At 41.4% G+C, this 271,131-nt stretch overlaps 12 protein-coding genes across 15 annotated transcripts in view; 7 read left to right on the top strand and 5 right to left on the bottom strand.

The window, feature by feature from the left end:
- Positions 1-4,382: 4,382 nt before the first annotated feature.
- Positions 4,383-12,796, top strand: lzts1 (leucine zipper, putative tumor suppressor 1; the record flags this gene model as incomplete). Its single annotated transcript, XM_080499813.1, has 8 exons — positions 4,383-4,613; positions 4,707-4,835; positions 7,132-7,291; positions 7,385-7,776; positions 7,876-8,049; positions 8,157-8,288; positions 9,625-9,819; positions 10,128-12,796. 8 exons carry the CDS (start codon positions 4,383-4,385, stop codon positions 10,674-10,676), a joined length of 1,962 nt encoding a protein of 653 aa, XP_080355939.1. The 3' UTR covers positions 10,677-12,796.
- Positions 12,797-16,373: 3,577 nt separating this feature from the next.
- hspb11 (heat shock protein, alpha-crystallin-related, b11) lies at positions 16,374-18,801 on the bottom strand. The gene is made up of 5 exons (XM_080499558.1): positions 18,690-18,801; positions 18,505-18,611; positions 17,178-17,246; positions 17,043-17,086; positions 16,374-16,961 (listed from the first exon to the last, which is right to left on the bottom strand). Exons 1-5 carry the CDS (start codon positions 18,779-18,781, stop codon positions 16,869-16,871), a joined length of 405 nt encoding a protein of 134 aa, XP_080355684.1. The 5' UTR covers positions 18,782-18,801; the 3' UTR covers positions 16,374-16,868.
- Positions 18,802-18,930: 129 nt separating this feature from the next.
- Positions 18,931-23,095, top strand: smn1 (survival of motor neuron 1, telomeric). The gene is made up of 8 exons (XM_080499815.1): positions 18,931-19,047; positions 19,363-19,434; positions 19,789-19,908; positions 20,104-20,289; positions 20,669-20,848; positions 21,543-21,617; positions 22,571-22,678; positions 22,899-23,095. The coding sequence occupies exons 1-8, from the start codon at positions 19,000-19,002 to the stop codon at positions 22,953-22,955; spliced, it is 846 nt and encodes a 281-aa protein (XP_080355941.1). The 5' UTR covers positions 18,931-18,999; the 3' UTR covers positions 22,956-23,095.
- A 4,483-nt stretch (positions 23,096-27,578) lies between these two features.
- Positions 27,579-90,099, top strand: rtkna (rhotekin a). Of its 3 annotated transcripts, none has more exons than XM_080498959.1 (11): positions 27,579-27,792; positions 79,716-79,977; positions 80,616-80,669; positions 82,353-82,470; positions 83,322-83,546; positions 83,672-83,766; positions 84,338-84,444; positions 84,559-84,690; positions 85,730-85,895; positions 87,038-87,142; positions 88,816-90,099. In XM_080498959.1, exons 1-11 carry the CDS (start codon positions 27,682-27,684, stop codon positions 89,526-89,528), a joined length of 2,088 nt encoding a protein of 695 aa, XP_080355085.1. In that variant the 5' UTR covers positions 27,579-27,681; the 3' UTR covers positions 89,529-90,099. The 3 variants fall into 3 exon arrangements, with proteins under 3 accessions (XP_080355085.1, XP_080355086.1, XP_080355087.1); XM_080498960.1 differs by lacking the exon at positions 27,579-27,792 and adding an exon at positions 45,454-46,214; XM_080498961.1 differs by lacking the exon at positions 27,579-27,792 and adding an exon at positions 60,388-60,767.
- A 1,879-nt stretch (positions 90,100-91,978) lies between these two features.
- Positions 91,979-95,692, bottom strand: mblac2 (metallo-beta-lactamase domain containing 2). Its single transcript, XM_080499697.1, has 3 exons — positions 95,172-95,692; positions 93,640-93,854; positions 91,979-92,666 (listed from the first exon to the last, which is right to left on the bottom strand). Exons 1-3 carry the CDS (start codon positions 95,611-95,613, stop codon positions 92,493-92,495), a joined length of 831 nt encoding a protein of 276 aa, XP_080355823.1. The 5' UTR covers positions 95,614-95,692; the 3' UTR covers positions 91,979-92,492.
- A 597-nt stretch (positions 95,693-96,289) lies between these two features.
- polr3g (polymerase (RNA) III (DNA directed) polypeptide G) lies at positions 96,290-98,922 on the top strand (the record flags this gene model as incomplete). Its single annotated transcript, XM_080498994.1, has 7 exons — positions 96,290-96,400; positions 97,615-97,744; positions 98,103-98,168; positions 98,252-98,311; positions 98,392-98,456; positions 98,620-98,739; positions 98,833-98,922. 7 exons carry the CDS (start codon positions 96,290-96,292, stop codon positions 98,920-98,922), a joined length of 642 nt encoding a protein of 213 aa, XP_080355120.1.
- Positions 98,923-99,470: 548 nt separating this feature from the next.
- Positions 99,471-102,580, bottom strand: lysmd3 (LysM, putative peptidoglycan-binding, domain containing 3). Its single transcript, XM_080500108.1, has 3 exons — positions 102,455-102,580; positions 101,260-101,540; positions 99,471-100,546 (listed from the first exon to the last, which is right to left on the bottom strand). The coding sequence occupies exons 2-3, from the start codon at positions 101,524-101,526 to the stop codon at positions 100,010-100,012; spliced, it is 804 nt and encodes a 267-aa protein (XP_080356234.1). The 5' UTR covers positions 101,527-101,540; positions 102,455-102,580; the 3' UTR covers positions 99,471-100,009.
- A 14,686-nt stretch (positions 102,581-117,266) lies between these two features.
- adgrv1 (adhesion G protein-coupled receptor V1) lies at positions 117,267-216,002 on the top strand (the record flags this gene model as incomplete). The annotated part of the gene is made up of 95 exons (XM_080500134.1): positions 117,267-117,452; positions 118,973-119,122; positions 121,791-121,886; positions 122,720-122,824; positions 123,068-123,181; positions 123,630-123,860; positions 123,956-124,293; positions 124,396-124,666; positions 125,666-125,992; positions 126,427-126,603; positions 126,825-127,048; positions 127,354-127,386; positions 128,243-128,369; positions 128,849-129,034; positions 129,782-129,962; positions 130,315-130,478; positions 130,559-130,682; positions 130,814-131,074; positions 131,992-132,118; positions 132,272-132,495; positions 132,602-133,336; positions 135,290-135,663; positions 136,279-136,458; positions 137,081-137,261; positions 137,368-137,561; positions 137,646-137,775; positions 138,011-138,091; positions 138,558-138,697; positions 138,782-139,147; positions 139,226-139,469; positions 139,579-139,794; positions 139,904-140,119; positions 140,208-140,452; positions 140,594-140,775; positions 141,245-141,743; positions 141,824-142,133; positions 142,268-142,477; positions 143,065-143,195; positions 143,379-143,478; positions 143,581-143,760; positions 143,902-144,065; positions 144,226-144,313; positions 145,218-145,296; positions 145,382-145,520; positions 145,687-145,828; positions 146,660-146,925; positions 147,056-147,231; positions 147,370-147,497; positions 147,604-147,785; positions 147,871-148,017; positions 148,104-148,184; positions 148,297-148,561; positions 149,190-149,312; positions 150,105-150,327; positions 150,460-150,664; positions 151,418-151,564; positions 151,701-151,956; positions 152,334-152,536; positions 152,734-152,910; positions 153,086-153,268; positions 153,384-153,563; positions 153,807-153,971; positions 154,080-154,200; positions 154,290-154,413; positions 154,523-154,661; positions 154,755-154,940; positions 155,050-155,285; positions 155,431-155,579; positions 155,728-155,926; positions 156,029-156,248; positions 156,349-156,588; positions 156,928-157,068; positions 157,270-157,490; positions 157,572-157,851; positions 157,959-158,102; positions 158,454-158,625; positions 158,821-158,962; positions 159,052-159,614; positions 159,729-159,992; positions 160,470-160,587; positions 160,681-160,852; positions 160,973-161,215; positions 162,347-162,754; positions 163,414-163,586; positions 163,704-163,950; positions 164,100-164,239; positions 165,004-165,164; positions 165,547-165,647; positions 183,344-183,460; positions 188,382-188,560; positions 192,569-192,726; positions 199,602-199,723; positions 207,907-208,092; positions 210,799-210,976; positions 215,580-216,002. The coding sequence occupies 95 exons, from the start codon at positions 117,267-117,269 to the stop codon at positions 215,696-215,698; spliced, it is 18,642 nt and encodes a 6,213-aa protein (XP_080356260.1). The 3' UTR covers positions 215,699-216,002.
- Positions 216,003-244,030: 28,028 nt separating this feature from the next.
- On the bottom strand, positions 244,031-249,572 carry arrdc3a (arrestin domain containing 3a). Of its 2 annotated transcripts, none has more exons than XM_080498956.1 (8): positions 249,052-249,572; positions 247,114-247,195; positions 246,870-247,017; positions 246,416-246,518; positions 245,987-246,243; positions 245,237-245,393; positions 244,984-245,126; positions 244,031-244,885 (listed from the first exon to the last, which is right to left on the bottom strand). In XM_080498956.1, exons 1-8 carry the CDS (start codon positions 249,329-249,331, stop codon positions 244,817-244,819), a joined length of 1,239 nt encoding a protein of 412 aa, XP_080355082.1. In that variant the 5' UTR covers positions 249,332-249,572; the 3' UTR covers positions 244,031-244,816. The 2 variants fall into 2 exon arrangements, with proteins under 2 accessions (XP_080355082.1, XP_080355083.1); XM_080498957.1 differs by having other exon boundaries at positions 247,114-247,266; positions 249,052-249,193.
- A 1,688-nt stretch (positions 249,573-251,260) lies between these two features.
- arsk (arylsulfatase family, member K) lies at positions 251,261-254,572 on the top strand. Its single transcript, XM_080499876.1, has 8 exons — positions 251,261-251,445; positions 251,597-251,726; positions 251,821-251,980; positions 252,108-252,390; positions 252,480-252,651; positions 252,801-253,025; positions 253,209-253,418; positions 253,517-254,572. Exons 1-8 carry the CDS (start codon positions 251,344-251,346, stop codon positions 253,804-253,806), a joined length of 1,572 nt encoding a protein of 523 aa, XP_080356002.1. The 5' UTR covers positions 251,261-251,343; the 3' UTR covers positions 253,807-254,572.
- Positions 254,573-255,300: 728 nt separating this feature from the next.
- Positions 255,301-268,776, top strand: skic3 (SKI3 subunit of superkiller complex). Its single transcript, XM_080499504.1, has 41 exons — positions 255,301-255,329; positions 255,754-255,854; positions 255,934-256,077; positions 256,221-256,312; positions 256,401-256,476; positions 256,555-256,701; positions 256,790-256,888; positions 256,992-257,100; positions 257,216-257,356; positions 257,499-257,597; positions 257,761-257,885; positions 258,062-258,148; positions 258,259-258,362; positions 258,481-258,607; positions 259,372-259,551; positions 259,691-259,815; positions 259,920-260,170; positions 260,262-260,364; positions 260,479-260,661; positions 260,796-260,931; positions 261,019-261,097; positions 261,288-261,349; positions 261,440-261,496; positions 261,611-261,679; positions 261,939-262,013; positions 262,359-262,500; positions 262,611-262,704; positions 262,802-262,873; positions 263,401-263,525; positions 263,633-263,756; positions 263,847-264,071; positions 264,439-264,511; positions 264,598-264,651; positions 264,796-264,907; positions 265,116-265,244; positions 265,325-265,449; positions 265,528-265,692; positions 266,138-266,290; positions 266,939-267,069; positions 268,167-268,296; positions 268,439-268,776. Exons 2-41 carry the CDS (start codon positions 255,765-255,767, stop codon positions 268,517-268,519), a joined length of 4,695 nt encoding a protein of 1,564 aa, XP_080355630.1. The 5' UTR covers positions 255,301-255,329; positions 255,754-255,764; the 3' UTR covers positions 268,520-268,776.
- A 387-nt stretch (positions 268,777-269,163) lies between these two features.
- Positions 269,164-271,131, bottom strand: part of LOC308132414 (uncharacterized protein) — a 2,525-nt gene continuing 557 nt past the window's right edge. Inside the window, exon 2 of the mRNA XM_080499505.1 lies at positions 269,164-270,378. Within this exon, the coding sequence (XP_080355631.1) occupies positions 269,664-270,338 (675 nt within the window). The 5' untranslated portion in view covers positions 270,339-270,378 and the 3' untranslated portion in view covers positions 269,164-269,663. The remainder of the gene's footprint in view (positions 270,379-271,131) is intronic.

The following is a 271,131-nucleotide window of genomic DNA, read 5'->3' as shown; positions in this document are numbered from 1 at the left end:
GAGAGATACCACACTCGTACCCCCTTTGTCCCACCTCACCAAAGGTCTTAAATCATGCTGTCCACCCAAAAAGCTGCAAGGTCAGGCCATTTGTACTGCCTATTAAAGTTAGCGGTGATGGAGCAACAATAAGATTTTTAAATCACTTCACTATTTGCATCAAATACAAGTGAAATGGACCAATTCAGAGTAGGCAACGAGTGGGAACATAAAAGTAAAATGTCAGGAACATTGTTCAGACAAACAGGCTTCAGGGACTGAATAGAACTAATCGAGGAACAATGGCAGCCGAGGCTGAAAGGATGATTGAACTGTGCTGCAGAGAAAATTATAGCAGATCTACAGAGATACTGTATATTAGTTTATAAGTGGGTCAAAAGACAGAAAATACTTTTGGGTAAAAGGTTTCCAGACAGCATGATGTAATATCATGTCATTTTTTTTTTTTTTGCAATCCTGTCTGCCATCGGTAGTTGAAAGAGCAGAGTGCCGCCTTGTGTTACTTCCTACAGTTTATTAGTTCACTTTTAACAAACTGATTTTTTATTGATTTCTGGGTGATGTTATCAGTAAATCAGCTCCGTTCTCCCTCCAGATACACGGTAAAGCACTCCGTTGTTTCACATTAAAAGAAAATATATGTTTACTGGTGACAAAAATGGGCTCTAAGATTTATACTTGTTTTGTCAGCAGCAGAGCTGGCCCATATCTTTTCTGTTGTTGCTTTTCTCACTCGGAATGCTGTACCTTGTATATTTTCCTGTCCTGGTGTGTGATTGTGTTTCATCCGTGAGGTGTTTTGTCAACAGCGTGAGCTCTGTGGGATACTGAACTCTCTGCTGCTGCACACAGGCTGGGACTCCAGCAGCGACACTGTACAAAGTGTGTGTAGTTCGTGTCAACCTTTGAAAAGTGTGTGGGAAAGTAGGACTGTGGGTGTAGGGCTGAACAAACAGCATAACGGCAGAATGGTGGTAAATCGCTCTAAAGCTGTGGCTCTCCAACCCTCTTATTGTAAGGGCTAGTCATTTATTTAACACTCAAATATGGTCCTGGACTGTTTGGGGAGAATACATCAACTGGCACATGGGAGTCCAGACAAAGAGGGCACACTTCAACAGACAAAGAGGGAAAAGATAGAGGGTGAGCGCCTTTTTTTTTTTTCTTCAGATGAAGTGTTGTTTGTTCAGGGTGGGTGCAGGGCAGCAAGTGGGGCGGATGGATGGAGGGAGGGCCTGATGGAAGTAGTGAGCAGGGACGGGATGAATGCTTATTACACAGTTAGTCGATGCACAAATGGGGGGGGGGGTGTCTGCGGGTGATTGTGCAAAAGGGAGGGGGGGGTGTAAAAGATCTTTTGTGAAAGCTGGGAGTTAATCACTTGAGCGGCACACGCCAGTTCTATGGGAGCACATGTTGTACACTGGCTCCCCAGAGAGGAGTGGGAGGGCCCAACACACACACACACACACACACACACACACACACACACACACACACACACACACACACACACACACACACACACACACACACACACACACACACACACACACACACACACACACACATTGAATTTACATGTCAGTTACAATGCAAAGCTGGGTACAGGCGGACTAGAAAAGCCGGAGGACACACCCCTCACAGATCAGTTAGCAGACCCTCCTGGCCATGGTGAAAGTGTTTGCACTGGCTCATTCATGCACACAGACGTCCGCACGTCTGCTTGTTTGTTTTCCTCAAGATTGGATAGATGACTCTGCAGGGGCCTTACTTGAGATGGATGCTTAGTTTGACCTGGCAGTAAGTAAAATCTATTGTTTCATTACATCAGTCCCATGTCAGTGGTGATGCTAATAACTGAGAGTGATAGTTGAAAGCTGGAGTTTAGATTTAGCGGCAGATATCAAGGTGCAATAAACCAGTGGAAGACACAGGCATGTCAGAGAGTGTTTACAACAGAGGCACGGAGTGCTGCTTGTCTTTGCACTTGTTTGGGGACAAATTTCACTTCAACCCCCCCATATCTCACCATCTGCAGAGTATATTTCAATCTGAAGCCTGAAAAAAAACAAAAACTCAAAACTGAATCTATACATAGAGATGACATTCATAATTAAGAGGTTCCGTGTATTTCATCTTCTTTTTCTTGTAATCATCGAGACTAATATACTAAAATGCTTATTTTCTGCTGTAATCACCAGTCAGACTCCCTAAAACTTTGCTCTTTCCGTCTCTTTCAGAATGACACTCTGTCTCACTTAGTGTCTGTCACTGATGCCACTGTTATTATCCACATTGTGAAACAACCGTTTTATGCATGTCTGTTCTGGCTTAATATTGCTTTTGGGATGATGAAAAGTGACAGCCTTGATCAGCACTCATGCCTTCAGTCAGCTTCTTTTTTTCCTTTTCAAGCCTGCTCATCAAACACCTCTGAAACAGGGCAGTGACAGCTTTTGTTTCCTCCCAAACTTCACAGTGCAAACCGTAACTCTGGATTAACCTCAAAGCGAACGTAATACGCACTGATATGTGAGTTACAACAGGATGTTAGCTCCATACTTGGTTGTGGTTGTAGCCATCAGGAATTGCTTAAAAGATGAAGACCAGGTGGTTCAAGGGGCCAGAAGTGATCAGCCAGTGTGGGGCTCACTGACACTAAAAGTCACTATCCCGAGGAAGCTTTTCCCCTGTGGGTTAAAGATCATGACAGCAACATCTGGGGTCTGGTTCTCTGAGAAAAGAGCTGGAGAGCATGATACTGAGCATTATTATCATCCACTCCCCCTGTGAGCAAATGTCCTTGTAGGCAATAATTAAGAATTTTTCTTTGTGCTCTGTCAGTAGGGAAAGCTTAATACAGTATATCTGTGTGGTCTGCCTGTGGGGCATAAAAAAAAAAAAAAAGTAAAAACAAAAAAAAATAATGTTGCTATAGTGTTATTCAGAGCCCAGCCAAGTGTTGAGTAGGCAGTAAGTAGGCTAATTGCCAGTTTGTTTAGAGGAAGGGCACCCAAAGGGTTATTTGTCAAATGCAACGGCTGAGCCATAAATCTAGACTCACAATGCCAGGCAGAGAGCCAAGATGGGCTTTTTTTTACTTTGTTTCGCAAATATGAACACACCTGCCTAAACTGTGCGCTCCTGCAATACACAGTAAACGGTACAAGCAAATAACACAGATAAGCATCAAAGCAAAATATGACGTGGCTTTGTCTTTGATTAAAAAGAAAATCTTTATTTGTAAAATCGTTATTTGCAGTTACAACACCACAGTTATGTTCTGTTTGGTGGTAAGACATAATTGTTACTCTATTGTTAACCTGTCAAGACGCTCTTACGGGCATGTCGAGGAAAAAACCTCTCTGATTCCCAATCTACAATTACTAAATAATGGCAATGGAGTTATAAGATGTAATAGCTAAGGACTGTCACCACTGACATCCAGCTTGTTATTTTCTTTAATAACTTAAATTAAAAGGATTTTGTCAGTGGGCCTTCATCTCAGTTATTATTGTATCACCTTATTTAAAGATAGACAAAGCCCTCACTGGTGCTTCCCATCTGGGGGTGCGACCCCCTTGGGGAAGCTCCAAATATTCAATGGGGGGGGACCTCATCACTTGTCAGCTGAAACCATATTGAAACTGAAGCTTCCTGAAATTCACAGCAAAAGGATGAAACTACATTTTAATGCGTTTGTTAAAGTGGGTGTGTGTCTGTCAGGATTTGGTTTCACTTTGATGGTTTGGCAAATTAACGATAGGAGAAAGGGTCTGCTGGCTTTCTAAGAGGTAATCTGGGGGGAGTTTGAACTGCCGGTCTTGTATCTGTCTTTCTTTTCTGGTAAATTTGCATATTTGTGTGTGTGTGTGTGTGTGTGTGTGTGTGTGTGTGTGTGTGTGTGTGTGTGTGTGTGTGTGTGTGTGTGTGTGTGTGTGTGTGTGTGTGTGTGTGTGTGTGTGTGTGTGTGGACACACTTGCTACAACTGAGTGAGTGTGTGATGGTCCATCTCTCTGTTTCAGCCTGGTGAGAGCCTACAGACTTGTCTCGGCTTTACTCTACCTTTTGTTCAGATTTAGCTTTCAGCTTTTATGGGATAAACTCCAGCTTTGTGCTACCCAAGTAGAGTAATGCAGGTATAGGAGATCGACGGAGATCAACCGCCGCATAAAAAATCGTATCAGAATATTTGAAATAGTACATTTCAGGATCATAATGCACTCATGTTCCTTGTACATTGTCCCTTTCTTGCCTCATAGATGAAGCCGCTGACAGAAGTTCTCTGGGGTCATGAGACGAGTCTTCACCTCACTTTTATGTAACTCGACCTTCTGGACATCATCTTCATCCTGCCCTCGCCTGTGCCTGCAGGACCATGGGCAGTGTCAGCAGCGTCGTTAGCGGCAACAGCCTGAACAGCAAACACTGCAAAGCATCTGAGCACAGGTTAAAAGAGGGAACAAGTCACCACAGAAAGAGCGGCGGCTGCAGCCTGGATGAACTCCTGAAGTGCAGCTTTACTCAGTGCTCCTCAGCCTCCACCCATCCTTCCAAGGGCCTCTCACACTCACGCTCAGGAAGAAGTGAGGACTTTTTCTACATAAAGGTGAGGTCACACATTTTCAGATGATTTGCGAGTTCAACAAACAGCCTGTTTTAGTGACATTTGATTCAAATGTTTACCCTGGTTGTGCACAAGGTAAGCCAAAAGCCGAGGTCATTGTACCACAGAGAGAAAGCAATGGAGGACCGAGTGAACAGAGATGGTGAAACCGACATACGAATGCAGCCAAAACTGTTGCTCATGTCCGGAAAAATGACTGAGAAGGTATGTCTGGAATTTCTTATTTTATGCTTTATTTAAAGTAGAGGCTTGTGAAGAAATCTTCACACTTTTGGTCAGTTTTGGATTTGTATTATGCCGAGGTTTTGCACGGTTATCTCATCATAAAAATTAAAAGCAGTATGAAACAGAAATTCAAAGTCAATATTACTATAAGTGTCATGAAATAACAAAATATACTTGGTTTAATCCACTTAAGCCGATCGTCACACTGAAAACCACATTCAACCATTTTATGATTTGGCTGTTTCATGGTATTGAGTTTATGCCAAGGCACACACTAAGCAGGCCCTTCAATAAATACATTTCCAGCTAAGCCGTGTTGCAAGATGTGAAATTTGTGTATATTGTGTATGCATTTTGAGGGAAATTGCCAATCAAAAGCCATCTCCAAAAGAACAACGAGGTAATTAAAAAAAAAAAAAACATTATCTACAAATGAACATTTGGGAAAAAAATGTCAACGTTAAAAGGCCTGTTTCCAATTTTGGGACTCACACTTAAATCACACTGTTCAATAAACTACAGCATGTAAAAGTTCAGCATCTGTGAGAAAAATTAAAGCTTAAATTGCAGTATCAGCTCAATGCCCACATGGCCTCTTCTCCTGCCTCCGCTTCTTTACACCGACAAGAAGTATTGATCAAGAAAAGACTTCTTAGTAAAGACTCTTCTTCAAGCTTTAAAACAAACTTACAGATTGAGAAGATGTAATATGAGAAGAGGCATTTATTAGTAGATTCATTGGACACGGTGGCATCATGTTTAGGACTGTCGTCACAGAACGAGGAGACTTCTTCCAGGTATTAACCTGGACTGGGCCAACACATCCTCCTCACCATTATAACCATTGTCATCTGGGACAGTTTCTCGAAATGACAAAATGCTGGAACAGGCCGGTTACACTTACTAATTGTCTCAATTCAACGCATAAAACATTTTTCTTATTATGCATTTGGCCAAATGTGTCTTGCAAATTGTACAAGCACAGTCAAGCACAAAAAACCCCTTGTTGCTGTAAAAGTGAGTAAGTTCGTAAACTTGAAGGGGTGTTAATATTTTGTTATTGTCACACACAGCCATTCCAGCAATCTGCTTCTGTTTCCAGCCGAGTGGCTGCTGGGTTTTCGCTTCATAAAAGGCATGCAGACAAAAAAAAAAGTCGTTTCTGCAACGTCTATAAGACCAGATATTAGCTGAGATTACAATTTTATGTTCACTTTTACACACTCATAAAATGGATCTTTCCTATGCTTTACCTTCATGGAGCAGTTGGTATAGTTATTCCGACAAGTATTATGATTAGCGCCATCGTCTTTGAACTTGTAAAAGACTGACAACCTCACGTCAAACGTGGAGGATATAACACGCTCAGCAGGTGGTTTAAAGCGTAGCAGCTATTCCTTGTAGCCCGTGTTGGATCTTCCCAGAATATTAATCACCCTCTCCCAGATTAATGACCGAACAATGCCTTGATCTTCTCGGAGAAGTTATAGCTGTGCCAAGAATACGTTGGCAAACGGTAGTTTTCCTCAATGGGTCTTTATTCGCCAGGGACAGCGTGGAGCGAGGTGGAAGTAGAAAAAGGGGAATGAGACACAGGGGGTCAAAGAGAGTTTCAGGGGTAGATGGGGAAAGAAACAAGGAATGGCATCCTAGCCATGAAGTCAGTGAGAAGGAATGCTGAGCTCACAAGCTTTACCCCGTATACTTCAGCAATAGCTCACATTATTAATATCACAGAGAAGGGCTATTCATCTTCCCTCAGACAGCACACAGAGGAAAGATGTGGGATGCAGAGGAGAGGAGAAAAGACGGGAAGAATGGGGAATATGCTAAAGCTTGTGACATTCTTGGACAGCACAGATGGGTCGTGTGGTGTATAAGTTCATCTTAAAATGAGTTTTCTCTTTTATGACAATCTAGTGAATTTTACTTGAAACTACTGCTGTGTGACTTTTAATACTGCCAGCTTGAAGTGAAGCAATTCGGCACGCTTCAGTGGTTCTATTTCTAATAAGAAGAGACACAACTGGAGGAAAAAAAAAACGTCCATCCCTTTCATGTGTACAGACTTCTAGCATGTGACCATATTTATCTCTGTGAAAACTAGTGATGTTTTTTTTTGTAACTTTCAGGACACAACTCGTCCTTCTTCTTCTCTCTGCAGTGCTACATGAGGATGAACCTTTTGCAGTGCTGTCAGCTCAGGGAAGCCACTGAATATGAAAACAAAAACAGGGATGAGCACCCCTGACTGTGTGTCATTTCACTCTTTCAGACCTCTGTGGAGAAGTCATTGGTCCGTTCCACTGCCTTCAAACCCATAAATCCCTCAAGGACTTCCTCCACTGAGACAAGCCACCACAGCCTGGACCACATCATCTGTCCTTTGAAGAAAGCACGCAGCCCAAATATTAAACATACGCAAGACACCTTAGGTTATTGTTTATATTTGTAAACTGTTGCTTTCGAATGAGATTTTCTGATGTGAGGTGAAAGTCAGAAATACAATGTTATCCCTTCCTTTTCAGGGACTCTCTCTGACTCGGGACGCAACTCCATGTCTAGCCTGCCCACCCACAGCACCAGCGGCAGCCTAAGTGCTTCCACCGGCCCTGTCAGTCATGGTGATGGGAGCTCAGCTCTTGCAAGCAGCCTCTGCAAGGGAGAGCAGCCCAATTTCCCTCCGTGGGTCAATGGGAATAGCAATAACCTTGACTGTAGCTACAGGGCTGGTTTAAGCATCAGCGGGACGACACCTAAGGCTAATGAAGATTCTAGTTCTGCGCTTTCCGCTGATGAACCCCCCCTTCTGCCTGAAACTGCAGGTGGGATTCGGTCCCCCATTACAACAGATGAGTCGCTGATTGAACGTTTAGAACAAAGACTCCTAGAGAGAGAAAGTGAACTGCAGGAGCTACAGGTATTGAACTGTTAAAAGGAAAGCAGCATGTGCTCCTAATCAAGATGAACGCTTCTTATGGGGTACTTAAGACTGTCTTTTCTTTCCCGTTTCTAACAGGTGAGTTTTGAGGAGAAGGAAGCAGACACCAGCCAGCTGTTCGAGGACAGACAAAAGTACTGCACTGAAGAGGTGGAAGGGCTGAAGCAGCGATGCTCCACAAAGCTGAGACAAGTATCCCAAATGGCAGCAAAAACACATCAAGCACTCCAGCTGCAGGTCAGCCAGCTCCAGGTCAGATCCCACTTGCTGTCATTCAGCTCAACTCAGCTCGGTACAGCACATGCTTATGTTTACAATTGCGTGAATGAGTCATGTCAGAATGAAAATCTCTCTTGCAGACCGAGAATAAAAAGCTTCAAGAGGACATCGCCAAACTGACTCAAGAGAAGGATCTTGTTGAGCTCAGACTCAAGTCGTATGAGACGCAGAACACACAACTCGCTCCAACACTGGAGGAGACTCAGTGGGAGGTGAGTCATGAGTCATCGGTGGGATATAAATTGAGCATGAAATCTTTTAGTATTTGAAGCAGTGCAGTAAAATCTTGTACGGGCTTTGGTGAGCTCTAAGAATGTGAATGCTTCCATCACTAAAGTGACCTAAATTCACAATTTATCCACCATTTCACACAAAGTTTTTATTTTATAGGGAAGAATTCAAACACTAAAGTTTTATTGACAACAGTCTATATTTTCCTTTCATTAAAAACCTGCTGGATGTAACTCTAGCTCATTTTTATCCAAGCATGTGTATTATTACTATGGACTATTTTATTGCCTAAAGATCCTGACAACTGTTGAAAAAACATATATTACAATGTGAAAAGGATTTGGAGGACCAGTATTCAACTTGTGTATGTACCGGATACAAGCTTTGTGAGGTGGGGCTTCATGCCCCACATTTTGAATACTCCTGGATTGATAGCTCCTCCCTCCATACCTCCATAAAGAGCGCGCCCTCTACAGCCGAGTATGTTTTTCCATACGACCATGTCTCTAACATGTTCCAACATGGACAAATGACATCATTGCACCTTCTATGATATTTGTGGCCATCACAGTTTTCATATCAGCTGGAAGCGAGACATTGAAGAGAGGAGTAGAGTCACATAGGTACAGTGTCTAGTTTAGCTGCAAGGTTCTTGTCCTTTAAGAAGTATGTGTTTCTTCAGGGGTTGGTGGAAGTGGAGTATTGGATTCACATTGCTGCGCTGAGGTTAATGTTTCTTGACACTTTTGCCAACTTTGACTGTGGATCATAGGTCATAGTGGAGCTTACGGCTGGTTGCACTGCCCTCATATGGCCAACAATAGGGAAACAGTTGAAGCATATTAAAACCTATTCTCTACTCTTTCCCTTACTGTTGGCATGATATGCAAATGTGAAACCGATAGTTTTCCGTGCATGCAAATGTAACACAATTCTCTCATACTAATATTTAATGTTCATTACAGTTATCCAGCATTTCAGAGCGAGAGTAAATTCTGAAATGCCGAAATGAGTGCAAGTATAAAAGACTTTGGCGCAGCCAAAATTACATTTTACAATAATTCTTTGGATACTCACATTATTTTAAAAGAAAAAAGAAAAAGAAAATGCACAACATTCATTATTATAAAAATGTGTACGACTTGAAGGTTGAAGGTATAGGCTACATCAAAAATTAAAAGAAATACAATGGATGATTCAATGTATTATGCCATTATGGTGATTGATGGTTTAATTTTATTTCCCTTCCCATGCTGAGCTCTCATAATGACAATAATAAACTCTTTTATTTGTGTGATCTCATATGTCCAAATTTAGGTGTGCCAGAAGATGGGAGAAATCTCCTTGTTGAAGCAGCAACTCAGAGACTGCCAAGCGGATGTCGGCCACAAGCTAAACGAGATAGTGAGCCTCAGGGCATCTCTGAAGGATAACTCGGCAAAAATGGAAATGCTTGAGAAACAGAATAAAGACCATGAAGACAAACTGCACTCTCGCTCTATTGAGGTTGAGGTTAGTTCGCCAGTATTGACTGATTTCACAATGGAGTTGAAATAAGGATACAAATAATATTCTCACACAGCCTTTTTGGAGTCTTTCTGTTGGAGGAAAAAAATAAATAAATCCTGCAATTATGTGTTTCATTTGACAGCGACCTGTCCAGTGTAGTGTTTTTAATTTCCATGCTTTAGCAGACTTAATCACAGTCTTGAAACATGAGCTTGTTTGACACTTTCCATAATTAAGGCCATTTATATCACTCAAAATATTCTTCCTAATTGCTGCCTCTGTCTGCATATTTTCCATCTTTTTAATTTCAGGTTTGCCAAAATGAGCTCCAGCGCAAAAAGAATGAGGCTGATTTTTTGAGAGAGAAAGTGGGCAAACTGGAAAAGGACATTCAGGGAATGAAAAAGGACCTCGCAGCAGCCAAAGCGCAGAGGCTGCAGCACAGCTTGCAACTTGGGGCCCATTCCCAGACTCAGACCTTGGAAAGTCCAAACCAAGGTTCAGACACTCCAGGCCAAGGCCAGGTGGACGAAAACAGGGAACACATCTCCAATGAATCGCTCCAAAAAGAAGTGGAGAGACTGAAGCAGCAGCTCAGTGAGGAGAAGAGTGTTCAAGAGAGGCTGGCAAGCAGCTTTGAGCAGGAGCGGCAGACGTGGAACAAGGAGAAAGACAGGGTCATCAAGTACCAGAAACAGCTCCAGGTCAATTACCTGCAGATGCACAGGAAAAACCAGGACCTGGAGAGGATCCTGAAGGAAGTGACAGCTGAACTGGAGAGCCGAACAGAACTTGGCATGGACCTTCCCTACAGCTCAGGATTACAAACTTATGACGACGTAATTGCCACAGAGATTTAAAGGGAGCAGGATTTCACATAATTTCAGTAACTCTGACACAGACTCTGAAGTGGGTTTTTTTTGTCATTCCAGATAATTATCTTCCACACATGCAGAGAAGGAAGCATACGCACTGCTAATTAGTTTTTTACATGGGTTATTTAATAGAATTATATAATCTAGGGGGAAAAAACAATCCTATTAAAATAGATTTTAATGTGTACACTCTTTTAAGCAAATACTGTTATTTAATGTTCAACAATAACTTATTTTATTTTTTTACCCATGCTGTTAAACAGATTCACTTAATATTCATTTCATTCATAGATTGTAGATTATGCACAAAAATAAAGGGCATTTGCGTTTGGTAGATTATTGCTTTGCAGCAACACTGGTTGGGAAAGCATGTTGGGGTTTTTTTAACTATTGGAAAGACTCTTTGGTTCTCTTTTGAACCATGCTACATTTAAGAAACATGCATTTGTGGGATGAACAGCAGGGCTGAGTATTCAGGTTGCACACACATACATTTTGCCAAATCTCCTCCTGCCAACAGATGTTCTTTGCTGTTGCGGTCGACTGTTGTTTTGAGTGTCAGGTACTCTCAGGTGCTGATGGGCAGGTGTCTAATTGCCACTTTTGCTTTTGAAGATAAATCACGATAAGATTCTGCAACCAGTTGTGATCCTATATCTTCACAGTCCAGGACCAAACTCTATCCTCCGAGAGGGGAATTCTAAGCCCCAAAGAGCAGGTGTAGCTCAGACTGTAGACACTGGGCGGCGGTGGCTCAGTTGTCAGTGTTCATCCTTCAATCAGAAGATTGTCGGTGCAATCTCCAATCATCATGTTCGTATGTCGAAGTGTCATTGAGCAAAACATTGAACCTCAAACTGCTCCTTGTGGAGGGATTGAGTGCACTATGGAATGTGGCAGCCATGTCCATTGTTTTTGGGTCAGTTGTTGTGAGGTTGGTAGAGTGGTCATTCTTTGATATGGAGGTTGTGGGTTCGACTCCCAAATATCCCCTATCCGTGTGTCGAAGTATCCCCAAACCCCAAACTGCTTCCTTTTGAATTGTATAAGATTTATCACAAAGGAACATTGCTATAACAAAGAAATAACCTCCCAAACATAAACTACATTAACTTTTGAGCATAGTTAGGTTTAACAAATCATGTCGTTTTTTTAATCAATTTCATTCATTAATACAGGCCAGACAATATGACTCATCTGTGATATCATTATAGTCCTATATGGTAACACACAATAAGCATGTTGGTTGCTGAAAATCTGTCTTCTGTAGCATGACAAAATGACTGTGATATATCATCTAATGCAGTGTTTTTCAACCTTTTTTGAGCCAAGGCACACTTTTTTGTTTGGAAAAATCTCGAGGCACACCACCACCCAAAAATGTTAAAATGTGAAACTCTGTAGCCTATATTAACAATATAAAGTCGTTCGCATCAAAGTTTTATCAACAGGAATCAAATAAATACAGAAAAAAAGTATTTGCCAATTTCATTTTTTTATATTTTTACTCACTCAGTGTGAAAACTGGGCCTGATGGATGAAGAGCTGAGATCCTGGTTCACATTCTTCCTTTTCAAAAACTTCTCCATCACTGTCACTGACAGTGCTTTGATACAAGATGGGAGCAGCGCAAGTGGTGGTGATTAACGAGACTGACGCCTGTTAAGTTTCGATTTCACTGGCAAATTTATGTGCTGCCATCTATTGGCGAAGAGTATTTATACATGATTACTCTTCAACACACTGCTCTCACAGCTGACAGCGGCTGTGAGAGCAAATGATTTTTAGAAAAAAATGTGAAATTGGATACTTTCCCACGGCACACCTGACTATATCTCGCGGAACACCAGTGTGCCACGGCACAGTGGTTGAAAAACACTCATCTAATGTACATGTAGGTCCTTAAACCATTTTAATGTTACTGTATGCTCTCATCCACATTTCTAAATAGGTGTGAGCACAGAAAGTCATCTCAGAACTGTTTCCCTTGTTGTTTCTACTCTGCACACATATCTTGTGTTATTGGTTATTGTAGCCACAACGATGTCAAATGTTTCACATTTTCAAAACGCATGTCAAAACCATCTCGAAATGTCAACACATGTTCACCCGTTGATATAGAATATAGGTCGATATGCAGACACACCACGGTGCAGTAATATTTTATAAAACTGTCAGTATATTTTTGTCACTCTGCAGCTATTGTTACATTTGAACTTTGTTACTGAGAATATTTCACTGGTAAGTAAACTCAACCTGCAAGTCTTTCTGTGTGAATGTTTCTATATGACTCCCGGAGCAAACATTTATATTGAATATGATTGGCCAAAAATGTATGACTGCAATTATTTCAATACACAAGCAGAGAGATATGTTTAAATCAGAGGACTGCTTTGCAAAGAAAAGGATAACAGTGTAATGAAACAAACCTATTGTCAGAACCAATTAAAAGAAGGACTCGTTACTACACTCCCAATATGCAACATTAATTCATGGTCCATAAATGTAGATAATACGACACAATCCCCTGACAGGAACCAACGGCAAATGTGATCATTGAATTTCTGCTCTGTGGGCGTTTGGAGGAAGGAATATTAAATGGGAGCTGCATAGCATACAATAGCAATAAAGTCAAGTATTTTTGAGAAAAACTATATAAAAAAAAGTAATCACGCAGCTACGTGTACCTCTACCACAACATTGTTCATCCAACTTTGTGACAGCTAACTGGCACTGTTCCACAGCCTTCCTATCAGCAGCTCCGACCATTTGGCTTTGCTATTTCAGAGTTATTCTTCCCCAAACAAGGGTGAAGTCATTTGTGAAGCCAAACTTTAACTGCTCCACCTACGCAATGCACACGAGTTTGCATAGAAAGGCAGTCAAGCAGAAATATACTGCATGTATGCCCACCATGCAGGTCAAGAATATGTGGCAATCTGTGTTGCAAGGCTGCCTCAGATTTCCCAGCTATACACCATTACATTACATTATCACAGCAGGTCAGGGGGGATTTGGAAACAGACAGGCTAAGTGCAATCTGAGGTGAGGTGCCGTAACCAGTGGCACTCAAACTCGAGTGACTGGTAAGTGCTTTGCATCTCGCCTCACGTCGGGCCATATCACAGAAAAGTGGCCCAACTGGGAGGCGGAAAAATGATAGTTGATATTGCAGTCAGTGTGAGAAAAAAGAAAACAAAAAAAAATACTTGCACATAAACAAATTCAAGTGAGGAGCGGCTTGAGCACCTTGGGAAAAAAATCCCCAGTGAATTAGCCGATGTGCTGAGGTAGAATTGGAAATGAGAAAACCCACAAAAAAAGCAGCGGTACAAACGTGTAGGTGATTTGTAACGCGACAAATGTTTGTCATCTGTGCATCAGTGCACAGCACTTCTGCTCATTTACAGAGCCACATTCCGGAATTCAGTTTACATAGAAGTCTTAATTTATTGACAAACTCATTCAGTCGAATCCCAGAAGAAGAGATGCCACATGGGAAATAGCTGTTTTATTTATGCTAAAAACAAGACATTTCCATCAAAACCTGCTTTTATTGACCATTAAGACCATCCTATAATGGATCTTTTGTTAAAAGAGTGAAATTGTCTATTTATGCTGTAGACTTTGTGGCTACAATAATTATATGTAGAAGTATTCAATTTAGAAGAAAAAAAAGAAAAACGTCTTGACAAGCAAATTCTCTCTTGAGCCATGGAAATACATATGAATGCTGTTAATATATATTCAAAACTGTCTTCAGCTTCACTCTTTGTGAGACCCTCATTATCACTCTCCATTCATCTTGAGCTTATATAATGACAATATTGTTTTCTTCTCCCATCTAATCATCTTAATTTCAGCCTTTTGATAGTGTTTCCTTACGCACACAACAGCTATTTTGCATCTCCACTTCTGTCATAACTGAGCCAATGGGCCCCAATCACAACTGAAATCAAATTAAAGTCCATTGTCAGTGCATGTGGCTCCCTGTCACCGACATGAAAGGAGGACCGTAGTGACGAGATAACAAGGAATTCAAAGTCACTGCTGTGGCAAGAAGAAAAAAAATGTCCAGCTGGGTGGGCGACTGGGATTTCTACCTCAAAATAACCAGAAAAGAAACATCACCAGTTCTGACACAATATGCAAAAAATAAACACAGAACTTGATGCAATCTCTTTTTTTCTGATTCATGTAATAAGCAAACAGCCATTCGTAATGTAGTTTAAGAGAAATAACCCCCCAAAATGTTCCTTTAGACTCTGAAAGTGCAGTTTTACATTTGACCTTTTTTATATAACATCTACCTTTTTTTGATCTCTGCATGTTGGAAGTAATGGATTTTTTTGAGAGTTAGTTTTGATAGACATCTCTTTCATGAATTGAGCAGAACATACAGAGTTTGGGTCTAGCAGATGTCCATGTGATTGGACAGCAGTCAGGCAGCCGTCTGAGGACACCGGGTTACAATTTGGCCCTGCCCTGCGGTGACATGATAATAACGCACTCATATCCTGCTGTGATTCTCCTGATCGGCTGACAGTCCAGCACAAAAGGGGCCTGAATTCATTAGTAACGGGGAGGTGCACCCGTGAACCTGTTCAACATGCAAAAAAGGGGATTTATGGCTACACTCTCACAACCAGCACATGTAATAAATTCCCAATTTCAGCTATCCGTGGAGAAAACTATTGCATTCATACAAAACGACGGTTTGCACTTCATTTCGTGGCGCAACCTTCACCTCCAACAGTATAATAAATATTCCATACCAGTAAATAATAGATGAGTCAATAACACTGTATCAGTTTCTACCTCGCCCTCATTACTCATTACACACTCACATACTCAAATGTGCTGTATCCCAGCCATACCCCTAAGCAATTAGTTGCTCTAAAATATCAGGGGGCTAGTTACCCAGGCGTGTATTTCATATTTTTATTGGTTTATTTGGAGACCTGAATGCGGACTGGACTATCGCAAACACAGCCGAGGCAAATCCCCAAGCTCCTCTGCAGTCAGCAAAGTAATTGGGGAGGGAGTCCCAAAGGGTCTTCGTATAGTGCTGAAGCCTTTGCTCCCGACAAGTTGAAATGGCAATAGAGGTAGATAGGAGTTACTGTTTGTGTGTAAGCATGTGTGTTCAAGATGTACCTACAGGAGGCGGGTTGAGCAGTCGGAGTGATTAAGCCCACAGTCTCGGGATATTTGTTGGTTGGCTGGGAGGCCATCTGGTTCCCCGACCCCCCCTAGTAACAGCGCCCATGGTTACCCAGGTCTGTGGAGATGTCGAATTCTGCTCATGGGGCTTTGGGAAGGGGTGCGTGATGGTGGAGGTGAGAGGGAGCTGTACGGATGCCAAATCAAGGCCCCCGAAGCTTAGAATTAGTTAATTAACTCTATCTCTCACACAGAGAGAAACTTCCTTTGTAAGCAATTCTACCATTCATCACAGTTTGACTCGTTCACTCTGAAGCTTTGCATAGTATCAGCTTGTGGAATTAGCCAGAACACTTGAATGTAGAATAATAAAAAAATAATAATAATTGAAATAAGTGTCTAAATAACATTACATAAACAAAAAAGTAAAAAGGTCAATTTAGAAATGGAAACATTTATTTCATTAGCGATCAGCTTTAAATATTAACTGCAGCTCCGTACCAAATGCTTTATCTGCATTTTCCACTGATAAGATTAAGAGGATAAACAATTTCGTTTAGACATCGACTTTTCCAAGGTAACTCAACATATCTACTGAAGATGGTTATCACATTTCCAGTTACTGTGGCAGACATACATGCCAAGCATTGTCAAATGTGTAAATCTACATCCATCCATCTTTTATAGTGCTTTATCCAACTTGGGCCCGCAGCGTGCTGGAGGCAGTCCAAGCTGACTATAGATGAAGGCAAGAGTCTATACCTTGACAAACAGACATTCGCTCACATTCACTCCCACACGCAATTTAGAATCACTCTGGAATCCATTTTGAACTGGAGTGACTGGAAAACAAACAAGCATTGAGCATAGAGCCAACTCAGGATTCTCTGTATGAAGTGAGATTTCACCATTATGCAGTGGTTAAATCTACATATTTTTACAATGACTGGCATTCATGCTAAAATACATGTAAACACGCACATGCACACACTTCTCAATAAATGTCTGTCCTTTTCAGTTTTCCAGCGAGACATTGTGCACTGAGATAAAATGATCATATCCAGAGGTGATGATAAAACGAAGGTGAGTCGCATTGCAGCCATTCAGCTGAAACAGAAAAAAGAAGTGGTGGCTCAAAAGTCTAGACCTTCACAACCTTTAAACAAGAATATTGTAATTTCTACTTACTGAAATTGCATTTGATTGAAGGTGTCCTTCAGTACTTTCAAATTCTGCAAAAAAAGAAAAATTAGTTGTTAATCCCACTTTCACTTCTTTGGCATTCAAATGAAATGTGCAGCCATAAGGTGTTGAAAGACTTACCTTTCTCTGTAACAAACTCAAACTGAGTCGTACGTTGTGAGGTGTTCTTTTCTATCTTTATATGCTTGACTGCAAATAAAGAAAAAGACGTCAAGGTAGTGTTACTCCAGAGAGGCACTACCCAAAACACATGTCCAGGACATGTTATAAGTTGTGCAAATTACCTTGATAGTCGTTTGACCTGAAGTTAATTGACGATCTGTCTTTGGGTAGCTCTACTACATATGCAATCCAACTTTTTTTTAAAGTCCCAGAAGTACAAAAACATAAATAAATAACTGAAGAACAGAGAGACTGTTGTTGGTTACAAATAGCACTTTTAGAGACAGTGCTGTCTAAAATAATAATTAACTGCATTATGACTTTGATAAATAATATTTATTGCAGTGATTGTATGCTCAGTGATAAGGATGTAACTTAAGCTGTGATTTACTTTTGATCATATGATTTGTTTTCTTTTAAATCATTACTGTGGACTAAGTATATGTTGAAATGTGCACATGGAATTTAAAAGATATTGAGTCATTCTGTCTTCCAAACAATAACTCATTAAGAAAATGACTTTGAGCATATTGCATCTCAAAATACTGTAGATGGTGCAAATATGGCAAGCATTTATCATGAAATAATACACCATATTCAGAAAAATGAATTACCGACCGTCCAGGAACATTATGGACATGCTGTTTTCAATTAGTTGTGGGGGGGTGTCAGATTAAACCCATGAAAATAAACATTTCAAAGTCATGAAAGTAACTGTTTCCTGCTTTTGTTATCTGTAATAGAAGCTCTTGGATGTCACCATGATAATAAATTGTGTTCAAAATAGTTTAAAATAATGTTCTCATTTTGTATAGAAAGTACTTGGGGTATACAACATTCATAAAAAACGTCCCTTCTTTTTGAACTGCTATATCTTTTCTTTATCCAACTTTTCTTTACCGAACATTACAGTGAAGTCAAACACTAGCAGACACATCAATAATAATAATACTTGTCTTATCATGGTTAAAGCCATATAACATTATGAACTGTGTTGCCTACATTAACATGTTTGACGTGGTTTTTTTTAAGCTTCAGAGAAAAATTGTTATCAGAAAGACCGCAGATATTTCTGTGAATTGAATTGGAAGACTTAAAAGGATTCACAACCATGATCAGTTAATTTGTCGTGACAGCAGCTCCTTTATAAGTTGCTTCCCACTCTGTCCAAACACTTGATCTGAAGAAGAACTCACTAATGGGAACCATAACTCAACTGTTTGGAGGCCTAACTTCTGCGTGGTTGCTCAAACAAACCTCGATATTCAGTTGTATGACTACTTACCGTTATAGCTGTCCACAGTCACCGTAGCGATCTGCGTGGGCTCAGCAAAGCGAATAATAAACTCCTGAGGAAACATCCCGGTGGTCATCCAAAATGTTTTAGTGTTCCTGGGTGGGGGAGACAAAGTAGCTTCACATTTCAAGACTAATTTAGGACGTAGTAAAAAAAAGAAAAGGTGTACCCACCCATCGATGATGTTTTCAGCAGAGTGATTCTCATCGCTGGAGGTCGCGAGCGCAACTTTGGCTCCGAGGGAGCCTAAAGACTTATTAATCATAACGTTATCTTTAATATCTGGTCCAAGACGATATCTACAGTTTAAGCGCGATTAACAAGGTTTCGGGAACAACTAGTTTCAGCTGTTGCCAAGCCAACCAGTGAGGCGCACAATATCAACGTCACCGGTGGCTGACGTCACAAATTCGACGCACGTTGTTCCTCTGTTTTCTGGACGCTAGCTGTTAGCAGTTAGCACTGAAATAAACACAAATCCACATGGCGAACGGATGCGAAGAAGTGCTGTTCACACGGGGAACCGGACAGGTGAGACAATATGTACTAGTGAGTGTAAGATAGCATCGCATAATGTACCAGATGTTGGTGGAATCGGTGAGCGAAGCCATCATCAGTGTAGCTTTAGCCTATAAAGCGGAAAAAAACTGATCAACACAGAGATGTAACATTACCGAGGATTCTGACTGTGTGACTGACAAAGTGATTTTCTTTGCTGTACTTGCCACAGTGTAGTGAGACAAATTTCAGGAAACAATGTCGTACACAATGTGTTCCTCACATTAAAAGGATGAGCTAACAATGTGTGCAAAGTATGTGATTTTTCTTTTTAAAATTGTTTTGCAGAGTGACGATTCGGATATTTGGGACGACACGGCTTTGATTAAAGCTTATGACAAGGCAGTGGCTTCATTCAAGGTACACAACATGTTTTCCATGTCTCGAGAGAGATGAAGTGTAACTTTACAAAGTGAAACTAACTGTGCATGGGGATCCGAGCATGGTGCATAAATTAATAAAAACAAATCTATGCACACAAAATAGATGTGCAACAACGGTTCATACGAGACCCCGCCGCACTATCTCACCATCTTGAAACAAGAACAAAGACATTCTTCAGTTTGTGCAACTGAACCATTGCTAGTCTACGTACAAGTCACAACCCATACTTGCAGTACAAAACACTGGAAGAGTCAGAGAATCCTTTAGTTTGACTTAAAGATAGAGATTCATTTTCTGCTTGGCGTTTCATTTTTTGACCTTCTGTGCCAGACTGCCCTGAAAGGTGAGGAGGAACCACAAGCCTCCAGGAAGAACCAGCCAGGAAAAAAACGAAAAAACAACAAGAAGAACCTGAGCAGAAAAAAACCCAATGCCCCTTCAGATAAAGAGGTGAGCTGAAATTTTGTTATTGTTAGTTTCAATGACAAATCAACATGGACACTTTTTAATATTCAGTTGTGGACGAAGTGTTTCTCAATTCTCCTCTGTCAACTCATGAAGTGTTTCAATCATATTTAGTTTGCTTCAGTCCCGTAGAAAACAAACGTGCCATTGTTGCCTCATGGTATCTGTGTTGTGTTACAGTGGCAGGTTGGGGACTTGTGTAGTGCGTACTGGTCAGAGGACGGCCAGCTTTATCCAGCCACAATTTCCTCCATAAATGAGACGAGGGGCACTTGCGTCGTGGTTTATACAGACTATGGCAATGAGGAGGAACAGAACCTGGGAGATCTGCTCTCAGAGATTTCTGAGCTTGACGAAGAAGTAAAGGTACCGACATCCCGAAATGTTTTACAAGATTTTGTTGTAGAGGAACATATTCGAAGCTGACAGGTGATACAAAGTGTGATATAATGTTAATAACTGAGATCTTGCTAGGTATCGCCTGGAAATGAACATGTATATATAAAAAATATTAATCTGCTCAAATAAATTCCAAATTGTGTTGTAACTAGAAAATTGCTAACGTCTTGCAAGGTATTTCTAACATGTCTAATATTTTTTTCTCCCCCTAAAACTTTGTGTCAATTTGATCTGAAGCCATTTTAGAAATATTTCTAAAAACAATACAGTCCATAACTACTGCATAGAAGAAAGAAAAAAAAATCAATCAATCAATGCTGAAGCAACGTGTTTGTGCAACTTGCAGGTAAAAGAGGTGGAATCATCAACAGAAGAGAGTGACAGATCAACAACACCAAACCAACACAAACAACCACAACACAGCAAAGCCCAGAAGTCAAAAGCCCACAAAGAAGCTCCTCCGATGTGGGGTCCTGGGTTTCCTGGGTTTCCTCCTGGCCCGCCACCCATGCACGCTTTCAGACAGGTAAGAAGAATCACTCCTCAGAGAAATCCTTTCAAACAGAAGAAAACTTGTACATTTGGTCGGAAGGAGGCAGACTCTTTGCAGAAGCTAGTAAAATGAGATGTAAGCAATAAAGGGTTTACTGTGTGAGCATTAAAAAAAGAATATAAACAACAACCTCCCAGAGATCATTTATTGGAGACGTATTGAACAGAAACTCTAAATGGGTTTTTATCTTCATGGCACGACAGGCAGTGTGGATAAAACTGCACAAAGCTAAACATGTCCAAAGTAGAAATGAAAAATGATCCTTTTTTTTTTTTTTTTATCCTAGTATTTATTTGTCTGCTGATCTGGATGAGGACCTCGCGATCTTGCAGTGGATTAGCACCTTCATATTAGGAGATTGTTGTGTGTTCTAGTCCGAGCCAGGCCGGGCCCTGTGTATGGTTTTCTCTGGATACTCCCATTTCCTCCCGCAGTCCAAAAAAAGCACATATTTTAGGCTAATTTGTGACTTTAAAATTGTACATTGGTGTGAATTTGAGTAGTTTGCCGCCTCTTTGTGTTTACCCTGGGACCGGCTCACATTTCCCTTCCCTATTGTTAGCAGGCTCCAGCGTTTTACAAACTTGAAATAGATATAATGGCATGGGAGATGGATGATCTTCAGTACAATTTTCAACCAGCTTCTATCTCTTGTCTCGTCTTGCAGGGAGGTCGCAAGAGATCTGATGGTCACGGGCCTGTACCTCCTCCCTGGCCCCCAATGATGCCTTTTGGTCCCCCGGTGAGTTGAGACTTTATACTCATTTCTACAAGTGTAAAAGCTGCAGTCCACGGTTTCTTTAATTAGTTAATTCTACTGGACACATCGAAAAAGTACCAATCAGATCAGTGTCTTAGATCTGCAGTATGATCACATGATATTATGCACTGCAATGGAAAATAAAATAAGTTAAAATGCTTCAGAACAAACAAAATTTTTGTATTGAAGTTTTAGAAGGATAATCGGTTTTCAGTTGAACTGATATTTCATCATACTGGACTTCATAAGGTGAACTACATGTTTCAGTTATAGCTGTTGGAGTTTAAATTAAAGTTTTGTTGCATTTTAAAATCTCTTAGTGGTTATGAGCAATGGGAGAAGACAAATAGAATTCTGAACAATAAATATTTAACAAATATTTGTCTTATTTTATTGACCTACTGGATTCTCTAAATGTGTTTTAATAACCAGAATGTCTTAAATACAGTGTAATCTCTCCAGTGTCCTCAGCTTTTTCCTCGCACAGATCTCCCTCATGGTTTCCCTCCAGCCTTCATCAATGTCATGCTCTGGTCCTGCCTGCACCTTACCATAGCGTGTCATCCCTGCTGTCGTCCAAAACATTTGAGATGCAGCATTTTACAGCGTTTGAACAGCTTGTTCATGATGTCCAGCACCTTCAGCTGGCTGGTCATCCTTTCAGTACGATATACTGCTGAGTCACAGTTCAATTCTTGCACCAGACGTTTGACATGCTCCTCTCATTTCTAACGCGACTGTTGTGCAAGACTCCACTTGACACTGGTAGCTGAATATTGGGCCCTGAATAGAAGATGACCACTTTTTTTTTTTCCAGACACATTTCCATGAAAAAAAAAGAAAAGGCTTGTGTTAAATTTAGATTAATATGGTATGTAGGATATCAGTGACATGGTGGACACACCTTTAATATGCTGTCGATCCATCCACTTCAGATGATCCCTCCTCCTCCACCAATGAGCCCTGACTTGGTGGACGACGAAGCCCTGGGGAGCGTGCTCATATCCTGGTACATGAGTGGATATCACACAGGATACTACCTGGTATGTGATATAACCTCTGTAAAGGACTCGCAGATGTGAATTACAGATACTGCAATTTTAGCAATGCAGCAGATGGTATATGTTGTTTCTCACTTTTTTCTATTTGTTTATGCTGCACTTGCTTCCATGCCTCAGAGCTTGAACAATCTCTTCATCAGCTCCAGGGACATGTTAGTTTTCCAAAATGGATGCGTAGTGATATTATTTTCCTTTTTTGCAGGGGTTAAAACAAGGACGGAAAGAAGCTGCCAACTGGAGCAAACTGCACCACAAATGAAAGGTTTAGCTTGATCAACTCGGGCCTCACTTGAAGCAGAACCTGTTGTTTCCTTTTGTTCATCTTCCTCGTTTCGAAATGAACTTTTGACGTAGTGGAAGAGATTTTTGTATTCTTTGTAAATATAATAAAGGCTATCACTGCAGAGTTGATAACTGTCTCCGTATGTTCTTTTATTACACCATTTGAAATATTTATTGGCTTAGGATGTCAGCTGGCACTTGATTGTGCACTTGTCGGTGACGTGGTTGTAATGGCAAATACTGTCCAGCAGAAGTCAGACTAGTGTAATGTATTACCATAGTAAAAGACGTGCCTAAGACACATAATGGACTGCTGTCTAAAATTAAAATAATGTCCTCCATCAACCACTGCTTTCCGCTTCTGCTAGCATGTGAGCTCTACACCTCTGTCTCTGAGCTCGGCTTGATTGCGATTTGGATTTGAGTTTTAGTCCCTCTGGTGTTTTCTGTGCAGTTAATTCAGAGAACCGTTCCAGTAAATGCCTCTGCATTGAAGCTCCCCGTTTTCCCCCGAGGTTCTGCCTCGTCCACCACCCAATATGTGAGCGCATCCATCATGTTTGCTACCCGTATCAGATGGGTCCATATTTCAGGATGATAGTAGGCATGGCTTCAGCTACCGACAGCACGACACATTGAACTTGCTGTGCGGATAAAGATTGATTCACAGACAAAACCAGTGAGACACTGATCATCGAAAGATGTTTTGTCTAAATCGCTTTTTACACCTGACAAATTCAACCTTCAAGCAGAAGCTGTAGAAGGTTAAAACTAAAATATTTAGATTTTTCTTAATAAAAAAAAAAAAAAGGTCACTTGGTGATACAGCTGCACATGCATTCATCACTTGTGGCTCAACCATATAGTGCAGGGATAACTTTGGGTTATACTTGCATCCTTGTTATCCTGCTAGACTCTATTTTTTGCTTCAGCAGGAATGCTTGAGGTTTAATAAAAATGTAAGAACAGAACGGGAAGTAGGGCAACAGTTGCAGATACTGTACTCGGGCTTATATTTAGAAGATAGAAAACCACATGTAATTACAGTGAGGGGAACCACAGTCTTTCTGCTGATCCTGTTGGGTCTTTCATTCCATGAAACAGAAGCTGAACAGATTTCCCATATTCCTTAAACTGGTGATTCTCTGCCCGCTCCCACCCACTCCTCTGCCTCAGAACTGGTGGACCATTGATCATACTGTATCTGTGTTTGTTTGAGTTATGGAGGAACAGAACTGGGTTTTGTGGCAGGCTGTAACAGTATGATTGTCTCATGTTTTTTTCATACCATGTGATCTTCCTCCAGCTGCTCCTTTGCCATTGCTTTCTGAGTGAAGAGCCGTCCCTTTGTTTGTGTAGTGACTGCGGTTGGCATTTTATAGCCCACTGTGACTGTCGGCATTTACTGCTGAATTTCATTCCCACCGTAACAGTCACTTTTGATTTTGCTTGTTTTATGTGCATGTGTGTGCTGGCTATGGACAGAAAGCGGGAGAAGACAGAGGGATGGTAACGGGGGGGGGGGGGGGGGGGGGGTGGGGGGTTACAAACAGAATATGCACTATAAAGTAGGGGTGATAAACCAGACCTATCTTTTCCCCCCACAGATGGGTTTAAAATCTGCCACAGCAAAGCCTGCACATAAGCCCATTGCTTGCCTGACTCTGCAGCAGGCTGAGCTGCCCAAAGGGCTCAGTGGAGTCCAGTGAGGAGTTAAAAAGGGGGTCAGACCTAGCTTGAGAAAGCACTGCTCTCCTGCGTGACTGTCTACCCCCTACTGACCACAGCGGCATGAGGCGTGTAAACATAATCTGCATTTCACATAGCCCCTTCTAGGAAACAGACAGACATCCAAGAGAGATCACATTGCTGCATGAGTTGCAGCGCCTTCAGCTATTTACCCAAGCTCTCAACATCAACAAACATCCTGCGTTTAAATAAGAGACTTTGGGTTGGGGGTATTACAGGAAAAACGGGTTGCTGCAGATGCTCTTGCCTTTACCCCCCCCCCCCCCCCCCCCCCACACACACACACAACACACACACAAATCACTAAACATAGCAGTCACTATTGGATGTTCAAAATTATGGTGCAAACACTACAAACCACGCATGAGGAGAAGAGACGTCTGTTTCAGTGGGAAAACATAACTTTGGATTATCAAGCATAATTGGAACGAGTTCGGTCTGAGGTATACGTGTTTCACCGTTGTGCATCAACTTATTGAGCAATTTCAAATCTTAACACCATTTATTTCTATTTTCAGTACCAAAAAAAGGCACACAAAGTGTGTCAACAGATGCTAAATACAGGTTTTATGATTGACAGGCACTCAATTGATTGCAAATATCAAGGCTGTTTATGATTGACACAAAAACAAAGTAAACATCCTCAATATCGTTACGCTGTGGATTTCTGAATTTAATTGCTTGCCGAATATTGAAGCAGTTTTTGCTGCAAATGGCAGAAAGTCACATTCAACAATGACACACACACACACACACACACACACACACACACACACACACACACACACACACACACACACACACACACACACACACACACACACGACTCTGTCATCCAAGCTTTATTTCTGGCTTAATAAGTTAAAAGTAAAAGCCTGGGGCTCATACTGATGCATTGCTTTCAGATACGTGTGATTTTTCTTTCTTCTTTGGAAAGTTTCTGGTGGTACTGTCAGAGTTGTAGGTTTGCAGTATATGTGAAAGCAGAAAATAGATGAATGAAACTGTTTTTTCTATATTGAGTAGTTATATTAAAACTGCACTGCCCAAGGTATCACAGAAAGCAGGAACAAAAGAAATAATTGACTTTGAAGCACCTCAAAGAAGTAGTGCAAGCTGTACAGCTGCAAGGATCAGCAACAACAAGGGAGAACAGATTATAACTTAAAGGGTAGGAAGTTTAATGTTTGTGGGAATCTGAATATTCTGTACTTTATTTATTGCCTGATGTTGTGATATTGCCCTCAGCCAAAGGAACAGACTGCCTCTCTCTTTGTGGAAACAACCTCCAGGACAATCTTAAATCTCCTCCTGGCCTTTCTGAATTCCACTCACAGCGGGTCCAAAGACGTCCTGGTGCGGCCACACATTATGATCCACATTCCTGCTTTATCTCCAAGCTCTGCAGCAGATACTCATAAATATAATATTAGACCATGAAAGTCAAGTCCCTCACAGCCCACATTGTAGGTAATAAGGAAATGGAACTTCTTAAAGGCCAAAAAGGGGCAAATGATGAGCTTAATGCATATTTCCTCTGTCGATGATACTGTAAATTGTAGAAGGTTGTCATCCTAATCACCCAAACTCATGCCATTATTGCTCAGAAACCAAATCTTACTCGTGAACTATTTAATTAATTAAGTGTAAAGTGTCAATCTTTTATGTGCAATTTCAATAGCTTTTCATTAATATAAAAGTTAAAAGGAAATAAACATGTTTAGATGCACTGGTTTAAATGCAAAATACCTTTGCTTCACCACAAATATATCAATAACAACTTGGAAATTAAAGTAGATGATGACTAATAACAACAATACAAATACAATTATAATAATCATGATAATCATGATAATCATGATAATAATAATAATAATAATAATAATAATAATAATAATAATAATAATAATAAGAAGAAGAAGAAGAAGAAGAAGAAGAAGAAGAAGAAGAAGAAGAAGAAGAAGAAGAAGAAGAAGAAGAAGAAGAAGAAGAAGAAGAAGAAGAAGAAGAAGAAGAAGAAGAAGAAGAAGAAGAAGAAGAAGAAGAAGAAGAAGAAGAAGAAGAAGAAGAAGAAGAAGAAGAAGAAGAAGAAGAAGAAGAAGAAGAAGAAGAATAGCCATAAAGTGTGTTGATGGGCAAACATACATACCCATTTCATAACATAACCAACTAGTTGAAACTCTGATTAAAAGATATTTTGACATGATGAGATTATTACAAACCATCTCTCTCTCTCTCTCTGTGTGTGTGTCACACACACACACACACACACACACACACACACACACACACACACACACACACACACACACACACACACACACACACACACACACACACACACACACACACACAAATCTGGTTAAAAGTTCAATGCAGGCAAGCCAAATCCAGAGGAGACCTTTTATACCGTGCGTAAAGGCGCACATGTGTTTTTGTGCCTCGCTCAATAACTTTACATAAACGGGCCTTACAGAAGTCTAACAGGCATTTGAGATATAGAAAAAAGTACATCTCTGCCATTCATCACCAGTAGAGGTCTCCGGATGCGGGACGGGGCAAAGTTCGGTCTCTGCTGCACCACATGGGGTGTCACCGTGTCACTGGTGGACGCTCATCTGGCTGCGTTTGGAAGAAATCAGCTGTGGAGGAAGACCCGTGAAGCAGCTCTTTTTGTCTTTGAGAGAGGACTTCAGTCTCTCTTGCCACATGAGAGGGATCGTCTCTATTTCATGTAGTCTCTGGAGTTTCTTCTCCGTTGGGTCCGGTTTTTTTGTTGTTGTTGTTGTTGTTGGTTTTTTTTGTGCCACCTGGATCTGTGCTGGTGGATGTTTTTATTTATAACATTTTTTTTTTTTGAAGCGTCTCCTCAATTCGCACCCAGTTTAAAGTTAATCTAATATAGAGTTTACACGGGACCGGTCCGTCTGTAAAGTTGCCAGAAAGCAGAAGCGATGTTTTGCCGGAATCAAACAGCGAGAGCCACCGTTGCCCGCGGCTCTGCCCTTGAAATGGAGATTCGGCGAGGGAAGTTCAGAAAGAGCGTTTTCCTGGAAACATCACAGGTAGACTCTGATTGTCCGCCAGTTATCGCCACCGTCTCGCCACACACGCACCAAAGGGGGATTCTCTGTTTACAAGTTCGACTGATCTCTCTCTCCCTCTCCCTCTCTCGCTCTCTCTCTCTCTCTCTCGCTATATCTCCTCACAAACTTACTTATTTTGCACTTTTAATGTGCTTTGCACCGCGTGATGTTTTCATCAAACCGCACCGGCGAGCTGCGCGCCGCTTCATCCACCACGTACTCAAATTAAAGCTCTTAATTGCAGCGTTTCCTCAACCACTTACCCGTTTCTAAACAAAAAAATAATAATAGTGACGATAATAACAATGCTCCCCCCGAGGCTCCCGAGGCTCCAGAGTGCGTCTGTTGTCCTCCTTAGTGGATTGGTGATTTATTTATTTTAAAAAATTTGCTTTATCTTATGTCCCGTCTCCCACGATAACTGCTTTAATAGCAATGCAGAGTGTCGTCTAATGTTGTACAGGTGCGTTGCTATATTCACATTTAAAGTCAATTCCTTGGTGGTGTTTGGGGGGTTGGTAATTCCCCTCTTCTTTGAAAATCTCATCATTATTCCACCTAATTGTGCATTTGTCGAGTTGAAAAACAGTTGTGTAACTTTGCAAATGCATAATTCAGATCAAGGTTTCTTGTATAAAACAAATAATGTGATTGTCCCCATAACATCTAATGTGAGACATTTGTTAAATGTAAACTATGGAATTACATAAAATGTTGGATTTGTGAAGCCGGAAAATTATAGATTTCAAAACTCTTCGATTATGCCCCTAACTACAATTTCATTTACTCATAGTTATTTAAGAAATACCATACTTTTTGGTGGATTAAAAGCTCATTTTGTCCCCTCAAAATCTCACTTGAAGAAACTGTATCCATCCATCTTCTATATTCATTTAACTGACTCAGGGTTGATCACAGGGCACACTGTGTCACATCTACAGGAAATTCAAACTCACCATTGACCTTTAATAAATGTCTTTTGTAAATCAGAGTGCCCAGAGAAAACTCATGCATGCACTGGGAGAAGGTGCAAACTCCAAACAGAAAGGCCCCCCAAGCGTGGTCCAGACGTATAGGCAATATTGTCATGATTATAAGATACATTTTTGTCATTGCATAGATTGTTGTATTACGATTGTTCACACTGGTGTAAAAAAAAGCACTATACAGTTATCACAATATATTCAGGATAAGATATATGCAAAATGTGCAGTATCGTACTTGCTCCACTTTTGAGTTGATTAGGGTCATTGCCTTGCTGTAGAACTGGTTCGTTGGTGACCCGGTGTTGTGATTTCTCCTGCCAGAGGACAAAAAATTTGCAGCAGATGTGCCATTGATTGACACAAAATGATGCCTTTGTAAACCAATAAAATGATCTAGATCAAGGTATGAATCCATCTGCATCTGCAAATATACTGTTTGTGCTCATTCCCAACATTGATATGGAATTTGTATTCGTGCTTGCACCTTTATTTGGCCTTAGGATCTTTAAACCCCCAATCTGTTACGCTTTAAAATTCTGTTCCCAAAACATCGACATTTCAGCTCATTCTATAAAAGTTTCTTTCATGTCACTGCAAATGTTTAACCTTCTGTGAAGCGCATTGATTTCAGTCGGTTGGTTCCCTTGCTTGTCTTTTGACCACTTCAAGTTTTGACTGCAGCATGTGGACAGTCATCCGCAAGGGAATAGTTGAAACGACTGCATCCACCAAAAGTTGAGAACTGGGTCAAAGCTGCAGTCTGCTGTTTGCCTCTCAGCTGTTTATCAGTGGATTAGAAGTGCTACTCTTCATGCATGTTTTCCCCTTCCTCTCTGCAAAGCTCCCATGTCAACATCTGCTTCATATTAGCTGCCATTTGTTGGCAACGCAAACGGGCTCAGAAGTGACTTCCATTCTAACCTCTAATTATTTTCACTCGCTGTCCACTTTAACACTGTTGTGATGGAAAGTAGTCTCTCTCTCTCTCTCTCTCTCTCTCTCTCTCTCTCTGTTCTCATCATTTTTGCTCTTTTTCAATCACGCCAACCTGCCCCTGAGCCCTCATCAGTTTGCAAATTACTTTCATTTTCAAGTGGCGGCATTTGTTTTTTTATTGTTGGGAACGTGTGCTTGTTTTGAGGTTGTCTCCTGAAATAAAAGGAAAGCTAGATCGCACACATTTCTGAAAGTTCTGGGAAGTGATTCAATTGTGTCAGGCAGAAGTAAGAAGGAGGGATTGTGCAAGTGTTGGAAGAGAGTGTGTGGGAGAAAGAGGGGGAGAGTCAATTGTAAGAGGATACTTAAGGAATGTTAATGGTGCAATATAGCAATGGTGGAGAGAGAAAAGGTATCGATTGTGTCTCTCCTCCCCTCTGTGAATCAGTCTCGGTTTCCCCCCTTTGTGTGTGTGTGTGTGTGTGTGTGTGTGTGTGTGTGTGTGTGTGTGTGTGTGTGTGTGTGTGTGTGTGTGTGTGTGTGTGTGTGTGTGTGTGTGTGTGTGTGTGTGTGTGTGTGTGTGTGTGTGTGTGTGTGTGTGTGTGTGAGCATGGTTGGTTGGTTCATCTTTACCTGCTGGTTGTTTATAATTCATGTCACAGGAAAACACCACTAACCCCCTTGGAGGTCAGGCACACTCCATCATATTGATCTGCAGTCAGATCTGCTTTGATATGGCGTCTCAGTCTGAGTGACACACAAGTTCGTACACGCCAATAACCCATGACGCTTGCTGGAGAAGCAGCTCTGTTCATGTTTTTGAAATATGTGATGTACTTCAGACAGGAGGGAAGGATCTGGTGTGTTTTCTGGTTTATTTTCAGATGGTACGAGCTGATTGTCCTTTGAGAGCGGTTTGGGTGCAGTGCAGGAATTTATTACCCTTCCTACATAATTACTTATAAATTTATTGTGGCCAGTAGGGTTTAGTGAAAGCTAATGTTTACATATTTGTGTTCCAGTGGGCTGCTCTCTTGAATTTGGGGGTTATTAAATAAGAGGAAATGAATTTGTGATAAGAAATAACCGACAAGAGCTCCTGATCCATCACATTCATCTTGAAACCTCAAATCATTGACATTCCTCTCATTACTTTCTCCTCCTTGGTCTGTGTATTATTATTTATCAGGGTAAAGACTTCCCTTCTTTTCACAATAACAACAATCATCACTTCCTTAACTTTGTAATCTGCTCTCGGCTGGTTCTCATACAACATTAATTTGTGTCTCTGCCTTTGTTGCCAATGCTAATGATCCTCTTTCAGAAACGGGGACTTTCCTCTGGCTAGGTTTGTGTTCAGGCTCACTCAATGCCACTGTGAAGTCGCCCTGTGGCATTTCAATGAAGCAGTGTGAAAGCACCCTGTTTTCACCGTGCCAGGGTATATCACGTTTTGTGTGTTTGCGCCAGCGTTTGAGCCTCTTATGTAAATGTGTGCATGTGAAGATGGCTCATCCGGATGCTCTGTTGGTTGGTGATATGTTATCAGAATAATAACACACAGTTTATTTTATCTCAACACCCCGTTTATCAAATCTAGTGTGGTACCTTTCATCCAAGTCACAGCAGTTGTGTAGTTAAAGTTTAAAAAACAAATAGCATTTGTATATTTGTTGTTGTTGAAGGTATCGTTGCAGTTCCATTTTAAAATGAGTAAAATAATAAGAAAATGCACTCACCATCACTGTGAGTATGGTAATTGTATCTTGAGCCTGGGGGAAAATAAAGCTAAGAGCATGATTTTGTACAAGCGTATTATGCTAATATTAGTCCAGAGACTGCAGTAGCATGCTCTGGGGTTTCTGTGAACTGTGTACCTCACCACAGCAATCACTTATCATTTAATAGACTAAATTGTTTAAGATATTGCAAGGCATCGAGTGCAGCTGTGAGATATTTTACATCAGGCAGGTTTTTGTTTCCCGGTGAATATTTTTCAAGTAATAATTCACTGCATGGTCAACTAAAATCCTAACAGCCTGTATTGCTGTGATTCCACCCTGAGATCCCGTGTTGAATTGTTCTTTTGCATGCATATTACAAATTGGAACAGAGAGTGAAAAGCTGAGGAAGAGAGCTCGTTAAGCATTTTTCCAGAATGTCAGCCGTTTTCTCGATCCTTTCTGTCGCTCGGAGGGAGCAGAATACACATCTGCTTTCTGCATCCCTCCTCTCAGATCCACAAGGCCACCGGCGGGTCTCCGTCCTCGGCGACTCTGCCGTTTTCAGACGAAGCCACCCAGGCATCTAGCGCAAGTGCAGTTATTATCACGGGGATTGTGTTTAAACTCAAGGATGGTCCACGCCAATGTGGTTACCACCAGCTCTACAGGCGCAGGAAGTGGCTAGGTGTGTGTGATCACACACCCATCCTCCCACACTCCCTCCAAGCCAAGCATGTTTTGGGACTCTGCCATTAGTGTTGAGTGAAATCTTTAGCAGCTTCAGGCTGTGGTTTGGTTGGCTTTGATGCTTTGCTCTTCACCACCTTGTAGCACCACACTATCCCGCCAGCAAGTGTCCAAACCAAGCATATTGGTTTCTCTTTGATCAGCATTAACCACACACAGAGGAAAATGTTGGTTAAATGAGTGCCGACAGGACATATCTTGAAATTTTACTATGATACAGTGTTGTTTTTCACTGGAGAAATGATTCTTCTTTGTGCTGACCTTTACGCGGTGCATATTTTTCTGTTATCACTGGAAACAGATGTGTCTTATTTTGCTCAAGTTCAACCAATGTGTTTTCTGCAGATGCTCAGATGTATGGTTTATAGTTCAGAGAGGCAGTGCTCTCCCTGTGAGAAGCCTCTCAGCTTGGCTCCTCTGGCTGTTTTAACGTGTCCTGGCACCAAAACTGTGATGAACTAATCCTGTTTACGTAAGCATACCTCTGCATCCTGCATACAAAACGAGAGAAAACTCATGTCGATGTTGTCAACACAATGCGTCTGACAGGAAAAAAACCAAGCAGCAACCCAACACATGTCCCTACAAGGGAAGATTCTCCTTTCGGAAATATTCTCTGAAGAAGTTCCCCTGAGTGTCACACTCAAGGAAGCTCTGTGTATCCAGAAAACAAAGCACCATCATCAACTGGTCGGCCTACAACAGGCAGTGTTCAGAGGCATGAAATGCCAGGAAACGGGGGGGGCCCGACTCCTTTTTTTTAAAATTTATTTCTTAAACAACTACAGTGTAAAAGTTGCCAAGACCAGAGTTGTGTGTTTGTGTGTGAACCCTCAGGGCTTGCTGGTTTGTTTAGCACCGCGGGTGTACAGAGGGAGATGCCAGGGAAAGTTTACCCCTTCTAAGAGCCCTGTCTTCAAACAAAGCTCGGCCACCGGAGCTTTCTGCTCCGAGGGTTTCTTGGTATGCTGAGGGGTATTTTAACTAGCAAATGTTTAACTTTTCTTATTACACGGGCTTTGTGTGTACATCATCGACGGGCGCTGTTCCCACACAGCCTCCTGAGTACTAGCGCAAATGAAAAATTGTTTAATCTCCGTTCCTTCAACGCGTGAGTAAAATTTAACCAATGTCCTGCTATTGTTCCCATGGTAATGGCTGGACTGTTTGCCTAATAAGTTTGGTGATAGCGAGAACAAAGCTTTATTGTACCAATAGAGTATTTAATAAAGATTCTCACTTTATCCACCACTGAACTCACACTTATATGTACATATTCTTTATCTTTTCATCCAACCAAGCAAGATTATTTAACACAATAGCCCCATTGTCTGTAAGGACATCTCTGTGGATCCATCTCTGTGTCTAATTTCTGAATTTTCACTACGAACTATCTCATCCCATTCCACAGATGTTGTCATTCATTGAGCCTCTGAAGCCCTGAAGGCCAAAGGTTTTTTTTTGGTGTTTTTTTTGCTGCTCCTTTTTTCATTCGAGTCACACAACCTCAACATAAGCCTCAAGCTACAGGAAGTCTTTCTATGCTGACCCTCTGTGGTGATCAACTCTTCAGACCCAAGGACACCACTGTGCTCACAGTGTCATCTTATCAAAGTCCCAAACATAAAAAAGCTTAGATAAATTGAATGAATGTGGGATATATATATATATATTTTTATTTTTTTTTTATTTTGAGCAAATGGATGTCATGATTTTAGTGTCTCTTTTTATTTATGGCTTGTTTGTTGCAGTGTTTTGATGTCCGTTGTCTATTTTCGGATCTCCATGGCTGTAAATGGATACAGAGGAGACGGTCTTTGTGCGGGGAATGTGTTCGGTGTCTCTATGTGCCAACTGGTGTCAGGGTCCAACATAACAGCTGAGAGCCTGACGCTCATGTTGCAACTGAAGCCCACCCAGCTGAAATCAACCACAGATTTATACACTTGTGTATTGAAGCACGTCATTCTGAACAAAGTGCATGTTCACTTTTAGAGATTCTCTCACCCAGCCGTTATGCCACCACATATTCAATGTAATGCACTGATGAAGTTAATTGAGTGCTTTTCACCTTTTTTGTCATGTTAGTGTCAATAAGTGTTTCCAAAATATCAAGAAACACTAACTGATGCCATTTATTTATCATAAACTCTTTCATAAACTCGCAAAAGTCACCAAAATGACATATTTCACAATGTGTAGAACTTATAATGAATGATTATGGCCTATTTAATTAAAAGTGAGTGCGGCATCAACATCTTTATCTTGAATTTGATTAAATGTAGAAGTTAAAAGGAAAAAACAATTCTAAACGCACTTCATCAGTAGTGAAAATCTAACCTGTCTAATTTGCTGCCTGATATATCCCACCTACCAACAGGTCCCATGATAGCGATCCTCACCATTTTTACTCAGTGGTAATAATATTATGGCTGATCCATGTAACTAATTCATTGACAGGAAATGAGCCTCAATGACTGTCAGTATCTTGTGCACTCTCGTCTGCATCTCCATGCATGTTTGAACATTCATAACACGCCCTCGCCGTACTATCCGCTGTTATGAATAAAGGCTGATGTTGTGAACTCGCCATTAGTCATTCACTATAACAGCAGCTTGTCAGCCTCTGCTTCGCACACGGGCTCCCTCAGACAGTGACTAAGCAGCAGTGTCTCCTTGAGCAAGGTCCATTGCATATTGTTAGACACAGACAGGCTTTGTTCACTCGACGTATGCTGCCCTGCGCTCGGCTGTCACTGGCAGTGACTCGGTTAACAGACAGACGAAGAGATATATGGAGGAGGCATAATCACTGGCTACTTTCCCACTCCCCCAGATGGGAAACTTCCTCCATGCATCATCAAACCTGTCTTATTCAGTTACCACATTGGTTAGAGGAGTGGATAAGGTTTTTGAATGTGAGTAACCCAGAACTGTTGCCATGCGTAGTCCTTCCTTGTCTCTTCATTTTACTGTAATACTTGTGGGAAATCTTACAATGGATAGATTTGGGTTCACACACTGTTACAGACTAAGCTCCCAGAAATGATGAATGGCACTGAGGCGTTGTTAAAGAGGTATAAAGGGAACCAGAAGAGAGCTTTAAATGACGTACTACAGACAAAATGATTTCATTTTTTGGGATTACATCAAAATGATTTGATATTAAAGGACTGTACAACCAATAAAACATTACTTGTAGGCCTTACTGTCTGCCCCTGTGTTTTTTCTACCCTTCCACTCTTTTGTTCTCTTGAATTTGTCATCTTCAACACTTTCTCAACCCCAGGAGAGCCATAATATGTGGGCCACTTCTGTACTTTCAAGCCCAGGTCCCTTGATGTCACCGGAAAATGGGTCTTTTTTGTTATGTAGTTCGGTGCTAACCCACTTTCCTGAACCAGATTACATCAAATAAGTACTCTTTTGTCTTTACCTTGAGACAGCCACGGAAGATTACTATTTGTTTTATGTTCCTTTATCTCTCCATTTTTGTTTTATCGTTCACTGGAGACATTAAACTTAACCTCCTGAACCTAACACTAACAGACTGTCTCATGTCAGAGGTATTTTCTTTCTGTGAAAGTACGACACCCTGCTGGATGCTACCCGGTTAAACATTGACATAAAACAGTCACACATGCAAACACACCCAAATTCCAGTGTTTGGTGTCGGTTACGGTCCAGGACACTTGTTGTCAGGTCCTTTATCACGGAGAGATTTCGTAACACGAGAGGCTCAGTCTCCTGAGGAAAAATGTCGTTCTCCGACAAAAATGCTCTGCTGGACATTAAAGGGCATTAAAGGATGATGTATGATGTAGATGAGGGGTAGATTTCAAAGTGTGGAAGGAACACGTCTGGTTTAGCGCTAAAGCTCATTAGCTTTCGCTATAAATGAAGTATGAAGATCCAGTTTGACTGTGAAGTAAAAAAAATTTTCTCTCAGTTTCATGAATACTTTAACATAGAGCCTTTTGAATGCAACAAAAATATACATGTATGGTGCTGTTTTTTGGGGGGGCGGGTTTTAGTCTTACTGATATGACAACATATTACAGATTATTTGACAAGATAATCGAGATATTTGCACACGTTCAACTGCATACATTTGCTTTTCGTAATCGTTGTAAGATATTTTTTCCTTTGGTGAAATTCAGACAATATTATTTCCTGTTTGATTTCAATGACTCATGAACAGATGAACATAGTAAATATTCATCGGTTACAGTCCTGCAGGTTATTGTTTTTATGTTTCAATTTGTCAATCATTGATCATTCACACATTATTGAAGCCAAATTTGATCATATGTTCAAACATATCATGCATCCCAGATAACTGTATTTGATTTTACTTCACACTGCCAACGCAACTCAATGTGGACTCAGCGAAAGGACATTGGATGGTATTTGTCTTTCAGTCTTATGAATATATTCTTATTTTCCTGATGTTTTTTTTTTTTTTTTTTTTTTGGGGGGGGGGGATCCAACTTCATGAAGATAACAACTGTTTTATATTTCTTGGTATGGCAAAGTGAACAGTACCCAGAGTAGATTAGTTGTGGGGCATCTTTTTGTTTTTGTTTTTTTATCTCCAAACCAAATACCACCAATTAAAAAGTCACTTTGGGCTCCCATTACAACATTTAATGCTCTAAATATAGTCAGGGACAACTCATTAACCTTCAGTTCTAAACTTTCAATCAGACTGAAGAACATGGGCCACATCCATGTCAGCTCACTGCGTTAGACCTTTTCTACCGTTCTCTCTCTATTCTTGTTGTCCTCTTTCATTTTTCTCTCTGCACAAAGAGGTCTTTTGCCTGTTGCTCCAATACATCACATAACCATCTGACTTTATTGTGCAGCAGATAGAGTCAGGGCCTCTCTTTCATCCAGAGGAATGCGCACTGAAAGGAATCAATACTGAGGAATGTGAAGAGGTGTGCAGGTGGTGGGTGAGCATGGTGTACGTGCCAATTCAAACACTGATGGAGAATATAATTTTTTTTTTTTTTTATTATTATTTTTTTGCGTGAAATCCTTGAGATACAAAGTGTTGCCTCAAAGCTAGCTTACCTGGAAGAATACTGCTGGTAAACTGTGTACTGGCAAATAAATGCTTCCAAATAATGTATTGCAGCACTTAGTTCATTACTGTATCGCAGATGAATGGACGTGTTCCGCTGCACAGTTTGATCGGGGGCAGCACTGGATGGTACCGTGAGGAGAGGAGGGCAGTGGGGCACGGGCACCAATGATGTTGTCTGTTTTGTTGATGCGGAGCAGGTGTTTGACTTTATGAGAGCAGATGGGTCTATTATGCATGTCTGCCTTTTCCCTGCGTGCTACATAGTGTACTAGTCCCTGCCAGCATGCCCGTGTTTTAATGTGTGTGTTTACTGGGCCCAGCAGCAGACGGCGTGGTGTCAGATCTTGTTGTATCGCCGTGTTGTTCCTGCTGTCTCAGCAGTATTTTCTATCATCCGACGGTGGTTTTTCATTTTTACCGACCTCAAAAGAAAGGGATAAGGTTTAGATATGCACTCTGCTGGATTTGGATGCATAATTACTCTTGCTGTTGGTATGACTGACACAGTGGATACCTCTGTGAACACGCCGGAAAAAAAAAACAGGGAAGGATCAAGAGAGTCAGTGTGAGAAAAATAGCCACAACTTTAACCGGCGATCTTGTTCCCAGAAGAACCCCTGAGCATCATTTGTCTATAGTGAATTAAGGCTGGTAGGTAACAGCATGTCAAAGTGTCGTAAGGTTATTACTGAAGGTTAAATGAAAGAAGCACAATATGTTTTTTGTCTCAACACTTATGACTGTACAATCAAGGGAATAAAAATTGGTGAAATTTGTTTTTTTTTTAAATCATGTAACTATATATTATGTAACATCTTTATAGCTGTATAACAAGTGGTGGCCACAAGTTCAAAAACAAATAAGGGTGATTGTTTTTTTTATTTTTTATTGTTTCAAAATTAATCATAAATCTACTGGCTTTGAAATAAGAACAATTTGTATTAATTTAATTCACATTTTTACTAATACCTATCCTGAATTCATTAACAGTTTACTTTAATTCTGGATTTACTCTATATCTTGTATTTTTTCCTCTGTGTTTCTGTTTGCACCAACCCATCAGAACAAACTCCTTGTATTTTGGAAACTGGCAAAAGATCTGATTATGATTCTTAATTGAAATGTTTGTGTGAAAATGTATCCAAGATTGAGTTCCAAATTAGCAGAAATAGTCAGCCTGCGATGAGTTGGAGGGAAGGAGGGCCAAATCAAGATATGTTCAAAACCATGAACAATAATAATTTCTGATCTGAAAACAGACATCACACAAATTTAAAACATAAACCAGGTGTGTCAAATGTAAATGATTGCAGACAACATATACAGCCAGACCAGTAAGATGAGCGTAGTAATCTATAAACAAGTCCAAACGTGGCCGAGTTCCAGTGATGATAAATAGTGCAAGATGGGATTTACATTAGTATGTCTGTGTTTGTACAGTGTGTGTGCAGGAAGTTCCTGGACATGAAGCCAGACAGACAAACATGGAGAGGCAAAACTTAAAAAAAACAAACAAACCTGAGTGACGTTCAAATCTATTTGTCTGCATTATGTCACGTTAACAATGTAAATTCAGTTTTCAGTGTATATTATTAACACTTTCAGCAACACTTTCAAAGACAAATTCAAAAGTGATGATTCAGCATGTGGAGATTATTAAATTGTTTCTTTGTCATTTAAAGTAACCCCATGAGTCTGAACATGATCAAACTAATAGTGGGATCTGCACGACTCTTTCTTGAATATTCTGTTGCATAAATTATCACATTTTTTCCTTTCTTCCGTGAAAGGACACAGGTTGAGTTGTAGCCTCCCCAGTGTTTTCCCTCCAGTTGTTTGGTTTTCTCGTATTGTTTTTGCAGATGTTTAGATTTGTGGGTCTTGTTACAAATTTTACTGAAACTTGCATTTACTGCAGAAGCAGCTTCTTGGTATTAAACTCCTGTGGAAAAACACGTCAGATGTCTGGCAGAAGTGGCTTCATGTCATTTAAGGGTGCAGACTTTGATAGTTTAAAGTCTGAGTGTTTATATGTGGAACATGGTGTCTTGTTCTCGGGCTTCTTCTTCTCCCAAGTCTGTAAAACTCATCTTGGTGATGTCTTTTTTACAAGATGAAACCAAACAGAAGCATGTTACGATGAATCTAGCTTTATATAGTTTAAAGTTATGAGGTCAATCTTATATGTTATAATTGTCATTTACTGGTCATATATGAAACATCTTGTCTCTGTCAAGTAAGTTAAACTCAGCTTTGTCAGGAGCGTGCCAAACTTACACCAAGCTGATGATTTCACACATCTTTAGTTTATTTATTTCTTTTCATTTGTTTTTGTTTTATTCAGTAAAATGCTGTACCGCTCATACGTGTTGAAAATGGTGCCCTGACTTGGCTGCCGTGTTACATTTTGCCGCTTTAGGTGTCTCAAGATATTCTTGCACAAATTGACAATTTTACACATTCTCACTCACACACCTGCTTGGTAAGATGTTTGGACCCAGTTGGGAGCAACTTGGCCTTCATTGTCTTGCTTAAAGCATGCTTCGGCACACCGACAGGATGAGGCAGTGGATTGAACCAGCACCTCGGGATCTGTAGAGGACCCACTTTACCAGCTGAGCCACGTCTGCCCTGCGACAATGAATTTACGGTGGAAACTGATGATTCTCAGTTCGAAATCCTTGTTTGATTTCAGGCCCATCTGTGTTAAGTTGCACGGTTGTTGTTTTTTTTCTCCCACTTACTTCTTCCCACATTATAAAAACGTGCTTATGAGGTTCTTTGGTGACTCTTAGTGGCCCCATTGGTGTGGTGTGTGTGTGTTTGTCTGTCTATGATGGACTGGTGATCTGTTCAGTGTTCACAGATACATGAAGAGAGAAACGCTTGTTGCTGTTGCGGATGCTGCTCTGTAGAGGGAGCCATTGCTCTATTCCATGTTCTCTTGCGGCTCTGTCATACTTTTCTTTCCACCTATTTCTTTTTTTTTTTTTTGTAGATTTGACAGTGAATGTATATCCATCTAACAGTCATTAATTGTAAATTTAGCACAGTATTCACTTTTTTAAGTTTAATTTAGTGAATTGCCTTGGTGCACATAGCCTCTTAAATCTTCTCTCATCTGCTCTGAAACTGCTCACCCTGTACCCCTGAGGGTGGAAATCAATGGAGATGAATTTCCTAATGAGTGAGTTTCCCTTTCATTGAGACGTCCGGTCCTTGAGAGTGATGGGATGCTGCAGTCTCCTGTGACCAACTGAGGTAGCGTTCTTGAAAGTCAGCAGTGATTCTGGGAACCGGCCAAACTGCTGATCTGCCTCTGAAGGTGTGTGTGTATGTGTGTGTGTGTGCACGCGCGCGCCTGTATGCACTTGAGCCTGTTTCTTTCCCAGTCTGCGGGGTAAACCCAACATTAAAAACCCTCCCTGTTCTGCTGCCGCCCCAGCAAGAGGAGGGTGACTCCTGTAGACTTTGTAAGCTAAGCCGCTCATTGAGACGCATTCATCCTTGGTGACACTTTGGGATTTGAGAGAAAAATTATTAGCTTTGTGATTCATGGCCTCGTGTCTGACCTTTCATTTTCCGAGCATTTGCTCCAGATCTGGTACTCTGTCCATGGTAGGTGAGCGTGCGTCATCACAAACACCCCCTTACCTAATCGAGTAGACGTAAGATGCCTCAGACAAATTTGTTATTAGGTGTTACACACACAAACTGAAACAGCTAATAACAAGGTAGACTGTCTCTGAGATTTATAGTGTCATTACTCCGTCTCCGTGTCTGAGTTATGACTTTGCGGCTGTCAGCGCAGGTTTTTCATGCTCTATAACTGAGAACTGACCTCCGGGGGGAATTTCTCTCCGAGACGACTGGTTTCACAGCTCATCACACGCTGCTGTCATCAGGCACAGCAGATGTGACCTGGTGCCTACCGTAACACATCCGTGTAATTAAAGTCTTGTGATAGTCAAATCTGTTGAGTAAGAGGTTTTTTTTTCTTAATAGACTGAACTCACTACGGTTTCTGTGTGACTCTTCGACTTTTCGTACTTGGATTCATTGACATTCCTCTTTAAGTGTGCACAGGGGCTTAGTTTATCTTCTATTTACAAAATAAAATGGTCATTTTCTGAACATCTATCTTATTTGTGATCCTTTTTTTTTTTTTAACCTGGGGTGGAAGCAACGAATTCTAAACACTTACATCATTGTGGTATGAGTTTGTCGTTTAGTTGTACGGAAGGTCTCTTTTTCTGATGAATATGCTGAAAATATCTTTTTCATTCACTGTTCTCATTATATCCTGTGTCTCTGTAAGATTGAAATAAAGCTCTGTAATAATCCTGTCCTATTTAACGTCTGCGCTCTCTGCATGAACCAACTGGGAGCATTTTTACTTGGCAGGTCATAATCACACAGATTCACTTTGATCAGCTCAGTTGTCTCATTTTGCTACAACTTCATGTTGTATTTGTTTTTGTCTCTTTATGTCTGTATGTGTATGCTCGTGTATGTTTGTGCGAGTGGGTGTGTGTGTTTTAAGTGAATGGGAGTCATGTTGGGTCTCGGATTAGGTTCAGATGGCAGTCCGGGGTCCTTTGTTGTGGTTTTGGGCTTGGCTGTCTGAGGTCTCTGTGTGTTCTGCTGCCTCACTGCGCCATGAGACAAATGACAGTTTTTAACCTTTAACACAAACTCCACAGTTCTGCATATAAAAGGCGACAATCAGGCAGTAAAAGAGTGCTAATTAGAGATGATCTGAAGCTGAAAATTACATTTCTGTGATAATCATCAGCCCATTTATTTTCTTTACTGCTCGGAGTATTATTGCGGTGATTTGCACATTCGCCTCACAGCAACAAAAACGTGGTTCAATTCAGCGCTGTGCTGCGGAGTCTGTGTGATCTCCCTGTGCCTGCATGCTTTTACTGTCTATTTCAGTGTATTTTCAGTGGGATGCTCTTTCTTGTGTTTCTCAGATTTAAGCCTATGTTGGACTAACAACCTACGCAGGGTGTTCCCAGCTTTGCATCTGATACCATCCCAAGTAAACAAGTGCGGAAAGTAAATGAATCAAAGCAAAGAATATGAGATGGATTTCCTTGTTTTGATTCTGCTTGGGCAATAAACCTTTGATGTGTTCAGAAACATGTTGAATATTCTGATCTTGAGGAATAATTAGTTTTTGATTCTAGTCTTTTGAATTTTGGGTATCATCTTTCCACAGTTTAAAAAAAAATGGATGACTACAATACAAGATCACACAGGTTTTAAATAACCACCAATTTACATAAAGTTACCTGAAAGACACAACAGTTTCATGTTTACCTTTCTGGTTCAGACATTTCAAAATAAAATCTAAATTTATTTTATTCCTGAATTAAATTGTTAAGGTATTCCAGCAAATGTGTCAGTTGTTATGATGATGACAACTCGTCTAAAAAGTGATTTCTTATTGTCTCCCAGCACCGAAGAGTCACAGTCCCACGTGTGCTCAGTTTATATTCTGCTCTAAATCACTGGAATCTAATTAATATATCAATATGAATCACTGCTGAAACCTTGATAACAGACCACTGATAAGTTATGGTAAAAGTTAAGAGAAAAAGAGTGAAGTCCTTATAGTTATGAAAAGGTGAACCGAAATGTGAACAGTCACTAAGTTCTTGAAAACTGTGAACCACATTGTGATGTTCTTTTTTTCTTTTTGTGTTCAAAACCAGTCCGGCTTTTAAGTTAATTCAGTTTGGACAAAAATGGACTGATGTCACTGTGCTTTGCCTGATTGTGGATAGAAAATGTAAAAACAAGAATGATCATCTCATAAATTCCCAAAAGCAAGTAAAGTCACAAACTGGGGTCATTTTTTTCCCCTCAAAGTTTCCTTTCAGCACTTGATTGGTGACTGGCAGAGGACTTTACAAATAAAGATAGGAATCTTTTTTGAAGTCAATGTACTTGTTCTTCTCTGCAACACAACAGTATGCGCTCACAGCATTGACTCCAGTTTCCCCCAGCTGATTAGGTGAAGCACAGGAAGTTTTCCATATTCCTCCACACATCCGTTCACAAAGCAAAGAGTCACCGGGTATTGTCTGAAACCAGTCCAGCCCCTCCATAAGTCCACTTATGCAAGGGACCGTGTGTTTGTGGGAGTACATGTGCGCTTGGGTTAATGCATGCATGTCTATTTTGGACCTGTTCTGGCCAAACCTCATCGTACTGATGTGACTGATGTATCTGTTTGCCACTTTATCTGCACATCTGGTCCTGCTACAGTCAGCCTGAACTATTAGTCACAAGCTACTAATCCGCCCCATCCACAGGTAATTGTAATTTAACGTTGAAAAATCCCCTAGTTAGGCCTAAAGGTGTGAGGCCTCTTCAATACCCACTAATCTAGTGTCTCAGAAGACCCGAGTTTGCCCTCACCCCCAGTGGCTTCAGGCCAAGAAGCAGCGATGCTCAGCGTCTGAGCTGGTTGCCTGCCAGCATGCCCTGTCATCGAGATAATAGCTGTTTTCTGTCTGTTTTGCTCAGCCTCCAGGCTTTTTGTCAAAAGATGTCAGTTTTCGTGTTTTACCGAAGGCAGATTTACCAGCAGTTGGTTCTGCTGCTGGTATAACAGCAGAGCCTTAAGAAATACTAAACCAATTAAGTGAGATAAAATCATTTTGTTTGTACGAGGCTGTATTGTTTCTGTATTTTTTACATTAAAATCCACCTTAGTATGTGAGAGCAAATGTTCATGATAGGGGTTCCACCTGTTCTTTGTTGTCCTAAATATGGTCAAGGCTTTTTAAATGAATGTTTTCCAGTTCAGCAGCATGACTTTCAGACATGTCCTACAGATTTATCAATGTTTCTTTCCTGACTCTAACCTTGAAATTTACTTTAAACTCCAACTTTAATGGTGTATTTTATGGCATCATAAGCCATGTCCCCTGATTTATACACAGTGTTTTTTTGTTTTTAACCAGACTTTTTCCACAAATGTGGAGCCCTTCACAGAAAGTCTTTACCTCCAAACTAACTCTCAACACACAGACACATTTTTGAAGCACCCTAAGGACAACCTCCAATCCAACAGAAGTATTTCTCTTTCCACCCCAGGAGTAATAAATCTCCTCTCATAGTGCACACGCTGGTGTCTGCAGTAGATTATCCAGGTGATTTAAACACTGAGGGTGGGTGGATGGAGGGGCTTTTCTTGGGCAAACGACCCCAGTGGGCGCCTCAGGCTGTGCTCCACAAAGGTGAAAGGACTTCTACAGTTTCTTTGTTTTCACTGTTTGCCTGTGTGAAATGAAGTTGAGAGGGCGTTGTTCGGGGTGATGGAGCGTCATATGGGATGGGCCCAATTATCACCTCAATGAGAAGAATGTCATTAAAAAAAAAACAAAAAAAAAAAACACGCTTATATTTAAACTCCCATAACTTTCCTCTGAAATAAGTCGCAAACTTTTTTCAGCCCGTCTGATTCGTCACAGTGTTGCTTTACAACACAAGAATGCGCGTGTTTTATTTATTATGGATGTGTGAGTAGCGCGCGACGTGACGCAGGTTTCCTGTGGACGGAGTCGGCTCGTGGTCTTACCCACACCACGAGGAAGGATACAGACAACCCGCACAGCGCACAACAGCTGGACGAGGAGGACGCGCGTCTGCGCGCAGGAGAGGACAGGATGAGTGTGTGTTAGTGTGCGATCAGAGGGTAAACCACGTTTCCCAGACAGAAGTGGAACCATCTGTCCGGTTCATGGCTGAAAGTCACATGGAGTAAACTTTGGATCGGGATTCTCTCACTTTTTGGACATAGAGCTGCGAACTGAGTTCATCAACAGTTTATTTAAAGTTGACACATCTTATTTGATTGAGAAACGACTTTTTTTTTTTTTCGCTTTTTGCTGGACATGTCCGTATTTTCAGGAGAGCTTTTAGTCACAAATAGTTAAAAGGTAGATAGGTGGACTTTCTTGATTAAATGTCTATTCTGACCACATTCCCTAGATTGGATGATATTTCTGGGTGTATTCTCACTTCAAACCACCTCCCAGCAGCGGTATAATTTCTCTATTTATTATCAAGCTTGTAAAAAGAACAAAGCCTCCCACCCCGCCATGCTTTCGTGCTGTTGTGGCATTTGCTATTTGTTTGTTTAAAAAGGGCGTGGGGGCCCGGTACAGTAATCTTTCTCTCTTCCCACCCTTTTCTTCTTTTTTTTTTTTTTTTTTATGAAAAAAAAAAAAGTTAATCACCATCAGCAGAGGCGCGTCGTAGGGGTTAATTTAGTGCCGACTTGAGCAGTGCCAGGACGCACAGTGGAGTAGTTGTGCCGATCACTCCCGCAGAGGCGATGCCCTTTTGTGGAGAGGTCTCTTGTCACAGAGGACAGACGGCTTTCAGAGACGGGACACAGGGACACAAAGAGAAGAACTGCATTTTAAAAGGCTTCATTCTTTCACTTGCTGCCGCTGGGTGTTGACTGTGGGTGTTTGAGAGGATCTTTGTTGCCCGGAGAAAAGTAGAGAAGAAGAAGAATACGCAGCGTGAACGCGCTGGAGGGGGATTTTGTGGTCAGGGTTACTACAGTGCAGTCCATGCTGTCATCCAACCCACCTCTGTGTGCTTCCCCGGAGTTACAAGTCTTGTTTTTGATGAAAAGCGCAACTTTTACGCAGTGTTTTACGCATCGATTAGGACTGGCGAGTGGGTCGGACACTGTCACCATGAACTTTGTTTCTTTTTTCCTGCGGGATAGAAGATTTACATCTCCAACGTGCTTCCAGAAGAAGTAAATTCGTGATTATTTGCCTAAGGATGCCAACTGATAAATTCGCCAACATGGAGGAAAAACTGTGGATACTTGAGGACCTCAATATGATGTACATCCGTCAGATTGCTCTCAGCTTGCAGGTAAAAGAGAACATTCTACTTTCCAGTTGACCATCACTTGTTTCTGACCTGCTGCACTTACCAATAGTGATGACTTGCACAGTTATCACCAAGTTCAGAAAATCTTGTACGTGTGCCCATGAAAACGTGTGTGATCTAACATTTTGTAACTTGATTGATTCTCTGTGAGCACAAACGGCTCCACTGATGTATGAAATCTATTTTCAGACATGATTTCCCACAAGTACAGTGTATCTCCGTTAACTGTCGAGAGTCTGCAGCTGTGCTTTGGCATGTTGTAAAGTTTACAGAGGGACCGGTGTGGTGTGGTCTCTCCTGTGCAGATGGAAAAGCTCTCACTGACAGCGCACAGAAAACAACACTACATGCCATCCATCTCTCCCTCCTCAGTTTCTCCCCTTCTAAGTGGGGTTCACATATAGTCCACAGCTGCACATAGGGGCCTCAAAATTCCCTGTGGAAGTCTGTGTGTTTGCATGCATTCGTTGACCGGTACAGCATTCTGAGAATAAGGGAGAATGGAGTCAATTCATGTAATGTTGCAAAGCATATAGCCGCTTTATCTTCAGAGTATCAGAAGCTTTGTGTGTCAGAGGAAAAGTGGTAACATCTGTTTACTTTTTTTTTTAAACCAAAGTTAAGATGGAGAGCAGATATTCAGCCACTGGAAATGATACAGGAATTTGAAAGAACAGATATTATATACTTAATTTTCTGGCCCCGCAATCTGAAAATATATTGTCTGTCTGCGCTGCAGCTGTTCAGAGGAGTAAAGAAAGCAGACTGTTTCTCTCTCACTGTGTCAACTGTAATCTGGTCCAAAAGGCCCTTGGCTGTGTCACAGAGGCTGCATGAGAGGTGATATCCCACACTGGTTTGCTGTACCTGTGAGCTGTTTGGCATTGTGTATGAGGTGTTGTGTTTTTCTCTACCTGTGCCAGATATCGCAGAGCACGCCACGAGTCTGGCATTTTATCACGACGAGGAGATGTGTGATGAATAAGTCACAAAGGCTTAACTTCGGCTTGCATGAATCTTTACTTTATCCCCTTAAATCCTCAACTGTATTCAAAACGCTAATTGAGCGTCAGTCGTCCGTACGGATGTAGTGTGAGAACGATTTTCTTGAGGAATTAATTATGCCTGTCGTCTCACAGGCACCATCACAGCAAACCACCTATCACGAGTTGTTTTTACCAGCAAGTTGAGTGGAAACTAATCAGATTATCAATCTCTGTCACAGGGTTTCCTTTGATGAGGGAGCCTGTTTACTGCGTTTGACATTGATCTGAAAATTGAGTTTTGTCTGAATATTGAATATAGTACCTGATGAAATGCAGATAGCAGACATTTCTACTTGAAGTCTGTTGTGCTTTTTGGAGCATTTTGCACTCTCACCTAACCATGTGGGAGAACTGTCCTGCTGCCTCTCCTCCTTCATGGGGAGTTCGAGGGTCTTCTGCCGAATATTAACCAGTAAGATTTTCTATTTTGGTGGATACACTCAGTCGATTATATATTTTTTTTACGGGTAAACACTCTCTTGTTTGCTCACATGCTTATTCATTTGCTTTTCCTCTCCCTCCCCCAACATCTCCTCTGCCTGGGTGGGTTTATGAGACAGGGATTCTTTGTATGTGTCTGGGCTGCATGGCCCACTTGCTAACTGTAATTTCAGTTAGCTTTGGGTGTTTTTCTGCTGCAGGGTCTTTCAGAAATGTCCTGCTGGATCATTGGGACTCGCCATTATTGCTCTGTAAACCCCTCAGTCCTTCTCATGTTTTTACTATCACTGGAGAAACATAAAGTATAGCTGCAAACTACTCCCTCATCATGCTCACACGCACACACACATTTTAGACTTATACTGAATTTGTGTGAGTCTGTTTTTCTGCAGGTGTCTGTCATTTTAAAAGAAAATTAATAAGTCACAAGATTTTGCATATGCAGAGTTTCCAGCATTCCTCGGCTCTGTGTAATTGCTGTGTCAGGAGAGGAGAGAGAGAGCAGCCATTGTATCATTTCCAGGCTCTGTAGGAAGCAACATTTTTGCTCTTCAGGTTTTAACAAGTCTGCTGGAAGAGGTATGGCTGCATCCTTGGCTCCAATGCAGTGTTTTCTTTCATGTGCCTCTCTTGTAGTGCTCATAAGGGAGGCTGTAGTGCTTCTTCTTTGCAAAGTGGAAGAAGCATTTTCACCACAGGATGCAGGATTTGTCTAAAAAAAAAAAGCAGCTGATGGGAAACAGGAAATGGTCACGTGTAATTATTGTTTCCCACCGGGGGACAGACAACATGATGTCATTGAACTTAATGCCACGGATAAACATGTACACCATTTCCTGTCACAACACATCCATGCACACTTTTTTCTCAGTATCCACTCCAACAAACAACACCGCACACCCCCTGGTCAGTTCCACTCATTGATACCAACAGCCCCAGGGGCGGGACATGGACCCTTGATCATCATCTAATTATAGCTGGTATCATGAAGCTAAATCCAGACAATTGTAAATGCATTTATGAGATCATGTGTTTTAACCCCAGTGATATAAGCGGGATTTGTGTTAAGCTTTTGTTTGTTCATGAGTGAGTCATTGTTTGTGAGAGTACAGCTGTTTCTCTATGTCTGAGTGTGTACGTTTTCTGGCTGCTGCTGATCACAGAACTGATATCTTCTGATGGTAGATTAAACAAATTCCCTTTTGGGGCACTGCTCTAGTTATTGTGTTTGTAGAGGCATTACGTTCAACAGCTCGCATCTTGTGTGTTGAAGATGGTAAAAATTGATCAAATAAAACCCAAGTTAGTGATTCCAGGGTGCTGAAGATGATCCCAGAGGACTTTAGATGAAAGCAGGGTACGCTACTCTTTTTGTTTTAGACTGAAAGAAAACTGTAGCCCTGAACTCAAACTGGCGTCTTCTCACCAAAGAGGCAGTGCCAACCACTATACAACCATAATTCTGCAGTGGTGGAGCAGCCGTGGCTCAGCTGAAAGAGTCTGTGATGATCAGAAAGGTGGCGGTTTGATTCTCCATCTGAAGCGCTGTTCAGCATGACACTAAATCCTAAGTTGTAACAAATGGTTGGTGAACACCATGTATGGCAGCCTTCATCATTGGTGTGTTAAAACGACTGCATGCACAGGTAGAACATGCAAACTTCATACAGAAAGGCCCCCCAAGCCGAGCCTGGAGTGCTAAATGCTGTGCTGCCATTCAGTATTTGTACAATTTGTCCATGTAACCTGAATAACTTCAATAGCCTTCCTGGATTTCACTGTGCCATTGAGGAGAATCTTAATTCTAATTCTTAACAACAACAACAACAACAGTAATAAAACATTTTAATTTTTAATGCACTTTTCATGGATAAAAATCTCAAAGTGCTGCAAACACATTAAAAAGAAACAACACAAACACCAAAATTAAGAATTTTAAGAACTTTCTGATTTTTTATTTCTTCAGAATATCTTACTGAAAAAAATACATATTAACAGTTTTGCGCCATTAATTCTGTCGACAACTTCCATCAAAAACAGACACATTGATCCAAAGGTTTTGTCGACATGTAAGGAGCGAGCTCATCTCTGTCCTGGATTGACCATGACCCCAACATCGGGGTCAGTTAGGAGTTTCTTGTTGCCTCACTCGAGGCTCGTGTTTGACCTCTCACACGCTCCCTGAACCTAAACTTAGGTCTGGCAATGCCCCCGATATTTTTTCAGATGCTCGACACGGCAGGCCGGTCGTAAATATCTACTGACCGGTGTTCATGTAGCGTCCTGTCATCTGATCTCAGACCACGCATCAAGCTGCCTTGACCGTTTGCTAAACAGAAGCAACGCCCGGCCACGATGAACGACCCTTCTGTCTGAAACCACAGTGATGTAATTACACAGAAATATGGTTCCTTGATGATTCAGTTTGTTCCCTCGCTCAGATTTTGTCATTTGGCTGAAAACATGCTTTGGCCATTGCGTTATCGCCATGTAGAATATGAAGCCGTCTAAGTAGCAGATATTTCTAAGCTGCAGTCCCTTGATCCCAAAGATCTCAGGCTTTCTAAATGAATGAGGTCCTGCAGGGCCAAAGGCCAACCTGATGGTAGTTAATCCCTGCCTGTGCTGGGACAGAAAGCCACTACCCTCCTGTGCCCTTTAACTGAGCTGCTGGATCTCAACTCTGGTGATGTCTTTGCTGTAGGACGAAGGTTAATCTTATTTTACATGGGACAGAAAAACAGTGCATGTACAGTTTATGTAGAGTCATCTGCTTTGTCTTGTTAACCTTCACTTGTCGCTTGGAATCATATGCCCTTTTCTTCTTCTTTTGCCTTTCTCGCTTATATTCATCTGTAAAGTCAGTCTTTACTTCATCGCCCACTTCTCCCATCCATGTGATAAATGTATTATTTCAGGATTCAAGCCCGGGCGAAGATACTTCATGTGCGTGCGTGCGTGTGTGTGTATGCCTTCGTCGGTGAATGGATGTGTGTGTTAGCTCAGCTGGCAGGTTTGTTTAAGTAGCCGGAGTAACTCCAGTGAAAGGTGTGCTCGAGCTAATATACAGGATACGCAAGTCATGTCTGAGCCAAAACACATTCCTCTGCAACAGACCACTTCACTGTACACCACTCCCTGCTGAGCTTATCTGCGTGTGCGCGCGTGTGTGTGGTTCTGAGAGTGTGTTGGTAAATATTTGTAAAGAGTATTTAAGAGATCTAAGAGAACAGGCCAGTACTGTAAGCTCTAACATCGTTCATTTAATTGAGTGCATTAAGTTTGTTAGCCTGGATTTTAGTGTGAAAATGAGGCTTTTTAATGAGCGTTTCATTAGTTTTGAATTGGATATAAAGGCTTTGAAGGGCACTTTTTACAGTAGTGCCACAGCTGTAAATGAGCAAAAATAGCCACATTTATTTATTCTTCATTTGTTTACATCTGCATGTGCTTAAGCTTGTTTGCTCTCTCTCTGTGTGTGTGTGTGTGTGTGTGTGTGTGTGTGTGTGTGTGTGTGTGTGTGTGTGTGTGTGTGTGTGTGTGTGTGTGTGTGTGTGTGTGTGTGTGTGTGTGTGTGTGTGTGTGTGTGTGTGTGTGTGTGTGTGTGTGTGTGTGTGTGTGTGTGTGTGTGTGTGTGTGTGTGTGTGTGTGTGTGTGTGCTGAGCACAGCCCAAATCAACTGGCACTACCTTTCACTCCAGCACCTCCACATTCCTCATAACCAAGAGGTGGTTCTTTTTTTGTTCACATTCCTAAAACTGTCTCAACAAGACTTATTGTGAAATGATTAAAGCAGCTAATAATAACAGTTATATATGCTGAAGGAGCAGATGTTGATAAGTTTGATATTAACAATTGTTGAATGACAAGAAGTCCTATTTCATTTCAGGGTAACTGGTATAAATAGGATTCATAGTGTTTGAGATAAGGTCCAGTCGGATTACCTCCATCCATGCATCTTACACACACACACACACACACACACACACACACACACACACACACACACACACACACACACACACACACACACACACACACACACACACACACACACACACACACACACACACACACACACACACACACACACACACACACACACACACACACACACACACACTTATTTCCATCTTAAAATTGTACAATTAATTTTTACATTTGTATGTTTGAAATACAGGTTCAGAAAAGTGCTGTGCTTTTACGTTTACAAAATCTTTTTTTCACAATTATGTGCATTGTCAGCTTGAACGAAAGAATGTAAGTACTCTTAACTCTGCTCACACCCCCACTGGACGTTACCACAGTGCTGTACCTCCGTCCCCACGCCGGCCATCGCCCATTTGGCGGTTAGAAGGCGCCGCACAGGTCTGAATAGGTGCTCTGTGTGAACAGGAACCAGTTGGATGCTGCAGTCTGAGCCAGCTTCCTTTGAAAAACAGCAGGCATGAGCCAAGAAAGCGAGAAGGAGAAAACACTGAGCGAAAGGTGTTGTTATTGGAGCATGGACCTGCCTCTCTGCGTTTTGTCGCTCTCCTCCCGCTCTTTGCTATCTCTATCTGGAACCGTTTGATAATTTCACTCCGCTGTCCTCCTCTCTCTGCCTCAATCTCAGCTTTTGGCCCTCATTTCCACACAGCTTTATCTCACCCTTCAGCATCACCTCTCTTTAATCCTTCCCTTGTAGTTTTTTTTCTGTTTTTCTCCTGAACCTGTACAAAGACACTTCAGTAGCTTCGGGCTTTTTTTGTGGTGGCAGAGAAAATTGGATCCACTTAAGCGCTTTGAATAGCGACTGCAGGCATTATTCAAATCAGCATATTGTATTTGAAGTTGTGTTTGACTTATTGTGTTTACAAGCTTATAAGTTACTGTTTTGAGGTGGAGATATTTTATATGATGTGCTCTTTTGTAAAGCATGTAATTAAAAACATCTGAACATGTAGTGAAGCTGCAGCTGGTGGTGCAGGCTGGTTATCAGATGGTTGTGCAAACATCCATTGTGTTAAAAAGAGCATTTGGTAATGTGCTTCATTAGTTCTTTCTTTTCTGTTTGTCCATATGGATGCAATTTGTGCTCGTTTGTATGATATGTGTGCTTGCTCGCGTGTGAGATCAAGTCAACACAGAGTACATTATCGTGTGCAAGTATGTGGGTCATACAGTGAATTCAGTATATCTTTGAAGATGTTTACGTGGGAGTTTCTACCATGCATGAAATAAATGCAATCTTTTTATGTGTGCTTGTTGCTCTCTTCTGAACTTCAATCCTTCGATCTGCCTCAACATTGTTTCTCTGCAACAACAATATCCAGGTGTAAAGAGTAGGTGGAGGATCAAAAAGGTGAAGAGTATGTACTAAGCAAGAGCCGTTTAACCAAACAATCACTCCCATCATACAGACACAATGAAGAAGACCTTGCACTAAAGAAGTCAAGCAGCATCAGTATTTCTGTGACCTCAAAGGTCTTGATGGACTTTACTTATAGAACCATTTTCACCTCTTTTAGCAGCATTGTAGTGCTTAACAATTTTAGTCACAGTTTCCCATTCACGCACACCATTTTATATTTATGATGATGACTGGCATGCAAGGTGTTTGTGAAACGTGGAAGTTGATAAGCACATTACTGTAATTAAATATCACGGAGAGCGCTAACCTCAGCCTCCGAACTATAATAATAATAACAATAATAATGATGATTATTATTATCATTATATTTAATCTTCTAATTTGAGAATATTCCTATATTTACCGTCAGTTGCTGTAGTGTTTATTAGTTTTTTCTTTATTTTCTCCTACATTTGTCAGAGAATTATGAGTTTGAACATGGTATATTGAGTGAAATACGTGCTATTGACAATGTGTTTAAATGTGGTTAAAGAGATTTTCAGATTTACTCCATAACCTAACAATTTTTCAGTGTTTCTGGCATTTGTCTGCCGTTGGAAGCCAGTTGTGCTTTAGAGTTCTGCCTCACTACCCTGAAAATGCAGTGTTAGGATTTCAGTATCTAATCTCAGTGGTTGGAGGACAGCCTGCTCTTCCACCTGAATCTCACCCACCTCAAATATGGTGTATTTCAGTGCAGCATGAGTGTATGCATGTGTGTCTGTTTATGTAGCAGTTCAAATGATATGATTGATTGACTGCTCACTGCAAAATCTATGGCCGCTGTGTGTGTGTGTGTGTGTGTGTGTGTGTGTGTGTGTGTGTGTGTGTGTGTGTGTGTGTGTGTGTGTGTGTGTGTGTGTGTGTGTGTGTGTGTGTGTGTGTGTGTGTGTGTGTGTGTGTGTGTGTGTGTGTGTGTGTGTGTGCATGCAGACCAGCGAATGTGTGTGTGGCAGGTGGAACAGCTCTGTCAGCATTTACAGGGCTTTCAGTCTGACCATCAGAGAGTTGATTCTGCTTTCACCAAGGACACAAGGGACCTCTTTCAGATCTCATCATATGATGTAATGATGTTATTGTCTTTGTCTCCACATCTAATTTTCACTGTGTCTGAGAGGTTTGGCAGCATCATGTGAAATCTCAACAGGCCGCTTTGCTGTTTACGATGTCTGAAAGGTACAAGAAGCAAAACGACTGCAGGTTGTTTTTTTGACGTGACTTGTTTTGGTGCCGTGGCTAACGCGTGACCTTGAGCAGATGGATTGCGCTGCTGTGAAGGGAAACCTGAAAGCGAACTGTCACGGGGGAATTCCCGGGTTTGAGGGCGGGTCAGCAGAAGCTGAGGCTTAAGACCAAGGTAGATCTGAGGACTGGGGGCTACTGAAAGGGGCCTGTTGTTGTGGTGCGAGGTGTTGATAGGCATGGCTGAGCTGTGCGTTCCCCACATCACCAGCAAGGGAAAAGTAACTGCCTCTCTGTCTCACCGTGATGAGATCAGTGGAACAAACTCTACATGAGCTACATGATGTCATGTTTGGTACCAAGGGTCAAAAGCTCAGGGTCACGCGCGTGTGTGTGTGTGTGTGTGTGTGTGTGTGTGTGTGTGTGTGTGTGTGTGTGTGTGTGTGTGTGTGTGTGTGTGTGTGTGTGTGTGTGTGTGTGTGTGTGTGTGTGTGTGTGTGTGTGTGTGTGTGTGTGTGTGTGTGTGTGTGTGTGTGTGTGTGTGTGTGTGTGTGTGTGTGTGTGTGTGTGTATGGGAGAGTTGCATACAATATCCTTTGAAAGCAGGAGGAATTTGACTTGAGCGTTTTTTAATTACCAAGCATATGATAACACTGATGATACTCTCCGTGTCCTCCCTTGGCTTCACATTAGTTGTGCTATGTATAAAGAACGTGTTGACCTTCTTGAGGTCATCAGAGTCACAGGGTGTCCCTTTATCAGAACATGTATTTCTAAAATTGTCAGCTGGGGGAGTTGAAAAGGTTAATTCATCTCATCTTCACTGCACAGAGGTTCCTATTGGTTCTGGGGAGAAGCATGGCTCTTTACGACTGACTGAGACGGAAAACTCACTGAACTGAAGTCCCCTGTTAACTCCTGTTACACCAAGCTCCTCTGAAACACTATTGGTCAGTATGTCTCCCGGGTGTTATGTAAGCAGATGTATGAGCGAGTGGAGGCACTATTTTAGGCGGAGGTTATAACACATGCATTGCTCATGTCCCCTCACAGTTGGTGACCACAGCTGTCACTGTGAGAGCCGCAATGAATATCACAGTGAATCCTGATCTTGATACAACATGCTTCACATTTCATCTGATCAATTCTTGTCTCGCGTATCTTATTATCTGTGTGTTTGATTTGGCACAAAACCTGGATGTCCTTCTTGAGATCTTAGTTCAAGTACCCACCACTACCCCTGACCTTGACATTATACAATCCATATAATCATTGCTGACGTTGCTATGTTTATATAATATACATATGTTTCATGACGCCGCTTGTTACATTTCTCATGTTCCACGCCTTTCAACAGTTGTCTCACAATGTCACTACTATTGGCAGCAGACATAAAGTATAAGCCAAATTTGCACTCAAAGGATATTTGCTCCTTGATCTAGTTGGCACACCGCCCGATAGGTGGAAGAATATCCTCCGTATATGTTTTAACAAGAGTTAAGGTGATTATGTCTGTGCGGTGTCAGGTTGGAGAGCACTGGCTGCATGTTTGAGGTTAGAAAACAGCTGTGCACATGTCCTCTGACAGCACCGCAGGTTAAATGGCAGTGGGAAGGAAAGCAAGACTCTGCATGCATTTTGGTTCTTGCTCTCGACTGAAACGACAACAGAAATCATGACCACACGCATAAAAAGATGCAGTCAGGAAAGGAAAATAAAGGGGAAGAGTGAATGATCCAGTGAGGGTGGACGATCCAGTTGTCATGTTGCTTCTTGGCCAACAGGGGGCTGGTGCGCTGGTAAATAATCATGTCCTTTCTCATATGGTCACAGAGAATCAAAGTTCGCTGGAAACAATTAGAAAATAATAGCTTCAATAATTATTTGATATAACTGCACACTCACAAAAATACTTCCCTTTTAATTGTCTGAGAAATTAGACTTCAAAGAGCTTTTTGTTTTATTTTATACCCTCATATTCCAATAAATCTATTGTGCTTAGTGTCTGGCTTGTACATTAAAATGCACATTTCTACTCACAATAAAGTTCAGCACAGTGCAGCATCATGTAATGGACAGGTTGCGCTCAAAGTCATTTTATTGTGGTTGTAAACTGTAAACTGAAAATTTTAATTTGTGATGATTACGGTCACCAGTTCTAATCTTCTAACATTCTTGATATAAATAAGATATTTAAAACAACATATATCCAACTTTTTCTAAATTAAAAACTATCTAAAATGTATGGACGTTTTTGATCAATTATGGGTGAAAATAACTTTGAAATTGGCTCTAATATTCAGCGAAATTCTTTCAGTGTTTGTAACAAAATTGTTCAATAAAAGCTGCCCTGTTTTAAAATATACAGTATGTACCCACACTTTAATTCTCAATCTTGCTTCTGGCACTGTGAGATAAGGAAAGCAAAGTCAATTCAGATGTGTGCTTTCTTTGGGTCAGCCTGGAGGAAAATGCCATGAGACTTTTATTCAAACAAAAGACTGCTTAATAAAGTGTGTAAAATATGTGAAAGGGAAACACGGGCTCGTCCCTCAACAACTCCTGTCAACAAATGCCCGAGATTTCAATCTGCACAAACCAAACAGAAGTGTGACTTTGGCATGCTCATTTACTGCCCATTTTCTCTTCCTGGCCTTGATCATCATTAAGATTTCATCCTTATTCAATCTCAAGAAAAGATTACAACAGAAATGATGTGGAAAAATGTCCTATTATTGGCTGTGTGGTTATAAAGGGCTCTTACAAGGAAGGAAGGAAAGGATCTTGAGGATGTACAGTAGCGGCAGAGAGTGAGAGAAATGGTTGTTTGTGGAAAAGGGCTGTTATGAGTGAGTCAATAGGAAGTGCTTGAATCACAGAGGGAGAGGGCTGAGGAGGTTAGTCCACTGGAGGAATGTCCTCTCATCCTGTGAAACGCTTTGTGATGACAGTGAGAATGATGCTATCAGTCATTCAGTTTGTCCCATTGAGTTACATAACACACGTAAACTGAAGCTACCTCAGTATATTTGGTTGTATTTACTTGAATTGTGGATGATGTACGTCAGCTGTTTAAATGTTCTTTTTTCTTTTTTTTTTACATCTCCCAATTTCAATCCAGTTGTCTCTCAAGGTGCCCATGCTTGCTATCACACCAAAAAGGTCATTTCTGTTTGAATGCAGCACTTTCTGTTGTTTTTTTTAACTAAATAAACATTATTATGAACAACTATTCATCAGTGCTCATCTTTGTATGTCGCTTAAAACAGTTAAAGTTTTGCTATAAAGATTATGATCTAATTTTAACCTAATATGTTTTTGCATTAGACTAGATAGCAGCAATGAATTGAGGATAGTATATAATCTATACATAATATGAGGTGATAAATCTGCAAGATAAAATAATTAGAAACATCATGAAGTAATTTATATACCCAATATAGTGGTGCAGGCGTTAGAAAAATATGCATTTTATGAGAAGATTTACTTTTTATCACAATACCTTGATGCTGGGAAAAGGACCCACTTGACCCCACGCTTAGGTTCACATAAATAGTTTAATCCACCAACACGGTTCTCTCTGTTACCTTCGGTCCTCTTTGTGTTGACACTCTTGCGTGTTGTTTCCTGTGAACTGTGAGTGAAGTTTTGCCCCCTCTGCACTTCTGTGGCCGACTCCCTGGCACAGCTCGTGGCTGATGAAACCTTAATCTGATTAACTGCGGGATATTTACAGCTCTAAGTCCTAAGTTATCGAGGCCCATCGTGTATTTGTTGCAGACAACCACTTGACGGAGAGAAAGACATGTTTAAGAGGGATGGAGATTGGAAATGCTGATTGATTTGTTGGAATTTGATGCTTTTGGCTTCTGTGGGCGTGCCCTCTGCTACCACAGTGAATGTCCAGCTGGAGGCAAGGAGTTTTATTCTCCCACCCAGATACACAGATGTATTATTACACTGACATGGACTTTGTTGCTCTGTTGCTGTTCGCCAAGGCTGCCCACAGACAGACTTTCTCCTCCTCCATCCCGAGCCTCCTACACGTCATCTGCTGCATCTCTGGGCCATGTTTCTCATTCCACTTCAACTCACCCACGAGCAACACAACAACAAAACAAGTGTTGTGACTACTCTGTGTCTCATGTGAAGATATTTGCTCAGCTGACCTTTATGAAAACAAAAATGGGAACAATGGTCAATGGCTAATGTTTATATCCTGCCAAGGGGCATTTATATAATGTCGTTGTATTTTCATAATATGACCTGGACATTCCTTCATTATTTCTTCAGTGGGGATTTCATGGAGCTGCTGGTGGACCCTAACCTCTGTTTCATTCCCACACCTAATTCTAGCCACGCTCGTCTGTGTTTTCCGTTTCCCTCTGCCCACAAATCACTCTCATACATCACCGGCCGACAAGGCGACGCGCTCCGCTGCACAACAACTTCCCAGTGTGCCCATATAGGCCAGGCAATAAGCGCAGGCATGCACACAAAGAGAGAATGCAGAGTTGGACTGATGTAGACTTTCATTTTCCCTGGAATGATAAGCTGTCCAATCAGTGGAATTACCATCATAAATTTACCAAGTGCACGCTGCTGGCAAGGTTATTTGTGCACACTGTGATGTCTTTGTCTGAAAACACTACATTTATTATGAAGAAGGTACCAGTGCCAAGCAATTATCATCATAAATTACTAGCCCATTGTAGATGATGCATTTCAGCTGTGCTGGTCAGCTGGTCATCGAGGGAGCGGATTGCACTTTCTTGTCACAATGAGAATCTCCTCAGTTCGAGTTTAGGTTGGACTTAATGTTGTTTCTGTATGGAGTTGGCACGTTCTTCCTGTATGTGGATTTTCTGACATAGTCCCAGAACAAATATCTAAATTTGACTTTTAACCCCCTCAAAGTTGCAGAAATCAGTAATGAAGATGGATGGATGGTAATGGGGATTTTCTATATTCATAACAATCTAAATGTATCAGTGCTGATTTGATCTATTTACAAAAAAACGAAATAATTTGCTGCCTTATGTGATACACAGGTCAGCTGCAATAAGGTATTGGTGTGATTGTCATTCACTCACACATTGAGTGAGATACTGCAACCATCCATTGTCTTTTCTGGAGAGCAAAAAGGTGACTCCTGGGTTATTCATACTAACAGTGTAAAACTAATTTTAGCTAGCGTGACCAATTTAATTTGGAGAGGGCCACTGGTAAAATGGTAACATGATAGGAAACTCCATATAAAGTACTTTTGACTGCTCTTTGAAGTGTCAAAAAAGATGTAATCCAATTGAGCTATTTTGAAGACGGAAACAGCAGCTGCTTTTAATGAAAGATTAAAGTTTAGATATTCTTTGTAATGTTTACACTCTCCAGTGTGGGCCTCATTGGACTGGCTGGCAGAATGATTTTGGGCTGCACGCCTTATGTGCGACACCTCTGGTGTAAATGCAGAAACTATATATCCTGAAGATTGTTTCGATATTTAATACACTGCAGCAAATACATATTGTACTTGTACTGTTATACTGTACAAACAGCCTAGCAGCCAGCAGCTTTCGGGAAAAAAAAAGTTGAGTCATAAGTTTAAAAAAAGCGTCTTTTTCCACTGAAGGCGGTGTAAGCACACAGCAAAAACCACAGTAGATTTTACCGACACACTTGCAGCCCACTTCAAACTGAGGCCATAGTCAGTGCTGCCAAATCCTTCTTATGTTAGTTTCTCCCAAATAACTTTGGATTATGTGCTGTTATTTCGGAGAACTTTAGTGGGGCTCTGTGAGAGAGGAAACGCTGAAACACACGCCTGTGTCCACGCTGCCTCATTGGCATGGTGTGATTTATTGTGCTGGTGGGAAACCGTACGGCCTGCCTGGATCGGATCCTTGGTGATCCCCAGGCACCGCATTGGGAGCCTTTGCATGACAGTTTCGTCCTCTTCCCAGTTGCGCGCAGCTCCACACAGATTAAGGAGCGCGCACAGGCTCACACCCGCCTCCTCGGAAAGCGGCTCCCGGTTGGTCCATCAGTCGGGTACGTCTTCTGTCCCTCCGTGCGCTGCTGACGGTGTGCGTGAGTCCGGACTGGAGCCTCGGAGCTGCTCGGACACCGACCACGACGGCAAGAACGACGGCGATGACAACCTTAAAGACGGACTAAGACACATGACCGCTGTCGCTACCCAGGGAGGAAAAAACAAAAAAAAACGCTGCGCTGTTTACAATTCCCGGATCCTTGAAACTTCAGACTGTCTTCGGATTTTCATTGGATGTTTAATTTCGCTCACATATGGAGGTGTCTTTGAGGGAAGAAAACTGAGTTGAGGTCTTCGTTGTGTGCGGACGTTGAACGGACGCTGCGTGTGTTGCGTAAAAAGCGGCCGTGCTGCTGCCAGTTTGGGAGAGTTGGGAAACGGACTGCTCCTCTTAAAAGAGGATGAACAACTCAAAGAATCAAAGGGTAAGGGAATGTGGCTTTACCTAAAACCTGGAAAGATATGGATAAGGAATATAGGAAAATGTCATTCGTAAAATTTAAAAAAAACAGTCACACTTTGGGTTAATTCGTCAGTCATAACGCACGAGGCTACTTATGATCCTACAAGGAGCCATCCAGCAGCAGCTTGACTTCAGCTCATTGAAGCATGTCTGCTTTGATTGCATGCTGTTTACTGCTGGAGGAATTATTTTTAAAATCTGTGCTGTTTATTCCCAGCTCAGTAGGCCTGACTGACTGAATCTATCTGAAATCAATAAGGCATTTTGATGAATGAGCCCCGCAGGGCGTTCAAAACCTACAAATTCAACGTTTATGCATTTTGTAAACACACTGCCTGGTTTCAGGTGGGAAATCATTGCTCTTAAAATGGGACATCGGCCCTACAGATGAACTCAATGCAGTGGATGCTTTAATCTGTGTTTAAACTCTATGTACCTAATGATAGGTATAGGTATTATCTTGAAGCAACTAATCAATACTAATAATCACAGAACATTAAGAAAGTTTGATTGCAGCATGTCCTAATAGTGCTGTTTGTGTCTGACTGGCAGACAGCTGGTCTAAGAACATGTGTTGTTGCAGTAATTCTATTTGTTGTGGGCACAATGAGCCATTCCATACTAATGGGATCCAATTATTTTGTTTGTTTTGTGACCTTAAATAGCAGGACTGGCTGTGGACCTACATTCATAAGTAGCTTGTACTCTCATTTTAAATTGTCTAGCAACACTGCAACATACCACCTGACCTCATAGTGGGAACAATGTGACAACTGTGGGATATTACTGTAGTAATGACTTCAAACTCCCAGTCATCACCTTTTCCTTTGACTCGTGAATAAATCTTTCCTAAAGGTCTCAGAGTGGCTGTGCAAAAATAGCCACACTTTAAATTAAACACAGCCATAGAAAATGCCTCTGTGAATGAAAACATTTAGTGCTGTATTGTTTGTTTTCCATGTAAAGATTAAAGTAGCATGATTGTGAGGCAGCTGTCGCCACTCTGGAAGTGTACGGATATTTTGCTTTCAGGAAGAAGTTCCCATGCTTTTACACTTAAACTTCAATTTTTTTTTCCCCTACATGCACTGTTGCTTTAAGAACAGTGGCATGTGAGCCTGAGTGTGTGACAGTCTATCTTTCTGCTTTCTTAGTTTGTCCAGGGGACGAGTAGCTCCGGCTGATTTAACTTTTCTATCATCACTGAAAGTCTTTGTGCTTTCAGATCAACCAAATGCCAGCATTCACCTCTCCCTCATGATCGCCTTTGCTTTCATTCATGAAACGCCTGATTCTCTGTGTGCATACATGTCAATGTGCAAGTATCTTGACAGATTGTGGATTTTGGTTACATGCTGATTTCAAAGGTCATCTACATCAGCAGTGGGATATCTTACAGTTTTGGAGTGCAGCTCTTGTGTGCGTATGTGTGTGTGTGTGTGCGCGTGTGCGTGTGTGCACGCGCGATGTGTGGAAAGTTCAACGCATGTGGCGCATGTTCGTTTCATCCCTACTACTGTTACAGCCACAGCCTTCCCTAATCATTATTACTGAAAAGGCCATTGACGTGCCAGAGCTTCTCCTCACTGTGACCACGATGCATTTTCAATGCACCGTGTTCCCATGTTGATTTTTAGTTCATCAATATGAGCAAATTCATGCATGTTTTTCAGGGCAGTTCAAGTTTGCTGCGCTGCAGTTTTCATGGCTTCTGATTGCACTTGTCTTTGTCTTTGCATTTACACAAAAAGGCAAAAAGTCAGCATCCTGTGTCGGCTCATGAGCCACGGAATCCTTTGGCCCTGGTCTTGGAATCAATAACCACTTACTGCAGAGGAGCTCTCTGCAGTCAAGTCTTTGTCTGTCCACCGAGTTCTCTGTCTTGGCCTTTCTCTACCTATCTATCAAGATGAGCATCTCCAGTGTCTCTTCTTCCACTTGCAGTTGTCTATCTGTCCTTCTTCCTCTTATCTCTCCTCTTCCCAGCTTTCATTCACCTCTGCAGTCACATGTCTGACTTTTTTTTGTTTTTTTTCCCCCTCTTGCTGCTGGTCTCTGTCCCGTCCCTGTGCTGCCATGTGCCTGCAGTAGAGGTCATTTTGCTGTCTTCGCTGCTCATATTGTCCAGAGCTTCTTTTTTTTTTTTTTTCACAGGAGGTGGTTGCTGGGAGTGAGATAGTTAGGACTTCCTCAGCCTGAGAAACACAGGGGAAACTGCAAACCCATTACTCTGTGTACTGCACAGCCTGACAGCAGCTGTGGAGGGGGAGTATGTGTGTGCACCCTCTCCTTGATCCAGTTGTCTAAGAAATACTATGAAAAATGAGCCACTTAGACCCTTTTCTACTACAATATTGCCTTGCTGCCCACCCAATTATGGATCGTTTAACTCAAACTTATTCATATGTACTCTAGCTATCTCCTGGGATTTCTTTCAATCTTGCAGCATTCTCCTCCCGCGGCTTCTTGATTCAAGCCCACATTCAAACAAAGCAAGTTCAGAGACTGCCCTGACATGCCATGCCACAGTTTGCTAAGTACTGTTTTGTTCTATTTTTATTTCTGCTTTTAGAGATGAGTGCTGTGGCAGACACAGTGGCAGAGCGATTTATGGTTCATTCTTATACATGAGCTCCTTCCAGGAAAAAGGAAGCCAGCGAGAGGCACCAGTGGGAAGAACGGGTCATATAGGCCTGATGCAGAGGAGATCCATGTGTTGTAATATTCATATGGGGTAGTGTTTATGTTTGTGCATGCAGCAGAGAGAAGGGACAGTTTTATGCTTATTCATTGGATCGGGACAGGAGCAGAAAAGCAAACAGATAGGTAGATAAACAGGGAGACAGACAATTAGAGCCAGGTGACGACCTGACGATGCAGAGAGAGGGAGATTTCCAAGGGATTGATGGTCATGGAGGGGAGAGCGCAGGCCTGCAGACAGATCATCAGACAAGCTGCTAATGTGGCGCTGCTGGCAGCGGAGCGCAGTCAGAGCCGATCCACGTCTATCTATCATGTCTGTCTGTGGAAGCAGATGCTGAGCTGTCAACCATTTATACAGCCCTGTCTGACTGCCTGTCTGATACCTGGTGTGCGTGTGTGTTTGTGTGAGATTGCACGTCTGTAGCCTTTGTGTGAAAGACACAAAGTATGTATTTGTTTGTCAGGAGCCTCTGAAAAGGGCACCATGCACACATACTGATGTGACTTTTGCATGGTCAGCTGCTGATAACGATGCTACATTTATTTACCACTCAGTAGCTGTGCCAGTGTACACTGGCTGATGTAGAAAGACTATGAATAAAACTACACTGAGCAGTGAGTGACTGACAGACCTCTGGTGTTCTTCCTATGGACCAAACAAAAAAACAAAACATGAGTGATTTGTTCCAGTTGCAATATTTTTAGCATGGTACAGCAAATATAGTCAAGCTTTTGTACGACTGGTAAATTTTCCATTTCACAGACTCATTGCATTTATGAAGTTGCCATACTGTCTCACATTTGAGCATCAGAAAATCACCTGATATGTCAGTTAATGTCTCTCCAGTCACACTCATAAATGCTTTTTTTTTTTTACGATTAACACAGACTAACACATGACTAGTCTTGTGTCTGCACACTATTTTACAGGAGTTTTGACTGACTTTTCAGGGCTAACTTGTCTCACAGAGTTTCTATGCTGGATGCCCTTCCTGCTGCTACTGGGATTTGAATAATGGTCCCCAATGCAGAAGGTCAACGCTTAACTTGATTCACAACCAAGGGGGAGATTTGAAATGATTTAGACGATCTTCTAAAAATGCATTTGCTGCGTTTGTGAGCAACTGTCGGTTTATACAGCGACTGTCATCCCTGCTGCTTTCCTATTATTATATCAACAGGCAAATATAGACAGTATATTATATATGGTTATAGTCATATACGTATATATAGTTTTTATGGAGGCTGTTACTCGTTAGTTTAATCAATTTAATATAAACTCTGTTTCGCCATTGGGAAATATCCAGCTGTGTGCTGTTTGAATGGTGTATCTGCCCTGTGCAGATAACGTTAATATCCTCACAGGAGAGTTAAACAAATGGGCTTCACATTATTATAAAACCATATGAGGCAGCTCTGCTTATGTCCTTCTGCCGTACATTTACAGGTCAGCAGATAGAGGCTAATCGTCGTTCTGTTATAAGTCACTGAAAGCTTTGTAGAGGCGTCACTATGTTGATAAATGGTGGAGTAAATGAGCGTTTCAAATTCTTACAGTGTGTTGTGTGCCTGAATGTGAACGCCATTACAACCAATCTGTTATGGATGTTCTGAAGGGCAAAGATAAGACACACACACACACACACACACACACACACACACACACACACACACACACACACACACACACACACACACACACACACACAGAGAGCATGTGCATGCTTGCTGAGATTAATTATAAAAATCTCTTATATTTTCGCTTTTCAATCACAGTTGCCCTTATCTGCCTTCTCACCAACCCGAATCATTTTTCTCACTGTCTGTCATTAAACCGGCACAGATTTCTGTACACGTACTTGCATGCATGCGCAACACACACAGCCTCCATGGTTCATATAGATCATTGGTAATTAGAGCTGACTGTGAGTGCTGTGAAGAGGCAGAAACGTGGAAGCCGACTGACAGACTCGACGACTATATGAGCGGGTCTCATTTTACACATGTTCCTCATGACATTAATACGAGTGTCATTAATCACGGTGGTGAAAGAAATACTACTTTTACTCTCATGTGATGGGATTATTCCGTAGGTCTTGGCTTTTGTGACATGCTGTTAGTTCGTGACACCAGAAAGTTTTAATGTTGTTCTTTGAAATAAAGGAATGTGACATCTTGAATTTCAGATCCAGCTGGGGGGGGGGGGGGCTTTGTGTGGGTTTTTTTTTTGCCATTTGAGACTTTCACGTGGAAAATGTAACACGTTTCACGTTAATGGCCAATTCAGAGTCAAATCTGAATTTCTCAAGTGGAATTGTTGGGTTTCTTCTCTGTGAAAGTGCCCAGAAATGACTGTGTTGTGTGTGGCACGATAGAAATAAAATATAATTGAACTGAATTGAAAATCGCTAGAGACAGGCTGTGTTCCTTCCCCCTCCTCCGGCTGTTACTCAAGTTGTAAACAAAGGTCAAGTCCCAGTCGCTTGCCGACAAATCTCCTCCCCACTGATCAGCAGAAGCTCCCTTGTCTCGGCGTCTTGCCAGTTCTGTGCCATTTTGTGGAATTTATAGTGGTGTTTCTATTGAGAACAGTAATGTGCATTACAATGAGGTTTGGGTGACATGAATGTTGTCATTCACCCTGTTAAGCAGGGTCCAACTAGGTCCCAATTCTGAAAGATGGACAGGTCGGGTGAATCTGCTTTCCTTGCCAGTGGAAGACATTCATACTCACCCCACACTCACCAAGAGAGTTAACATTGGTAGGGTGGAGGACCCGTGCAAAAATGACTCATGTACGGTACTGTAAGTCTTTGGGTGTTTTCACACTTGGCACAGTCAGTCCGATTGAAACAGACCCCGATACAGTTGTTGAGTTATTGCAGTCCATTTATGGAAGTGTGGCCGCTTCCATTTGCACACCAAACATAAAGCTGGTCACAGTATGATCACAAACTGCTCTGATGAAGTTCAGTTGAAGTCCAACGGAAGGCTGAACCCAGCACCTACGGAGAGCGTTTTAAGTTGATCAAACCACAGGGCATGAAGGAGCTCAAAAGCATTTTATCCTCAGAGCTTATTGTTGATAAAGAAAATTGAGTAAATCCTGGCACTGTTTTAACTTCAGGATACAGTACATGTTATATACTTTATCTTGAATTTAAGGAAACCGGATTTGAATTTGGAGAAGGCATCTATACCTATCCAAATCTATCGTGTAAGTTACAATGTTTTGCTGCAAACTATACTGTTGCAGTGTTCTTACTGAGTAGAAGTCCTTCCTCGATAAGCCAACATGCCATGTATCGCATTTAACAAAGCACAAATCATCGTTGCAGAATATATGTCACACCAGCTGGCCAGCATGTGCTTTGCTTAGATATTTTGGTCTGATAATAAAAATGCCTGTATGAGCACAAAGCAGTGCACTTTTTTTTTTTTATTAAAAAAGGCAGTTTTCAAATTTTAATTGACTCACTCCAGGAGACTATGAACTTGTCTCATGACCAAATGAGGGAAATAATTGTGTAATTTCTGAAAACATAATGATGCTATAATTGCAAAATATGTGGATTTCATCTGCAGAGCAGCAAGAGTCACACCCAGTCATTCATCCATACGTGTGCATACGCAGGCAAAGCCACCACCACCGCCCCTGCTTCATCTGTCCTTCCTTGGTCGTTTTACCCTGAGGGGCAAAAGGGCTGAAAGACAGCTCAGTGATATCTGCTTTTACTTTAACTCAGCTCAGAAATCCTGCAGCCTCATGAATATGATAATGACCATTATTCATTTCTGAGAGCTTGCTGGTCGATTGTGACTGAAGGACAAAAACACACACACACACACACACACACACACACACACACACACACACACACACACACACACACACACACACACACACACACACACACCAGCATATATCCTCCCCTGTTGTCTGTCTTTGTCTTTATCCTCCTGTCGCTTAAACCCTTGAGACAAACAAAAACATCACCTCCACACCAGCAAGTCACACGTGGGGCAGTGCATGTGCTTATGTACGTATACACATGGGGCCTTAGAGTCTAAATAAAGCAACAGTGATGAATAATAGAGGATGACAAAAGACTGCTTCCAGAGAACCTTTGGCTTGCAATAGGTGTAAGAGAAAGTCTATAAAGAAAAGCTTCTGAGGTTATGTGGATATCTGATTTTTGTTCCAGTGGTGAAATGAAAGTAATGGACCAAATTATGTGGTAATCAGAGAGGCTTAGGTTTAGTGTCAATAAAATGTTTTATTCAATGCAAATTACATGTCTGGAGTTTCCGAAAGCTCAGTCTTGCCCTATGCATCGACATTTTGATTCATAGCAGGCTCGAAGGAGTGTATGTTCAGATTCATCCGCATTAATGCGGTTTTAGCTCCACATGCTTGGGACTTATCTGCATGTCTCCATGTGGGTCTGTGGTGTAGTAAAAAGAGTCGGGGTAAAAAACAACAGGGAGGAGTGTTTGGAGGGCTTAAATTCTAGTCAGGCCGACTGAGCTAATTAGCCCAGATTTCCTCATCCTGATTCAGAGGATGGACGAAAATCCTCGGATTACTGAGGGTGTGTGTGTGTGTGTGTGTGTGTGTGTGTGTGTGTGTGTGTGTGTGTGTGTGTGTGTGTGTGTGTGTGTGTGTGTGTGTGTGTGTGTGTGTGTGTGTGTGTGTGTGTGTGTGTGTGTGTGTGTGTGTGTGTGTCTCTGCCTGTCTCCGAAATTGTGTCATGCTGTAAGTGTGGGGCGAGGGGGGGCACATTTATTTCCAAAAGTCAACTAATGAGAGCTTTACAAAAGTGTTACAGTGTGTTTCTCAGCAAGCATTAGGATTGGCTTCTGGCTCTGAGGCGACTAATCACCCCTCTCCCCCCTCTGAGGATGAAAAGAAGCTTCACGTTACGAGGCCCGGCAGGGTTTCCTCTGTCTTTCGGGAAGCTGTGGCGCTGTGACCTCTCAACCTCTCCACTCGCCTTTTGTCCCTCTTCTGCCATTTGTCCTCCTCCGACAACAAACACTTTCCATTATATGACATCTCCATGTCAATGAAAGGTTTCATTGTGAAAGGAAGACTAATTCAGATTTGTGCTGTTAAATTAGGAAATTATAAAGGAATCGTCTGAGTGAAAATGTAATGATTGTGGATATATTTTTGTTTTTTGTTTGTTGTTGATGCTTGGAAATTACTGATACAAAAGGCAGTGGCTTACTCAAAATGAATTAGCTACATGCTTCATGTAGCTCGTGTAATGCTGCTGACTAAGGTAGATACAAAGTAAAACATACATCCTTCATCCAAAAGACAATCTCAGACTCGCATTCACACCGATGGACAATTTAGAGTGACCAGTTAAATGCAAATGCATGATGTTGGACTGTGAGGAAACCTGAGTACCCGGACATAACCATGCTCAACACTACATCGCTGAGCCTTAAGATTTAACATTATAATGATATTACATTATTTTGAGATGCACCATAGGCCTGCACAATGCATAGCACATTTATCACAATATCAATATGTGCAACATACAAATCACAGAAGATGTAAATGTATGGGTCAAGAGAATGACTATTGTTTTTAAGAAGAACATAGTACAGAGAAATTAACTTAATTTACTCATGTGTTTGTATTTTCTGCAAATCATATTTTTAATGCAACACTCAACAACATAATCTTAATCTTGTTGTCATGCAGCCTTGGATGCACCTATAGGTGAAGCAAGTTACAGCAGCATTAAGGCATTCCAGCACATTTTTTACTATGTGCAGAATCGTACAAACACATAGTAGGAGCAGACTAGTAATTGAAATCCAGTGGAATCAGGTGGAAGTAGGATTTAAAACAAAAATCCCACACAGGTCTTTGACATGCATTTTTGTATTCCTGCTTATATCAAGACCATTCCTGCAGGAATCGGGACCTTCTGCAACGTAATCTGGCAATTGCAGGGTTGACACAAAAACGCAGTCTCCCCATATACACATTGATATCCATGCACAGTATGAAGGTGTCGATCATCCTAACAAGTTCTTCTAAGGATTCTACGAAGAGGCAGTAGCACCCAGAAAGCAGTCGTGCAGCCAGAGAATGAACATGAAAACACTAAGATGCAATTAACATTGAAAACATGTTAGTTGCCCACCCAGGACCCATGTCAGTGAATTCAGGGCTTCTGTTTGTGTCCCACTTTTTATTTTGCCTTCCTGACAGTTAACTGGGGTGTGAGATAACGCATTATACTGAGAGCTGTCAGTCACCATGACACACACACACACACACACACACACACACACACACACACACACACACACACACACACACACACACACACACACACACACACACACACACACACACACACACACACACACACACACACACACACACACACTTTGCACAGTGCCGCACAGCCATATCAGCACAGGCGATTTGTGACACAGCCAACTTCCATTCACAGACTAACACCTTTCTCCAAACCTTAACATGATGTGTTAGAGAAAGAACAGGCTGTGAAAGAATTCCTGCACTGTGCAGATTGAACGTCACGTCGATTCTTTTTTTTTTTTTTTGGGACTCATGCGTGTCTTTTAATGTGATTAAATCCCATTTACTCCATCTGGCCACTTAGGGATGCACTTGCAGCTTGTTCTCATTGAGGCAGATCACTGTGGTCTTTGATCAGGAGCTTAGAAAGAGCTGCTTTGTACACTTTTTATCTCCTCTTTTGTATGAGATTCTCTCCCGGATGAAAAGCGAGTTAATCAGTTAATAATGCAGTGTCAACTTGTGGCTCTGTTCCAACCTGCACTGCACAACATTTTAGTGTGCCAGTAAAATGTACTGATGAGTTTACAGTGTTACTTAATTCATTAGTGGTCTCATGCAGCCCCCAGACAGTCCAGTCTGCCAGTCACTCTCATTAGAGGCTCTCCATTACTGCTTGATTGGGAAAGGAAGCTCTTGTCTCTTCTCTCTGTTTCATTCTATCGAAATGTGTGTTCATTTACAAACACAAAACAGACCAAGGTCTGCCAGAACCTTCCAGGAATACGACCATTATGACATTACTTACAAACAAGTTTTGACTGCAGGAATAGAGTCATACGGCTTCTTTCATCCTTTTGTAGTCTACTTGCAGTTGTGATTGCTATACAGTGGTTTGTTGTTCTTCCTTGAGGTTCAGCCCGAAAAATCTGAGAGGATTTGCAATGTAGTGTTTGCACAAACACAACCCTACTTTGTCTCTTGAATGCCAAACACTTTTTTCCCAATTGTCCCCTTAAAGGTGAAATGTAAGAGAAGCAGGAGGAGGTACTGCTGTTATTACGTTTTTTTCTGCTATTGTTATTCATCACAAACTGTCCTGCTGGTTGAATGTATGCACCTTTTTTTTTCAGCCCACAGTTATTTATGACTCTGCTGTGGAAACTGTGTGCAGACTTTCATAAATCTGCACTCTGCAGGCCTGTTTGTTTATATATTGAAAGACCACACACAGTTATACAGTAAGATTACACGCACACACACACACACACACACACACACACACACGTGTTGTTGTTATCATTGCCTGTACATTGCCTACAAATGATCCAAAAGTCTGGCTGGGCTGCTGGCTTGTACTCCCGGCTCCCAGTGTGCTACTCTATGATAATGCGGACCTGGGTTGAGTGTGCACAGCCGTAAGAGCAATCAAGCCTTAGTGCGCCTATAAATTGCTGGAGTGATCACTGCTTGGCAGACTCTAAGCTCCCGGTGCTCTCTTGTAGCTCTAAACAAATTTGTTTTATAGCTTGAAATTCACTTCACCGATGCCTTCCTTGGGGCCAGCCGCCAAAAAAACCCCCAATGCACTTGCAAGTACAAAGTGCACACATGGACCACTTGAATTCACTTGCATGCAGTAGTTTGGCTATCCAAGCTTTTATTTTATTGCATGCATGTAAATCATGATTTAAGATACAGATGCATGGATATTGTTTCTCTCCTTATCACTTTGTACTCTGGCTCCGCCCCCTGTGTGCTGGGGCCCAGCTGCAGTAAAACACACTGCCTTTGTGTGAGAACAGCTGGCTGCAAACTCACTTGGACGCAGTCTCACACACCAGCACATGCAGACAAGCACTCGCACAGAAACGCACGCTGTTTTTCCATGCAAGCGGAGCTGAAACAGTCCCTGTTGTCTGCGAATAACTGAATGCAGAGGCTGTCAGGAGGAGGGACAGTTCACAGTGTTCAGACTGTAAAACCAACTCCATTCGTTGTCGAGATTCTTCAACACTTCGATGTTGACATCATCACGTTGGCACCTTGACGAGGGTACTTTGGCGCTACCCGGGAGTTAGTGTGTGTTAATGCTGGCAGTGAACATGCTTTAACGGCATTGCAGCCAACTTCAACTGTCATAAAAAGGCCAGACTAGTTCCCTTCTGTGTTGTGCCCTGGCACCACAGCAGCAGCTGGAGTCTGAAACACTGTGGGGACATTGTTTAGTGAAAGGCATCTTTGTTTTGAGTGGATTGGGATTGTTGTGTAGTTTCTGTCTTCTGCTAATATGACTCCAGGCTATATATTCTCAAAATCGTTGCACATACTTGCATACTCGTCTGTGCTCAATTATGGATATGACATTCAAAGTGTGTTTATTGGTGATAGATTTGATTCCCTTCCACAGCATCCCAGTAATCCAGTCACCTAATCTATCTGTTCTTTTTGCTTTACTCCTCCCTCTCCTTTGTTCTTATGCTTTGGCCTCCTTCTCACTTTTCGTATTTGCTTTATTTTGACCTTCACTCAGGTACTTTGCCGCTGATTTCCTCCCCTTTTCTGTATTTTTATTGCCCCATTAAGCACTGCCATGCCCTGGGTGTGGGAGAGGAAGAGGGTAAGCAAGAGGGAACGTAGCGGAAGAGGGTGGAGAGGAAGGCAAGGCACATAGTTGTGGCCGGCTAATTGAAAGCCAGCAGTTTGGTCAGTGGAGTCCCAACATATGGGAGTGGTCAGGAATTTTTAAATCCATGTTGGGTTTGTGTGTATAAGCAAAAGAGATGGAGCACATCTGTGTTGGTCTGCCTGTCTGTGACCGTGAAGATTGTCAGATTGAGCATGTTGTGAGCATTTGAACAGTTTTTTTTGTTTTAATTTGTGAACGAGTGAGCAAGAAATTCCCCCTCCTCTCTTGTTGTGTGTCAGTCCTTGTGTTGTTTTTGACGGTTGCTCTTTCTTTCTTTTCCGTCAGCCTCGTTCACTCTGTCTGTCCATTCAGTTTTTTTTTGTATTTGGCCAGTCACCTGTGACGACCTGTCTGCACACAAAGCGTTCGCAGCCCAACAGAGAGATGGCATCATTCTGTCGGTTAGAAAAAAAAAAAACTGCTTTCAACTGGAGGATGCAGGTTGCATCTCAATGTGCTTAATCCTCTTTGTGGCCTCTGACATTTGTAAAGACAGGACAATGACTAAACGAATGTTTTTGTTCATATCCAATTGTGCATCCCCTCTTCATCATGATAACGAAGTGGAAAAAAGTGGAAACTCAACAATAAAAGCTCTGAGCTCGTTGGTGTATTAAACTACATAGTGCCATTTACAGAGATGTAATTAAATATTTCTAATGGCCCTAATTAGTCTTTTTTTTTTAAATTGAGACCCACTCCTACTTACAAATCATTTGTGTGATAAATATATGGTCACCTGTACACTTGAAAGAAGAAACGGTTTAATTGTCCATCTGAGGCTATTATTATGACTAGCCACCTTCAGTGCTGTTAATAAGGGCAAGTATTATAACTTTTCATTCACTGTGCAAAATGACAAAATCCAGAGGAAAAATCTTTTGAGCTGTGTTTTCTTTTTCTGACGTGAATGACTACTCTCGATTTTAAGCTCCAAAATTATGAATGACGGTAATTTGTCAGTAAACCCCTTTACTCCTGCACTCTGTCACTTTCATTCTCAGGCTGCATAACTGTATGTTTCCATGGTTGTACTAATTATTTGTGTTAAACCTTCCCCCAAGCTGTAAGCTTCAGCCGTCTGGCCTGCTTCGGTATGGAGGTCAGAGGTCAGGGGTCAGTGATCTGAACTGGGAAGCCTCCTCATGCAGAACACCGCATCGTAAACAAACCATTACACACCATCTGCAATGGTGTCAAATCCCCAAACACTGTGTGTTTGTGTAGGTGTGTGTGTCTGTGTGTCAGTGATCACAATCACAGAGACACAAGTGAGGATCAACACAGCGAGGCGGGGCTGACGGAGAAGTGACCATGTGGGATCTGCTGAAGGCTTCAGAGTAGCTGCTGAAGGCCGAGATTGATATTAGAAAGACTCACAAGGCACAAGGATGCTTTACCATGTTGTATAAAGATAACTACACCAGTTGTATCATGTAATCTATCTTGGTCTTTGTTTTCCTTCTTCCCCCCCTATAAGTCTGGCTTTGGATGTAAATGAAATTAGGTGTTTGTATGATGACACCTGCTGATATGTTGATCTTAGGTCTTAGGTTTCACAGCACAAATTAGGTCTTTACTTTTATTCCAGCTGTTTATTCCGAATGAAATGTGTCATAGTGTTCTACCGAGGCTGGATAGTTATTGCCATGTCATGAACGTGTGTATTCCCTTGAACTGATTATAATTATAGTCAAGATCTGCTCAAAATGCTACACTGTGGTGTCGTGGTTAACTTTGCCACTTCACAGCTGTAGTATCCTGCTTCAAATCTTGTCTGAAGAGCCATTCTGTGTAACATTAAATGTTCTCCTTATGGGTTTGAAGGTTTTCTCCAGGTACCCGGATTTCTGCCACGGTCCAAAAATATGCATTTCACATTAATTATTGACTGAATGTATGTGTTGTCTGTTGCTTGGTGATGTACTGTTGGCCTGTCCTGGGTGTCACTGCCTTAATCCATAGTCGTCTGGAAACAGTTATTACCCCCTTTAAGTTGGATAAAACAGTATAAAATATGGATGGATGATCTGTCTGCACTTTCGTGAGAAAACCTGAACAAGGAAACAATATTTATATTGCCACTTGCTCATAGTATGCACTTGATACTATTTAACAAGGTACATTCAAGCTATTACCAATATTATAACTCTCTCTTGTCACGACTCTTTGTACTCTTGTTCTGTAATTACTGGCAGACTCATTTACTTGTATATTTATTTGTATATACCTATATATACATAGAGCGCTGCCCGTTGTACTAATGCAGAATTTACCACAAAAGAACTACCATTCTTGGTATCAATTTCCTGTGAGTTTACTGAAGTTGAGAGGACAGATTTACTGCATTCTTCCTGTTTTCGTCAAATTAACTGCAGTAAACAACCTGTGCAGGATATACTCTGCTTCCACACCTTTTTTAGTCTGGATCAACTCAACCTGACATGAATAAAGCAGTGTAGAAGACGGATGTTTTCATAGAGGTATGTTCAGATCTTGGGGTGATGAAATAAGAGCTCGAACTAATCCAGGCGGATTAAACCTCAAAAAGAGGGCACTGACTTATCTCGGTTTTACCTTAATTTTCTTTTATAATTGTTTTTCACATATTTAACTGTTTATTCCTTATTTGTTTTTTGTTTTTTTTACATTTTCATATGGTATTGGCTATAGCAAGGACCAAAACATTGGAATAATTCAGCTTGTTTCAGTGACCATTGTAAAAAGGCAGCAGCCAAATGAGTTGAAATTGAATCATAAGTTTCTTTCAAAGTAAATTTCCATCTTGTAATAATGAAGTTTCCTGTCGTTGGCCATTAGTGAAGCTGTCAAGTTGTGGAGGGATACTCCTGTCTCCATGCATCCTCAGTTTTTCTCTCAGAAAATGACACACTCTCCCAATTATTTCCACGCTTGTTCATTCACAGAGCTTCATGCTTCATTAGTTTGACAGCAAATTTGCTTATAAAGCCAGCTACCTCTTTTTTTGTTTTTCACAATGACTCTCAATCTTCGTCACTCTTGCTCATCTTTCTGACACCGACTCCCTCTTTCTCTATACCCTCATCACATATTTATCTTTCTTTGACATTTTACTCTTTCCTTTCGAGTCTCTCTGTCCTCCTTTCTTTTCCCTCTCATGCTTCCTCTTCCCGTATTTACTTCACCCAGACCTTTCTTTCACCCTGTCAGCTTATATCTTCTTATTTCTTCTCTCTCTACCTCCCATCTACTTCTATACCTTCCTTTACAGTTTGCTCTGACAGCCCTTTCATCCCCTCCATATCACTCTTTCATCGCCCGTCCACCCTTCCTCCACCTTTCCTTCACCCTTCCTTCACCCTTGATCTGGCTGCTGTCCACTCTGCCACAATCAAAGTCCTTGGCCACTCTGCCATTGCCCACCGGTCTAATACCTGCCACGCTTGTGTCTGGTTGCATTTGTCAGTTGCTTTAAATGTTTGTGAAAGGTCAGAACCAGATAATCAGCATTATCATTTCAGTCATTGTTATGCGTGTGTGCTCCTTTGTTGTGTGTGTCTCGTACATCCAGGATTTGAGTGGTGGCGACGTCCAGCCAGACATGTGGATTAGAGGAAGATCTAGGCTGTTCGTATGCTATTCTGAGATCCCCACAAGAAGAAGCCTGTTAATTTAGCTGCTATAAATACAGGACTTCCTCCTAGCAGGTCATTCTGAGACCTACAGCACAGAACTGGAGCACAATGACAGTTTATTCCCTGTCTATAGGTGAATGTATTCATGCCCTGGAAGTTGGTTCAGTGATGCATAATGCATGGAGATGCCTCGAACGAGAGCTGGGTTTTCTTTTTAATGATCACCCCTTATTTCCTTTTGTATTTGTTTATGTTTATGAGTAAAGAATTGTCTATTTGGTGGTTTCCTTTCATATTGATCTTTGGTCTTACCTAATCAAGTATTCAAACCCAGGGAAAATACATCAAAATAGGCAGATTAACTATTGACTAGTCTACAGTAAAAAAGGAGTGGCCAAATAGAATTTTGCTTGCTCTCTGTGTACTATATAGACTGAACAAAACTATAAACACTTATATTTGCTCCACTTTTTCCTAAGACGAACTCAAAGATCTGTGAGCTTTTCTATGGACTCAAAAGGCCTATTTCTCTCAAAAAATATTCACAAATTTGTTGGAATCTGTGTTGGTGAGCATTTCTCCTTTGCCAAGATAATCCGTCCACCCCACTGGTGTGGCATATCGAGATGCTGATTAGACATGAGGATCATTGCAAAGGTGTGCAGCAACAATAAAAGGTCACTTGAAATTGTGCAGGTTTACAGTTTTGGGTGGTTCTAGAGGGGCCAGAGCACCATTGTGAGCACCATTTGCCTCACGCACCATTTGCTTTTTGCTGTCATCTGCTGTTCCCGTCGAGCACTTCATAATGTAAATTCAAAGGTTACATGAGAAAAGTCTACTGTTAGTGATATGATGTGAAGCAAAGTGGATAAAGTAGGAACAGCAAGTGCTTCTATTCAAACTCTGCAATGGATGCTTTTTTGTGTTTATTTCACTTGTACAGTGGGCCAGATTCTTGCAGGCCGTATATGGCCATAAGATTGACACCACTGATGGAAAATATAAGTAAACACATTTGCTCAATTTAAACAAAGACATATTTATCTGGCTGGTGTTCTTCTGTGTTCTTTAAAAACATTCTGAGTTGAAGGTATTTTATTCTCTTCCTCAAAACAGGCACTTACGATGGAATAAATACCTCATCAACTTTCATAAACAAACACTTGACCTTTAAAATTGAATGTTCTAGTTTTGCCTCTCAGACGTGTGGCAGTTAATGCCTATCTGTGTTTACACTGTTGCTATAATTTTGTCTCTTTTCTTTCACCGTCAACGGGACTCTAATTGGCTTTCAGTCGGTGAAAGTGTTTATTTAATGATCGGTTTATTTGTGTAGCTACATTATATTAAGCATTCACTGTGTGGATTGTATGCAATGCGAGACTGATCATTATCTTCATTATCTTCAGTATAAATTCACTCAAGCTGTGCTGTCCCTGATAATTCCCCTCTCCAGCAGTGTGCCTGAGCAGAAAAATCTCACTGTAATCACCTCCCTTCTTCCCCGCCACCATATCATGTTATTACAGCAAGTGCTGCCATAATGCATGTTTAATTATTGCAGACATTGTTTTCATGTTTATGTGGAGTGCTTTTTAGTGCTGGTATTAGTGTGGGCGATTTCTTTTGCCACCATAAAACAACATTATGGTTTTCAGCTTAAGAAGTGAGTTTTTTCTTTTTAAATACAGCCGTTAATACAGAATGACTAAAAAAACCCATTTTGTTGTGGACTGTATCCAATTGAGAAAACTGTGTCCAAATGTGTAGTTTTATGTTGAAATCACAGTCAATCCCTTCTGCTGGGCCTCTGCTGAACAAAGTGATTCATGCTTAGAGGGAGACAGGTAGAAAGGAGGAAGGCTATGTGGAGGAGAAGAAAGAAAAGCCGATTGAGGAGAGCGAAGTGGAACGGATCGAGTGTGTGAGAGAGAAGGTGGAGGAAAATGAGTGTTGAATGTATAAAAGCTTAAATGAGAAGAATAAAAAATTCAGAAGACCCAGAGAGAGAAAGAGAGAGCGGGAGAGAGAAGATAAATGAGAACTATTGGAGTAGAGGAGGTGAACCTGCCTTTATCAAGCAGGGAGGGCTGGGAACAGAAGGACAACAGGAGCATTAGAGAGTTTTTGTGAGGAGAATGTGTGTGTTTGCTCATACATCACTGGAGAACACACACACTCGCCTACGCTTACTGCAGCGGTTAAACAGATGTTGCCACCCATTTGTCAATTCATTCATTACCTATAATGATAGATGAACATAATGTGACATTCTTTAAATTGCTTTTTATAGACAATTTCACCAATTGATTCAAGATCCATGTAATTATTAGTTTCAAAATGGGGGAAATGCAAACTAACTCACAAGGTCTATCCTATTGATTCGTGGATTCCTTTTCCTCTTCCTTTGTGGATGGTGTGTTCTTTTCATGCTGACAAGTTGAAGTAGTGCTTGGAGATGTGTTTCAATTCTGAGTGTGGAGGACTGAGGAAGTGCGTGTTCAGGGATGTGAGTATGTGTGCACATGTCAACACCGAGTGTGGAGCCCTCTAAAGGGGCTTTTTAATGAAGGCTGGGTCGTCTTTGTTGCCCCAGATAAGCCAGGTCAAATTTAGTCTGAGAGTCTTTTTTTCCTTTGAGAGATTTTTTTTTGAGATAGGGCACCAAAATCGCCAAGTCTGATTGTGTACATTAGTGTGTCTGGGGCTTCTCATTTGGGCTGCGAATGTTCAGTGTTTGACAGCTTCATTCTTTATTAAAAGTGTGTGTGTGTGTGTGTGTGTGTGTGTGTGTGTGTGTGTGTGTGTGTGTGTGTGTGTGTGTGTGTGTGTGTGTGTGTGTGTGTGTGTGTGTGTGTGTGTGTGTGTGTGTGTGTGTGTGTGTGTGTGTGTGTGTGTGTGCGTGTGCGCACACTAAATGATTCAACATCTCCGTGTCTGCTTGGTAGAGCTGTTGACTTGTCTGTAAGAGGGCAAAAGGCTATACACACAGCAGAGGAAATACTGCACAGTGATTTCAGAGCCACACCTTACTAACATGTCCATAACGAGCCATAATGTACCCATACATTTATATTATATATCACTTTCTTCAATACTGGTGCAAATCACAGCCGACTATGGGTGAAGGCAGGTCACATTTGACAAATAAACTGGACAAAACCTATTCATGACCCAAGGTCCAGGATATTCTCCCTGTGTGGTTGATAGAGACTGATGCTTGGTTGCCCATCTTACCATGAGCATCTGTCAAAGTGGCCTCGGGCAAGACATTAAAACCAAATATATCCCTCAAATTTTCACTGTGAAGCAGGAGAGTCACAACTTCAACACTGTTCAGCCCAAATAAGCTTTACTGGCGAGTTGTATTGTTAGTAGTTGGCTTCTCTGACCTTGTGATTTCCTTTAATTCAGTTCAAACACCCACTGCTTCAGATAATATGTTAGAAAATTGAGAGTCCTGTCTGCCTTGCTTTCAGTTCACCTTTCCAAATAGTTCCTTTTTGTAATCACCACTGATAAGTCTTTCATTACCCTGTGTTTAAGCTTCATTTCCCACCCTCAAAGGCTTCTCTTCTTATCTCTCTCCACCACTCTTTATCCTTGCAGGACAGTGACATTCAGAAGAAGATTGACCACGAGATCCGGATGCGCGATGGAGCCTGCAAGCTGCTGGCGGCCTGCTCCCAGCGAGACCAGGCTCTGGAGGCGGCTAAGAGCCTGCAGACATGCAGCACTCGCATCATGGCCTACATGTCGGAGCTGCAGAGGATGAAAGAGGCTCAGGTCATGCAGAAGGTCACACGCAGGTCGTCAGATGCGGGGCCAATGGACGACAGACTCCCGTGCAAAGGGAAAGTGGCTATCTCAGGCAAGTTGTTTGATAATGAAAACGTTATTAAAAAGACTAAATCTGCTGTATATAGAATAGAATTTGTTTATACCTTTAGTGTTTATGAGGTTTTATGCTATGCTACGCATGTGAGGGCCTCAAAAGTGATGATCTTTGCTGAGCACAGTGAACTTGATGACCCACCCATACTGCAAACACCTTGGGGAGCAAGCCAACATATGCAAATTCCTACAATTACTCTATCTAGTCTTAGCAGGCAGTGAAAGTGATGGAATTAATATTAATGAGCAGTGAAACTAGCAGCCAGTGTGTTGTATGCATTATCGGTTCAATGGGGCACAACTGCAGCAGGTCTGCTCTCCAGGTGTAAATGGGTGTGAACACTTTTGCCAGTGGCTAATAGGAGAACAAACATGGAGGCACACACACACACACACACACACACACACACACACACACACACACACACACACACACACACACACACACACACACACACACACACACACACACACACACACACACACACACACACACACACACACACACACACACACACACACACACACACACACACACACATATATATATATCAGTTAGACAGTGAAGCTAATTAAGATTTTTCCCGTTTAATCCCCTGTCTCTTGTCATTACAGATCTTCGAATCCCTCTCATGTGGAAAGACACCGAGTACTTCAAGAACAAAGGAGGTGAGAAGCCGAGCATGTGAAGGAATTCATTGTGAATGATTCTGAATGATTTATGCATGTAGGACTTATTACTGATCAGCTCCTGAGGGAAGTGGTCTGCGGCTTTACACGGTTGTGAAGCAGCTCATTTAGGGATGATATTCGCAGGGGTGGGTGTGGGATTCCTGGTGGCTGCTGAACAAAAAAAAAAGAAAAAATCACCTTTTATCGCTAGCTTCAAGGTGAAATGCTGACAGGGACTCTCTGAATCATATTTTACAAATATGTTCACTGTAGAGACTCCCACTGAGCTTTTTTAGACAGGATGACATCTTTCCCTACTTTTTAATACGTCTGCAGCAGTCGCTGTTGCTGATTTTTACAGTCTGTTACTGCTTTAGCATTTATCTCTGTTTTGCAGTGTTTTCTTTAGACATGAGAAACTCCTGGCAGCACAGCCTGACCTACTGTGCGGGCTTGCTGGCTTTGCTCAGGCTTTGGCTCCGAGACTCTTTAAGCATGCCGGTACTGAACTGGGTCAATATTAGCGGGGCAGAGAATACTTTAAGAGAAAACAAATGGAATGTGGTTTGAATTGAAGTACCAATTCAGTATTCTCTCTTTCACCATATTCAAACCTTTTTATTACATTTCATAATTCAAGAGTGGACTGATTTTTATACAGCTACTGACTTTTATATTGACTATCCCACCTCCTCTCGATAAAGTCAATGTGAGGTAACCCCCCTTATTCAGTCATTATAATTGTCTCAGTGCTCAGTCTTTCCCCTGGCAGCTTCAACAGAATTAATCTGCATGACCTGTGCATATAAATGAACTCAAGAGACAGGTAGTAGACTCTTAACAAATCTTGATGAGGCTGTTAGTCAAGGTCATTAAGCACACCAAGATGTAAACTGAGCCCAGGAGGCAAGGAGTAATAAAATATGTTTCAATCTCACATGTCTTGTCATTTTTTTTTATTAAAAAAAGGTTGAGCTCATCTGTATTAGTGATAAACATTCAGTATGTATGAGCCTTAAATAATGATAATGAAAAAAACTGTTAGTTCACTATCATCCTGAGTTTTCATGAAAATTGACTATAAAAGCTCCTAAATTCAGTTCTGCACTTGAGGGAGAGGAATACAAAGAAAAAAAGATGGACCATTAGCAGCCACTCTGTATTACCCAGGGGGCTATTTTCTACAGACACTTCTCACTGTTATTATAGTACAAAACATGCATTTGTCACCACAGTGAAACTAGGCGCTGCACAGCGTATTCTTCGATGTCGCTGATTTACAACATGCACAAAGTGCAAGTTCTTATCGAGTTATCAAGCATTCCTTTTCCAACTGTGACATTAAAGTTGCACCTCAGTTTTCAATAACACACATTCTCCCAATGCCTCATAGGAGCTGTTAGAGCTACTAGTCATTGAAGTGAGACTAACAACAGCAGAAGTGCTTGTCAGGCAGGTGAAGGAGCTGGTCCTTGGTCAGGCTTCATCTGCTCAGGTCATACGGCCTCTCAAGCCTCTGCCTTCAACACATTGTTAAAACTTACTTCTTGCTTCTTGGTGACACTTCTTGGAAGGTGAAAATACGTTTTTAACTGTTTGCAACTGGCTGATTGCTGTTGAAATGCTGAAGGTTGCGCCTCCGTTATAATATCCCATTTTCATTCGTGTTGTCCTTTGCAGAGCTCCATCGATGTGCGGTTTTCTGCCTGCTGCAGCTCGGGGGAGAGATTTTCGACACAGACATGGTGATAGTGGATCGGACGCTCACTGATATCTGCTTCGATAACGCCATTGTCTTGTAAGTGACAACTTGATGACCACAATAACCAAACAGCCACATAAATCTGCAATGGTAAAAGAGACATTGGGCATGAGTATAAAAGTATTCCATTACAAACTACCGCCATTGGATTCTCCTGGTTGTCTAAAAGACAGGAGGCTGAGCCGAAGCTGGCAGTGATGAAGATCCTGACATTTTCATTAGCAGTGGACATAATGAAAAGGATTGATGCTGAACAGGTCGGAGCGACAGCCAAGATGGGCTCATTTAGAGGTAAAGACAAAGAGGCCAGATTTAGATAGTTCAGATATAAATAGAGGAGCGAGAGTAGATCGTTTGGACAAAGGATGTTGGCAATGGAGCCGCCAGGCAAGAGGAGAAGAGAAAAGAAGATTCATGGACATAGTGAAGGAGGCCATGATGGATATAGAGTGATCGTCTCTCCATGGGAAGGTGGGAAGGTTCAAGTCCCCATCTCCACCTCCACATGCCAAAGTGTCCTTGAGCAAGATGCTGACCCCTAAATTGCCTGGCAGCCGTCTCCACTGGTGTGTGAATGTGATTAACAGTGTGAAGCCCTTTGGGGGCTGCTCAAGGAGTAGAAAAGTGCTATATAAGTGAAATCCATTTATAACAGTAGAGAAAGCAAGGACAGGGTGAGGTGGGAGCAGATGATCCTTTGCAGTAAAAAAAACAAAAACAAAGAGCAAGTATATTTCCCTGCAGTTAAGATAAATGGAAACCAAATAAATAAAAGGTTTTAGTATTGTCTGTGCCATATGTTATTAGAGGTAAAAGTAGCATAACCGTACCAATAATCATGTACATTTCTGGAGTAGTAAAACTCTCCTATGTTTATTGTTTTGCAGTAATGAAGCCAGCCCAGGTTTCGAGCTGCGTGTGGAGCTGTATAGCTGTTGTTCAGAGGACGACTACTCTGCAGGGAGCACGCCCAGGAAACTAGCCAGCAAGCTGAGCTCCTCACTGGGCCGGTCTGCTGGGAAAAAGCTCCGCGCGGCCATGGAGCCCGGACCCTGCAGTCCCGTCAGCAACGGAGGAGCAGCCCCTCTCCTGCTGCCAGTTCCCTCTGTCCCGTAAGTTTAATCTAAAATAATAATGACCAGATTGATCAGCAGGAGAATAAAAGAGAACAGGTGGGCTTCGTTTGTGGAGCTCCTCCAACAGTGAATACAATTTCTGCCTCCTTGTGTTTCAACAGAGGGCCCAAGTACCACCTCTTAGCTCATACCACCCTGACGCTGTCACACGTCCAGGACAGCTTTCGCACGCATGACCTCACCATTTCAGGCAACGGTGAGTGGCAGCCTCCATCAGCCTGTGTGCTCGCCATCTTTCTGCTTTCCCTGCCAGAATCAGCCATCTGTCTGGTTTTTTTGTCCTTCTCTTGTTCATCACTGTCTCACTTCTCTCCTTGCATTCTAATAATTTCCTTTAAACTGGTGCACGGGGGCATATCCTCCCCCCTCCTCCTTCTCCCCTCTCGTTCCTCACATGTTCCCTGACAGACAGCCATTGTCAAGGTCACGCAGTAATAAAGGCTGTGCTAGTGAGGTGACTGCTGTGTAAAGCTGTAATGATGTGGGCTAACAAGGGCCCAGACCCCTCAGACAGACAGGCCCCTAGTGTTTTATTCATTGGCCCTTCAGCCTGCTGTAAACTTTCATTGCCGTACTTCATGACACTCCCCGCAGCTGCCAGTCTTTTACACCCATGTGCCCTGTTTTGTGTGTTAAAGGGAAAGCTGTGTGCATGGAACCACACATGCACATGTGCCCGTGTGTGAAATCTGTGTGTAGTGTAGAATCACATTTATTTATTGATGGTGTTTATTTTGGTCTTGTCCTTGTGCTCTCTCTCCCTGTAGAAGAGTGTTCGTACTGGCTGCCTCTCTATGGCAGTGTGTGTTGCCGCCTGGCGGCTCAGCCTCACTGTATGACCCAACAGATGATGAGTGGATGTTTGAAAGTTAAGGTAAGTTGGTAGTTGTCCATGCAGCACTGAACACTAGTTCTGGGCCTTTTTCCTGATTTTCTCGTGATGGCACCTCACTGTGTTTGCATACTTTTTTGCTTTGTTACCTTGTAGCAGTGTGGAGGTGACCCCCAGAGTTGGACAAAAGTGTATTCCATTCTCAAAGGAACAAGCCTTTCCTGTTATCACCAACAAGAAGATGTGGATGCTAACATTGAGCCAGCTTTCACCATTGGCATCAACAAGGTCAGCAGAGGAGTCACATTTTAAGAAAATACAGTTACACTCTGTGTGCAGGTTTCTTTGAGGTTTATTCTGACTTACAGAACCCATAGCTGTGTATTTGTGGTTTCACCTGAGGCACCAGCAGAATAGATGGAGAGGAACTGGGATTGTGGATCGCTGCCAGTTCCACACTCAATCCAACTGGTAGACTTTGATGCTTGAAACTAGATGGGTTTTTTTTTTTTTTGTCCTGAGTAACTGTTTGCCTTTTGGCAAGGCAGCTGCTCAGAAGTTGAGAGCAAACAACAATTTTTTTTCTTCTATTTTTTTCCAACAATATTCAAACCAGGTATCAGTTGAAATTACTCCAAATTCCTGTGTTGCCAAGTTTAAAATCAAGGTAAAAAATAAAAAATGAACTCGCACGTCGATCTGAATTGACGTTAAATTATTCCTTTTCTTTTAATTATCTGTATAATTTCCATCAGACGTATGTGGTTTCAACTGGCCTCACAATGTGTGATAAATGTTCAGAAAGAATGGAAAAGATTATGTCCTTTGTCCTCCTGTTCCTTGTGCCTGAGAGTTGATGATTGTGCGGCTTCCTGTTTTTTCCACAGTGACTCATTCCACATTTTGAATTTTCAATCTCGCCATAGATGGAGTTGGTCCAATCAGGTGTGCGTGATCTGTTGTTAGTCAGTTGTCAGACTAATGAAATGCAAGCGAGCGTGAGAGACATTTGTGAACGCGTGGAACAACACTACCATCTAGCGGTCATATTCAGGCCTGGCCACACGTTCATAGAGCGAGGAGGTGGGAATTGGGAGTGTATTTCTTTAGTTGGATAATTGCAGAAGGGAAATGGTTTACAAGGGGACTAATTGATGGCTTTTATTAATGAGAAGGTTTTTGTTTTTTTTCCTAGAGGAAATTGAGAGTTACGATTGCAGCAGTTTCAAATTGTTACTGCATGTGATTATGTTAATTTCATGGCAGATGGTAGCATTTGTTAAATATGTTTTTTTTTTGTTTTTTTTTAATCATCCATGTATTTCAGGACACCAGAATACGTGCATCCGAGAAAGACCCTCACAGTAAAGTTCAGAATATCTGTATCAGTAATCAGTACGGAGGAGAGGAGGTCACTCACACGTTAACCACAGACAGCCGGGAGGATACTCACCGCTGGATGGAGGCATTTTGGCAACATTTCTATGACATGAGTAAGTGATTCTTATTTTGCGGTGCACACTCGGTATGGACCAAATGTAAATGCTGTATATTGTAGTTGGTGAGGGTCACTGATCTGGTTGAGTTGTCTGTGCATCGTGTTTCCATGACGACTGAGCAAAGTCGTACATCTCAACAGACCCTGGTAATTTATGCTTTTCTGCATAGCAGCTCCCCATTGTATAAATGCATTGTGCAATCTCATGTAATCCACACAAAGTATTCTGGCTTTTATTCAGCCGCTTTCTATGAGGTGTTGATAAATGTGGCATTGATGATAGTTATGTGTGTTTCTGAGGCCATCAGACCAAATATCAATGAGGCATTAAATCTGGGTTTGGCTCCAGGTTTGACCCCGGTTGTTGAGAATTTTCTCTCATCATGTTTGATGAAATGTGTCCAAAAACAGTTGATTCATCAGACTGCAGGGACATTTCACACCCCATTTTGTGCAGTACGCGAAGCAGTTAGTTGCTGCACATCCTTGCACTGCATCAGAGATTGACTGGAGCTGCACAGAGGCCACCGCTTCAGGCCGGTCTCAATCTGCACCAGAGTGTGAATGTGTAATCTGCCGCACCTTCCTCACGCTCAGCTTTTAAGAAATGTGTGAAATCAGGTATAATATTTGATTTTCAATCACTCTTGACTGTGGACATACACTTTTAATATATGTCTAAATACTGAAGAACATGCAATTCTGAATTAATAAGCTTTCTTTTTTTGTGCAATATTTCAGCAAGCTGTAACATTTGGGATGATTTAAAAGGTTATAGACACACAATACTGAAAAATGTAAAGCATTTTACATGACTAGCTCATACATAATGATTTATGGAACTGTGACCTGTTTAAACACCATTTATTCAAATAATAGTGATTTTTTTGTGTGAGCCAACACATGTGAGAAATTAAAAATACAGTGTGAAATACCACACTAGTTTTGCTATAGGGTACGTGGATATTATTTTTGTGCAATATGGAGGAAATCCATGCTGGTCAGTGCAGTGGCTGTTACTTATTTTTAGCTCGACTCATATCAGGCAGATATACCGCTCTCAAGGGCGTGCACACAGCAGGTGATATATTCTCCATCTCCTGCTTGGTTTGTTGACAGTTTGTCTCCTATATGCAGGCCAATGGAAGCAGTGCTGTGATGACTTGATGAAAATTGAACTTCCATCACCGAGGAAACCAGCCCCTGTCACACCAAAACAGGGATCCCTTTATCACGAAATGGGTATGTTTCCTCCTTGATTTGATCACATGGTATGGTCACTTGTAATATTGTAGACAACCAAAAGAGGGAAAGAGGGCACTGCTTGGATTGCATGAGAATTTGTAGTTTCTTGGGTGCATGTGCTTGAATGATGCCGTCACAATGACATTTTGCTCTCTGATATCTGAAACCCACTCTCTGCTTTTACTTCTCTGCACTGTAGATAGACTGAGTCTTACTTCTGACATGCTGACTGTCTTCTGTTTCTCTCTTCCCCTTTGCCCTTTTCAATTTTCCTTATGTTTTCTTACTCTGTCATTTCTTGGCATTTTCAATTTTATTTCCTTTTCATTTCCTTCTATGATAACATAATTTGCATGATCAACACACTTTTCATCAACTTTCAATTATTTTCATCCTCGAATGAACCTGTTGTTCCTGCGCGCTTCATTCATTTTGTTGTTCATTTTGCAAACCTTGTTGATTTTTGGCTTGCACCATCAAAACACATAATGACTGACACCGACGTGTTGGATACTCCCTTTCCACGCCACCCCTTTTCTTTTTTCTTTTTTTTCCCCCTGCCACTTTCCATCTTGGTTTTCCTAACCTTTCCCTGGCAGCCCCTCTTGCCACACCCTCCTGTGAGGGTCTCCTGCTGCAGGATAACGCTGTGTCTGCTGAGATTCGTGCTCTGCTCTCGTCCTATTACAACGACAGGTGAAGTAACAGGAGTAGGTTTTATTCAGAGCTAACGATCCACTCTGGATAGAAAAATAGAAGTTCAGGATCCACTTTTAGTTTGATGACGGTTTGATGTTGCAAACTGTTAAAAGAATGACTGTATGTGTTGTCCTTATAAATATGCAACATTAAGGCACCACTTGTGTGGGAGTCTTATAATTGTCTGTGACAAAATGTAAGTCCTCCAAAGTACTAAGTTATTGCACCATTGGGATAGTAAAAACTCTTAATATTTCACAACTTCTATTAAGAAGTCTAACATTAAGGCCTCGTGCATTTTCTTCTCCCTATTAACTATTATAAATACTGTATTGTTCAAATGTGAGACGACCCTGGTTATAAGAAAACAGGGCTAGTTTCTAAAATACAGATATTGTAAACACATTGAATTAAACTGCTGTTGTCAACCCTTTTAAGTACAGTAGCTGTAACTGCACACTGTCCTGGTGGACAAATGGACATACGTGCATGATGCATGCATGCGCTTAACGGGGCAACTTCGCTAAACTTGCCAGACTTTTCCTCGTTACAAGACATCCTGCCTCGCTGGCTTCACCTCAGCCCCCGCCGCTCTCACGCTCCAGTTCTGCCTGCTCCTCCTCTAGCTCATCGTTTGAGATGTAGTAGCTTAAAGCTTTCGAACAGCTTGTTAACAAAAATGTCAGACTCCATATTTGACTCGTCATTCTGCCATTATGATCACCATAAATTCATTCATTGCGCTGATCCGACACTTGACAGGCGCGAGGTGTCTGCCAATCACATCCAATATTTTGCAATACAGTAACATATATGAGTGCTTTGTGAAATCCCCAGCTCATTTCCTGAGAAATTAAATTAAAATAAATAAGTAAACAAATAAATCGATAAATTAATTAAGAAATTAATAAATAGCATTGCACTGGCTCTCCAGCAGCATAATGCTGACTTTTGCTGCTTCTTTCCTGCAGTTATTGAGTCGTCTGATGACCTCAGCAGCACTGTGTCGGACATCCTGGCTCGGAGAATGCAGGAGCTGGAGCTTCGCAGTCAGCTGGGTACCTCTCCCACCTGGATGTCCGTGTTTGAGGAGAACAGTACCAAAAGCGCTGGCCGCCCTCGTCACTGTACCTCTCGACCGCCGGGTTACAGCCCCTGCACCCCTCATCGACTGCCCCGCAGCCCCGTCAGCCCTCACCGATGCCCACAGTTGGGTCTGCTGTCCTCGGATGCAAGTCTGACCTCAGACAGCGACAGCCACTGTAGCACAAGTCCTTGCTCCCACCGCCACGACTGGCCCGAGATGACTTCAAACTTCTCTCTCCTCTCCTCCTCGCCCTCTCATCTGAGGCCACGCACTCTGTCGCTGGATGCTAAGCTCAGCACCCTTCGAGGGAGGAGTTACGGAGGAGGACAATTCCAGTGCTCCTGCCAACCTCCTGCCTCATCGCTGCTTGCTCCTCTTCCCATTTCCTCTCGCTCACCTCACTCGCAGCACAGCACCCAAACCACGCTCTCCTGCTCCAGCTCCACCTCCAGCAACAGCTCCAGTAACAGCGAGGGCAGCCACAGCCCCGAGTCCTCTGAGGGAGTCCCCTTCTCCAGACCTTCCCCTGCTCGACGTAGCCTCAGGAACCTCAGAGCCAGACTTGATCCTCGCAACTGGCTTCAAAGTCAGGTGTGAGCGTGATTCCCCACAGACATTTTATGCTCGCCTCAAGGCAGCAGCGCTCAGTAAACCATGGTTCAATTGGCTCACACACATGAACCAAACTCAAGCAATCTGCTTGGCCTCATGAGCAACGCTGTGGTAGAGCCTGCCTCTGGTAGAGACTGAACATGGAATACCCTTCTGGGGGCAAACTGGAATGTCTTTTACCACACAAGGACAGGTGACAATCACTGCAGGAGTCTGCAATTTCTTCGGGCTGCCACAGGTTTGAAGACTGCTCAAAACCATATGGGAGGTACTCTGCTTGCTTCGAGAAATTATGTTCATGCTGCTTGGGAGAAAGTGAAGCTTTGAGCTGTTGTCATGCTCAGACACCCGCCACACATGGCCTACTCTCTCTATCGAAGTTTTAAACTGGAAGAGGTTATATTTTTGTTTTTTTGTTTTTCCATGTACATCAGCTATCCCGAACACTCAATTGTTCTGTGGTCATCTCTGTTAATGCACTAGCCGTAGTTTGACTGGATGTTTTCCTGTTGTTATGTGCTAAAGGTTTATGGTTTTAGCAGAGCAGAATTACTATTGCAACAACACATCATCAGTAGGGTAAAACTAACCTGTCTCACGCCGGTCTAATCCCAGCTCACGTTCCCTATTAGTGGGTGAACAATCCAACGCTTGGTGAATTCTGCTTCACAATGATAGGAAGAGCCGACATCGAAGGATCAAAAAGCGACGTCGCTATGAACGCTTGGCCGCCACAAGCCAGTTAAAATGAACGTGGAAGATGAGCATCCATCAAGTGTATTCAAATGTTACAAACTGTTACCTGTAGAGAGGAAGAGTTGATGTTTGTGGCCTGTACTGTGATACCTGTTCCGTTGTACTTACCTGATCATTTACGTGAAACTTTATCTTTATGGGTCTCCTAAAACAACTATGCACCATTGTGTTTGTATGCATGATTTGACTGATGGTTAAATTGTTTTAACGGCTCAAGATCATTTCGACATTGAATCCGGTTAATGCTCGACCTAATGCAAGTGCTCACACTGACTGTATTGGTTGTGACTGGGATCTTTTCAGGGTGAAAAATCAGCTTTGATCTTTACCTTCACTTGTACGCACAAACACACACACTGTTGATTGGCTTGCACCAGAACTAAGAATATACATATAGACAATACATCCTGAATGAACAGATAGTAGGCAAAGCCAATAATATTGAGAGTTCAAGCCATACCTGTTTTTATTTAACATATGACGAGTTCAACAAATTGTGGAACCTTCAGCAGTCCAGTTGTTTGCAACACAGAGGGTAATTAAAGAAGAAGAAAAAAAAACCCTTCTGGATGGCTTGACTTTGGAAAAACTTAATATGAGTGAAAAATTTTTGATTTATTGACACTTCACATTTTCTAGTTATGCAAATCATCCAACTGAGAGCTTTTACTTCTTGTTAGAATAAGACGGCATCAAATTTGATAGAAGTCAGTATCCCTCGTCAGTGCAGTAAAAGTAGGTTTTTGTTTTCATGTTTCCACTTCTGAAACATTTGCCCTCAGAACTCACTCAACCATTTTTACAGACCTGTCAAATGCTTAAATAACGGCATTTGTTACTGTAAATTAATTTTTATAAGTTCATGAATAAACCTGTTTGTCTTTTGTTATATTGATTTTGTTATAAATTGCAGCCTGTATTGATACCCAAATCTCATAATGTATAACAAATGATGTGCAGATCTTTTACTGTTACGAATAGATAACATTGAATGTTATAACCTTCCAAGAGTTTTCCGTGTTGGCAGGCTTTGTTCAGCATGGGCGCCATCCAAGAGGGCGGACATGAATTGAGAAATGTGGAAATCTCATGTTTAAGTAATATAACATTAATTATAATAAAAGTTTTATCAATTCACAGCTGGCTCATTTCTTTCACATCTATATCTGCCGAGACTACATGAAATATTATCTCCTATGAATATTTTAGATTGTGTGCTTTTAAGCTGAACTCATATTTCCTTACAGTGAATGTTGCATTATTGAGGACCTGTGATGATAGGCAAATTAAAACTTAACTTGAACACAAGTTATAGGAATGCTATCGCTTTGAAGAAAACTGTTTCCAATCATGGACGGTGAAAGTCGTTTTTTTTTTCTTTTCAATCTCTGCATTACCAGGAACATCGTTTCATGCAGGGAGTGCCTTCCATCAGGGCACAAAAAGTACTTTAAGTACTCTACATTTCAGTCATGTGATGGATCAAATTTGCTCCTGTATTATTCGGCTTCACTTTCTCTCTCCTGAGACGAATCCCGGCAGAGATCTCCACTTATGCGAACGCAGGAGTCCATTTAGTTGCTGCAGCAGTATGTTCTGCAGAAGAAAAGGTTGGACTCAGGAAAGACGAGCAAAACAGAGACTTTATTGTCAGTGTTTTTCATAGCAAAGCTGTAGATTAGTCAATAGTACAAAGCACTCTTACAAACAAAGGAGGTAGTCCACACCGAGTCTTCACTGAGCATTGTAATATGCATAGAGAAATGCCATGGCCATTAAGACTGTTTCAAATGTCTCAGAGAGGAACCCACAGCTCCCTGCTTTCACTTTGTAGTGCAGAGTTGTACCATTGTTGTGCTATTGTAACTTAACATCTGCTTAAAATATAAAAAACATACATCTAATCATATTGAGAACAACATATACATATATATATATATATACTCAGTCTGTAACAGAATTACACTTGTAAATACTTTATATTGTATACTTGATATGATGCTGATTATTGACTTATGTAACCCAGTAGTGGCATTTTACACAAAGTTTGGCAAAGTTTCAGGATTTCTGTTGGATTACATAAGTGAATGAACAGTGTTACAATAAGTTACATATGAAAGAGGGATATTTCCACTGCTTGCACTCTTCCATGTACTCCGTACCAAAACATCTTTTCTTGTGCTTCCTCCATCATTAGCAGGCACTCCGTGGGTTAAATGCCCGCAGCGCCACACCAGCCAGCGTGCTCCAGGCAAACGTGGAGAACTTTGCAGGGCATGTTTCAGCCCTGCTTATATACGCGGTCGCAAGACGATGGAGCCGCTTCGCCCCGAAGGTGTTGTAGTGGCCCGGGAGAACTTGATCGACCTGGCGAAAATATTTTACAACCAATCAGTGTTTTACTCAGGTGCACACACTTCTATACCACTTTATCCAACGTACTGGAGCCAATTCAAGCTGACCGAAGCCAGGTTGCACCGTGGATCGGTTTCAAGTTCATCGCAGGGCAAACACAGAATAGATTTAAGTACATGTCTCTGGACTTGAATTGACTGGGGACATTCTCGCTATGAGGTCTAAGTGCTGACCGCTACACTACTGTGCGGTGAGACAGTATATCTCCAGATGAAGATTAATCTGAATTGACCGTTGTTCCCAAGGCCTGCACTGTGGTGTAGCGGCGAGCACCCTCGCCACTCTCGAGTAGCTTGGGGGGGGGGGGGGGGGGGGGGGGCTTCTATGTTGAGATTATAAATCATTTTGCCTGTGCGGTTTTCTTTGAATATTTATTTTCCTCCTCCAACACTGAAAAAGAAAATTATTCTGAGGCACACTGGTAAATCAAAATTTCCATCTTGGTGTTAATGTGAGTATATCTCTCTCTCACTGCCCTATGATAGACTTGAGTAACGGGGTGAAAAACACCCTGCTGTTGATCAGAGCCATGCTTTCTGTCCATCGGATGTTCCTTTTAAAGAAGAAATTAATAAAAGTAAATGAGTAGAAAGTAAAATGAGCAATTATTGTATTAAAGAACACAATTTTAAAATGGAAATATTTTATAAGTGTCTATTCGGCTCTTCCCTTATTTCCAAGTTTGACCACATCAAATTAGTGTTTATGCTGGATGCTCTTCTTGCAGTAATGTATGTGTGTACAAACACATGGTTCAATTAAGCTGGAGAATAAATGTCATGTGTGCATAACAAACATAAAAACAATGTACTTCTGTTTTAAATCTTCCAAATTGTGATAATGAGTGTTTTGTATCATTAAAAAAATCTACTCACTGAAAGAAGAAACTGCAAATACACAAGATAAGGTCACTCGTTATGGTTACCTGTTCGCTGTCCACCAGGCCCACCAGACGCTCACAACTGCTGACGTAGTCACTGACGCGGCTGTAGGGCAACCAGTCAATCATGGCACCGTCATACACAACATCTCCACTGAACAGCAACTTATTGTCACGGTCGTGGAGGCAAATGCTCCCCCGGGAGTGACCTGGCATGTGAAGCACTGTCAGCTGCCGATCGCCCAGGTTGATGACATCACCTAGACAAGAAAAATGCAGTTTGAGATGTTGGTCTCCATATACAGTATAGTTATATATTCAAGATTATATTGGACATTCAGGCTCACATTCAACAAATGACAAGTGCTATGTGTATATTCATGGTGTTGCTCTTTACACCAGTTAAAACCAAATTGTGGTTACAATTGTGTTTTCTGTGATCTACATTGCATCATTGCCTTGTGCAGGAATTGAAACAGTCAAAATGCCATTGATTTGGTCCAGAACAGGTATCAGCCGCTCAGTGTGACAGATGTAATGCTGACACATCAAGCATTGAGATATTCCATCTGCACTGCAGTAGTGCCTCTGACACAGCAGAATAAGTGAGTTTATTGACCAATGGGGTCAGAATCACAGTTTACAACCATACAAAAGATGATAAGAGAATAAATCTCGGAGCACACACCAACCATAATGTCTGGTATCATGATTAAAACTGCTTTTTGCTTCACTTGAGGGAGAGCAACTCTGGCAGGGGCTATAGTGACTAATTCCTTCAATCTGGTCAATGTGATGACGTTTATATTTATACTAGATAATGGTTTGTGTCACTGATCAGATGTTCAAGAGATGAGGAAATACACAAATCGCAAATGTAGTTGTGTATTTTCCTTCAACACTGTGTATTTTCTGCAATCATTGTTTTACAGGATGCTTTCACGAGTCTGCAGCCAACTGCTGTACTTTCTTCTTTCTGTCTTTGAAGTAACAGAATCCAGCAAGGTCTCCAGCACGCCTCTTAAAATAGAACTGCTCTGCAAACAGAGATGACAAATGAGCACCTTAGCCATCAGTGAAAACTGATGTTCTTACAAAGTGCCAACACAGTTTGCTTATAGTGGACTCCCTTTGATAAATGTACCTCTGGACTCTACCAAGCCCATTTTTTGTTATGTAATAAGACGCTAACACTTGTATAAGCACAATCCTCAAATTGTGACATTGCATTGCATTTTTTTTTTTTTTTAAGGGGGGCATCATTTGTAATATCAGCAGTGTGCACCAGCCATTGTGATACTGGTGGCATTTGCAGTGGTCATTACTCCTGCTTAGTGTCTCCACCACATTAATAACGTGGAAGCCTCAGCATGAGTGCGTGTCCTTTTTGGTCTCCTGCCAACCCCATTGTGCAGTGAGACTCTCCTCTGCTGATGACTGGCGCGATTGTATAACGTTTAACGTGCCAACTACAGCAACTGTGTCAAACCCACTGAACCCCTGTCTGGACCTCACGACCTGCTTTTGATGATCAGATGTGATCAATTATTCCTGCCAGTGCTCCAGCTCATACGTACCCTCCTGCAGGATGTGAGTGGGCTGCACCGCCTTCACTTTGTAGTGCCTGGCCCTCCAGCCCGGACTGGGAGCCTCCGCTATCTCCCGGTCGCTGAGCCAGGTGACCGTCTCGAAGTTGTCCCCGTTGGCCAGGGCATCGACCTCCGCGCTGTGGACGCCCACCTGTTGGAACTGATGCAGCCCGCCCGAGTGGTCGAAGTGGGCGTGGGTGGCGATGGCCAGCAGCGGGTTCTTCCTCTGCGGGTCCTTCCCGAGCAGGCCCTTCGAGTCGATGTAGTCTGGTAAGCTCCTCAAGCCCAGACCCGTGTCGATCACCACGTCCTGGTGCGTGCCGCGCAGCAGCCAGATGTTGGCCCGGTTCTCCGACTGGTAGAACCGCTCCTGGACCCAGAAGAGTCCGTCTCCGAGCGACTTGTGGGCGTACCAGTCGGCTGCAGACATCCCCGTTCATGCACTCGTCCAGGTAAACTCGAGCGGGGTTGGTGCAGCGGACAGGTGCGACTGGCCCTCGAGCTAGCGCTGGGATGTTTTCATTGATGTTAATGGTGGCGGAGGCAGACACACCCATGCAGGAGGAGAGCGCGCCCATTGGAGGAACACAGGAACGACGTCATGTGAAAACTGCATTACTATTGGCTGTACGTAAGGCACGCTTTCTCTGACGTCGCGCGAGGCAGGACTAGTTAAAGCCACATTTACACACGCTGAGAATTCCAAACCGTTGTTAGCGAACGCTCGCAAATCTATGTTTACTCGTGTTGTGTAGATTTAAAGATTAACTTTATGTGTCGATCGACAGACTACACAAGAAAGCTCAACAAAAGCTGAATATCATTTCACAATCTTAGAGTTGACAGACTTTTATGACTGTAACTTCTCTACTTTAGGAACAATTTTACTAACAGTCCTTTTTTTAGTGAGTATTACAACTTATTGCATGTGGAGCTGCGCCTCTGATGCAACATTTGAATGCTGCAGCCGGTGGCACTAAAAAAAACAAAACAAAACAAAAAAACAGCTGTGGACAATATGTCGTGTCAACACGTGTTTGACAGCGAGGTTGAACTGACCACATGCGGACCCTGTGTTGCAGGTGCAGTGGGGGGCTGCAGCAGCCATGGCCGGGAAGGGTCGTGGAGTGGCCGCCTTCACCTTCAACGTCGAGGCTCTGGGCATCAGCAGGGGCAGCATGCCAGAAGCCAGGGTGGGGCCCAATCCGCTGTTTCCAGTAAGTACAGACTACTCTCTCACGATGCAGATTCCTCCGTGACATATCACGAGGTTTAAATGTACATCTGAATCCCTGACAGTTCAACAAGGGAGCGATTTGATTCAGTTGTACTATGTTCACCTGATATAGTGGTAATTCAAAGTTGTCTTGGCTTTGTTTGTTTTGAACAGTGAAAATGTGCAAAAATGTACTAATAAAAAATTGTAAGTATTTTTTTTTCTCCATAATTCAAAAAAAAAGTTGACAAAGTAAGTTCCCTTATTTATCATATATCATATCATTAAATCAAAAACACAGTACCCCCGAATGTTAAAATATGTAATAATGTTGGATGTTTTCTGTATTTGTTTTTTAACTTTATATATATATATATATATATATATATATATATATATATATATATATATATATATATATATATATATATATATATATTACACTTTAAAGCATTTTGGTTATGTGTGTTAACTTTTCAATAATACACATTCAGTATAAATATGTGAAATGGGTAGTAAAACACTGAAGTATTTTTGTGATAATGATGTTAGGAGTGAAGCCTTGTTTGGTCAGTTTCCTCTTTTTTTTTTTTTCTTTTATCGCTTTTACAGATGTATGGATTTTAGTCATTTTTATGTTGCAACTGTCACTTAGTGAGCATGGGTTTGGGAAGTGCGGTATAAAATTATCAAAGACTTTGATTAAGTACCTCCTCTTAGTATATCTTTGTGCAAAACACACAAATGTATCCGTGATTGTAGAATGCATCATTGTTACTTTTCTGTACAACTTAGGGTGCTTATGCAACCTCAGGTATTGGGACACTGGAGCCTGCTCACCATATGAGCAATGGCTGTTTGCAACCTTGTCAGTCCATACATTTATTCTCATAAACACATGATTTTTGGATTGCAGGATTGTCTTTTGGTTCCCGAATAGAACAAAAGTGATGCACAAGGTGAAAATGCAAACTCCACCTCCAAGCCCGGATTTGAGTTTCACTATAAGGCGGACCTGCTAACCACTACACCACATGAATCATCAGCAGAAAGTTTATTTTGACATTATGCTAATTTATATTTAACTGTCAACAGCTGAGTCCACAGCAGACTGTTTCATATGTTGCCTCCTCTTCTTAGTGCTGTTAACCAAATGCAAACTAACACATCCATTGAACAGAAACAGAGTTGTTAACGTCATCAGTTCTCCTTCAGAACACAGAGTTCAAACCTGTTCCACTGAAATTTGGTGAGGAGGAGGACTACATGCTGGCCCTCAAGCAGGAGATGAGGGTAACGATGAAGCAGCGACCACACAACATTACATTTCCGCCCAATAAAGCCGGTGAGTGATGGGAGTCGTACATTAGAAACCTGCCGCGTTTTCAAAAAGTTGCAGCAAGACAACTGGCTTCTGTCAGGGAAGATGATGCAGCTTTTAGGAACTGTGTGATTTTAATTATTGTCATATTTATGAAAAGGATTGAGACATATTGAGTTATAGCTGCTTTCTTGTTTGTTCCTTCAGTGTGCTGTTCCAGGCCTCTTGTCCAGAAATATGTTTAATACAGTTTATCCATAACAGGAGATCATTTCCCCTCCAACTAATCTTATTTTAGATGTCAGATGCGTTAACAATGATTTGAAAAGTAATATTCAGTGGTATGTACACCTTAAAACCTGTCTTTGTTCAAATGAAACAGAGGTGGAGAGATACGCAGAGAGGTACCTGAAGCAAAAACAGATTCAAGATGAAGACTGGACTCCAGGTATTTATGCCAAACGGTGCAATGGGAATGGAGCAAATTGTGAGAAGTGGAAAATAATCGAAACACTGTATTTGATCTTACAGACTGGAACCTATTCCCAAAAGAATTAAAGCCTCAAATAAATAAGCCTCGCGTTAAAGCAGGTAGGTGAACTCCACTGTATGTGCAACGTGATTGAATTGTGCCAGTGTCATAGTGACGACAACGTGATCTCACACAACAGGTGCAAAGAAGAAAAAGGCAAAGATGTCGGGGAAAGAGACGGCCGCGATGCTGAGCAAATTAGATGTATGTAAGCTTCTCCTTCGGAACTGTTGAACATTACACACGCTTCATTTTCTTTGTAGGCATTTGATGGTATTCTTTATTGAAGGCATTAACTCCATGCTGTAAAGCTTGATTTATTCTGTAAAGTTCAGAATGAGGTTTTTTTTTTTTTTTTAATTGTCAGGAATTAGAAAAAAAAGATGACAATCAGGAAAAATCAGACGATGAGACGGAAAAGAAACCAAAGAATGAGGACGAGGAGGAGGAACCTGAAGCAGAAGAGTATGACGAAGAGGATATAGAGGTTTGTCCATGAATCAAGTCGACCCTACATTTGTACATTAGGGTTTGTGGTAAGGCCTTGAACTTTGTACACAACTCCTTTGTCTGCGTTTAGGATAACGACTACGTCGACAACTATTTCGACAACGGTGAAGATTTCGGCGCAGACAGCGACGAGAATATGGATGGCGAAGGCACATACTGAGAGGCGACCTGAAGTGTTCAAGTCATCGAAATATTGTAGATGAGTGAGGAATGCTCTTTAGAAGAGTGACATTTTCATTTCGTTTGAGTGATACTAACATCAATTTTTTTTGTGAAGAAAAGTGTAAATAAACATTATGTGGGCACACCAGCAATAATTTACTCAAAATATATTTATTTAGTCTTCATCCTGCAGCCGGTTTCCACAGGTTGAAAGGCACATAACTGTCAACAACACGTCTTGTCATAAAATATAAACCGAACACAGTGATGTGAATTAAAACGGCTGAATAGTCAAACAATTTCACGTATTTACAAGTATTACGGGAATAGTGTGCATTTCCCTTTTTCTCACCATGCTCTTAGAGGTTATTCTTTTTATAAGATAATGCAGCTCTCCAGGCAAACTAAAGCAAAGACAAGTTCAAGCAAATTCAGAAACAATTCAACTCAATACTGACAGTAAGTAAAGACTAAAGTATATAGTCTTAAAATAAATTAATTCTAATTAAACATGGCAGCAATTGACCCCCCCCCCCCCAAAAAAAAAAAAAAGCACACTGGAAACAGTTATGAACATGGAAGCTGCAAATTGTTCCAAATTCAATTCAAAGAATAAATGTTTGACTAAAGCTGTGGCAACTAACTTGTCAGTAAATAAACTGGAATGCGTGTCTTGACTGAGTCTTGGCTTAATTGTGGGTAGCTGATTAAATGTTCATAATGTGAGATATCAATTCACCTATGTTCATCCATGGAGTCTCTGAAATGTAGAAAAGTTTCAAGCCTACACGACATAGGTCTGGTGTCCAGGAGAAACAGTTGCACCAAACCACTATCAATGCAAAAAAAAAAAAAAAATCAATGGACAGACAAGAGGAATGATTGCAGTCATTATGTTGAAGTCATTTTTAAATTACTGTTCTCTCCCTCAGTGATCCAGATTGCACAGTTGTAAGTAAATATTTGTCAAACTCTAGGTTCGCCGACTCTATTCAATAATTGGATCCCTGCTGATGTCCATTAGCAACGTGTTCAGGTCCACAGTTGTTCTACAACAGGAAAGTCCCAACTATTGCACACTGGTGTCAATTCGGTGTGTCGCCATGATGGCTGACATCGGCTTTGACCAGAACCTCGTAGTACAGCAGATAAAACACAGGCGTCACGATCCCAACAACCAGCATGATGGCCACAGCAGTCCACCATCGCATGCCCCAGTCCGCCCCGTAGTAAGGGTCCTTTCTCTGTGGGGGTTTAAACTCGCTTTCCAACAGCGGCTGCTGTTGCTGCAGCTGCAAGGAGGACACAACCTCATTGAGGCCGGCTCGAGGCGGCACGGTCGACTTCACCAGCCGCTCAATGTCCTTGTCCTTCTCCAGGAGGAATCCTTCCACGCTGTCTGTGGAAGAACAGGAGTCTGTGGAGCACTCGGAGGGCAGGGGCGTGACCGGCGAGGTCTGAGGATTCCGTCTCGCGTCTGTGGGAGCCGTGGATTTGTGCGGACTACTAGCGGTGTGAGTCTCGGTGAGGACGCTGAATCGTCTCACGGGAATCTTGATTGAACGCAGGGCGAAGAAGTCCTGTTCTGTCAACAGGTTGTTGACACGCTTGAGGTCAGCCACCTAAAATAAAAATCACAACAGAAAAGGAAGAATTTTAGTATCCTTGGAAAAATGTTGTTAAATTTAAATCCTAATAGGATTCTGTGACCTCCTGGTTAAATTAAAACGTTAAGTTCTTTACTATTGGCAACAAACTGAATCTTGAGTGTGTAAAGTGAGCAGCAGTATTGTGAATCGGTGTGTGGCATGATACTGAGAATTGACCACATCAAACAGAGATTTCAGTTTTTACAAGAATGTGCAACATTGCAATTCCATGCAGAGTTCTGCTTTCACATTGCGATGCATTCCCTCTGAGGAGGTGCATCGGCAGGTGGAAAGAAATATTAAGCAATGAATACACAGCATGCATCTCCACTGGAAGACTGTTGCATTACTGAGCTGCCGCTGCTTCCCTGTGTGCGCCCAGTCACTTGCCCACACATTTGTGTGAATTAATGTTTAATTTTGGTAATAGCCAACCACTGGAACACGTGTAATTTTCTTTCCTGTTAAGAAGGTGGAGGAGAATAATTATAGATGAGGCAAAAAACGGTGATTTAAGTTCAAACAAAACACAGTTAAGGGTCACATTACAGATGTAAACGTTCATGAACAAGTGGCTTCTTTCTTTCACCCTAAATGCCCAGTGGTCAAGACATGTCACCCGATATGTGTAATGCCTTGTTGAAAGCAAAAAGTGCACATGAACAGAAACGAGAAGAAATACATACTGAACAATGGTACTGGAGGGAAATGCTGTTTAGTGTGTCGCCCTCCAGGATATCTCGAGGAAGGTAAACGATATCATCCATCCTCTCTTTGGAGGCGCTCCTTCGTAGCCTTTCTCTGCCACGTGGTCGCAGCTCGTAGCTTTCGCCGTCGTCCTCCGACAGTTCGTTGTCTGAGCCATTGTTCCCAAACAGGTAGGCGTGACCTCCGTTGGCAGGCTGCACCAGGGTGGCCAACTGAAACCCATAGTGCTGGCTTCTACCGGACATTTTTCTTCACTGTACTGAAAGAAGAAAAGACAAATTTGGGAGCTAAGACTTAAAATTTAACAGGATTTCCTTTAAGAAAAGGAAAAAAAAAAAGATCATGGAAAGTTGTGTGTGATAATGATTGTGCGTATGAGCAGAAGGAAACACCTCATTACACGTGTTGAAATAACATTAAGACATTTTCGTTGTCCACATATGAAGTCAAAGTAGTGTTGATGGGAGTAAAATAGAATTATTTCTTGAAGTGATGAGTTACTGTCAATTTGTGGTGAATTTTACTTGACTAAATAATGCTGGTCCACACAAAGATCTATACAGGAGTCAAAAGGATGACAATAAATGTTATCCATAAACTAGACGATGATGGCATCAGAGTAAATAAACAACAATTTCGGAATTCCAGAGGGTTTTTTTTATATATTTTTTAAATTACTATTTCTTATAAACTATAAGACCGCGAAACATAAAACAGTAGAAAGCAGGTGAACATTTCTGCCTTATTGGTGCACCCAGCTCACAACAGTATGTTGACTTATCACTAACCACTGTCTTACTGTAACCAGCTCATCTCTTATCACAGCTGTTATGCAAGTTCACTGAGCAAAGCTGACAAACCCGAAGAGTTGTGGTCTGAAAACCGCATAGTACATACAAAGCACAGCACACTCGGGTTATATCCCGTAACTTTTACCACAAAGAAGTGCCCCAAAGTAATTAAACAAGATTAATATGCACATCCTGAGGTTCCGCTGAAGATTTAAAAGTAAGCCAGCGAGGATAAATCCAACCAGGCTAAGCTAATGCTAATGCTAAGTAGCGTCTACCCAGTGTTGTTAAGCTACAGCTAATGTTTGAGCTGTGTTGATTCTCTGGTTACGCATTATTACGTGTTATGGCGTTAGGGTGAATGGTTAAGAAAATACTTCACCTAAAAGGAGTGACCCGACTCGGTCAGTCGTCCAGGGTGTTTCTCATACTTCCCATGGGATTACTTTCGCCCTCACCTTCAGTTGCTCCGATACCTGCTTTCTCTCTCCGCTGTCTGAACTCGGCTCACGCCACGTCTACAGAATAGTTACGTGATGACGTAATCACCGATGACTCTCCCGTCTTCTTCTGTTTCAACCACAAGGTGGTGCCAAAAACGTCAAGTCAAACTCGGAAATTTATAGAAATAATATAGTATGTAAATAATAACAATAGTATGTATTTTTCTCCTCGACTCAGATCCTCGAGGGGCGCAGACATGGAAAACATGCAAGTGCTAGAGTAAAAATATATATTTCTTTCCTCTTTATGTTTGATAAGATATCATGATTAAAACAAACAACAAATAAAAACTGAAACTCATAATTACTTCATTAAAACACATTTGTATTTCTTTAAATAAAGAAATAGGTATGTAAGTGTAAACAGGTGCAGAGTACTGATGGGCATGGAGCATAATGCACAGAAAGAAAAATAAACAGCTAAAAAAGCAAAGAAACTAAAATTAGTAAAAATTCTGAATCAGCCAATTTCTCGGAAGTATTTCCATGAGTAATTATATTGCAGACATACACATGACTTTGATATTTGATTTAAAATGGTGTTTCTCAAACTCAATGCCCAAAGAGAAGGGAACATCTACGATGGACACTGTTGCACATTGGAGAGAGCTGATAATCACTCATTTCACACTATGGATGACACAGGTTACACGATTGTTTGTCACATACATAACTGTGTAAAAGGTTTGTGTGTAGTGAAAAAACCCAAGAGTTTTCTCTAAAATGAAAATTCTTTTCAACACACTTACACACAGTGTCAAAATTTTACATAGATGTTGTATTTAAAAAACTAATTTGTACATAACCATCATACAAAAATCCAAATTTCTTGACTTAATCTCACATGTGTTGCAACCTTATACTACATCAACACTTTAATAAATGAATGCACAAACTATTGTTTGGAACAAAATAATTTTTTTTGGCCTGTGCAGTTCTTAATTATGCAGGCCACATCAAATAAAATAAATTACATTGTTAGCAGAACACATTCAGGGTGTTAACAGCATTGTTACCATTATTCAGAAGCAGGGGACACATTAGGAACAGCAGTTATTTTGATTGAAAATGTTCTATTAATATCTTTTTTTCTTTTTTGAGTAATGTGAAACATTTTCTTGTTTTTAACCCTGCATTTTTATTATCAGGATACATGCTGATTTTATTGTTTGTCATCATGGAAGTCTTTCTGCAATATTCTTACAGTATACTTACACAATATAAGACACAGGTCAATTCTCTATTTGTGCTAAATGATTAATAAATTAATCAAAATGTCCACACATGACTCAGGATAACTTCAGTATGGATGGTAAATATTAAACAGGAGTATTTCATATCTAATTTACACATCATACTTATTTGTCCAAATCAATCCGTCTCTACGCTTTTTGATTAATTGTATAATTGTGTCATACTGTACAGTAGACCCCTTGTCCTCATATGAGGACAGTGATTTTTGAGAGAACTACTTATTGCAGGAAGCCCAAATTGTGTTTTCACAGTAATAGGGTCCTTCTGATCCTAAAAAAGAGAATTCAGTTATTATGTTATGAAAACCCAATTGTCCACATATGAGGGCATCACTTCTTGTACAAAAATAAAGTTTAGTTATTATAGTTATTTGTCTTACTTATCCTAAATAGCAAGGAAAAATAAAAATACACACCGGGCAAGCGTAATTTGTCTAAGTATTGTAAAAAATGAGCCTTGTATTTCAACATGATAAACAAGCTGAAGAAATACAGCGTTTGTAGAAAAGGTGAATGTGTTTTTGAGGTTGACCCAGGTGGAGTTTTTGTTTGCGGCGGTGTGGCGCTTGCTTGCTCGGCTCGCGGGGTGGCGCTGTCCTCCACCACACCGCGCGCACCCGCGAGACACAAATGGGATTAAAACATCTTGTCTCATTAGTCAGCGGTCGGGAGACGAGCTTGAGTCTCTGAGTAGCCACAAACTGGCCTTCCGGTGAGGACAGTGAGCCGTGCTGGGACAGGACCAGGACAAGGACCGGGACCTGTCACATGGCTGCAGGAGTCCGGACTGGAGCGTAGAGCTGCAGACCTGCGGGAGAACCGCGCTCTCTGGTGCTTTCAGTCCCGTTAGATGACAGACGCGCTTCACCGGGACCTCAAAGCTTCCGCAGGAATATCGGATCAATTGGGCTTTTTGTTTTGTTTTTGTTTTTGTTTTGTTTTGAACTGAACAATACAAAACGATGGCGGTGTTATTTGCAGTTTGAGAGGAGGTGGAAGTGAAGCCCCCTGGAGCGCTTACTGATGTCCCCCTCAACAATAAAGATATTATAGTAATTCATCGTGGACTGAAAGGCCAAGCAAGGTGTCAGGTAAGTTCACATGATTTATGTCATGTCGGTTTTTTTTACCCGAGATTTCTTTTCCGTTTGTTGTTGTATTTATTGAGATAAGACTGAGGAAGTGTCGCCATCAGCAAAACTTTGTAGGATTAATTTCACAGAGAGACCCGAGGATGACATGATATGGCTTTGTGACATATGTTTACACACAAGGTGGATGCTTTAGATTTATTTTTTTCCAGAAATGATTGGTGACTCCATCCACAATTGCCAGTAGTGGATTAATAGTTGTGAGGATAAAGAAAACAAATGAGTAGCGATCCTCCTAATCAATTATGCCAGACAGCTCAAAGCAGACGCATTGTGCGAGACTATAAGAAAACGATTAAAAGTGGTTGGCCACCGCTAATTTCCTTTTGCGCGCTGCCAAAAATACCCCTTGGAGCAGCTAATAAAATTGAAAAGCCTAAATATTGATTCAGCGCAATCAGTAAATGAATGGCCGAGTAGCCCATTGAGGACGGAGACAAACGCTTCCATGGTTACATCCAGGATCTCCAGTGTGATTACTGCGCTTTGTGTGAGGTTTCTCTCTCGCTCCCACTGAAATAAAACAACAACTGCCACACATGGTGAGCCCGGGGACCCTCTCATAAAGACTCCGCTGACTAATCTATAGGCGTACTCGGGCCATAAGTAATCTTGGCACACTTTGAGTTGCGCACATGTGTTCGCTACTGTTAAATAAACGAGTGGCGCCTGAAGCCTCATTGTGCTGTGAGTATTTCACGCAGATGTCCAGGCTCCGTAATTTAGACCAGTTGACGGGGTGGGTGTTTTTTTTTTTCTTCGTTTTTTTCTTCTTCAGTGCTTAAAGAATTGACTATGTCCTGCTTATCTGAAATTGATTTGACATGATGTCATCTTCGTGCGTCTCCTCCAAATCTCTTTTGTTGCCTCCTCAGTGGTGCCTCGGCAGAGTTAAATCCTTTTTCTCACTGGGGAGGGAGGGTGGGAGCTTCTCCTGTACCCATTCAGCATTTACACCTGCTCTTCCTCAGCCACATCATTTACTGTTAACTGTTTCTGAAACGTGTCCTCGTGGGATTATTGAATCAGCTTGATTCTTCTTTGTTTGCAAAGAATCAATAAAACTTGCCAGAATAGCGAGACTTTAACTATTTGTAGTCCCTGATACCTCAGCCCAAATGATCATGTCACAGCAAATTGGTTTGTGCAGATCTGGATCCTCTGAGGTCCCCACTTGCTCGAAGCTCTGGCCCTTTGTTTGTCTGTGTTTATGTCATCGCCTGGCAGGGGTCAGCCTCCATTCCCCTGTGTGAGGGGCTGAATGTGATTCACTGGGCGGAAACTGTTTTACTGCCTGCCTCTTTTCCCTTCTGTCTCACCCCCCCTAATGGCTGCACAGTACAAAAGGGGGGCAGTGCCATAAACAGAGACTGTTCATTGATGAAAGGTGCTCAAGTCCTGCACAGTGCAGACAGGACGAGATTGATGTTCGGCGGGGATGAGAGGGCTTGCATTCTCCGTGTGTGGTGTTCGAGGGGTGTAGTGCATGAAGGCGCAGCTCGACATACACTTCATCACCTCGCAACAGGCTGTCCCACTAGTCTGATCACAGGGGGGCAAGAGTTGTAACGCTGGTCTCTATCTGCTGAGTGACGGACCTTTGTGAATCTGAAGAGGACCTTTGAATGGTTACTCTACATGTGCAGAGGCCTGATAATCCACAGTAGTTTCATATTACTTACAAATTATGAAACAAATCTCAGCAGATTTCTGGCTTCCCATGCTCTCTTTCTTCACGTGGCTAAAACTCAGAACCAAGAAAAGTAATCATTTATACAGCACCTTTCATCACTCGTGAGCGTGACACGATAGACACACTTACACTTGTCTTTTCCTCAGCAGTGTGCCCTGCATTTACAGTTTTTTATGACGTGGGAAGCGAAAACCAGCAGAGCTACCCACCATACATCTCATATTAGTTATGGTCTGGTTTTCATTTCTACACCTTCAGAAAGCACCGACATTCCCACTTTCTTTCTCAAATGACTGTTTTCTTCATGCAGAAGAGCAATTTATAATGCATTGGGGCAAGGCCTTTCCAGATGCATACCTTACAACCTTGGCACTATGTAGAGGCATGTGTCTGGGATCACTGAATGCTCTATTGAGTTTATGAACCAGTGTAAACAATTCTGAAACACCAAATCAAATTTCAGCCACTACGTTTCTTTTGGAGAAACTGATTATTTGCCACACATTGTCGTATACCATTTTCAGGTTACCAAACCTTCACCGTGTCCTTGCAGATTCTTTGAATGTGTTGAATAATGAAAATGTGTATTGAGACTGAAGAAGGGAGAGAAGCTGCCGGCAATTGAACACATGGACTGAGTTATGCGTTTTTGATCTTTTGTGAACCCAAACCGTTTTCTGTGTTGTACACACTGTGCAAATGATTTCTTTTGATGTCGTGTTAATTTTGTGAGATTCAGAGACAATTATTGAGAAAGCTGCGGTACATTGCTTCAAGGCCATGACTTTCAGTGATTGGAGTGATGATTATTTGCAGTGAACCTCTTTTCAATCTTTTCTGTTCAATAAAATAATTTCTTCAGTGGGCAGACAGACTAATTTTCAGCTCCAGTATGAGACATTTAAGAGGCTGTGAGTGTGCCATTGGCTCAAAGAAAAGAATACAAGGAAAAAGTGCATAATGCTATTAATAGGATGAAAAAACGATTCATTTGTATGTGCTGCCGTTTGAGCTCAACTCATGTTGCATCAACTGGCCTCTAATTAATGAGCAGTATGCTACCTAAGATAGGAAATACGCTAATTTATTCATGTAATGTTTGAAATCTGAACTTGGATCGTTTGAGATGTAATGCCAACAGGGTCTGTAAACTCAGATGAAGCTGTTTTTAGATTAAATGAATCAACAAGTTTAGGTCATGGGTAAATGCTTTTAGAAAGTTCTCTGGGATATTCAGACTTCAATTTAAGAAAATGACTCGTCAGCTCATGCTTGTGTACATCAGGCAGTATCATGTTTTAGTAGTTGTTGCCCTTGGAACAGCGAGACAGGAAAGTAGTGGGCTGTCAGCAATGGCCAAAAATCTTGTGGTCTCCATAGTAGGCCTGACCAACCGCACGCTGTTCCCGGTGAGCGGATTTGATTGCGGCCTCAGCCTTGACCTTGCTGTCAACTCCTGTACTCACACACACAAACGTGCAGGTTTTATGTCAATACATGCACGTCTATTGTTATATATCGTTCTCTAGAGTGACAGCATGAAGCAGGTGTTCATTTCTCTCTGTCAGTAATATTCTTGAACTCCGAACTCCTGTGATGTTAGAAAAGCCCGCTGAGCAAAATCAAAGTATTTCTACCTGCTGTTCTGAGGCTAAGCCATGACCACATCCAGCAAAAATCAGCTCCTCCACTCAAAATAGTAGAACGGGCCTTCAATTTCTGAGATTTTGTCATTAGATTTATGTTCTGTGAAACGTGCTTCTGAAGAAATGGTTGACTAAAGCACTTACATTTTATTTCAACTTGCAAACTGCGTGGAAAAGCAGTGCCGGATGCTCACATAGCAATGCCCTTTGATCAGATGTCCAAACATGGTGGGCGAAAAAAATAGAAGAACATTCATAGAGGCTGTGTCCTCTGCTTCACATTAGTCCGGCTAGACATGATACAAATTAAATTAAGGCTGAACGAGTGTTGAAAGCTTCTATTCTTTTTTCGTTTTTCACTTACAATTGAAGGGAATGTTATCCCTTGGTTTCATAGCCTTATTTGATAAATGAACACATCCCCAGTTGTTCTCAATTGATCCTATTGTTTGTACAAGCAGGCCCCCACATACGTCTATGTGTACTATCATTTCTATATGTCCTTTAGCTTTATTTCCATTATTCATGCATGTTGTTATTTGAGCCTATTTAATCTCATTCCCTCAACAGAGCGCTCGTTGCAGGGTTTATACTTTGCTTTGTGCTAATATAGAAGTTAGCATCACTTTGGTTTCTTAAATTTTTTTTCTTTTTTCTCCATTTTATCTAAAGATATAATTTGGCCAGAAAATAGGCTCTGCAATGAATTAAGTCTTGACAATGCTGAGAAATTCAGACCACAATTCCCTACCTTGTTAAAAATCATTAGAAATAAAAAGTTAGTGTTTGTGGGTGATGATTCGGACTGCACGTGAGTGGATGCACATGCAATAAGCTGGTAATAATTGTTGTTTGGTGTTGATGTGATTTGTGACAAATACAAACATTTAAGTACATGTTGATAATGTGCTTTGACATTATCATTCCAAATGACAGTTCCCTTTCTTTATCAGTCGAGGTTTTTTTAACTGCACAATTTTTGTGAATGAATTGTAATGAATCATACTTATCTTTCATATTTAAAACCATGTCATTTAGATTGTTATGATTCCACAGTGCATGGGAATATAATTTATCACACTTTTTCAGTCTTTCGCAATATGTATATTGTGCAAGTTGATATTGCAATAAAAATAATTTGACAATATATTGTGCATCCCTAATGATCATCTGTCTCTTTGTCGTCAGCCCTGTAAGGAACTGGATGAATTGATCTCAAAGCTACTAACATGTTTTGTGGCACATATGTTGGCATCTTACCAGAAATCCATAAAGAAAATGTCCTAATCTGTTTCTAAATGATAAAACTTATTCAAACAAAATGAGGGATTATGTCTAATATTTGTGTGCACACTCATCCCTCTACCAGCTGCTCTCTTTTTTGTCTTTCTCGGTTTCTCTCCCAGCTCACTCATTGTGATGTTGTTGGTCATTGCAGAGGAATTCCTAAAGTAGCTCTGGCTGGCTGCTTCCATGGTTGAGATGTAGCGACGGGTGTTTACTGTTGTAAAAGGATGAATTCAGCCTTATGTGCCTGCCAATAGGGATAATAGCTTTGTTATTAGAACATCTGAAGCCAACAAGGGCATGTGGCAATACAAAAGAAATAACTGCTCAGATTTTCCTGTCATTATAATTTCATTAGTTTATTTTTATGAAGTGTGGCAGCTCTTGACTTGTCCTGTAATCCCGATACACCTTTATGATCAGCGACACAGAAGCCTTTTCTTTAAATTTTGCAGATTTATTGATAATACTTGTTCCAGCATTTTATTTCGTCGTCAATGCTACCATCTGGCCCTTTCTTTCTTTCAGTGCTGCAAAAGCCAGAGAAAGGAGCTGCTACACCTACTGTACCGTGGATGTGTGTGCTGTGCGTGTCCTTGTTTAGACGTGATAGAGTAGAGCCGAAAGAAAGGAAGGGAGTCTGAATAGGATGGTTTGGATTCTGCTCGAGAGGAGGCCAGCATGCCAAAAAGTGGGAGAAACAAAAGAATAGAGGACTGTGGCAATGTTAGAAATGCATACAAAACACAAGAAGGAGCATGAGTGAACAAAAGCCTGCTTCTTAAAATTGTGTGCTGGTCAGTGAATCGTTAAGTCCTGCTTTTTCTCAGATGAATATACACCCCCAATTTTGGGTTGCCTCTGTTTTGTGAACTCTTTTGAAATGCAATTAGCATTTCATCCAAGCCCCACCAGTTATATGCAATGAAGTAATACTCTTTCTAATTTGGCCCTTTGGTCTGTGAAGCTATGGAGAGCACAACCTTGTTTAATCCCCTGAAAGTGTTTTTCTGTCTGCCTCCATCACTGTGTGTCATACAGGCTAATCAGTCAACCAGTACTCAGACTGGGAAACACTCTAAATTGCTCACGCACTGGTTCCTACTCAATTGGAACCTCTTTCCTTTTTCTCTGTCCCTTCCTACCCACCGTTTCCTAAGAGGAAGAAAAAAAAGTCTTGTTTTTAGTTAGGGATGCGAGATGCTGCTGGCTCAAGTTAAGAGCAGCCGACCACGGCCATGTGGACAATGCCTCAGGAAAACTCTCCCTCTCTCTGTTTCTTTTTTCACAGTAAAATGCACACTTGATTGGCAGTCTCTTGCCCCTCAAGGAGAAATGCCTGGATTCAAAAGTATCGTCTGACAATAGCTGGAGGGCTGACCTCATGCATTTTTGTTCTCAAGAGAGGTATTCATTCAAATGTTTTCTTGGTCCCCCTATGTGGAATGGCATAATTTGGTTGCAAATCAGAAGCCACCATCCTCATTTCACAACCCCCCCCCCCCCCCCTGCTCCTTTTTGTCGGACTAATGGCAAGTTTTTGCCCTTAAAATAAATAGAATTCTGCTTTCTGGCTGACGCTCTCCAAAATAAGCCTGGTGAGTAATGCGACATTCTTGTCAGGTTTAATGATGTATGCTTTAGACCTACTCACTTATTAGGTTGTTTTAATTTCTTCTCCCCAACTTCTGTGTATGGCGAGAACATTCACTGATCTAAAAATACCCGGAGCAGAAACTACATGTGAAGTGCAATTATGGGCTTGTGTGTTGACCGGGAATGGCAGCCACAGCCACGCTGGGTTGAGAACGGACGGTGGGTGGCTTCTGAGGTAGCGGCTGACACACACAGGGCTGGTGGCATCGCTTAGTGCGGAGTGCAAGTCAAACCAGTCCAATAAACAGGGCTGAGGAGGCTCCATGGGTCTGAGCCCAACATAGCGTTAGGTGTAGGCTACTAATACAAATTTCATTTTTACAGTTGTCTTTTGATGGAAAGATAAATATCGCTTTAATATTAGAACACATAGTTACATTTTTAATAAATCTTTGGATTGTATTTCCAGCATTTCATTTAATGTTTTTTAAGTTGCTGTTTTAGCTGCTGTTGGCAACATATTTTGAGCAAATTGTCAATTGAAACAATTAAATCTGCATTTTTGATGTGTGTAATGGCCTTCTCAAAATAAATTGTCTATTTCACCACAGGCCTGATTCATTTTTGAGTGTTTACAACACACAAGGTTTGGCTTAGCAAGCCTCCCTACAATTTATTAAAAAGACTAATGCACATGAAGGCCCTTTATTTCTCTGTGCCTTTCAGTCAACCACACCATCTGTCTCTGTGTCTGTGGTTGTTTACTCATCTGTATATCTCTGTCAGTCTCAGTTGTACTTTCTGTTTGCACGGTTGGATGTGAGTTCGTAGCACAGAGCAGCGCAGACATTCCAGGAACATTGTTATATTAGTTGATGTTAATGACAGAGCAGCTTCTCCTTGTGGCCAGCCAGAGCCGTAAGATTGATGAATTAGATCCCACTGCAGGCCTCCCAGTGTCATACGACAGACGACGATCTGTGTGTGTGTGTGTGTGTGTGTGTCTTGTCTAACTGCCAGTTATAACCGCATACTCTTCATCATGGGCGTCTCAGGACCAGGGAAGCCTCAGGGTAGGGACGCCACATGGGAAAGCCCTTGATTAAAACTCTACAGACTGTTACCCCACACACCCTCAACCAAAAAGGAAGTAAGGGTATTGCTTTACTACTTTTCAAAGCATAAAACTTGCAATACTGAGTATTTCTAGTGAAATAACAAGGGGGAAAGCACAGTCCTTGATTATGGTTACAGAAGGTGGTGTTTTGTCTCGAGAAGCTACTTGTGGTTAAAAGAAAAAGGAATGTATTTGGCTGGATCTGAAAAGACAGAGTTGAGACGTATATGTATTAGAAAATAAAAAAAGTGAATGTAATTCAGTCACTGTTAAACATGTCAGCGTGTTTCATTCATCTTATGATGACATATATGAATAATATGATCACATGACTGTCTGCAGGGAGCACATGGCGTGATCAGTACAATCTTGCAGTGTCACGCTTACTACCACCATCTCACGATGAAGTCTTCGACCTACAGTAAATAATTCATGGTCAAGATTACGACACAGATGCTACCGTCAGGAGAAACCCTATCGGTATCTGCTGTAAGCACTGACCCCAGGAGCAGCCCTGCAACCAGACACCTCTTCACCACCTCTGACAAGGATACCCATTAAGTGTGTGCGTGTGTGCGCACATGTGTGAGTGCGGGAGTGTGTGTGTCAGTGAAGGATCGAGTGTGACAGCTTTTTTTTTTTTTTTTAACCCTGGCATGCTGTGCGCAGGGGGTCTAACAGGTGACAGGGTCAAACCACCACAGGCCAGCACTGATATTGTCACTTTTGAGGTGTCACAGAGCTTTTCGTGTTGGAGACTGCCAAGAGAGTTGTAAGGTGACGAGCTCCAGAAAAAGAACACAAGAGAGTTTGGAAGACAAATAGGGTGAGAGGATTACTGACACAGAGAGTCAGGAAATAAAGATGAGTGAGGGATTGCAAATGAATTCTATTGGAATACTCTCACTCGTCAAAGTATAGTATTTGCTCTGTGCATTTGTGCCTTTGTGCTTGTGTGTTTGGTCAGAGCTCTGCTGCAAAATGTCAAAAATCTTTCAAAATATATTTTTCTGGTTACCATGGACATTCATTTAATTTCTATGGGAAATATATTGTCAATATTGGGATCGTCTAACAATTAAGATTTCAGGAAAAAGTGAAAATTCTATCAAAAGCTTTTCAGAATAATTTCATTTTGACTTGAAATTCTAAATTTTACAGAGTAACTAGACAAATGGTCTTGGTAAGAATGATTATTGTGTTGTCATACATTTGATAATGCATCTGTTGTAGCTCTATGCCCTGCAGTCAGAGGAAAGTGATATTAGTGGTTTGGGATCACATCTTAACTCATCCAAATAGCAGCTTTTAGACTTCATTCATTTGATAGTTCATTAGACTTTATTAAGCATCTTACTTTTGCAAATGTAAATACAAAGTTGCCCTGTTTAAACAAATACAACTTAGTGCCCTAGATTTTTTAAATGAATAAAGTTCAGATATCGGTAAAATTAATTTCTTATTCTCTCAACCTGTGCCAATAATATGTTATTTGTTTTTGGCATTGGTATTTTGAAATGGAGCTGCAAAGTGGGGATGGAGGGGCTACGATGCTGCCAGTTGCCAATGTTTGGACAAAGTGATCCATATGTATTGGGCGCTATTTTGTTCACAGTGAAGTTGCAGTGTTAGATTGCCAAGTCCCTCGGCGTTCAACCCAGTCATCAGCTTTTGGTCCATAGGCCCACTACTAGACGGTGTATTTTCTCTGTACTGTCCTGGGCTGTCACTCAGCTGTCTGAACTTTAAGACTGCATTTTAGATGCATATACTGTGACCGGTCTGGAAAATGCATCCATGTGTGCAAACGTATGCTATATGGGTGACAGCCTTTCTGCACCTCTCTCCATGAACTCTGACTCCCAGTCTTATCAATGTCAGAGGTCTGCGCCAGGCTCGCCATGCTGCCTTTAGCCATGACTGACAAGTCCTTTGGGCCCAGTAACCCCCGAGGTCAAGGTTGGCACAAGCTATGATGCCAGCACAAAAACCGCCCCGCCGCGTTTGAAGCAGACCTGTGCCATCCTCACAGCATCTGCTTTGTATTAGGCATCTGGGTCAGTGGATGAAAAAATACCCTCACTTTTGTTTTGGTGTGTGGTTGCTAGGAGTTTCGAGGGTGGGATGGCTGCTATCGTCGATCAAAAAGATGGTTAAAGTGATGTCAGGCAATCATTTGGAAGACTGGAAATGCAAGGCTAAAAGAACCATTTAAAGACTACTTGTGGGATGTCTGAATTTTTCTTCCAAAAAAACCCAAAAAACTGAAGCCAACATTAAAGCAGAATTGTTATCACTTCCTGAGTGCATCTCAGTGTCTATAGAAGTCAGATACTGTATCATCCGACATCCAATGTAAGGATTGAACAGCCTCTGGGACACTTGTGGAAAAATGGCCATCTCGACCAGGCTGCAATTCCTCATTGATTCAAGGTTTTTAAAAGACATAAATCAAAATGTATCTGCTGTATGTGATGCATGCAGTACAGCTGTATTGCTTTCATTTTGAACATAACAGCTTTTTCGTTTATCCAGTTAATGTAATGTATTATCAGATAAAACATGCAAAGAACTACAAGGACATGATGCAGAGCAAGAACTGTAGCTTAATGATTCAACCTACTGCTTTTTAATGAAAGTAATATCCATTTTGAATGGAAGTGAAAAGTCGCGGCTCGTCCCTTCACAATAGCTCTAATATTTTATGTGGCACACCACACATAAATTTCATCTTGCGCTGCAGCACGAAGGTACCTGCTTTGCGTATGCTGGCTGACTTTTTGTGCAGTTTCCATGTTCTTCCTGTGTTTTTTTGTCTGGGAACTTGAGCTTCCTCCTGTAACACAAAGCCCAAGATCAGGGCTGGTCAGGGCTGCAGCCCAAGTGGCTGTAATCTCCAATGGGACGTTCATGTTAACATGGGTGGGCGATCTTTAAGCGTACATGGCAGTTACTAACCACAGTCATATGAGCTGTTTTTTTGTGGCCACATTGCAGAGACTGCAGACTTGAATTTTTTTTTTCGGCTCTCACCAAAGTTTTAACTAATAAATGGAATAGAAGAGTTGGTCTGAGCTGTGGCTGCTGTTGTGTTATTCTGCGTTTTCATGGAAACATTAACGGGAAGACTAGGATTACATTCAATAGGTTATTCCAGTATACCACAATAGAGATTATTTTCATTAAAAAAAAAATGCCTGTGGCTTGTTAGGCACAGTGCCATAGTAAGAATAGACCTCTGGCGCTTTCACCCATCCAGTGTAACTCAGTTAGGCAGTTGAGCAGATCCACTTGAGCAGGTGTTTATATCCAGTGAAACTACACAGACCCGGTATCCGTCTGAGTAGATTATTAGGTTAGTTTTGGTAAAGTGATGCAAGAGAGAGGCTTCATAGTTTTTCACTCAAGCATTCAGTCAGTCATTCACGAGGTTCCCAGCCCCAGGAGAGGGAGCAGGAAAAATAACAGGATTTATTCAAAAAGGGCCCCTCTTTGTCCTGCAACACGCTCACCTCTGTTCCCCCTTAGCCGCACCCTTTGCGTCCCCACCCTGCCAGTTGACAGCGCTAAATCCTTTTTTGATGGATTTCCCGGCAATCTGTCATCCGCTGGCATTTTCATAACATTCACCCACACATGCCCCTGACACCAGGCATGTCAAACAAACTCTTGCGCCTCATTGCAGTGATGTCCTTATCGTATCCATCTCATCTGCTTCAAATGATTCTGATAGCATCTTCAAATATTATACTGTCAAACCTGACAAATTAATGAATGGTCTGGGAATGTCTCTAATTGTTGTAACAGTAATGGAACAAAAATAGGATATTTTGAATGTCTAACTTTCCATAATGATTTCTAACCATGAGAAAAAAAAAGTACCCAAACAGCATGACTTCATTCACCATGGCTGCTGATGTTCTGTTTCAACCTTGTAATTAAGAGCAAATATTTTCTAAAATACCTTACATGTTCTCGCTGTTGGAAAGGCTGTGTGCTGCAGCTTATGAATGGGATGGGTAAAAAGCACAGGAGAAGGAAAAGATGGGATGGTGTGGCTGCTATGTCGCTTCAGGCTGGCTCCACCTCACTTCTCATGCTGTGTTGTTTTGTTGTGTTAACCATGACAACTGTCTCGGCGGCTCCATCCCGCTTTAGGATTATTCTGGGTGAGAAAGCTAAGCAGGGGATGACAGTAGAGAGAGGAGAGGAGAGGAGAGGAGACAGGAGGAAACTTGATGAGAGGAGACAAAAAAGTTGCATGGCTGAAGGGTTGCAAAAGTGAAGGCAAAATGAGAAGTGAGAAATACTTTTGGTAGCAGGAGACCTGGAAGGATCGCTTCTAAAGAAGAGTGTCCAGCGAAAGTGCAAGGGATGGCTGGACATTAAAGTGAAGCAGAAGAAATGCTTTAGACGTGATGACAGCATGGGGACAACATGGAATAATGTTATGAATCATTTAGACCACATTGACCACCAGAAGGCTGCACACTAAAATCTGGCCAGTCTTTACTGCCTGTACATCATATGAGGTTTGATACGCAGTGGCTTCATGGATCAGGTTTCTGTTTTGTGGAAAGGACATGTTGTGTAATTTATAAAGTCAGCAACAGCATGCCCGCCATAAATGAACTATAGTTTTATTATTTCATTGATCATGATAAGATATTGTTAAACTTTCCAATTACAATATTTGTAAATGAGTTTGTAATTTCTTGTTTGTAAAAGTTCTTGAATTATGACATGAATTATGAATCGTTTATTGGGAGAACATCTTTAATGTAGTACATCTCGACTGAATATGTGTGACAAAAGCTACTTGTATTGTTGAACCATTCCACAATAATGTAGCAATGGCTTCTTCTTTCATTAAGTGTGTACATCACATCCGTCTTTCCTGCATATTTTTTGGGAATCTTCCGTTCACGTGTCTTCTCTTTCTACAGGAATGCTCGCTGTCCTCCTGCTAGCTGGGTTGATTCTGGCTGTGTCCTTGCCTGGCACCACGTCAGAGTCAGCCACGCTGCGGTTCCTGGGCCAGACTGACTTCGTTGTCAATGAGAGGAGCACTGCTGTGGTCCGTCTGGTCATCGAGAGAGTGGGAGACCCGGTCAATGTGACGGCTCTCGTTCTGGTAAGACAGGGGACAGCTTCATTACTTATTAAGTCTTAATTACTCTTACTGGCCATGCTGATAATCGTGGTTTTCTGATAAATACTTTTTTATATATAATTGTATCAGGAGGTTGGTGCATTGGCCAAAATAAACTATGTACGCCTGATCATGTGTGGAGAGGAAAAGTATTAACAGTTCAGTGAATATATATATTTTTAATCCACATCCATAATTTACATTAAGGTTCATTATATTGACTCATAGTAGTTTTGTTGCTTTGCTTGTAATTTCACAAGTCATTATCTAGTTATTTTCTACAGTTATTTTGAACTTGGCTCTAAGCACTGTTCATACTGAACACCTCCGACGTAGATCCACAAACACTCGAAGCTGCCCTGCTGAATGTGCTGCTCATGCCAAAACGAAGCCAACTGGCACAGTGAAGCCTCGGCAGTGTTTGTTCAACTTCAATACTGTGGAAAGTGCTTGATGATTTCAGGATGGATGTGTAATTCCATTCATTCATATTTTGACAGACAAATGAATATTTCACATTTTACTGGTCTTGTCATTATTATCATCAATTCTGTTTGTACTGTGGGAATTATAGAATGCAGAGCAGAAATGGGCATCTTTGGTGAGGGCTGCTATAATTTAACCTTCAGTACTCGAGGTACTTGAGGACGAAATTACGACTGAGTGATAATGATAAAGTCAATGATAAAGTCTAAACACATGTCTTTATTTTTCAAAAAATTGCATACATTTTATTATTATTTTTTAAATATATATATTATTTGTTTTGTTTGTTTTTGTTTTTTACCTTGGAACAAAGGGATTTCAGTTTATACCCTGTTCAAATGTTCTTGACATGAGTAGTCATCCCACCACCATCTGTTAAACCAATGATACAGAAATGGTTGGAAATGACCTGGCAGGCCACAAACTGTTAGGACTATGAGGACAAGTTAGTTGCCAAAGACCTTTGTGTGTCTGTAGTAAATTCATTGGAAATGATTTTGGCACCAGGTCCTCTACCCGGGGGTCAGTGTCAGCTGCTCACACTTGGTGTCTGGAAAGGTCAACTGGTTCCATATACCAAAGGCATTGTCCATGTTTTCCATGTTCCCTGATATCTTGATCACATTTCTTGTTATATGAACTATTATACCTGTTCTGGGCCACGAGTTCATAAAATGTTGTGTACTATTTTAGACTTCCCTTGAGGAACTAAGTTTCATAGATTGTAACACAGCAACTCAAGGTGAAGTTGACAGTGCCACAGAATAAGGACAGTCTGAGGAACATATCTGCTCTGTGATGGCAGAAAGTGCTGCAAATTTACAGAAACACTGTGTCTATGGCTTCCTGTTTGCTCAGAGGTTTGACTGAATTATGTGCCATCCTTTTGTTACTTTATGTGGTTTTCAGTTCATACTTCATACTTTTTTTTTCAATTTATAAATATAAACAAATGGAAAACAAACAAATAGTAAAAATCTTAATTTCTTTAAGTCATATTGCTTTGTTTCTCTTAGCTCGAGGGAGTCGACACAGGAGACTTTGAAGCTGTTACTGCTGCTGCCTTTCTGCTGTCCACTGAATCCAGTAAGACCATCTTTATCGCCGTGAAAGACGATGACTTGCCCGAAGCTGATGAGACATTTACCTTTAATCTCACACTGCAGGTAATTGCTTGGTGTTTTGTCTTTATGTTCCTGTGTGTGTGTTGTCATGCTTTGCTGTCTGTTATATGTTGCATTTATGTATGTTTTGTTTTTTTCTGTTCTAATTCTGCCAATGACCATCTTAAACCCTCAACCCAGCTCCTAAGCAATGGAGAGTGGGGGCGACACAGTAAACCCTTGGTGGCTCTGAGCTGCATTGTCTTTGATGTGTGTAATTTTCTTGGTGGGGCCAAATATTGTGAGGTTTCCCACCATCTTTGACAGCCACAACCTCATCACATAATAGGTTAAAGTGATTAGCTCATACAATTGACCTCAGGGGTTGAAGGCTTGCTCTATTTGAACGAATAAACTGATTCACGCCCAAATAGAATAACCACTTTATTGTTTGATCGTATTTGGTAACTTGTTATTTTCTTGTAAACTATAGGAAAATGCCATCAGAAAGATTATCACAACAGAAAAATGCAATTGTGTGTATTTTTGTGTGTAGTATTTCCAAAGTAGAGACTGCGTTCACCACATGAGAGGAGCCTGAAACCTGAATAGGACTAGTACGCCATATTTAGTGTACTTTTTGCAATAACACATCATGGCATTGTAGGACAGCATTATACAATAAAGAGTCAGCATTCCTTGACAGGGGCTAAAGCATAATTTTAATGTGTGACTTTAGTGGGTTCTAAGCCAGTTTTGTATCCTTATACTGTTTTCAAAGTGTTGAAATACAAGATAACAGCTTTAGGTAAAAACATAAATGTACGTATATGTCAGTGAGTGTCCTGTAAATGCCTTAAACACTTTTCTGCATTATTAGACTTTGCAGACACTAACATAATTATATCATTGGAAGTAGATTTTTATTTAGTCAAAGTTGTTGTTACTTGTATTATATTAATTTTACTATTTATTTTCCCAAGTGTTTTGTAGAACCTCCATAGAGCTTTTAAAGTTTTAAAATGATTTATTTTTTATTGTTTGCATAGTAAATCCTTTTCAAAGGAATAGTTATCACAGTCTTACACCTAGAGACTATCTCCATGGTTCCCTGTAGCATTTAGCTGTCAGGTTTGATTGATGAGCCGGGGGTGCTGGTCCTGTTCTCTGCCCATCTTATCCTTCACTTAAAAGGCCTACGAGAAAAGCCATTGTGAATCACTGAGTGTCAGCTGTGTACACTTACAAAACGGCAACAACTGCGAACAGAGAGAGTGACTTTCTTCTCGTCGTTTTCAATTTGACGCCGCATTTTTGTGACATCTGGTTAAAATCCAGTAGCCCGAGCCCATATTTAGCCTGCTGCCAGAGTGAAAGACCAGATGAGGCCCACTTAGCCCTTCTGTTTACACTACAGCTGAGACAAAGCTTTGACCAAATACTTGCCTATCGACTTACTGAAGGACTGTCTGGAGGATGAATGAGCTCTATAAAGGGTGTCATGCATCAAGCACAAGGGAGGAATAAAGGGGTGGATCCGGCTGCATTTATCATTTCTGACAGATATGCGACATTTGTTTTGAACACTTGCAGATGAGAACAGGTGCAACCTGCCAGCACTGTACAGGAGGAGGACACAGAGGAAGATCATGACATTAAAGTCAGGGCTTTAGGATTCATTGTAAATAATTGTGCCTTTGACAAAGTTGCTACGCACCCAAGTGGATATGTTAACGTGTGTGTGAGCAACTTCCTGGCTCATTCACCTGGTTGGCTTTGTGGAAGATTTCAGGCTCTGTGTCTGAGTTGACCTGCTACTAGTGCTCATCATCAGAAAAGACGTTTTGTCATTGCAAGTAAAAGGACCAACTGAACAATTGCTTTGTCTTTTTTTTCTTCCTGCAGGAACCTTCATAAGTACAGACATGCACATATTGTAGTCTCCCTGAGGATTTTCAGTCTCAGTTCAGTTCAGACTGCATTTGGCTGAGAATAATGGAAAACATTTTATCAAAGGCTCCAGGAAGAAAGTTGTTTTTCTGTTTACCATACTGTGTTGAGACCCATATGGTTTATCCTCTTTCCAGGATGCCTGCACGTACTCTAATTAGCACATGTCTCAGTGTTTGCATGTTGCAAAGGGATTTTTGACATTTTGGTGGAAACCTGTGCATTTGAGGGCCTGAGCTCAGAGAGGATGGATGTCAGCTCAGTTTGTCTGTGAAATGCTTGTGAAAACATTACATAGCTCACTAATGGAAACTTTGGACACTTACGCTAAATTACCGCTCTTTTTTCAAAGACTCAGAACAACAAGACCATAGTGCAAACGTTTGGTTGAGATGATGTATACTTTTGCTTTGTGTTAAAAACTCAGTGAAAGCACTGTGAAGTGACTGTAGTTGTAAGCTTGTTAGTTTTAACTTTATCAGGTCTTTAGTGCTGAATTACAGAGCACAAAGCAAGTCCTGGGAAGGTCTCCTGCTGAGAGCTAACCTGGCAAACTCAACCAGGCTGAAACTAGTACTTCCTATCTTTGTGAATCCCACCAGGGCCGCTCAGTAGGAGTACGGGAATGAGTGGCAGACCACAGGATAAGGCAGCCGCTCTGGCATTTCACATGAGTACAAGCGTTGGGATTAACTGTTGGGGGTGGTCAAGGAGTGTGAATGGAAATACTGTATACCTGACCTGGTTTCACCTAACGATTTCACTTCTCTTCACATTGCAGAGTTCCTCTAATGGCGTTACATTGGGAACGCCAAACAAGGCAACCATCACCATCTTGTCTAATGACAATGCCTTTGGAATAATTGCCTTCAATTCAGTAAGAAACTCACACGTATTTTGTCTTTGCTTGTCTGTTGATTAAGCTTTTCTCTTAAGACAATCAAAGCTGTTTGAACTCTTAACCCCCTTAAGTCAGGGGTTTTAAACACATGGCAAAACTATGGATTGGTTGTGAGGGGGATTTTTCTGTAAACATGCTGAAGAAATAAATCTTGGTCCACAAGATGAAGCATCCTTTGGTGAGTGTTAATCTGAAGGGAAACAATGGCAGAGAAGATGTAACATATTTCAAGAGGTTTGCCAAATAAAGCACAATAAATCTCCAATTTCATTATGCTCTTCATATAAATCCAGTTAAAATTTTGCACCTGTCATTTCCCCAGTGTTTTTCACTGCTGTCCTAAATTTGCATCCGTATCTGTGTATAAAGATCCACTTTGTAGCTGAACATACAGTGTTCGCATGAGTTAGATTTCATGATATGATGCACTGGAATTTTGCTTGTCACTCGCAGTGATTTGATGCAGTTGATAAAATTGATTGACTTTCTGTGCTGATACAAATGATCATTTAGGTTTTGATTTATATTTGGGAGTTTCTGAGTAATTCTACCATATGATTCTGTGCTGCGGCTCATGGTTCAGCTCATTGGTTAAATTACAATCACTTGAGTTTCTTCAGATGGGCAGCATTAATTACAATATAATGGCAAGTCAAAGAATTTGAGGTCAAATGTATATGCCAGTAATAGCATTCATGAACACAAAATGTGGTGTGTAGGTCATTTGAAATTTATTAGAAGATCATAAAATGAGTGTAGCTTACTGATCAACATACTATATTTTTCTGTTTGGTCTGTCTTTCTCTCAGACTGATGAGGTTGTCGTAGATGAACCCAGAGGAAGGAACCACTATGTGCCTTTCACCCTAATTAGAGAAAAAGGAACATATGGGAGCGTGACGGTGAACTTTGAGGTGAGAAGACATAAAACCTGCATGTCTCAGTCGCTGTGCTTGTGGTATTCAAAAAGGACTAAGAGATGTTTATGCTTCAGACAAAGTGGGCTAATTTAGTTTTTTTTTGTGGTTTCTTTTAGGTCTATCCCATAATTTAACTGTTATGAATATTTTGCATGTAAACATGGATTAACTAATAATCCAGACACATCAGATGGGTTTGTAAACAATAAAACATGCTCTGAGTCTTGCTGTTTTCAGATCTCTGAAGGTCCCAACTCGGCGATTGAGGATCTCAGTCCAGACAAAGGCAACATCACAATTCCTGTGGGACAAGCAATAGCTCACTTCAACATCCTTATTAGAGATGACCAGGTACTGAACAGACTCCGTCTGTGCAATTTAAATCACCAAGATTTACTTCCATGTCTTTCAATCATGTACTTTAAAGTTACTTTACGAGAATCCACATGTAAAAAATGAAAAATGTAGGACCCAGTTTTAGTTGTTGGTGCACAGCAAAATGACTAACAATCACTTTCACAACACTTAAGACTATTCTGGAGACTTCAATACACTTTCTTTGAGAAAATCTGTCTTTTTTCTGGGCTGAATCGGTCAAATGTTGATATTTTCGCTTGAGCTGCCAATTTTAACATTACACAAAAGGATAACCTTAGTCACCTTGTTTGGACAGTTCATTGGGTGAACATGCAAACTTTAACCCTGTAACAACAAATCAAAACATACAACGGCCTTTTTATATGTCACTTCTTCACTTTTGAACTGTAATTGGGTGCATTTTTCTTTCTCTGTGCACCAGATCCCTGAGGATGATGAAGTGTTTTCTGTGAGGCTAACAGGTGTAGCAGGTGGAGCGCTCCTCAAGCCCAATGCTAGTAGCGTCCAGCTGAGAATCCGGCGCAATGACAGCCCGTTGCGATTCTCTCACTCTATCATGGCGGTACCAGAGTCTGCAGCAGTCATTGCCCTCAACGTGACCCGAGGTCGACTGACTGAGGACGGGCCACTCATTGGCTCGTTTGAAACTGAGGTTCTTTTATCCCACGTCTGCTTTGAAGCACATTTTAACAGTTCCAAAGGAATTCATATTTAGGTGTAAATGGACTGTTTGTCTGCTGTCTTTAGGTGTCTGTGGACTACATGGTAGTGAGTGGTGAAGGACATGGCAGTGCCACGCCAGCTGTAGACTTCCAAGACCTGCAACCAGTCAGAACAGTTACATTTCCTCCATCCGTCTACAAAACTAGCCTGCTTTTTAACATCAGCGATGACGACGTGCCAGAAATTGCAGAATCCTTTCATGTGGTCCTGCTGGAGGAGACCATCAGAGGGGACGCCGTTCTCGTATCACCCAATGCTGTGCTGGTGACCATCGAGCCCAATGATAAGCCTCATGGTGTCCTGTCTATCAGCAGCAGCACAGTTATCCAGCCAATAAGCATCAATGAGGATGTGACACAGAGGTGAGTCATGCATATTTCAAGTAAAAGCATCTAATATGTGTGAGGCATGCTTGGTGCCTATTTAAAGGATATGCAATTGTAAAATGACTTTCACTTCTTCAGATTTGAAGGCATGATCATTGTAAGAAATGGAGGCAGCTATGGTGCCGTGTCGGCCAACTGGTCCATCAGTAGAAACTCCAGCGATCGGTCCCCGGTCTCAGATGACTTGAGTCCCGAGGTGGGAACCGTAAGATTCGCCGCCGGTCAGGTGACTGCTGTGATTCCAATAAACATCGTGGATGATGATCAAACTGAAGAGGCAGAGGCCTTCATTCTTAGACTGCTGCCCAATACTGTGACTGGAAATGCCGAGGTTGATGAACCCATGGAGGTGAGTGTTGAAGCTTCTGTTCTGGGTTGAAATAGGAACGGGCTGCACTTGATATGGCGCACATCCTATACGTTGTTGCATGTGTTCAACATGTGTGTGTGTATGAGACCTGCTGTAAGGTACAGTGGCAAACTTGGCACATTCTGCAAGAGTCAACGCCTGCAACTCTGCTCCGTGGGTGTTCCCTTAATGTGGCTGAATCCAAACAAAGCGGAAACAGCAGGCACACTCTGTGTGTGGTGTCTGTTTTTTTTTTTCTTCCTTTTTTAAGCGTGGGTGAAGTGGTGACAGATTTTTATAGCTTCCATCTTTGTCCAAGCCTCTTGGCTATGTGTGAAAGCAGTGGGCAGATCTAAGCCTTGTTTATGTTCAAGGCATAAGATGTCACATGCAAACACGCACCAGAGCACACTCTCCAAGTCGTGAGACTTTAAGGGTCTGTGTGCCATGTGCACAGAACAAGTTGGCTCAGCAGAAATCCCATCACAAATAAACAAACAACAAACAACAGTAGGTTAACGGGTGGGAGCTGTGATTAAAGCAGATAATATATCATGCTGATATACACATGACACAAAGCTGTAAATCAGCTATTGTTAGCATGCTGGGCAACACATCAGACACGTGTAGGCTCCATGAAATGAATAAGGGCCACTTAAATGCTCATGGAAACTACTCTAGCAGTCTTAACAGAGTTAATTAAAGAGGATGCATCTCTAAAGTTAGCCCAGAGCTCTGCTTTACTACTTTTCATCACACTCATTTCTTTCTTCTCTCTGTTCTTCACCTCATTCTTTTTTTGTTTTTGTTTTGTCCATGGTACACTTTCAGTGACACAAAATATACACAAGACATTACACATATCCAACTAAGCCTTCAATATTGATGATGGTAAATCTGGCCTTGAGTGTGATTATAACCTCTCAGGAATTTCACATTTGGGCTTCTTCCCCACGGGCTGCTGCACTAATTTCTGAAACCCCTCCACAATTTTCCCAGATGGTGTTCTACATCCAGGACAGCGATGATGTCTACGGCCTCTTCCGCTTTGACCCAGCTAAAGAGCAGAGCATCCAGAGTAAACCAGAGGGTCGTTTCCTGTCGCTAAACTTTCTGCGAGATGGTGGCACACTGGGTGACGTGCAGATGTCTCTCACAGCCCTCTACATTCCTGCAGGCCCAATAGACCCGGCACTGGCCCGTGACCAGGTTCTGAATGTTAGCAGGTCTGTTAATGTGGTGTTTTCCCGGGAGCGGGAGGTCCACGTCGTACTGCCCATCAGGAATGATGCCTTTCTGCAGAATGGAGCTCATTTCCTAATACAGGTAATGTGGCCTGTAACATTCTTTATTTTTCAATATACTACTTTTTGAAGGCATAATTTAACTACATTTTCCTTTTGGTTGTTTTTGGACTTCAAGCTGAATCAATGCTGTCCAAAGTTTAAGTGGCTCATTTGAATGTGTGAATGGTTTGACACTGGCTTTCGAATCTGGCATGTTGCTGTGGGACTTCTTTGACAGTCCAGACTAACATCACAAAGCCCTCAAAGCGAGCTCTTTTGATTTCTGGGGAACCACAGTCACATAACAAACTTGAATGTAGCACATACAGATAATTAAAGACAACTTTTAAAGACAGAGAAATGACCACTGTTGATGAATCAGTATTATAGTATTGTGATTCATTCTATAGGTTTTCTCCTAATTAACGACTTTCTTTGATTATATGATTTAATTTTCTGTTTTTTTTAATCCAGTTGAACATGTTGGCACTTCTGGATGTCCACCCCTTAATTCCTTCAAACAGCCCGAGGTTTGGGGGACCTTTGAATCTGACATTGACTGTAACCCCTGACATTGCTAATGGGGAAATTGGTTTCACAAGTAACAACACAGTGGTTGTTTATGAACCAGAGGACAGCAACACCAGCACAGTGAGTTATGGTCCTTGTTTGTCTGTATAAACTTCACTATTGCACCGGCAGCCATCATTTGTGTTAATTAACATTAATGGAACATTAACTGAAGTTTCTTCTCTCTCACAGCCGAAACTTATGTACTGTACATTTCTAACCACTGCTCTGGCAGTGACATTGCTCTTTTCTAACTCACTATAAGTGACCAAAAAACTTGATTCTCATGTCTTTTGGTGCAGGTGAGCCTCTCTCTACGACGTGATGGGACCGACGGTCAAGCTGTAGTGTTTTGGAGTCTTCAGCCAACTGGAGACAATCATGAAAATGTAACCTCTGATGATTTGGAGCCTACAAGTGGCTCTGTTGTCTTTCTCTCGGGGCAAAGCGATGCCTATATTAACCTCACGATAATGGCAGACGATATACCTGAAGTCAACGAAACCTTATTGCTCACTCTGGACAGGTAGGGAGACAAATGTTATGGTATAAGTCTTAAAACATTATCAACATTACAAGTGTTAATTTTCTTGATTATAAATACATAAAGAGCCCTTCTGTCCTACAAGTTACAATGTGTAATTCGTCTTTGGTGTTGTGTGTACTGATTTTGAGCCTGTGGCTCTGAGAAGGCCGTGTGATCCGCTCCCACCCCATCTGTCCTCAAGTTGTCTTGAGATGCATATAATGTTTAGGAAGGGGGGTTCATCTGCTTGTCCATATTCTTATGAGAACGGTGGGTTTTCCCTCCTTCCCTTTGCCCCCCTGCAGGGTGGAGACTGCACGCTTTATAGTGTACTTTGGGTAAGTAGAGAGTAGAGTGAACCTGGCTCTTTTGTGTGGCGTGAATCAGGCCTTTGTTTTTTCAGAGAAGGGCCTACTTCAGAATTTCTGGGGTCTTTGGTCAATGCGGGGATGAGGGGGACTGGGACAGGGCGGGGGATTCTGTGGTGGTGTGAAAGTAGGGAATCCAAAAGAGAGTCATTGTCAGGGGTGGAGAGAGAATCTTCTTTATGTCTTTTTGCTCTGATTCAGCCAGCCTTGATTGTGTGCCCTTTTTAAGATGTCAGTGTTTGTAAGCATGTGGCTCCTTGGCTGTGACAGCTTGTTTGGAGTGTTTCACTCTGTCATCTCTTTGTGATACTTATTGTGTTACGCCTGCGTGGCTTCAGTTTTCTCAGAGTACACACACATACATCCGCTCTCCTTGGCTCGAGAAAGCTGCGAACAAGCAGTTGAATGACATTGTTATTAAAAGTGGTTTACACAGCAGGAAGTTAGCATATGGAGCCCACAATTAATTAAAAATACACAATACAAGGAATGCATTAAGAACTTGAACAAAAATTGTGCTTGTTTACATGCTGCTTGTTTTTGTCTACTTGTTTGAATTACTACTTATGTTGCAGATATTTGTAACAATTATCCAAATTAAAAGTCCAAGAAAGTATCAATGCCTTTTGCAACATTGTCCCACTGGCATTAGGCTACTTTACAGGCTTACATAAAAATAATTGCTCATCCAATTGAAAATGGTGTCATGATGATTTCTCAGCTAAATACAATGCCAGTGGGTCGTCTGCTCTTATGGTTTTGTTGCAGTTACCAACTAGTGTGATCTAATGCTCTATATGTGCTTGTACATTTCTGTGTGTGTCAGGAGCAATGTTGAGAATCAGATCCTGAAAGCCGGCTTCACCAGCAGAGAAGTCGTCATCATGGAGAACGACGACCCTGGAGGAGTCTTTGAGTTTTCCCCATCATCCCGAGGTCCATGGGTTATTAATGTAAGTTATATTTTAAAACGACAACCAAAAAGCTCCAAGGATTTTGCCATATGTATTGTCATTATTGAACTTCTGTATTTGACCTGCTTTTTATCCTCCAGGTGTTTCTAGAAGGTTTCTATGTTCAATACAGTTAATAAATTCCACTTATACTATTTTCATAATAATAAGCTAGTCATCATGCTTAATTTGTTTTGGATGAAATTTGTCAACATTTGGAACATTTTTAGATTTTTAGGTTTTATTGTTTTTGTCAGTTTTTAAGATCCCACTCTGATTTATTGCTGAAAAGCGAGATTTATTATAGTTCCAATCTGCCCAAGGGCTTATTTTTAGATCCAAATATTGCTCATTTTGACCTGACATATGTGGATGTGTTGCTGCAGTTGGTGATGTTTTTACTAGTGGAAATTTTGAAGAAAATTAATTAAAAAGAGCTCTCCCTCTGGTCTCATGACATTTGTACTTTTTAAACTTAGGAGGGTGAGGCTGTGGAACTGCATGTGGTCAGAGCCCAGGGACAACTTCTCAAACAGCTGGTGCGATATGCCGTCATGCCTTCAGGCAACAATGAATTCTACGGTGCTACGGGCATCCTGGAGTTCAAACCGGGGGAGAGAGAAGTGGTCGTGGCACTGGTGGCGAGGCCCGACGGGGTGCCTGAGGTAATAGCATGGTTACTATTGAAAATTATTGTGGAAATATTATTCATTTGCAAATTGACCATTTACTGTGACAACCATCATACAGGAATAAATGTTTTGGAAGAGTTTTGGAAGCCGCAGCTTAAAAAGGACACCAGAATCTAAAAGAAAACATACTGTGTGTGTGTGTGTGTGTGTGTGTGTGTGTGTGTGTGTGTGTGTGTGTGTGTGTGTGTGTGTGTGTGTGTGTGTGTGCGTGTGTGTGCACCAGTTTCCTTCAGCAGTCCAAAAACATTTAACTGCGTGTCCAGTTGTCTATCTCTCTGTTTTCTCTGTGATCAGCTGGCAATCTGTCCAACATGTCCCCTTTGTTCAATGTTTTTGTTGGATTAAATTGAAGGGGAATAGTCAGAGGCAGGACAAAGAAGGCAGGAGAATTATTTACTGCATGTAATATTAGTTAAAATGTTTGCTTGCTTTAGTAAATTTCGGGTTTTCTTCCACCTCTTCTATTTCTTCCAAGTCATCAATCAACAAATAAATATTGCCTCTTGAAGGACGACAGAGGAGCATGTACATTTTCTGGTGTTCTTGAAGATGATACACAACTCATATTTACAGTGTAATGGATCAAACTTTGATGCCAATGATTTCACCATGTTTTGTTTACATAATAATGAACTCATGGGTGTGTGTGTGTGTGTGTGTGTGTGTGTGTGTGTGTGTGTGTGTGTGTGTGTGTGTGTGTGTGTGTGTGTGCGCATACAGCTGGATGAGACTTTCTCTGTGGTGCTCAGCAGCCACAGCACTCCACCAAGTCGTCTAGGCAACCACCGGGAGGTCAACATCACCGTGCGGAGGAATGACGATCCCTTCGGGGTCATTGAGTTCGGACAATCGGGACTGACAGTTGCCATCAATGAGAGCAAAGGGAACACAACGCACCATGGTACTTTGAAGTGGTGGTTCTTCAGATGATCACTGTACCTTTTCTATGTCAAGTAGAATCTCATTAACAATTAAAATGGACCTAAGTAGAGTGAATGACTGAACTTCAGTCTGCAAGTGGAAGCTGAGTTTTCAGGGATTTCTTTTGAGGGTAGTACTTACATTATTTGTAATGTAATAATAAAATAGTGGTAAATGTGGATCAACTTGTGCTTTGATCAACTGGCATTTAACAACTTTCTCTACTTCTCTCAATAACTTGTGAAACAGTAAAATGTTGCACTTCTCTGTCAAATTGGTGATCTGAATTTTAAAATTCAAATAGATAACATGTCTATGCTGTACTTTCTCAGCTGTGTACCCCGTCGTGAGAAACAGAGGAAGCTTTGATGAGGTGTCAGTCTCGTGGTTTTTGGAACCAGGCCTGTCTGGAGACGTCAGCCCAGTCCAGGGAAATATCACCTTCATGGAGGGAGAGAACCTGAAAAACCTGACTCTCTTCTCTGTTCCGGATGAAGTAAAACATCAGACTTAATCAAAGTTACTTTCCTTTGTGAAAATACCATTCATTGATTTATATTTTCCATTTAATTCAAGATTCCAGAAGACAAAAAGAACTTCACCATCACCTTGTTACATGCCACAGGAGGCGCACGTCTAGGAACCATTATAAATGCCAATTTACAGATCAATAAGAACGATGACCCCATTTATTTTTCTGGTAATCTTTCTTTTCCTCTCTTTGAAGGGCCTCCCTTCATAACTCCATCAGTCAACTAATGTCATACAATTCCAACCAGTGAGCCGTCCTTCCTCTCATGTTCCTGTCTCTGTTTCAATTTGACAAATCAGAACCTGTCATTGTTCGGCTTCAGGAAGGGGGGACGGCCAACTTGACAGTTCTCCGGGCTGGGCGGGCAGATTTTATAGCCACGGTGATGTATCGTGTCGAGTACGGCGATGCATCGCCAGAGGACCTCGCTGTGCTGAGTAATGACACACTGCTTGTTTACGACGTGGGCGAATTCATGAAGAACATCTCTGTGACTGTTGCGGACGACAACATCCCCGAGACGGATGAACCATTTTTCATTGTTCTCTACAATGCTTCAGGTGAGTTCTTCTGAAACGAGTCATGACAACAGTTTGGTTTTTGATAATATGAGGATATTTTTTGTTATCAATTCATCCTAAAATGCTGGAATATGTCATCACAGATGTTGCTCTCTTCAGATAATGTCATGTACAACAACTGAAGAAAACTTTCTTCTATAATGTATCACTAACAGACAAGTCTAGCAACTGTGCCACATTTCTAATTAACTTCTTAACATAAACACCTCCTCCATCTTCATTCTCTTTTGTTCTTATACAAGTTGTCCATGTACAGAGAGGAGGAGCTGAGTTATTTAGCATTGTTTGCGTGTCACTCGAAGCTCTCCTAATCCCAGTATTGTGTTTCGTAGATGGGAGTGAAAGGCTGGTGGGCCCCAACAGGACCTTAATTATCAGACTCCAGACGATCTAAGACACAAAGGCCAGCCACTCTGCTGGCCTCTTTCTGTTTTACCTATTGACACGGAGTAGTGTCGAGTAAGGTTTTATCTTCTGTTTGGTGCCAGGAGATTGTATTGAAAGTCAATAACCTTGATGTTAGAAGTCAACCAAACTCATATTAGGAGCGAGACACTTTGCACCACTTCTGTTTAATCATGGGATGATTTGCATGGTTGTCACAGTGTCTTAGTTGTCTAGCAACTTGAAGAATGTGGCAATACTTTGGATCCATGTAAAAGCCATCCTTTTTGTTTTTTGGGGTAAAAGAAAACCTTTAAAATCTAAATGACTGTATTTTTTTAAAGTTTTGTTCTTTGTTGTGTTGTGTTTTTTTTTTTTTTTTTTTTTGGGGGGGGGGCTTCATCTTTGGCTTTGTTGCCATAGTTAGCAGTTAACATAAATAGCCTCCATTTATCTCAGTCAGTCAGTCAGTCAGTCATTCTGTTCTAACCTGATTATGTCTGTGCACACAGGCGATGCTGTAGTATACGGAGCAGACACAGCTACCGTGGTGATTGAGGCCAACGATGATGCCAATGGGATTTTCTCCCTTGAATCTACAGAAAAAGCTGTTGAGGAAGGAAAGACCAACAATTTTCAGTAAGAAAGGAGTTCTCGTGTTATGTTTTCTGTGTGCAGACCTTACTTATTATAAATGTATATAAGGACAAATTAGCTTTTCTTAAAAAAATTAATAAATAATGTGCTGACAAAACTCTGAAGCTGATTTATAATTTTTTTCTTCTCTCTCAGTGTACTACGTGCAAGGGGCCATTTTGGTAACGTCACAGTCTTTTGGCAGCTGTTTGCCAATGACTCGGTTACTCCTGTGGAAGAAAACCAGGAGTTTACAAACACGTCTGGCTCCATCACCTTCACTACGGGGGAACAGACCAGACCTATTGTTCTGGAGGCCATCTCAGATAAACTTCCAGAGTTCATTGAGAATTTTGTAATCAGGCTGGTAAATATCTCAGGTGAGTTCAGGAGTTAGCAACTTTATAATTGCTGCACTCGTTTAAAGTGTTGCCTTTCTTATGTTTGTAAAATGATTATACTTGCATGTCTATAATGTTTTTAAAGGTGGTTACCCCGGGGAGGGTGGACGGCTCGCTGAGACTTCTCTGAATGCATCAGTTTTCATCCCTTACAATGACGATCCCTTTGGAGTCTTCACCATTGCTGACGTCAACCTGGACCAAGAAGTTGCTGAAGATGTGCTTTCTGAGGACGACATGGCTGATGTCTCTACCTTCACCGTGCTCCGACAACAGGGTACTTTTGGTGATGTGCGCGTCGCCTGGGAGATTGTTTCTGGACACTTCCCACAGGGTCTTCCCCTCATGGATGACCTGCTCCTCCTTGCTTCTTTTCCAAATGAGGTTGAGCTCCGGCCTCACGATCGAAGACATCACTCCGCCACAGACACGTGGTTTTTCTCGGGACTTCCCGGAGCTTATGGAACTATTCCCCCCGAAGATGGGCCTGCTACCATTGGCAATTTCACCTTCTCTGCGTGGCTGGTGCCCAAACCAGACACTGATGGATTCATTATGTCAAAAGGACCCAAAAATGGGAGTTTGTATTATGGAGTGAAGGTCCACACCAATGAGTCTCATGTCAACGTCATGCTGTACTACACAGTAACAGGTTCCAACAATACCCAAGTAGCAAGAGCCTCTGCCGAGAAGTTTGTGGAGGATAATACATGGCTACATGTCATCATCACAGTTGACGATGGGATTATTGAGTTCTTCCTGGATGGGAAACCTATTCCTGGGGGCCTGAAGAGCATCAAAGGCGAGGGCATCAGTGATGGTAAGCTGCTTGGTCAAATTGTCTACGCACATAACCTTCTAGTCATGCCTGCTTCTTTGAAATTGCTGCTTCTTTAAACACATGCTCGTATACGTTATGGTATTTTATCATGCTTATATCTGCAATATACATCTCTGGCCTCAGAATCAAAACGGGACTATTTTTAATGCTCTCTTCAAACGATGCATCATATTATTCAGGGCCACACAAAAAATGCATTACCAGATAGTTTTAAAGTAAAACTCCTATTGTTTTAAATACGGCTGTGAAAGATATTATATCTAATACTTTTCATTTACATTCATTTACTAAATAATAGTCTGAGAAGCAGATTTTAAACTTCTTTCACTTGTATAGTAGTCTTTTTTTCTTACATATATATCTGTACATGTGTACTTTAATACACACCCGGCACTCATTCATGTCTTCATTGTTCAGGACCACTGGGACTCCGCAATGCTTGAGTGACCTCATAGCCTGTGCACTGCTGGACATGGTTACTGCAGAAGGGAATCAGTCGGCATCTTCTTTTCTTCCCATTCTTCCTAATTAATGGAGACAATAGCCTGTATTTGACCAAGACCTCCCAGAGGGGAAATATTCTGATGCCCCTTTGGGTAACTCCAGTCACAGTAGATTTATGCATAGTCATCAGTCATGTTGTGCTATTGTCTGCCACTGGTAATTCTTCCCACCAAAGGGTCAATTTATGTTGAGGCTTTGTGCTTGCTCACTGTGGCAGATTTCCTGCATTTGTCCCATTTGGTACAAGTAGAGGAAGCGATAGGCCGGAGAAGTGTCAGTGCATAAATGTATAATGAGGAGGAGCTAGACCTCGGCATTCGGTGGCTTTAATCAAGATTCTGTTTGTCATCAGCAGATATTTCAACTTAAACAGCCCAATTAGTCTTGTGAAATGATTTTACCTGTACATGTCACCACAAATTACTTTTTTTACTTTTTATGTGATAATCAGTTGCTATGATCCCAATAGATTTCCTGTGTTAATAAACGTTTGTGAGAACTTGCTATTACCAAACATACTGCTTTTGGGTGACTCAACTAAGTTCAAATAAATTACATAGGTAGTATTTTATGAAAAAATACCATTGACAAGCAGTGTTATTTTCTGAATGGGTTTATGAATAGTGAATAACACAAAAATTATTTTTAAGCTTTGGAATTTACATTAAAACTTATTCAGCTCCATGATCTTGTCGAAGTAAGAAAATACACATAATTTTCCAAAAGTAAAATTGCGAAACACTCAAAAAATGCAATATAACAATACAATACAATGCAATACAATACAATACAATACAATACAATACATTACAATACAATACTGCCACCCCCCCCCCCCCCCCCCCCCCAAGGGAAGTGCATGTGGAATATATCACCCCAAAATGTATATACTGTGACAAAACTGATCTACAACTTATTTAGAGCGATACAAGAAAGCAAAGTTTGCACTAATTACTGTGCAAACACATTTAAAACTGTGCACATTAAGACTCAATCACTGACCAGGAAACTTGTTACAACAATACACACCTGCTACAAGATAAAATAATAATAATAATAATAATAATAAAAAAATAAAATACAAAATGTATTTAAATAATAAAGAATAATAATTAGGTATTATTATTTTACATACTACAAGGTGTATGTATCAGAGCTATAACACCACATAAGTACAACTGCCTAAAAAACTTACATAACTATTACAGCTTGTGGTTCTGCACCATGATCAGCAATATTCTCATACCATTGTTTGTACTTTAGGGATTTTTTTGTAGTTATGGTTTTCCATATTTATTCAAGTGTTTGCTATTTACGAAACTTGAATGATGTTTTCATGTTTGTTGTTTTTCCAGTTGCTGTAAAAATAATTTTTGACACAATACCAAGTAATATGGAATATTGTTTCTTGTGTGTTTTTTACTTCAGGTCCTGCTACAGTGTTCATTGGTTCAGATCTGGAAGGCGATCATCGCTACACTGGTTTTCTGCAGGACATTCGCTTGTACCACTCCAAACTGAACCGTAGCCATATCCACGAGCTTCACACCCAGCCCTCCAAAACGGACCTGCGTAACATCTCGGGTTACTTGCGATACCGACAGGACGAGAGGAAGAAGTCATTTGTGGTGGAGGTCAGGGATGACAGTGAGGAGGAGGGAGAGGAGGTATTCTTTCTACAGCTGGTCGCGGTGCGCGGGGGAGCTCGCCTCCCCATCCCCAGACCAACTGCCATCTTGCGGGTCATGAAGAGTGACAATGCCAATGGTCTTTTTGGATTCACGGGGGCATGTATACCTGATGTAAGTGCACAGCATTCAGGCTCAGGTTTTGATATCCTGGCAGTAGTAATGTCATCAATATCATCACACTCTATTGTGCACACTGTAAATTAATGCATAGAAACACGTGTAATGTAAACCCAAAGGTTTGCCAGTCCCTGTCTTGCTGCATATTTCATCAGTCTCTACATAGAGTGTGCTGTCTCATTTTAGTTGGATTAGATGAGTGGGCCATCTCAGGTGGAGCGACAGCTGGTGAGGCAGCAGCACGTCTGTCAGTGAGAGCATTCCTGTAGAAGTGGTTCAAGAGTTCCATCAGTCGAAATGAGAGATCTTGTTCCTTGCTTTTCATCAGTGCAGCAGATGGCAGGCCTGTGAATGGCATTCCATCAGAAAAGGATGATCTCCTTTGTATCCCTTTGGGAATAAAAAGACGTGGAGGCATGTGGCTTTCCAAGAGCACCTTCTATAAAACACATTATTACTGTGCTGAAATTAAATCCAGCCAATTATCACAGTTAGTAAGACTTATTCAATTACCCCAAACAATTTGCAGTAAGTGGCTGAAATACATTTAACACTGACTCTATCCTCCAGTGGCTCTGAATTAATTTATGTCTTTGTATGTCTTTATAGACCACAGAGGAGGGTTCCACTGTATCCTGTGTGATTGAGCGTATGCGGGGATCTCTGGACCACGTTTATGTCAACTACACTGTTACACAACTGGACGGCTCAGACAGTGACACACCAGCTCATGAGGATTTCCTTAATGCAACTGGAGCTGTGCTTTTCATGGCTGGACAGCGTTCTGAGGTGTGTGTGTGTGTGTGTGTGTGTGTGTGTGTGTGTGTGTGTGTGTGTGTGTGTGTGTGTGTGTGTGTGTGTGTGTGTGTGTGTGTGTGTGTGTGTGTGTGTGTGTGTGTGTGTGTGTGTGTGTGTGTGTGTGTGTGTGTGTGTGTGTGCCAGGGAGACTGATTATCAGAGTATCAGAGGAGGTGGGAAAAACCCTTCTCAGCTAATCTGGGGTGACAAAGAAGGCAGTTGCCTCTCTGGCAACAGACAAGTCTGAGGGACTTGATGTAAACTGTATGTGTACAAAGGTGCCAGAGGTGGAAATATGAAGTACTTCATTCTTAAATTAATTAGACTACCTAATTGCAATGATCAATTGCAATGTTTCTTAATAACTAGCCCCACCTAGTGGTTGAGTGCCTGCTAATTTTTTGACACGCAAACAGGTGTCAGCTCAATTTTTGACATGATACTCAACCATAGTAGCATTCAATGTAGAGTATTTGAATATACATCAAAACGATAATTACAATAATATTAGCTCTATTTGTTGTAAATCAGCACTTCTGAACTATTTATGTTTAATCTTTCAACGGTATTGGATTGTTGAGGTATTAATAGTGTTTATCCACAATTCTTTTAGGTTCTTAACTTGTTGGTGTTGGATGATAACCTCCCAGAGCTTTCAGAATCCTTTCAAGTCGCTCTAGTGTCAGCAGAGTCTGGTGATGGGAAACCAGGCTCCACACCCACCAGCGGAGCAAGCATCGACCCCAGTAACAATGTTAACGCCATCAGCGTCACAGAGAGTGACCATCCTTATGGTACTCACTCACAGTCCTGTAAAACTACGGCAGTGCTGTAGACTTTATGTTGCTATATGTTTAAGTATTACTCAGAAATTCTCACTGTCTGAAAACACTGTTTCAGGTCTGCTGCAGTTTCAGCCTGATCCTCCAGTGGAGGGATTGATCCCTCCAGCATTAGAACCTGCCCACATCACTGTCAACGAAGAAGATGGAGAGATCCGTTTGCCTGTGGCCAGGGCGCAAGGCCTTCTGGGAAGAATCATGGTAGGATATAGGACAACACCCTTCACTGCTTCAAGCCCTGAAGACTATGAGGTGAGGTTCCATAAATTCTGTTCAATCCAAAAACCTACAACTCTAGAAAGAAATCATAAATCATTTGGGGTATTTCTCTTTCAGGACTCAGAAGGCATGTTAGACTTTCTTCCAGGGGAGAGGTTAAAGTTCATCACTGTGACCATCATAGACAATCCTGTTCCTGAGCTGGACAAGATTTTTAGAGTGGAGCTTTTTAATACTGACGAAGGAGGTGAGAAACTGAAGTCGACTTGAGTCAGTACATATTTATATGAAGTATTCTAACTGATGCTGAATTGACCCTTCATTCTGCACTGCTGTGGCTGTGTGCTGTGTCTGTGGTGTTCCTGTGTGCTTCCCCATACCTACATATGTGACTACCTTCCGTCACTCCCACTTCCTATTTCCCGTTTGATCTCTCCTCCTCTGGTGTGACACCTCTGTGATCCCCGTGTGTGATCCACCAGTGGATCAGTTTCTGAATAGTGAAGGGAGTGGTAGTGGGGAGAGTGACTATGACTTCCTTCTTCCATCCTATCACCGCCATGGTAAGTGTATCCCTCTCCTTTATTCCCCAAACTGATTCCTGCCTCCATTCCTTTGTCCCAACACTTTATCCTTTGTTCATTTTCACACACCAGTAGAGGTGTGTGCATGTGTGTGTGTGCCTTCATGTGTTTGATATTGACATTATGCTGTGACCCTTGGGAGAAGTACTCAAGGCGAGTAATGTGGGAAAAGCAAATACCGGTACTCATCCATGGAGATAGATAGGGCAGAGTTGGCATGAATGGTTATATGACCCAGTTACACACTCTGCATTCTCTCTTTATTCTGTGAAATAAAGAGGTGTATTAGTGTTGTATTGTTTGAGTCAAAATCTCATGTTGGACTGCTAATACTGTGTATTGTTTCATTTCACTCAACTTCAGATCAAGTGTTGCAGAAACTCCTACAGAATTACGTAATGTAAAAAATAATCTTAACACTCATGAGATTGTTTTGTTTTTGCAGTAAGCTTGGGAGCTGCGGCCCACATCACAGTGACCATAGCTGCATCAGACGACGCCCATGGTGTGTTTCAATTTAGCCCTGAATCGCTCTCTGTTAATGGCACGGAGGCTGAGGATGGACACAGCTCTGTTGTCCTGAAGGTCAGTTTAGAACATTTCAAGTGTAGTGAAGTTCATTATCTTGAAAATGAAGATTATTTTTCACTCTATTGTGTTCTCTTCCAGGTGGATCGGTCTTTTGGTGACCTCTCCAATGTCACAGTGTTCTGGGAAACTGATCCCAGCTCTGAGGGAGAGCTTGTCAGCAGATCTGGAAACATCACCTTTGTTGTCGGTCAGACATCAGAAAACATCCTCATCACCGTGGCCCAGGATGAGATCCCTGAATTGGACAAGAGTTTCAATGTTTCTTTGGTCAATGTCTCACATGGCCGCTTGGGTGAAAAAACATCTGCTACCCTGACATTGCTCGCCAGCGATGATCCCTATGGGGTTTTTGTATTTGCCAATATGACAAGATCTGTTCGAATTGCCGAAGCTGATGCAAACGTGTCCCTCACTATCCTGCGACAGAAAGGCCTGATGGGTCAGGTATGTCCAGCAATACTATATTTTTTCAAGAATACTGTATACAAATTCTCCATCATTGATCAACTGTATTTAATGTAGGTGCGAGTAACATATGGGACACTAAATGAAGCAGATCCAGCTCCTTACAGGACGCCTGGGGTGGGCCGAGCTACTGAGGGGCGAGATTTTGTCCCCCTCTTCAACTCGGTTGTGTTTGTAGCCAATCAGACTGAAGCAAACGTAACCCTCAAAGTCCTGGATGATGAAGATCCGGAGAGAGACGAGTCTGTGTTTATCAAGTTGATCAGTGTTGATCTTGTTCAAGGAGAACAGAAGAGGCTCAGTAAGATCCTGATAAACCCCAATTTTACCTGATTTAACAAAAAAGATTTTCAATGACAAAATAATAAAAATACTAAACTAATGGCATATCTTCTTATTCTTTCTTTCAGTTTCTAATTCTCCTGCTCTGGGATCCAAGTCTGATACTGTAGCTCAGGTGATAGTGGAAGCCAGCGACGCTGCGTTTGGAGTACTACAGCTATCAGCTCGGGCTGTCAGCGTGGCAGAACACTACGTTGGCCCTATAATTAATGTGACACGCGTTGGAGGGATTTTTGCTGATGTGTCTGTAAAGTTCAGAGCAGTGCCTTTATCTGCCAGAGTCAGTAAGTGCTGATGATGTTTATCTAATTAAGTCTTTTATTCAATGTTTTTCTTTTGTTTGTTTGTTTGCATGACATTTTCAAATGCAGGCGTATGTGTGCTATCTTAAAGGTGAAGACTACAGCGTAGCCTCGACTGACGTGGTCCTCCTTGAAGGGGAGTCCAGTAAATCTGTACCTGTATATGTCATTAACGACATGGTTCCCGAGCTCGAGGAGACATTTGATATTGAGCTGATCAACCAGACCACTGGAGGAGCACTCCTGGGGGAGCTCACACGTGCCACCATCACCATATTGCCTTCAGATGACCCTTTTGGTGCCTTTGGTTAGTGGCTGTTATTATCTTTAACCACAACAATAAGCTGTTTCTCTTTAGTTTACTTTTTTTAACGTAAATTTCTTGTCTGATATAGTCTTCCAGGCGGCTCCACTTACGATGGAGGAGCCTGAATCAAACTCTGTTGAGGTCTCACTGCCGATTGTACGTAACGCTGGTACTATTGGGACAGTGGCAGTCCAGTGGCAGGCCACTGTGAATGGCAAACTAGCGGTGGGGGACATTTGGCCCACATCAGGTGAGGTGACATTTGCTCCTGGAGAGACAATGAAGACACTCAGAGTGGAGATTTTAGCTGACGATGTACCAGAAATTACTGAGGTAAGAATAATTCATAAATTAATTTTGTGTAAATATTCCAAATTGTATATAGCCAATGATTTTCATCCTGTGTAAATATTCAAAAATGTATATAGCCAATGATTTTCATCCTGGAATTTGTACTTTATTTGTCTTTGATAGATAATAAAGGTGGAGCTGACCGGTGCCAGTAATGGAGGAAACTTGGGAGCTGATACGTTTGTCAATATAATAGTGCCAGCAAACGACAACCCATATGGGACAGTCTACTTTGAACAGTCTGTTTACCGTGTCCAGGAGCCACTGGACGTTTTTTATAGATCCAATATTACTGTCCGCCGAAGGTATTATTTTTTTTCTTTTAACGTTCAAAAAACCTCTGCTAATGCTAAATAGTTTCTCTTTGTTGTTCCATGTCGTTTAGTGTTGTTTAGTGGATTTAATAAAGAGGTGTCACTAATAATTAAACAATGTATTCATTTAGCAAACAGTAATCTCAAAATGATGCAAACAATCCAGACAGAGCCACAATGTGGTGGCATGTCCTCACCTTATTAAAAGTTGACAGCAAGAAAAGTTGTGGCAGAAGAATTTGGCACATATTTTGTAGACATAGTCTAAATACCCAGCCCGACTTCTCATCCAACAAATATATCTTTCTTACATATTTAAAGAAATAAGAAAATTAGAATTTTAAAGAAAATGGGACTAGGTTTTCAATAGCATGTTATGAATTACCAACAAGCATTGACTTTTTTGCACAGTTTAACTTCTGTTTTTCCACATTAACCACTCCCACTTCCTTTATTGCAGAGGTGGCCAGTTCGGTCGCTTGGAGATCATGTACAGCACCTCTGAGATTGATATTGTTGGCTTGGCTAAGGCTGATGGCCAGAAACTGCTGATGTATTATGACCTTCCAAAACCAGGCATCCCAGCCACTGCCCCCGTTCAAACAGCGAACATCTCTGGACAGGAAGACCCCCTGGCTGCATGTGCTGCTGTGTGTCTGAGAGAGCGTGCCTGCCAGGCATTTTCTCTGTCCTCAGCTGTCACCGCACCATTGTGCACTTGGGTGACCTCAGGGGCTGACCAGCTGATCTCTAAATCTCAGGTTGAGACTTACATAAAAAACATCACTGCAGCTGATGTCTTGTTTAGTGCCCAGGCTGTGGCAGGGAGCGATTACACCCCCGTGACAGCTCAAAGTGCCTTCATGGATGATGGGTCAGAGGTGGCTAACCTCACAGTCCTGATTCTAACTGATAAATTCCCAGAGATGGATGAGAGCTTTGCCATAAAGATATTAAAGGTAAAACCCAAATCACGGATAGAAAAATATTGTTTGCTGTTGTCAATATAACTTTTTTTCTCCCGTTATGAAACATTTAGGTGGAGCTGTTGAATCTGACTGTGCCAGAGAAGGACCTGCCCTCGATTGGTCAGCCGGACAACGCTGTTGTTACAATTGGAGTGAATGGCGATGCGTTTGGCGTATTCCTGATTTACACCCTCAGTCCCAACAGCACTAACGAGGGGCTCTACCTAGAGGTTCGAGAGGAGCCTGCAACTGTAGTGCCGCTGGTTATAGAGAGAAGAGGAGGCAACCTGGGCACTGTCACTGTCGAGTGGAGATTTGTTGGAGGAAAGGCCACTCCAGAAGTCGATTTCAGTGGGACTCAGGGAACTCTTATCTTTGATGGTACGTCTGTTACTACTAGCCAATAATACAAGCTGGCAGAGTTTTAATTTCCTCAATTAGGTTTTTTTCATATTGAAGATTTGTCCAAGTTTCTCTAACTGGTGCCATGTGCATGTTTGCCTTTTTATCTACAGGTGACCTGAAAAAAACAATAGAGATAGTAATCAAAGAAGATTCTGAACCAGAGGACAATGAAAGTCTCATGATTGGTCTTGTTAATACTGCTGGAGGAAGTCGAATCCTGCCCAGTTCAGATACAGTAACCATTGTGATACTGGCCAACGACAATGTGGCTGGGATAGTAGGTTTCCATCCAGCCTCACATTCTGTCATAGCCAGAGAAGGTGGGCAGCTTTACTTGGTGATTTCATTATCCGTAATGTGTATATCTAGGCACTATTTCAGTCCTACATTATACAGAAATACATTTTGATATTTCTTAAAGCATCTAATTATCTAAACAAACACAATGTCTGTGTACTGAATCAGATTTCTTCTTTTTTTTTTTTTGTCTGTGGCTTTTCATTGCCTTTATTTGACTTGTGACTCACAAGAAGTGTTTTCAATTCTAACACTTCATCACTGCTACTCAATAAAGCAGTCGGTATTCCTGAGGGACTTTACAACTTTCCAATAGGAGTTTTTATTGCGGCACAGTCCAGTACTGTAGATGTGCCCTAATAATAAATGAACGTGTAAGGGAACGCACTCATAGACATGGCTGTATGTGGTATTATCAGATGGGCCATGTGGTTGTGTTGTCTTTATCTAGGGTTTATATATCCATGAGTGGTTCAAGTCTCACTTCAATTCCACAAAATGGTCATGGTTTCTGTGTGGCATATGCAAACTACGAAGACACTTAACGTCACAGACACATGAATATACAAGCATTTAAATGTTTTAATGACATTTCTTTTTCATATTACAGGAGAAGAGATGTCATTATTAGTGCTGAGAACAGCTCCAGGTTTGGGCAATGTCACTGTGGACTGGACAATACAGGGACCCCTTGTACACCGGACATTCACACAAACCTCAGGGATACTTTTCTTTACTGAGGTAAATGATAGGTCTTTGTACAATTTGGTGTTTGATATATACATAATAGAGAGGCTCCTATGTGATATCAAAGTATCGCTTACAAATCTTACATAGTCAAAGAAGGAAAAGATCACATTCAATTGTTACATATGCAATGTAGCATTTTGAATAATAACTACATTTGTTGTGTGTATCTCACAGGGTGACTTGAATGAAACTATAACATTGCAGCTTCTTGACGACGCTGCCCCAGAGGACAAAGATCAATACAAAATTTCCTTGTCCAACATACAAACATTTGGTGATAAGCTGTTTCCCCCCCCCCCCCCCCCCCATTTGGTCTAATATCTATGAGATAACTATTTTATGAAACTACATTTTTATTCTTCTGGGTTTCTTACAGGTGTTGTGGTGACAGGCCATGCTGCTGTGGATGTGCAAGGCAGCGAGGCAGTGCTGACTGTGGACACCAGCGATGAGCCCTATGGCCTGCTGAGTATTGCTTCATCGTCATTGAGTGTGACCACAGAGGAACGAGACCAGACTGTTAACATCTATATCAGTAGAGAATTTGGAGCTTCAGGTTAGTATGAGCCACTGATGGTCTGTTAAAAATAATGGAATCCCATTTAAATTCTCAGGGCTTTACAAAAAAACATTTCAGTTATTCACACTCTAACTGAATTTCATACTGCTCTTTTTGTTCTTTTTTTTTAACGTATAGGTGTGGTCAATATAACCTATGAGGTTATTAAAGGATCTCTGCAGAATCTCTCTCAGGTTGAGGGTGCGCTTGCTGATCCAGAACAAGACTTCATCTCTGGTACTGGCTTTGTAATTCTTCAAGAGGGCCAGACTTCAGTTGCCGTCCCTGTCACCATACTGGAGGTAAAGACTGTCTTTGTCCTCTATTTTTCTAAGCACCGAACTCAACTGGATGTTCCTAAGCACTTGATTATGACATGGTGTATCTTCTCATTTTGGACTTTTCCTGAAACTACAAAATGTGTTTTTATTGGTGTAACTTAAAGCTTATCTCTTCTTTTAGGATGATATTCCAGAATTACAGGAGTTCTTCCTTGTCAATATCACATCAGCTGTTCTCATCACAACTGTTGCCACGACTCCTCAACTGGGTATGCAGCATTCATATTTATCATTTCCGTTGTTAAATAGGGTTCACATATTGAAGTATGTCCTATTTACTCGTTATGTCAGTGTTTTAAACATTTTATTTCTTCACAGTTTCTGTTATTGAAATCTCTTTTCTTTTTGTAATCTCTCACTGTTTGCGCTGTTTGATGAGTAGAGGTTGTACATTGCACTTTGCCAGGTAAAATACGCAGGTCTTCGTGAGCTTTGCCTGAGATGTAGTTAATGTACAGTATCGCTGTATGGTAGTTGCTGGTAAAATGCACAATTGGAGAGCTTGATAGTTTCTGCTACTGCTTTTGCATAATCCAAACCACAGTCCAATTTATGAATGAGTAACTTTAGAAAGTGATGAGTTGACAGAACACTACGGGTACTCAGAGGTTCCCAGAATACTATCAGCCTTCTGCCTGGAGAAACACAGTAAACACAGGGCCACTCTTTTGGCAGCAATCATTATGTGGCTTGGATCATGAGATTGATGCTTTCCATGATTGAGGAAGCCTGGGGATTCGGTGGGAGCCGAGTAGCACTGTGTGGTGAGGAGAGGGAAAGCCAAACTAAACCCGTAACTGGCCTCCCAGTGTCTTGGCCACAGAGTCAATGGGAGAAGACTATTCAGAGGGTCATAAATCAGTCCGCCCAAAAGACTTGGCTGCGCAGCCTCCCAAGCCACTTACAGGAGACGCTTCTTAGCTGTAATCCTTCGCTCAAACGTACCATGACGGAAGTTAGATCTTCTACAGTTTCCCATTGCTCAACTTGCTCTCTGTGCTCACATTGTAGTTACTGCCTGAGGAATCTACGTTTACTTACTGCAGTTATTTAAAGCAATTGACAAGGTAAAGTCATGTAACATTTCATCTTCGCTTGTGGTCCTTTCCCCAGACACTCAGGGTTTGGTGGCAGAAGTCAGCATTGCTGCTAATGATGGAATAAGAGGTGTAATTGAATGGACAAATACAATGTGAGGAATACACCCATGAATAGCAAAATACTCATGCTGGTGTGTAGAAAATGGTTTTCCCAACCAAACATATTCTGTTTTCCAGGTTTGAAGTAAATGAGACAATAGGAACCCTGACTCTAGTGGCTTACAGGAACAAGGGGACATATGGAAACGTCTCTCTCCTATTCTTTGCTCAGAATTTGGAGGCCCAACAGGGACTGGATTACAACACAAGCGAAACGGTTTGCAGTTCCTCTTATCCAAGTCTTACACACAAAATCATTGTTTTGATGACATGCATTTCCAGTACAGTGAGAGACAAAATCTATGGCAACTAAAACTCTATTTCGATTAATAGCTAATTTATTGAGATAATATAAAGAGAAACCTTCTCCCTGTCCCACCCAGATGCTCCATTTTGTTGAGGGTGAAAAGCACAAGTTTGTTGAGGTGCAGATCACTGATGACACCATCCCAGAAGGTGCCGAGAGATTCCAGCTCATCCTGTCTGAGCCTTCCCCTGGGCTGGAGCTGGGCACAAACACCACAGGTAGGTAGAGAAACACTAGACCATGGCAGAATTTGTACATTTTTGTGATTTTTGCTGAGTCAAATGTAATGTTTCTTACAATAATAATTAGTTAATAATAATTACTAACATGTGGAAGAGTTCCTGCAATCTGCTGAAGACAATACAAAAAAAGATACATTTTTTTATCCTGTCAAATATTAGATAGACCAGGTCCAAGCCAATAGTCTATATTGGCTTGGACCTAGTCTATCTAATATTTCCAACACATTGAGTACTACAGCATTCACAAGGCCACCAAGTGCATCACTGGTTATTTCCACAGCCTTTTTCATAAAGCAATGATGCATTTTGCTGATTCTTATTGTGTGCTTGACAATATCACTCAATATTAGTTGAACAACATACAGCCCTTAGAACAGCATTTTACTCTCAGAGGGCGAGATCGAGAAGAAATGAAAATTTTGCAATTATATATAAAGAGCATTAAGTACAGATGGGCTCTTGCAAAAGGCATCAAGCAAAGAACGAGGTGGGGGAAAAGTAGTGAGGTCATGATTGATAGTTAAGTGATTCTGACAGCATGAGAAATTAGAGTAATGACAGTAAAATACAGCAGATACGTTGGAAATAAAGATTTGGAAATTATATAAACATGACTTAATTAGGCTAATCTTCATTGTTGAACTTACATATGAATTAAATTTATTTAAACCCCAAAATAATCCAATGCAGATACTCAAAACAAGTCTAATTTTGCAAAGGAATTATTGGTACTATGATGAGAATTTAGTTGATCTTTTTCCAAGTCATAGTAAATGTTTTATAATTCATCTCATTGTGTTCTTACAGCAACTGTGACTGTCCTGGCCAGTGACGATGGACATGGTGTCATTTCCTTTAACATAACTGAACATTTGCTATTGAAAGAGCCTACCTCCGTGTCAGGGTTGAGTGAGAGCGTTGCCAACTTATTCGTGGTGAGGAACCCCGAGGAGGGCACATTTGGTACTGTATCCGTTCAGTTTACCATCATTGATGCCAACGGTGACCTCGCAGAGGGCGACTTAATGCCAGCGCAAGGGTTTGTGGTACTGGAGGACGGGGTCAGATTCAAGGTGAGGAAATAGAGTATTCAGTTCAGCACTATTGTCAAAGGCTATCACTGTTTATGGCTTTGAACACTAATTTGAGCTTCTGATTTTGCTTATTGAAAAAGTCATTTTTGTCCCCTGTGTGTTGTCTCAGATGCTGGAGATCAGGGCAGTACTCGATGCTGAACCTGAAGCAAATGAAACCTTCACCGTGGTGCTATTAAACCCAACAGGAGGGGCACGACTCGGAGACCAACTTCAAACTATCATCACTGTCCTGGAGAACTTAGCACCTTCTGGCTTGTTCCGTATTGGACCTACCCTCAACAGGTATTTGTATAGTTCTATCAAAAGGACCTGAGACTTTCAGAGTAATAATTGTTGGCGTTCAACTAATGTCGGCTGTAGCATTTATATATTTACGTAAGAGTGCAAGAAAAACATGTTCATTTGGTGCTTTTTGTGCAGAACTAGAACAGACGTAGTTGCAGAAGAAGATGGCAGAACGGTCTTCCTCGCGGTGTCTCGCAGTAATGGTCTGGAGTCAGCAGTCAGTGTGGAGTGGGAGACGCAGTCTGGTACAGCTGTTGCTTCAGGTCAGACAAACAAACAGTTGAAATTCAAATTGATCCTATTATTCTATCATAATTAACAAAGCTGTGATAGTTCTTTTTTTTTTTCCCTAACTTTATTGACCTCCAGAGGGTCACCTCTCGGTCATGGGTCTGTACCAGAGCTTTGATGAAAGCCCCACCTCTGCTTGGTGCTCCCTTCCTGAGACCCCTTCGATCTTGGCGATGAGGCTTGACAGGAAGCCTCAAGTTGGCTCCTCTTATACTTTGGCCACCCTCTACAGGTGGCAGGGTGTTTTTGTTGCAGTAGAGGTAGGGTAAAACAAGCATAGCCACAGCAAACCTTGATCACATGTCCATTTGTATTCCAAAAAGTAATTTTTCTTCCATTTATCAGTCTGTTAGGATTCAGGACCCGGGCTCGTGTGTTGGCTTTGCAGTGAATGGCTCGACTTATATTGGCATTACCCACGGTGGTCCTCCATTTTTTCCTGCTGCCAACCTAAGTATCTTCAAATTGCAAAGAGATCTTAATGTGACATTGGTAAGCATTTTAAAGTGCTTGTATCAGATTTTATAATCATATGTTTTTTTTCCACCCAATTTACTTGTGACAACCTGCTTTTCTAGGAACAAACATTTGGTGTTGAAGCTCTGGATGTGAAACATTTCTCCACTGAAGGCAGAGATTTTCTGATAGCATCAAGCCAGGTGACATTGTTTATCCTACACAGATATTGAAATATCTTCAGTCATGCAACAAAATCATTTAACTTAGACTCCTTTTATGACTGAACTTAATTTGTTTTTTTTGATGCTGCAGATTTTTCTCTGGGCCAGTGGTTCCTTTACACTCCTCCAGACCCTGGACTTTGAGCAGGACATCCTAAGTGTTACTCCATTTCTGCGTGGAGAGGTTCCCCACCTGTTGGTTTGTTTAAACAGGCAGACTGACAGCTGCATCCTACTTCAGTGGACCAATGGGAGATTTGAGACATCACAGCCGCTACCAATCACCGGCCGAGCCAGTCAGGTGGACACAATCCACACAAGAACAGAGGACGATATCCTGCTGGTTGCTTTGGAAGGTGACCAGTCTTTGATGTTACAAGATATGCAGGAATACTTGACTTTGTTTAGAAAATTCAGAAAAGTGTTACAAATTTCAAATTGTAAGCCTGAATTTTCAAAAGACTGGTGCAGAAGAGAAGGGTTGTTAAATGCTCTATTTAGGAGCAAAGTTTTGTTTTTGCAAAAATGAGAAGCCGTGTCCTGTGACCTCACTCCCGGTGTACATACTAGTGGATTGTGCGGTTGTTAGATGTTGGATCGGATAGTACAAACAAATTGGTGATGCTTTAAAGGGCACACAGAAACTGACAAAACAGCCATGTTCTCTTATGTTAGCTGAAATAGCAAAACATACAGTGTTGGGCAGATCATATATTTATACTACTCACTGTTTATTTTGATGAGACATAATCCCTCAGAGTCTGCAAAAGTGGTGAGTTTTTGGGGTTCAGACCTGTTGTGGGTGTATGGGCAAGGCATCAGCGTGGAGCACAGCAGAGCCACAGAGGGACCCGGAGGTTGTAATTTGTCAGTCTTGGGTGTGTCAGTCAAGCAAGTGGTTGCTTTACATAAACATGCTATTCTAGCGTGAAAGAACTTAAGTCTGCATGTTTTTTGGTGTTCCATTTTCTTCTTTTTTTTCAGGTCCAACATCATCCTGTGAGGTGTTACAGTGGAGTTCAGGGCAGTCTTCTCCACAGCTTCATCAGTCCATTCCTCACCCAGGCCTCACCTCCATTCACCCCTTCACTACTCCATCTGGGATCAGTAAGCATACGTGTCATAATCTTTCGTTTGTTGAGATACAGTGGTGACCATGAATATTTACACAGATATGTCTTGTATTGGCCAGATTTGAAATCGTTTTGATCTTGGTATTGGCCTATTCTCTTAAAAAAACATAAGAGATAAAACCTTATTTAAGTACAAAGTTACATGAATTTGTTTATATAAAAGCAGTAAGTTATAACAAACATGATGTAGTGTTTCAGGATGAAGGAAGACATGATTTCTGATTACCATTCACCTCAGATGATGCACCCCACAACAGAAACACATGGTACAGTTAAAAAAAAAAAAACAACAGTAAGGCTATTTTGTATTTTGCAGCTCAGGCAGAGAAGGATTACTGTGTAATGGAGTGCTAAGAATACAAACATGATGGATGGCAAAACAATAATACTTTCTCTGAGAACAGGGGAAACAAGATAAATGCAGCACTATGGAGATTGCCTGTGTTTGGACTCCGTGAAAGGCATCAAAATGTTATTACTCAACTTGACCACAGCTGCACAGCCTGTCAGATGAAAAAAACAAACCCAAAATGGCAGGGACTCAACAAGGGATTATGCATTTCACTCTGTGAAACAGAGACTAAAGGTGGCCCATTGACACAGTGGCTGGAACTGTTGCCTTACAGGAAGAAGTTCTCCTGAAGATTTGCAGAAAGTTCATAAACATGCAGTTTGGGCGATTAATGATTATTTTAGTATTCAATTAATTGGTTAATTAAAAGCGATTTAACCATTTATTGTGTTTGAAATCTTCACCTTTTCACAGTATATGTCCTGTTGGCGGGGCGGAATAGTTCATCACTCTACTCCTGGAGGTCTGACGTCAACCTGTTCACCGTGATCTTGAGAGTCCCTCCTGCTATCCGCTTCCTGTCTCTCATGGTCCCGTCGCTCAACGTCACAAAGATCCTCTTGGCATCCGCAGAGGAGAATAGCTCCACTGTATATGAACTGACGTCGGTCTCCAATCAGTCTGATTTCATTCCAAGGTACATACATTGTTTCTTTAGGTAAAGGACAGACATGGATATAAATCGAATAGTTTGTTTTTCTCAACATAAAGATGGCACAAAGCATGTTAGATAATGAATGCTGTGTTTTCTTTACTTTGTGACCTTCAGTTTTGGGGAGTTATACTTTGCACCAGGTGACAGCGAGCTGGAGATAGCGGTGAACATCTTAGATGACGACATCCCGGAGGTGGAGGAGTATTTCCAGGTCAGACTGAAGAACCCAAAGGGCGGAGCCGAGATCGGATTTGGCGGTCGGGTAACAATAACTGTCCCGACGAATGACGATGCCCATGGAGTCATTGGCTTCGCTCAGGTAAAGAGATAAACGCCTTGTGCACTTGGTTTCATGCTAATTTGTCATCATGTTAAAGCCATTGTGTTAAACCTGAAGTTATCTATATCTGAAATTATGATAAATACACATTTTTGACAAACACCAGCTAGAATAATCTAGAAATATATGTCTTCACCAATGTAGAAGTTCAGACAAGTTAGTTATTTGATCACAGTTAATATTCAAGTGTTTAGAAAGTAGTGAAGAAAAAAAATATATGATATTTGGTAAAGTAACTTCATGTGTGATTTTAACTGGACTTTGTAAAATAGGTCTGTCCAATTAATAACATGCAAATTACTATTTGTGTTGTTGATGTGACACATTATTTGAGCTATCAGCATTTTACTCACCAGGCTGATATCTGTTTTATTCATTGCATCAGTTTACAGAGGAAGATGCTCCATCAACTGAATTTTGTAAGATATACTTATTGAATAATATCAATGAGGACAAAAACACAGGAATAGATCAAATAAATAACAAACATCGACATCGCAGCAGAATGGTGACCTGAAATTAGATGGAGGCTCGTGATAAACCACAGGTTTTGTGGTTCCATGCCACATTTAAGGATTTAATACAACTAAACTAATACTCTTAAAACTTCACTGATTTTAACTGCGTTAGTAATTTTATAATAGTAGTAAATTTCTGCATAAACACGATGGTATAATAGTAATGCTTTACTGTAACATGTGAATCACAATACTGCTTGTTTCCTCTCTGCAGAATTCTCTGTCTTTGGAGGTAGAGGAGTTGGAGCAAAATAATCAGATTTCTCTCACTGTTGAGCGGAGACGAGGGAGTTTTGGCAGACTGACTGTTCACTGGGCTGCCAGTGGCAGTTTGGCAGACATTTACCCCACTTCAGGAGTGGTGGGTATCCCATGCTTTCCAATCATACTTACACATCTCACTGAATGTTGAATTTGACAAGAAAACGTACATACAAAATAAAATAGACAGAATTATTATGTAAGATGTCATTTTCAAATGTTATTTCATGTCACAGGTAACGTTTTCCGAGGGCCAAACTCTGGCCATCATCTCAATGGCTGTAATAGCAGATGGTGTCCCAGAGCTGAGAGAGAGTGTCACAATTACCCTCATGGATGTCACCACTGTGGGGCTTCAAGACCTTCGACAGGCTGCAGTTATCGACAAGCAATGGGCACATGCTCTGCTCACCATTTTACCAAATGGTTCTCCCTATGGGGTGGTTGGATGGCATCTGGACTCCCAGTTCACACTGACAGAGGAACCACAGAGTAAGAGCTTCTATGGAAAATAACTGGTGCTTGGTACACAAATGTGGGGTTTTTATATTGTTTTTCACCTATTTAAACACATTCTTGGTTAGTGAATACCAATGTTGGTGGGAAAAAGACTTTACAGTAATCACATTGGGACATTTACTGTAAAGCAGATTTGCTCTGATTCTCAGGATGTGAAGCAATACAACATTTGTGCTAATATTTATGTTGAAAACCAGCCATTTGTGGAAAGTCCAAATATAATACAAAATCCACACAAATTGTCTTGCAAATATTCCCTAACAATAGTAAATCCTTTAATGGCAAGTCCTTTTTTTTATCTGCATTGTTTTGACTTTAATTCATGGAATCTCATATTTCTAAACTTGCAGGGAGTCCAGTCAATGTGACTCTCTCCATAGTGAGAGAGCAGGGCTCCTCAGGTGAGGTGGCCATCCATTACCAGACCAGGCCAGCCCTGTATCAGCCCTCATCCAACCAAGCCACCCCGGGAAAGGACTACACTGAGAAAGATGATACCATCATCATGATAAATGGTGCCACTGTGGCCCTCGTTACCATCACAATCCTACCGGTAAGGGGGTACCGTTGGATATTAAGGTCAATTATCTACTCTCCTTGATTTAAGAATTGTTTTTTGTTGTAATAGTTTTATTTCCTTCTACTCCATTAAATTTGTCACATAAACGTTCAGATAATTTTGTTGTACAATGACGAACACATTTACATGTTATTTTAGTGCATGGACACATGGTTTTTGCCCCTCCTTAGGATGATATCCCAGAGTTGGCAGAAAGCTTTTTGGTGAATATCACCGGAGTGGAGCTCGTTGGAGGGTTAGTTGGAGTCGGGCGGCCCACCGTGAAGAGGTCTGGAATAGAGGTAGCAGAGATCACCATCCAGGAGAACGACGACCCCCGGGGGATCCTGCAGCTCAATGTTTCTGAGGTGAGATCAGCACATTGAATTAATAAAGCTGTGTGTGAAAATTCCAGTGCCGAGAGAACTGTTGAAGCCCATTTTCTCGTTAGATGAAAAATAAAATCTAAGAATAAATGAGTGATGATGTATAAGGATATATTCTTGATCCAAGTTATACGTTTCTTCTGAATGTCTTGTGTAGGATGTCCTTGGACGTGTGATGGCCTTTGAGTTACCGCCACCAGACAACATCCTCCATCTGTCAGTGGTGCGACTCGCAGGCACAACTGGAAGGCTGGTCGTCTACTGGGAGGCTCAGCCAGTCACTGCTGAGCTGAATGACTTCAGCCCCACATCAGGAAACATCACCTTTCAGGATGGTCAGGTAAACTGATTAGTTTTCCTGCAATCAGAGTTCTGAAAATCAAAACAAGCCACGATGTGAGAGTGTTCGGATGTTAGGATGGCTTGAGCTTGTGTTTACTCAAACCTTACTTCAGAAAGAAGCTATGATTTCCATCACAATCCTGGATGACGATCTTGTGGAGAGTGCTGAAACCTTCAGAGTGAATTTGCTGCGTGTGATTGGTGGTGCTCGACTCGGACAAGCGATCTCTGTAACCGTCATTATTCCATCCAATGATTCTCCACTTGGACGATTTGGATTTCAAGAGCTGGAGGTGAAAAGAAAAATCATTGCTCATAAAGTTATTAATGACGCTGAATGTACAGTGAATAATATTCAACGATGCAGTGGAGTGGCATAAAATATGTTCCTGTTATGGTTTCATGGAATTCAATTTTGCATCTCTATTAAATTAAATACTAACAGTACTTTTTTGCTCATTTGCCTCCACAACTGTTCGGTACTAGACAATTATTTTGACTGGCAAAAACAATCACATTATTGAACCTGCTTTAAGGTTGCTGTCAGTGAACCAGAGTTTGAGGACGACCCTGCTGCCGTGGCCACATTAGCTGTGCTGCGCAGTGCCGGAGGTGAGGGCGGAGTGACACTGACGTGGCAGCTGCAGGATGGTGCTGGAGATGATCTCTCACCTGTCAGAGGAACTCTTACTTTCACTGAGGTAAAGTGGAGATTGTTCTTCCAGATAGTGATTTTTTTTTTTTATATATCTTTAATTGTGATTATATGTTGCAAGTCTGAAATATTTTCTCATTTTCATACATTACAGACTGAGTCTATGAAGTCCTTTGTGATTAGAGCCTTTGCTGACTCTGTACTGGAAGGGGATGAGCATTTCACTGTAGAGTTGTTTCCTGCTAACAGTGGGGCCATCATCGACCCTTTAAATGGTTAGTACAAAAATCCAATTAAACTGATTTAAAGTCTCACTTTTCTATTTAGTTACAGATCTTCTTCATCTATCCTATGCTGTGTGCAGGTATGGCCACCATCACCATCAGGGCGGATAAAGCTGCCCTGGGCATTGTTGGAATAGCAGAGTCCTCTAAAAACATCCTCATGGGAGAACCTCAGGGAGATTATAATGGGACTGCCACAGTCAGGTGAGATGAATACTCTGCCGTTTCACTAATTTAGGAAGACAAACAGGAGCGGCTTTACATTTCAGTGCTTCTGTTAAAATACTGAGTGTGTCTGTGCTCTTTCCTAAAGCCTTATACGAGGCCCTGGGGTGTTTGGAGAGGTTCGGGTCTACTGGAATATCACTCCAGCTGTGATGTCTGAGTTTGAGGCCACCTCCGGCACTGTCACTCTGGGGGATGGACAGTCTGTTGCTACCTTTCCACTTAAGGTATTGTAAATCATAGAGCATAAAGTTAATCAGAAATGTATTTAATTTAATTTGGGAATCTGTTTTTATTTTTATTTATTGTTATGATGTCAGGTACTGGATGATGAACTCCCAGAAGAGCGGCGCGAGTACCAGCTTACACTGACCTCGGCTACCTCAGGACTGGAAATCAGTCCCATGGCAAAGCATGCCAGGATTATCATGGCTGCCAGTGACAATCCTTATGGCCTTTTCTCTTTCGCCCAGCTCCAAATCAGGGCAACAGAGGAGGACAGAATGGTGCGATCAGGGAAATGAGACTAATATATTTACATTAACGAATGAAGCTACTTTATTGAGTAGTTACAAGACCTAAGTATCACTGCTTAATTGTCTTTCTTATCCTCAGGTGAATGCAACAGTTATCCGCTCTTTTGGCAGCGAAGCCAGTGTATGGGTGACCTATGAGACCTCGGGTGACACAGCTCTCAGTGGAATAGATTTTGCGCCAACATCAGGACGTTTACTCTTTAGCCGAGGCCAAACCTCTAAACAAGTCACTGTGCACATCCTGGATGATAATCTACCAGAGAGGCCTGAGATGTTATTCCTCAATATGACTAAAGTGGAGCTTGTCAATGTTAGGTAAGAGCGATACAGTACAAATAATTTATAATTTGGAACGTTTGTATTTAGGAGTGCTTCTTTCTCAATAAAGCCTAAGCAGAGCCTTTATTTACAATGTGTATTATGCATTGATTCTTATTCTGTATCTCCCTCTTCTGGTCAGTGGTGTGGACTACACTTTGGGAGAGTTTGGGCTTCAACCGGACCAGCCTCCAGCGTTCGGCAACATCTCCACTCTGACTTTGGTCATACTAAAAAATGACAACGTTGAAGGAATCCTGGAATTCAGACAGGACTTATTCAAGTTTACTGGTAAGAGTCCAAAGCAAGAGTTAAAACAACTGATTGAGTTTTCACTAAAATACACAATTTTGATATGTTGCAATAAAATATAAAGGTGGTATCACAAAAAAATTTATTCATAAATGTACTGTATAATAATCACCATTCTGTCTCTCAGTTGAGGAGGATGTGGGCACTGTGTTGATCCCAGTGGTGAGGAAAGTGGGATCATATGGACTGGTCTCAGTTCAGTTTGTTTCAAGAGGCTTGAGTGCAACCCCTGATCTTGACTATATTCTCAACAATGGCTCATTGACATTTGTCGATGGTCAGAATACCAGCTACATCAATGTCACCATTTTGGATGACCCAGACAGGTGAGGGGGAAAGAAAATATTATATGAAACAAATCATTTGAGACAGCTATCTGTGAAGGTATGACTTGTCTCAAACCTAAAGAGACTGTTCGATTTTTCCAGTGAGCCTGAAGAAATTTTTGAGATCTTGCTGGTTGGAGCTACAGGAGGAGCAGCTATAGGACCAGAACATGTAGCTCGGATCACCATTGCTAAGAGTGACTCTCCCAGTGGGCTGGTCGGTTTCCTCAACGAGTCACTAATCACTCTGGCCAACCCTAACTCCACTCTGAAGCTCAGTCTAGCTTTGGGGAGAGCAGGAGGTCTTGTAGGCAATGGAGCGGTACGATGAAAGAAACTTATATCACTGCATTTCTCTGTCGGATCTCAGGTTTACTGTATAGCATCATAACAGTGGTTGTGTTTTGTTTTAATTTTAATAGGTTGCTTGGGTCATCCGTGGCCCCAACAGCAAAGATGTCCTTCCTCTATTAAATACTGATATAAAGGAGCCTGTGAATGGATCGTTCCTCTTCAGAGATAGAGAGGAAGATGTTCACATCATAGAGCTGCGGATTCTCCCCCACGGGGAGGTGGAAGTCGAGGAGACATTTGTTATAGAGCTCAGCATTTTGTCTGGAGAGATGGATGTTGATCCTGAGGCTGGTTCTGTAACACTGAAGGTAATTCGTTGCAATGTTAGGAAAACTCAATTTAACTATCACAAATCAGTTGAAGACAATTGGACCAAAAAAACTATTTTGACTGCAAGCATTTCAATGGGGGCGGCACGATGATGTTTGTGGTTAGCACTCTCTTCTCATAGCGAGAATGTACCCAGTTTTATTTTGGGCAAAGAAGCCTTTTCTTGCAGTTTGCATGTTCTCCTTGTGTCTGCCTGTTTTTTCTCAAGATACTTTGGTTAACAAAATGAGACAGGACGTGGATTTATGGAAGGACTATCCATTGTGTTGCAAGGGTTTCATTTCCTGATGTGACATTGTCTTGTTTATGTTTTTCAGATAGAGAAGTTTGGTGACCCGAATGGAATTGTCCAGTTCACTGCGGATGCTCTACGAGAACGCATCTATAATGAATCTACAGAAGCACTCAACATTTCCCTGTTGATCACTCGCAGAGAAGGTGTCATGGGAAATGTCACGGTAGGATTAAATCTAAAAAGTCATTCACTTTTTTTAATCATATTAATTTGCCTTTATTTATTCAGGAGAAGCACATTGAGATTAATAATCTCTTTTGCAAGCTTGTCCTGATAGCAATACATAATATGAATGGTCATGCTGGGAGTTGCTACAAATGACCTTTTTTTCTTTATTGTGAACACTGCCGCATCTTCATCTCAGGTGCACTGGCAGATACAGAGTGACTCAGATGTGTCAGGTGACTTCCTGGCTTTAGCTGGCACAGTGATCATTTTGGAAGGACAAAGAGAAGCAGAGATTGTCCTCAGCCTGATGCCTGACACAGTGCCAGAGCTGGAGGAGCTCTACATTGTCCAGCTCACTGCAGTGGAGGGTGGTGCAACTCTTGATGCCAACCCTACACTGACCAGAACTTTTATCAGGTTTGACTTTATTTTACAGTCAATTTATAAACAATTTGTGGAAATGTTAAACATTTAATTATCTTTTTCTTTCACAATTAGGGTGCTTTCTAACGATGAGCCACACGGTGTCTTTTCCCTGAACCCTGAGCAACAGTCTGTAGTTGTGGCGGGTTCTGGGTCAGAGGTCACCAGAGTTCTAAATTTGAATGTGACACGACTTGCTGGACTGTTTGGAAATGCAAGTGTCGGCTACAGAATCATTGGAGGGATTGATGAAGTGATGGACATGGAGGAGATACTGGGAGGACAAGCTGCAGGAAGGATCATTTTGAAGGAGGGGCAGAAATATGGTGGCATCACTTTGCCCATCGGTGACCAGGTAAGGAAGAAAATGCTAACTGGAACTGACACATCGACAATATTTTAAAGTATTTAGTTTAACAACATAAATATCCTTTTTCCTGTTTCTGCCCACTTGTCATTTAGGTTTATTTGTCAGAAGGTTCGAGCTTCACAGCACAGCTCACTGACGTTAGACTTCTCAGCGCTGTCCTCGGTGCTCTGCCTCGTGTCCTTCAGGAAGACAGTGTTGCCACGGTAACTGTGCCCGAAGAAGCTGCCAGTTCAGAGGTGATTTGTTTATGTGTATTTTATTTTATACACAATAGCAAGAATGGTTTAAATAAATATGACCTACATTACTAAATAACACAGATACAAAATGTTTTATGTACATAATGCAGCTGTATTCAGTCACAGTTTAATATGTCAAACAGATACAAACACAATGTGTTAACTCATACTAACATTTCTTTGGTACAAACTTTAATATAATTAAAGTACTTATATCGCAGCTGTGAAATGTGAGCTACTGTTTATGGTTTGATATGTAACTGCAAGTTACATATTATTTGTCTTTACTGCAAATATTTCACCACCAAGAAACATCATTAACTTTCCTTTTTCACTGGTATTATACAGGTTGGCTTTGCCTCTGTGGCTCTCCTGGTTTCAAATGTAGAAATGGGGAGGTGTGAGGCAAAGGTGACCCGAAAAGGGCTTTTTGGGGACATCACAGTGCAGTGGAAAGTCGGGTACCCTTCAGGACAGATTGTGCCTGGCTTTAAAACAGGGGCTATCACTCCAAGCACAGGTAAGACTGAGCACAACAATTCAATAGCAGGCCACATGATTTATTCCTATTAGAATATCAGATATTCATTCCGATGACTGTGCCTGTACTCCACACACTTGTGATGTGATTATTCAGCTTTTTCAGTTATACTAACCTTATTAACAGGAGGCTGCCTTTTTAACTGGTGGTAATGTGGACTTTCTTCACACTCAGGCTCATTGACTCTGGCCCATGGGGAGAGGAGTAAAGCCATACCTCTTACAGCTGTTGCTGATACAGAAGAGCCAGCTGTTTATGCCATACACCTCACCACTGCCACATCCAGCTCTGCTGCACCGGCTGCTATCAAATTCAGGTAGTTGCTTTATAGCTTTTGGAAACTGTGCATTAAAATGCAGCCTTCTTATTACTCCCTTGGTCTCACTTTCATATCTGTCCACACAGATCAGGGTTTATTGTGGCTGAAGTGGAGCCCCTGGGGGTCTACCAGTTTGCCCCTATTTCCCGCCAGCTTGTGATTGCAGAGGACATCCAGACTATAACACTTTACGTTCAGAGACTTTACGGTTCTCGTAGCAACACCACCCAGCTCACTTATAGGACGACATCAGGCAGTGCAGCTGCAGGGGAGGACTTTGTCGCTGTGCCAGATGGCAGCTTGATCTTCGACTCACCTCGTCAAACCAAGTCTTCACTCCAGCTTTCAATACTTGACGACTCCCTCTCAGAGCCTGATGAGTACTTTCATGTAAACCTCACGGATGCTCAGGTCCTTAATCCAGACTCAGCTTGGCGAGGTGTCTCTCCTCGCCTCAACACGCCGCACAGTGTGGCCACTATTACCATCCTTGCCAGTGACGTGACTGGTGGCGTGCTCAGTATTGGACCCGGGCTGATCCAAGTACCAGAGGATGGAGAAGGCCAGCAGGAGAGACGGGTGGTCCTGAGGGTGCGCAGGTCTGACAGTGACGCTGGGGCCGTGAGGGTTCGGGTGCAAGCCTATGGAGGTATGTGTGACCTTTGTTGTGTTTCTCTTTTTATATTGAGGTCAATATACTAAGGTCATTGATTTGATGGCACTTTCACAGTTCTAACTTGTGTTGCTCTGTGGCTCCATCTAGATGGAAGTACAACACCTGTTCCCTTCTCTCTGGACCCGGCTGCAACTCTCGCGAAGGAAGAGGAGGACTTCCGTTTGCAGTCCACTACAGTATTCCTACAGGCCGGCCAGAGTGAGGCCGAGCTCATCCTGCTCATCCTGGATGACTCAGAGCCTGAAGGGCAAGAAGTATTCTACGTCTACCTCAGTGATCCAGAGGGTGGGGCGCAGATCACAGACAGTCCAGACCAGGGCTTTGGAGCATTTGCCAAAATCACAATTCTTGGTAATATAAATGTTCAACTTTTACTCTGTACTTTTTGAAATCTCACCCTCGATAGTCTGACAATATTAAAACACAAGTATTCATGCTATTTAAGTCAAATAGACACCTTGGAAATTCTGACACTATTATTTTGGACCAAGTGGTTACTGTTGTTGTTTATGATGTCTTACATGTAGAAGAGTGCTTTTCGAAACTGCTCATGCAGCTCTTCCACTATTTAAAAAAAAAAAAAAAGCAAAGTTTTAAATGGGCCTGTTTTGCTGTTTCAGGGATTGATTGCAGAGTTGAGTTTTATTTCACTAATGCAAATTATTTGCAATACTCTTTCACCGGTCTGCTGCAGATTTGATGGGATTCTTTTTACATAAATGTTGTAGTGTTTTCTTTTTAAAATACATTGCACAGACTTCAGCCGGACTGTATAATAAATTGCAAAGTAACTTTAACTACCTGTTATTTATCTTTGTTGTGGAACAGGAAGTGACCTCCATAATGGCATTGTGGGGTTTAGTCTTAATTCTTTGACGGGTCAAATACTGGATGAGGATTCAGAGAACAGGACAACTGTGCTCTATCTAGAGAGACAAGAGAACAGGTAAGAAAGGTTAATCAACTGTCACCAAGATCTGACTCCTCTATACTTTGTGATTAATTTGTGTGCTTAAAAATAAATAAATACTTGTTTCAGAGCATTTGAGGATGTACATGTCTTCTGGAGAGCAACATTCAGCAGAGCGACTCCGAGTCTCATCAGTAATGGACTCAGCTTAACCACAGAGCTTGTGCAGACATCAGGAACAACAATCTGCAGGAGAGGAGAGATCATTTGCGCGCTCACTCTCGAGGTTCAGGATGATGAGGTAGATTGGCCGAAAGCAATTTGTCACCTTTATGATGTTGAATTTTGCTTTGTGAAGCTATATGATAAAATGAGGAGCACCATTTCAAACGATCATTGTTAGTGACTGTCATTGCTGTAGGACCCTGAGTTCCAGGCCTGGTTCTTGGTGGAAATTTATCGGGTGGGTGCTGGAGCTGCCATCAATGAGACCGCCCGTTTTGCCAACGTCACCCTGGCAGAGAGCGACAACCCACAAGGCCTTGTGTATTTCGCCGTGGGCCACAGACTGCCGATAGCCACTCTGATGACCACAAGACTCAGTCTCCAGGTTTACAGACGAGCCAGCACTGCTTCATCCATGTCTGTACAATATCGCACAGTGGTAAGACACAACCACAGTGTGTGTGTGAAGAAACACAGTTCATATATTGTCCAATGTGTTACATACCAAGTACGTTTTTCATTCACTCTTGGTTTGGAAAGGCCTTGTAACTATTTGCATCTATAATGAGAAATGAATGAATGCTTTCTAAATTTAAAGCTGCTAGTGTTGACTGGTTATGCTGAGGTTAATAATCTCATGGCCTTTTAACAGACACACATTCAATTAAAAATGATTATTGTCATATGCAAAGTAAAGAAATGTGTTTCCCTATACAATGAAATTCTTCAATGGTATATCAATTCATATGATTAAGGGACATTATAAAAGAAAACATGGATCTTTTAAAATCAACCTAAACACTCGGTTGGACTGAGCCATTGCATTCGATTTCTTAGGCTTATCTTTAAGAATAAGCTGTTTTGCCATTACATGGTACTTCTGGACTTGCATGTCATATTGATTCAGTAAACGTCTCCAGAATAATGTGGAATCTAAAATAATACACAAAGTAACGTTCTTAAAGTAAAGCAATTCTATACTTTTATTTTAAAACTTCACGGCCAATACTGCATTAACTTGATATTTTTCTTATTTTTAACTTTTTCTTAATATCGAGTCTTCACATTGTCTACAGTTATGTCCAACATATGTACAGCTTGAACTAATTTTTATTTCTATTAATGGAGTTCAAAGGGATTCAAGTTTCCCTCTCTCAACACCTCTTTAATCTCACTGCTACCCTCCTTTCCTCTGAGGTATTATGTTGGGAGATATATACACTCATCTCAAGAGGCACACACATCTTTTGATACACAAGATGAAAGAGAGTGTCCAGTGCACTCAACACCGATCAGAAATCTCACAGAGGCACATGGCTGGGTCATCTGCTTTCATCTCTCATGGCAGATGTGGTACAATAGCTCTGTGGCGTAATAACAGCTTTGGTCTCCATTTGGCTTATATTATGCTTGATCGTAGCTGCTACAAAAAACGATTGTATTCTTGTACCCTTGTATTATAAGGCACAATACATAAATATGGCTTTGAACCTTTTTGAAGCTCCCTGACATACTGCTTAAGCAATGCAAAGAGATTTCACCTAAAACAATGTCTTTTAATTGCCTCTAGGAGCTTCCCAGGGAAGATGTGGTGGGTCCCTCCATAATCTGGCCTGCGAAAGCCGGTATGGACTTTCCTAAACAGGAGGGTCTACTAACCTTCAATATGGGGCATCGTAATACGTCACTGGACATCTACCTGACCCCTGACCTTGCCTCATCTTTTCCCACGCCCAAGCGCTTCCAGGTTGAGCTATACAATCCCACAGGGGGCGCTACAGTGCACTCTCAGTTTGGCCTTGCCAATGTGACTGTGGTGTCAAATGCAGCAAGTGAAGCTGTGTGGGTCTTACTGGATCAGTTACAACAGCCCCTTGACTCAAATATAATGAACCAGGTGCTGCACGGATTGATGAATAAAGTCACTGCACCTCTTACTCGTGAGCAGATGATCGCCGTGCTTGACGCTCTGGGGAAGGTAAGATGGCTGTTCACTCTGTCATTTGTTTCAAGTCTTTTAAAGGTTACAGAATGTGAATGGTTTATGAACAGTATTAATCTTAATGGTAATTTTCCTGAAAAGCACAAGTCATTTTCTCTGCCTGGTTTGGCATCTCTAACTTGGTGCAGATTGCATATGGTTAATCCTTAGAGTGCAGTGATTTCAGTGATTGTGTGTCAAACCGCTTTGCAAAAGGGGAACACATCACTTCGTGTGTGCTACTCTTCTACATCTGAGAAATAGTTTGTCACCGTAAAATATTTTGGTTGTCATTCAACAAAAGTGCTGCTGTCGCTACACTGTTCTGACATCTGAAAACATACTGCTCTCTCTTGGCCTGCAGACAAGCCAAGACAACATTGCAGTTTAATATGAAAGGGTATGTGGAGGACAGAGGAGAATTGAGTTGCACTGCTAGAGGATGCAAGGAGGCTTATTTATGACAAGCAAGTGAGAAGAAGATAAGGAGACGCCGCAGAAAATGCTACGTTAACTCATAATGGAACACTAACAAGTTGCAAAACACTGAATCTTGGTTTGAAGATGGCTTAAGGACCGGTCATATGTATATCAGAAGCTGTGCATTGCATTGCAACTTACAAGTCTTTTCTACCCTGTCGTTTCTCCTGATCAAGGTGCTTGCGGAGGCAGAAAGGACACTATTGCAAGAGAGCAGCCGCAATTTGACCTATGACCTGTTGTGTGCCTTGGTCAATCCCAACCGAATCGACACTCGAGGCCTTAGTCACCTTGCTGAGATGGCTGAGCGATTTGCATTCTCCCTGCTCACTCAAAGCCAATGTGAAATGTGAGTGTTGGAAACCAACTCACTTCCAGGTTGAGCTTGGGGGGGTTTCAGGTTTTCGCCTTACCTTACAATGTATGTTACATCACACGTGTTTGTGTGGGTCTGTGGTCTCTGCAGAAAAGGCACCGTCCTGGAGACATGTCCCTATATGACCATCTCTGCCTTCCAGTGGTACCCCACACAGATCAACGGGCACAAATTCAGGGGCCGTAATACAGACTTCTTCCAGCTCCCAGACGCCCTGCTGGCTGTACCAGCAGTCCCGACAACAGACTGCAGGAACCTCAGCAGGATTCAGCTGACCGAGTTCAAAACGGAACACTGGTTTCTTAGCAATGATACAAACACTGCTCTCAATGAGAAGGTAGGAAAGTACAGGGCGAGTTCAGCATATGAAACAACAATAAGCTTGTTTAAACAGCAGGTGGCAGTGTCGACTTGATATACATCTGTCATTAATTTTTTAGTCACTGCGTTAAATTCTCCCCCTCTCTTGTCTCTGTTTGTACAAAGGTATTCTCAGTCACCCTCCAGGACAGAGGGTCACGACCTCTTGAAGATGGCAATGAGGTGGTGTATCGTATCCACACCCCCGGACAGCAGGTTAAGCCGGGCCAGTCTGTGTGCCTTCTCTGGAACCAGACCACTGCAAGGTAATGCTCCACAGACACATGTATTCTGACTTATGCACAACCAATCCCAGCAAATACATAATTAAGCTTTAAATCTCAAAATCTCAAAATCTTTTCATTGTGATTGATTATTTCAATGTAATTTAGTAATAGCAGTGGGGTTTTTTTTATTGTTTAAGTATGTCTAGAAAATACTAGAAAATTTTTTTTCTTCACAAACTCTAATTCATCTCAACTGAGAGAATTGTTGTCTCACTCTGACACTATACAAATATTAATAACCATCCAAAGTTCCTTCCAGAAGGGCAAAAGTCCAAGTTTTTTCTGTCAGGCCTCTGTTTGGCCATCTTTCTGTTCAATATCTACGCATTCTGTCCTCTGTCCTCCATCTTGGACCGGGTCTGTTGAGGACATTCCTGGGGTGTGGAACAAGACTTGGCTGGAACACTCTGTTACAAGTTAAAAAAAATAAAAAAAAAAAATGGCTGGCTTTGGTATGCCAGCGCAGCTATTTGGACAACATACACCAGGAAACAAAAGTGATTATTTCACTGATATCGAAAGAGACCAAATGGAAAGGAAGAACACAGCTAAATACTAAATTCATACTTGATACCTGAACAATTTAGGTCACGAAAACACCAAAAAGGCCCAAAAACCAAAGAACAAGTAGTGCAGGTTTAGCGATATGAGAATAGGTCCCTCATATTTCTTTTTTAACCTGTATTTCATCACTCACTGTTGTTTTGTCCCGTCCTCTTGTGCCTTCTTCTCATCTCCTCCAGTTGGTCATCAGATGGTCAGTACTGCAGGGTTCTGAAGGAAAGTGGGAATTATGTTGAATGTGCATGCTCCCACTTGTCCATCTATGCAGCCCACGCTGAGTTTGCTTTGCTCGCATCCTACAACGACGCCTTCTATGCCTCAGGATTCATCTGTATCTCAGGTAAAAACGTACTTTCAGCTGTTTTTCTGTTGAGTTTTTTGTGTTCAAACTTTCTTTTCTTTAAGCTTTTAGTATGTTGCAACATTTCCACAATGTGATTTGCTCATTTATTAATAAAGTGCCTGCCTCACGGTGAGATAGTCTCCAGTTCAAGTTCTGGTTCAGGAGCCCTTCTGTGTGGAGTTTGCATGTTTCTTCTTTGACATCAATGGACTTTCTACTCGGGTTTCTCCCACATCCAAAAAACATGGATTTCACACTAATTGGTGAATAACATCAGACTGATGTCAGACTGTCTCTTTGTGTTTGCAATGTTGTGAGTGGTGACCTGTCCGTGGAGTGACCTCCTGGGACTGACTCCCCTGTGTGTGTTCATCCTCAGGTTTTGCCTTGGCCATCATATCCCACACTCTCTGCTCCCGATTCCCCATGTTTTCTGCCAAACTCCTCACCCACATGATGGTGGGCTGCCTTGGAACTCAGGTAATACCATTGTTCTCATCTTATTGCATCAGTCTGTAGTGCTTCATTGAGCTGATAATGCTTTATTGGTTTATTTGGCATTTTCAACAGTTTGCATGTACTGATTGTCTATAAAGACCTGAATGCAGATGGATAGAGGACCTTTGGGAATTGTTGCAGAGGCATTCATCTTTCTGTGCTTTATGGATCAGGGAATCCAATCTAGTAGATGTGTGTGTGTGTGAGTTACATACATTAACCCAGATGTAATGTGTGTGGTGCAATACACACTTTCACTTTTTAGGCATGCAAGAGGTTTGAGCACAAACATAGATAGATGGGCTTCAATAAAATGATAATTTGAGTGAGATTGAACACACTCGCACACAAACACACGTAGATATGCTGCTACCCGCTCTCATTAGCAGCGAGATATGTCACAAGTATTTTCTTGGAAATGTGCATAGACGTGGACACACACCATCGAATGTCGTCGGTTGCGTAGCTTGCGGGCCGGCGCGTCCTGACAACGCAACCATGCCCCCCCGCACCCTCTCCCATTAAAAACGCAAGCTGTCACATAACCCATGAGCGAGGTAGATATGTGGCTACAGGTTCGTCTCTCTGCTGGTCCCCATCATGTGTGTGTGTGTATGTGCGCGTGTGCATGTGCGTGACTGAGTGCGGGACTGGTAATTTTCCACAGGTCCCCCCTCTCTTTGGTTGACAAACACGAGTCCTTTGTAAAGCAGTCCTTGGGGGCTAGCCACCTTGGACTCAGCCTGTTTATGGCCCAGACAGAGCCCCTGAACCTGAAAGGGTTTTGGATGGAAATTTCCATCCTCTTCTCTTTCCTTGTTGATACTTTACTGTATATTGAAGCCTTCCTCCTTGCATCTGCACGCGTCGGAGGTTGTACTATAGTTTAGAAAGTTCTGTGTATATCTGTTGCCTTCTAGTCAAGCGTGGCTTGTTTTATTTCCAGAGAGTCGAGTTCGAGACCAGAATGAATGCGTTCTCAGATATTAAGACGTTTCCTCCAAGTGATCGTCCAATACTACTGTGCAAAATGTGCCGACTTAAAATAGGCAAATTGACGTCATTTGTCTTCTCTCAAATATGCACTTTATCTTTCCTCTGAAAAAGCTAACCAATAAAAGCAAACCAATGTTCTTTTTTTTTTTTTTTTCAAAAGCCCTCGGGAACAAATTTGTTTGTGTAGTCTGTTTTTCTGTAACCTCTTTTCTCTTATCTATTTGTGTCCAGCACATAAACCTGCCTTAAGGTGTTGAGTTAGAAAGTTCCTACCACAATCCCCCTTAATGAGGTTATTGTACCAATTATTCAAACAGTTGCATGTTTTTAATGTTGGATGAATGAGAAGACACATTTTGTTACAGCTTGCCTGCTTTTTTTATATATTAAACATCCACAAGATGAGGTGTTGAGTGAATACAAATATATAAAACAGGTAAGTTACATAATTAACCACATACTGAAGTCCCTCTTGTACTTCCTCTTGTCATTGTTTTTTGTTTTTTTTTACCATTCTCTGTCAGGGAAATTCTTTTACACTCACTCATCCCTTGAAATCTTCTTTCAAGTACCATAAGATAGCATTTTAAAAAGGAAAAGCTCATATCTGGAACCATACAGAGAGTGAGACTAGTGATGAGTTTAAATAATTCAGACAAAAACATGAGGGTATACCATATTTTGCTGCAGAAAGATATGATTCTCCATGTTTTGTTGTCTCTATATGACAGTTTAGTTTCATTTTAATGCAACTTTCATTTCTAAGCAGGTTCAATGTCTATGTTTGTTGTTGGTGGTGGTTTTATCTGAGGCCTCACCCTGCTGCTGTGTCATTAAACAGTCACTAAAGATGAGATAATGTCATTGGAACACATTAAAGTGTGTTGATAAAAAAATGTGATTATTTGGCCTTTTGGAATATGAAATACATCCTGACGATGGACTTACAAGCTCATGTATGCATTTGGAAGTGAGTCCGTTAATTTCTTTATCAAAAGGAAGCGGATCCTGGCTCTTTAGTGAAATATATGTGATGATTGATATGTGATGAATGGTTCCTAAAACTGACGATCTCAGGGTTGCTTTGGTTGCACCATTGATCACAAGTATCAGATATAGCTCGAGCCACCTATGACAGAGTGGGCACTCCATCTGTGGTAGCTGTAGTTAGTCACTGCCTGTGCCCTCTGTGTGGAGAAAATTAAAGCTTCCAGTTTGATTAATCGCTTTCTGCTGCGGCTACAGTCTACCAGAAGGAAGTAGAATAAAGTCCCTGCTCCGTGTGAATGTTTGAGAGTTCAGAGGAGGTCGAAGAGAGAAAGAATGTCGAGGCTTGTACATCAATTTACTGAGTTTATAATTATTGTCTGAATAATCTGACATGTTCACACAAGTGTAACAGACCTGTGGGCCCCAGAATAGTACAAGTAGTTGTTAGATAATCACGAAAGGAGTCAAACTGGAGTGGGAACATGAGCAAGACTGGAGATTGAGTATCCATCACTGTGAATTCGTAAAGTTATAAGCAGACAGTAAATATATTGCATATAGAAGGTCAAATTATAAAAACATTGAAACTTTATTTAAGATGGCATATGTTAGGTGTTGAAAAATAACCTTATTCATGCATCAAAAGTTAGAAATAGAAGCTTTCTGAAGGGTGAAGCAGGGAATCAATCTTTTTTCAAGACATCTACAAGGCGACACAGTGCTGCTGGAAAGAGGGAGGAAGACGTCAGACCTCCTACTGAAAAAAAAATAAATGATTTGTCCAAAACACTGCCCCTAGCAAGAGTGGTCTCATGCTTGATCATTGTGTTTTTTTTAGCATGCTGTGTGTGCACACATGTCTAAAGCAGCAGTTTGTTCTCACCTCAGCAGGGAAACTGAGGACTGAAATTTAAACACATGATACAGATCATGGATGCATATGATGTTTCATTCTGTGTGAAACTTTTGGTTTCAAAAACCTTTATAATCTGGTATGGCGAGTTTGGAATTTATGTTTGTTGTCATCTGAAGCAATCACAAAAAGATAAGTGATAAAATCCCACAAGCATGTGAGGGCAGCTTTTACAAGGCAGCATGACACCCAGCAGGACCAAAAACAACAGATAACAAAAGAGCACGTGAGCTCGATGAGAACTAACAGCCATCATGCTCAACGACTGCTGCAGACACAAATTATGTCTCAGTACCAGAAGTCGTAGGTTCATCTTGGCAATAGAGAGAAGTTTTAAACATAACAATAGACCTCATCCATCCATCCATCTTTGATACAATGTTATCCACCTGTGGGTCAAGGGAAGTTGGAGCCAATCCCAGCAAAGTCAGAAATACACCTCGGGCAGGTCACCAGTGCATCACAGGGCAAACACAGAGAGACAATCAGTCCCACGCATATCGTCACTTTAGAAATACACATTTCACCATTGAGACTGTGGAAGAAAAAGATTAAACCCAAACACCCACAGGAAGATCATCCACTGTCCCCACAGAATTGATACACTAGTTCCCCTTTCGGTTAGTTTCTCTCTGGGAAAAAAAAAGTCCCACAGAAAAATGTGATTTATTATGTTGGAAGGACGCCATTGAAATTCCCTTGTTTATTTGCTCCAAGTCGCTCAAAGATTAACCTTTCCCATCAAGATTCATAAACACAGACTTTGATTATACGAGCCCATTTCTTTTAGTGCAAGTTTTGAAGTTGATGACTCATTTCAGCCCAGTGTTTGTGTAGTGAATACATTTGTCTCAGGCTTTGATGGTTCAGCCTAAATGCTGGCGATAGATGTTGAAAGTTAGAGATTTTGCCATTTTTCTATGCCAAACTTTTTCATTGATTGTTTTGTTTAGATTTTTCTATCTTATTGGAACAGATATACATGTTCTTAAATGAATCAAACTGTATTTATTGTTTTTCTGTGTGGTCTATCTTTGCTGGTTATATAGAAATTCACAAATGATAGCAGAACCAGCAAGGTCAGATGAGTTTGATATTTTGGAAATGCAATGGGCTTCTCCTAATATCTTTGTTATCATTCAGATGTATACCTTCAACATTTATTTTAGAGAGGAGACAGAGGGTGCCCTTATCCATATAGCTTCCAATGTGAGAATAAAATCATGTTTCCAAACATGTGTACGAGGGACACTCTGTGTGTGTGTGTGTGTGTGTGTGTGTGTGTGTGTGTGTGTGTGTGTGTGTGTGTGTGTGTGTGTGTGTGTGTGTGTGTGTGTGTGTGTGTGTGTGTGTGTGTGTGTGTGTGTGTGTGTGTGTGTGTGTGCTTGAAAACACATATTCAGGAAAGAAAAATCTAATCTTGATCTCTCCCACAAACAAAACAATTGACGTTCTCGTCCATTGTGACTAGATGGCCATCCATGTGCCAGAAAGCCATTCCCACACACTCAGTGACGTTTTGGCCCCAGTGGTCTCACTGTTTTATTCCAGTCTTTGGGAGGTGTTTAGGTGACTCTTAGTTCTGGTTATAAAGGATTTCCTGTTAGCTCTGGGACTGAGTCCAGCATTCAGAGGTTGGCTCCTTACCCCATAAACGTGTGCACATAAACACACACACTCACATAAATTGACTTGTTTCCCTCTTGTACAACTCCCAAGTCCCGCCATCATTTCCCGTCTCTGAGCAGACAGTAGAAGCTGTCTCACATCTATTTTGAAAGTCCCCTTCTGTTGTGTGTGTGTGTGTGTGTGTGTGTGTGTGTGTGTGTGTGTGTGTGTGTGTGTGTGTGTGTGTGTGTGTGTGTGTGTGTGTGTGTGTGTGTGTGTGTGTGTGTGTGTGTGTGTGTGTGCGTGTGTGTACGTGGAGGAAGTTGCACGAATTGTGCAATCCAAGAATCCACCTTCCTCCTGCTTTCGGTACGCTGCAAAATCAACACAAGTCTCTAAAAGTGAGCGACTCCGCTTTTCCTGAGGAAGTTTATCTGTTCCCATCATTACCCATCAGTCACTATAAGCAGTGAAGTCTTTTTTTTATTTATATGTGTGCACGTGTGTTTCTCTGACATCGGAGAACTAATGAACAGCAATATAATAAAGAATGACTAAATATTTACTCTGTTCTAATGAAGCCCAATGGCCTTGATATGATTTGTTTTTCTAAAGTTTTTTTTTCTGTCAGTTGGAGCTAACAGTGCGCTAGTGTTACTCTGTGTGAGCATCTGTGTGGACAGTGGAGAAGTGAAGATGGCCTCCTGGGAGTTTCATATTACGCTCTTCTGGCTCGTCGAACACCTTTAGCCCCGTGTTTTCCTCACTCCTCTCTATCGGATCAACCTTTTGTCTCGTCAGCAGTATCTTTCTCCTCCATCTCTCTCCTCCGTCTCGCTCACCATTGTGACCTTGTTTTTATTCAGCCTGCTTCTGAATAATGAGGCAAAACTACACAACTAAGTTTATCCTGCACTTCTTCCCCCCATGTTTTCTGTCCACTTGTTCTTTTGCTCATTTCAGTTTTTCATTTACTGAAACTTAATATTGTAAAATGATGAGTAATGTCCTTGCTCCTGTTTTCTGTCCTTTTAATCATTCAGGCAGCTGTTAGTCTTCGCCAGGAGAGGCGACATTATGGGAAGATTTGTTCCCCCCGTCTGTTGCTTTCCTTTCTCTGTATCTACATGAAAGTGGTGCTGCACATGTATGACAATTTTCACAACTATTTCCAAATGCATTTCCCTGAACTCGTTACAGACACTGTAACATCATCAACAGTTGTGTGACATTAAGAAAAACCTTCGGGCGTTTGCTGAAAGCACCTGCATTGTTTGAAAAAAAAAAAGTAAACAAAAACCCAAAAGACATTGTGTTTTAATTTGTACTTCACATTAAGTCATCATTATCTGCTCATTGTTGCTAATGTGTACTTCTTGTAGTGTGTGGCTAGTTGAGTGTTTACTAGTTATTGTGCATTTAATTCAACTCACTTCACTTGTGTGGTGGATTTAGTCGTAATCTTCACTGTCTTGACTTTTTGTGCCTTATTTATTCTTTTGTCGGGTGTGGCCTGATTATTTTCGTCATCGTTGGTTTTTGTGGTTGGGATGAAATGAAGAACTGAAAAAGCCTGTGAAATATGCATCCTGAGCCTGAATACAAACTGAGGTGCAGTGAAAATGCTAACCACTATTCCACTATACCATTGTGGTGTAGTTGCACAGACTGCAGGAAGATATGAAAGAGGCTCACAATTTCAGTATTTTTAAATTTAAATTTAAAACTAACTTTTTTACTGTATAGTCTTTCTATATTTATGCCTAATTGTATTGCCATTTACATTATCCTGTCCTCTTTTGTAAAAAAATTATATTAATTTGAGCTCAATTTCAATCATATTCTCCCTTAAAGTACAGTGGGCAGCCACTGTGCAGTGGAGGGTTACACGTTTCACTACGGGTCCCATAGTGGTGACCTGTTGCAGGGACTATCTTGTTACAAAGCCACCTCTTTGATATCAATCCTCACTCCCTAACAGTGTAGTGTACACTAACATTCATATATGTTATGTATATATGGCATGTATATTTAGTAAATACCAGTGAAAGTGCTCTCTATATATACACAGACTGCCAGCATAGTTGCAGCTCACAGATTTGCTTTCCAGTCACACAAGGGGTCATAAATAACAAGATGAACAAGATTCTTTATTAATAGAGCAGATGAGCCTCTCCCAGCCAGTGGTAGGATTCGAAATCAGTTTTTATGCAGTAAGTTATGTGCGATAGTGTTCTGATTAGTTACTGTAAAAGTCAAACCTGCTCAATCTGCTCGACCATTGTGAATTATGTAGCAGTAACTGTCACTATGTCTTCACAGAGGTTTAAAAGTGTTACGCTTCTGTGTTTCATTAGAAGTGCAGTGTAAGTTTAAAGGACTTGCTGTGGTGTTGCAGGCCGTAACCTACTGCTGGTCTCGATGTATTTCAATCTGTTTTTTGCAAAGTGTGTGTTGTCATCATTACAGGTGACAACAGAAACACTTGAACCTTCCTCTAGAAAAAGAGGAAGCCACGGTGGTTAATGCTCTTTGGCACAACTCTCCAATCAGGTTCCGTTGTTTGTCTTGCACTAGTTGTGAGAAATACGATGGAAGACATCCATGATCAAATCATATGACTTGTAGACTTTGAGGCAAAAGGATACACAACATGCACAAGCTTTAACAAGTTTATCCACTTCTACTCTCATGCAGGGGCATAATAAAGACAGAGCTGTTTTTCTCTTCTGCTCAGTCTTCTTTGTGAAATCTCCCTCCACCAACAGGCAACTTTTTACCTGATTCTGTGGAGTCATTGGGTTTGTCCTCTGGGACTTCAAACAGGACTGCGGACACACACTGGATGATAAACAAAGTGGGTGCCTACAGTTGTCAAAGTCCCCAGTATCCTGTTCTATTTTTGGAGTTTGGCAGCTTGTCTTGCCAAAGCTTTATGTGTAGAGTTGAGTGAACCTGGAGACATGTTTACCCTTAAACTGTTGAGGTCAGTGGTGTGTTGGCATCCGAGCCTGATTTTCACACATGTTTTCTAGGTTAACCTGAACACTGTTTCCATCTAAATGTATCAGAAGACGTGACATACTCATGTTACTCTCATCTGCATATCATTGTTGTCATGTCATTGAAAAGTGTTTAAAACTCTGTCCAGGCATGTCTGCTAATTTACTGCATGAGTGTATGAGTACACGTGAACTGATATTTATTACTTTTGTGGTGAGTAAAATCTGTTTAAACATTCATATCATGAAGGGAGAAACAAGTCTCTGCATTTTCACACGTTTTAAGATTCGACGCAAGTAAGGGTGAGATGAAATGGTAAGAATTAGGGTTGGATTTAGTCTAAAAGTTTTAGCTTTGTTGACATTCTTATCATACTAACATGAAAAATGAAATGCAGCACTCTGCTCTCACTTTAGACAAAATAAATTCTTACTGTATTGTATACATTTAACACAATTAATTTGAAGAGTAGAACAGTAAACAGATAGTTTCATATACAACTGAGGTAGAAAATGTTAAGATTTATGTTTAAGTCTGCAGTAGAAGTGTGTGTGTGTGTGCGTGTGTGTGTGTGCGCACGCGCGTGCACGCACGCGCACGCAAGTGTGATAGATAGATTTAGCTGCTATCTTATGAGCCTGAAATAGTAAATGAGAACTGCTGTACTTCCTCGGTGAATCAGGAAATGGCAAATGAAGGAAGGAAATTGCATGTGGTGTAATCGACTTGCACTGTATCTACAGTAAGGCGTTTTGTTCCTCCGTTATTGGCAAATTAGTTTCAGCTTTTCAGTCTTTTCCTGTACATAATTCTATAATTGGAGTTTAAGATGAGGACAGCTGGCTCTCATCTGAGACCTGGAAAACGTCTATTTTTAGCAATGAAGCCACTAAACAACAACAACAAAACTTTCACATGCATGTGCAGTCTCACATACTACATACACATAATGCATTCACATTAATATTAAGCTAAAAATGCATGGGCATAAACAAGCATGCAGCAAATGTTCACATCATGTGCAAATACCACTGAAACGACCCTCACTACTCTTATACAGTATCACAAAGGCAGGCCTATAGGTTCTGATTACAATAACCTATAGGGGTCACTGTAGCTCCATAGCCAGAGCTAAAGTGCAACAGCAGAGGTGAATGAAACGCCTGATTATTTGAGCACCCTGAGCACTACTTCTTTTTGTGGTAAATACATTTTAATAACAAACTAAATCAAATTGATGCACAGAAACAAACTGAAGAAAAGCCTTTATTTTACTTTGAAGTGCTTAATTTAAGCAACCTACCTCTTGCATAATCACACCTGCCGGTCAAAATGTAATCTAATGGAAGAACTATATCAATATTTGAGTTTAATTACAGTTGATTTGAAGTCATAAAAGCTTTGGTTTGCAGAGGTCGGTGAGAAAGTGACAAATGACAAAACAGCCACAGCTTTGATTAAGGCTGAATCACACAATAGGTCACCAAAACATGAGCTATGGCAGGTGTATAGCAGCATGAAGACAAGAAAGAGTTTTCCTTTTTTAAATCAAACTGACTCTTTACAAATTGATTGGCCTCATAGTAACTCATTGACAGGCACAGAGGGCCACTGCAGATCAGCCAGTTCTGTCCTGGATCAATGGACTGTTGAACAGAAGTGAATGAAGCTACTTTCACAGGTCAGAGCAGGTTTCTGTATGTTGTGTGATCAATATGATTAGACATGCACATCCTGAAGATGACCGTAGGACCGTAAAAGATCTGGACATGACCAGATCTCTGAGCGCGTTTTGTGCCTGTGATCTAACTCACATGGCACTTTCATAATCATATCAGCATCTCTGTAGATATGGGAGCAAGGTTTGTTATATATTAGGGATATGGGCCACCCCCCTATCTCTCTTGACTTTTGACTCTGTTGCACATAAATAAGGAAAGAAATCTCTTTAAAAAAAAAAAAAAAAAAAAAAGGAAAGCATTAGCTGTGTTCATTTTTCCAAGATGAATTGTTTGTGCAATTCACCCATTTATCTCAGAATGGCACAAAGCAAATGTGCTTTATGGCGACATTATGGCAGTGCGCCGCAATAGTCTATTTGCGTGCTATAACACTCCCACATCATGTGTGCAGCACACACAGATGTTTGTGGTGGAGCAAAGTAGACCCACCGAGTCTGTGTGTTCAGGGAGCTGACCTTGAACAGCTGGTTACAATGTTTTTATAGCTGTATGTATGCACATGTCTCATGGCTCGCGAGGAGCTTTCCGTCTGGTCCTCACACTGATTCCCTCCAGATGTTGAGGAAGGAAATTCAAGAGGATTCTTGAAAGTCGCCCTGTGGTGATCAAAAGAAGTTTCTTTTTCCAGCCGCACCAACACTCTCTGACCACAGTCTGGAGAGGAGAAAGAACCGGCCTGCTGAAACTGGAGCTAAATGTGCTTCATGTGGGTGGTATCTCTGAGATTTTCTCCATGGAGGCGTTTGCCATATCACTGGTTGCTGCATGAGTGTAGCATGAGCCTTAGCAGGAGCATTGCAGTATTATAGTATTAGTTTGTATCTATGTACTCTCAGCATGTATGAAATGTCTGTTGTGAACTCCAGTAAGGAGTGAACAATTCTTCCCTGAAGCTGAGGAGTAAGAAGCAGAAAAATAGATTTGACCGAGTTTGACTTGGGTTAAAGTGTGATGGCAAGACGACGGCGCCGGAGCATTTCCAAAATCTTCAGCTCCTGTGGTGTGTTGTCAGTCTCCAATGGTCAGTATCTATCAGAAGTGGGCCAAGCAAGTAGCAGGCGAATCAGATATGAGAGTCATGGACAGCCAATGCTCACTCATACATGTTGGGAGTAAAGGCCAGTGGTTGGTCTTCAGCCCCCCCCAAAAAATTATTGCTGTAGCTTTGTGATGGGAACTCCGTGATTTGGTGAGACCACTTGGATGTGAGGCAAGCAGTTTTCAAGACGTATGAGCAGAAGTTAATATCACAGTTTGTGTGTCGGGCTGTGCAACTTGGGAACTCCTCACTATTTGGTATGTATACATGCTTTTAGGTTTGATTAGGGTTTTGGTTAGCACAAAATTCACATACCGGGCTTTGGATGAACAAACCTTTAAGAAGATTCAATGATATAAAGGAAAAGCTGGGGTGTCTCATTAATTTGGGAATTTTTGAGACTTCAAATAATGCTGGTGACACTGTAAACATGTTGATACTGTTTGAGCTTGTTTTGGCTGCCTCTTCCTCTTCACAGTGCTGACAGTCCCCTATCGCTGCATCACAGAAGATTACACCGAAACTCCGAAAGCCACCAGCTTCCCAGCTATCATTTATTCTGGAAATATAATGCTTGTCCCCCTAATAGTGGTGCGAGCCTTTCACTTCGTCCCTCCCTCTCTCGCACGGCCAAACAGACACGCTATTACACTGTTGTAGTGTGTATTCACGTAAGGGAGTGTAGCTGCAGCGCTGCGGTTGTTTGGATGTAAAACACACCAGAGGGGTGTGGGTATTTATTTGCTAACAGCTGGCTCAGCAAGAACACCTCAACCCAAGATTCAACCCAAAACACCTGTGAACTTTACACTCAAACCTTATGCGACTGGACATATGAAAGAAAATACACTCTATTAGCACGCACTTGATGTCAACCAGCCAGGTTAATATCATCAGAATATCACAATCACGCTTAACCAAGTGTTGAACCGAATGTAGCAGCGAGCTCCAGTTTCCATGTCAACTGAAGCACACACTGCTGAGGCAGAAGAGCTCGTGTATTTGTCTTCACGCTTCTTTTGAGTGTCTCCAAATGTCTTGTCAGCAAAGTCACTGTTCATTCCCCGTCTTCCTCTTCTTCTTCTCTCGAAATGGCCCACTAACCCAGCTATCAGCCATCTCCATGTGACCTGTTTCTTGCAGCTGCCTCTGTGCTGTGTGCTTCAGCACATAAACAACAGACATGCGTGAGCCGAGAGGCTGCAGCACGTGAGGGGACTGATGATCCCCGCGCAGACTGAATAGTGTGGGGGCTAAGAAGAAAATAGCACCAAGTGGGACCGACACTGCTGCCAGTCACATTACACATATACTGTAGCTTAAAGAGCTCTTGAATGCTGTTTGTTTGTGCAATGCAGGGCAACACACTGCAGCTTGTTTTTTTTTTTTTTGCTTGGGTGCTTTAAAGAAGAGATGTGATTCACAGTTATAAGAGAAAGAGAAAAGTTATTTGATTAAAAGTAAAACATTTCAGTGAGAAAAGAAGATGAAGATCGTTGTGGAGTGTTAGCTTTATGTTGTCTCTGTGCTCCTTTTTTTTTTTTTTTTTTTTTGCTTAATATCTCTCTGAACAAAGGCATTAGAGGAAACACCCTGGGTGCAGGCTGCTGCTGGAGCCAGCTAGATCAGACCGGTAGCTGTTAGGGAGAAGGGGGAGGTGAAGGAGAATGGAGGAGAAAGAGGAGGAGAAAGAGGAGGAGGAGGAGGAGGGGTAGGATGAGGGGTGGAGTGTAAGATGAAGATGGAATTGGGGGTGTAGAGTGAAGAGAACAGGGCGAGATGGTGGGGATAGGAAGGAGATGTGGAGGTTATGTGTTTAGAGTTTGGATGGACAGTCTGGCAGGCAGACAGCTAAGATTTCACTTTCTCAGTGACGTAATGCATCAGAGTGATGCTATTTTTAGCTGTACGAGTACACTTAGCTTCAGCACACTGGGCAATCGATCAGCTGCGCTGGGAGGATGAGAGCTGAAAACACAACATAGATGCACCACAATACTGTTTGTCTCAATGTGCAGTTTGTGGCAGCAGTATTCATCCAATATGAGTACATTACAGTGTAATATTTTGTTGCACTTTATAATGTGATCGTCTGTTCTTTTTTCCCCCCTGGTTTTTCTAAATGCTTCTGTTTTTCTTCACTTTCATCTTGTTGACGTTAGCGTTCACGACAGCGACTCTATATCATTGAGCAATGCTGAGTTGAGGTTGCAAAACAAGCATTCAGCCTCTTTCTGACCTGCTTATCATATCAAAGTGAGGTTAAATCTCATCTCATAAAAGTAGAATAATTCCCAAGGCAACAATGTGTCTGGAACAAAAGCAATGGCAGCGAATGAGCTGTCTCCTGGGTGCTTCAGGGCCACAAAACAAAGGAAAGCTCTCTGATTGGGCATGCAGGCAGTGTGAAGAACCAAAAGTTCAGGCCTAAGGTCCTTTTTTAACCTTTTATCAGCCTCTGTCTCCAGTAATGTCTCCTTATCTGCCTTCCTACACATGGTTCACTCTGTAATTTCCTCACTCGCAATTATCTGGGTGTTGTGGTCAGAAATGGCATGCATGAGACAGCATGTCTGTATGCTATCGTGCTGTGATGGGGTAATAAATTCAGGCATTGTGTTTGTGTGTGCTTTTTTTTTTTTTTTTTCTTCGTTCGATCAGACATAAAACCATACAAGCACACACCCAACACACAGATCATTGACAAGATCTGTGCTGGAGTTCTGCACCATCTCCCAGTCCCTATAGCCTGGAGGTCCAGACAGGTCGACTCCTTGCTTGTTGCACAAAAAGAGAGAGGGCCCAGGGACAAAGAGCTGTGCAGTGGATACAACCTAATCGTCCTCAACCTGTCAGCTCCTCACCTGACTCACCGGGCCCCCTGGCATGTTACCAGTAGTGAAATGTTGATGTGCATGTACACACGTTATTTACAGAAGTGACCAACACTAACCACCCTCAGACCTACTTCACTGTACAAAGATCATATCAATGACAGTTATAACCTCATAACGCTGTTTTCTGTCAAAATATTCTCATCTCAATGACTTGAATTACTTGTTGTGATTTTATGAGTCATCAAAAGTACTACAGTATGTGCAAAAGAGCTGAAAAAAAGCAGAAATACATATTTTGTTTCCGAAAGAGTAAATTTACTTGGATACCATCTATTCTTGGAGTTCTTGGAGCTGTTGATGGAGCGAATCTTGCTGCGCTGTATGCTCTCTATCTGCAGTGTTATCTTGTAAAGTCACTTCTAGTAATGTTGCTCTATCTCCTCCTTATTGCTCTGGCTCTTATCATTTGGCGTTATATCAGTGGTTAAGTCTCTTCTTCTTGACATTAGCATAATAGAATAGAATAGGGGAAGTTCATAAAGTCCTCTTCTTGTTATGTTGAGGTTTTTTTGGTTTTTTTTTTTACAAATGCATTAATTGATACACAAAGATTTTCTTTTTCATTAAGTATTTTCACATTTATTTAATTTGTAGTCAAAGTTCATCTTTGAAATTCAAGCAATAATTTGTAGTGCCCTCTTCTCTGGGTTACGCCGTGTCATGAATTAGGTGAAAATAAGTGATCTGCAATGTGGGCCACTACCTCCTTTCTGCTTGTTTTGCCCTGGATTTAGTGCAGTGTGTCATTGAGTTTGTTTATTCTGTGTTTATTTAACTATAACCCCTAACCCTTATCTCTGCCCCACCTCGCACCCCATACGACTGTAGTTTCAGAATAAAGATTGTGTGCAGTTGCTTCTATTATGTGTTTGGCCTAATTTGTTACACCAAAATAAAAGTAAGCCAAGAAAACAGTGCAAGTCACAGTTTGAATACATTTTTTGATTTCCATACAGCTCTTTGTACTCCTTACCTTGCCCTACGATTTCAGCCACATGACATGGAGTGTGATACATTAGGCACGAAAGCAATAAAAACTCAGGTCAGTTTCTTGGGTGTGTGTGTGTGTGTGTGTGTGAGTGTGTGTGTGTGTGTGTGTGTGTGTGTGTGTGTGTGTGTGTGTGTGTGTGTGTGTGTGTGTGTGTGAGTGTGTGTGTGTGTGTGTGTGTGTGTGTGTGTGTGTGTGTGTGTGTGTGTGTGTGTGTGTGTGTGTGTGTGTGTGTGTGTGTGTGTGTGTGTGTGTGTGTGTGTTTCTCTGTGACTGCTTATTTTAAGCCTGTTTTAAACAGCAACCAGACAAGCACTAATCAAATTAAAGCCTTATGAAATCCACCCTGTTGGCTGTCAGGTTATCCAGTCTGGCTCACGATACCTGTTCACCTGGTTTTCATCTTTGACCTCTTGTCCCAAGCTCAGGGACAACTGGAGCATAGAAACACACAAAGACTCATAAAAGGGACCCACATTCATGCATATCTGCAGGCCAGCCACCTGTTGGAGAGTCTATTCAGGTCGAGCCTTATCAGACCTTTGCCCTTTCCCCCATTGTCCCGGTTCTCTACGTGCTATGTTGCTGTGTCACTTGCACCACCGGTCAATCAGGCCAGATCCTGAAGTGTAGATGGATTTCCCCATGATGTTCTGATCAAGCATTCAAATGAGAGCCTGGATTTAATTTCTATATGTTAAGGTTGATCAACTACTCCTCTATTTTGATTTTGAATATGGCTGCTTCACCATTATATTTTGTACCTTAACTCGTCTTCATTGCATTGGCTAGTGGAGCTAAAATTCGTGACTCAGCCAAAAGACACACAAGACTCTCACAATAAAGTATATATTTACTGAATGCAGTGATGAATGATGCGTTTTACAATTTATATCTACATCCTCAGGCAAATACTGCTGAGAAAGACTAGATTTTGGCTGATGCAGAGTGAGAAATGTAGCATGTATTTCTTGTACATTTTTTGTATAAGAAAAAAACTTTATTGGGCAGAATTTGGTTCAAATTATCTCCACCCTTCACAACAGTCCGACTTTTTTCATGTGGCACCTCGGGGGAAAATCATTTGACCGCTCCTTCAATGTAGCTTATGGTTAATTTTGTAACGTTTGAACTTGAAAAATGTTTGCCGTGACTTGTTTCCTCACCTCATAATTATCTCAGTGTTTAGCTTGTGAGAAAATAGACGATGTGTCATGATGTGCCTTTGGCCAAATGAGGCCAGCTTGGCCAAAAACATGAAACCCTGTTCCCATACCAGAACAACCAGAACAGCTTCTCCATTCAGGCACAGTTCCAGGTTATTTAGACACAAGGTGTTTTTTGTTTTTTATTCCCTGTACCATCTCTCCCACTCACACCCTCCAGGGCCGGGATGGGAAAATGACTCATGGATCCTATTTGCCTGAAAAGTTTTGGACTTTTCCCCTCACTCAGCAGGAGGATTTAGACTCGGTTGTTAAAAGCTGGAAAATCCTGGAATTAGTATTTTGGGTTTTTCCTGGTTTTTAGCGTGTAAAAAAAAAATAGGTCAGACCAAAAAGAAAAACTGTCAAGGAAGCAAAAAGCACTTGCAAAGAAGGACTTCGCTGCCATGGCTCTATTCAAACAAGCACTATTCATGGTGTCATCTGAAGGGCATGTCGCTTAACGTCACGTCACGCCTTATTCAGAGCAACCCCAGCACAAAACCAGTCAAACAAATGTTTGCAGGGAAACCGGTCTTGTCACAGCTTAACATGTTTACTGCGTTACTGTAGAGACTTTGTTATTGAAACAGACAAATTAAACCTCAAAGGTCAGACCAGTAGACAGAACGAATACTTTAGAAATAACAGTACATACTTTCAATATGGTACAATCAAATGAAAATAAATCCAGGTAATAAGATGGCTAAATTCTGCTTGTATTAATTTAATACTGTTATAATGAACTCACATTAACACCAATGACTACAACCTCAATGATAAGAATACTAATATTTAAAGAAATAATAGCATGATTAATGTCAATTTTAAAGCATTTAGCACTGTCTGATTTCCTTCCTCAATCAAAAAACACCTGATATTTACTTTATTTGGTCCATTCCTATGATTGCTTTCCTGTGAAGGACTAATGACCTGTCCATCATCCACCCTTCCTTTTACCCGCTCTCATCTTGAATTGACTCAAACTTAGATAAAGTACATATGCAGAAGATGAACAGTTGAAGTGTGGTTGCATTGTGGAAAGTGGGTTAGCACTGTCAAATCCCAACAAAAACACTTCGATTGGGTTTCAAGCCTTTCTTTGTGGAGTTTGTATTGTGCTTCCTCAGCTTGCAGGAGTTTTCTTTACGTACTTCCTTCCATGATGCGAAAGGCATGCCAGTAGGTGTTTGATGACTAAACTGCCCCTAAGTGTGAGTGTGCGTGAGTGTGATAATGTGACGACCTGTCTGGGCTGATTTGCCCCATATTTGTAGGGATTAACAATGACTTTAAGGTGTACCCAATAACGTGGCTAGTTAGTGTATATACAGTTGTTTTGGAAACATAAAGAGCTTTTGTAGGTCATTTTCAGAACAATTATCCCAGCTTTGTTATGTTAGTGTTGAGGTAACACAGACGAGTACAGTAATTGCTACCTCGCATGCTGTGATGCAACTTTTCTTCTTTTACGTGAAACTGTATCTGTTGAGTATAACGAACATAATCTAAGTAGCTTCCGACACAACGTTATCTTTCTTTGCCCCGTCCCACGGCGCCGTCTGTCTTCCGCTCGGCCTCTCGCTGGTCCCCGGGCTGGCAGCGGGCCGAAGGGCTGCCGGTTATGTAACAGTCTCCTGGATGCATTGGCACAAGAGGTTAATGAAGCAGTGTGATGGACAGCAGGGCAGCAGTGTATTTTGCTGCCCTCATGGGTTTTCCACACAGTCGTGCCTCCAATGTCGCAAATTGAATTTTGACTGTGAAGCATTCCTGCCAACTGAACTCTCTCTTACGCTGCTCTCTTCTGCAGCTCTGCAATAGCCTTTATTTTATTTTGTTTGGGGAAAGTGCAACGCCCACACATTTGTGCAGATCTTTGTGAGTGTGTGGGATGATATGAAAGAACATATTTGGCAGTATTGTTTATGTTTACGGTTTTGCTCCTGCACGACTCACTTGCTGCATGGTGTTGTAACAGGTCGGCTGAGTATGTTGCATTTCCTTGGGATGGGGGGGACGGATTGTGCTGTCTCTTTTAAAAATGTAAAGACTATAAAAAAAACAAAACATTGCCTCATGCGCAATACGACCTGCTGATACTGCAAGGTGTACTAACCCGAGTGTGTGCCAGGGCTGCAGACCGTTATGCAAAATGTCACAATGTTTTCTAAGAAATTAACAAATTGTAGCCGTAATAAAGTTTCGGTTGCCTTTTATTCTTAATGAAAGGATGAGCTCTTCATTCACACATAAACCGTCAATGATTCTGTTCTTGTGCTTATGTTTCTCCACAGATTTGTTTCATGGTGTCAGCTTTCCGTGGCAGAGTGTTTTCAGAGGAGAGCTGTGCTGCTCTGGCTCTCTTCTCCCACTATTTCCACCTCAGCCAGTTCTTCTGGATGCTCATACAGGTAAAATAATAAACGAGCTACTCTCCGATACATTTTACTCTACGTTTAAATGAAGAAGAAAAAAAAGTTTGCAACACGTACTTCAGCACAGATTTTATCATTAGCTTTCGATTTTCTACGGGGACAGCAGATGGCCGTTAGAAAAAGTACACTTCTATAATTGTTTTTGTTGTTGTGGTGTGGGAGAATGATAGATGGTTATTTCACTGCCTTTTACAAGCTCTAGTTTTAAATCTTTGACTAAAAAATACAAATAAAAGTCAATTCAGATGCCTCTCTGGTATTGTTGGGCAACGTCTTTGAAATCCACTTGTCTATTGTGTATATTTTAGTTTGGTGCAAATAAAGGTAACTCTTGTGAAGGATTTCTTTCTTTTGTTTCAGCATTTCTTTTGTTGAAGGACACCTTCAAAGTGAAATCTCTTTTCCCTCTGTGGCTCATTTTCCTCATGACTTGGCATGGACAGGGTTCCCATTCTTTCTCCTGTTCTTTTCGTGGACCATCTGTGGGTTTTTTTTTTTTTTATGTAATAGGTAGTGAAACTTCATCCCTCCATCACATGGACTGGGACGAGTTTTCTTTAGGGGGTGAGATGAAGGTACCAGAATGCCACATGACATGACCTTTAGCTTCAGACTGGTACCACTTAGTAACACCTAAGTCCCTCACCACCAACCATCTGGCCTGTATCCCTTTTTTTTTCTTTTCTTCTGTGCTGTAATCACCGGTACTAAAGCCGTTCAGGAAACTGGAACACACAAAGACTCCATTGACTCTGACAACTGGGGTCCAACTGATAAGAACAACCTCTATTTCATTATTTCCATAGACACTAAATAATGCTCTTTTTCCAGCTTTAAACATACAATATACCACATACAAAGCTACAGTATGAAATATAATTTAGACTTGGCAGCGTAAATCTGGCCTGAGCCCATTTTAATCCTTCAGATAGACGAAAGATGACTTGTGACCTGTTAAGAGAGTACAGGAATGTGGTTCACATAGTATGGAACATTTACACAACCCCTATAGAGAGACCCCGAGTATAGATTTTTACCTCAGCTGATCCTTCTTCATTAAATCCCACACTGTAGAGAAACAAATATACTGACAGGATGTGTCTTCATATCTTTGTTTTTCATGATGTTAACATTAAAACAGAGGTCTCGACATAGTATTTGAGCATTATGTAATCGTGATGGATGCGACATGATTGTAACTTCAACCAAATGTATCTATGTTTGCATCACAAGAAGATGTTTTTAAAGTCATTCTGTAATTTTACGAGGTCTTTATTTGTACCATGCATATTCATTTTCAAAGTCACAACCCACCAACTTGCGGGCATGTGGTGAATAATGTTGCAGTGGTTTACCTTCACTCTGGTACCTCTAAATAAAATCCTGTGCAACCAAGTGCTTTCAGAAGTCGCCGAAAAAGTAAATTTCAAGCTGGCGACAGAATATCAGATTTGCTGAACAGGGGCCTGCATGGATGCACATCGGCGGGAGTAGTTGTGCTCAACAAACTTTCACCGCAAAAGAAAGACCTACACAATTGTATCCAGGTGGTTCTAATGTTGTGGCTGCTATATGAGTCTCCAGAGCAAACAGGCCTGTCCCTGAATGAACTTCCTCTTGTTTTCTTGCCTAAGCCTTCAGCTTTCTCTTTCTTTAGGTCACTCTTCAATCATCCACACATAAGTCAACATACGCGTTGTTTGTGTAGTGCATATAATCTGTTTTTGCACAAATAATATAATAGGGTGGAGTATTATGTGCTTAGCTCTGGAATAAGCTAATGAGGACTAGCCACATTGGCGAGATGCTGGAACCGTGCGGTACGTGCCGGGCCGTGCCAAGCAATTTTCTTTTTTCTTTTTTTTTCTTCTTTCATATGAGACTGTTTGCTCAATGTGACTTCTGGGATATCTTAACGGATAAAGACTCAGACCAAAGGCTTTCATGTGGCTTAAGAAGTGTTAGAATTTGGATGACGGCAGCGGAAAGTGAGATGAAATGAGTTGTGACGTGCAGGCTGAATTGTGACACAGATGGTGGTCGTTAGCGTGATAACAGAGCTGAATAATTCCTGTGAAAGGAACGTAAACACAGGTTCAACAGAGAGAGGAGTTTAATACTGGTAGTGTGGCAAAAAGTGAAAAAAAATACTAAAAATTGTAGCTTCTTCTTTTTTTTTTTTTTTTTTTCATAAATTGCTCTTGTTTTTTAATGCCACTGCCAAAAACCATCTCTTACCATTTTTCTTTTTTCTTTTTTTTTATTGTCAGCAGTTATAGTAGCTGACACTTTAGCTTCCACTGATGGCCATCACTAAAACCCTTCTGTCCTCACCAACGTCTCTCTATCGACCCCGCTGACGTCTCACTGCTCAGTTTTTCCCCTATCAGGTAGCTGCTTCAGGATAAGTGCCTGATATGAGTGGGCGCCAGCAGCCCATCTCAGACCACGAACAATCAATAACTGCAGTGTGTGTGTGTGTGTGTGTGTGTGTGTGTGTGTGTGTGTGTGTGTGTGTGTGTGTGTGTGTGTGTGTGTGTGTGTGTGTGTGTGTGTGTGTGTGTGTGTGTGTGTGCGTCCGTGCGTGTGCGTGAAATCCCAATAATTAGTCAGGGGAGTAAACTCTGACATAATGCCAGAAAACAGCCAATAATTTAATCCCTATCCACACCAGACACTTCTTGGTACCAGAGCCCTCCTCAGATCACTTCAAAATCTGGGTAATGTTGCTCAGCAGCAGTTGTTTGTTTGGCGAAGACACATCCAGCGGGGTTTAGTTGCATGGCTGTGTTTGAAGAATGTCTCACAGTTTGAAACAGCCAACGAGGGCACAACGTTTGCTACTTTGCAGTTCGTGAGTAGCTGCCAGCATGTCATTGGCAGGAGAAATAATTTGATATGTATTGGGAAAAGACATGAAGACACCCATTGCCAATCAACCAGCTAAACAGTAGTATTCATCCAATCAAATGGGACTTGGACTCAGTGATATCAAATAGGTTTGGCTTTCACACCATTAAGAAATTTCTTCCATTTTGATATACACTTTTAGTTTTACTCAAGATCCATTCCTTATAATCCATTCATTTTAATATATCAATTTCCATACTGTGCTCAATTTTCTGAACTCCATTTTCCAACGTTTTGGGGTTGCCTGGTGCCAGAGCCGATCCTCACGAGCTGGGTGTAGATACAGCCCCAGTCCGTCAGAGGGCAAACACAGAGAGACCGATAAGCACAAATATTCACATTCACAGCTTCACATATAATGTAGTTATCAAATATGGAAAATGGATGTCCGGAGTAAACTCATACACACAGAGGGTACACATTCACACAAAAAAGATGAATAATATGAGCGAAAATAGCCCACACTGTTAAAAGGCTGCACAGTGATGGAGTGGTTACCGCTCTTGCCTCTGAGCAAGACGGTTGCTGGTTTGATTTTGAGGAGATTGCGTTTGGGTTTCCTCCGACAGTCCAAAAGCATGGCTAACTATTGATTGTAAAGTGCATTTGAAGGTGTGAATCTGAGTGTATGTGGTTGTCCATCTTTCTGTGTTTGCTGAGTGAATGGGCCGATGACCTGTCTGTCGTCAGCTGGATGGATGGATCCATGTTCAAAGTGGCAAGTGGAGTTCAGTTTCAACGTTTCTTTGTAAAAACAGGCATTGTTCTTTGTTCTTGTTTTTTTGTTGCTATGAGAGCCATCCCTGTGCTATTGCTGTGTGTAAAGATAGCTCAGCTCAGTGATCCTGCACAAAGGGCTGACAGAGTTTATCTGGTCACATAACATGAAGTGAAGATAGAAAATCTATAGTCTCCTGTAATCATTGAGCCAGTGCTGGTGATTATGCAAATGCACAAGTGACCTACAACTCAACACGTATGCCGATCTGCATCGCAGACATTTAGCCTGGCAACACAATGCTCTGCTCTGTTTTGTCAACAGACTGTGAGGCGATGCAGCCACTGCAGAGGCAACAGGTCGGCACAGAGTTGCCTCTAATCCATTCACTGCGCCTCAGAAACTGCTGTCCACTCACAACTAAACAAGAACAGTTCTCCAATCGGATTGATATTAACTTATCACCGAAGTGCTGTCAGGTCCAGCTGTTGCACAACTGGAACTGTGTGATGTACATGTGGCTTGTGCAGTGAGGTTTAATGTGTCTGTGCATATACAACATGGTTTAAATAGCGGTTGAGGCAGTCATGTCAGGTGCAGTTCAGCATCTTCAAACCCCTTTGAATACTTGCTGTGCAAACACCCTCCATGAGTGTTTATTTGCAGATTGACAAAAGAAAGTCAATTGCTTTTCATTGAATCTGTTGTTCAAACTGTAATTGTATTGTCCCACGATGCATAAAAATAGGTTTTAAAAGCATCTAAAAATGTTTGTTTCATCAGTTAGATTGCGCAAAAGGTTGATTGGAAGGTGGAATCCTTTGATTTTAAGACCTAAAATTAGCCATCGCTCCTTGTGCCCACTCTCTGGAGAGCTGCAGAAGCCTTTGCACCATGATAATACATTGTGGCTGTTTTGCAATCAACAGGTGTTCAGAAAAGCCTCTTACGTAACAATGCTTGGCTCAATGTATCAGATGGATGAGACTATGAAAGCCCACGAGATTACAAAAAAAAAACCCACGGCTATTTTGGGCACAATGCATGCGAGGAATGTGTTTTCTTGCTTCTCTCCCTGTGAAGAATAGATATCCTCAAAAGAAATGAAAGCTAAAATTGAAAAATATATAAAAAAAAAAAAAAAAAGATCCTCCACACACAAACATTTTACATTTATCTAACTTTTTGTACATCAGGAAGGTTGTTTGTGTTCAGCCATTACATTTTTTTCTCTTCACATCCTTGCCTTTTCTCAAACTCTTCCCTCAGGCGGTGAACTTCTGGCAAGTGCTGGTGATGAATGACGAACACACAGAGCGCCGATACCTGCTCTACTTCCTGTTGGGCTGGGGTCTTCCTGCTCTTGTCATCATCATCCTGGTCACTGTGCTGCTCGGCGGCTTAGAGTGGAGCCGATACGAAGTATATGGACTAGTACAAGGAGACGTGTGAGTGCTGGTTTTCTCAATATACTCACGTACACAAGTGGTCCTTTTAAAGTGAAGGCAAAAATCGGAAATCAGTCCAACACTAATGAGAACTGGTTTCATGGGAAGTCTCAGGGGGGTGTTTCAAACTGGTGAGTCATTTGTGGAGTTTACGGTTTCTTTCTTTCCTTTTTTTTTTTTTTTTTAAGTTTTACGAAATTCTACTTCATAGGAAAAGCAGAATAAATAACCAACACCTGAAACAGTGACGTCATATGAGGAGGTTTCTCATCCAATCAGCGGAATGAATGAATGAAGGAGTTTCAGTCTTGAAGCATCACCCCACACTGAAATTCTGTCTTTACCTCGTAGGTGGAGTCATTCACAAAGCACACTGGAGGGAGCTATTTATAACCATATAGCCATTTATATATAGAGCACATTCAGTCTTTAACATAACAGATGGGATTGTGTTCACAGAAACTCAGAAAGCGTCATTAGACAGGTGTGTTTATCTTTTTTGTGTGTGAACAAGTGTCCGTGACAGGAAAATGGAAAACATTGATGAAGTCTGAAGCTGTGAATCACATCTAAAATTAACTGGGGATCTTAGGTGTGGCTGTTATCCTTGGGATCAGGAGTGAACGTGTGTTTCCTGTAGGAGGGTGTGTGCGAGACAGCGAGTGTATACATGAGAACTCAAGGACACAGAGGAGTATTCAGTTTCCCAGGAAGCGCACCTTCCTCTTTGAGGGAATGAGACAGCCTTTGGATTCATTCCTCCATCTCTCTCTCTCTCTCTCTCTCTCGCTCTCTCTCTCTCTCTCTCACTCTCACTCTAACATTCTGTCCATCTCTCTTCCCATCAGCGTAAATAGGGAGCCACTTGTTTTCTCGCTGCTGCAGCTGTATCAGTTTCACACTACCTGCGCATAAACAAATGTCCAGCTCAGGTGTTACGCCAACAGGCACTTTTGTGTCATATGTATTTTTGGAGTAATTTAATCCGCACGTGTTTCATGAGATGTCTCAACAATAGTTATTGCAAGTAAAACACATTTATGAAGAGATCTCTGTTAGATATGTGTTGAAATAGATACTGAGATGCGACCTGACGAGTGCACAGTCAAGTCACCGCGGTTGTTCTGAATAATTCAATATCTTTACATTTTCTATTATGAACACAGTGCAGGCAACTTTTTTGTCATCTGGCAAAGTTAGTACTTTACTTTCCTGTTAGGCAGGAAACATTGTGAGCCAATAATAAGCCTTCCTCTATGCGTAGCAGTGGCCACTTTATGAGCTGCACATCAACCCATTTTCAGGTTTGCATGTGTTGGGGCTGTCACATCCATCACAGAGTAAAAAAAACATACAAATTTTCATTCACGGCTACGGGTATTTTAGTATCTACGGGAGGAAACCGGACTCCCTGCGGAAAATCCATGCATGCACAGGGAGAACATGCAGAAAAATCCCAGAGTCAATCAAGGGAAAATTTCATCCGTCTCAATATGAGAGTGCGAACCACAACTCCACTGTGTGATCTTGATTAGAGACACTATGATATTCCGCAACATCTCAGATATAATCCAGTGAGCAAAAAAAAAGGTCAAAAGCACAAAAGTCATAAATGACACACTTGTAAATGTATTGTGAGAATCAATTTTGTCAAGAGCTTACTGATCTAATGTGGATCTTGCTGCTGACCCCAGAGCTTTGGGCTCAATTCATAGTGGAGTCATACTTTATTTTCAGTTTTTTTCATTGACGTTCCTATGACGTCCACACAAGACATCCATGCAATGTCCAGGAAAGACATACAAAAAAACCTTTCATTGTGGCTTCCCTGAGGATGTCTTCTCTAAGTATAGAGATGACGTCTTGCAGATGTGTTTTGGACCACTTTTTGCTCTCGGTGGGAAATTCTGCTTCTGTGGCATCCAAAATGTTCCGGTTTTTGTTTAATCTCTCAGAAATTGGATTATTGTACTTCATGTAAACAACTGTGAGTGTAGTGTGTGGAGCTCAAACAATAACTTTTCTCTATATTGTATTGTTCAATTCAGCGTCACTGCAATATACATCCTCAATATCAAACAGACAGCAAATTGAACATTTTCATGACAATTTGTACATTTTTATCTTTGACAAAGCACATCTGTTGTATGATATTACAATAGATATAGTGTGACAAATAAAGTAGTCAGTGAATATCAGTCGAGCTGAATTTCTATTGCATCCATTCGATTGTAAAATGACATGCAGAGGGCTTCACAATAGAATCACAAAAGGACTAAAAAGAAAACTATACAATCAAACATTTACACATATGCAGGTATAAATACACATCTACAACTTATATATCTATACATATACTCTTAGGTGAAACAAGTCAATAATCATGAGTAATAAAATCCAACTTTATTAAAAGATTCTACTATTATAAAAACCAAAGCATTGATTAAAAAAATTATATCCCTTTCTTGGAAAATAAGTTGTTAATTGTTTAATTAAATATGCAAACATCATCAGTTTAAAAGTTTTTATTCAAGCTGTGCTTAATATAGAACCCCAATACTTAAACACACAGGACAGTTGATACGACAATAACAAAGGAAATATAGTAAAATGTAACATTACAATGAGTTACTCCAGCAGTACATGCTTGCCTGTAATTTATGGTAAAAAGTAATGATATAGTGCTCTTTCTCACTGAATAATGCTACTTGTGCACGGCTGATCGGGAGGAGCAATTGTAAACATTTTATCCACGGATGTTATTGTGATAACATCACTATGATACACGATTATAAATCATTAAAGACTGCTTTACAGCCAGCTTGTAAACGTAATCTCTGCAGTTCAACTTAAATGTCCTGTGATCACATTGTGCAAAAATACTCAAGACAGGGATTTCCCTTTAGTCGGATTGAATCTATTGAATTAACTTTAACAGAGCAGAGATGACTCGTGACCTCATACTACTCACTGCAGAATATGTAAGAAAATCCTTGCCACATTTCTTCGAAAACCCCCATTTTAAAGGGACTTTATTTTCATTTCTCCTGAACCATTTGGTCTGTGAATTAGACTCATGGGTAATGTTTACTTTATCCACTGCAGGAAATCCCTGGGATTTTTCCTCTTTGAGAGACTACTATGAGACAGTACAGTAGGGCCTCATCCCCTCACAAGGCCACATCGGGACAAATATCCATATTACAGGGTATTCTGTCGCTGTCTGGCTGTCTTGTTGGGACACGGATACTGTGGTTTATTTGGCATACCTCATGTTATGTTGTGGCTAGCATCGATCCAAGTTTTTTTTTTTCCTTTTCTGAGATTAGTTGAACCTGCTGAGGCCCTGTTTTGTAATTATTGCTCCCACAAATCCGGGCAGCGTCTTGTTTTGTGAAACAGGAGAAGTCACATGAGTGTTTTGCTCGGTGTTTTTTCCCGTTACAGTTTGGAGGAGTTGTTGACTTTCCCAGAGAAACAATATTTCTCTCAGTTTCAATTTAATCAAGATAAACGTGCTGTAAAATGAGACTCGTTGTGGGGTAGGTTCTCCAACACAGAGTCACGTAGATGGCTCACGTTTGACCATTTATTAATGCTCGTCAGTCCCTTGCCCTCCCCTTTGAGAGTATTTAATATTTTCATGCTGCATAGTGACATGCTCCCTCAGCACAGTAAAGAACATGTGTGTCTCGCGGCTGCTGCTGTTGAGCAACAGTCCTCTGAGTCATACGCAGGTTGAGCAGTCCAAATGAGCAGATCCTGTTTGTGAAACACGCAGAAACAAAGTCTTTGAAGTAAATATAGTGCATGTAATCTGTTTCCGTTTTCCACAGCTTACCTCTGAGCTGGACTTTTACGTTAATGCTTTTTAGCATGACTTCCCCCACATTCCCCATCCTGTCGTATTCGCCTCTTGTCTGTTGTGCCTTTTTTTTTTTTTTTTTTTAAGAAATACTCCTAAAGCTCCAAACCAGTGACACAAACTTCTGTCTTTCCCTCCTCTAGGTGCTTTATCCCAAACATCTATGTGGCTCTGTGCACGGCGGTGCTCGTGCCCCTCATCTGTCTAGTTGCAGTGCTGGTTGTGTTCATCCACGCCTACCAAGTTACTGAGCAGTGGAAGGCCTACGATGACATTTATCGCGGACGGACCAACAGCACAGGTAACCTTTGCGTATATGAGCAAATACTGAAATGCACTCAAATATATTGCATACGAGACCACAAAGAAATTCTCCTAAACTGTTTTTGACTTTATTCCAGAATAAAATAATCAATCTTGTTATTGCTCCTTGCTATTTTTAATTGAGAAGCACAACAGAAACAAAATGTCTGGTTTTTAACAATAAAACGAATATATCTTTTAAGCCATATCATTTATTTTATGTCATGTAGTAAAGAATTGAACATGATTTAAAGCAGTATTTTTAAGAAGAAGATGAAGAGTTATTTCAAGAACTATTAATAAAACTAATTGATGGGGATGTCCTGATTTGGATTGGCAGTATCAGGACTGCTTTTAGCACATTTTAATTGGTATATTGAACTCGTCATTTCAGCCATTGTTTTTTTTTTAAATTACAACAGCTCCCATAACCTCAGTAATATAAGCAGCCATGTATGTGAAAACTTACAAGATTATTCAAAAGAAAAAGTGACCATGATTACTTTTACTACTGACAATCTGGAACCCCGACCTTCGTCTCGCATCACTGCTCCGCGTCACCACGCTGGATTGATTCTGACAGTTTTCAGCTCTCATACGGCACATAATGTGAAAGAGGACATCCAGGAGATGATGTACAGTTCTGAATAAACAAACAAGATCATTTAATTCTGTATTTCAACAGGATCGGTCAATACACAATTTTGAAAAAAATCTTATTGAGATGGAGGGGCAAAAACAAAAAATCCTATCGGGACAGCACTTAAAATGAGATTACCATCAAAGAACAGTGTGAATGTTCATTGTTTATTAATCACAGTTGGTCGCTTCGCCCACACATGAAGCTCTCCAGCCAAACGACTTTAGTCCCTTATCATCATGGCTGTAATCAGTCGCCATCAGTGAGCGTCAGCAGGCTTTAGTTTGTTTTGCTCAGTCAAGGCCCTCCAATGACAAAGCAAAGCCTGAATTAGTGCCAGTTCTTTGGCTGGCGAGGGTTTGCCCTACACACTGTGTGTGGCCTCAGAAGTCGAGCTGGAAACCAAAACAGTTATTTGCTGAGCTGTAGAAATATGCGCATTATTAAAACGAGAGGATTTTTTCCCCCCCCTCATTTGTAAAATAAGCAGAGGCCAAAGGTCAAACTCTCGAGTTTACTACTTAACGAGGAGCATTGTCCTCAGGAGGGATAGATCTTATAAGGGGACCAGACAGGTTGGAGAAAAATACTAAAATGACTCTGTGCTGTACGTTGATCGAGTTCCAAGAAGCTTTTGGGTACTGAATATGCTAGTCCTGTTTAAATGTTTTTTTTAAAAAGACCACATTTGAAAATCAAAAGAATTCAGAGGCTCAGAATTTGTAGAGTTAAAGCTTTTAGTCAAGGTTTATGAAGCAATTTATACGACATTGGCATTGTATTTAGCCATTTCCATGTCAATTGTTGTTATTGCTGCATATGGCAAAATGACCATGAAACAAGTCACGCACTAAACCACATCACAGTGTCATCGTGTTTAAATTCCAAAAGAGCATGAAATAGCTTCAAAATAGTTGGATGTGTTGTTCCATACTCAGCTTAGGCCTTTTCCCATGATCTGAGTATGTATAAAAACATCTAAAAATGCATGCTGATGTGCATTTTGCACAAGTCCCGCAAACCAATGTTGACAAAAAAGCTTTTGATTGGCCTCTCTAATATCCTCACATATCTGCCCGAGACTATATTTTCTCTTCCCCCCTGCTTCCTGGACTTGGAATGTAACCTCGGCTCTCCGAGACAGCCGAGTTGTGTGCACAACCTGTGGGGCAGCAGACGCCGTTTGGACAATGAATATTGAGGTCACATTTGCCAATTCCTCACAACAGCAAATAACTGCAGAGATAAGCTCAGGGCAAACCTGCATCTGTGTGTGCATGCATGACTGTGAGAAGCCCACATGTAAAGCTCACAGGGCTGTGTGAAATATTGCAGGACTTCTGACGTCAGTGAAATCAAGCGAGTGTGTCAGTGTGCGTTCCTGCACATTCCTCACGATGTGCAGGCATGTGCGTGTGCTTCAGAATCGGATTTAAAACTCTGGCACACTGTCTAATTATAAAATTGAGAGAAATTGAAGGGAAAAAAATTCACATCAGAGCGGAAATCCACAGAACATCAGTAAACCTTCCTCATAGTTTTAACTGAACACAGGAGGTGCAAGATGCGATACTCTTTACATGTGAGCAGGTGTTTCTGCAGGAGACATTTGAATGAATAACTATTATTGTTTTTATGGCACCAAGTGATCCCTGACTGCACTTTGATCGTTTAATGGTCACGAATGAGCAAATATACAAATAAATGTGATGGATAAGGTTTGATCATGGGTGTTGAGCTCCTTACTTTGCGTGTTCCAACATGTGCATTCGTTTTTTACTGATACCCAACACCTGTTTTCATTTTGCTTTCACAGCCTTGTTATCAGTTGTCTTGAAATGCAAACTGGTGCAAGGAGCTTCATCGCAGTTGATCGGAGTCTGGTTAATTTTCCCATACCCTGTTTCCACAGATGTTTTTTAAAGACAGTGCACACAATTCTTTCAGGAACTATTTAATTGCTTTTAGCTTTTTATAAAAAAATATATTTTCTCGATCAATAATCCCGACTTGCACTCAACTTATTACAGTTTGCTGTTGTTACAGCTGCTGACCTTTCTGTGACAGTGAATGTCAGTTTCTTCCTGGGTGTTTTTCTGCACACACACACACACACACACACACACACACACACACACACACACACACACACACACACACACACACACACACACACACACACACACACACACACACACACACTCTTCTCAGTTTGTCTTCTCACACCAAGAATCTGCTCTGATCAAATATGAACTGGAGCCTGTCTGCCCGCCTGTGGAGAAAAGCAGCTCCCTTGTGTTGACCTTAAATCAGTAGATATTGTTTGAGAAAGAAATTGGACTGCTGGGGATTATGCTGTGTGTGTTTAGGTCTTTGCTCCAGACAGAAAGATACCATGACATCATTTCACCGCTCTCTTGCAGAAAGCTGTCACACGCTCACGCAGAACACTCGTGCATGTTGCACATAAAGTCAGTTGTGAAAACGGCTTCTTTCCTATTTCTCCTTCGCGGTGTGAGGCCAAATAGTCAGTCAGCGTTTTGCAGCCGTTCTCCATTTGGCTCTGGGAACCTGCTCTTACTGTGGGAGCTCAGCCCCTGTCCACAGCCTGGAATGTGCTTACATGGTTGGAAAAAATCAAACCAAGGAGGGAGGAGATGGAGACAGATGTGCAAGATTCAAGAAAAAGAAGGAAAGAGATCTAAAAAAAAAAAAAAAAGGGATCCATGCTGTTTGAAGAAAAAAAAACCCACCTGAGATGACAGGAAAAGAGCCCATTAAATAGATTTATCAATGGTGGAGTATACACTGAATGGAGACGGTATGCATGAAGCATACAGGGAGAAATGAAACACTGACAGGAATTATGCCTCAAAATGGAAAAAAGGGGAGGCACGAAAGAGAAAAATAGTGACAAGGACACATGGCTAAATAAATGGGGTTGAACTGAAAGAGGCGCTTGGAGGTAAGGAGGTGAACTTGGAAGAGAGTGGGGATGACAGGGTGGTGGAAGTGACACCCGAGTGAGGGCTTTTTGTGCAAACTTGGGCCCCGTGCCCTGTGTTTCCATCCTACTTGTGAAGTGAACTGTACACTCTGTCCTACATAACACTGACCGTCAGATTAAAGCCACACAGCAGTTCAACTTAGAATTTAGATTTTATTTAGTTTTTCTTGATTTACCAGCCAATTATAAATGAGCCTGACTGACTTTGCCTAAAAATGGATTAGATCAAAGGTCTCCTTGAACAAACACACTTACAAATAATGAATGTCTCATTGTGAAGCTCTACAGAAAGCGAGTCAGGTGTGTTCCTGAAGGGAAACGTCTAAATCATACTGGACTATGACCTCCAGGTCATTTTATTGTTTTCATTGGCTGCCTTTTTAATTGTTTTCAATATGATTGTGTTACGTGTGGCCATATATGTGAGTGACACATATTGTTCTCCATTGCACAAGATCCTGAGTGGAAATTGCTGCAAACTACTTACCCAGCCATCCACACCCAACATAAACACACATACAGACTTGGTTTACCACCTTTCACAGGCCTTCCCATCAACACAATGCATTTCTAACCCTTTCATCTAACCTGAAACCGTCAGGACTGGATGTTTGATGTTGACCCGAGCCTTTAGCTGAGTGTAACCTCGGCCCGAAAAACTACATCTTGGCCCTCAAAGATGTAAACATGTGGGGCCGGGCATTTTCAACTTCACAAAGTAGGTCAGACACGGCAAGTGTTTTGTGATCGGAGTGTTTTTCCCATAAAAAGAGAAGAGTGAACGAGATCTCATGCACTCACTCACGCACACAAAGCTGTGTGTTTTGAATCTCTTTGTTGACATCATCCTTTGTTTGATTTAATGCTTTTGAGTCATAATAATCACTCCTTACTGAAATAAAATGTATTTTACAAGGCTGTTGTGTGAACAATGGCGCTGTATTTAAAATGTTTGCACTTGATGCCTTGGTTCATCAGCTCAGTGTTTTTTAGACGAAGGCTGGTTTTAGTCTGACTCATCACAATGATACGAAGGTTTTATTTTGACTCCAGTGGTTGATAATTTGCAGCACTGCTCACTGCCTCTCCTGGCTGTATGTGTGCGTGCTTTTAATATCCAGTCCAGTGTGTTCAGATTTCACGTGTGCATTGCAACTTTGACAAGCTTTTGTTTTGGGGTTTTTTGTCACGTGAAACCATGCAGATCCTCAAGACTCACAGAATGTGTTATTGAGGTCTTAAAGCACAGGCTTGTGTTTGTTATTATTATGACTTTTCAAGGCTAAGGGGTTAATGTGGCAGTGGTTAGCACTGTCACCTCACAGCAACAGGTCAACTGGTTCAAACTTGTGGATTTTTAATTTTTTTAATTTTCTACTGAAAACCTACCTACATTTTGTTGTGATGATTGTGTCCCTGTCTGAGCAGGCATGTGCTGGGTGCTCTCCAGTGTGGTGGCTGTTCTCCTGACTTTTCACTTCATAAATTATGTGTAGCACATGGGGCAACGTTTCAAAGCAATAGGTCCTCGTGCTCACAGCTGAAGTCTGAGGTGAAGAATTCCTCTCTGCCCGTGCAGCGTGACTTGCCGTGTGCCTGAATGTGGCCCTCAGGCGAAAGTGGGTTAGCATCAGAGCTCAATTTAGAAACGCGTGAAAAACCTGTTGGCCGTCTCACCTTATCTTAGAAGCACTTGGCATGAAATGAATACAAGAGGTGTGATTAAATGTTTTTCCCGTTGCTGCGCGCGGCGTGATGCGAGTCTAAGGCTCCTGCACGTAACACGCACAGTGCAGCATGTGTGTTTGTGCAATCAGGTCAAACATGTGCCTTTGTCAAGTATAGGCTGTGATGCACACAGGAGAATGTTAAAGCTACACATACACGCCAGACTGGTTTAATTACTGTTTGCAAACTATATGGAAAGACAACATGTTCAGATCACCTGTATATTGTTTGTCTTCAGTGAGGCGACATAAATCATATTCATAGTGAAACTCAACTATGAAAACTATGAAAAAAAAACTATGAAACCCTCACCTATGGTCATGAACTATGGGGTCATGACCGAAAGAACGAGAGCCCGGATACAAGCGGCTTCCTCCGTAGGGTGGCTGGGCGCACCCTTAGAGATAGGGTGAGGAGCTCAGTCACCAGGGAGGAGCTCGGAGTAGAGCCACTGCTCCTCCACATCGGGCACCTGTTTCGGATGCCCCCCGGACGCCTCCATAGGGAGGTGTTCTGGGCATGTCCCTCCGGTAGGAGGCCTCGGGGCAGACCCAGGACACGCTGGAGGGACTATGTCTCTCGGCTGGCCTGGGAACGCCTTGGGGTGCCACGGAAGAGCTGGAGGAAGTGTCTGGGGTGAGGGAAGTCTGGGCAACTCTGCTCAGACTGCTGCCTCCGCGACCCGGCCGCGGATAAGCGGCAGAAAATGGATGGATGGATGGATGGTTTCTTGAAATAAGCCTTTTTGGTGCATTGCTATTTGATTTGATTTTGAAAAAAAAAATAAAAAATTTTCAGCTGTTTTGGAAACATGGAAAATAACCTTAATGAACTCATTTTGTTTTATGGGAAGCTGCTCTCAGTGCTCTCCCTTAGCCACCTGTTACAGTTCGTAAGAGGCCGAGAATGCACACTAATCCAATTGTTGCAACTGCTTGCACAAACAAAATTACTTTGCACGCTGGTTCTAACATGGATGTTAGCACTTTACTGCATTAGCAGCACCACAAATGACTAGATGGATTCAAGCTCTCAGTGCACATGTTACTTATTGGCATACACAAGTGGTGTGTGTCTGGATATGTGTGTGCCTGTGTGAGAGACATTCTTTTATACTTTTCATTGAGCATGAATCCACATGTTCAGCACAAGCAATCAGTGGAATGCTGGAGCAGAAAAGTTAGACTTCATGGATGAATTGAGAACAGCTCAATAAACAGCTCCTAAAGCTCAATCTTCAACATTTTCACCTGCTCCTTTTACAGCTCTCTTCTGTTTTTTCAGACCTTAGTTAAGCATTACACTATAGTTATTCTGTTTTACTGTGTAAGACTCTACATTAAAAATATGGTCCACTTGAGCATGTTATCGTGCGTAACATTTTATTCATCTCGATCCAAGGTTAGGGCCAGAATATGGTAGAAGCTTATTGGTCCAGGTGTGGGACCAATTCGGAATTGTTTTTCAAAAGTTTTTCTTTTGTTATGCTGTGCTCCAGAGGTGCCGCTGGTCCTCTACCTGTTCCTGCTCATCTCTCTGGTCTGGTTGTGGGCGGGACTACACATGGGCTATCGCCAGCTGTGGATGCTCATCCTCTACGTCATCTTTAACTGCCTGCTGGTAAGAACATAGAACTTTTCTCTTGTTTTGATCCATGTTTATGTGTCTTCCCTCTCATCCAAAATATATTTATCTTATTCTTTCAGTTGCACTGTTTTACACCTTTAGATAGAAAAAGTTCCCAAAACTCTGTTTGTGGACAGTCGGGGATGAAATTGAAATTTGGAGACGATTCATTGAGAGAGTTGAGATTCTCATTAGTTAAGTCTTTAGGAAATTAATGCGAGTCGCTGCAATGTCCTCAGAAGTGAGAGACAAACGACTCTGGCCTGGTTGTGTGTTGATGTTTCACTGACCAAAGACTAGAGAAGGAGTTAAGTGGGTCGTGGCAGAGGGGGGTCATGATGAAGACTAAACCTCATCCTATTTTAAAGCTTTGATGTGCTGGTGAGGTTGAGAGAGAGAGAGGGAGAGCGCAAGAGAGAGAGAGACAGAGAGAGAGAGAGAGAGAGAGAGAGAGAGAGAGAGAGAGAGAGAGAGACAGAGAGAGAGAGTGAGAGAGAGAGAGAGACAGAGAGAGAGAGAGAGAGAGAGGCAAGTCGAGGTTTCAGTGAGATGTAACCGTGAGAACCTCCTCTCTCTCTCTCTTGTTTGCCCCAATTAAAAATAAGAAATTTAAAAGTTATTTAATTGGTGATTGAAGCTTGCTGATTACCTGTTTTTGAGGTAGTTCAGTGTAGTTTTTATTTTTATATCATCTCTATTTGTTGTGGGTTTTTTCCCCCTGGATCAGCAATGACAAAAAGCCATGTCCTGTAATAGGTGTCCAACTATAATAATGCAATTTCTCACACTTGATGAACTAATACAGATTTATCTAATCTTATCTCTCAGTACAATAATTCATTGCAATAATATAGTGCAGTATTCTTATGTACCTTATCAATTTATTGTTTGTTTTTATACTTTTTTACTGATTTGCTTTTACAGAATTTGGAGTCACTGAGTAGTCTGATAGAGTTTATTGAACTATAAGAGGAACTGGAGAAGTCAGAGCAAACAGAGAGAGAACATGCAAACTCCACAATGTAAGGCCTAACCACTACAGTAATACAGTATACTCTGTCACAAAACAGCTTCAATATGAAATTAAATGAATATAGACTGCCAATAAAGCACTGCCATTTGTTTCACAATCTAGCCCACTGATCAAACACGGGTGTCCTTTACTTCTGAATCTATTTTACTGTACAATGTTCAATAACCTGAAGATTTAGTTTCTATTTAAGGCTGAGCCGTGGACAAAAAGGCAACTGTCATTTTTTTAATATAACACATTTTTCAAGAATTTCCTCTGGTCATTAATAATTCAAGTGGTTCTATTCTATTCTATTGTATTCTATTCTATTCTATTCTATTATGCATTTCCATTTCCATTAAATTGGTTCATTTAACCCAAAATAGCAAGTTAACAATATGTATTTACTATGAAAATATAATATTTGATACACAAATATGATTAGATACACTATTCAAATGAGATGCATTAAGATATTAATAAAAGAAAGATACCATAATACCATAATGATTCTACTCACTAGTCACTATATAAATCACTCCATGGTGACCATGTGTAATAATATATGCATAACCCTCATTGTAATACTCCTGTTTGTATGTCTTAATTGATCAGTTGGAAAAAGACAAGCAAACTGAGAGCACAATTTATGTGCGTGAACAAGACATTTATTTTGCTTCATACAGGATCTAATATCTAATATTGCACTCAACCTTTTTTCTTTCTCTTTTTCTTTGGTAAACCTTGGTTGTTATTTAATGTGCGATATAAATAAAGTTGACTTTACTTTTTCAATCGAACTTCATGACTCAAGGATTTTATTGAAAAGTCTCTTTCTTGAGTAACACAATAGTCTTCGCTAAAGTGTCTGTGAGGATCTCTCAGCTTCGTCCACTTCAGCACAATAGGTTGCTCTTTTCTTTTCCCCCTCCTCTATAAATGTTTGCGGTCCCTTCTGTCATCGTCTGAGAAACACCATCCGACCGTCAAGTGTGCCACAAGAGGTTTGTGGTAACCCCTGGTGATATTTGGCGTCCACATGCCAAAGACAACAATGCTGCACTAAAGCAAACGTTTTCTGTTGGCGCAGTGACTAATGAAGAGAAGTGATGTCAGCACGCGGGGCGAATGTCGCACTTAGCACATGTTTATGAGCGCCAATAGAGTTTGTGGTTCCCTGTGACATCATGTGGTCAGTTTCTCCAGCTGACCAGTGGTGGGATGGAGCTCTTTAAAGTCTCTGCTCATTAGTTATACGACCACTCAGTTAGACCTTCGCATCCAATTAGTTTCCCATCACACACATTGTCCAGAGAGATTTAGTGGACAATAGGAATAGGGTCCGCTAATGTTCGATTGTGTCATAATTTTTTGAGGCATAAAATTGGTTTTAAAATTCATATTTTAAAGTTCCTCCAACACGACAGAAAACAGTTGTCATTGTTGATAGCTATGCAATTAATGTCATTATAGAATAAAGCTATTAAGTAGGTAATTTAGTCAGTCAAATACATTAGATCAGGAGTTTTAAAAGTGTGGAGAGATTAACCCCCTCCTCCTCCCCCACTTAGATGGAATGCTTCACTTCCACATGTGTTTTTATATGATGAAAGCAGATATATATGCTTGATTTTAAATACCTGGTCAGCTTTTATATAAAGTATGAAATATTTACATTCATGGTTTTTCACTGATTCATGATATTTTCATTTGTTTCCATTACATATGTTATGAATTCAAGTTTTTTTATGTGTCTTTTGATATGATAATAGTTTTAATTTCAAAACAGCATGTTTCTTTATTATGAGTTTCTGTCAACAAATTGACAAAAAATAGTATGTTGGAAAAAAGGCATAACCAAGAGTTTTCTGATGTTTCCTTACAAATGCTGCTGTTATTGTGGTCCGAGCCTTTCCCTCTGCCGGCTCCCCATGGCTTTTATTTGCAGCCTTCACAATAGCTTATATTGACCATGCAATTTAACACTCTTTCTACAAAATCATAGTAAATGAGGTCCTGAAAGTCTCCAACTGTATTTTCTTTTTCTAATGTAAGCTATTTCACAAATAGAGCCTTTTCTGTTTTTGCTACACACATAGTTAATTATTTTACTTGATTTTAGTTCAATATTCTATTACAAACACATGAGGAAGTGGTTCTTGCCAGGCTTTGAGTAGGAGGTCCAGTACTTAATGTTACACATAGGAAACAAAACACTCACTGGCTACTTTATTGTGCACACTGTAATATCACATGGTTTTCTTCAGAATTCCCTTAATTGTTGGTGATCATGTTCAAGAAACCTTGGACTTGGTGTGTTTTCCATTCGGAAGAAGCCATCAGAAGATTGGTACGGTGGGGACATAAATGGATGTGCATGGTCAAAGACAATATTAATCTGGGCTGTGTGACCAGCTGAATATCAGGGACCTAATGTGTGGCAAGGAAATATGGTGATTTTGATGGTCTTCATATCTTGGTTGTATTCAGAGGTTATTTGAGTTCCTGTTGCCTTTGTATGATCCCCAACCAGTTCAGCCATTCAATCTCCTCTGGCAATAAAAAAATACATTTTGGTCCAGAGAAGCTGCTGCTCACTATATTTTCTCTTTTTCAGATCATTCTCTGTAAAATCTGGAGATGGTTGTATGTGGAAAAACCCAGAAAATCAGCAGTTTCTGAAATACTCAGACTAGTCCAACAACCACATTGTGCTCGGAGTTAAATCCCCTTTCTTATCCATCCTCATGCTTGGTTTGCACTCCTTACCATATGTAATTGTCTAAATACATTGTGTTGCTGTCATGTGATTGATTAGCTGATCAGCTTTTTCCATTAATGAGTAGTTGAACCTATTGAATTATACAGTGAGTGTAGGCCTTTTAGCAAATGTATTGACGCTGATACAAATAGACTTTGGATACCACATATATTAATGTTTCCATGGATCTGCACACCAGAAGGAACTCTGATTGAAATCTTCAAACTAAAACACCTTTATATAACTACTGCAAACAGGGTGCACAGTAACACATAAAACACCCTTTTTTAACAGATAATTTTATGGCAATCAACCACATTTCTACTGGAATAAGTTGAAAGTAACTTAAAGACATGCTTGCACAACACTTTCCCTCTTATGGCGTCCAGTGTGCCCTTGACCTTAGCCAGTAAACAGCCCTCACTGATGACCTCTGGAACTCAGCGCTCTGTAGAAAGGAATGAAAAGCCTTATTTCTTTTTCAAATAAAGGAACCGTGGCAGTTGATTTTCAATCCAGACGCTTACATTTGAACCTTGACGCTCTGACTAAAACACGATCCTCTGGAGTCTGCAGTGAGAATAAAGAAGCATTCATCCGAGTGGAGCAGGTAAAGAGCCTCACAGCCAATCTACTGTCGCTCCAAGGACACTTACGAGCAATAAACAAACTCATCTGATCCCATCTTTATGAAGCAGAGAAAGTCTGATGAGATGCTGTTCCAACAAACTTATTTTGCCGGCAATTAGAATTCCATTCGCAGATGCATTTTTTTTTAAGGTGATTTCTTATGTGCAGTGGAAAACAGTTACAGTAGGAGGGGTGACACTTTGTTAGTGTGTGTGACTTCCATCAGGGACTGAATCATTGTTTGAATGTGACAGGACTGAAAAGGCTCTTCTCATCAAACACACTTTAACCACAAACAGACTGCAGTGATTCATTAGCAGTTACAGACTCTCAATGACACGAAAGAGGCTAGTTTGGGTTGCGATGTGTCCTCGGGCCACAGCAAGATGTTTGAATGAACTGTTTGTAGTTTGCTGTGTTTTAAAAGATGCTGCACAATTCAAATCAGTTTTTGAGGTTGGCACTCTTGCCTGATAGCAGGAAGGTCCAGTGTTCAGGTTCAGATTGGCCTTCGGGGGGCCATTCTGTGCAGTTTGCATGTTCTGCCAGTGCTTGTGTGAATATGTTCCAGGTACTTCAGTTTCCTCCTGCAGTCCAAAAACTAGTCCTAAAGGTCAGTGTGTGACACAAAGTGTGTGGTTGTCTGGTTCTTTGTTTGTCCCGTGATGGACTGGTGAACTGTCCGTGTGGTCTACATTTATTTCTCCCCTTGTCATCCGAGATGCAATTAATTCAGTATGGAAATACTAATATTCACTCAAAGATAAACAAAAATCCAAACTAAATAGGTCCATGATCATCATATTCTTCATCATATTTTCCGGTATTTAAGTCTTACATGTCTTTTTTCCATTGTGCTTGCGCTGCTATGAGGCTGGAGGCTGTTACACTGCAGGTCTCTGCTACTCAACTAGTTGCTGCTTGCTTCCTGCCGTGAATTTTCCATTCGGAGAATTTTCCATATTTACCTTGGTGTTGTTGTTGATGCAGTTGGGTGGCACACTTCCCCACAGCTGATTACTGAGCAACATTAAACAGCTGCAGATGTTACAGCTGTGCACAACATGTGCTTGCACTGCAGAGCTCACATTACTCTTTGGCAATTGAGTGTCGTGAAAATAATCTTTAATCTCCAGCAGGGCATTCAATAGGCTGTTGCAGGTATTTTGAGGGAAATGTGACTTTTTAATCCACAGGCTTTTTTTCTTTCTCTCTATTGCTCCTGGGTTTTCCCCCTTTGGCATCTGCACCACATCACTTTGAATTAGGAGACAATAATCTAATCACTTCTCCACCACCCCTCATTATCTCCTCTGTTGATAGGCCTCACCTCATCGTATCGTCACAGTCAGCCACAAAGCACCACCATGCTTCATTACAATTCAATTCCACCCCTGCTTTCTTTTTCAAACCTGCACTAAAAATAGGACACAGGATATCTGTGTGTTATTATGGAAAAGACGACCAATGCGCGTCCGCACACATTGATCAGCTGTGTGAAGCCTGGAAATCATTAGGATTTAAGGAGATGTGGAACTGTTGGTTTTATGAGCATGGAAAAGTATTTGCACACAGCTCAAAGCACTCATCCAACATGGGAAAGGAATATTGACCTAATTTACATAAGATTAAAAAAAGGAGAGCAAGCAGTAGAGGAAAAAATAGACAGCTAAAACTTTTTAGTCCCTTCTTCATAACTTGTTCACCCACTCAGCAATTCTTTGTTTTTCTTCTACATATGATATATGCTTTCTGTCATACCAGATCTGGATACTATAAATAAGGCCTGGGGGCTATATGTGGACCTTTGGCTGTGTCTGACCAACCCGTCAGGGGCTCAATGAGAAATTATGAATTATTGTACATGATTCATGCAACCCAACTGCTTTTTGCAAGGGTCTGGCTTGTTCACAGTATAAAGTTTGAGCTTGTTGGAATCTTGGCTGGCAAAGAAAACAATCATTATACTGCAGACTTGGCTCTTTATAGAAAGAAGTTTAATGGAAAATATAGATTTTTAAATTACTTCTTTAACCAACTCTTGAAATTTAGAAAAATTAAATCAGTATAAACAATATGTAGCCTGTCTTTGGCCATAATACGCTGGGATTGGCTTCATCTCCAGCAAACCTGGACAGGAAGTATAGAATATAGGTGGATGGATGAATCTTCATTACCAGACATAACACACTGAGAAAGATTGATGCAGATAAGAGATAATGTAAGTCAACTTATAGCTCTTCCTTTCACAGTAGTCCAAGTTTTGCCTCATGGTCCCTTAGGAAAACTCTGTCCCCACCCCTGCTCCATACCTTTCCTCCTGTAAGTGCTCCCTCCAGGACTTTGTTTTGCATCTACAAAGACGTGGCCTCTCCAGTGATCAGAGAACACTTACATAACAAGCCTATGGTAGTAAAGCATGTTCCTCTGGCCGTACAGCTCGCTAATGATCTGTTTTAATCACCCACAGTGCCTTTGTGGATGGAGCCACCATTGAAGATAGCAACATATACACACCCCGATATGCACTTGTCTGTCACCCACCCCTGTTGGCTTTTGTGCAGTGTTTTATGCAACACACAAAGGGAGGCTCATGTTCTCTTTAAAAAAGAAAAGACGATAAATACAAAGAGCAAAGGACAGAGTTGTCGAAATCACAAGCACTTTACACAACACTAACCTTGTCCCATTTCTTAAGAGACGTGGTGTAAAGTCCTCGTTTTGCAGCTCAAGCACACTTAAAGGCCTCAGATGCAGAGTAATGCGCAGTGACATACGCTGAATACATTTACCGAGTTGTGCTGCATGCACAGTTTGTTTAAATCACTGTTTCAGAGAACTCTCGGCCATAAAGCACAACTAATGACATGAGAGCAGTTCCATGTGTTTTCTACCGATCTGCAACCCTTTTTCCCATCTCGTGGTCGGGATTTTTTAAAAGTTTTTACAGAGTGCCTATAAACACCCGATTTCCAGTTATGGTTCCTGTTGTCCTCCTCGCAACCATTTGCTCTGTTTTTAATCAGCGTTCTATTGCAGTGGCATGCAGGTACATGGATATAGTTTATTGTTCATTAGTTTATCTTTAAAAAAAAAAGTTAATCCACACAATATAATAATAAAGACAACAGGATATCAAATGTAAGTGAATAAGATACATGCAGTATTTTAGTGATATGTATGGCGTCTTTCTAAAAGCCTAAATCAGTTTCTGTAAGGGAGCGTGGACCCTACATCGACGTGCACATGCATTTGTGCACATTCACACTTCTGTGCTTTGCCGTCTGGTGTGTTTCACCTCTGTCTGCGGCTGCCGTCATCGCCCAATGATGAGTGTTGTGAAATACGGGACGGCCCAGTGGCATTTCACACTCCGCTGCTTTGGGGTAATTCACAGCCTGGTGCTGTTGACCAAGAAGATTTTGTCATGGCGAGGAAGTCGAGGAAGTCGAAGTAGCAGAGTGCCAATGATGTCAGGGCACTGTGGTGAAGTAATTCCTCATTAATCATGCAGGAGGGTTTGCTGCAACCACTACTGATAGATTACCAAAGATAAGTGATGTGAAGGAAGTTAAATGTAAGTGTAATTGCAGCATGATGCAACTATTATATTCACGCATATGGAAACTTATGAAATGGATTTTTTCCCCTCTTTTCAGCATTTCACTTTTTGATCTCTTCCAGTAATTAAACACTCAACCTGAGAGTTTTCTAGTACAGAGTCACTGTCTGAAACATGCTGATTCCCTCTCCCCTCTTCATTTTTCTCTGCAGGGCTTGTACGTGTTCGCTGTTTATTTCATCATGCACAACCAGCTGTTTTGGCCAACTAAAGCCAGCTATACGGTGGAGATGAGTGGCCACGATAGTCCTGACTCCACCTACCAGGGAGGGGGACCCACTACTGTCGGAGGAGACATCAGTAAATCCACACAGAATCTCATCACTGCCATGGAGGAGGTACAAACTCACGAGACTCGTCCTTTAATTATGCAGATTACATTTTTATGTTCCTCACTGTGACAATTGTTTTCTTTTCTTCTTTTTTTTCTTTTAATAACTGCATTCTCCATCATAGCAAAATGTGAGGTTATATGTAGTGTGTATGTGATCTGGTGACCAATCTACAAGGGAAACTAATATAAGCGATAATACTTGTAGCATTTGTTATGTGTTTTACTTCTTCACAATGATGGATTAAAACAAAACAAAAAATTCTTTAATCTCTCTTTCATTGCTAAATCTGAAGTGAATCCACTATATAAGCTTATTTTGTGCAGCAACAATGTTCATAGGTTTTCCCACAAGATGTGGTTTGACAGGCCGGGTTTCAAAATCATGAGAGCTAATGGGGGCAAAGTAACATTCAAACAGTGTTAAGACTGTTATTATATAACAAGGGGTTTCTATAGGAAATTGGCGAGGACATGAGGCTGACAGTGCAAGGTGAGCTCACACAGACGACACTTTATATACCAGAGGGAAAGGGTGTTGTAAACGAGGCGTGGGTGCAAACAATGAAGGCGAGGCAATGCAATCAGACATGACGACAGGAAAACAGGACATCTGAAATTATGACTGTGCACAAAACAAACAACCTCATGAGTTAAGTGGCTGAGTTTGTTCACTGAGGACATTTTAAAACCGGTTTGATTGAAAATGGAAAAGCTTTCACACACATTCTGGAGCAGTGTCAGTAAGTTAACAGGCTAAAGCTGGTATGTTCCCTCTTACGATGTTACTACTGGTGCAGCACATCACATGAAAGCCAGCAAGCGCATGAAACATACAGTACTGATGTGGTAACTTGGTCTCCTCAGCAGCTTTTCCCCCCTGGAGAATACCCTATAAGGACTGAGCCAGAGAGAGGCGAAGATAGGAGGGAGAAAAAAACGGGGGCTGGTTTAACTTCATTACTCTTGGGAACTCCTCCTCCCCCTCTTTTCTTAACTCTCCATCCACTCATAAGGAATCCAGTAATCTTGTTTTATTCATGAGAGCACACACTCCAGTCTAAGAGTTGGCAGCAGCCCAATAAAACAATTAAAAATATACAGATAGAGACCCGTCTATGCAGGGCAAACGAGTGAATTTGGAGTAAAACTGATCGATTGATTGCAGACTAAAGGAGGTGTAGAAGCGTACAATTCAACGTCAGACTTGGATGGCTGATTAGAGTCATTGAAATACTGGCTTCATTCAAAGTAGATGTGACAGATTTAAGGTGCCTGGTGGTGCTTAATTCACTTCACTGGGACACAGTGAGTCACACACCGGTCCGTACCGGTCACAGCTAGTCACACACACACACACACACACACACACACACACACACACACACACACACACACACACACACACACACACACACACACACACACACACACACACACACACACACACACACACACACACGCAATTGGACAGATGTGACATTCATAATAAATGAGCACAGCAGAAAATAAGAACAGGTAATGGCTTCTGCTGGTTTGGTAGATTAAAATAAGACACATATATGTAGTGATATGACATCCCTCTTATTATTTCATTGTTGGCGATGTTCTTTTTTTCAGTTTTGACCCAAACGCAAAAAACATAGGAACTTTATCATCAAATGGGTTGATCATGAATGTTTTGATTATGTCATGCTGATTCAGAATGAAACCTAAAACCTACTGACCTCCCTCTCACCCTGTGCACCCTATCTGACCCTGTGGGTTGCCCTTAAACCCTTCAGGGTGCTTAGACAACATGCACTCGGCCTGACCCTAACTCGTCACACTCATGCTTGCTTGTGCTTGACAGATGCCTCCATTCTCTGAATCAAGCTTTTGAATGTGTTTGTATTTATGTGTGTGTGTGTGTGTGTGTGTGTGTGTGTGTGTGTGTGTGTGTGTGTGTGTGTGTGTGTGTGTGTGTGTGTGTGTGTGTGTGTGTGTGCGTGCGTGCGTGCGTGCGTGCGTGTGTGTCTGTGTGCACGTGTGAATACATGTTTGACCCTATTTAACCCGGCAGTCACAAAGAGTGAAATTATTGTACCCAAACACAAACTTTGTGTTTGGGTACAATAACACCTTCAAACAATAACTATTGTCTGAAAAATGCTGGCAAAGATTAGTTTATGACTGAATGCCATAATGTGTTAAAAATTAATTAAAAATAATAATGGTTATTAGATATTTCAAAGAATGGGCGAGGCATGACGCTTCAGTGGTTCGTACTGTCACCTCTCCAGGTTTGATTCCAGGACTGGAGTTGGCATGTTCTTCCTCGGCCTGAATGTGTTTTTTTCCTTGGTACTTCAGCTTCCTCTCACACTTAACAGACGCAACTTTAAATGGCGCTGATGTAACATTCATTTGAATGAAACAGGGATAGAAGATGAAAGACTGTTCATGTTCAAACTCAGTAGTCACCACTTTAGTATGTTATCAGGGTTATCAGATTAGAAAAAAAAGATTATCTAACGATGTTTTGCGAAAAACATTTTTGTTGCCAGCTAGATGTGCTTGGTTTTTTTTTTCCCTGAGATTATTTCAAACCTTCACAAAATTGATGTTTCACTTGTGATCGTTCTGTTAAGGCTTACACACGTCAGTGATAGTATCACGCGCACATCGATGTGCATGAGCTCATATGACAGTAAGTATGTGTTTCTATTTCCAGGTTTCAGCAGACTGGGAGCGAGCATCCCTGAGGCCGACCGTACAGCCCGGCAGTGTGTTCAAGCCCAGTCCAGTGATGGGGACGTACAGCACCGAGGGCGGATTCATCAACACCAACCTGGTCACTGCAGACGAAGAGTCGCAGGAGTTTGACGACCTCATATTTGCCTTAAAAACAGGTGACAACCGAAAGAGCATTCTCATATCCATATTGCACACACTATGTGAATATGAGTGTGTGTGGTTGATTGTTTCTCAGCGTTTGCCCTGTTATGTACTTGTGTCTCATCCAGCAAATACTTGAACTCGCCCATAGTCAGTTGGGATTGGTATTAAAACTGGGATTAAGGTGGTATAGAAAATGGATGGATGAATATTGGACGAGGGATTTTGGCTCTATCTGGTATGAACTCTGTAGCAGAACTCTCAAACGGTGAAAACAAATGGCAGGAACACATTATAATACTGAAGTTCCTTTTCGGTTGTCAGGTTTCCTGTTCACATGGGTTTAACAATAAGCTGTTGACATTTTCAACAAAATGAATGTGTTACGCTTTGAGTAGATGATATAATATTGATCCAACTCTGAGAAATTACCATTGAAAACGTTTTAATGAAATGTAAAAAAAATAAAATAAAACAACAAACAGGTTTTATTATGTTGAAGTAACAAATCGGCATTGAAATTAGTCTGAAGGTTTTGGCTGATGTTGTAATTCCAAAATCTGTGTATGTGATTATTTCATAGCCTAGAGTATCAGTTCCATCCATGAATCCATCATCAGACCTGCTTTGTCATTCCTCTGCTGACCTTAATACTCACTGCTGCCATGGAAACCATTCTTCATCCTCTGCCATCAATGATTAATGAGCTCAAGACACACACACACACACGCACACGCACACGCACACGCAGGCTTCTCCGTGTCTGAATGAGAAAACTAATTTGCAGCCTCCTGAAAAATAAAGAGTCTCAAGGAGTGAAGGTCGTCGTTGCAGTGGTCCGACATGCTCATCTGAATTGTTCATATTAGAATGAGCCGACTGCAGTTCACTTTAATGTGTGAAAAAAAGATCATTATGGATGGATGGATGGATGGATGGATGGATGGATGGATGGATGGATAAATACCACTAAAAGCTGAATGAATCAACAAATGAGAGCTCAATGACTTATTAAGCAACACAAATATAATTTTAACTTGTGAAAATTCATATTGATGACACTTTAAGTTAAATACAGTCTGTGATCCTTTAAGTAGATGTTACAAATTGCAAATAATCCTTTAAAAAATTAAGTTGTTGCAGGTTTTTTTTTAATTAATTACCAAAATGCAAGACGAATAATATGAGCAACAATTATTTCTTGTTTCAAAAGAGTTTTCTTGTGTTGAAGTTTTCCAGCTAACACCGTTTGTATTATAAAAATTAGTACATAGGTTACATCTTTATGTTTGTTCTTTTGTTTTATCTCAGTTAAAGTCAGATAACTTGAAGCAACATTGAGCTATAGCATCAGTAAGTCACATGTTCAGTTCAATAACTAAATCTGTATTTCCAGATTGTTCTTCTGTGACATTTCCCGAGGTCAACTTGTCCCTTTTCCTACCTTCTAATTGTGAGCACTCTGAGGAATGGCTACTATTTCAGCATGAAACATTTCCCACTCAGCTCACATCATGGAATGAGTCCCATCCTCCAAGTGGCGGTCACTCAGGGAGAGATAAGTGATATGTAGTGGTGACAGACCACCCTGTTAAGACCTTGAAGTTAATGTTAGTGTGTCATGTTGAATTCCTCGAGGCTCCGGAGAAATGAAAGACTGTTTAGGAACTCTTTTTTTTTTTTTCATTTTGCAAAGTAGTTTAAGCAGTTTCAGAAAGACAACTAGTTTTTAATCTGGGGTCCTTTTAGAAAAGAAAAAAAAAAAGCAATAACTATAAAGACAGCCAAATAAAGGTTCTCCTTGGCAGTTGTGTGTGTGGGAGAGACTCTTGGGGTGTCAATAAGCGGATGAGCCTGAGAAGGTGGTGTTACTCTGACATGGATAGCCTCCTATCATCGTATTGATTGCGTGGTGATAAGGTCAATGAAGCCAGAGGTGCGTGCGTGCGTGCGTGCGTGCGTGCGTGCGTGCGTGCGTGCGTGCGTGCGTGGCTTTTCCCAACCCGTAAAGTGATAGTTTGTAGGAGACAGTCTTCTGCCCCATGGGCCGGTGTGGCATTTAACCTTAAATGGCTTAAAGGGTTGCCGCAAACAAGCCAGGGAATTTATTGGCGCGCTGAGTGTCGAACTCAGCACTGTGATGTAACCATTCATATTTTTCAGTGCGGCAAGGATGCAAATTTGCGAGATTTAATCAAGTTGAAGCAGTTGGCTTCTGGCTCGGCCTCCAAAAATAAAACTGTCAGGGCAGTGCTTCATCTTAGCTGCATGAACATTGGAAGCCAAACCTCAAGATTAGATTTTCAAAAGTGTAAGATTATGTTGTTCCTGAGGTTGGAGGACCTGGATTCAAATCCCGGTTGATAAGATTCAATGAACGTTAAAAGCCCTTTATCATCTTCCATTAGATTTAGTTTGAGGCAGGAATCAATGTCTCGTGTCTAAAGCTTCCACTGTTGACCCCCGGTCATGTCTGTCAGTGAAATTCACACTGAACTTGTAAACAGTTGTAACGCCGTCCACTTACAGATCAGTAAAGATAATTTGCTCGTCAGAATTACATAATAGGGCACCAACTGACGGAGGGTCAATAAGTGGCGCTGTAATGAGTCTTCACACTTCATTTAGTAGTGAACCATTAACACACACTCACACAGAGTAGCTCTCAGCACATGTGCTCTCCTCCTTGTGACACAACTGAGGGCTGATCATTAACGTGGCAGCCGTTTGCGTGGCGGCAGGATAAAGGGTGGATCCGTGAAGAATCAGAGATCTGGGATGTCTGTCTGGTTATGTCAGAGGAGTCACAAATCTACACAGCAGTTGTTCTTTGACACAAAGTACACTGCATGCTTCTTGGTCCTTAGCCAAAGAAGAGCCCACGACGCTCTTGAGATAAGTAAGTAACCCTGAGAACATACAGCAACTTTATTGACCACGGCTCAGTACAATAGATTATTCTTGTTGAGCAGCGGGGAGCAGCACGCACATCCCAGCAACTGCTGAGTAAAAGCCAGATTTCTCACTCAGCACCCACAGCAAAGTCACTGAGTGCAAAGTTATTACAATTAAAGTTTTATAAGATGACTCCAGGGGAGGCCTGTGACTCAGTGGTCCTCCAACAGGAAACAAATGTAGAATTCACCTGAACTGCTGTCAACATGCTCAGTCCTTCTTGGCATGTCCAAAAGCAGCAACGTACCACAAAACATCCGTTTTAAAGGGAAGCACCAAATTTTGAGGTATCAAAGTATGTTTCTTTGCACTCCTTTTTTTCATAACCACTTTTTAGACAAGGAACTTTGATCATTGTGACAGCTGCAAAAAATGTTTGTTAAATTGTGACAGGGATTTATGGGCATTAAAATATACTGAATAGGACTTATTGTGTGTCCTTAAATATGTGAAAAAGATTTTTTTTTTTTTTTTTACTTTAAAATAAAAGATAAATAAAATGTGCTTGCAAACTGATGTAATCATAACTCATATAGTCAACTCATCAAATTCACCTCCACTATGGTGGCACACAGAAAGTCCATATGTAGAAAATGGTGTCAATCTCCAAATACATGTGGGCATGACTGCTCAGTTGTTGGTGTGAATGTTTGAACTTTTAGCTGTAAGTTGAGCCGGTGGATGGTAACAGAAGTGTGAGTTGGTTGTAACCGCAAGAGTCTGGGCTGCTGTTACGTATCATATATTTGGAACAGCAAAAGCACATTTTGGTGTTTTTTTTTTTTTTTTCCTATTCTGTTAAAATAAAAGGCTGTTAGGACTGTGGCTGAGAGATAAACACACACACACACACACACACACACACACACACACACACACACACACACACACACACACACACACACACACACACACACACAAGCTGTCCAAAAGACAGTCTCATAATTTCCGTTTTGATGCTTAGCATCCAAACCATGAATTTTCCGTGTGCGTTTGTGAAGCTGTTACCACTCAGTGGTAACAGCTTCACTTCACTCTAGCAACAGGCAAACATAACTTGTTTATAGCTCATTTTCTCAGCAATTAATCTAACAAAGGTGCGGCATATTGACTGAAATGTCAGTACGTTAAAACAGCGACACTGAGCTCCACCTTCTCAGTAATTAACGTGGTGATGATGATACTGATCTCATAAACATTTCTCCGATCCATTTTGATAAAATCTACAGCTGCCTAAGTGTTAATGAGTACATTATCTCAGCACATCCTATAATGTGATTGCAGCACTGATCCATAACTGAGCATTTGCCCGTCATTCACTCAGCATGTCAATGTTTTACCAAAAGGCTGAATGAGCTCTCCTTTGACTTCTAATGAGTCACTTTGTTTCACCGCCTGCTCTCGGCCGTCCTGCTCCATTCTGATCGCAGACAGTGAAGCAGGCCAACTGACAACACAGGGATCGTATAGTATTGATTACATAATAACGCTCTGCCACTTAAAGGACATCTTGAACTTATGAGTTGTAAGCATCAGTGTCTACTCTCAGGTTCTGTGAGTGATATATGAAGAAATAAGCCTCCGTGTAATTCGTTCTCCCTCGTGTTCTGAATAATTGAAAGCGTTTTGGACCGAGGTGTAATGACACTGTGTTCGTTTTAGGGACGGGCCTGAACATCAGTGACAACGAGTCCATCCCTGGAAGTCACGATGGAGGAAGCATAACCAACTCGCAGATTGTGGAGCTGAGACGAATCCCCATCGCCGACACACACCTCTAACCTCTTCGCCCCAGCTCACACACGCTGTTTATATGAGAAAGACAAATTACAAGGCAGTATTTTTATATTTGTAAAGTGTTTTGCACTAAAACCGTTTTCAAATAGCTCCTTTTTCATATAGATGGTTGATACTGTAAGTGATTTGTACTGTACATCTTTTCACATAAATGTTTTACTAAATGTATTTTTTAAGAATCCTCCAGGCAGTCGTTTTCTGAATGTATATTTTGGTTTTTGTTATTTTAGAGAATCTAGCTGGAGATAGAAGGATGTACACCTTTAGCACAACTTGTGCAGAGGATGGGGATTGTGTTACATTGTTATTAAATAATGAACTCTTTATTATAGTTTTGGATGTGCTGGATTCATTCTTACACCTCATCGTTTTTTAAAACATCTTAAACTATACCAGGGAACAAAAATAGAAGAAAATGGGCCTCATAGGAATATGTTTCACTTTTACTCAGGTGAAAAAGTTCAGCTGCTTACTAATTTACTTTGATACACAAAGAGACCCTCAGTATGAGTGTGTTTTACCATCTCTACAAACAACCAATTTCTTTTCATAAAACAGAAAATAAATGAATAACTTATTTGTACCTGCAACTCTGTTGCAGCAGGAAGGCCACTCTTCATTAAAGAAAGAAAAAAAAAAAAAGCATTTGTTTCTACTTGCAAAAAGAAAGGTACCAGTATGTCAGACAGTCAGACTCCCTTTGTCCACATTACTCATAAGAGTGGCCGGAGATTAAGAGAGAAAACAGCAAAATTTGAAAATAACAGCAAAATATTTAACATCTTGTGGACTAATGGGCAGAACAATACAAATCAAAGTTCACTTTTGCTTGTTCATCATCGGACAACCTGTGTGTAAAGAGTACTTTGGTTCCTCGCAAAATAGTTGGATATATTTCAAAGTTTATACTATGGTTACATTTTTAGGATGGGAGATGACTGCATTTTGAATAACAATACGCATGTGACTGACCATCATTGTCATAAGGAAACTGTATTTCCTGAGATGAAAGACGGGACTGCAGGTCCGTTGAGGACGAACTTTTTCTGTGTCTGAAAGGAAGATCCTCAGATCCTCTCTTTGTCTGCTTTGCTTTGAAGACACAGACATTCTGCTGCAGGTATTTATTCAAATAAAAAGAAAAAAATTTGGAAAAACAACAATGAATACACTGTGTCCTTAATGAAAACGATGACTTAAGAACCAGTTATCGTTGATCGGTTGATGCATTTAGTTGATCCACTGGTGTTTCTGGTTTTGAAGTGATAACAAACCTCCTTGAAGAAAAGTTCCCTTTAACTTGCACCTGATCAGATGGTATCAGACGGCTACGGAGATCAGATTTTCTGGTTTAAGATCTCCTCGCAAATGATTCATGACCCATTTTTCCCTCCCTTAAATCAGGCACATTGGTAAACACATTTGGTAGTTAGTAAAATGTTGATTTATATGTAGATTTTAGTGTGACAATACAACCTTTTTTCCCCCCATTAAGCAGGTATTCAAGTTAGCTTTCACTTTGCACTTTGACCACTCCGATACTCGGTTGCTGTGATGTAAATCCTCTTAACACACTCGTAAACATGAGTGTTTTCAATCTGCCCACAAAATGCCAAAGAGCATGTGTTGCTTTTAAAAGGAACTGTAGATGAATAAGAGGCAGAGTATATCGTTACAAAATCGCACATAATGTCTGTGTCAGTGTGTCATCAAGGGGCTGAAACCTCACATGGATTATCAATCATGATTGAAATTAATACGCTCGGTGAGATGACAGTTTTTCTGCAAAGTTGAGTGATGCTGTGCTGTAAATGCACATTTACATGTCGTATTGTGAAACACCATATCCACTACAAATCCGTGTACCTTCCTAAAAAAAAGGCCTTTCTAGACTATGAGTGTTCGCATCATTACCCAAGCAATTTGCTTTTTTATAGAGCACTTTTCATACTAATTACAATGTAAGAGGTTTATCCAATAAAAAAAACACACGTGCAGTTGGATTTTGTGGAGATTAGTTTAGGCATGAAAAAGCATGGGAAGCTGATCTGAATTTGTATGTTTTGCTTTATAAATATACTTTTGTATACTTTTATTAATAATTAGAATTAATCTTTGAGTGTCATGTAAGCCACTCCATGGTTGGCCAAGTATTCTCAATTTTGGAACTCAAATGATGGTGATTATCGTATTTAATCAGCATGGATGCTCAAAATAAAAATGACAAGTGTTTCAGTCTGAAACTAGTGCAGTGCACATGTTCTGCATTCACGCTTTGCCTCAAGGCCCAAGAATAGGGCCAAAAAGCATATCATGGGCTCGTCTTTGCATGGTGTGGTGAAGAATCAGATCAGTGGAAGTCTGAATCTAAAAACAAATACTACCCTTTCAATTCACTTTGAACCGCCACCGTCTGCGTGACCTTTAGCTCCGACCTTTAGCTCGGGTCCATCACATCCACTTGTGAACTTGGTTGAAGGCGACACACAAGAGTGGATTGATATCTGTCTGTAGGCAACACGATGGAAGACAGAAAGATTGGAGTTTAGTCTTTTATTATACATGAAGCTGTTTAATTCATTGCACAGTTTGAGTCAAAGTTCCATAAAACAAGTCAATCCTTCTGCTTTGGACATTGCCATAAACAGCAGAAATACTCTGTTTACTTTTATTACATATCTGTCCTGCACACTCGGAGGGTGGAATAGTTTTCTCTGACAACACCAGTGAAAAATGGTTTGTGTTGTAGCTTCCTCTAATTTCCCTGGGATGTGATTACATCACTTTGAGAGTAACCCTTTAGGAGCAGAGGGAGAATCTCCCCTGGGATTTAAGGGAAAACATTTTTGTAATGAACAAAGAAGTCCCCGCGTCATTTAACCAGACAGCACTACTCAGTTTAATGAAGGCAGCGTCTGAGTTTGTTTCCTCCAGGCAGCTCGGCTTGTAATAATGCAGTGAGAACTTTTAATTGTCATCATGTCACAGTTGCAAAGGAGCCCGTTTCATTGTTTACCTCCCTCGAAGAAAAGCAGCAAAGGAGCAAGCAATTAATTCCCAGGCATTATAGCTGCCTGCCATCAATGTGGCATTACATATTCCCATTATGTATCCATTACAGTGAACTGCATTGCCTGCAAACAGTATTAAGTCATTAATGTTAATGAGATACAGTTCGAGACGACACCAGTAATTTGAGGTGCTGCAGGAAGCCTTCAGGCCTTCAGTCATTCAGATTCACTAAGAAATAAAAACTGCAACCACTTCCAAAAAAAAAAAAAAAAAAAACTGCTGACCATCCTGTTATGTCACTGCATATAGCATATTTTATAGCACATTTTGGTTACATAAGGAGCTACAGAAAGGCATCCAGTCTTGCTCTAATCTCATCTAGCGCTGGCTCGAGGTCAAGAGTCTGACAGCGATGGAGGCTCAGCTCGAGACACTGTAGATTTTCAGTAATGGCAGTAATTATGCAAGTTACTGTTACAGTTACTTTTTTTAATACAAAAACTTTCTCTCTGAGTTATAGTGATCAGCACCATTGATTTAGGGTTTGGAGTTTGAATGTTTTCCCTGTGAATAAGTAGGTTTTCCTTCAGTGCTTTGATTTCCTCCCATAGCCCAGAGACATTGAGCATTAGGTTCATTGGTGTCTCTCAACCATATGTGTTTGTCCAGTGATGGACTGGTGGCCTGTGGCAATATTTTATGCCTTTCACTCACCATCAGCTGTGATCGGCTCCTGTGACACACGGCTGGACGAAGCAGTACAAAAGATGAATGAATGGCTGTGTACTTACCTGGAGTGTAACTTACTTTTAATCATCTATTTTAACTGCCACCGCAGACCAAGTGATACACGTTTTACTTGGCGCAAGTTTTAAGCTTATTGATATAAAATAATCAGTGTGGGTATTTCTCAGGGATCTATACTGGTGCCCCAAAAGCAGTGAGATTCTAGTCAGCAAACTTACAGTTACAAGCCCACATTAATAATATTGCACACATTGTTGAATGTCTGATTAAGTTTATCCAACATTAGTTAGAGGAAGGTGATCTATCATCTGGACATTCTTGAAAGAAACGGATACAAACTATTGTCGACCAAAGGAAGTAGCAACAGAACAGATAAAATATACAAACATACAGACAAACAAGTTTTATGACTGTACGTTCATGTTATGCTTCATGAGCCACTGCACCTACACCACGAGTATAAGAACACCTGTTACACTGTAGTACATATCACTCGGCAATATTGTTGTCAATGAGATAGCCGCATTAGCATATCGGCGGCCTAAAAGTATAAAAAGTAATAAATAATATTGATATTATTAAAAATTAATGCATTACATATTTACTATAAATTCACAATTTGGCCTGAAAAAAACGATTGTAGTGTGAGTTTGAGTTTAACTTTCAGAAAACAAGCTCAATTAAACTTCAATAATTCTAACAGTGTCACTAATAGCATAATATTAATCAGTTACTAAAGCATTACAGCCCAAAATAGTGAAGTTACAGAAATGCGATACTTTACTGCGCGTTAGCTGTAGCACTGGGGATGTGTAATTATCTCAAGTGAGAAGAATTAAGCTGAGCTGCAGCTTAGAGTCATATATGACATGTTATTGTGGATTCGGTTCCTCCGGATTGGAGAGACATTTTCAGATGTGGTCATCACTGATTTGTCAGACAATAAAAACTAATGGGTTTTCTGCCAGCACTCCACAGACTCTCAAATGAGACGAACAAAGATTTTGCAAAAGTGTTCCAGTTATCTGAATCACCTATCTTAGCTGTTGCGGGGGCAATTAAACAGCCGCAGCATAGAGATCCATGTCCCAACCCTCCGGCCTCGGTCCCACAGACACCACACTGCAGGAAAACATGTTTATGCTGCAAACCTTGGCCTTTTCTCTCTCTGTCTCTCTGTGCCTGGGGAGAGGGAGGCGACACAGATCAGACACCCAAGGCAACAGCTTATTCACAGTTCACTCATAGTCTGTCTGCATGGAGGCTCCGACGATGACTCTGCATTTCTAGCCCTCAGTTAGTCACTACATCTACTGAAGCAGGGTGTTTGGGTTTCCCATTATGCTGCTGCACAAAGACAACACAAGGTTGGGTCAAACCACCAAACAATAAGGGATGCTATTGTGGTTATTTATAAATGTTGGGTAAGGTGCACCTAAAGACTATTATGGAAACGACTCACCTCGGGTTATGTGGTTGTCGAAATTCAATGAGGAGGGTGGGAATTGTTGAAATGTGATAGTGACACTTTTGACTGTTTTCTCTCCGTCTTTTCTCTGCAGGATAATGAATCCCCTCCGTTCTTTCCGTGTCCTCTGAGAACGTGCAGAGTTCAGGTGAATGCAGGCCTTTAACTACAAGCGTCTCGTCTTAGACTGCAATGAAGCAACGACCACGTGGACTGTACAGTAAAGCCTGGCAGCGAGAGCCTTTGTTGGTTTAATCAATACAGACAGACAATGAGTCAGGAGTGGCCGTGCAGCTGAGGGACAGCTCAGAGACACCAGAACAGCAGAAACATAGACTCACTATCTGTACTCACAGATATCTACAGTTAACAGCTCCGTTGTCGGAGGTGCAGACCAACAAAGTTCAAATACTGTAAAATTTGATAACTATTACCCGTTCAGTCACCTTTGGATCTGAACTGAATTACCTTTGACTTTAGTCCCATCTCATCAGATTGAACGACAAGTGATTTGGTTATTGATTTTAAGCAGACTTTCCAAATATCTTTGTAACAAGTTTGAACTGGCACTCCCAACATATTTAATATTTAATTAAATGTATTCATCTTCATTTCTGATGCACAGTAAAATGTAATTTGATATTCTATGCAACAGGTGAACAAAAGCACTGACATAAATAAAACTCAAATACACAGAAAAATAATCGGAAATATTGAAGCAAACACTATAGACCAAATAGTTTGCATGTTCGACTCGTCTTCATTTTTTTCCTTTTAATTTCTGATAATAAATTGCAATTGAAAAAAATAAATAGAAAACTAAACAGTTCCCTAAAACACTTTTTTTAAATTACTAAATTTGTCATACGTGTAATTGAGACACAAAACTTTTCAAGGTAAACAAGGTTAAAAACCTCAAGTGTAACAACAGCTGCAGACTAAAAATGTAACTTGCATAAATACATTGGCAAATAGTTATTTTATTGCTTGTTGTGCTCAATGGATCTTCATATTACTATATATGTTATAATGTAAAAAAAAATGTAGGAAATTGGCATTCAACTATATATTACCATTACAGGTGTGAGCCAAATCAGCTGCATAGCAGTTACAGGCCATTGGTTGCAATATGGCAATAAGGTCTGAATAAAAAGTCTCAATACAAAGCATGAGATGTTTTAGTTTTGTTTGCATTTTGCATGTGACTGGAATTGTGAACTTGGGGGAGGTTTTTGCCTCACACACACACACACACACACACACACACACACACACACACACACACACACACACACACACACACACACACACACACACACACACACACACACACGATTCCGATGATGACATCCACTTCTTCCTTTAGCGGTGAGTTCATTGATGGCTGAAAAGCCCTGTCGTGGACCCACAGGTTCTGTTGCAGGTGGGGCATGTAAAAATGGTGTTGATGTTGCTGGCAGCCATGGGTGTATTTCTTCTGAGCCTTTGTTGCTGTCTCTTCATTGTCCTTTCCTCTTCCAATGCTCGAGTCCCATCAGAACATATCTGCCGTCAGGTGTTGGGATTAGCCGCAATGTCTTCCAGGTTGTCTGGGTTGATTCTGCACCTCTTGGATCAGGTGTTTACACGCCATTCAAACCTGTTTTAATAACGTTGTTTCAATCCTGGCAGCCTCACCACACCTTTTAAAAACAAGATGTTATTCAGGTTTGAGAAACCACCGCACAAAGTTATTCAACAGGAACTTCTTTGCATCAACACGTCACGTCATGTCACATTAACCCGCACTGATAAGACAGTCATACAGAATACAGAACTGACTGCTTGTGTATTGGAAAGATATGGATAGAATATATAAAAACACAAAGATGTCATAAAAATATAAAGTCCACCTGACTGAACATAAACCAATTAACAGTGATAATGGAGCATATTCAGGGCACCAATGCATCCCCGTCTGTGATTACATTCAAGGGTAACTTTCGAAGGGTAACTTATTACTCTAACAAACTGAAAACATTTCAGAGCATCTACGCCTACTTTACTGTTACTTGAATAAAAACAACATTTTCTGTACTCCCAATGGAGTGTTTCAAAAGCCTCTTTTTGGTTTTCTGTTGTCCTTTATTTAACCTGTGTTGCATAGAATTTGGTGTTCTTGTAGGAGAGACACCCACTTAAGTGGATTATGGTAGTGTCTGTACAATGTGTGCACTTAGTACGTCACTGAGTCACTGATTGTCTTGACATCCATAATTGCAAGTCTCTATTGGTATAATTTGATCAGCTAATCAGCTTTCTTTTGACGTCAGTCGGGTAATCAATAACTGACTTAAAGGTAATTTGAAATGTGTGGTTCTTGATTACAGATGTTCGGCTCACCAACTCAAGAGCAACTCTAGTAGAAAGAGGCAGATGTGGCCCATGTCGCATACAACAAATCACTTTTAATCCCTCAACCAGCATTTGAGTCAAACATGGGCAACAGGCTTGATTATTGATCTCATGCTCTTTTCCTTTATTTTCCTCAGAGGTGCTGCCGACCGAGCTCAACTCTCAACATTCACATTCTAGAATTCAGCCAAGATGGAGAACGATGATTTGTGCTGCTCGTAAGCAATTGTGAATCTGTGTATTACGCACATGGCGCTTGTACTTCCATCACATTCCTCATGCTCCTGTCAGCCTTCCTCTGAAGCCCAGTGGTGAGCAGCATGCAGGTAGGATGCAGGAGTCAGCAGAAAAATCATTCACAAAAGTCAATGGTTTTCTTGTGGAAAAGGGTGTCATGGCCTCTTCAGGTAGACAATTGCACCCTTCCCTGGGTAGGGGTGTTCAAGTGTTCCAATTAACGATTGATTGGAAGTGGTGTCATTAGATTAGCTGGTGGTTTGGACAAGAGGCTGCAGTAACATAGCAACTATACTGGACTGTTTTATTGGAGGGAAATGTGAAGAAAAAGCTTTATTTTTTGGATAGAAAATATTAAGTTAGACTCTTCTTTCTTGTATAACTGTCCTGATTAACATTTTAGTTTACATAAGAACTTATGTAAACTAAAATATGTGACCTTCCGATTTAAAAAAGACTCCATTACCCGTTACCCTAATTTTTTATTTTTTTTTTTTTTTTTTACTCGGGTCCCAGAGTAAGGAAATTCTAAAACGTGCGGATGGGCAAGACACACATCTGTGGAAAACAATGATGACGTGTCTTATTCTGCATTTTTGTTTTAATTGGTGAGTCACAGCACCCCCCAAAAGGCACGGCATATGCACTACATGCCCTTAGAAAAAAAGATCGTTTTGGCTCGTGCAGACAAGGGCCTCAAAGTAGAGCTGATACTCTTCAGGAATGAGAGAAGCTTGCTCAGGTGGCTGTTGATTGAAATGCGTTCTGTTGTATCGTGGAGGTGTGCTAGGTATAGTCAAAAAGGAGGAGGTCCAGAGCTTGACCAAGAATCTGCAGTACAGATTACCTCTCTAAATTTGTCTGAGAGCAACTCAGGGTCCCTCCAGAGGACCTGGAAGCAGTTGCAGCCTCAAGGATGTCCTGGTCTCTCCCTGCTCCCCATGTGGAGTAAATAGGAAAAAGATGCAAGTATGGAAAGTTTGGTAAAGTGTAAAATAAGATAACACAAACACTTTCGTTGTGTTGGATAAAAATAAATTGTTATAAAAAACCTTGATTGACTTCTGACAGCATAAATCTGTCAGAAGTATCAGATGGAAAAAATTTATTTTATAACTGGCCCACATTGGTGACGACATATAGTTAACCAGAACCCTGCAATTAACTTGTGTGCTTGAGTAGTCAGATGCCTGTCATACTTTCATGGTGTCCGAAAACTGACACCCAGGTCAGAGTCTTTCCATCCACCGACTCCAACAGCCAGGCAGATTAGACGGGGGTATGTACCTCTGAGTGCGGGGGCAAACAGGATGTCTTGAGCCATAGACATAAACATCCTAGACTGATGCAGCCGAGCAGCTCTGAGTGACAGAAACAACCAGACTCAAAACAAACATACAGAAATAAGTATGTGTAAAAACAAACTTTTCCAGTCTGACAATCACACTATTGGTACTTCCCTAATTTATTTGCGCTGCACACATTGTGCTGTACCTGAAGGCTGCAGCCACTCTATGAAGTGTGATTCTGCAACAAATGAAAGGCAACACTGCTGGTGATAACCTCGCCTTCATGGTCAACTCGGGGGTGTGAACTCAATCTGCATGTGGCCGGCAGGAGTAAACATATCTTGTCTGCAAATGGCACACTGCCTTGTTCTCACTATGCTGTCTGGATAGCAAGAAGCCTAGATAGTCCCATCTCAGGCTTGCTCTTACTTCTGTCCATCAGTGTGTGTGTGATCCCTGTTGGTTTTATTGCGTGTGTATCCAAATGTTTGGGAACATGAATGTGTTTATGCGCACAGCATTCTCAGCAAATATCTGTTTCATCCTCCATGCACTCCCATCCCTGTGCCTACATACACATGTTTCCCGTTGCTTGGAAGTTGACCCGAGAGGTATAGCTTGAGGGCTGCTAAGCATATTTCAGTGCACGCCAGCAGCCTGAAATAGCCGTCACGTTTGGAGGGATGAGCTGTTTTGTTGAAAACAGAGACCTCCACGGGAGCCTCTCGACACTGAGATCACACCTTATACACCTGAATAAGCCTTTCATATTTAAACTATTTATTTCATCACGTTATTCAAAGCGTACCCTGATTCAGATCCAGATCATGACAGTAAAAAGTGTGTGTGAGCAGTGACACAGATCATCAGCTCGTTGAAGTATTTGCAAGTCAATATCTATCAGGAGTAATGAGTAACGTCAGTTACAAACATTCCTTCTCACTCCTCTTCCTCTCTGTCTGTCCGTGTCCTTCTCCTTCCCCTCCTTGTGCGTGCTGGTGAGTGTTACTCAGCCAAGCAGGCTGAAACCAGTTCTTGCTTATCACCCATAAGTTGTTCTTGCTCTGACAGCTTCAATACATGTGGGGAGGATAGATTTCCTCCTGGCATCCTCTGTGGAAAATGGCAGCTTCTTGTTATTGTGCCTGTTATCATTATTTTTGATATAATCAACAGCAACAAACCCAAGAGGTTTTTGTAGGTGAAAGTATGAATTCTTTTTTTTTTTACTGAACTTTGTTAAAGAGTTTTTACCTCTGCTCTGCTCTCAAATAACTTCTACTTTGACTTTTCAAAACTGTCTTGTCACAAGTTCAGCACAACTTTTAGAGTACTTTCGACTGGAATTCACACTTCTCTTGGATCACTTAGTTTTGCCGGACTCTCAGAAAAAGGAACATAATTGGGCAACCATTCATACATTTAATGTATGATGGGCATTAAAAGAAAATGATGTAAAAGGCAACACCAGTCTGAGAAACACTGACAAAATGTGGATAAATGGCTGAAAGTCATTCAGTCAATAGTGAAGGCAGAGCTGAGTCAGAGCAGCTACAAATTCCCCGGTCACTGCATCACTGAGAATAATAGCTTTGACCATTAACTGCTTCTTTCTCCTTTCATACTTTTAACTCTAACTTCAGCTAAAAAAAAGTTCTTCTCATAATACACCTATGTGAGGAACAGTTGATCATGCCTGGGTTTCATTCACCTGATACAGCCACCCACGCTGAACACCCCCCCCCCCCCCCCCCCCCGCCACCCCCCACCTCCCAAATCCCATTTTCAATCACTGTGTCCCCATCAGTCAAAGGTTAATCAAGATAAATGACCTTGCTCCTCAAATGAGTAAATGTAGTTTGTCTGGAGTGGAAATTACTTTTTGACCTCAGGTGTAAACTTAAAATACCACAGTCCAAACATAATAGGTGAATAATGTGAGCTGCGACGCTGGCCGACATCACTTGGAGCGGTTCTGTTATCAAGGACAGGCAGATTAGAAAGATATCAGACAACAACAACTCAGCAAAAGAGGAAGGAAGAGCGGAGAAAGTACATGAAGCAAGGCAAAGAGAGCCCATCGATGACCTCGGAGCAGAGACGTGCGACCTTTACAAACTGCAGGAAATGACACATCAGAGCGAGACAGCCATCGCGTCACACTGGTTACTCTGTGTGTGCTCAGCCAGACTCAGCTGGTTTGATCCGGCACTTCTTCTGCTCCGGCAGCAGCAGCGTGAGGCGGAGCGACCGGTCCAGTCAGGCTCTGACTGCATGCAGGAACAATATCGGCATTTGTTGTGTGTCAGTGGTGAAATGTCAGATGCGAGGCAGTCAGGGCGGGACTGGAGAGTCGATGGTGGAGAAGCCACTGAACGAGTCCAACAATGGAGTTACTGTGACGAGCAAAAGTAAATTTTGTACTTTTATTGAATTCATTCATCCTTAGCTTCCTTTTTATTTAGTTTTATGTTACTTCCTCAAGTCCAATAGCTGCATCCTACAAATTAAAAGTGATAGAGTTCTGTTGCTTGCTTTTTTAATTAGGCGAAAGAATAAATATAGTCTGACTTGCCCTTAAACTGACCTCAAGTTCATTCACCTCTTTCACACTCCTGTTAAATCAGTGTTACTCTATTGATTCATACCTTGAATGTCTTTACCAGGAAGCATTTATATTCTCACTTAATGGGATCTTTTTATACACTGCATGCTTCGTCGGTCATAACGTTTGTTGTTGCCCACCTGTTGCCTCATATTGGTGTGCATGGAGAACAACTGAGGGAGCCTTGTGCTAAGCAGAGTCTTAGCAGCGTGAGCAGGTGTTCATCAAATTAACCACAATAGATCATCTCAATATGTTATTGTTTTTATTGTTTATTTGACTCATAAAATCTATGTGTGGACACAATAAATCATCCAGACAGTGCTGGCAAGTTTAAGAGTTGCAACAAAAAAAAAAAAGATTGTGATGTGCTGGAAGCCCCCACTTTGACTATTAGACATTGGGTTTTCTCTTTTCTTGACGTCGATATATATGGAGTTAACAACATCCCATATAAATGCCGCCAAGGAAGTGAATGTGAATATGTGGTTCTCGTCAGCAAAAACTTCACTCATTATCGCTTTTGATCTGTCGTGTTCTGGATTCATCTCACTTTGTGGTCCATCTGATAGGTCAACACCGCTATCTCACAAGTCCACTTTTGTGTTGTTGTCTTTTTGTTGAGTTGAGCTAAATTTAAATTAAAAAAAACTTTTGATCAAAAATAAATACATCTGCCAGACTTGATTGGCAAAAGAGCAACACGTAAAGAAAGGTTATTGCAGGTCATTACTAATGTGTGAGTAACGGTTGTTTATTGTATGCTACTGTTTTACATGTTATGCATAAATTGGGCCTCGAAAGTGAATTCTAGTTGACTGAGAAGCTTTTCAAAGGGACTTTTTATTTGTATGTGTTGTTTAGCATTGAGGCCGTGTGTTAGTATAGTTTAGTTTAGTTAAGTTTGGTTTGGTTTGGTTTGGTTTGGTTTGGTTTGGTTTGGTTTGGTTTGGTTTAGTTTAGTTTAGTTTAGTTTAGTTTAGTTTAGTTTAGTTTAGTTTAGTTTGGTTTAGTTTAGTTTAGTTTAGTCTAAGATCAGTCAATGAGCTCAAGAGAATTTTAAATCCTGTTGCAGTGTGTCAGAAGTTGGTGGAGTTGAGTAAGAAAATGCTTTTTTTTTGCACAGACTCTGTGTGCACAAGAAGAGCCAGTGAATGAGATGAAGGCCTGGGAGTGCAGGCTATGACTGTACTGTTTGTGTGATATGTAGGAGGATAGGTATGGTGGGTTTTTAGATGAAGGTGTACCAGTGTAAACATTTACAGATGGATAATGAGGGCCATTCTTATACTAAATCACTATAGTCCAGCAGAGGTGAAAAGGTAACTGAGACAAGATCTGTCCTCGATGCGAAAAGCAAGACACGTTTCTTTAGTCTCCTTCAAATAAGAAGTGAAACATTTAATTAAATTGATTGCACCTCAATGAAAGCCGGAAAGTTTGCAGTATCTGTGTTGTATAGGTGTAAATAGCCCATGTCAATCACGACATGGAAAAGTAGACAGTTATGCAACCTCTTGCTCAGCCTTTAAAAAGTCTCATGTTAATGAGCAGCGACCTCGTTACACTCGGAATCCGTGTTTAGTGGAACCAGCGGATTGCTGCTTAATGTGCGAGGGTGCTTAAAAAGTTCACATGCAACATACAAGACATGGCAAGACAAAATATTCCCTTTGATCCGGTTTGCTTTGGAAAGCGGAAAGTAAAAGGCTGAGCACATGGTGAGCAGAGAGTGAGCCGGTCAGAGGACGGTCATACTCGTGTGTCACACATTCCTCTCCGTCTGCTCAGCTCACACTGAACCTCCGCAGCACTCGACGCTGCTGCTGCTGCTCCACTCGTTTGGAGGGAAAAGAGCTCAGCAGCCAAGAACTGACTCACTTAGATAAAATGAGAAAGACCTTTTAGTCCTGCTTCTTTTTTACTGTGAGAGTGCTGCAAATGATTACAATGAGTCAGAGAGTTGGTGCAAACCGGATCAGGCTGCCCTTGTCCTTATGTAACTTGTGGCCACAGGCAGAGTATCCACATTCTTTTCGAAATTGTATTATTTACAATTACAATACGATTTATTCGCCGAATCGTGCAACACAGCTTTAAGAACGAATGCTAATGTGTGAATGAGTTGAGTGTCTCTCTGTAGAAGTACAATAAGGAATAAAACTGTGCTGATCTGAGCCATGAGGACGCACAGGACTATAGTGTGCGCCTGTCAGATATTTAAGCGGGAAGCAGCCAGCGTGGAAGGAGCACAGGCGTGGTTTGTCCCCCATGTTCTCATTGGCTGATCTCTGTCAGCTGTAATAATAGACCACCCTGAAGACACAGAGCCCACATGACTCGGTGGTGATTCTCCGGTCAGAGGAGAAAGAAACAAAGTGAAGAAAATCCTCAGGAAAAATAAGAGTTTTGTAAGAAGAAGTGATGGTGAGTGATAAGTTGCTGAGATTCAATGGAGAACGAGATTATTATTACGCAGTCAGAAGTAGAGAGAAGTTAGTATGGTTTTAGATGGGTTTTGGTTGGGGATCAGAGTGATGTAGAAATAAGTTAAAACACTTTCTCACAGGCCTGACAAGATTCAGTATCACTCAAAAGTGTTTTCCACCCATTGTTTATCATCTTTGACCTTTTGGGCAGCAAAATATTAAGAGCTGCATTTGAATAGTTCGGTATTTTGTATTTTATCAACTGGGCTAGTATAGTGTGCAATCTTGAGCCTGATCTCCATTAGAAAGGCCACTTTACAGACTTCACCGTGAATACTTCAGATAAATTAGTTCTCATATAAAGTGGATTTTCTACCCTGGTGTTGCTATTCCTTGCTTTCAATGTTTGTGCATTTTTATTATGTCTGGCTTTATTCGCTGACCTCATTGACTTTCCTTGTGAACAAAATGAACCTCACAAATAAACTTCTCTTGACTGTCACTGGTTTTGTATGAAACATTTCAGATTGGCAATGCCATTCAATAAAGAAAAGAAAAGCACGCTTGTTTCTGTGCAACAACTAGAAAGTTTCATAATCATCAGCAGTCGCAGATCATTTATCTCTTGTGTAACGCCGGCCTGCTCGTTGTTTTCGAGCCAACTCAAATTGCACCGATGTTTCAGCAGCTCTCACTTCAATATGATTAATATCTTCACTACCTTTCATCAAACAGTAATTTGGACTCAGTTTGGATGCAGACCACATGTGTGTGCTCAGACTTGCGTTTCAGCTCCATCTTTAGCCACCTGCTCATTCCCATCCATTCTCTTGGATTCAGGGGTCCAGACAGCAGCTGACGAGCTGTACAGACAGGGATGTTTACAAGTCCGTCTAACCCAAGGAGCTGATACAAGCTCGGGAGAATGCCACCCTAGTCCAGTCCAGTTCAGACCAGACAGGAGGGAACTTCTAGAACATGAGCTGTCGTCTCGGGATCTCTGGCAACGAACTAGTGGGAGAAATCTAACTCTTGTGTTTTTTGATATTGTGATCCATGAATAGCTTATGTCATTAAAACGATTCACTTCAACTAAACATAGCATCTTGATCCGACTGGAAGATGTCTTCACGAAGAGCAACTATGTTCTTAATACCCGTTATCGTAATGATGAAATGACTGCAGTGTACGGCCCTCACATTAATGTGCATGTTCAGTACATTTAAACTCAAAAACCTTTGAAAAATATCTCCTAACTTTTTTCAATTTACATTTTCTTAATTAATTCAATTAAACAGACTGTGACTGAAATGGGATGAAGTGGTTAGAACTGTCACCTCACAACTTGATCACAACTGGTTACTATTCTGTGCCTTCGATGGGGAGTTTGCACATTCTCCCTCTGTGAGTTTGGTTTCCTAATAGGTGTTCCCTCCACAATAAAAACATACATGTTGATTGTTATTGTTGTTGTAGCCAATCAGTAATTCAAGAAGTGTGTCTGTACCCTGAATTTCCCCTCAGAATGAAATAGTAATCTCCTAAGTCAGTTACTTAGAGTTGGGATTCAGAGGTAATGGGTTGAGTTTAGAATGATGGTGTTGGTGTTACTGATATTAATTGAAATTTTCTCAGCAATTGCCCCTATACCTCAACCAGCAACTGGCCAATTGGGATTACAGCTTTAGTCCATTGTTCAAACTCTAGTTTTGTGTTTCTAGCAATTTGTATAGCAAGCGTAAATAAATTAACTTGAATTGTTCAACATTGGTTTAAATATAGAAAAACACACTTCACATAATGAATATAATCCGATTATCATTATTAGACCAGGGAATTATTTGAGTTATTGTTGAATGCTCCACGTTAGTTAGGGGAAATACATTTAGATAAGTTCACCTTCTAGAACTCCTAAAAGCAAAGTTGAATTCATTATTTCCTCTTTACCATCAATAAAGTAAAAATGAAAGCAAGATTTAAAAAGAAACATATACAGACTTTGTTAGCTGACACAATGCACTAGCTCACAAGTGCTGATGAAATGTTGATTACAAGCATGACTCAACTTGTTCATCGCTTATTGACAATATAGTTTGTTTTCTTTTTAACATATAAGCACTCTAAACTCTGAAGTAGGAATTTCGAAATGGTCAATTCAAATGTGCATTTTAATGTAAACTCAGGAACATACAAAATTTAATTAGTTGCCATTGTATTTGTTTTGATAATTTTTCAAATGTTTGCTGTATACAACACAACACAGTGTAGAGGAGTGTTTGATGCAGCGACTCAACAAACTGGGAAAAACTTCCGAACTGATCTCTTTGGAGTTCTCCCCTTTTGGCATCTCTGTACAATTGACCTTCTGAATCACAATTGTGTTTATAAGTCAGCTCACACATAAAGTACTCAACAGCGAGGGTGCTTTTTATCATCGAGGCCAAAGAGAGGTTTTTATGAGTCCCCTCATCATAAAGACGGATTAAGTCCTGACATGGCAACAGCAGATCTGAAGGCTTCACACGAGTGCCAACTCAAAATAGCTGGTCGGCTTTTTGCATCGAGTCCATCAACATACCTTGAAGCAATTACTCAGCAACTTTAAAATAGAGTTTTACGCATACAAAAGTGTTAGAAGTGAACAAACCTGGACACGTTGTCTGACTTAGACTTGAAAGAAACCTGCTGTTTACTTTCCTGCATCCCTGGGTCAGTTTGCTTGGAGTGTTTCCACAGTGATAACAGCTAACCTTTCAAACGACACCCTTCTGACCTGTAAACATCAGTAGTTGCCCCTCTGGCGCTATATTGAACAACTAACCCCATTTTACTGTGTGGATAAGGGCACTCGTCTATTTTGGAAGTCACTGGGCTATCACCTACAGGGTGTTAAATTGGTAGACGTAAGTAATAGAAGATAGTGGCATGTGATGTATGGAGGTTGCACAGTGCACAACACCACTCATGGCCTAGAAGCCATCTGGGCTCCATGTAAACAACAAACAGTTGTCCTGAAAAACAGATGTGGCGCTCCAAAAAGTTTGAGAACACCAAAATCTGACATTTCACACCTCATAGTCAATGAACCACAAGCACAGCCTGGATTAAAAGTGTTATTCATTTTGCGACAAAAACCGTGACGAAAAAAATGTTTTTGGGCCAGAACTGTTTGAAGTGTGTGATATCATGAAATGCATTTACAAAACTGAGTCAAGCATCACTAACTCTTAAAGGAGCACTCATGAAATGTAGAAAATGTAAAGTATGAGCGAGTCGTATTAAGATCTGACCCTGTCAGAATATGTGCCAGTGACAGGGTTACTGACACATATGAGGTGACCGTGACCCTGACCTTTGTGCTATGGCCCTCAAAATGTGTTATGTAATATTTGTGAACATATGAGACGAATTGTAAAGAAAAACTATTTGATTAATTCTCGGAGCGATCACAAATGTTCAACGTGAACAACCAGAAAACTCATGTTGCCTCGGGCTTCTGCAGCCACCAACTTCCCAGGTGAGACAAAATAAGTTGTGGGGAGAAACAAAGTTCTAGCAGAAGGAGAAGGAACTTGTATAAACTTGTAGTAACAGTAATTAGGCTATTTTTAACTGAAGGTCAGCATTGAGCATTTGGCTGTGGAGGCAGGACTGTAGAGGACAGCCTAGAATATGCCTGGAAATCAGGTTATCGAGTCAGCAATGAAGAGAGCAATGACGTGGTGGAGGTGGAAGAAGTGTCGGGTGGAGAGGTGCCGGTTGGCCGACCTGGGGTCAGAGAGTTTGGAGAGATTGGGTGAACGATGGGAAATAGGTGACAGATATGATGTTTGGAGGCAGCGGGATGAAATAACACTGAGAAGTGACTGGAAAGCCTGACTTGTTGCCCACCAGACAGCCCATGCCCTGCAGGGCTCCGGTGCACCTGTTGTTTTTCAGGAGCGAGACACACTCGGGGGGGAGGAGGGGGTGACAAGGAGAGGGGTTCCTTTGCGCCCTGTGACTCAGGAGAATCTGAGCGGGTGCAGAGAGGGAGAGTTAAGCTGAGCAGGGGACTTTGCAGAAGCAGTCGGTAGGGGGATGGGAGCTATGCTATGAGTCAGCTGTGGCTAAAAAAGGAAGCTGAGCAACTTCCACTGGGGACCAGCAGGGTAAAATAAGATAAGTGGTGAAACAGCACTCCCCGGTCTGGCCTCTCATCCCCTTGAAACTACGCAGAAGGTGACCAAGGCCTTTGGGCAAGGAGTTACGTAAAAAAAACCAATCCCCATATCAGGTTTCATATTACATAATTGAGCTTTAGATGCATTTCATGTGGCCCAAATATACACAAAATGCTTTTAAATTGCACCACTGAATCACCTGACATCTTTATATCTGTGAGGTGTTGTTATTGTGCACGTAGTCCTGTGCTCTTACATACAGCTTCATCTCACTGAATGCACCAATAAAGAGGATTACTGATACTATTTTAAGCAATATGTGAAGACACAAAATAGAGTCACCACATAAAAAGAGTATTGACACTATCTTCTTGTCAATTTATATGGCGGGGTCCCTTTTTACAGCTACACCAGAATCTCCCTCTGTCTGCATTGAGCCTGCAGGGGAGGCAGAATATCGCCGGTGAAGATGCTTCCCATTCCTCACCTTCAGCTCTCAGAATAGATTAGAACATGCAACACTGCCCAGTGAGAAACCGCAGTAATTTGAGTTGCACTGTGCATGGATTCACCTTATGTTGTGCTGTATGTTTGGAACACAGAACTGGTAATGTCAGGCAAACGTTGCTTTCCCCTCACGTCCCTGCCAAGCTAAGTGCCCCAAGCCATCACTCTTTCTGATGTGGTTATGATAAGGAATGCCATCTCATGTTGTGCTGTCACAGTCACTGAAGCAGCTTTTGGCCTCTGCAGACCCTTTCAAACATTTCTAGTGATGAGTGGCGACCTGAGTAGGAAACTAAGGTGGTGCGAGAGAGCAATGCAGATCAACCAAATGCTGCAACTGACAAAGACCAGAAGGGAAAAATAGCAGGATAGAAAGAGCAAGGAAGCAACCTGTCCAAATGAATCTGTCAAAAATGAACTTCATGTGACTGTTTCTTCCTTTCGGGTTGTGATAACTTTTTTTTAGTACCTAAGGTAATGTACGGCTGACGTGGATGAAGCCAAAAGATTCTATTTACAGCCCATCCTAGGAAGCAAAATAGCTGCAGAACTTGGGATATTTTCAGAACAATTAACAATCTGAGAGCTAGTTTTGGTGGGACACTGTGTCCTCAGATCTAAAGTACACTTTATTTAGCATAGAATTCACAAGTACATTCATAAACTGAAATACAGGCAATTCAGATGGTGCCTTGTAATATAATAACAGACCTCAACTCTTATCCATTTGTATACTGGCCATTGCCAACTGTTGAGTGGGGGCAGAAATAGGCACAAACTCTGCAGGACTGCTCCCAGCGGTAGTAACGATGAGGTCCTGAACATGTGGTACTGTGTAAGAATTGCAAACACATCAGTGCTGCAGGCTGGCCTGTAATGTGCGTGTGTGTATGCATAAAGGCTGGACAGAGGAGGCATGCTGACCATGCTGGGTCTTCGGCATGGCTGGGATGGGAATCCTGGCATGGGAACATAGCACACTGCCACTCCAGCTATCATGTTCCCGTCCATACTTAACTTGGAGATTCACAACAAGTCATGTCGCCCCACTGAGGACATTTGAAAGGATTCTTAATTAGCACTATCATCTTGAATTATAGTTAGTGAGCGAAGCAAGGCCATTACGCCACAATCACAGCTAATTTGACTTGTAATTTAATCACTCTTTTCGTCACATTGCACAGAAACTATTACACATTGGGAAAGTGAGGATGGACTCTGGTGCTGAGGTAATTTGGTGCTGAGATCAGAAAGAGAATATGACATTCATCGAAGGAATAGCTCAAAAGTGATATGAATGTGTGATAGTGCACATGATGGAATGAATTTCATTTCTGTGCTTGCTTTGATGAAAAAAGGTGCTCTTTCGTGGAGACAAAAAGTGAGGGGAGGACAAAAGCTCTCCATTAGGTTCATTGTAATTATGTCCTCTTACTTTTGAAATGAATTCACTGTGTGATGAGTAAAGAAACCGAATGGTCTGGCTCAGTGTCCTACCAAATTCTTCTCTCTTTCAGCTATCCGCTGCGACGCTTTGTGTGAAGGTAAACAACTTGTTCCCCACAAGGTCAAATAACAGCCAAACTTTCAGGGAAGAAAAAGCTGCAGACTTTTTGCTGTCAGCCTCCTCGCTCTGGAAGTGCCTCAAACTGGAATGAACCGGCTGTCAGGAAAGATCACCAAAGGCCAAAAAAAAAAAAAAAAAAAAGGAAATCGCTCCCTCCTCCAGCTCTGTGTAATCTCTATCTCGTCTGTTGTGACCGGAAAGAAAAAAAAAAAACCAGGTGGGAGCCAGCCTTTGTGCCACTGCTTTGTTTGAGCTGATCAGGATGATGCAACAATTCAGGACATGTGACGACTCTTCCCTCATATTCTTTGACCCAAGACGTCCCGGGTAAAGATTTAAATACTAATTTATTTGGTGCCATTGAGTGAAGTTGACCTTCACTCAAAAAAATAGTTTTTGGACTTAAATGTACAAGAATTCTTCCTCGTTCTCTCAAGCAACTATGGGTCTATTCTCACAAGCATTTCTGACTGTGATTTCATTCATTACAATAAGAGCTTTGTGATACCACACATTTTCTTTTCAACAGGCCAGTATCCCTGCTGCTAAGTCAATACTGAAACACTTTACACAAAAGTGTAGTTCACGGAAGAAAATCAAAAAGACAATTATTTCTATGTAGTCTGCGAAGTATTCTTTCTTATTTCTAGACATCAACAATATCTTTGTTGTAGTTTCCAGAGTTGAAAGAAATCAGCTCACATCTGATTGGCCAACATCAACATGCATTTCTGCTTCTGGCACAATGATCTCAGCAATGAGGGGCATTTATACAACTGCATACTTTACATTACTTTAAGAGGTGGAAATTGCCCGGGGCAATATCCTGTGGACACATAATTAACTTCACTGAAGGCAAATGAACCACACATTTGAGTGAAGTTAGGGTGTGGAATAGCAATTTGATTTTGATCTGTATTTTGCTTTTGAATTTAATTTTGCTTTAAGTTTGTGGTTGTGATGTTCTCTTTTTTTGCATCATTGCATGCAATCCTTACATCAAGAAATATGTTACCCAAAAATAGATGACAAGAACACCTAAGTTTAGTATATCACCATGCTTTGCTGATCTATTGTCATTAGTTAGATCATGTACAGTCAATGCACTGCACATGTTCTGCTGCATCCACCCATTCACACACATACGCCAGTTCCCACTGGCAACAGCTACCAGACGCCGCTGGAAACTTCTCAGGGTTCAACACTTGTCAGAAAAGGAACTTCGACACATTAGCCAGTTGGAATATCAAACCAATATCAACTTTACAGTGAGAAGACCCCTGAGACCCGGACAACATCGTGGCACAGCTCCCCGGATTCACCAGTCTGACGGAATGAGGAACGGTTGCCACATCGCAAGAAATTCTTTTTTTGAACAACTCCTTTAAAATCGCAGTTTTTCCATGCCGATGACATTTCCGTTCCTTTTTGAGAAAGTGGGGCTGAGAGTGATTTCCATTGCCTCAAAATTAGCCTTTTAGGGATCATAAAGCCCAAAGCCGGCAATCTCTGTACAGGTTTTGGGAGACCATCAGTTAAGTGGATGCTGCCAAAGATTGCATGCTCTGGTTGAAAAACACTTTTTTTTTTTTTTTTTTTTTAAGCCTGGCAATGAAAGTCAAAATATTTTGGTTGAGAATCCAGCTTGTGAGGGACAAAACAAGAAAGTTTTGTATATTATGATCTCCAACACTTTACATCTGAAACTGCAAGATGAAACGTATGTAGTCTTCACGGAGGGTAATGCAAACGGTGAGCAATCTTAAATTGAATGAGTTGAGGTTTACTGTCCATCGAGCCAGCTTGAATCAAAGATAGATCGTTGTCCTGTTTGGCAACAAATAGCTCAACGCCCAGTTCTTCTTTCCAGGCATTCCTAATCTTTTCAGTAGAGAGTGAAATGTACTTCGCGATTAGATGTCTGGAGTCAGGAGCTCTTTTGAAAGCTTTAAAATAGGATTTTCCATTGGTATGGTTTCAAACGTCTTAACTTGTGAGTAACCAATTGAGACGAGTGCTTACCAAGACACCACCATGGGAAAACCCATCGACAGAAACACACAAAAGCCCATGAGTGTGGAATCAAACTGTGGTCCGCGAGTTGTGCAACTGTTCTATCTTTTGACACATTTATATAAAATTGGTTGACATAATTCAAATCAGATCAGAAATATTGTTTATCCAAATATATATATATATATATATATATATATATATATATATATATATATATGTATATGTATTTTTTTATTTTTTATTTTTTAATTTGTATCTTTTGCGATTGGTCCTCATGTGATATGGACAACAAAGGCCCCCGGAAGGCTAACTTTCCATTTATGATTCTGGTTTATATCAATAAAATGCACTTACCCAGCCAGAGAAGCATATCTGTTAATGGAAACTAAACCATGGCTCTGGTCTGTTAAATATTTGCTGCAGAGTTCAGACTTCCTCTTCAGAGAGCACGGCGCTGATGACAGCGCAGCAAAACAACCAGGAGAAATTTCCCAGATGCGTAGATCATCAATTCAATGAGATCTGTGGATAAAACATCAGAGATTTTATGACACTGGAAAAATATGGGACTTCTTTATTCCCCCATAAAGATGAACATTCCAGGATGTTATGCTTTATCACCCTTAAGACACTAGAATATCATTTAATGTCTGTGAAACATTTCGAGTTTGTTTCATTGTTTAGAGGAATGCATGGACTCACATCACCGCTGCGCTCCACGCCTCAGTGAAGACATGTGTGCGTGTGTGTTTCTATTATGTCACAGTGATGATGTGGCACTGGCAGGCGGGTGTACAGGGGCCTCAGTCCACCGTTCCCATCCACAGTGAACATGCCTGGTCACACCAGGCTGACAAGAACCTCTGGATCACAGGGGCGTTTTCTAGGTAGTGGGATTAGCCTGTGAGAGAAAACAGCTGAGGCCTGCGTAGCGTCAGCATTTGCTAATCAACACTCCCACTACACACACACACACACACACACACACACACACACACACACACAGCCGTACGCTGCTACAATCTATGCCCTCCCTCAATAATCCCCCAGTCCCTTTTTGTAATCTACAGAGGTCACCCACAAAGGCCTGGGTCCACACAAGTCAAAGGGGCTGGGTTGTGGGGGTGATGTAGGAGGGGACAAAGGCAAACTTAAGTGCTTGGTCAAAGCTGACTGGGCTGCTGAGTCATCACTGAAACCCTCACATGTCGATTGCAAGATTTTTGAGTAACGTTGATGAGCACCCGCTTTGTATTCAACATGTCAGATTAAGGTGAAAATTCCAAAGCAGCTTTTGTATTTTTTTTTTTTTAAATACCGGTATCAACAGGATTCCGCCCGATACAAGGCGTATCAGAAACATCCCGGTTCATTCACGAACAGCAGTGATTTCTTTTCTTTTTCTATTCTTGTCTTTTCAGGGTTTGCTTGTTGTGGCTTGACCTCCGAGACATTTTCATTCTCATCCAGCGTGATACAATTTGCTGAGCTCATTTGTGCACGCATGCTCCAACTTTGCAAGATAAATCAATTAGTTGAAAACTCTGCTCATGTAACATGATAAGTCGATGCAAGTGACATTGACTAGCTGCACTCCTGCGACGGGATTTTGTACTTAATAAGTAGGTCGACCGCAGGCAAACTGTTGCAAGAAAGTGAGCAGCCTTATTGAATTTCTCAAACTCTCTATCTTCTGTATCAAATTCATCCAACTCAAGGTCGGTGGAGCACTGGAATTGTTCCCAGCTGATAATGGATGAAAGCAGGGCACACCACAGGTCACTAGGCCATCACAGAGACACAGACAAACACATACTCACACAATGAGTACTTTAGAATCACCAATTATTCTTTGATTTGAATTTAGGGACTGTGGAGGGACACCAGATTATCTGGGAGAATACACAAATTCCACACAAAGAGGTTCACAAACCCTAGCCAGACTCGAACATGACACCCACACTGTGAGGTGACAGTGCGAACCACTACACCACGATGTAGCCCAAAAGTAAAACCTAGTTTATTACAAGTGTTTACTCCAGCGTGAAAGAACTAATGATTTCTGAGAGCTGATATCTGCTTCTAAGTGCCAAGTGCAGCAATGCAGTGACAGTAAATTGCCATATGACAAAATAAAATAACTCTACGAAGGCTTGAAACACGAGTGCTAATATAATCCTGCAAGATATAGACTTGGTGTTAGAGCTTGAAGTAGTGACTGGTTGCTTAAGCTTGAATGAGTTCAGCTCACAAAGAAATTGCACAAACATGGTGAGCACATTTAAGCAGTTACCAATAAGTGTCACCACTGATCCGCCTTACTCTGAAAACAACCAGCATAATCTCCCCTCAGCTTGCATCATTCAGTGTGGATCAATAAATCTAATGTTTTGCTGTATCTCAACCTGTGGCTCCGGATCTCTTGGCCTGTGGCCATCAACTCATATTACGTTTCCCTGTGAGTTTCCTGGAGAGGCGCTGGGTGAGTCAGCTATAACTCCCTAATCTCTTATTCTAATAAATCAACCTGCCACTTTCTAATTAGCTGTTTTTCTGTATATTTTACTTACGGTTATCAATGCCCATAGCATTTTAGTCAAAACATGAGACTGACAAAACCTGAATCCATTTATACCCAGTCTTTTTATGCATAAGCAAGTATTCACATTTCTTCCACTTTATTTTTTTCATCACTTCTCTCAACATGCTTTCAAAACTGCCCCCACATCAACAAGAACATTACTGCCATTGTGTAATTTATCATTATTGAACAATACAATTTGGCCTTTTTTTTTTTTTAATCACAAGCATATTACATGAATATTGACTGAGGGTCACTTTAAATCTGGCAAAGTGCACAGTGCCCAGTGGGATTTTGTGAGTAGCCCATGACATGTTGTTAAAATAGTCATCACTACAAACAAGACTAATCATTCAGAAAGTTTGTTATAAGTAGTTCTCTGATTACCCAGTGCCCTTGAAGTACTGTAGCCCTCAGTCAGACTCCCAGAGGTTGAGCACCTCTGCTCTGAACAAATGTGGATGCAATGTAAAAAAAATGTGAACAGAGGGATGGAGCTGTTTTTAATACATGTCTTAGTTTGTATCAGTTCAATTAATTTAGTATGATAAACTTTGATATAATAACTTGGATTACATCAAAAAAGTTGCAGTTTTGCTCCCATCATCTTTCAGGGGTTACAGAATAATTATACCAGTGTATGTATGTTTCTCTTTTACTTGACCAATTGCTGCTGTTAATGAGAGCCAGTAAAATCCAGTTTTAATCCTGAACCTTTCTGCCAGCATGCCCATGTGCTCCTTCAAATCGCCTCTAGGGGCAGTGTTGTTAGAGGTTTGAGAGATTACCTCTGTCCTGCAGATCAACAACCCCTGTGCTTTTTAAAAGTCCTTTGACCCTTCTAAAAATAGGGTTCTCTCAGAAACACCCTCTGGATAATAACTGATCATATTCAGCTTGATTTTAAAGAAGTATATTAATGAAATGGAAGGATGTTTTGAGTGTGCACAACGGTTAATATCTGCAGTTTTGTTTTGTTTCTTTTAATACATTAGGCATATAGTGCATTTTTAAGTCTCAGAAAAGAATTCACATCACAGTCCACAGTCTGTAATTAAGAACAAAATATTTATTTAAATCAAAAAGGAAGAACTAGACAAAAAGGTTAAATCATTCAGAACATAGTATATTCATGGAATACCTATACATCATCATGATTAACAGACAAAGAAAAAAGTTAAAAAAAAAAAAAAAAAACATAAAAATGGAGAATGAAGAAAATTCAGTGAGTAATATTGCACTTTGTTTCTAAAATGTTTCAGATCCCCATCACCCAGGTTCTTTATCTCTGAACATTTCAGCTCCTGCCATCATCTGGACAGGAGTTTAGCTTAGTTTTGACACTGGACTACTGAGGCCCAAGCAAATGGACTATGGAATTGACCAACCTGAAACAAATGTGAGCTTATTCATTAGCGCATAAGTTGATTTCCCTAAGATAAAAATCCAAACAAAGAACTGCAAACAAGTTGAACATGAGTTTACTGTAGAAGTGGTTCGTCTGCTATTTACCCCACCTTACTTTTCATGTTTTCTTGGAGAGAGAGGGAGGGGCACTGATCAACAGCTGCCACCCCTTTAGGCCTGAGGGGGATCGGAGAGGTCAGGGAGACTAAAACTCAAGAAGGTTGCAACCTCAATGCCCAAAAATATATGGAAAAAAAAGATACAAGTCAACCCCTCACCAGTTTCAGAAAGAAAAACCCCACAATCAAGATGCCCGTCCAAGATGTCATTTAAAAAACATTTGTTTTAAAAGGACTTTTTTTTTTTTTTTTTTTATAAATCGCTTCCCTTTTTGTCCTTTTGAATAAACACAGAAAGGTCTAAAACATACAGGGGTTCACAAAGATAATAAATGAGAACGAGAGCAAGCGTAGACACCGAAAAAAGTGGAGAATCAGAATCAGGTCTTCTGTGTCAAGGCCACTAAGATAAGATCACTTTAACAATCTGCAGTTTGTCGATTACTGTCAGAAGCGGTGTGTTTAGTTGCCAGCTGGATCTCGAGAAGAGCGTGCACACACTCGATACATATAGACTCGTGATAGCTACGGTTCAAAATGTAAACTTAAGAAAAATGATACTAAAAAGACTGAACAATGCATTTAAGTCCTACACAACACTGCTTTACTGAAAAAAGAAAACAAATCCTGTACTGTCACATCGTTGGTACCAAATGGGTTTGATCCAAACCTTCACCATTGAATGCTAGTTTTTTTTTTTTTTTTCTTATCAAAAAAAAAGTGCTGCTTTTTTTTCTTCTTTTCCCGACTATGCCAAACCTCTGTTACAGCCGGTCTTTTGTCGTGTATGAGTTGGGAAACCAATGTATTACTCATATCAACCTACTACTACTTGTTCTGACCAGGCTGAAGAGAAGTTTAGCAACGTCATCAGCTTTTGTACATGTGCCGAGTTTCGCTCCTTTTAATGCAGAAGCCGTGTCATTCCTCTGGGGTGTTTTTTTTTTTTTTTTTTTTAACTAGCATTCTGGGTTCACTGGTCTGGTAAAATCGTAACTGGTGATTGGATGAACTGGGCAAGTGCAGCAGGACAAAAAGGGAATGTGATTCATCTCAGAAAGCTGCCTTGCATTTCCGCAGGTCTGTACTCTCATTTTGGTAGCTCCAAACAATAGAACTAATTTTTAACAGTGCAATTAAAATAACAATTAAAAAAAAACCAAAACAAACATGTTTTTTCACTTTTTCCAACAATTTGGCAAGTGAGAAGACCACCTGAGACAGTGCTTTTTGGGCAATTCTGCAAGCCTTGGCAAGCCTGGCTTGCCCTGAGATTAGGAGTAGCAGGGCTGCAATCTGTTGGGGTGAGTACCTCCATGACGTACCACTTCTACACACACGCACGCACACACACACACGCGTACAAACACACTTTTCTTCTCCGCTACTAAATCAGTGGCAAATACAGGTCTGCAGCCCTTCTAGTCCAAATCCAGTGCCACCTTGAAACTGAAAAAGGCTTTAAAAAATTTAAAATTAAAGAAGAAGCTATTTATTCTGTGTCTGGAGCTAAATACAAAAGTAACAAAACTAAACTGAAGAGGGGAAAGCCACACGTGGATCCAAGCTTACGAGGCAACATCTTGCAGGTGGAGAAAGTGTGCTGCAGTTGTTGTAAAAGTCCAGTCTAGTTGTTGTTATTAGTCACTGCTGACACATCATAACGAGAAAATGAAAGTTCTTTTAAACAAATTCAGTGCATTGTTCTTGTACTTTTCAGTCTTTTTTTTTTCTGTCGCCCCCCACCCGCCCCCCCCAAAAAAAACAACAACAAAATGGAAAAAGAATAATCCTGGTCTCACTGTTACTCAACATTATGCAGATAATAGTGTCAAAAGATAAGCTTGCAGTCTGAAACCAAAACATTTGAGATTCTTGAAAGTTCTCATTAAACAGAGCCACACAACTCAAGTAAAGAACATAATGTGCAAAACAAAATCCCAAATGAGGCAGGAGGACCTAGTCTTTGCTCTGTTGTCGACTGCTGCAGCTGAAAAGCTTTCATTCATACAGACTACGGTGGTTAGAACATTACTGGTGTTACTCTTCTCATCCCGTTTTCTCAAAGTGATTCTGCCAAAGTCAGGGCATGACTCGCCCTGCCCTTTATTTGTGAGGAGCCGTGTCCCTATGTGCCACAAGTAGAGAATAATCCAGGTTGAAGAGTTGAAGCTTGGCAGGCTGAGCCTTGGCGAGTATTTCCTCGACATCGCAATCACCGGGGCTCTCGCTACTAGAGGCGTTGTTTTCTCACAGGCTGAATACGTGTCCATCTGCACATATCCCGCCCTCGGCAGACTGACACGGGAAGGAAGTGACACCCCAAACTAGTGACTCCTGTTCCTTTCACTGAGGGAAGGCAGGAACAGATTTGTCCAATCCAACTCAGCCGTGCTAAAGTTTTTATTGGTTGGATATTTTCTTTTTCCTCTTGATGTCGCCAGCATTGTGTGAAATGCCGTCATCCGAGGAAAAAAAAAAAAGGTAATCAGAGCCGAGCCTTGCAAGCAGGTTTCTTTGAGTTACCCCCCAAGACAGACGGGGGAGGTTCAGGAATACCCTCAGCGTGATGGACAGGCGTCGAGCCTGCGCTCCTCGGTACAGCCGGCGTGATCCGGGTTAGGATCAATCTGGAGTGACAAGGAGAAGAGGGTATTATTTATAGAAACAAAGAGCTAATGTCTTTGATGGATAAAACAAATGCTTTGCTCCGTCATCTGATGCTCACCTCGGAGTACAGAGGAGGGGGCTGGAAACGGAACTCATGAATATAGGCAAAAAGGGGTCCATCCAGCTCCTCGCGTGCTGCTGGGACTTCCAGGCTGCTCCGCCTTTGCTCTTCGGTCACAATTTCTGCATAGCTTGGGGGAGCTGCAAAGGACAATTTAACAGCTTTTGAGCAATCTCAAGAACAATGAAGCCTTTTACTGATTCAAAAACATGAATATGTTTTATCATCACGACCTTGAGATTCAACCTACCTTCAGGTCTCTCGGGCAGCCCCATGCCTAGCCAGCTCATGCTGCACTGGCTGCTGACGCTAGAGGTACGGGAGCCAAATGGGTGGAGGGGAATGGTTCCGATGACGAGAGGCAGGTTTAGGGACAGGTTTATAGCCCCGGGTATGTCCACGTATACCTGTGTACAGACCCAAAGAGAGCACAACAGTTTAGAATGAGCAAGTCGTTCAAAAGGGAGCTGTAACTGCAAATGTAATGCCATAAGGAGTGCAAATGGAAGACTTTACATTTGCCAATTCAGCATAAAATCAGTCTTTTTTTTTTTTTTTTTATTAATCTTGGATAGAACCACACTATCCAGAACTGTATGGGTGAGACAGCAGTTTGACAATATGTGGGTCACCGACTAGAGGTCAGTCGCTTACGCAAAGTAGAGCCCTCGCCTGATGTCTGTCTGTTCGCAGGGTAAAGAGGCTATAAGCACTCTCAAGGCAGGTGTTGCCGCAGATATTCTGAGCTAATGCTCTTAGCAGCATGTGGAGATAACACCTGGTGCAATCCAAGGCCCAGATTTGGCAATGTGAGCTGAGTCAGCCCAGTGCTTTACCAGGAGATATATCAGCTTACCAGGAAAATATTGATTCTGTGCTGAATGATATGGATAAGGACAATTTTTGGATTTCTGTGCCAGTGAATTCTAGACAAAGAATGTAATCTATAGGTTCAGAAAGGGTGCTCGAGTGTTAAGAAATACAGTAAGAGTGTCCTCACCATGAGCGAATACTCCACTCTGATAATGCTGCAGTCCAGGATGGAAGGTGAGACAGGCGGGATCTTCAGCATTTTGCCGCTCCAGGTCTCCGTCTTGCCCGAGGACAGAGACTCTCCCCGCAGGTTGGCCACCAGTTGCTTGACCTCTTTCATCTTCCCTTTGGCATAGAAGGTCTGAGTCTGGTAGATGGCTGCCTTTGGCACCACCATGCGGGACGAGCAGTTCTCGATCTCAGCAAAGATCTGGATCGACTCTCCTGCAGGACACAGAGCACAAAAGAGACTTTAGGTTAAGATGGTAGTGATCATCTTTTTTAAATTTGTGGTGTAATTACTAATCAATGCAGGAACTTGCAGCACGAGTTAAATCTATTGAGTTGTCCAGTTAATAGATTACTGCCAAGGAAATCAACGATTCTCTTTTCTTACCTGGGGTGTATCCCTTCCTTTCGATTTTGGCACTTAGGGAAATAGGACCTGAGGTGCAGAACCAACAACAAAGTGTTTTGTCTTTTGTGCCGGCCTGTGGTGACTGAAAAGAAAGAAAAAAAACAACATTAAGATTAATACTCTCTATTTTGAGAAATATGAAAGGGTAGGTTGACAATCAGGCACAGGTTGCTGCATTGTTGTCAATTGTTAATATTTGATCATTTGTTCCATTTCATTACCATTTAAATCATAATATATAATTTAGAGCCACCTTTAACAGACACATAAACTTAGCATGGTAGATTGAAATTGCAAATTCGGCCCAGAGTTGCCCCATAGTTAGGAAAATTGTGTCTCAGTGACTCGTACGAATATTTGATTTAATTCTCAAAACAGCTCAGCCTTCTAAAAATGCTTACTATAAGCGACGGGACGCTTCATTACAACCTACCAGCAATAATGGAGTGTTGATATCAATGTGCTCAAAGACTGTAAATTCCTTCTTGGTCTTCATAGGCAGGAGCCATGGCCTGTGGAGCTCTGCCTTCACCCAATAGCGCACACTGCCATGCTTCCCTTCAAAAGAGGTAGCCAGAGGTCTGCACAGAAAACGAAGAGGAACGGAAGTCACATTAGCTGCCAAGAAAAGATGACAGCGCTTATCTCCGTTTTGAGGGTGGTGCTGGGGCCCTTACGTCTGTGGAAGCTCGAGGCTGAATGCATACTCATGTCTTCCTGAATGGATAGTGGTGAGTCCTTCTTCGGAGTTATCATCGTCTGAAAAACAAGGAGGACAATATTCCAAACACGTGTATACCATACCTGGATAAAATGTTCTACGAAGGCATCTGAAAGTCATACCAAAAAACACAGGGTGGGGGAGACAAAAGAGAATAAACACATTTTACTATCACTTACGTCTGTTTTTAGTTATGTATTGAGAAATGAAAAGCAAGTTGATCTTTCAAAAAGGAATCGGAGGCTGATTATTGGAAGATGCCATAAACCGAACTGCAAGAGACAAAGAACTCCATCTCTTTGGTGTCATTTGGGTAAATAAGAGGAAAATAAATTGTCAAATCCACGAAGAACCAGTTGGATCCAGGATGTTACTACAGAATTTAACAAAGAATCAAAAGTATGTTTTTGTTCCATGTTTTTTTTTATACAGGAGGAAAAAAGGGGGGCTGTTCCCACGTGCGGAGACTGCACGAAAGACTGTGCAAATATGTTTTAATATGCAACATAAAGAGTGCATTTATAGGAGCCGGGTATGCTTGTGCCAGCTCAGCACTCCCTCCCCCTTTACAGCAGTAGCAGCAGCAGCCGCTGTGTGGTAAACAAGTGCGGAGCTGTCAGTCAAACGGCAGACTCCAGCAGGAGGAGACCGGCCTAAACCGGTGCGAGCAGCTTCACACAGCCGAGCTGCTGCTCATTACGCATTCACTGAGCGACTCCCCCCGCCTCCGTCTCTCCACTACCACATGATCCTGCACCTACGATCAGCTGCAGCCTCTCTCTACTGCTTCACCCGCACCAAATGATACCAAGAAAACGGGTGCATTTCATTGCAAGATTTTTTTTTATTAATATAAATCAAAACGCATTCAATGCAAAACCCCACCCTGCTCTTTTTGCAATGGTGACATCAATTTAACAGCACAAGGTATGGACTGTTTTCCTGCAACAATTTACAAAAACACAAGCTCCACGATCGTGCAGACAGCAGTCAGCTGATCAAACATATATGCAGCCAATTTAGCCTATTCAAGCTCGGTCAGTCGCATAATATAATACATCATAATGTGCATCAACGCACTCGAATGCATTTTTTTAATACATCTCCTAAATACTAGTTGCATTGACTGTGATTGCAATGCGTCAAAACAAAGCTGACGACAATACGTGTGAATGCTACATTACATCAGCCAGCAAAAAAAAACACATATTGCACGTCAAAGTTCTCAAAAGAAAATATGGCCACGAAACGTCTCGCAGCTGCAGCATTTTATGAGAACGCATCTATAAATCGAGCTGCGGGCGGTTTAATTCCGCTCTCTTCGGGCAGTTCCTTTCTCATTAAAAAAGTTGCAGGATTTTCTGTCACTTTGCAAAACGGTGATGTCATTGGCCACACATGAGCACCTCAGCCAATAGGGTTGCAGGCCCGCGCCTGGCCCCGCCCACTTCTGGTCCAGTTTTCTGAACAGGATTGAACCGCTTTGAACAATAGGTGGAAACTTGAGAAAAGCTACAAAGAAATATCCTAAATTATGCGGTTTTGCCACCAAATCACCCAACAAAGATGCGAACAGGTCGCGGGAAGTCGCCGTCCTGCCGTGCGGGGTCTCGAAAACGATTTTAATTCGCATTTTGCACGTGAAAAACAAGGAGATGCCCGAGCAGCTGTCATTCATTGACACCTTGACACAAACCAAAGGATGCAGCCAGTGTCACAAAACCAATACCATCATCAAAGTTATCCAACTTATATACACAGCTATTATCTGTTTTTATCATCACCTGCGACAGCATTTTTTTTTTTTTATCAAATGAACCACATCCCCTCAACCAGAGAGCATCTCACTCATACACACAAAAAAAGTTATCCTACAATAAAAACACCATCTTACCTCTCTCATGCCCAATCAAGATGTCTTTGTGATTCAGGTATTCCACTTCGTCCGTGTAGTTTTGTGTGTAGGCAGTGTTGGATCCTGCGTTCCTCGACTCAGTCCAGCGAACTTTTGCAAATCCCTTGGCGTGGATTTTGAGAGATTTGACTCGGATCTCCCCCGTCACCTCGATGACCACCCTCCCTGAGACGCAGTCCCCGCTGGAGAACACGGGGACATTGCTGTCATTCAGACAGTCGAAGCTTACTGTGAAGCTCTTCACCTTTCCTAGCACCATGGTGGAAAGAGACAAGCTACAGAGAGCTTCAAATGTAAAAAAAAAAAAAAAAAGCAAGTCTATGAATCAAAATTTTAAAAAAAGATGTAGGTTTTTTTTTTCGAGACACTGATCAGTATCTCTGCCCTGCTAAAAAGCAGGAGGCACGATCAGTGGTTTCTCTGCGAGCAGTTCATTGAGATGCGTGGAGGCTGAATAACAGCAATGGATGCTGTTATCGTCCGCCCGTCTGCGAGCTGGTCTCCAGTCAAAGACAAGGAAACCCCCGGAGCTCGGCTCACTTTAAGCGACAGGCTGGGTGAAAAACAACCTTCCGCGCATGCGCAAGAGGCTCCGCTGCCCCCTCCTTCCGCCTCTTGGAACAAGGCAGTGTGTGCGTGTGTGCGTGTGTGTGTGTGTGTGTGTGTGTGTGTGTGTCACACAGCCAGATAACAAGTACGGTCAAACAGCTGAAAGACGCACACAAAGAAATGTTCACCACTCTGCATAAAGTGCAACAGGTAGTGTGATGCTTTTTTTGCGATACATTAATTTATCTCTCCCCCACCCCCAAAAAAGGTGTAATCTTTACTGATTTCCAAACTTCAATAATAACACGACTTAACTAAATAACAATAGAGAAGCCATCCTTCTATCATAGCTTATTATAAGTGAAGACATGAGCCATCCTTGGACTATCGCAGGACCACCAAAGACACTGACACACACATTTGCAATTCACACCAACTAGCCAATTCCTAACCTTCATAGCACGAGGATGCTGCGATCACACATCATCTCAGTATTATTATTATTATCTTTTTATAACTGTGTGCACATTCGCCCGTGATTCCACTCACTCACACTGCTGCATACGTCGAGCACAAGCACAATCAAGATTAACAGTAATGGATGCATTGTGCAGGACAACTGCTGCACAGGCCCTGCAGACTATCTCAATGCATTGTGAGTCCATCATGTAACGAGGAGAAGGACGCAAGGGACGCTTCTTATAGATTCATGTATCACGGATCGTGTTTTGCAGTGAGATTAAAATGATCCGTGCATATATGGGGGTTGCTCTCATTGTGCTTGAACTCCCAGTTTACAGGGAAAAACAACAACCCTTGCAGCTCAAAACGCCACCATGTGGCCACCAGTGCTTGTGTCTGAGCTGCAGTGTCACCTGTTGAATATCACCAGGATTTATGGAGTGCTTCAGCAAACAGCTGATTACCAACAACACAACGTGGGTTGTAAATTCATGCCATTCATTTAACATTTGATTACCGTGAAATCGGTCAAGAACATTTGACAATGAATTTAAAGATGACATTTATTAATTGTAGATCGTATGAATCATGTTCACGGACATGAGAATTTAGAGTTTATGAATTAATTCAGGTTTTTAATGAAATATCACTTTTGTTTGCACACCTTATTGGGAGCATTTTCATTACTGTTACTGTTATTTAAGAAAATGAAACGGTTCCTGTACCATACTATCTGACTTTTATTAAATTTAGAAATGTAAAGTTTCTCACACGTATGCATTCTCTTTTTGCAGACTTTTACATCACAACACATCAACATATTGCAGTATTACTCGCGACAGTATCAGTTGAACACGTCTATCCGGTGCATGTATATTTAATACTTGGATAAATGCTGCCCTCTAGTGACTCTACTTTGTCATTATATGTTTAAAAAAAACAGGCGTTTCTGTCGGTTTTTCTTCTCAGATTAATATTAAAACGATTATTCGGTGTAAATGAGGTATACTAAAAACATCCGTTGATTTGTTTTCTTTCATTTCCTAACTTAAATAATGATTTAAATGATGCCAAACGGTTGTATTAATTTGAAAGCGTAACCCAGGATGTGAATGACGAATCAACCTCGTCACAAAAAAAAAAAAAAAAAAAAAAACTCTTTTGGGAATGAGGAAGTTTGTAGTATCTGCTCTGACGGACGACAATCTCTCTCGATCTTACTGACATTTCACCCGCAGGAGCTGAACAGTTAATGATACCATGTTAGTGTTGATTTTACTTTTGCTTTACCAACACAGTGGTGGAAGCATTTGCCAGAATGTTAGTAGACCAAACATTGTGATGGTGATGAGTGATGCATTTGTAAGTATGATTTTAATTGCTTGATAACCTGTATTCGAGGGACGTAACCTTGAACAGAGAGGCTTTACTGGGAAACGTGTTTCCTTCTTTTCTTGGCCATGGAGTTCAGCTGCGTTTACACCTATGTGTTCTTCATGTATTGTCTCCTGAGGATGGCCGATTGACATTTGAACCTGGCAGCAAAGTTGTTCACCTTCCATACATAAACTATGTCCGGCAGTTGGGCTCAACCTTCCTCAACGCTTACACCAACTCACCCATCTGCTGCCCTTCAAGAGCAGGCAAGTGACAGCAACTTGGCTTCAGATCAAATCTGAGCCAGGAAGAAGGATTTCACGAACTTTGCATTTAACGTGTGCAATCTGAATTCTTAAGCAATGTGGAGCGGCCGGTTTGTTCACCTCACTCAGTCGTGGAATAACTACAAGTGCCTGGATGCAAATGCAACCACGTGGATGGATTTGCTGGAGAGGAATGGATATCTCACCAAGATGATGGGGAAGTTGGATTACACCTCAGGCGATCACTCCGTCAGGTAGGCGAGTGTGATCTACTTTTTTCCTGTTCATCGAACGACTTTTATACTCAAAACAGACGGTGTGAACATATATATTTTTAGATGTTCATTACACGTTTCTTCTGCTTGTGTGCATTTTCCGCAGTAACCGAGTCGAGGCATGGACCCGAGACGTCCAGTTCCTCCTTCGCCAAGAAGGCCGGCCTGTCGCTGAACTTGTTGGAAACATGTCAACAGTGCGGGTCATGCAGAAAGACTGGGAAACTACAGACAAGGCCACACAGTGGATCCAGCAGACTGCTGCTTCCTCACATCAGCCTTTTGCTCTTTATCTCGGTCTCAATCTGCCTCACACTTACAAAACGGAGTCTCTGGGGCCCACGGCGGGAGGATCCACCTTCCGTACCTCACCATATTGGCTCAAAAAGGCACGCTTCATTCGCTGGCCTCATTCTTGCTAAGTTCAAGTCTATTTGGTCCCCGAGAAATCCCTCAGCCACATTTTCCATGCACACAGGTGTCGTCTGAGCTCATCTCTGTTCCAAAATGGCTGCCTATGGCCGCGATGCACCCCGTCGACTACTACTCCACTTTCACCAAAAACTGCAGTGGTGATTTTACTGTGGAGGAAGTGAAAAACATCCGGGCCTTCTATTACGCAATGTGTGCTGAAGCAGATGCCATGCTGGGTGAGCTGACTGCAATACTAAACTACCGTCCCATCCGTTAACGGAGTCTGAGACTATCAGAAACGATGTTGTCTTTACTGTTGTCATATCTACCAGATGGGGAAAAGAAAAAAAAAAAGCATCCCGATGCGCCCTCTGTCTCTCTACAGGTCAGGTGATTTCAGCGCTGAGACAGACCGGCTTGGTAAACAATACAGTTGTGATCTTCACGTCGGACCACGGAGAGTTGGCCATGGAGCACCGGCAGTTTTATAAGATGTCAATGTTTGAAGGCAGCTCCCATGTGCCTCTGCTGGTCATGGGTCCTGGGCTGATGTCTGGCCTGCAAGTCGACCAGCTCGTGTCTTTGGTCGATGTCTATCCCACTGTCCTTGGTAAAGGCAACAGAAAAAGGGAAGAGGGGGAAGAAAAAAAAGCTTTTAAGGATTAGAAATTCAACTTCATGTTGTTCAAAAATATCATGATTTTTTGAATATGTTGTTGAAGTTGAAACAGCTGTTTGTAAAAGCAAGGGGGTTGACACAGTCATAATTCGTTTTTCTCTTTTGCCTTTGCAGAAATCGCTGATATTCCACCTGTTGGTAATCTGAGTGGCCATTCCCTCCTCCCTTTGGTGACCACATCCTTTGGTAAGAAGCCCCATCCAGACTGGGTGTTGAGTGAATATCATGGCTGCAATGTCAACGTCTCCACATACATGCTGAGAAGTGGCCAGTGGAAATACATCACCTATGCAGATGGCCTGAGTGTCCCCCCACAACTCTTTGGTGAGTCTTCTGCTTCAGACACTTAATTGTATTCTCAACAAAAAAAGAAAAGAACACACATATTACTGCTTTAGCTTTTTGTCCCTTCTCTCTTTCAGATGTCGCAGTGGATAAGGATGAGCTTCACAATGTGGCTCGTAAATTCCCTGACGTGCTGGAACATCTTGACAAGTTGTTGCTTAGCATTGTGGACTATCCAGAAGTCTCCACAGCTGTCCATGTCTACAATAAAAAAGCATTTGTTGAGTGGCGGGAGCGTCTGGAGGGAAACTACAGCCAGGTCATAGCTAATCTCAGGTGGCACATCGACTGGCAAAAGGATGTTTTGGCCAATGAGAGAGCTGTCGATGAGTGGCTTTATGGATCATTCTGGGAGTTCCACACGTAAAGATATTGTCAGATAATAGCTATCCTTTGTTTTTTAAGTACATTGAGCTGGAATACATTTTTTAATATATGCAGTGGGATATTTTGAAACGAAAGTGGAATGCTTTAATAATTCTAAGGATGGATCTACTTCATAGGCCATTAACCAGTTTCAGCAGAAACCACATCAATCCACCTATAGTTTCATTACACTGACTGCCTGAACTCTAATGGGTTGGTTTTCATATTTAAATGAATGTCTTTAATAGAAGGATTGGGCTGGACCCAGAATATGTACAGAATGTTTTATAGAAGATCAGAGAAGTGACCCGGGATCTTTTAGGTTTGGTCACACAGGAATGACCTGCTTGAGAAAATCAGACCCGTTTTATTTTTGAACACTTTAAAATCTCTTTGGATCCTCTTCATTTCTTTACATGTCCAGAGCTTCCATTTGTTTAACTATCAGAAATGGTGATTTTTTTTTTCTGCATGGATATTTGGCTCATAATTATTTTTATAATTGCTCTGTCCATTTTGATAGAGTTAAATATCATTTAATAGCACTACTTTACAGAACCAATTTAGCATTGTTGTTCAGACTGTGTGGGAAACAAAGCATTTCCCTGTTTGGTTAAGATGAAGAAATGAGTAGCCAATTATTTTTCTTTTTTAATATTTGAATAGTCATTACACTGATTTGTCCCTGCAGAAATGAAACTACAACATAATTCATAATGTGTTTCGTGCAACAGTTTATCTTGTCAGCTTACAAAAAATAAATACATCTTTATGATTTTAAATGTGATGTTTCTATGTGTGCTTCTTTACAGTTGCTCTTTTTTCATCCTTTCGGTTATTGTTTTTTTAGTGTACAGCTTCTATTACAGTTTAATACAAACAGTACAAAGAGCAACAATTATGAATTAAATAAAAAAAACAAAGGAAGAAAATGTTACATCTCATCTTTGGGAGTTTGATTTTACATAAATACATTCATTAAAGTGCAGGTTTTTACTGTTTTAATCACACTTAGTTTGTCAGAATGTTTAACTGAAAAACATATATTTAAACTTTTACGAAAAGCGATTATACATGGTTTCTTTTCATAGTATTTTGAAATCATGAATGTAATGCCCTGACATCAGGAATAAAAGATTTATCAGGGGGAAAGAATTATTTTAACAGTAATCAAATAGTTAAAATAACACTTTCCCTCACAAAATCCTGCAGTCTAAATATGAATGAAATCACACAATCTCTACCAAAACAATACACTTTACATTAATATCTTTCTTAACTATGTGTTTTATATACGTTTTAGCAGAACAGACTTCATAGATAAGTATGAAACGTATTTGCTTTTAGCTACTTATCCACAAATCTAATCCAATATGAACAGACACTATGGAAACGTATGGGTCTGTCTCTTTTGGCGTAAATTTTTATTATTTTTTTTAATCTTATTTTGAAACGTGGTTGTGTGACGTTAGTATAATTTCCGGGTTACGCTGGAAGCCTCTGCAGGACTTAACAACGTAAACAGTGGGTGTTCCAACTTTTATGCACTTTATCAACACCTAAAACTATCGCGCTTAACTGAATCAAATGAATTAACTGTGGGAGAAATAGAAGTGAACATTCGAGAACAGCTTTCATTCTTAAAGTTTCGTTTCCGGAACATTGACAGGCTAACAGCTACTGCTAACACTCAGCTAATGCTAAGTTGAACGAATCTACGAAAAGTTAAAAAAAATAGTAATTATTTAAGGTGCGAAGTCAATTAGAGTCAATGCTTTATTCACACTTGTCCACAGGAGGATGTTATGAGGAGCTCGTGTTGTGTGTTGACAGCTGTCAGGCTGCTGGGATGATAGGAGTGTTTTGTAATGTCTCTCTCTCTCTCTCTCTCTCTCTCTCTCTCTCTCGCTCTCTCTCTCTCTCTCTCTCTCGCTCTCTCTCTCTCCAGAGAACGACAAGATGTCGAGTAAAGAAGTGAAAGCCGCACTGAAAAGTGCCAGAGAATCAATTAAAAACAAAGAGTTCAAAGAGGCTCTCAAACACTGCAAGGTATCATTACGATTACAAGGAACGCATCCAAACGTCAAGACCGTTCTTCTGTGACATGCTTTCCTCCCTCTGCTTTTAGAGTGTTTTGAAAGTTGAGAAGAACAACTATAATGCCTGGGTATTTATTGGCCTGGCAGCCAGTGAGCTTGACCAACCAGACCAGGCACAAACAGCCTACAAGAAGGCGGTGGAGCTGGAGCCTGAACAGCTGCTGGCCTGGCAGGTTAGATATGAAGCTTAATGGTTGATCTGTCTTACTGTTTACTCCTTGGATGTCTTAATGGTTGCAGTTAATCAACTCATACTGACCACATGACTTCAAATGAGAACAATTGTACACTACTAATATGTTTCCTCTCTTTCTAGGGTTTAGCAAATCTTTATGAAAAGACTGATCAGTGGGATTTCAAAGTTGAACTGCCTAATATCTATCAGAAACTTATTGAGCTGTATGCAAGGTAAGCCATGAAATTGATTTTAGAGACTTCTCTTGAAGTTGATTTGAAAAAAATATCGCTCATATCGTTCCATATTTTTCCTTCACAGCTCTGATAAAAACAAGTGTTACGAGCTGATCAAAAAGCTGTCAGACATGTATGAGTCTGACAAAGAGTTTTTGAAGGTAAGTAGTTATAAACACACATTACTATATTCTTAAAACATTTTACCCACACATTGTGACTTATGCATATATGTACAGTTGGTAAAGGTTTGGCTCCAGCACGTCCAGCTGAAGGAGGAAGAACCTGTGGACAAGAAAGAGTTGGTGCAGCTCTTGGATAAGATGACCCAGCTCCTCACTGTCTGCCTTGAAGACGATGAGCTGGACGGTGAAACTCAGCAACATGTAAAACTCCCTAATTTAAAAAAAAATCTAGGTGGTGTTGTTACTCCACCTAAATCTGTGACACATCCAGTTTGTTTGTGGTCATCAGCTCATCACCGTCTTCGAGAAGGCCATTGCTCTCATGGATCCTGTACCAGGAGAAGACCACAGGAAGGTCTCCACAGACTATATTAAATGCCTTTCTACAGTAAGTGCGTCCTTTCATATTTAGACTCCTCCATCACATTAAATACAAAATTGATTATAGTTTTTGAAGCATTTGACATTTGTGTATATATTCTCACTTGCAGCTTCCACAAGAGGAAGCCAAAATGAAGGAGGCGTGCCACTCTATGATGTCTCTCTACCCCAACCAAAGTTATCCTGTCGAAGTGCTTTGTTGTCATTACCTTAAAACGGGTATGATTGTGTTTTCATTCTCATAAGACTGCAAGCCGAAGTCCAAGGGGAATCTGTGACCTGTCAATCAAAATCGGTGTATTGTCGATAGCACTTGAAACATTTCTATTTGCAGGCAACGTGATGGAGGATGCAGTGAACTGTTTCTCCAAGCTGCTGCATCTGGCCCCGAACAACGGACTCGGTCGCTTAGGTTTGGGTACAAAAGCACTACAAGAGAGGAGGTATGCAGACGCTATTAAGGACCTCGAAGAAGGTTAGTTTCACAACAGCAAATCATGGAGTCTGCATCTTTGTGTGTATTGTTCTTGAATGCTTTGTACTGGCATACATTCTGACGTGACCTTCTCTCTAATTGACATTAGTTTTGACAAATCTTCTGCGTTCTGTTTAACCAGGGCTAAAAAAAACGAGCTCAAGCACCGGATGGTACAGTTTGGCTGAAGCTCAGTTTAAAACACACAAATACTCCCGTAGTGCAGCATCCTGCTCCCAAGGTATGTGCAAGTAGATATGATCTGAAAGAGTATCCTCAGATTTGAACAAACATTCACTAGTAGTAAATTACACTTAAATAAACTTGGGTCTCATAACTCCTGAGTTTACACCTCTTTAGCATCAGAAACATAACTAACTTCACTGTGTGTCTAACTGTGTTAGGTTTGAATTGTTGTGATTCTGGAGACAAAGAGCTGAGGGTTAAACTGATGAAGCTGAGGTTAGAAGCTTCTGTGAGATGTGAAGGAGAGACGGCTGCAGACCAGGCTCTGGAAATGTTTTCACAGGTAGCGTACCTGGTCCTTAAGGTTTTTGTACAGAGTGCATCCTGAAACTTCTTTTTTTTTTTTTAATGTATAACTGTGTTTTAACATAAAAATCGCCAGTCACAAGTATTAACACTGGGTTAGCCTGTGCATGAGGCACTAAACAAATGTCAAATCTACATGTTCTTTCCATTTAGATTCCAGAAGCTGAAAAAGACCCCGGCCTATTGGCTCTTAAAGGACGTGCATACATCATTAAAGGACAGATTGACGAAGCACTCAAGGTTCAAATTCTTTTTTTCTTTTTTTTTTCTTCTCTCAAATAGTTTCTGCCGATGACACTATCAGAATTATTTGAAGATGTGAAAGATAAAATTATGAACATTTCCAATAGGTGTCTTCAGAGTTGGTGGCCTCAAACCCAAACTTGGCTCAGGGGCTGGCTCTGGAAGGGCTGGCACACTCGGCAAGTGGTCAGCAGCAGCTGGCAGAGCAGAGGTGAACACTGTCGATATTTACTCTGGATATATACCGTCATTTACCGTTACGTCCTTAAACTGTCACACAACGTTATCCACGTGTATTAAAGCACAGCTTCTTTTCCATTTTTGTGTAGTTTCCTGAAGGCTGCCAGCCAGAGCCCCGACTGCGCCGAATACTTCCTCTTGCTCGGACTGCTCTACTGGGAAATGGGGGAAGAGAGCCGTAAAGACCGCAGCAAAGTTCACACTCACCTGCTCAAGGTGAGAGCAGTTTCATTAGAGGGCCAAACATTTCTTTGGCCGAGTTGTTGAAATAGCTGAAGGACCCACTGTCTCGTGTAAACTCTCAGTCGTCCACGGCACGGTGAATCCAGTTCTCACATGAAGGCAATCAGACATGATAAAACTCTTTTTTTTTTTTTTCCCATTCTCGTTCAAATGTTTTCACCTGTTCTCAATCATCTCTGAGAGCATTGTAAAAATCACTTGCACATGTATTTGAACTTGGATTTAAACCTTTGTTTTGCTCACACATTGATTAAACTACTCAGATGAAAGATAATATATTTGCAGAGAAAAAGGAATATTGGAAATATTCACACTTGACAGGTTTGTTGCTTTAGTGTGAAAAATTGGTGGAAATGTGAATCATGCAATTGAAGAAGTGTGTGTTGTGCACAGAACAAGACAAAGTCGGATTGGAAAGCAGGTCTCGAAATACATCAACTCTGATGGCAGTTTGAGTGATGTTTGGCCTTATCGTGCGCCAGAGAATTTATGACAGTTCAGGATGTTATGTATTTTCAAAGCAGCTCAGCTGGTTAAAAACAAGCATTTTGTTTCTTTAAGTTCAGCGTACATGGTTTGAGTTTGGTTCAAGTTATATCTTCTGTTCCAGCACTAAAAAATGCATTTGGGAAAGCAGAGTAAAGACTCGAGTTCAGACTTGGATCTTTTTTTCTCATAACTTTGGTCCAGATCAAGGAACACTGCTCTAACTTGAAAGCTTCATTTGTCGATTTCAGGCTGCCAAGTTAGATCCGCACCTCGGCCGTGTTTTCCGCTACCTGGGACATTACTACCGAGAGGTGGCCAAAGATTATGCCCGTGCCCAGGGCTGCTATAAGAAGGCCTTTTTGTTGGATAATGACGATGTTGAGTCTGGAGCTGCCTCGGTGGATCTCAGTATGGCGCAGGGAGATATGGTGAGTAGCTTCAGTCGTTCAAAAGTCATCATTTTAAAATATACAGTACTTGAGTTCTCTAACGAGTGGCAGTCTGGTGTCTTGACTCTCCCCTGCTTTCTTTTCCCGCTCTTTTATTTCATTCCTCGAAATGCCCCAGGACACTGCCTTAGCAATACTCCAGTCTGTGATAGAGAAAGCCACGCCAGGCTCAGCTAAATGGGCCTGGATGAGACAAGGTCTTTACTACCTCAAGGTCGGGGAACATCAGAAGGCCGTCGCTGAGTAAGAGCTTTGAAATTATTTTATTTGTCACTTTTTTCCCTGGGTGTTTTCAGTGTTTACATAGAGTGTTTGAGCTTCATTGATTATGTGATTGATGCCCACAGTCTGCAGGCGGCGCTGAGAGCTGATCCAGAGGACTGGGTGTGCTGGGAGTGTTTAGGCGAGGCCTACCTGAATCGCCGGAGCTTCACAGCAGCTCTGAAGGCTTTTGGAAAGGCCCATCAGCTTCAACCCGGCTCCATCTATAGCGTCTACCAGGCTGCTGCCATCAAACAGACGCTGGGCAAGTTCAAAGAGGCGGCCGCAGAGTACACGCTGATCACAGCACAACAGGACTACGTTCCTGCCCTCAAAGGTAAGCATTCGCTTCAGTGTTGCCACTTAGTTTGTCATGAGATGAACTGTTTTATTGCCCCTAAATCTCCTGTGTGTGGCTATTTATTCAGGGCTTGGAGAGTGTCAGTTGTCCTTAGCAAAGATTTTAATGGAAGACTGCAGAGATGGCGGAGCAATTGACCTCATTCAGCAGGCCATACAGAATCTGTTCAGGTAATGTGTCGGCATTTACTCAACTTGCGAACCTTCATAGGAACTATTATTTCTGTGAGTCATTTCAGCCACTGCAACATCTTCAGGTAAATATCACATTTATGCTTCATCCAGAGCTGCACAGCTGAGGCCAGACTTGTCTTGTTTGTGGAAGCTTCTGGGAGACGCTTGCACTGCGGTGCGCATCGTATCTGCAAACAGAGCCCAGGTTCTAGTGCCCGCCTCGCTGGCTGGTTTAGACCCAAACACACAGAATCACAGGCTGAACCGGGCCCAGACGCTCAGAGTTGGTGAGAGGTATGACTACCATCAGCATTATTCATTGCTATTCTGCCACATTTTCATGAATACCACATGGTTAAAATTGCAGTATTTAATTCATACAGTTACAGCACATTTTTGAACAGTGGATGCTTGTTTTCCTGCCACAGCTGCTACGCTCGTGCTTTAAAGCTCATGCCTCAAGTCTCCAGCCTTTGGTATGACCTGGGACTCAACTATTACCATCAGGCGTCCGGTGAACCAAAGCTTGCAGAGGAAGACCAGAGCTTGGAGAAAGCCGAGCAGGTCAACTTAAAAGAATCCTATTCAACAGTTCCATATATTTATTTCTTCTCAGAAATTGTCTTTTGAAATGTTTTTCTTTCCTCTCAGTGCTTAAAAAAGGCTATCATGATGGACAGTGGGAGCCACAGCTACTGGAATGCCCTGGGAGTGATTTCCATGAGCAAGGGTAAAACTGAGGCATTATTACTAAATTAACCATTCTTCAATAGTTCTTTATCAAACTAATGCTCACAGAGTAATAACTTTAGAATAATATATTTGTTGTTATGAGTATGTAATGAACTTTATTTTCGCACAGTTAATTTACACAATAACTTAACTATGGACTGTTTTTGTGACTTGTTCTGTGGTACTAGGTCTTGAGAACTACGCTCTGGCTCAACATTGCTTCATCAAGTCCATACAAGTTGAGCCAAATGTATGTACATGCACCCTACATTTAGTGATGTTCATAATATAGTTCAGTGTTTTGTTTTTCTTATGTGTCTTTCTCATTGCTCTGTTCCAGAATGTTGTGGCTTGGACGAACCTTGGTACCCTGTATTTGAAGAAGGGCAACATAGAGGTGCGTGTGTGTGTATATGTGTGCGTGCGTGACCTGTCTACTCATGAAATGTTTGTCTTTGTATCATTGGTGAATGATAATTTCATCACTAAGGTGTTGCAACAATTGTTTTAGCTTTCACACCAGGCCTTCAAGATTGCTCAGTCCTTGGAGCCGCTTTATGTCAACTGCTGGATCGGACAGGTAGGCTTCTTTATCACAGCCCATTTACAGCACTATGGGATGTTGATATATTCACAAAAGTCACAAGATAGAAAAAAAAAACAACAAGAAAAGTTGATATTTTTCGGTAAATTATTACATTTGGTAAAAAATCTGAGCATAAGGTCCCGAAAAGAGTTTTGCATAGTTAGTTAGCTCTCTTGGAAAACTGTGTGAGTCTCGCCACATCTTTGTCTTTATCTGCCTTAATTACAGTTGTATTCTTCTGTCTTCTTGCCAGGCGCTGATAGCTGAGAGTGTGGGAAGCTACGACACCATGGATCTCTTCAGGCACACCACCGAGCTCAGCACACATGTATGTTGCTCCGCCAAATCACTGTTGTAATACCTGCTCATTAGCTGGATAATTACACTTTGCTTCACCTTTCCCTGCCACACTCCTGAATATTCATGCCCTAAGCCATTATGTTGGGCTTGTAATAGATTATAAATACCACCGTGCAGCATGTCACGCATGGTTTACTAGGGGGGGGGACTGTTGCAAAATACATTCGAAGCCTTATTGGATGCCCGCCTGGTATTTTTACTTAGTGGATAAGTGGCCCTCTAATCCACACCTGCCTCCAAGTTATACACTTGTTTTGTTGTATTACACTGTTTTTCTTCAAATTTTTGTTGAAATGTCGTCTCTCTCTGTCAGACGGAAGGAGTGAAAGGTTATGCCTACTGGGTTTGTTCCACTCTGCTGGATGAGACCAACAGACACTCTGAGCTGTACCGCTACAACATTGTGCAGATGAACGCCATGTCAGCCGCTCAGGTGGCGCTGAGCAAGTACACAGGTACAGCAGCTGTTTGTGCACTAGTGTGCACACAGCAATCACACATGCCTTTGTATTCCATTTGGGTCGTGGGTAGATGAGGTATGAAGTTTCTCTTGTCTCCCACTCAGAGAGGATCCAGTCTGACGCTGATGCCTTCATCATGCTGGGCTTTCTGAATGAGCACTTGCAGTTGAAGAGGCAGGCTTTGCAGGCCTACCAACGGTACCTGTCTGAACTATGCTGACCGGGCCAACTGGCTGATTAATTCAGGTTTTACCTATTCAGATCACAACGTTCTCAATATTGTTTCCTTCTTCAGAGCGGTTGAGCTGCTTCACTCCTCTTCAGAAGAGATGGCCTTTGCTCTGGGCTGTCATGGTCGTGCTCTGTGGTAAGCAGCAGTTTTTTTTTATGATGCACTTGGACTGTTGTTAAAAATACCTACCACACACAGCAGATATTATTCTTTAACCCTTTATAGAGGGCTTCAGTGTGCCAGATTTTAAGCCTCAGGTTCTATTTATTATATTACCATTATCCTTAAAGGTTTTTGTTCTTAGGAAATGGGGTGGATGATTTGTTTTGGGCTTATCTTTAATTTTTTGACTTCCTAAAGTTAGACAAAATTCTAGCCTATAATGAAATCAGTGTCCGAACTCACAATTTTATGTTTCAGAGACTATCCCCCCAAAAAAATGTTTTATCCTCATTTGTCCTCAATATAATAAATTCCATGTATCATATTCTGTACTGTACTTTTTCTCAGTTAGAATATGAAAATAAACTTTCTGGGTCTCCTTCTATCGTGTGAAAGCGTGGTTGTCAACCCCCATTACAAGGCATTATTGTCACAAATCTCTCAGGCACCAGTTGAGTATTACTGCAATATATGTTTAAATGTTCCACTGTTTCTTGCAGCACTTCGGGCCAATGGGATGAGGCCATTCAGGTTTATAATTCAACTCCCCTGCAGGAGGTTTGTGATCTGGTCGGGTTGGCTCTGGCCTACTGCAGGGCCGGACTCTACGCAGAAAGCAGCAGTGGTAAGGACTGTGAAAGCGACTGACACCAGAGAAAGTGTGTTTGTATGCCAAGCTAACTGAATATACTGGTGTGTGTGTGTGTGTGCGTGCGTGTGTTTGTATTGTAGCCTATGAGCGTGCCTTAGCCGTGGCCTACAGTGAGAAGCAAAAGGCTTACATACTGACAGCTCTGGCCCTGCTGCAGCACCGGCAGGGAAACCTGGACTCGGCCAAGACGCTTCTGTTCAAATGGTGAGCCACTGTGCCAGAAACAAACCCCACATGTATTGTCTGTACATGCAAGTTTTTAATTTTATCTGTCTGATTTCTCTCTGTCCACAGCTCCCTGTTAAAGGAGCCGATTCCCGAGTCTCTGCTGTGTTTATGTGCTCTGGGCTTGGTCCACGGCGACACTACATTGGCCGCTGCTGCCATGACTGAGTTACTGAAGCAGGATTCAGCCTCCAGGAGCGTTGTGGAGCACCGGTGTCTGCTCACCTGCACCTTGCTGGCCCTGCAGGGGAACTACAGTGCGGTGCAAAGAGAGGCTTCCCGAGCTGTACACAGGTCCACTGCATGCTTTAATTCCTCTATGTGACCCCACTTGACTTCAACAAGGCAAATTTGGATTGATTGAAGGGTTGAAAAAAAATTGCTCATGATGCCCAAATCTGGCAACGTATGCAAAACCACACATTTCATTCAAATTTCACTGACATCTACATATATATATCACCGACGGCTATATTGTGCGGCACTGCAGTTTGGTTCCATAGCGGAAAGACACAGTGCAGACAAACAAATAGCTTGATGAGATTATTCTCGGTAATGCTGAAATATGGAAAAAGCATGTCAGTGTTTTGGACAATATAGCTTCAAATCATTTTTCATACGTTTGCTAATGTCTTATATCTCTGTGGTATTTACTGTATAGCAACCCTGGAAACCCATCTCTGTGGGCCCTTCTGTCCAGAGTGGTACCAAGATACTACCCCAGAAAGGCAAAAGTAAGTCTGCACATACATGAATACAAACATTTTCTACACGTCACATCAAGAATTTTGCTGATTGGTTTTTATGCTGTTTATTACAGGGTGGTGCAGTTGCTGGACATGTTGCCTGCCTGTCCAGTATGACTCAGGGAAAGGTAAAACAGCTTAATTTGTTTTGTTGTCCTAACTGAATCCCGTAATTCTCATTATATTGTAAATTGTGGGTATACCCACAGCTGAAGCGGCTGGAACGGCTATCTGTTTACGTCAGTATGTGCTGCTCTTCTGTGTGCCTGCAGAGGGCGTTGCTGTACAGTGGTGTGAACCAGCTGGCTAGTGGGAGACACTCTGGAGAGGACAAGCGCAAGAATGCACTGAAAACTATGCAGAGGGCTGTGCTGCTCTGTCCTGGTAGATATACACGGCACGAACACAAGGCTCATCCCCACTATCTATGAAATGCACCACTCCTACTTCTCTGCATTTGAAATGTACATAGTAGTTAGCCTGTAGAATGGAAACTTCCTTTCACTAACATATTCTTGAAATATTTGTATAGAACTCCAATCTGGGAATCATTGTATTTCACTCAACACCTCCCTCTACTCTCTACGTTCAGACGATCCAGCAACATGGGCCGGATTAATGGCCGCCTGCCACACTGAAAACACCTCCTGCTATCTCTCTGGTTCTGCTCCTCGCAGACGAGGCCTGAATCAGATCCTGATGGCCGTGGTCTCTGAGAAAGGTTCATTCACTCGTGTGGGTTCGCTGTTTTGTGTGTGTTTGCGTTTGAGCCTGTCGCTAACACCTGCCTCTCGTTTCCAGTGCACTCCGTCGATGAGCTAGAGCGCCCCCTCGCCCAAACCCTGGAAGGCTGGGTGTTACAACAGGCCGTGTCTGGTCTCATGCTGGAGGGACATTTGGAACAGGCAGAAGCTCTCTGCACGCAGGTGGCTATTATCAAAACAAGCACGCATTGCGAGTACCACAGAAACACATGATAATATCCTGTGTCCTGTTCGTCCCAGGTGTTGAACGTGTCCCCTGAGCACCCTGCAGTGATGCTGTCACTCAGACAGGTGCAGTGTCGGCGCCTCCTTATGGATGAAGGCAGCGCCGCCCTGCCAGACTCTGTGCTGGAGCAGCTCAACAACGCCGTGATGATGAACCCCACCAACCTGGGAGCGTGGCATGTGAGTGGACACGACAGCGCTTCTCTTTAAATCTCAAGCTCTTCTCGTCAGTGATGAATTTCATTGTGACTGTTGGATGGTCACTGCAATGTCGGTGGTCTTTAACTCATCTGATCCAATAATAACAGCTTGCGATGTAACACTGATTCGATTTGCAAAACTCACAAATGTTATTCACAAACACTGGCAACAGATCACATGTTTAACGTTGCACATTTAACCATTTCATGGAAAAAAAATACATACTTCAAATACAATGGCAACTGTGGACAGTCCAGTAAGGTTTAGTTATTTTATATCCAAACCAATTTGAATATAGAGTGTGCTTCATTTTACTAGATAGATTGCTGGTGTTTGCTTGGCTTCTCATATTTTCCTCTCTTCTCTCCCGCCCCTCCCCACCTCCTCGTCATGTTTGGGTGTCCGCTTGCTCTCCTCCTCCCAGTGGCTGGCGGAGGTGTATCGCAGCCAGGGCCTGTTGGTTCAGGCAGTCATGGCCTACAGACAGAGTCTGCAGCTGGCCTCACAGCTCGGTGTGCACAGCTGCCAGGTTGCCAGCTTGCTCAGGCTCGCACTGTTGGCCCTGGGACCATGTATGGTGAGCACCTGCATGTCCACCAAAAGCACAAATATATGTCATTTTGAAGTGAAGGAAATCCAGTGAAACAACGACAATGAAATATTTAGAGATGGGATATTAGAAACAACAGACCCATGAACAGGAAGTCAGGATTTCAATGTTATATTATATGATATGTTATTAAAATGCCTCTTGGTAATAAATATAATACCATTGCAAAGTCATCCCACAGATGCAGCACAAAGTAACAAAAACGAAATCCAAGAAGCGTCGTTACAACAATAACACACATTTATTAAATTTTTCTGTGTAGTTTATAAAAATCAGTATTTTCTAAAATGTGCATTTTAGCTACATTATACGGCACACAAACAAAGCCAGAGGCGGCTTCTGTCTGCTGTCAAGTGAGCGGATGCTCAGTGGAGGAGATGACAACAGATGAGTGAATGACCAGCTGCAGCTCAAGTGCCAAGGACAAGTGGAAACACAAACACAAAAAGAAGCCATCTTTGTGATTGTACTGCCATATACTGTATATGTTTGTAGTCTCCACTTCACAGGGCAGAGAATCGTACATTTGCCCACATGATGGACAGGTGTCTCGCCTGGTCTGCAAACAAAACATTTGAACATTTAATCTGGATCCGATGTGATGTGCCTCTTCAGGCCGGCGTTCCCGGAAACGACTGGACCAGCCTGGTGCAAGAGGCTACCACCGAGGTTGTGAAGCTGGGCTCGTCTCCCATGGCTCTCCTTTTCCAGGCTCTGCTCCAGTACGTGACCAAGATGGCTGCAAGGTCAGTGCCTGATGCATACCGATACACATGCTGTGGGCCGCTCCACAAAGATATGCAATATATTTTATCCTTTTGACCTGAGTAATTTATCATCTTTAGTACTTCAGTAAATCTTAAAGGTATACAGGAGGATTTTCCCGAATTTTAGGAAAGAACCGCCCTCTCCACCTTTTGAAAAAAATGCGCATGCGCAACGCTGTACCTGCTCCCGAGACGGAACGCCTACTAAAACGCGTGCGAGAGACATGCACGAGCCCAGTTCTCCTCGTGCACGCTCTGTTTACAAGTCACAAGTCGGCATCGCTCACATAAGCTCACTTTACAACAAGATTTGCACCAGAGGGGGTGAAACTGTGTAAAAATGTCCGAGAATAATGCGTCGGGTCGGCCACCGGCATGATGAGAACCGTGTGGAGTGAGCTGCGCGCAGGGACGAGCTCGTACGACGGGCTTACGTCATATATCACCAGAATGATTGACAATTGGGAGGACCAGTTATTTTGATGATCCACCCGGAAGAAGAAAATCCTCTATTATACCTTTAACACTCATAAATGTAATGTTTATCCATCACTCTGTCTTTCCAGTATATTGTTTTGTTTAGTTTTTTTGGCAATGCAAAGCAATTTGCAAACCAAACTTTTCCCCTACTTGACACAAAAAGCTTTCTGCCACTGCTTCATTGGCCGGCCAGGAAGCTGAGTTTAGAGTGCTGAAATCATCAAAAAGTTGAGAGGGCCAATCGTGACCGGGCTGCTTTTCTTCAGAAGTGCTGCAGAAACAAATCTCTGCCATCCATAATCGCTACATCATGCCAGAGAGGGACTTTATTTCATGACATGGGTTCATAACTGCTGACAGAAGCAGAGAAAACAGTCATGCGGACGCACAGCGATTGGGTCAATTCCCACAAAAATGCTTTTGATATTAAACGGGACAAATGCAGTGTGTCCTGCCCTCGACCATAGTAAAGTGGGATTTGGCTCCAGCGACCCTGCACAGGATTAAGCGATACAGAAGATGGACGTATGAACATGAGAGACAGTTAAAACCTGCCACGGCACAATGTTTCAGATGTTTGTCTGTCTCTCCTGCAGGGAAACGAGACGCCTGCTGGAGAAGCTGGCCTACGCTCCCTCTCCAGACTTCCCGGCCACAGTGGTGCAGGTAGCCAGCTGGTATCTGCTCAGACACTTGCACGCCAAAAACGACGAGGAACTCTTGAATGTGAGCGCACACTTGTCTCTTCCCACATGGGGACACGATTGTCGTGACAGTTAAAGAGTCAAACTAGCACAAGTCGTAAACGTGCTTGAACAGTAACATATTTCTTCATCCTTTTTTCTTTTTTTCTTTTTTATGTTTGCAGGTGCTTTTGCAACGTGCCAAAATGAATGGGGATCAAAGACTGCTGGAGTTTCATTCACTACTGGCTTCATCTTCTGCATGAAACTAGATGCATCTCTCACTATGCATCCACTGCCGCCTTATTAAATATACATGAACAGGAAAAAAACACAGTAATTCCTTCATCTTTTCAGGGTCCCGTGATAAACATGAAATACCATCAGACATGAAATTATCGGCCAGGTGTCCTCAGCATGGCTTTATTAGTGTAATAGTTCATCGCAGTTTGATTTTTACATCATACAGTCATAAATGAATGAGTCATGTCCACATTCACACGCAATAAAGTCTTTTCCTCAGCATGTGAAAATTGTCTCAGTTGTTGTAAAGCTGATCGGTGATACGAGTAACGCACTTCTAAATAGGTGCATTTCAGATTTGACATTTTAGACATTTGACATTTTCAGGAGCCGGTCCTGCAAGCAACATTGGATTAACTTGTCTGTATGAGTCACTGACAATGTCCATTAAACGTATATGAGCTATAAACATAAACAGTGTTTATGAGGTTAAAGTTCATACAGACACATTGACAACTGAAAACAGCGTCTCCAAAGAATGTGGTCCAAGGCAAGTGGAACATAACTTATATCTGAAGCTAAAGTTGCATATGCAAAACAAGGAGAGGTACATTGAAACTCAACAACGCCCTGCGTTAACAATGAGTCATCAGACATTTGACTCCATTTTACAAGAATAAAAAAAGAACATTTGAGGTCAAAACACTTGTTTTTATTCATATTGCAAAACTAATTAGTAAACAATTAACTAATGGATCAACAAGGCCTGACAACAAGTTTGAATTTGTTGGGTCTTACATGGTACAAGTGTTCCAGTAATACAGCATGATTACAACATGGCAGGGAACTTCCAAACACCTCAAATCACAATAAAAATCCTCCCACATAATAAAAAGTATTTCAACATGATGATTACAAATGTAGCACTTCTTGTGATTGTTCACATTTGAGAGGAAGGGGAGACAAGACAGAGGCAGAAAAACTGATTATTCTCACCGAACCTAATTTGTAGAATTCCTGAAGATAGCTTAACTGTTATTTTCAGTTAATTATCCCTTGTCACATTGACATTGAACTTCAACCCTTGTACCTTATTAATCTATAGCTTCTCCTCAACTTTGTGAGATTACATGGACATGGATTACTCTGGCACTTCCACTCTTTCACTCACACCCTTTTACACACATGCTTGATCATGAGGGGACAGATGTTTTGGCCACAGCCCCAGCACTGCTGCTTGGTGTGCGGCAGATCGTGCTGCTGCTTGCGCTGGCACTGCGCACACACATTTTGAGCAACACCGCTGGTACCTTGGGTGCTTTGGGTGGGATCGGGCAATTTCGCGGCCAGAAGGCTTCTCAGCTCAGGCAATACGGCGGCGTCGGCCTGGACGATGCCCACCACCTTCACTCTGTTCGGATCAAATACACAGTCCTCCTCTAGGCCACTTGGCACGGCTTGCATGCCACAGTTGGGAGGTACCCAAGCTGTGTCATAGCCATTTTGATTCCAGGTGTACTGCAAAGGATGGTTGTCCTTGTCAATGCGCTTCACGCGGCCGACACGCACTCGCAGTTCGAAGATAACTCTGTCTGAGTCCGGCCATTTCAGTGGATAACGCTTCGCCTTTTTCCTGTCACGACTGACGTAGACGCCCTTCCCCAGCATCCCCTTCGATGACTGCTGAATGCCATTGGCAATGATGAGGCGTGCAAAGGCAACACTGGTGCCATGGTACATGGTATAGACTCCCCGATCTATAGGCTGCTGTGCGGCACCCAGCTCGGTGAAAAGAGTGTCATCGTCGTAGGTCACCTCCCAGCCGTAGTATTGCACTGACATCCTCCTTCAATGAAGGGCAATGTCCACGGACTGCAGTGCCCTGAGGAATAAACAAAAAAATGCCCCTATATTACATCGTATTGATTAGAGCAGGTATGTCAGACATGAGGTCTTTGGGCCAAAGAGGGTCATGTGTAACTGCTGTTCCATTTGTCCATTGGGGGTCACACTACATCAGTAGAATAGTGGCACAAGCGCCCATTAAATAACAGTCCATCAAATAACCGAAAATAACATAAGCTATCTGAAGAATCCCAGTGGCAAACCTGGAACTTTGTGATGCTACGGAACACCTGATCAAAACGTGGAGTTCACATTGCTGTGTCTAAAGATTTGTCCATCACATGAAAAGTATTTTTATTTTATCAAACTTTACACGTTCAGAAAGAACTCCATCAAAGCCAGTACAACACTTTTAAAACGATGAACTGACTTATTACTCATCTTCTGAAAGACAGATATTAGGGTTCCTTTAACCAAAAACTGTCATATCCCCTGAAATTAGTTGGCAAATGTACTTTCCTTCTTTACTTTAGTATAAGTAAAGATTCTGGCAAAGGTACTGATTCAATTTCACTACTTAATGCCTAGTTATGTGTAGTGTGACATTTTGAAACTTTTGATCATTCAACAAGTATGAGAGAACAGTGCAGTCCTTTTTTTTTTTTTTTTTAATTAAGACTTTTGAAATGAAAACAGGAAGTCCATTGATAACTGTTCTCTGCAGAGCCGTTCACTGAAACTCTGATTCATCAAAAGCGATCAAAACCACTAATCGGTCATTTTAAATCAC

Source organism: Blennius ocellaris (assembly GCF_963422515.1).
Source record: "Blennius ocellaris genome assembly, chromosome: 7".
Taxonomy (NCBI): Eukaryota; Metazoa; Chordata; class Actinopteri; order Blenniiformes; family Blenniidae; genus Blennius; species Blennius ocellaris.
This window is presented reverse-complemented; position numbering and strand designations above follow the sequence as displayed.

Coding starts and splice junctions, on each gene's coding strand:
- arsk (XM_080499876.1), top strand. CDS start 251,344: ATGTTAGTGTTGATTTTACTTTTGCTTTACCAACACAGTGGTGGAAGC. Junction 251,446..251,596: donor TGGTGATGAGTGATGCATTT/GTAAGTATGATT, acceptor TTGTCTCCTGAG/GATGGCCGATTGACATTTGA. Junction 253,026..253,208: donor TGTCTATCCCACTGTCCTTG/GTAAAGGCAACA, acceptor TTGCCTTTGCAG/AAATCGCTGATATTCCACCT.
- skic3 (XM_080499504.1), top strand. CDS start 255,765: ATGTCGAGTAAAGAAGTGAAAGCCGCACTGAAAAGTGCCAGAGAATCA. Junction 258,149..258,258: donor AGATTGACGAAGCACTCAAG/GTTCAAATTCTT, acceptor CATTTCCAATAG/GTGTCTTCAGAGTTGGTGGC. Junction 261,098..261,287: donor AGTGATTTCCATGAGCAAGG/GTAAAACTGAGG, acceptor CTGTGGTACTAG/GTCTTGAGAACTACGCTCTG.
- rtkna (XM_080498959.1), top strand. CDS start 27,682: ATGTTTTGCCGGAATCAAACAGCGAGAGCCACCGTTGCCCGCGGCTCT. Junction 83,547..83,671: donor CTGCCAGTTCCCTCTGTCCC/GTAAGTTTAATC, acceptor GTGTTTCAACAG/AGGGCCCAAGTACCACCTCT. Junction 85,896..87,037: donor GCAACATTTCTATGACATGA/GTAAGTGATTCT, acceptor TCCTATATGCAG/GCCAATGGAAGCAGTGCTGT.
- hspb11 (XM_080499558.1), bottom strand. CDS start 18,781: ATGATTAATAAGTCTTTAGGCTCCCTCGGAGCCAAAGTTGCGCTCGCG. Junction 18,612..18,689: donor GCTGAAAACATCATCGATGG/GTGGGTACACCT, acceptor TCCCCCACCCAG/GAACACTAAAACATTTTGGA. Junction 16,962..17,042: donor TTCAATCAAATGCAATTTCA/GTAAGTAGAAAT, acceptor TTTCTGTTTCAG/CTGAATGGCTGCAATGCGAC.
- smn1 (XM_080499815.1), top strand. CDS start 19,000: ATGGCGAACGGATGCGAAGAAGTGCTGTTCACACGGGGAACCGGACAG. Junction 19,435..19,788: donor AGGCAGTGGCTTCATTCAAG/GTACACAACATG, acceptor CTTCTGTGCCAG/ACTGCCCTGAAAGGTGAGGA. Junction 22,679..22,898: donor ATCACACAGGATACTACCTG/GTATGTGATATA, acceptor CCTTTTTTGCAG/GGGTTAAAACAAGGACGGAA.
- lysmd3 (XM_080500108.1), bottom strand. CDS start 101,526: ATGTCCGGTAGAAGCCAGCACTATGGGTTTCAGTTGGCCACCCTGGTG. Junction 100,547..101,259: donor CCCTCCAGTACCATTGTTCA/GTATGTATTTCT, acceptor TTTTTATTTTAG/GTGGCTGACCTCAAGCGTGT.
- mblac2 (XM_080499697.1), bottom strand. CDS start 95,613: ATGTCTGCAGCCGACTGGTACGCCCACAAGTCGCTCGGAGACGGACTC. Junction 93,855..95,171: donor CACTCACATCCTGCAGGAGG/GTACGTATGAGC, acceptor TTTCTTGTCTAG/GTGATGTCATCAACCTGGGC. Junction 92,667..93,639: donor GCCTGGTGGACAGCGAACAG/GTAACCATAACG, acceptor TATTTTCGCCAG/GTCGATCAAGTTCTCCCGGG.
- arrdc3a (XM_080498956.1), bottom strand. CDS start 249,331: ATGGTGCTAGGAAAGGTGAAGAGCTTCACAGTAAGCTTCGACTGTCTG. Junction 247,018..247,113: donor AGCCTCGAGCTTCCACAGAC/GTAAGGGCCCCA, acceptor TTTTCTGTGCAG/ACCTCTGGCTACCTCTTTTG. Junction 245,127..245,236: donor GCTGCCCGAGAGACCTGAAG/GTAGGTTGAATC, acceptor TGTCCTTTGCAG/CTCCCCCAAGCTATGCAGAA.